The sequence below is a fragment of the Peromyscus leucopus genome, chromosome 5 (assembly GCF_004664715.2).
Source record: "Peromyscus leucopus breed LL Stock chromosome 5, UCI_PerLeu_2.1, whole genome shotgun sequence".
NCBI classification, from domain to species: Eukaryota; Metazoa; Chordata; class Mammalia; order Rodentia; family Cricetidae; genus Peromyscus; species Peromyscus leucopus.
This window is the reverse complement of record NC_051067.1, coordinates 143,002,034-143,290,391: the sequence shown is the minus strand read 5'-3', so window position 1 is coordinate 143,290,391 and position 288,358 is coordinate 143,002,034. Positions and strand designations below refer to the sequence as shown.

Here is a 288,358-nt window from a genome sequence, read left to right as displayed (position 1 = left end):
GCCTCTCCTGATTATATAGCTAAACAAATTATTTCTCTGTTTGTACTAAATGGTACTATTGGGGAAGGGCCATAGCCTAGTATAAGTGTACCATATACATCAGGCCAGTAAATAATGGCTCTCTCTTAGGGCATGTTCCTTACAGTGGGTTATTTAGAACATCTTTTTAAGTTTTACTTACAGTAAATAGACATGAATGCAATGTAAATCTTGCAGTGGGCAGTCTGCAGTCTGTGTCATCGGATCTTGAATTTTAATAGAATTTTATGGTTTTTAAGCTACATTCACATACATTAGGTTACGTCATTTATGATGGTCAGGTTGTATTATTACAACTTCGGAATGCTTAGGCATCACCATTGTTCTCCTAATGATTCCCGAAACTGCATGGGCTTATTGCGATACAATTAAAAGCATATCACTAAATATCAGTATAACAATATATACCAAAGCACTTAAAAACTTAAGCTCTTGGTGATGCTGGAGAAATAAGTATGTTTGCTTAAATACTATAAAATCTATTATATCTAACTTTTTGGTCTTTTTTTTCTTTTCACTGTGCGTGTGTGGTCTACATACGAATATATATGTCTGTTTGCATGCATGTGGGCACACACGTGTGAAGCTATGTGCATGTGTGTATGTGTCTGCATGCACATGTGATATGGAGGTCCAAGGTTGATGCTGGGAATCTCCCTCGGTGGCTTTTTCATTTTATTTACTGAAGAAGAGTCTCTCAATCAAATCCAGAGCTCGCCAGTGTGGCCAGTCTCATGATGAACCAGCTTGTGGGGCTTCCATGGTAGACACACTAACCACTGAGCCATCTCCATAATGCCATATCTAACTGTGATGGATCATCACAAAAGAGTGCAAAGACACAGAAAAACTGGCATCAGCCACCCCTCCTTCACTGGGCTCTGTGTGCATGGATCCACACAAGCTGGAACAAGGCCCTGGGTCAGGAGATTGCCTTAGCAGTTGATATGAAAGGCAGGCAGCTAGCAGAGAATGGCTCCATAGATGTGAACAGATCTCCTCCACATGGTAACTGTAAGCAAGGTCTGCATGGTCCCATGTCTCAGAAGTTCTGTGTGCTTGAGATTTAAGAAGAATGGGTAATAGCATAAACACGGCTAGGGAAAAGAAAACCTTGAAATCCTCCCTTGCTTTATTTTAATAGCTTTTATTCCCCCGGAATATTCAAATACATGACTGGATCCTGGCCACACATTTATTTATCCCTAACACAAATATTTAGGGATCACATTTATTTAGTTTGTATTTCAATAGATAATTTAATAGTAAAAAGGAAGAAAATAAGTATTTTTATAAATCAAGTATGCATTAACTTATTTATCCAATAAAATACAGTAACCTGATACCACTATCTATTAACTACCAAGGAATAAGACATATGTACCCTGCCCTCCAAAAGCTCACACCTCATTTAACCACTAAAAAGATAAACAATTTAAAAGCAGGATGGAGGACTGAGAATGTAACTAGGTGGCTGAGAGTTCACCACCCAGCATGCTCTAAGCCCTGAGTTCCTGCCCCACATAAACGGGGCATGGTGGTACATGCTTGTTCCTCTACCCAGGGAGGGAGGATGAGATGGTAAAGTCATTCTTGGTTACTTGTGGAGATCAAGGCCAGTGTGGGCTAATGGAACTGTGCCTTGAAAACAAACAAACAAATGGACAAAAAAGTAAAAAAAATACCACCACCCCAAGAAACGAATCATAGAATGATTTGAAGTATAACCCTGACTTTAGAGTTTCAAGAGTGCAGCTATGATTATGGTCTACATTAATGAGATGAAAACATTGGATCAGTTCAAGGCTGAGGTGAGGGTCAGTTGGTCAAGTGCTTGATGTGCAAGCATGGGGATCTGGGTTTAGATCTCCAGCACCCATGTACAAGCTGGGCACAGCAGCATGATTCTGAATCCTTGTTCCGAAGTTATGTAGGCATCTATACCTGTAGCTCCCAGCAGCCAACCCAACCAATAGGTGAGCTCCAGGTTCAGCTAAAGACCCTGACTCAAGGAAGGAGTAGGAGGACAATTGATGAAAACAACTGACGTTATCCTCCAGTCTCCACACATGTGCACCTGCACAACACAGTATACATGCACCACACAAACACACACTCACGTGCAACACACACACACACACACACACACAATTTAAAAATAAATACAATTTTTTTTTATTTTTTTTTATTTTTTTTATTTTAAGTAAATTTATTTTACAACATCATTTAGTTCAACATAATAGCCACAGATTCCCCTGTTCTCCCACTCTCGCCCCCCTCCCCCTCCCCCCATCCCACCCCCCATTCCCACCTCATCCAGATCAAGGTCTCCCCTGAGGACCGGGATCGACCTGGTAGACTCAGTCCAGCCAGAACCAGTCCCCCCCTCCCAGACCGAGCCAAGTGTCCCTGCATATGTCCCAGGATTCAAACAGCCAACTCATGCAACAAGCCCAGGACCCGGCACCAACACACGGCTGCCTCCCAAACAGATCAAGCCAAATGACTGTCTCACCCATTCAGGGGGCCTGATGCAGTTGGGGGCCCCTCAGCCTTTGGTTCATAGATCCTGTGCTTTTCCATTCGCAGACAAATGGATGGATCTAGAAAAAATCATCCTGAGTGAGGTGACCCAGACTCAGAAAGACAAATATGGTATGTACCCACTCATAGGAAGATACTAGATGTGGAACAAGGATGACTGAACTGCTACTCACATCACCAGTGAGGCTACCTGGAAAACGGGACCCCAAAAAATAAATACAATTTTTAAGGAGAGTGATTTTGGAGAATAATCATCGTAGCATTGGAAGAGATAAGAAGCTATCTCATATCTTAGAAAGCTGACTAGAAGATGGGTGGATGGAAAGCATAATTATGAAATAAAGTGTCTTTACTTTAAAGATACTTTTGTCCTGTTTTCAGCTGTGTGGCAGTTGCTGTAAAGCACATTTATATGTGTGTATATATCTCTACAAAAGTGAGTACATATGTACATATGTATATACACATTTTAAAACAAATGTTGCTGTGGTAACAGTAGAAGGAAGTATATTTAGACTTCTCATTGCATGCATAATTTTTGTGAAGATTATATTTTGCTATTTTATATTTTGTTTTATTATTATTAAGATTTAGTAAAAGTTTTCTGAATCATTGGGGCTTTTCCCCCCCTATGTCCTATGACCACTTCAGTTAATTTATCTCTATTGGTAACATGAGTTCACATCTATCTGTGTTGTTCGATGGAAGTCGAGCACCTTCCCAGGTAAAATGGTTAGCATCTGCAGGAAGGCATTCCAGCCCCAATTCTGAAGAACCTCACTTCCTTGGCTACCGCTTACCTGTTGTGTAACTCTGAATTTTCTTTTGATAAGAATTCTGTTCTGTTCTTTTTCAACAGGAGACCCAAGGCAAATAGGTGTTCTGAGTTGAATTACTGGCCTCCATTAGCTAACTGTGTATAGCTTTTTCCTCTGTAAGCAGTCCTTTTAGAGATCCTGTGCAAGGGAAATCTTTTGAGAGGCAGCTTCATTGAAAACACATACTTTCTTATTTACAGTGACTTCATTAAATTTTTGAAAGAGGCATTGGGATGCCTAAATGTGTGAGGCTGTGTGCCAGATGATAAAGTATATTTCCCAAGTATTCAATTTGTAATGAAATAATATTTAGAAAGTTATTAACCTTACTGAAGATTGATTAATATATGTATGATATTTTATTATGTTTAATGGCAACTCCATAATCCAGATTGTTAGGAAAAACATACCTCAGATCTGGTACTAGATTCTGCTTTCTCTATTATACTCCATATCCAACTTATTCGGAAAGACGGTTGGCTCTGCCTGTAAAAGAAATTAGGAATTGACCACATCTCAGTAACTCCATGGCTGAGACACCAGCCCTACAACTGGGCTATTGAAAAGGCCTCTTCACTTTCTGCTCCACCCGCTTTTGTGTATTTTGTGTAGCCACAAGTGGTCCTCTAAAACACAAGTGGAGCCGTGTCGCTCAGCTGCTCAGAACCCTCCATGAATCCCGACTTTCCTTGGAGGGAGTTACAGTGCACAGGACTGAGTGGTCTGGCCCCTGCCGCCACCCCCCATCTTCTCTTCTCCATCAGTGATGGAGCCATGCTTGCTGCTCTGTTTTCCCTTGGACCACCAACCACTCTCTAACTTAGGACCTTTGTCTTTACTCTTCCTGGAGTCTAGAAGGTTCTTTCTCCTAGGCATCTGTTTTCTTGGGGGATTCTTGACTTCCGCACCCCTTCCCCTTGAATCTCTTAGCTTCAGCAGATCGCCATGATTCCTACTGTACTGACTGCCATTTATTCCTTGCCTCTTTAGTGCTGCCCTTCCTACTCAAGTGTAAGAACTGGTTCTGTTCCATTTAAAGCCATTCATGGGATTTTGGAATACATTATAGCGCTTATTTAACTCGTAAGACAGAAATATTCTAGGAAAGAAAGAGAAACTAGAGCTTCCTGAACTTTTCACATTCTTTTTTTCTTTTCAAATCTTTCCTAACACCTTTTTATATGTGCAAGGTATTATTATTTTTTGAGATACCAGAGATCTAGGGATCATTCTAAGGAGAAAAGAATATATAGTGCTGTGGTTTGGAAGAAAATAGCCCCCAAAGGAAGTGGCACTAATAGGAGGGCTGGCTTTGTGGGAGTAGGTATGGCCTTGTTGGAGGAAGTGTGTCACTGTGGGGGTGGGCTTTGAGGTCTCACATATGCTCAAGCCACACCTAGTGTCTCAGTCCACTTCCTGTTTCCTGCAAGACGTAGAACTCTCAGTTACCTATCCAGCACCGTCTGCCTGCATACTGCCATGTCCCACCATGATGATAATGGACTAAAGTTCTGAAAGTGTAAGCTACCACCTCAATGAAACGTTTTCCTTTATAAGAGTTGCCATGGTCATGGTTTCTCTTCACAGCAATAGAAACCCTAACACACACACACACACACACACACACACACACACACACACACACACACACACATATTCTACTTCTAGAAGTCATAGTAGTTGGGGCTGCAGGAGGGTTTCTTTATCTGAGGGTACTAAGTGTGGGCAAGGGTGAGCTGAAGCTGACCATTGGGATAACTGATGCTAATAGCACCTTTAAACACAACTAGACCTTTGCCTTATGTGCTGATGCAGCAGGAAGAGCAACCACTTCTAAATTCCGTTACTCTGTACCATGTCATACACAGAAGTAAAGAACAATGTGTCCAGAGACATCTAAGGCGACTTAAAATACAGTTCAGTAGGACTTGGGAGGCTTACAATGCCTGTTGCCCTCTTTTTGATTGTAATTTATCATTGGGGTTGGTTTAGTCCACTTGATCGGCATTACTCGAAGGTATCTGTAACAGGCCAAGGTGTGTCACATCTAAATTCCTATTTGATTTTTACCTTAGAAGATACTGTTGCATTTAAATATTAGGCTGTTCAGAGAAGACTACAGTAAAATAGTGTCATGGAGTGGGTCCTAATGTAATATAACTGTTGCCCTTATGATAGAGCTGAAAATACAAGCATGCCCCTACACAGAGAAAACAAAAACAAAAAACAAACAAATGAACGAACAAACAAACAAAATAGGTGAGAGCAGCCATCTGAAAATCAAAGTATATGGCCTCAGCAGGGACCAAAGACATCTTGATGTGGAGCTTAGGCCTCTAGAACACAAAGAAGATACATTTTTATTCTTGAAAAGAGCAAGTGTCTCATACAATGTTTTGCTATAGCAGTTTGGACAACAATGGCACAGTGTTGCTTAAAGCCAACAAGGAAGTGTGATGACCCAGAGGAGCCAGTCAGCACTGTCTAGACACACGTGCGCACTGTAACCAGTCTCCTTTGTTGTCAGGTGCTGTGGAAGCAGAGATTCACAACAAACCTTCTAAAGTGGAATTGTTTCTGCTTCTCGTTTTTGGTAGATTGTCTTAATTTACATCTATGTGTGAAACATTGTTCTGAGCCTGAAGTATAAAATTACTGAAAACAAAGGTATGGTCCTCAGAAGCTTATGGTCTCTTTAAGAAAATAAAATTGTCCATAGAGATACATATGGCAAAAACTCTCAGAAGGAAACACCTGAGAGAAATTGTAGAGATACTCAAGTAAAAACTCCAATTCTTCGGAACCCTGAAATGAGGGAAATGGAGGGGAATGTAAGGGAGTAGTAATAGAACAACATTTTTATTCTGGGCAATGTAAATAGCAAATACATGGAGACTGGGGTGACGGTATAGAAGATATAAGTGTTTCAGACTAGCGGAGTAGAGGGAGCCCATTTTAACAAGTTGTCAATGTAGACTCTAAAAGCAATAGACCAGCCCCTGAAGGTTATGATTGGGCAGGTAATATATGCAACATGATGGCTTTAGAAAAATAGCATAAATGGATATATGTAGAACGGTGCCAGAGTTGGTAGATGTATACAGAATGGTGTCGGGGTCAGTAGATATATACAGAATGGTGTCGGGGTTGGTAGATATATGCAGAATGGTGTTGGGGTTGGTAGATACATACAGAATGGTGTTGGGGTTGTATGAAAGACATACTCTCTGCAGTCTGTTTCAGTAGCAGGCTGCTTCCCAACGTGTTGCACTGAGTTTCTAAAATAGCAGGGACTCAAGATTAAATAGATACAAAAATTACTGGTACATAGTGTCTTCTTAGGGACGTTTACTACAAATGACCTTATTTTGATGGCCTGAGGCAGTTTCTCCATAAAAATATTGATTTCATTAAATTTAACCCCATTTCCTGCCCTAGGACCCTGAGACTTTTTTCCCTCTCTCTTTTTATTCTGAAGTTAGCTGTGGGCAGAATAAGACCCATGTGTCTAAATATCCCACAGAGTTAAGTTATCCATGGAAGAATGACATTAGGAATTTGGAGCCTGGTTTGCAGGCCCAGAGTGAAGTAGGTGCAAAAGGAAGACCAAAGAGAGTGTTGGGGTCAGGAGGCATGTGAACAGCAGAACTGTTAGACATGGTCTCTGCATGGGCCATGTGAGAGAGATGCCCAGTCAATGTAAACTCTGGAGAGGGACCCAGGCAGAGAAATCACTCTCCTCTCTCTATGGAAACCTAAACATGGGAAATAACTATCTTATCTCTTCTGTATACTTAATAGAGCTCTACGAATATGGTCTATATTCAACAGAGGTATTAATAGATTTCTAATGACCAAGTTATTACTAGAGAGAGGGCTATTTAAGATATAATAATAGCCTAGGTTGTCCATAACTATCAAAGTTGAACTAAAATTTTTTCTTGTGTCCTGGAAGGTTTCAGGTGTCTATCTTGACTCTACAAAGACTTTATTGAAATACTAAAGCCAACCCATCCTGTCCTACAGCCCAGTGCCCTGGAAGTTTTTGCTTGCTTGTTTGTTTGTTTGTTTGTTTGTTTGTTTGTTTGTTTTTATCCTCCTATTTTCTTCTCCCTCTGCCTTTGGTGGCCGCTCCTCTTCCCCTACATTGCCTTTTGGGATTGCTCTCCTATGACTCAGGCAGTCTGGCTTGTCCTCTGTGCAGACTCCATTCTTACCCTTCTCCATTTCTGGCTGTTTCATGAAACCTTGTAGCCATAGACCTGGTTAGCTTCGGGGATAACAACACCTTGGCTAGCATCCCAGATGGACTGGCTCCAGTATCCCCAAGGGAATCAATTATTTACCATGAGTTATTTCTAGGCATGACACAATTGGATGTTCTTAGCCCAAATCAGAGCGATGAGTCAGGGCCGTGTTCCAAACATTACTGATTCATGACTTTCATCCTATTCTCAGCTCTTCTCTTTCTCAAGAATTTAAGACAGGCTCCCCAGTATTCATTAACCCAATTCACTGCATTGATAATCTAGATAATCATCTACGTACTGAAGTGTGGGCTGCAGGTTGTGGCTTCAGGCTTCCAACCCTGCCACTGATTGGCTATGTGAGATTCTGGGTAGCACACCACTCCTCTGAACAGCAGTGGCCTGCAATTGTAACAGGCATGGGAATAATTATGATTGTCCTTTTTTATGATGACTCTCTTAAAATTATAGTAGAAAAAATCAAATGAAATAGCTAATGTGAAGGGCTTAGCAGGCAGCAGCCATTAAAAGCGAGGAGCCATGTCTGGTGACACGACTCATGGGCTGAGAGAGCATTCTTCTCCTCCAAAGGATCTACGTTTGGATCCCAGAGCCATGTCTGGTGGCTCCCAACTACCTATAACTCAAGCTCCAGGGGATCTGATGTCTCTGGACGCCTTGGGCCCTTCCACTCACATGCACATACATACACACATTTAAAAATTATTTAAAAATTGCTTTTTCAATTATGAGGTGTTAGTGGACCTCTTGGAGGAGAGAAGACCTGTGAATTTTATTTTTGTAATAAGATTAACAAATAACAAAATGTTATTTTAGGATTAATAAATTTACATAAAATATGTTTATTTCTTTTAAATTTATATATAGCTTAGGCCATGGCACTAAGGCATGACTTCCTGAAGATTTTGTTCTTTTTACTACGTGAATTTACTTGTGGTTTAAAGATGTATATACATACACCTGTATCCATCAGTTTCTATATTCATAAATATTTTCCATAAGGCATTGCTGTATTGGTAATGCCAACACTAAAGTATAGTGTATCTTTTGCCCACATGATCCAAATTTAAAAAAAAAAGCTAATTGTAAACCTTAATACTTCCTGATTTACAGTTGGACTTTTTTTTTTAAGCTCCAGGAATAATAAAGCAGCAATGATACACAAATAAGAACTGTGGGCTGTGTAAAGCACCTACTGTGTGAGGATCAGCATCACTGACCAGAAATGTTAAGTCTTCTTTCCATGATATAGGATGATTTCTGACATACCATCTCCATCTCTCTAGTGAATGCACTTAGATTTTAAGGACCTAAGATTTACTGAGAGCCTACTACGTGACACACTCTGTTTCCCCATCCATGCCATTTTGAGCAATTTGTCATAGCAAGAAATCCTAGCAAAGGTCTACTTCATGCTGGATTGTGCCTTTTCAACACCCCCCCCCAAAGTCTGCATTGTTTTTATTAACAGATACTTTGTAATTTAATGCATTCTAACAATCCTACCCAAATTGTCAAAATTACAAAGTTGTTTATGTTGGAGCGGTATTTAGCAGCATTCTTTAAAAATACTCCTCGTCCAACTTCATTGCATGCTCAAGCAACTAGACAGTTTTTTAAATCATTTATTAAAGTGAAAAAAAAGTTTGGGTTATATTTAGGTGCAGTTTCTTGGTTCAAATCAAGCAAATCTGCCCAATAAGTGCACTAAACTATTTCCCTCTCCTCAAGGAAGTCAGCGTCCAAGCTCATTTGTTAATTTGAGCGGCCTAATGCTCTCAGGAAAACAAAGGAGGACATGTCTGAAATAAACGATGACTTGGACATTCTGGATGAATTATGTATTCAAATGAATTTGGCAGAAGAAAGCGGTCTGAGCCTTTGCTTAGGAACTGTGTTGAGCTGCCTCCTTCTACAAAAGGTGACTAAAGATGTCCATCAAAGGAGCTAATGCTACCAACCGACCGCTTTCAAGCTCTGCCCTCCCCGGCCTCCGGAGAGACAGGAGCGGAGGCCCCTAGGTCTTCAAGTTCAGTGGAGCCTATTGAATAATTGAAGAAAATAAACACCCCTAGGAAGTACAGAAAAGGTGAACGGTAATAAAAATGTGACTGCGCTTCAAGATTTCAGCTTTCTCCCCTGTTTCTCCTGGCATTTTTCAAAGGAAATGCCATAGCGACTGAGGTTTTCTAAGTCACAGCTGAACTTGCAAGACTATTAGAAAGGCCGGCCATTGTGAAATAGAACAAGAAAAAGGCGGCTAGGACACTTTAATGAACACTTGAATGCGCCTCCAATGAAAAACAGATGTTCTTTCTTACATTTAACAGCCCTCCTTGTTCCGACGGAGGGAAACAGCCGCCTTGGTGGGGTAGGCGCGGTTGCAGTGGGATCTTGTTCGAGGGAAGCATGTGTAGCTCACGTTCAGGACTGAGTTTTTCTCTCAGCTTTAACTGAGTTTGGATGATAAAGGGGAGGTGGGTGAAGGCTTATGCCTGTAAGATTGATCTTATTCATGCATTTTGCATTATAATTTTTCCACACAATGGAAATTGTGTACATTTTAAATTCTTGAAATGGATTCAGTTTTGTGACAATGACATAAATCTTACTCTCCTTTGACTTTTTAAAAATACCTCATGGCTATAAGACAACGTAGGCTGGTTTCACTGAACACAGTGACTGATGATATATGAAATACATTTTGTTAACGCTTGTGTCCCGCCCTCCCCCAGAAAACTGTGTATTTCTTATAAACAAACAAAATAACAAACAAGCGCCAGACAAGGCTCTTTCTGGGAAACCCATTTCTGTCCACCCCTTCTCCCTGTGCACCAAAAACTGCCTTTCCCATTTCAACTGATTCAGTCAATGAAAACACGGTCAAGAGCCAAGGCCGACTCTCCCATGAGACCCTTCCCCTGAAGGGATAAATTATACCAGTGGTCTAGTCTTAAAAAGCTTTGAGGGAGGTGCCAGTTCTCCCTATCTTCAGGTTTTCAACACATACGTTGAACTGTAACGGGCATCCTGTGTACTGACACGAAAGTTTTCCATCGGTGGCTTCACTGGGCATAGAGCTTGAGGCCATCTGAACCCACATGGGGGAGGGGAACGGGGTTTGCCCAGCAGCCTTCCAGGCAGCGGCAGCGGGACAGGCACAGCTCAGAAAATCCTCGTCTTAACTGTTTCACGTCTATTTCTGTGTGGGTTTTGGCACGACGCCTCGGAAATTTATTCTCTCTTGTTTTTAATCTTGATCATCTAAAAAAGAAATCCCATAAAACAAAACTACAACCAGGTCATTAAACAGCAGGGGAGTAGAAACAGCTAAGGGAAGGCCACAAGAGGGACAGAACGCCCAGGAGCCGCCGGAGTTCAGGAAGACTGGCCTCGCATCAACTCCGACCTGAAGCACCAGCCAGCTCAACTCCAACAGCCGAAAGAAGAGGGGGAGACTGCAATTTTTGAGAGAACAGGAGCTTTGAGAGTCCAAAACCACTTCTAATCCGAGGTCTGTTGGACTGAAAGAACAACAGACCAGACGATGTGTCTCGGTCCAGCCCAATCCCAGACCCGGTTAGAGGCTGCAAGCATCTCCCGTGTGGCTTCGTAATCCGTGTAACTGTGCTGGCTGTCTCAAGCACTTCTTAAATCATGACTTCACAAATTTGATGCGGAATCCCAGCCCCTTTTACTTTTTAATGTCTTTTCTTCTGTTCTCTTCAAAGCTAATGTATCAATTCTGTGTTTTAACTAGGACAACAATTTCAGTCACACATATGACACCATTCTCTTAAAAACAACTATTATAGAAAGAAAATACCAAACAACTAAGAACCCAAGCACTGCCAACACTGACCGGGCTTGGAGGGAGGAAGTGAGAGTTCTGATTTCTAAAACACAGTTCCATGGTTTTGGTCTCTGATGCTGCAAACGTTGTTTTTGAGTAAACTAGATCTTTATTCTACAGAACTGGTTTTCAAATACCAAGAGAGGATATATAAAAGATACTCAAACATGGTGTCAGCTGAACTTTCTCCAAGAACAAGATGAATGTTCCCCAAGAACAATCTCCCCATTGGGCAGAGAGATGGTGAGGGAGTACACTCCTGTTTTCCTCGTGTTCTGGTTCCCTGCCTCAAACTCTTCTCTCTTTCACATTGCAGTAGTTCTAAACTTGATGGATCCTGCAAATTAAATATATATCCTACGTCAGTGGTTCTCAACCTTCCCAATGCTGCGACCCTTTGGTATGTACGGTTCCTCATGTTCTGGTGACCCCCCACCATAGAATTATTTTTGTTGCTACCTTACTATTATAGTTTTGCTACTGTTTTGACTGTAATGTAAATATCTGTATTTCCAAATGGTCTTAGGCAACCCACGTGAAAAGATTGTTTGACCCCCCCCAAAGGGGTTGTGACCCACAAGCTGAGAACCTACTGTCTTAATCTAATATCTTGCCACCATGTGGCCTTTCCCCTTGTTAAGCTACAATTCAAGGATATTTCACATGTAAATGTTGATTTTATTTTGCTTGTTAGCATATCCATGAGTGGATTCAAACTCCAACTCCAAGTTCTCTTAGAATCAGAAAATCATATTATTAAGAGCTCTTTTGTTTTCCATGGTTAAACAAGGAAATTACCCACAACAATCGGTTTAGTCCATACTGAAGTTTTGATTAGCCTATAAATGCATACTCCTATTATCCAGCATTACAGTATGTTAACTGGAACAGATGATGTCATATTCCCTTTCTTGGTCTTACTTCTATAATCCAAATATCTTAGCAAAACAAGTGAATAATTATATCATATCAGATTCAGCCACATGAGGTCTGCATGGCTTTCCTGACTGCCTTCTCACCTTTCCTGACACCCAGACAGCCTGGAGCTGAATTTTTCTTAGGATTTTACCCTTAGATTCTTTTTCTTTTCTTTTTCTTTTTCTTTTTCTTTTTTTTTCTTTCTTTCTTTTTTTTTTTTTTTTTTTTTTTTTTTTTTTTTTTTTTTTTTTGCCATTGGGAGCCCATCCTTACAGTGCTGGTCTGGCCAGAGATCTCTGGAATATTATTGCTCTTTTAGTCTATTCCAGCAAGCATGCTTGCTTATGGTAGTGACTAGTGATTTCAACACACACAAACATAGAGAGAGAGAGAGAGAGAGAGAGAGAGAGAGAGAGAGAGAGAGAGACACAGAGACACAGAGAGAGACACACAGAGAGAGACAGAGACACAGAGAGAGAGAGGCAGAGAGAAGTACATTAAGGGTTTAGTGGCGTACTCAGTTCTTTAAGAAGATACTTTTGCATAATCTAAGGATATCCAAATCTGCACAGGAACCTGATATGTGTTGGTATTTCACTCTTGAGATGAGTGAGATGTCTAGCTTCTTGATCATACACAGAGTATACTTTCCCTGTAGTGTATGCCTTGAAGGAAGGATGTTTCATTACATTTTAGAACATGTAATAATTTAAAACTAATGTCCTGGCTGGAGAGATGCCTCCATAAGTAAAGGATGTCAATTAGGAAGAAGACCTGAAATCAGGTTCCTCGAACCTACATAAGGCTGAACACAGTAGCACACATCTGTAATCTTCATGCTTCTACAGCAAGATGGCAGACAGAAATAGAGGCACCCCTGAGAGCTCATACCCAGCTATCCTGGAGTTCAGAGACAAATAAACAACCCTATCTCAGATGAAGTGGAAGGCAAAGACCAACACCAGGTTGTCCTTTGACCTCTACATGTGCCCCATAGCACATGTACAGCTACACACACACACACACACACACACACACACACACAAACATTCAGAGACATGTATACACACCAATGTGAAAATTTTATAGGCTTTTCCAAAAACGTATGATTTTAGCTTTGTAAAAATCATCCACATGTATTACTTTAATAAATTATATTTTACTTTCTGGATTTTTCTGGGCTTTCTTTAGGATTTTTGGTCACAATGTCTCCTGGAAGCCTAGTGTCACTTCTTCTAGTGTAGAGCACAGGAAGGTACTTGACCCTGTCAGGCCCACAGGAAACCAGCCAGCAGGCCAGGCTAAGAACAGACACAGAATGTCACAAAAGACTGCTTGTCCTACCCAAATTTAAAAGAAAAACCTTAGCAGGCAGGAAGTTCAAGGGGAACAAGTATCGATCCCGCTGAGTGAAGGAGAACGTAGAGATGGCAACACACTCCTGTGGGTGGACGGGTAAGACAGCATCTGCCAGATCTGTATCTCCTTGTCATCATTCCCAATCAGAATAGTTCTGCCCCTAGCACATCTTGACATTTTATTAAGATGAGCCTTGGATATTCATAGAAATGTACCGAGTACACTGTATGCTTATACTTGTAAAACGCCAAGATTGTCCTAAAGCATTTGGGGCCATTTCAAGGACAATATAAGAATTTTAATCTTAGCACTAGCAGTCATCTTGTTACTTATTTACTTTATAAATCATTATCACCATCTGAAGCACTGCATTTTAATTGTAAATACCTACATCTCTCACAGGAGTGAGCATATTGCCTAGAAACCATGGATCTGGGTGGACTATCAGTTATAGGAAATCAGCTCCGTCATATGATAGCCCAAGAAATACAGGCCTGCAGAAATAGTCTAGCACTGAAAACTCCAAATTCCTGGACAAGGTGGTGGTGCAGTTCAGAGAGGACATGCAAGAGGTGATGGATGTCTCTGAAATAATTTCATCAAATATTTCGTCTTATATTTAAGGGAACAATAAATTTATTACTTCTGTGAGGAGATTTTTTTTCTATTATTTAAATTGTTGTTGAATATTAACTTAAGGTTACAAAGAAAATAGAAACACTGGCAAAAGACACAGAAAAAGTACAAACAACTGGACTGGCTGGAGAGTCATCCCACCATCCAGGGCTGTATCTGTTCAGTTGTTTTTAGGCCTTGTTTACACGTTTTCTGAGAAATTTTTGCAGTATCATGGTATTTGGGATTGCATGCCTTGGATCGCATCTTGCACATACACAAATAACTATCTTATGAAGCAGAGGCCATGTGAGCACGGTGGGGGTGGTGTCGAAGGTATTTCACCAGGCAATTTCAAATAGTAGGACTGTATATTTGAAGCACGTTAAATGAACTCACCCAAAAGATGCTTGTTCCTCTCCCTCCCCCAATTGTCATGGGTCACTAATCCTGTATGCAAAGATGCAATCGCAATGTGAAGAAAATGAGGGTGACGAAACCAGAAAGGCAAAGGAACAGCAGACACTGATTGAAAATTATTACTATTACTTGAGTGTCCTGAGGGACTAAAATCAATTTAACTATGGATTTTTCCTGTAGATTTAAAGAATAAAAGCAAATAATACTTCATTAGAATGTAATGGATGAGAAAACACAAAAGCATTTCAAAAATCATTGAGGTCGCACTGTTGAGTAGAGACATTGAAATGAGGGTCAGTGTTGTAGTGTTTGTAATGTTGTTGTTAAGGAAAAAATGTCTCAGCTTAAAGTGCTGTGCCACTGTCATTATTTAAATACATATTGAAGGCTGTTTTTTGCCATCACATTTTTGTCCTTAAGTGTCCTCTAACTTTTGGAATGACAACAAAGATGTTATACATCTGGGCACAGCAGCACAAAAATACTGTGTCTTTCTGAAAGTGGATGCTTATGGCATTGTATAGTGAGGGAGAAAATACATACTAAGTTAGAAAAATAAGAGAAGACTTGGGTTCTGACTTTGCCATTTATTTTTGAGATTTGGGTGGATTTATTTATTTTTTGAGACTCTTATTTTAGAGTCTGTTATGAACAATGAGAATCAGCATACATGTCTTGAATAGTATTGTTCCTAATATCTAAGCATCCACAGAAAAGTTCCCTGCTTCTGGGAATTCACAGAGGACCTCAGAGACAAAACCCTAATTATGAGCAGACCAGGAACCAGTTGGCTATGAATGATCTGCGTTCTGTGCCTAAGAAGCCTGCATACAGCATTCTCCTTCCCAGACACCAGTAATCAGCTCATGTTCTTAGAAGACAGTAGCCCCGGAGAATAAAACATTAAGTACCTCCAGAGGGAGAATGGATTAGAAAACTTGTCCTGCCTACTGTCTGCCTTACCCCTCACCCCAGAAACCCTCACCAGATTATCATTTGACATCTGTAAAATAGCTGAGAGGCTCTCCATCAAAGCAAGTGACCTCACCCTCCCCAGAGTCACCCAGAAAAGATTATTATGTAAGGAGTTTCCAGGTACAAGGGTTCATATTGGTACCTTAAATGAAGCCATACATTTAGGTTTTTTTTTTTTAATTGTAAGGAGGTGTGAGACCACTACAGAAAAATGCAACATTTTTAGAAGGTGCTAGTTTTAGATAGTTATCTTTCTCAGCTCTACTCAAAACGCTTTGAAAAGAAATGTCAATTCTTTTTAATTCTTATGATTCTCCTTGCCCCATGTCCACCTGGCCCCTCCCTTTCACAGGGACAACACAACCCATTGTTCATTTCCCAGGTGCAGGACCGCAGCTGTGGAGAGCACATTAGCTCAGGGTTGACATCCCATATGTCTTAATTGAAGGTTAGGGAGAAGGGGGAAGTTTGGAGGCAACCCAGTGAAAAAGACAAAGCCAGCTCACTCGGTGTGTTTGTGTTGTCTATGGTGACGCTACCCTCATCCAGCACCTGTTCAAAGTGCAGCATCGTTTATCTCCACAACCTTTAGGATCCTCCGCGATTGTCCCCCTCCCCCCCCCCCCCCACACACACACGCACACACTTTTGGTAACAAATATACATCTTTAGAAACATTGACTATCACATCATCATAAGCCATTTCCTTTGTTAACGTGGTATGGTAGAAAAATCCCTAAACTGTTAGAACCTGAACGTGGGATTTATTCTGCCAATAAAATAGTGGGAGAGTCTTGAGTGAGTCACTCTCCTTACATATTAGTTTCTTCACTACAAAAAGAAGTAGCAGGGTAAATGTGTGGCCATCTGTACTTTCCTGACAAATTCTCATCCATGAGAAGCAGCCATCAAGTTTTCAATGGGATTCTTTGTAACAGCACCAAGAAATACTGATGGATCACTCTAGAAGTGAAGGAGTGATTTACTTCTCATCCATCTCCTTGCCCTTGATGAAAACAGGGAGTCTCTCTGTAAACAAGGCACCTCCTTCTCCAAGGCTTAGAGAGCCTCATGACTCAGGTTTCACAGGAGAAACTAGTTACCCAGATACAGACCCAACACTCAAGCCAACAAGTTCATTCTCTGCCATTCAAATGCAAATTTGCACATGGCTGGGCTAAGAAAAGTTACATTTAACTTAAAAGTCAAGGCCAAGTCTGGTCTCACATAGCTACTTGCCATGTAACTATGTAAGAGGTCTAAGTGGGTTCAAATTTGGTGGTGTTTGCACCTTTGACTCTTACAAAATGGTGCTACTAAAAATACTGTCTGGAAGAAGAATAACGGCTTTCACCGTTCCTGCTTGCTCCTAACTGGTCACCTGTAACTGAGATAACTACTGAGAGGACACTTTTACTATTCCAGTCCAGCTAAGTGCTTCTGGAGACTCGAAGCACAAAACTCTGCCCACTCAGAAAGCTTGTTAATGGGTCCCTCATGACTCAGCTATCAATTTTTTAGTATCAGATATACACGCTGTATCCATTATTACTTTCACTTAGAGCCAGATCCAACCTGACTCTGCTGCAGCTTATTTATGAGGTTTTGTTTTTTTTAATTTATTTTTTTTAATTTTTTAGTAGTAGATTTGAAACACTGAAATAGTGATATATGGGAAAATGTGCATGTTAATTAAAAATAAAAACCTCTTGTGTCACAACATGAACATAGCGTCTTTTTTTTTAAAATGTTATTTTTGCATGATTTCTACCTTTAACACATCCTAGGTTGTTTAAATGTGCTTGGTAAGCAATGATAAAATGACAAGTTATCATTGATCTGCCCTTTCTTCCATCTCAAAGGGATTCATTAAATAATGCATGCACCCATGTGAATTGCTTTCCTCGCTCAGGATCCCCCAGACCATTAGCCAGAGAGAGCAGCAGTAGCATCTTGCAACCCTTGGAAACCCTTTTGGCTGTCATTTAATTAAATTATCCCATTATGAAAACTCTTATAATGAGATTAAATTTAATTATTTATCAGACACTTATTTGCACCAGGGAACCTATCAATTATGCATGTTTAAGCTAAACATTTTTCAGCCCATCACCTTTTTTCTTTTTAAGGAAGATGCAATTTATTAAGTACATTTGGGATATTATATCCAGCAGGCTTTAATGGGAATATGTCTTTAGCCCTTTTAAAAGCTACTGTACCGAGGATTAAAATTACTATACTTGAAAAATAGTCTGGAGAATACTGTCAGATAGTCTTGTGTTCCAGACATCCCATTTTTGAAAAAATCTTAATATAGTTTAATGGTTCAGCTTTGCTTTTTATGATTCATTCACTTATCAGCTATATCAAATATAGCTTGTGTTTTTAAATACAAGAATAGTTAGACATCTAGTAAAGTATGCATTTCAAACAACTTTATGGTATAATAAATATGGCTGTTAGTAATTTGTTCACTTCTGATGCAAAAATAAAATTTTATGGAAAACTTTAGAGTACATAAAATAGAATAGTATAATGAGCTTATGGGTAATTAGCTTCCAGTTTTCACAATTTTCAACTCATGGCAATGTAGTTTCAACTTCATCTCCTTCATCTGTCCCCAATAGCTGATGCAAAACAGAAACATTATCTCATGTTCGTAGCCTTTGCTAAAAAAAAGGTTAATATAGTTTATGGCTCAAAACTGAAACATTTTCTTTTTGCAATGCAATGAGTTTTTAGTGATCACTGTGATAATGTCAACTCATTGCACAGGTGTGTCTCCTGGGCCTCATCAACATAGAACTGATCATCATTCTGATATCACTGTGATGTCACAATTCACAGTGGAGGGAAGTACCTGATTTGAGCATTCACATATATAAAACAATGGACTGGTACACTCCAAAGTTGGTCTTCCAAATCTTGCTACCCTTGTGTGTTTTTCCCACACGGCATCTGCTTTGATCCTTATAGGACATTCCCATGCCTCAAAGGGTCCATCCTGGTCTATAATGCTCTGCAACATCAGATGTCTCAACTGGTCCTCCTGGTCCTCCAGTCTCTCTTCCATCTGTTTTCCCAGATTCTAAGTACGTTCTGCTGTAGACCTTGTTGCTGCTCTCTCAGACATTCCACAGCCTGCTTTCCTATTGATCTCCTGAATATCACCTGCTGGGATCCTTTGAGGCCACACATAAAATAGCAGCTCCTTTCCATTGCCACCACTCTTCGTCTCTCCCCAGTTTCCTTCTTCACATCACCATCCGACAGATTACTGTCTCTCCTGATTCCCCAGGTATTCCTTGTGCTTCGAACAGTGTCTGGGATGTTATTCATTTACTCATGTTTGAATATTATAAAAATGTATTTTAAGTTAGCTGTTATGTTCATGGAAAGGATGAAGAGAAATAGTATATTAAAACGTATTTGTGGCCAGGCGATGGTGGCACACGCCTTTAGCCCCAGCACTTGGGAGGCAGAGCCAGGCAGATCTCTGAGTTTGAGGCTAGCCTGGCCTACTGAGAGAGATCCAGGACAGGTACCAAAACTACACAGAGAAACTCTGTCTTGAAAAACAAAACAAATAAACAAACAAAAACCTCCCGTATTTTATCTGAGGATGGTAGAGTTCTTGCCTAACATGCACAAAGCCCTAGGTTTGATTTCCAACTCTGTATTACGTGGGTCTGGCATTGTATATCTGTAATCCCCATACTCAGGAGCTACTTAAGGGGTGTGTGTCTGTCAGTATGCTCACATAACTCCTGAGAGTAGTTTCCCATTGTAGGAGTTAAGTAGCACACCCTGCCATCAGGATTATAAGAATCTCTCTAGGTTTATGTTGAGCTGATCTGTAAATGGAAAGTAGCAATAAAATGCTCAGCAATTTTTGGTTTTCCTTTTCTTGTTCAACACTGCACACAGGAGGGCCACCAAGATTCTTTGTGGGCAAGTCACACTCTTCCTGTTGACAGGGTCATGAAGCCACAACAGTTAAAAAAAAAAAAAAAAAAAAGCTTACATGTCACCCAGAAAAGATACTAGATGAGAAAGATTTTTTTATGAGAAAACAAAACTCAATTTAAAAATATTGAGATGATCTGCAAACTAAATTTGCAAATTCTGCTGATGCCATCCAATAAGAGTTCCTGCTGGACAAGGATTTGGTCATAGAAGAATATCACTATTCTATGAAGCAAGTATCTGCAGTGCTCTAAACCATATTGTATCTTGTTTTCTGAATGATGGACATTCCAAGTGATCATCTTGATTTACTTGATCCGGGCCACAGATTTAAGTTGCCTTTGATATCTTTCCCAGAAGTTCACTGGCATAAGTGGAATCATAATTTGAGTTTTCTCTGATTCAGAAGGCAGCTCCCAGGTTTTCAGGAGATCAAAGCTTTAGGCCATTTAACTTGTAACTGGACATGCCATTGCACTTTCTGAATGAACAGGAAAGCCACTGAAGACTATCTGACCAGGTGAACCACAGCATGACTTTGCTTCCTTTATGGACAACCTACTGTGTACATTTTGGGGTAAATGTTTTGACTAAAAGACCTTAAGGAACTCTTTTAAAACAGGCTTAGGAAACTATTTTGACCCCCATCCCAAAAGAGAGACAGGAACTGCAGGTGTTCTTTTATGGGAAACTTTTAGTGCAGATAAAATATAGGCAAGAAGCAGGAATGATGAAGCTCTGCAGCCATTCTCTCTGCAGCCACAATAAGAAAGACTTTACACCCTGTACAAGATGGTAGTGTAGACTTGCACACAAGAACATAACAAGAATTCAATTGACAGAATCTTTGAAAATTGTAGTGTTTATTGATGAAGCCTCCTGCAGTGGACACTGGTGTGTGCTACCCAGACCCTCTTCAGGAACAAAGGCCTCAGCTTCTGGGAGAGCCATGGGATCTGCTCCTCCACCCTCTGTTCCTTTCTGTGACTGTCTTGGTTGAAGAATCCCAGCCTCACCCAAGGGCGAATCCTTCTCCTGGCGGCCTGCATCTAGTGGCTGGCTCATATAGACTCACAGGGGCCTAGACACTACTCCAAGCCATGGTAACTCTTTAAGGCTTTTCCTCTAGAATGGGGAGGATTTCTGGGATGCTGCCTTGTGGTTACCCTTTTCTATCAACTTTACTTCCTGCCTTGCTCTTCCACAGAACTTCCCCCAATAGCATCTTCTAATGAACTCCTGTGTGCCAATCATTTCAGCTTACTTTTTAGGAACCCTAGCATGTGACACCTAGCCTCACCTAAGAAGGAACAAAGTAAAATGAGTCCTTTCTTGCTAAACTCCTTGATGAATAAGACATTTCACTGGGGTTATTTATTTAAATGAAAATTCAAAATCAGTTGCACACAAATGCGGCCACAGTGTTGCGATTTTTTCCTTTACAGACAGGTTGCTTCTTGCATATACAATTTATATTTCTCCTTTTATAGTCAGGAAATGACTCTTTTAAATTTTGTGACACAGAAGCAATTGCTTTATAGTCAGCATATTCTAGTGCAATAAAAAAATTGACATGCCAAATTTTGAGTGTAGGTGTTTATGGGTACTTTATCCTAGGGAAACGGACCATGTCTTTTGTTGAATTCCCAAAAGAGTACATTACCCAAAAGAGGCTAAGAACAATTGGTAAGAAGTGAAATGAGAAGCAGAGCTAGGATAATGTACCAAGCATATGGAAGTCATGCAAACACATATTGACATCGCTAATGCAGGTGACTGAGACGTTCCTGCCAGGGAAGCAGTCTCTGCACGGGCACCACCTGGAGCGGCCATCACCACATCACACACCAGTGCTGCTGACTTGAGAGGAGAATGCTAGGACTCCTTTTTTTTTTTTTTTTTGGTTTTTCGAGACAGGGTTTCTCTGTGTAGCTTTGCGCCTTTCCTGGAGCTCACTTGGTAGCCCAGGCTGGCCTCGAACTCACAAAGATCCGCCTGGCTCTGCCTCCCGAGTGCTGGGATTAAAGGCGTGCGCCACCACGCCCGGTAACTAGGACTCCTTTTAAGAGGTTTTATTTTAAAAGTTTATTTCTTTGCTTTTTCTCTTCTTGATTCCACTCACTTTCTTAATTTCTAACCTATCACTTTCGCAACCCCTCCCTGTTCATCTCAGTTCCTTCCTCCTCCTCCTTCTGGGGCCTTCTGAAAGCTCAATGAGCACTCGACTGGGCTGGGCTCCCCCAAACCTTTCATGACTTCTTTCTTTTAAGACAGCGTCTTTCTAAGTTGCCAAGGCTATGCTTGAACTCACTGTAATCCAGGCAAACCTTGAGTTTGCAGCCTTCCTGCCTCCGTCTCCTAAGTGTCTGGGATTATAGCACCAATGTCACTCCTTCTCTCACTGTGAAGTCGACCGCAATTCCTTCACCTGTGATGCTGGCCTTGTACATTATCGATTTTCAACCAGTTTCAGCTGCTTGACACCAATCCCTCTGACCCCCTCCAATTGAAATTTGAAGTCCCCTACCCTGGCAAACTGCCACGGTAGAATTCTGACAAGGCTTTGGATTGGGCTAGTGGAAGTGAAGAAGAATTGGGATAGAGGAAATGCTGAAATCAAACTTGGACATCAGGTATGGCATTGTGATGGTAAATCTTCATTGTCACTTGACAATGAAGTCCCCTAGGAGACACATTGCTAGATGTGTCTGTGAAGTTGTTTCCGTAGAGGTTTAAGTTATGTGGGATAACCCCCTCTGAATGAGTATAGTACCATCCCATAGGTGAGCATCCCAGAGTGAATAAAAAGGAGAGAAGGAGGAAGCTAACTGAATCTCAGCTTTCCCCAGAGCCTGCTTCTGGATCTGCTGAGTTGTGTGGAGTACTCAGGTGCATGCTCTCATGCACTATAAAACCCCACCATGCCTTGCCCACCACAATGAAATTCATCCTCAGACCCTGAGCCACAATACCCCTTCCTTCCTAAGCTGCTTCTTGTCAGGCATCCATAGCAACAAGAGAGATAACAAATACAGGCAGGGACCATGATGACAACTTGAAAAGATACCCTTGGAGGTGACCATTTAGGTGACTGTTCTAGAAGACAGAGTCCACGATGTGAACCAAGAGAATGAAGTGTTAATCACAATTCCCCAGCATTCTCTACTAGGAACAGTGTGGCTTGCTAGAAGGAAAGTTCCAGTCTTTAATTCTGATCGGCTCAAGTTGCATGCATGAAGCAAAAACTACCTAGGAAGAGGGAATGGAGATAATTCACGGGCTAAGGAACCAATGCTTGCTCTAACTGGCATCTCCTGCTTTAAAAAGAAAAATAAGAGCTGGTCTGGAATGGCCAGGGAGGGAAACACAACGAAGCTGAAAGCTGAGGTGTTACAAGGAACAAATCTATGCCCATTTGTCTTTCTACAGTCCAGATGGGTACCATGTCAGTACCTATAGATTATTCTTATTTGTTGAATGGTCTGGGACCTACCATAATTTGGGGGACTTGCAGTAGACATTGTTGAAGAGATGATGTTCTTGAGGTGACTGTGAATATGGGAAATGAAGTGAGGTGCCTTTCCTTTCATTATTCTATCAGGTTTACAAACCAGTGGCTTTGTTTGCTTGTTGGTGACAGGATCTCGCTTTGTGGTCCTGCATAATCTGTCACTCAGGTTCTCCTCACACTCTGGGTAATGCCCCTGCCTCAGCCTCTCCACTACTAGGATTATAGGTATGAGATACCCCACCCTATAGCAGTAGCTTTTAAACATTTCAAACTGGAACTTACAGCTTTAAATGCTTTCCATCACATTCAGTACAGATGCACATGTATGTATGAATATCAGTTCACTGAAGAAGGATGGTGTACTAATATCCAATTAAGAGTGATGTGGGGGCCCATAGAGGTTTCCCAGTAAGAACTTACTCAGGGTCAGAGAATCTGAGCCTGCTTTACCCAGCAGGGCTGCGTAAGGAGATGATTTGGCCGCAGGTGTGTTTACCAGGTGATTGGAAGGGTCTACACTTGGCTGTATGGTGTGCTTTGATCTTGCAAGGGGGAGGTCTTTTGCTTCTCCCCTTGGCATGTTATAAAAAGCCTTTTGAATAAACCTTTGAGGCCATTGGGTATTGATCCAGGCCCTCCCGAAGCTATCCTGTGTCTCTGTCTTTCTTCTCATCGCTATCTCTCTATCATTTCTTAATTCCTCTCTCATCTACCTAAAGACCTGTTCAAAAAGTAGGAGCAGTTCATTTCCCTCATTCTAAGACCAATTAATAAACTGTAACAAGAACTTACAAAATCATTATTTACATACTCTTCCCCCCTCCCTTTTGACTGGGGCTTCAACAAAATTATTTATTATTAACTTTTATGCATTTTGCTTAAAATAAAATTACATCACTTTACCCCTTCCCTTTCCTCCCTCAAGTTCTTAAGTCCCCTCCTTCTAACTCCTTCAGTGCCCCCACTCTCTCCTGTCCTACTTGCTACTGTTACATAAATGTGTGTGCATGTGTGTGCACGAATATATAAATACAACTGCTGAGTTTGCTTTTGTTGTTCATGAACTCAGGGCTGGCTGGACACTATGTATTGGAAACCAACAGGAGACTCTATAGTAATAATTATGATAATTAATTTATATTTTATTATATGTAATTTAATTAATATTTAATATTAATTATCGCCATTATTGATTATCCGTTATTGTGTGCATGTGCCTCCATGTATATGACATGGCATGCACATGGAGAACTGTGGACAACTCTGTGGACTCTATTCTCTCCTTTCACTTTTATGTGTGGGTTCCAGAAATTGATCTAAGATCATCAAGCTTGCATGGCAAGTGCCTTTACTCACTGAGACATCTCACCCATTTCCTGTGGGGCTTTTTAATAATTATGTTCCAGGTATATTTTATCCCTACACTAACATTTATTACTGTTTTAAATGGACAGTTCTGATTAGGTTGCTTGCTTTCTTAAACATGGAAGATCCCTCTAGATATAAAATAAAGAACAATCAGACCACAACCCATAGAACCATGGAGGCTATACATATATATATATATATATATATATATAGTATGGAGGTCCCTAGGATGACTGTGGCTTATAATAAATTTCAGTTTTACTCAATTATTGAAAAAAAATAGCCAAATGAATGGAAACACGTGAACTATGAACCAAAGACTGAGGGGCCCCCAGCTGGATCAGGCCCTCTGAATAGGTGAGACAGTTGATTGGCTTGATCAGTTTGGGAGGCAACTAGGCAGTGGGACCAAGTCCTGTGCTCATTGTATGAGTTGGCTGTTTGAAACCTGGAGCTTATGCAGGGACCCTTGGCTCAGTCTGGGAGGAAGGGACTGGACCTGCCTGGACTGAGTCTACCAAGTTGATCTCAGTCCTCAGAGGAAGCTTTGCCCTGGAGGAGGTGGGCATGGGAGGTGGGCTGGGAGTAAGGGAAGGGTGTGGGAGGGGGGAGAATAGGGGAACCTGTGACTGATATGTAGAACTGAATGGAATTGTAAAATAAAATAAATAAAAAAAACATGGAAGATCCCTAAATCGAGCTGAAGTATAATGTGCCTTCATAAGTTAGATGCCTACTGCCACTTTCTATCCTGACTCTTTCTCAGTCACCATGCTAGTTGACTATGGCAGCCAGTTCTCCAGAAAAATGCAGTTTCCAAAGGTCCTTATCAATTTAGTTTTTAAGACATGAAACAATTCAAAGCTATAAAAGAAAGTTCATTGCCTTCCCTCAACCTTCCTCCATCCTCATCCTTTTGAAGAACCACAGGCACCTGCCTTGAAGCACACCACCACCACTTTCTCCATCTGCATCACACGGCTTTGGTTTTGTTTCCAAGTGCCATGGCAGCATTCTTTTCTGAACCTGAAAGGAGACTTCCCTCTTGTAGACATGGATCTAGCTAGTTCTTTTTGTTTGTTACATTTTTTTCAATACAGGGTTTCTCTGTGTAACAGCCCTGGCTGTCCTGGAGCTCACTTTGTAGACCAGGGTGGCCTGAGATCACAGAGATATGCCTGCCTCTGCCTCCAAGCTCTTCAAGATTAAAGGCATGTACCACCACACCCAGCTCCTTCTTTTAGAAGCAGCATACAATTGTTAACTCCATAATCGATCTGTTCTTTTTTCTATGGGCAGATGATCAAACAAATTCCATTTTTGCCATAATCAATGTGGTGCAATAAAAGGATTTCTACTAGCTAGTCCTTTTGAATTTCCATATGATATGTTCTCAAAAGTGAGATTTGGGTCCCCATGCATTATTTCACACTGAAGTTGCTTTCAGTAAAAATATTTCCAATCCATTGTGTCAACTTTTACTCTGCAATGTCATTTGTGGGATTTTTTTTGCCCTTGTTGGTACAGTTTCTCCACAGTTTCACTGGCTTCCAAGGTGTTTGTTGCCTCTTGAACATGCATGTGTGTGTGTGTGTGTGTGTGTGTGTGTGTGTGTGTGTGTGTGTGTAAGATTCTTTGGTTTACCAGTAATGATGCATTTCTTTGCATGTGTTTATTGGCTATTTGTATTCCTTCTTCTGCCAATTTCCTGATTGAACAATTTGAATAATTTTTTTTATCAGATTGCCTGTCTTTTTTTAATCAATGTGTGTTTTGCTTGTTTGTGATTATTAACTCAATTTGGATCAAATATTATTCCCACTCCATCATCTTTGCTCTCAACTAGACTGTCTTTGCCACACCACAGTTTAAAGCCTTAATGTACTCCATTTTGTTTATCTTCTCATTTGTAGACTTGGGTTTCCTATTTGGCCTGGGGGGAAGAATATCTCACCTACTCGAAGCTTGTACAAATGGCACCCTGGTATTCTTTTTAATATTTTTAAGCCATCCATGCTTGAGTTGTTAATCCATCTGGAATTAATATTTGTAAGAGTATGCAAACAAAATTTATATCTGCTTCTTTCCATCCAATTATGCTCACAATATTTATTAAATAAGCCCGGCTTTCTCCACAGAACTGAAATACCAGAGGTGTCATAAGTTAACATCTTTATTCATTTGGATTTATTTTGGGTCTTTTTCCATTTCTTTAAATTCTGTAGATATTCCTATGGCAAAAATAGGCTTAATTCATCGTCTACTAATTTATTATTTAGAGAATAAATCTTTGCCTTGTTCTTCAATTCAGAATTCCAGAGAAAGCCATGTGTGGTGGCTCAGGCCTTTAATCCCAGCACTCCAGAAGCTGAGACAGGCAGATCTCTGAGTTCAAGGTCAGCCTGGTAAATTCCAGGACAGCCAAGGCTACGTAGTGAGATCCTGTCTCCAAAAGGAAAAACAAACAACAAAAACAAAGAACTTCAGAGGGTGTTCTTTGCCTGTTTGCTTTGAGACCGTGTCTCATGCAGTTGAAGACAACCTTGAACTTCTGATCTTCCTGCCTCTACCTCCCGAATTCTGGGGTGGCAGGCATGTGTTACACACCTGGCTTCAGGGGATGATCGTGAACATATTTTATTTCAAATAATCTCAGAAATAATTTTTGCTTATTTTTCTCATTACCTCTCACATTCAAGACCATTTAGCTGGAATACATTTTATATATGTTGAATTTAAATTCTTAAAATAATTTTAGAATATTAATCTTTCCCATCTTTGAATGTATTAATTTTATTAACATATTTAGGTTTATAACATTTAACAATAGTTTGGCTTTTTAGTTTTTAGTTTGTTTGTTTGTTGTTTTTTAATCTTCTGCATTTCAAGTTAAGTTCATTCTTAGGTATTGTGTAGCTTTTGTTGTTGTGAACAAAATTCTTATTTAATCTGGGATGACTCTAATCACTCACTTTCAGTTCCTGATGGCTTTACCATCTTTTATTTGGAGAGATTAAGAATACCAGTATTGGAGAAATTATTTTAGCCACTCCACGTAGTTAAAAGGATATTTATTTAATGGCGTAACTCACAAATTAAGTAATGGGTAGGTCGCAGGGTCTGGGGAAGGTGTAACGCAGTCCAGCGGTGTTCTCCGGAGCTCTGCACAGTCAACCTCCACCGTTCAGCGTCCCAGCATCGAGAGAGCGCACAGAGAGAGCGCTCGCCCATCCAGCTCTCGGGTCCCCCGGCGCCTCCCCTGGCCCCGCCTCGTAGGCGTGACAGTTGCCAGAGTCTCAGTGGGGGTTGGAACTTCCAGATCCAAGCTGGAATGGCTCCCCACTACATCTCCCCCTTTTTGTCTAAATAAGAAGGTTCTAAACTAATACAAGACTATATACAAAGGAATGGTTATCAAATATTGCCCAGAAATAATGAGAGATAATGACCTAGATAAGATATAACTACAACCAATGCAAACAATATCAAGCAAGAAACACATGCTAAAATCCAGAGGAGTATAGAGCATAGGTAAACGGCATGTTATAAAGATCATTCAAAGGTGTTCTATCCTAAAGAACCTGAATCTAATATTTAATATGTTCTATCTAAGATATTATATATACTAAGTTGTAACTATAACTGCTAGTCTTCTATATAAATAAAACACTGATGGCCAGTGACCAGGCAGGAAGTAGGTGGGACAAGGAGAGAGGAGAATTCTGGGAAGCGGAAGGCTGAGGGGAGAGACACTGCAGCCACCGCAAGGAGAAGCAGCATGTGAAGACGCCGGTAAGCCACCAGCCACGTGGCAAGGTATAGATTTATAAAAATGGGTTAATTTAAGATAAAAGAACAGTTAGCAAGAAGCCTGCCATGGCCATACAGTTTATAAGTGATATAAGCGTCTGAGTGATTATTTTATAAGTGGATGGTGGGACTGTGGGGCTTGGGGAACCTGGAGAGAAGCCCTCCAGCTACATACCAGAGTCACAGGAAAAGATGGTTGTCTCCTACTAAGACCTAGGAGTTTTATATATCACATCTTTATGACTCCTCAGCAAAGAGGGAAGAGATATGGGCTGAAAAGACAGGAATTTGACTATCTGATGTACGCGGTTCTCACATGGCACAATCCTATTGAGTGTACGGAGTTGGAGGTAGGCGTGTACTGGTGGGCTGAGCAGTGAAGCTGGGAGAAGAGACTGTTTCCCAGTGTTTGAGGACAATTCCCCAGTCACATCAGTGACACCCACTGTTCATCTTTGTGTTTACTTGAGAGACCCTGATAATTTAACTCATATGAATGCTGAGATAAAGCAAATAACATAAGTAGAAAAAATTTATAATTCATGAAGGACTTACCAAAAACTACTCAAAAAGCAATAGCAGCAGTAGTAGCAGCAACAGCAATTATTCGTTAGCAAATATCAAGCCCAGATCTATCACCATGCCCACGTTAGACAAAACTGGTATCTGAACCTTTAGAATCATCCTAGGAGTTTTGTTCCATGGTTCTTCCCATTTGACAGATACACAAACTATGAAGCGGTTACACAACTTGCTCAAGAAGCTGTGGAAAGGGGCAACACTTAAAACCCAAAGAGGCTGTGTCCTTAATCACTGTGCAGGGAGAGCGCTTCCCAGAAACCCCTGGGAAGATGCTAACGTGTGTATGCTGCTGGAGCCCAAAGGAAAATGTGTAGCACTGGGTGATTTTCATACTGGGAGAAAAGTATGAAAATAAATTCATTGTAGTAGTGAGAAACCAAGTGAACAACAACAACAACAAAACACTGTTTTAACAGTAGTTTAAAAAGGCTGATATTACAGAAAGAAAAAGCAGAACTCAACCCAGGGCTCATGAGGTGGCTCATGAGAAGAGGGCTCATGGCATAAGCCTGAGGGTCTTATTTCAAATCCCCAGAACCCGTGTATATGAAAAGATGCGTGTGGCCGTGTACCTGTAACCACAATGCTGTGGCGGGTATCAACAAGAGGATCATGGGTACTTACTGACTGCTAGCATAGCTTCAGGTTCAGTGAGACTCTGTGTCAAGGAATACAGTGGAGAGAGTTAGGACAATACACCTCATGTCCTCTCTGCACACTTTCATATATATCATACACACCACACACACCTTCATGTACACCGTACATGCTGCACACATATACCACACACACACACACACACACACACACGCACACGCACACGCACACGCACACACACACATCTTCATATACACCGTACATGCTGCTCGCATATACCACACACACACACACACACACACACACACACATCTACGTGCACACAGAATCCTGTCTCCAAAAGTGAATCTAAAATCCTCAAATTCTAATAACCATGTAGCAGGTGAGAAAGACAAAGAAGCAAATTTTAAGACTTCCATGGACAATTCATTTCCTGTTGTTTTTGACTATTATCTTCCTACTCAGTAACTAGTGAAGTTTCTTTACCATGAGCTAGACCAAGAAATACCTTCTCCTTCTGTCTTTCCATCAAGTGTATGTGGCAGAGCTCCAGGATCCTAGTGACACTGAGTTCTGTGTTTCTGTTCAATGTGATACTAATCAAAAGCGGAGACATCCTTTATGTGTGTCTGTGCTCCTGGGGATTGAACCCAGGGTCTCACACATGCTGGCAAGTTCCTTACCACACAGCCGTGTCTGCATTCTTTTCTACTTTTATTTTGAGACAGGGTCTCACTGCTTTTTTTCCAGGCTGCCTCTGGATTCACTCTCTAGCTCAGGCAGGCCTTGAACTTGCACTTTTCAACATAGGCTCTCCTGGAGCTGGACCTGCAGTTCTGTGCCACCAGACTGCACTACACACAATGTGGGATAATCTTATTCTTTCCAAATATTTTTAATTTCTTATTATTTATTTATTTATTTATTTTTGGGTTTTCAAGACAACGTCTCTCTGTGTAATAGCTCTGGCTGTCTTGGAACTCACTTTGTAGACCAGGCTGGCATCAAACTCACTGAGATCCACCTGCTTCTGCCTCCTGAGTGCTGGGATCAATGGTGTGTGCCACTACTACCCGGCTAAAAAATATTTTTATTATTATATCTGTATGGGTGTGTTTGCCTGCATGTATGTCTGTGCACCATTTGAGTGCCTAGTGCCTGAAGAGGCCAGAAGAGGGTGTGGGGTCCTTTGGAACTGTATTTACAGACAGTTGTGAGCTGCCTTGTGGGTTCTGGGAATTGAACCCGGGTCCTCTGGAAGAGCAGCCAGTGTTTACCCAATGAGCCATCGCTCCAACTTCTTTCTGATTCTTATTCCTCAGGAGCTGAGGTTGATGCCATCTGGAGATGCTTAGTAGAATCATGGTTCCTGAAGATTTTTGGGCCATCGTCCTGTCTGTATCAAACCAGCTTACCTTAACCAGCTAAGTAACTGGTCACCAGCACTGTCTAGCCCTTGAGAACTCCAGCTTTCTCTCATATCACCATAGCCATCTTTTGTGCTTATGAACTCTCTTCCACGTGCCACTGACCCTGGATACAGGATGATGGCTGTTGTTACAGGTGATATCCGTGTCATCCATCTCTTGGCTATTTCTTCATGTTTCATTTACTCGATGACTCGGCTCTATGATCTCCAGAAATCACTGGCATCAGAATAAAGTAGAAATCATTCATTGTTTCAAGTCCGAAGAAACTCAGATACAAAATCTCAGGCATTTTCATTTCTAAGTGACCTTGGATACAATATGATAACTAGCATTAATTCTTTGAAGCCCAGGCTAGCGTTAGCCTCACTATGTAACTAAGATGACCTTGAGTTTCCAATTCTCTTGCCTCCACCCCCTGGGTTCTGGGATTATAGAAATACCCTAATACATATGTTTGGAGATCCAACCCAGGACATTATGCACACTAGGCAAGCCCTGTACCAACTGAACTACACCCTCAGCCCCACTTCCTCCCAATGCTATTGTTTTAAGGTAGTAAATCCTCACAATCACACTTTCTTTTTGTGTTCTCCATTTTTTGCCTCTACTTATCTAGCTGGCTTCAAATTATTCTGTTCTATCAGATTATGTCATTTAATTTTTTACACTTATTTGTGTGTGTGTATGTGTGTGTGTGTGTGTGTGTGTGTGTGTGTGTGTGTGTGTGTGCCTATGCCCAGACTGTGACACACATGATGGTCAGAGGACAAATTGCCTTGGTGCAGGGATCAATGTTTTCCCTTCCTCCACGTGATCCTGGGGGCAGCCTTGGTGACAAGCACCTTCCCATTGAGTCATCTCACCAGCCTGTGTTATAGCTTTTCAGGCTCTAATTGGCTACTAGAAAATGAGCTCTGAGTTCAGAGGTCATGTTCTCATTCACCTGTGTTCTCAGGACTTGTCACAACATGATTCCCTTCAGGAATGGGAAAATGCTCACTGACATGGAGTGAAATAGCTTCTCCTAATCGGTCAACAAATGCCATGCTAAGAACCACTTCATGCAGCCGTGAGACAGTATGATGATGCCAAGTGGTCTGACTCCGTGTGAAAACACCTGTTTAGAGTTATCTTGTGAGTCCAGACTGTCCTAAGATAGCAGAGAGCAATAGCTTCTTTTTCCTTTTCAAAATTCCTTTTCCTTGGCTTCTCATCAACATTTCTCTACACTGTCTTGAACAAACCCTTTCTTCCTCTCTACTTGGCATTCTCGAGAACACAAGTTCTTCTAGTTCCATTTTTGCGCTGTGATTTAAAAAAAAAATACCCTGATGCCCCCCCCCCCAAAAAAAAACACTGGGGAGGAAAGGGTTAATTTGGTTTAAAATTCCAGGTTATTTCCCCTCACTGTGGGGAAGCAACAGAGGCAGGAATTGGAGCTGGCTGGCACTGCCACACCCACCATCAAGAGCAGAGACAAGCAAATGCATCCACACTGCCTGCTGATACTCTGCTCGCTTTCTTCACTCTTGGACAGTTCAGGGTCCAGCCTTGGCAACATTCACGCTGCCTGCTTGTACTTGGCTTGTACTTCACTCTTAGACAGTTCAGGGGCCAGCCTAGGCAACAGTGTCTTCCAGAGTGGTTTGGGTCAATTAACAATCACGACACTCCCCGCCAAAATGCCCACCAGCCAACCTGATCTGATGATTCCTTATTAAGACAGTCTTCCAAATCTCTTCAGTGCTGTGTTGTTTGCATTGACTGTTGCAAGCAAAGTAACCAGCACTCTAGTTATCTTAATGTCATCCTGATTTCTCCCCCAAATTTGTCTTGCAGTTGAATTTTTAAATTTTATTTTATGTGTATGGGTGTTTTGCCTGCATATATGCCCATGTACCACTTGCATGCCTGGTGCCTGCAAAGGCCAGAAGAGGGTGTTGGAGTCCCTGGAATGGGGGTTACTGAGTCACCACGTGGGTGCTGGGGCTAATCTTGGGTCTTCTGGCAGAGCAGTCAATGTTCTTCACCAAAAGGACATCTCTCCAGCTCCTGTCTAGCAGTTGCATTTTAACCAGTGGGTAAAGCAGTTTTCCCTCTTAATAAACGGTAGAAGCTGATTGTCTGTGGACAACAATTGCACCTGCTGGATAAGAAAAATGAATCAGCTGGGATAAGCTCATGGCTCACAAATGTTGTTTGCTTTAAGCCAGTTGTTCTCAACCTGTGGGTCACATATCAGATATTTGTATTATGAGTCATAGCAGTAGCAAAATGACAGTTATAAAGTAGCAATGAAAATAATTTTGTGGTGGGTGTGGGGGGTGGTCACCACAACGTGAGGAACTGTATTAAAGGATCGCATCATTAGGAAGGTTGAGAACCACTGCTCTAGGCAGTGTTGGTCCATGTCATCTCTAAAACATGATTTGTAATTGCAATATTTGAAGATTAATCTTGTAATGAAACATGGATTTTTGGCTTCTCTAAAAAACTATTAAGATCTAGAAACAACACAACTACAGACCTGTGTGACAACAACCAACTTGAGTCAAGCTACCAATGACCCACTAAGCTGAGCTTGTGTGCCCCATGCCGGAAAGCCTGGTGCTACTCCCAGTCTTATTCTCTTTTCCCATACTGCCTATACTGGAAGTCTTGCGATTTGCCAGTCATGGCCTAAGTGTTGACTCTGCTCTGGGAGACTGCTGGTCTGAAATGCAGAGGGGCATCAAGATTTTCTTTTCAGTGTGAGATTCAAAAGACGATGATATTATAAAATAAACATAAGAATCTGACTACAAAGCTAAACAAATTAATAGAGCCGCCGCTCCCAGAAAACACAACTGCATTTCTAAGTGGTATGAGCATGATAGAGTGAAGTGTATTTTCTCCAAAACCAAATAGGAGGCTGCTCTATAGCTACCTCAATGGTGCAAAGTTGAGGATACATTTTCAAAGCATTAAATGGGAGTTTATCCACCTGATCTCTATTAGTTCTAATAAGAACCACACCGCTATGTGCTTTGAACAGTTCTCCTAGATGTTGGCCTCTGAATGCTTAGGTAATCAGAAGTAAAATGCAGAGCTAAGCCTAGCCCACCAATATTATTCAATTATAGTGATTTCAAAATTTAATAACTACAGTGCAAATATACAATGCTAGAAATATTTGTTAAACAAAGTCAAATTAACTGACTACCATGTTCTAAAAAGAGATTGATGTGCTGTGGATATCACTCTATATAAATAAAGCACTGATGGCCAATGACCAGGCAGGAAGTAGGTTGCCAGGCAGGAAGTAGGTGGGACAAGGAGAGAGGAGAATGCTGGGAAGCGGAAGGCTGAGGAGAGAGACACTGCAGCCACTGCCAGGATAAGCAGCATGTAAAGACTCTGGCAAGCCACCAGCCACGTGGCAAGGTATAAATTTATAAAAATGGATTAATTTAAGATATAAGAACAGTTAACAAGAAGCCTGCCACGGCCATACAGTTTATAAGTGATATAAGCGTCTGAGTGATTATTTTATAAGTGGATTGTGGGACTGCGGGGCTTGGGGAACCTGGAGAGAAGCCCTCCAGCAACATTGATGAAAACATTGAAAAGCTTAAGGTTGAGAACCCAGCTGCTGCCCCCTCTGTCAGTCTCAAGGTGCCCGTGTTCCTCATCTGCAGGATCAGAACGTTGCCCTAGCTTCCCAATCATGGGATTGAAGTGAGCTTCCAGCAAGGGTGCTTGTGGGAAGAGAGTGCATAACCCTAAGCATTTCACAACTCCAGGTTTTGCTACTGGACCAATGGATGTTTGTAACATCTAAAACACACCTTTAAGTTCTATTTGTCAACTCTCTTGTCCCCTTGTACATAATTTTCTCCCAATTCTCGTTGTCCATGATGGCTAATAGAGAAAATCAATGTCATCTCTTTGGGGCAAGTGTTCTATCATGCTAAGGCCTGGGCTCACTTGTTCATCTGTATCTTGTTTTTGGCTGATCCTGAGAATTATTACTTAATTATACTTAATTAAGTAATTATTAATTACTTAATTAAGTAATAATTCTTAATTTATTCCTTTTATGAGAAAGTGAGTATTGGTGTTGTGTCCAGAAAACCATTAGCCTAGTAATTTCTCAATTACTAGGAGTAAGCTACACAAATCTTTTGGATTGTATTTTCCTTCTTCAAGTCTATTAGTGTAGCTGAAGTTTTCCTGATCCTGCCCAGCTCTCATGGCCCTGCAGCTGCTTGGACCCAAGTAAACACACAGAGGCTTATATTAATTAGAACTGCTCTGCCATTAGCTCAGGCCTACTACTGACTAGCTCTTATGTTTAAACTAACCCATTAATTCTTATCTATGTTTAGTCATGTGGCCTGGTACCTTTTCCCAGTTCTGCCTTCACATGTTTCTTCCTCTGTGTCTTGCTGGTGACTCCTAACTCAGCCTTTCTGTTCCCAGAATTCTCCTCTCTGCTTGTCCCACTTATACTTACTGCCAATCATCACTGTATTTATTAACCAATCAGAGCAATACATTCACAGCATACAGAGCAATATCCACAGCATTTTAGCATCTGGGTTGTCAGAAGAAAGTGATGTATCTGCTTAGAACTGTGTCAGTGAACATCCCATTGGGATGACTATTAATTATCAAATCAAAGCACCACAATGTCCAAGCCTTACTGGCTAGAACATGGACTCTTGAGTCCAACTTGCTTCATGCTCCAGAAGGCATGACTTCCTGCAGAAAGGTTTCTAGGACTTGGTCTTTCCCTTTGTAAGACACAGAACTGTCCAAGAGTAACACTACTAAGAAGAGTTTAATGGTGGTATTTCTAACAGTTCCATTGATTTCCTTCTTAACTCAAGTTGTTGACAAGCAGATAGTTGGCTAGTCAGAGACTGAGAAGACAAAAGCAGATTATAGTACCAGCCTCTCTGTCACAGGTGTCCAACCATTGACATTGACATGACATTGTCATCTACAAATGTATTAAGCTACACTTATAACTATTCTGGGATGTACACAGCTACAGGCTGGACACTCCTGCTAGAGGGACCGCTTGCAATGGAAATAATGGGGAAATCTGCCAATACAGTGCAGGATGGGGTGTTCTACAATCCAGGTCCTTGTAGGGAACTCTGAAAACAGGAATACTGATGAGAGGCACCCCCAACTTGGCCTTTGGTGGTCAGAGGAGGAATCTAAGGTAAGTCCCACCAGAAGGGGATCCTAAAATAGAAGTCCCCAAGTAAATGACAGTGAGGCCAGGAAAGGACTCAAGCCCACTGAGGATCTTACAATGCTTGAAGATGAGATGTTTGCATTCTTAAAGCTTTCTGAGAACGAGTAGATGGGAGGCAGACACACTAATTTTAACTAAATGACAGCTGGTAATATAAACAATGTGAAAAATCATTTTTAATCAGTTGGGCTCTCATCGTAGGCCTAAGCTTATCTTTCCGAGTGGCTAGAAAACTGGGTGCTCTCCATAAAGCTGGAGAGGACGATGAGGGTGCAAAAACACTGAAAACTGTGGCTGTGTCTCTAAGATGAGGGTTTTTTGTTTGTTTGTTTTTTTTAAATAACATAAAGCTAGCAATAAAGTGCTCAATAATGTTTGCTAAGCAGAAGTTAGCATCCATGTTTTTTTTTAATTTGAAATATTTTAAGCATTTGGAAAATTGGAAACAGCAATATAGTTAAGGCATGCATATGCCTACCCATTTGTAAAGTGCAGTATTTCATTCTCGTGGTTGCCAGCTCTCTCTCCCTCTCTGTGTCCTTCCTTCCTTTTCATTTCTTTTTCATTTTCCACATTCACATCTCTTTCCTCCCTTCTTACCTTCTCTCCTCCCTCTGTCCTCACCAAATTGTAACACGGATGTGTGAAAGTTATCTTTGTCTTTCCAAAACGTTTTCAAGCTCTGAGGGGAGTAAGATTTCCTCTAGTTCTGAGTTTACCAACATTTGAAATTGTTGGAGACCACAATTTTTACCTAATCAGAGTTGAAATGATATGCCATGTTAGGCTGCCTCTTCTTAAATGAAGTCTCACTTTTTAAATTGTCTATGAAAGGCAGAATGTTCTCTTAAAAAACAATGTAACCAAGGAAGACAGTCACATGATCCTATGTAGAAGGGAACTTAAGCTAAAGCACACCTCACTAATATTATGGTCTGGGGATTTTTTAAAAAATCCTAATGCCTTATTCATGTGTCTAACATGCCATACCTTTTTACTTTTTATCATTCTTCCAAAATGCATTCTGATGTCAATTTTCTACCTACCTAATAGTAAGAATCAAAGTTGTTTAGTTGTTCCAGAACATTTGCAAGACCTATACATCACTGTAGATTTTAGGTGCCGTCAGTATCCTGAGTTATGGTTTAGCTCTTAGATTGAAGCATGAAGCTGCTGGATTTTGAAAGTATAAACTGCAGAGTCACTGAATTCTGTCACTGAGGCAGCCCTTGAGATATGTAAGCCAACTGTGTCAATTTGAGGAATGATTTATGAAATAAGCATATTCATCCTTTACTGGTCAAGGAGAATGTGCCATACACTTAAAACAGCATTGCTTATCTGTTTCCTATTAGTGTGTGCCTTTGAAAGGGATAAATGGCAACATTAATGGAATAAAAAGAAATCCTTCCAATATAAGGTAATATTGTATGATGAACTACATCAGAAATGAATGTAACATTAAATGTAATATGCTAATAACATGCATGCTTCGTTTCGGGTATAACATGGGCAGCTGGACCAACAAGGATTTTTGCTCTTTAAAATTTGGATGTCTCTTTAGGGAAGAAAACCCAGAGATACTTTTATGTCCTAAACTGATGTATATTTTAGCAACTTGTAATGCAAAGTAACTCAATATTCTACATAATGATTTGCTACCACTGTGTAAGTACAACTCTAATTCGGGATAATATAATTTTAATTATAAAAATAAAGCTTTTATCTACTTTCATCTGGTTTTCATTTCTTCATTTTTATTATAAGATCCTTTTATAAATATTATGTAATTCATCTGTGGTTCTACTAAAATGCCTAGTTTTACTTCAGCAAGTGGAAGATCAGATGGTAGGCTTAATATCCGCATGCTGTTTCTTCTCATCTTGTATGACATTAGTAAAAATCAGGACAGTTGCGATGTATAAAGAAAATGCAGATTCATAACATGATTAGCCTGATGTAAAACAAATTTTCAAGTGCCCCAGGCTTTAAAGACATTAGTCTGGATCCGTGCCCATATTGTGTATACAAAGTACTTTTTATGTTTAACAACCTAGAATCAACCTGCTAACTAAAATGCCAATAAATTCCCAAATGACTGACTGGAGGAGACAATTGTAAATGATGTATGGTGAACGGGGAGCAGAGAATGCAGAGTGAGGAGTATATTGCAACAGCCCTGCCTTCCTCTAGGAAAACTAGAAAAACGAACTTCTTTTTTTTACATTTGGGTGTTTGTGAGCATGGTGCATGAATGCTATAGTATGTGTATGATGATCAGAGATCCACTTCGGCAAAGCTGTATAGCTTTCCACCATGCGGGTCTCAAGGACCAAACTCAGATCTTCAGGCTTGACAGCAAATTCCTTCACTTGCTGAGCTGTCTCTTGCCCTGAAGACGAATTCTTCAAAGCAATGTTAGACATGCTCCTATGTATGTGCATGATTGGCACACACAACTTCAGAGAGCCAGTCTTAAAGACAAGAGTCTAAGGGTCAATATGATGAGTTCTGTTTTCCTCCCTGTTTCTCCATTGCTGACCCAATTGCTCCTGTGCCTTTGCGTCTGTGGGCATGCATTTTCCCAGGCTTGCCTCTGCCTCTCTTCTCCTGTTCTTTTCATTCTACGTTTTCCTGATACTTTCACAACCTCCCACTTCCAGGCTTCCACAAAAATCACAGAAGAAATTGAAGGATATTTCCTCTCACATGAGCATACAGAAGATTTAAGTGTACCTGTAGTCTAGAGTACAGGTGTGAGCAGGCTAAGGCAGATACTGAATTTCTCTCTCTCTCTCTCTCTCTCTCTCTCTCTCTCTCTCTCTCTCTCTCTCTCTCTCTCTCTCTCTGTGTGTGTGTGTGTGTGTGCGCGCGCGTGCGCGCGTGCACGCGCGCATGTACTAAGGATATACCATGGTCCTGTTTTCTGTCACTATGATGTCTATCTGAAGGTTTACAGGACATTTCAAATGACAGAAATAGCACAAGTAAAGTCCCCCTGAGAAGCACACACATTCAAGCTGCTGCAGGCAGTCTAGAGCTGCTCCTGCAGAAAGTCAAACTGGTGATCCCGAGGCCATAGGGGCAGGTGACAGGATCCAGGCTCTGGACAGCCTATTGGCTGTTACATGGATTTGGACTCTCTTGTCTTTGATGGGGACATGTTGTCAATCATTGAAGGGTTTGAAGTCCTGGCCAGAGGTGGAGTGCACTGCAGCATGGGAAGTCTAGGCTTCCCACAGTGTGGACTTAAATGCTGGGGTGTGAGGGTGTGAGGACTTCAGTGGCCTGAAGGAAAGGCCCCTATGGTTCCTGTGCTTCAATACTTGGCCCAGTTGGTGGAACCACAGGATTAGCTGTGACTGGGGGCGACTTTGAGGTTTCGAAAAGACTCATGCCATTCCCAGTACCCACTCTTCCTCTCTCGTTGTTGGGGATCAAGATGTGAGCTCTCTGCTGTCCCTGCCACCATGCCTCTGCTCCACCATCATGGGCTCCATGAAACCATAACCCAATTAAGTGACTTTTTTAAAATATAAATTGCCTTGGTCATGGTGTTTTATCACAACAACTGAAACCCTAATGAATACAGTGACAAACTGGGTAAAGAAAGTAGTCAAGACAGGGTGACACGGAACTCAGGAAATGGAGTCGTGACATGAGCTTTACCTGGCTTTGGCTCTGGGTAAGCAAAGGAAGGATCAAGGAAAAGCTGTATGATTTTAGTTTGGGTGGTGGGGGATTACACCCTTAACTGGAACAGAAAAACAGAAGCAGATAGAGTCATAAATATGAATTAACTTTGGCACAAATAAAGTACGGGTGGCAAGAAGAAGGAGTCAAAGTGTGAGGTTACTAAGGGAATGCTGAGCCAGAATCTGAAAGACAGTAGAACCCAGAAGTTCTGAGTGCAGAGACAATACAAAAACACTGAGTCATTGGCTGGGTTTGGAGAATGGCTGCACATTGCAGGGCTAGAGGCTGGTAAAGGTGGCATATGCTGGATCATCTAGGGTCATTTCAATATTCTGGGGAGTCTGAAGCTCAACTCTGTGAGGAAATCGGAAGTGAGAGATAGGATGAACTCGACATTCTGTTAAGTGGGCATGCTGTCGGAAGGTCGCATCTGAGGCTCAGGAGATAAGATGTTCGTTAAAGAATGGCTTATACCTATTGTACACAACTCAGATGTGAAATCAAAGCTAATTCTAGTTCTCACAATTTATTGTATCCTATGTCTAAGAAGGCAGTGGCCAAACAAAAACTAACAACAATATCACTTGTTAATGCCTATTTCAAGGAAACATGGCTTCAGTGTAATGGTCCTCTTTGGGTTGAAATTCTAACATTTATGGATTTTCTAGACCACCTTCCTTCATCTTTCTCCTCAGGATAACAGAGGTTATTTCCAGAGGTTCAGGTGCACTCATCCTGTTCTTGGTCCACCCTTGTATCTGGGGTGATTGTGAGGTACTAGATGTTTTCTTTGACCCAATGAAAATGAAAAATTCTCCTGATCGACCATGGTGAGCCATCTGTGGAAGCTGACACAGGTATGGCTCCCCTTGTACCAGCGTCCTACTGGTCCCAACAGCAGCCTCCAGGTTCATGTGACCAGTTTATGATGGTTTTGTTCTCACAGGAAGCCTCGGCATCACCAAATATTTTTGCTCCCAGTGGAGACCTAGAGATGTTCAGTTGTCTCTTGACCATGCCAGAGTGAATCTTTCACACCTTGAAGAAGACTTGCATACAGAGAAAGAAATTCCACATTCACCTGTGTTTTAGTAAATAGTTGTTAACACCAAAGCTTTGAAGTCAATTTAGGGAGTATTTTACATAAAAATGTGGCTATTTTCACAAAATAATAAATTTTTACTTAATTAGTATACTCCTGAATTTAAGGGATTCAATCTTCTTTCCACATTGAATTCACTTATACAATTCCAATGGTAATAAACAAGTTCATGCCAAAAGGAAGCAGTAAACTTCCCAATATACTAAAATGTTGACAAAAGACACATGAAGGAATTAAATGATTATAAAAACATACTGCCTTACCTGTCCTCAGACCTCATTATTGATAACAAAATCTCCTTTTTCTCATTTGTTCCCTTCTTTCTTCCAATCATGTCTGTTTGTTTGTTTGTTTGTTTGTTTGTTTGTTTGAGACATGGTCTCTCTATGTAGCCCTACTAGGATGCCCTGTGGAAACCCAGGCTGGCATTGAACTCACAGAGACTGAGCTGCCTCTTTCACCCCATGCTGGAATTAAAGATGTGTGCCACCACACATGGCTTTTATTCATTTCTTTATATTTTATATTTTATTGTGAATATAACCCATGTACACATTTTAAAACTTATGTCTTTATTTTTTGGAGGTTAAGTACGATTAATGATTAATATGAAGCAAGGTTGTTAGCTTGCTCTTGGTTACTAACTGTTTGGGTTGATACATGGGATCTAGTTCCATAGTTTAGTTTAAAGAGAGATTCAAACTTGAACGCCTGATTTAGGATGGGGATCTATTTAGAGAATCTCTTTAAGGTCTCTCTGTGTGGTCCTGGCTGTCCTGGAGCATTATATATATATATATATATATATATATATATATATATATATATATATATATATATATATAAAATGCTGGCCTCAAACTCATAGAGATCTTCCTTGTCTCTGCCTCTCAAGTGCTGGGATTAAAGGTGTGTGCTACTCTGTTGACCTAAATCTTCCATTCTTAACCACATGCCCAAATTTCTCTTTTTAGCAACTAGTGTTCCAAACTGAAAGGCATTTCAAATTTCCTTCCTGTCTTTAATTTTGAAGCGCCGCAAGTTGGTCCTCTGGCTTTCCACATTCTAGATATGTGCTCTACCACAAAGCTGTACCCTCATTGCTCTCTGTGTGTCTGAGAAAACCACCTAATGGGCTGGAGAGATGGCTCTGAGGTTAAGGACACTTGCTGCTCTTCTAGAGGTTCTGAGTTCAATTCCTAGAAACCACATGGTGGCTCACAACTTTCTATATCTGGTGTCCTCTTCTGGCCTGCAGGCAGAACACTGTATACATAACAAATAAACCTTTAAAAGAAAGAAAGAAAGGTTATTAAAGAGAGCTTGTCTCAAAAAAAAAAAAAAAAAAAAGCCCATAATAGAAATCATCATGAAGCTGGGCAGTGGTGGTGCACACCCTTAATCCCAGCACTCAGGAGGCAGAGGCAGGCGGATCTCTGTGAGTTTGAGGCCCACCTGGGCTACAGAGTGAGTTCTAGAAAAGGCACAAAGCTACACAGAGAAATGCTGTCTCAAAAAACCAGAAGAGAGAGAGAAGAAGAAGAAGAAGAAGAAGAAGAAGAAGAAGAAGAAGAAGAAGAAGAAGAAGAAGAACAAGAAGAACAAGAACAAGAAGAACAAGAAGAACAAGAACAAGAAGAACAAGAACAAGAACAAGAAGAACAAGAAGAAAGAAAGAAAGAAAGAAAGAAAGAAAGAAAGAAAGAAAGAAAGAAAGAAAGAAAGAAAGAAAGAAAGAAAGAATCTATCACTTTTTTCATCCTCTCCAGCCTAGCCTTATATAGAAATATGATGGGGGTGGATGTGAGGAGAGATCATACTCGTGCAAAACACAAAGAATGCCAGGGAGTGTTTCCATAGGTTATAGCTCTATTGTGTGATAGGCAGTGCTATGGTTATCTCATGCACAGTAACTGTGACAGATGTAGAATGAGGTCATGTAAGAGACAATGGCTAAGAATGCCTGGGACTTAAAAAAAGATGGAGTCAGCAGAAGAAGATCAGCCGTCATAAAAGACTAATGTAGAAAAAACATCAAAATGAAACAATGAATTAAAGGAAGTTCCAGGAAGAATTTCTTGGTGAGAATATTCCAAAGAAAGAGTTAAAAGCAACTTTGATGTAATTAAAATTAAGATGGCACAATTATGACATCAGAGGACAAATATCACATGACCTGACTTTCATGAAATATTCAAAGGGGCCAAACTCATGGAAAGAGAAAGTAGAATGGTAGTTGCTAAGGGTTAGAAGGATGGGAAAAGGAGGGGTAAGAGATTAATCAATATAGGTATAAAGTTTCGGTTTGGGTATATGAAAAACTCTGGAAATAGATGGTGGTGATTGTCCCATAAATGTACTTCATATGCTACTGAAGTACACACTTAGAATGGACAGGACAATACTATGCACATTTTACCTTAAGAAATGCTGCAATAAAACAACAGATAGAGCAGTAGAGCAGCAGGTCTATCCTGTGCCAGGGACACACTGGTAACTTCTGTGAGCCTGGCATCCACAAAGTGGTCATTCTCAGCAGTTCAGTTCTGCAAACAGTCCACCATTCTATTTGCTTATACATCTGTGGACTGGCTCAAACGAGAAAGGTTGCCTGTTTATACCCCGTTGGGTCTGTCCCAATTTCTGTCAAATGGTAATTGGGTTTGCTTCTCAGATCTGGTCTCCTAGTGGACTGACTGGTAGGCAGAGACTTCTACCACATGGCTAGCTTGGGATCTGTGATAGTCTTGATTGTCAAGTTGAGTGGATCTGGAATCAACTAAAAAAGCAAGCTACAGGGCACTCCCAAGAGGAATTCTTTTATTAGATTATGTGAAGTGGGAGGACCTATCCTGCATGTGGAAGACATCTTACAGTGACAGATAAAAGGACATGGATGAAGGATGATTTGCCTTTCTGTTTGCTTGCCCCCAATTTCGCTGGCAAGTTCACCTAGCCTGTTGTTACAACATTCCTTTGCCAATTTTGTTTTTACTTCTCTGTCAATAACCAATACCTACAAACATATTTAAAAATAAACTATTTTTATTTTTACTTTATTCAAAGTTAATTTCACATAGTTTCATTTTTCAGATAATTCTATAAAAGTTGTGATAGGGAAAAGGCTCCTACTTTGCTTCCTGTTTCCTCTCCTTCCTAGCGAGAACCATATCCAGCTCCACCCTGTCCTTTGTTGACTTTCCATGTTTAAGTATGATCTATCAACTTGTTACAGAAGATGGTGTGTCTCTCTTTTGTTTTGCTTCCTCCCTAACACATGTGCAGACCAGCACTACCAGCCTGTCATCTTCCAACATGGGTATCTGATAGCTTTTTCTAGATCAATTCTTGACATTTAAATGACTCACTCTATCTGTATAGAAGCTCTTACAGCAGCACGTACTGGTCTGTTTTTTTTCTAAAATAGTGTTTATTTAAGGTGTAGAGTGTGATGTTTTGATGAATACATATGATTAATATTGTCAATCAAGTAACTTATTTACCACTTTTCATAATTACTTTTTGTGTCAAGTGTATTTAGTGTCTACACCTTAGCACATTTTTATTATACAACTATAGTCCATGCATAGTCCATTAAGTCTCTAGACTTATTCACCCTATTCCTTGAAGGTTTATGACCTCTAACTCATGTCTTCCGTGTCCTTCCATTGCAAATTGTGAAAACCACTTTTCCACTGTTTCGTGCAGTATTTTCCTTTCTGTGTCTGGTTTACTTAGCTTATATTTTCCTCTTGGTTCATTTACATGATCACAAATAGCAGGATCTCTTAAAGCTAAAAAATATTCTATTATATATGTTTTACCCATATATACAGTACATGCATAATGGAATAGACAGACATTCATTGTATCTCAAAGATAAAATATTAAATATCTACAAACATTAAATGTCAAAAATAACATGCTAATGGGATATTGATGAGGAGAAACCTGTACACTTTGTTGGTGGAAATCTAACAAGGGGCTGGAGATGTGGCTCGGAGGTTAATAGTACTTATTGCTCTTGCCGAATACCCAGGCTTGGTTCCCAGTACCCATGTTGTGTCTCCCAACCACCTTTACCTCCAGTTCCAGGGAATCCAATGCCCTCTTCTGATCTCCATAGGCACCAGGCACACATATGGTATATATAAATACATGAAGTAAAAACACTCTTACACATGAAGTAAAATAAATAAATATTTTAAAAATGAATACAACCATAATGAAAAATCAGCAAAGAGATTCCTCAAAAAATTAAATTATAGTTTCACTCTTAGATTTTTAAAGAACTTCTGTACTCTTTTCCAAAACACCTGTTTCAATTAATAGTCAATCAACGGTGGCCAATGGGATCTTTCCTTTTGTCCACACTCTGGCTGACACTGCTTCTCTTGGTTCTTTAATAGGCATTCTAACAAAAGTGAAATGATACCTCATTGTGGGTTTGTAGCTAGAGTTTTCCTGCCTTGCCCACAGTCAGGACAAATCTTTGTCACCCGCCAGTCCCACAGCTGCTCAGACCCAACCAAGTAAACACAGAGACTTATATTGCTTACAAACTGTATGGCAGTGGCAGGCTTCTTGCTAACTGTTCTTATAGCTTAAATTAATCCATTTCCATAAATCTATACCTTGCCACGTGGCTGGTGGCTTACCGGCATCTTCACATGCTGCTGGTCATGGCGGCAGCAGCAGTGTCTCTCCACCTCAGCCTTCCACTTCCCAGAATTCTCCTCTCTCCTTGTCCCACCTACTTCCTGCCTGGCCACTGGCCAACTAGTGTTTTATTTATTGACCAATCAGAGCAATTTGACATACAGACCGTCCCACAGCATGGGTTTGTGTGTGGGAGTGTGTGTGCACACACATGTGTGTTGTCTGCATATGTTTATCCATGGATACATGTGCCACGAGGCCATAAGAGGCCATTAGGTGTGCTTCTCCACCTCATTCCCGTGAAATAGGCTCTCTCACTGAACCAGGAGCTAGGCTAGTGGCCAGCAAACCCCAGTGATCCTCCTGTCTCCACCCCACAGAGCAATGGGGTTATAGAATTGCAAAGCCACACCCAGCTTTTTGTGTAGGAGCTGGGGATTTCAACTCAGGTCTTCATGCTCGCATAGCAAACACTCTTGCCCAATGAACTCCCTCCCCAGCTCCCTCACAGTGATTCTGATCAACATTTCCCTAATGCTGAACATCTTTTTCATATACTAGTTGGCCCTATTTATGCATTCTTTAAAACAAAATGCCTCCTCAAATCCTTTGCCCATTTCTTAATTGGGTTATTTGGTTTGTTTAATTATTTGAGTTTCTTACAAGCTGTGGATATTAGCCCTGTATCCGATACATCATTTGTGAGCATTTTTTCCCCAAAGCACAGGCTCGCATTTTGTGTTATTATCTCCTTTGTAGCAATTGTTGGTTTACTGTGGTCCCACTAGATTTTTGCCTCTGCTTCTCCTCTGGGTGTCCTATATAAAACTACAGTGTTCAGACCAATGTCAGGAACTTCCCATCATATTTTTCTTCTAGGAGTTTTATGTTATATAATAGATATACAATATTAGTAAGGTCTTTCATCTATTTTGGGTTGATTTTTGTGGATATGGTCAGATAAGGGTCCAATTCCATCCCATGAGGACTCAGGCTTCACTTCTCTTCAATTTAGATGACTCTGTCATTTGATTTCTAATTATCACAGAAGTTCTCTTCTTCTATTGGCTTCCCAAGAAAAAGATATGAGGATAATGGTTGTTTTTTATGTACACGTCTGAAAATGGCTTTACTTTAACTGATTAGTTTTCCTGAGTTTGGTAGGTTATACAATTCTAGACGGGATTTTATTTACTTAAGGAATCTGAGGTCATTGGTCTGTACATTTCTGGAACTACACGTTGCAGTTAAGAAATCTGGTTAAGGTCTGCATTTCAGCCATAGTCTGCATTGTCCCTCCAGGATGCTGTCAGCTCTATTTTTTCCCCTTGGTGTTCTGAACATTTTCAGTACCAGTTGCTGGTCCCTGTCTGCTTTGCCTGGTACTCACGGAGCTCCTCCACTCTGACACCATGTTCTAGGAGACATTTTAGAATCGCTGGCTGAATTGTGTCCTTTGTTTCTCTCCATTCGTCCTAAAGCTCCATTTATTTGGATGTTTGAGCATCAGGAGTATACAGCGTTTCATTATCCTGCTTCATGTAATTCTTACCTCTTCTTGCGCTCATGGGAGACTGCCTCAGTTTATTTTGCCAACTTTATTGATTTCAACATTTCTGTTACCTTACTTTTTTATTTCTGGTGGATCTTTTCCAGGCTTCTTCCTCCCCTTCCCTTTCCCACCCCTCCTCCTTCTCCTCCTCACAGCCCTTTCTTCTCATCTTCCTCCTCTTCCTCCTGAGCGATGGGGATGGAACCTAGGGTCTTGCACACACTAGAACAGTGTTCTACCACCATGCCGCACCCAGCTGTTTGGATGTTCTTCATTTTTTATTTTGTGCACGTGCATGCATGTGTTGGGGACACTGTTGTTACTTTCTTCTAGTTTCACGACTGTGGTGTTTCCTCTTAGTTTTCTTAGGAATGATAATGGGAGTAATTTTGATTTTCTCAGTATTGGCCTCGGTCTGCTCTCTGTTACTATTCATTTGGTTTTTGTATGTCTTCGTAGAGGCTTTCTTTAAACTCCTACTTGTGTTTAATTGTATGCTTATATTAAAGTTGAATCATAAATATGGACCATGGTTTTTACTTTGAGTGATCTGGTGAAGTCCCTTACAGGAAATGCCTCCAGATCTAAGAGTCTCAGACATTTCCCTTTGGACGAGTCAGAACCCTTAGTGAAGGTGAGTCCAGGCTCTTGCCTTAGTGATCTAGATGGAGCTGACAGTTCTATGGCTTTGGTGGAGAGGTTAGGGCTAAAAGAAGTGGAAGTGGGTATCATAGCACTTGATGTATGAATGGCTTTTACCTAGCCTGCTGTGGACATGGAACACTCAACATTCCCTATGGCTTCCATTGCAGTTCATAGTCTGTTCATTCTACTAGCTGGTGTGTGTGTGTGCACGTGTGTGTGTGTGTGTGTGTGTGTGTGTGTGTGTGTGTGTGTGTGTGCATCTAACTGCTTCTTACACTGATTTGTAGCCAGTCCACACTTATAAACTTGGCTTTCACTTACAGAAGTTCTCAGCTCCATGTGTGATGTGTAAGGTAGGATCAAGTGGGTTTATTATGTGTTGGATTGCTTTCCTGTCGTCTACCCCCACTATCAACTTTAGATCCAGCTTTCTTGACTCTGTTAAGTCAGTTACCAATGGTGTAATTTTTTTCCTCACTTGTAAAATTTGCTACTCTTTTCGTATAACTTGCCTTCTGTGTCCTTAAGAACGTATGCTTTAAAAAAAATCTCTACTGGTGTTTGCTTTGGTTTCTATAAGAAGCAAAACTAAATACTTCCGTTGAGTCAGATACTTTTCCATTTCTTTATACTCTTTTGTGTGGACATGAAATACTTTTCTTAATGAAAGGATTCTGCCTTCTGTGTTCATTGCTTCAGCTAGTTTCCCCAATACCTAGTAAGTAGTAGGTAGATAGTATTTGCTGAGTTCTACTTAGCAGACCAACTGACATGATTGGTAAGACTTCAGGATGCCATAGAAACCACAAATTTGGGAGGCTGGAGAGATGGCTCAGTGATTAAGACCATTGACTCCTCTTCCAGAGGACCAAGGTTCAATTCCCAGCACCCACATGGCAGTTCACACCTGTCTGTAACTCCAGTTCCGGGGCACCTGACACCCATGGCAAAACACCAATGCACATATAATAAAAATAACAAAGATATAGTATTAAAAAAAAGAAAAGAAACTGCAAATTTTGACAATGACATCATTGTAGATAGTTCTACAATGAAGAGTTTCAGACAGTAAGAAGTTGTATTCTTAACTCTATCTTTATTCCATTGTGTATCTATTTTTTTAATTATTTATTTTATATGTATATACGTGTGCCTAAATGTATGCATGTGTACCACATGCGTGCCAGAGATTATCAGTTTGCCTGCAACTGGAGTTACAACAGTTGCGAGCTGCCTGATATGTGTTCTGGGAACCGTACCTTGGTCCTCTGCAATAGTAGCAAGCACTTTTTATCACTGAGCTATCTCTCCATGCCCTCATTACATTTTCACATTAATTCTTCTGGATTATTTTCATTAGGAACTTCAAAAGAAAATGAACTAATTCTAGGAAACTAGAGGGCTTTAGGAAGCCAGCGATAGTTAGAATTAGCATACAGTATTTGATGGCTTTTTAAAAAATGAACTTAAATCTCTTGTTTTTTATTTCATTTTATATACCATTTATATTTTATTTCAATTAATATACCAAGTGCAACGACTTTGGGTCTGATGCAGTTTCTTAATTTTCTTGGTCATCCATTCCTTATTGCTTGGATCACAAATTCCTAGTGCAGTTCAAATAAGTCAATTTGTTTCTTAGAAGTGTTTAAACTCTGGTTTTAAATATGAGTATAAGCGATGATAATGGCCTAGCCAATTCAGTTCTTGAGTTTCCATAAGGGAAAAGTATAACACAGGGGGTGCTAGATAGAAGTACAAGCAATTTAGAGACATGAAGTTCACCTTTCCAAACTAGGATTATGTTCCACCAAGAAGCAGTGTGTACTTGCTTTCCTTCACTTAAGTAGCATTTATTGAGCACCTACTACCTGCATCAATCCTGAAAACTCACCATGTCCTCTCTAGGCCTTCATTCTCATGCTGTTTTGGTAGGGGATGGGAATCTAACCTTGCATTCATCAAACCTATACTTAGCTGGGTTAAAAGTTACAGATTGTAATATGTGATTGCTAACAAAAGGTGAAGAGAAAACCCACCCCAAAGTCAAAATTAAAACCCACTTCAGTCTTTAGGACATTTGTTATAGTGTAGTAAGGACCCTTGAGCATAGGCATGAGTTGGTGATTTAATACAGCTTAGGAAAAGAGCTTGAAATAGTGGTAGTCATGACAAGAACATGGCAAGCTAGGGTAGGAGCCAGAGCTTCTGCATGCCTGCTTCAGAGATGCACGAATGTGCACTATGTCTCGCCGAGAATATTTCCCCCCTTTTTATGTATAGGTCATTCAGAGTTGCGAACAATGGTCAAAGCAACAGTCAGTATTAGAGGCTGAGGGGAAAGCGAGCTATTTGAAGTTCCTCCTCTTTAAGAGTCTTCGTTAATTAATTATGAATGCATTTATTTCTGGGGAATGAAGTCATCTATATTTGTTTTCATTTTTAGATTTATCAGATATAATTCCTCACAAACAGGATGAAGACAACAGGGATGGATTTTTCAATGTAAAATATATAAACCCCACATATCTATGTACATTATCTTTTCTTCTTAGACTTTCTAACCTAACAGCTCCAGTATTTGGGCACTTTTGATCATGGTCATAAATTCCTCCTTTCTGGGTCTGTTTTGTTTTTGTCCTTCCCTGCTTCACCTCCTCCTTGGCCCCTCCCTCCCCCCCTCACCTCCTCCTTGGCCCCCTCGCTTCCCCCCTCACCTTCTCCTTGGCCCCCTCCCTTCCCCCTCACCTCCTCCTTGGCCCCCTCCCTTCCCCCCTCCCCTCCTCCTTGGCCCCCTCGCTTCCCCCCTCACCTCCTCCTTGGCCCCCTCGCTTCCCCCCTCACCTTCTCCTTGGCCCCCTCCCTCCTTCTGGCTGGCAGGGCAGAGCATCCTCTCCTGCAAGGACAGGAAGGAAAGTGAACGGCATTCCCAGGGGGCCGGACTAATGGGGGTTGTGTGGATCTTTCAGCAGGGCTTGTCAATGAGGATCAGGCACTAGAGGGCTCTTCCACTGGCACTCTGACCCCTTGGTAAACTATTTGTTTTTCCTTGTATTGATTAAAAAAACAAGCCACCAGCGCTAATTCCCTGTCAACCAGAGTCTTATTTTTAAGAATCTTCCACATTTTCAAATACCCAACTCAAAAGATTCCAGGTACTCCATCTTGTTTAATCTCTGAAATTCAGGTAAACCAGGCTACTGATATCTTTTCATAAAAAAAATTAAAAATCCCCCAAAGAAGCAACCTGAACCACAAATTCAAATAATCAGTAGAATACTTCAACAATGAAACCACCGAAAATAAGCCTTTTTGTTTGTTGTGGGGATCTAAAGACTGAAAAAACGTTTCCCCTTATTTATACGTTCGTTCTGGAGGGGTCCTCTCCTCATTAGAGCGAATGCCAGCTATTGTTTTACTTAGGCAGTAATGTCTCGAGTCCCCCTTTCCCCCCTTCTGTCCCAGCATGCTAAAATAAAATTCAAGACCCCAAGGCAACTTGATCCCTGCCAGTATGAATGCAGCTAGACTTTACAGTTGAGAGAAACCTCCAGGTTGTATACCTATGGACGTTTCTTAATAAAAAAAAATAGCTAGACTCGTGGTGCTTCTGGCTGTGTTTCCAATAGCTGTGTGATTGCCGCACTGGATTGAGTTACCAGGCCTTTGAATTGTGACCTTCTGTCTGAAAAAGCTTCAGAGGTTGCCCTTCATTTTCCTCGGATTTGAGAGACTTGGGGGTGGTGGTGAAGGCAGCCCTATGGGTTATTTTTTCCCATACCTGGCAGCTTCTTTATAAAATAATAAGAGTTTCTTGATTTTGAAGACTTAAAACCAACCTTCACATGCCTTGGGAAGCCGGGAGTCCAGTTGAGTGTAATTATTTCCACAGTGAATGAATCAAGTGTTTATCATGGAGTAGCCATGGCAGTCAAAGCACCCCTCACTGGATAACTGAAATTAAGGCGGGGGAAGGGGAAGGAGCCACAGTGGAAGCAAGCCACCCACAGGGGAGTCTGCAAGGCTCTTCCTTCAGTGTTCAGAAAAGTTTTGAGGATATCTATAATCCCGACTTGAGGAGGATAGTTTACCTGTTTTAATAAATGATGCCAACACACTGTGCTTCTTGATTTGCTGATTTCAAGCTTAAGGAGTCCTCATATTTTTCCCCATTGACCATTTAATGTATTTGTGTGTTTGAACTAGTGAGCTAATTTACAATATGTCTTTATGAATAATCTGATGCTATAGAGTAATGTTGTATGATATGTATGACTACTATCTAGCCATATATGTATAGCTGAAATCATACAAACATACACACACACACAAAACAATTTTAATATAACACACATCTTTCTGGATCTATTAAGTTTATTGCATTTTACCTTGTTCCAGTATGAAGACACAGTCAGAAACCAGCAATGTCTCAGTGCTCCATCTACTGTTTAGAGGTGACTTTGATCAGCTACAAAAATGAGGCAAATTCCCAAACAAATAGTATGAGGAGAAAACCACCCATCTTATTAAAAATCAGGATTCAGGCAGACATGAGGTTCCCAGTCCAGTGCCCGGCGCACAGTCAGTGCTTGGTTTCCAGACTGACCCTTCCTCCTTCTGTGAGCTGCTCATTGTTACTGAAGAATTTAAAAACTGAGAACTCAGCTGTAGTGAAACCTAGAAAACCCAAAGAAAAATTTGCAGATCCTCTTACATGTTATGGGAGGTGCTGACAAGATTGGTTTTGCCCATGGCTTAGGAGAGAAAAAAAATGTTGAAGAGGAGACACCCCCGGCCCCCGGGTTGCTTCATGTCAACAGAGATCCAGTCTACAGTGTGGAAAGGCAAAAGAGCTTGTTGTTGAGATTAAACATGTGCTTCCAAGAACAATTATTTACATATTTTTGACAGAAGGAAGAAAAACTAACTCTGTTTGCCATTTTGGAAAATCAGTTGATTTTGGAAGAGAAAATCTATTGTGTCATATTTTTCTTAAAGTGCCTATAACACCCATACTCTTCCCTGAAGAAAAAGTAATAATAATTGCCACTGCCCGTGCTTTCTTTATCAATACCAAGAAGCACTACCCAAAGTTCATACTAAGAATAATAATTTTTTAAAAAAACATCCTATAGGCAGTCATCACGACATAAGATAACAAGTTTTCCTCTCTAAATAAATAAATGGTTATGATTCATACGTAAAAACCAATGTACTTATTATGAGGTCAGGAAATGGGTTCTATTTTCATACTGTGTTGGTACGAAGACTATAATATTTATGAAAATAATTTTCCATGGTACAGTTAATAGTTAGTAATTGCCTCCTTAAATTCACTGTTAAAAGCTATTCATGTTGGAATTTGAATGGAAAGCATTTAGCAAATGTTGGTAGACATTTTGCTTGGTGGATTTAATATCATTCTTAAAATAAATAGAGGATGTTTTTCTTGGTTGTGTTTCAACTGAAGGGTACTTGGGAGCAGGACCCTCATTGTACAGTTCATCCCAGTGGGGAAAGCACATGTCATGGAAGGGACCAGTCCACAGACCAGTGAGCATCACCACTTCAACTATTCAGTTACCACCCCAAAGGGGTCCACAAACAAGCTACCACTGCAGAGGTATGGTGTGGAGCAGAAGAAAAAGAAATATATCAGGAAGCAGGGGGATTTGAAGTACGATGTTTTGGAACATTTTCTTTCCCATCCCTACTTCCAACAGTTTGAATGGTGAAACATTCTCAGATATTGTTGATTTTAATCACGTGAGAGGATAATGACAGGGACTTTGATTTGGGAGAAAAGTGCTAATTATACTGTGAAACTCACTGACATTATTCTTGAGATACAAAGGGCTCTTAAGAATGGTAGGTGCAGAGGAGTTAGTAACAGGGCTAGCCCTGAAGGGCATGGATACTTATCCATTCAGGGCAAACAAGGAGAGAAGGAAAACACATCTTTTCCTGGAAGCTTCACAATCCTTCAAGCCCTTTGCTGTCATTCCTGGAAGAGAAAGGAGAGTCACTTCGAATGCCTTGGCCTTTACTTTCTCAGCGTTTCTCATGTGGATGTATTGAATCAGCTGTTTACTTCTGTAGGTTGAGAAATATTTTCCTTTGTCTTATTCCAAGGACTCTCTTACATTTGACCTTGTCTAAGGACATTGGTTGATTTTTGTGAGCACATCTTTATTTAAAATTCTCTCTTAATCTAAAAGTACTGGAAACATTTATGAAGATGATAGATGTCTCCTGTCTAACTGGGAGCGTATCCAGCCAAGAGCCTCCCTGGCAGATAAAACCTGTTCGGTTTGAAAGATCTTTGCATCTCTGTTAGGGTGTTCAAACATCTCATTCAGGCTGATCTTTTCAGCCAGCTTTCTTCAGTTTTCTTGTAATCTGTATGACTGACTTAGGAAACAGTTTAGTTCTTTGTGGTATGTGATCAAGTTATATAATTATAGTTGATGAAAATTTCATAACATTACCTTTTGATTATTTAACATAGAATAACTTATTTTGGATTCAAGCTGTATATGGAGTAATTACTATATATTTGGAACATGGAGTTAGTAACCAGACAAAATTTATAGGTAAACATGTGATTGTTTTCAATACATCTAGTTTTGCTTTAGAAAAAGGAAACCATTTAAAAGTGGTAAATATGCACATGGCTATTTCTTTTAACCAGTGACTACGCTGTGTGTCACATAATTATGAGGTATGAGCTATATTATATCCATTTGTGGTCACATTAAATTCATCATATCTTTCCTAATTTTATTCATAATTACACACATCACTTCTTTGAAGGCATCTTGTTTGGTTATTTAAACAAAATTATTGAGTTTCAATATAAAAGTGCGTGTAATATGATAAATTTGACTGTAACATAGGCAAGTGACTTGTGTGTGAAGCTGGCACAGGATTTCTGCCGCCTTGGCTTCATGTAGTTTGCATATTCTAAATTCTCCAATGTAACCTTTAATGGATCAGATGAACAGCATTTTAACCATGCATGTCTAAAATAATTCTTAAACTATGGGAAGCATGAATGCAGTAGCTGAATGTAAAGTTTCAACCAGGGGTTAAATTTTATTTGTTCAGAAGCCTGGTAATAAATCCGAGTGCAGAAGAAGTCACTGTCTGGGTGTCTGACATCATAAATAGAATTAACGGAGCATTAGATTTTACCTAACTATGATAGAAAACTCCATTACAGACCGTTTTGGTTCCTGCACATGTGCTTTGGTATGTTGAAGAACTGATATTCCTCGTCTGCGAGAGTGGAGTGTTGTAGGTGGGAACATAACTCTATTTCTGCTGCATGTATGAACAGATCCAATAGCAATCAACTGTTTTCTGACCTGGCTTCCCAAATATGGCAGATGCCTAGCCCATGATTCCTTGCTGGTACTACACAAGATGAAATCCTAGGTGAGTTAGCACTTTAAGCTGTCTCTTAGGTTTGACAAAGTGCTCTTTTGCAAGCAATTTAGACTGACATTCTTTCACGGGGGGGGGGGGGGGGGGGAGAGGGGGGACGCCTGTATGGAACTTTGGTCCTTAGAAGCCTTTAGATGGGTTTGGTTTGCATCATCGGAATGGTGCTTTCATTTACAAATTGGCAGAGCTAAGGTAAGACCCTATCTATAGGTGATGTGAATTTACTGTGATTTTTAATATTTTTTCATACTAAGATTAAAGCTTAAAAGAAGGGGTACAGTTTTTTTTTAAAATACAATAAAAAGAGCAAATAGAACAGTGATATTGGTAATGACAAAATACTTTCTAAAAATGAGCGCAAAGACTTTATTTCAGAGTGAATACTAGTTTGGATGCATTTGCACTTAAACTGTGATATAGGACCCACAAGGTATTAGCCCATACAAGGGAGTGTGTTTTTTCAAGATTCCAAGTCAGCATAATGGCTGAGGCCCTGACTTGGAAGTGCAGTGATTTTGTGCCTAAAACGTGGTTTCTTAACTGATGCTCAACTCCTAGGTGAGTGTAACAGCTTTATCAGTCATAGATTCTGAATTGGTTAAGGTTAGATTTTTTTTTTAAAGGAAAAGCTGCAAAGCCAGTTCCAGACTAGATGAATCTCTCCTCAAAACTCATTGAAAAATGTTAATGGTGAAATATTATCTGGGTCCTATCCAAAGAACTGAAGCTTTTCCCTGCTAACAATCCTCGCTGAATCGTCAGTCAGGCTTTCGTTGTTAAGCTGCTAATAGCTAACACGTTTGCCCATTCTCTCTCCGGTTCATGGAAACAGCTTTTTTTATCTTCTCCAGACCTGTTAGTAGGTAGGTACATTAGGAAGAAGTGTGAAAAGTATCCGGTTCCCTAAGTTTCGGGACCTCAAAAAAACAACAAAAAGTATTGGGAAAGTGTAAAAGATAACGTGAAACTACTCCCCAAAGATCTTAATTGGGAGCTACTGGCGCGGGAGGATGTGTGTGTGTGTGTGTGTGTGTTGACAGCGGTTCCCACAAGTTCTTCCCCCACAGCTGTTTATTCAGATAGCATGGGGCGCGTCATTTACATAATAAATTTTTTTTTTAAGCAGCAAGGTTGAGTCAGTCCAAGCTCTGCTCCTCTCAATTGTTGCATTTAAACCAATAAGGTTAGGACAAGAGAATAGCTGTGGTTTGCGTTGCAAAAACAAAACAAAACAAAAAGCCCCGAGGCTTCGTGGGCAGACCTACAAGGCTGCGCAAACAAATCGGGGGGATGAGATTGTGCCGTTTCTTTGTCTAGGCGTCTCAGATGCTATCTGCCGCTGCCGTTCGCTGGGGCGCAAAGCCGTTCCCAAACAGACCGCGGCGAGCTGATGGCTCCGAGCTTGCGGCGAGGTAGCGAGTGTGCAGGGCCACTTCCGACTGGAAACCTTCCTGTGGCTGTGCGCGGTGGCGGGGTCCTTCCTGGGGAAGGCGATCGCACTCAGTCGCTCGGCAGCCCGAGACTGCAGCAGCGCCCGGGTGCGGTCTCCCGGAGCCGGGCAATCCCCGGCCTCCGCGCTCAGCTGCCAGCCGCGCCGCAGCGCTGCTGAGAGCGCCGGGTTCCCGCGTTCCTGCCCAGCAGCCAAACTATGTCAGGAATGGAGGTCTGCTAACACAGAAAACTCAAGGAGCACACTAAGCCGGTGGAGGCTGCAGATGTGAGCGCTGTAAGTACAAGCTGGGTGTTTGAAAAATCGTAGTGACCAAGAACAGCTGTCCGGTGGGCAAAGCCCGAGATAACAGGAGCGCTTTTATTAATGTTTTGATTTGTTTCCAAAGAAAAAGCATTATGGCTTGGGGAAAATGATGACACTTTGTTCCTGGGACTTTAGTAGCCACGGGGTTCAGTCATAAAAGTGAAATTCTTACCCTCCAAATGATCTAAGCCATTAGGATCATTAAAGGATCATTACAAATTAACTACTTTTGCTATGATCTTTACAAATAAGTAGAATGCTGGGTAAGGTTCTGGAAGAGAGATTATTTCGTATCTTTTCTCATTTGCTCTACTAGCCTCAGAATATTATTGTGTGGTGTTGAGCAGAGTGTTGTATCCGTACACAGATGTATAGATACTTGAAGTATACATAGTGGCATATATTACAGCCTCTAAGTTGATAAATGAGTATACGTTCCTGATGGGAAACACAGCAGATGAACAACAGACTAACAACCATGTTTTCAAGAAAGAAGCCTTTTTTTTTGTTCCATAACAAATTTACCCAACACTGTATTAAACAGGCTCATCTTCAGTATGTGATGCAATAAACCTTTGCACCACCAGCCCTCCTTCATGTATTTGTCCCTCTCTGGCTCTTTATGTGACCTGAGTGCACTTGGGAGTTAAAACTCCAGATTTTGAAACTTTTGGATAGCTGTGTAAAGGATTGCCCTTCAAAATCACTATCTGAATTGCTAATGAGTCACAGGCTTATACTTCTTTGAGGAGTTTGGAACATTTAAGCACAGAATTTTGCAAGAATTCAATACGTTCTGAACTGTCATTGAGTTTAGACAAGTGTTTTTAAGTTTCATTTCTTAAGATGGTCAGTGGCAGTTGGGATCCGTGGTGTGGTTGGAGAGGTTTGCAACTGCTTTTCTAATGTGTCCTTCGGAGGTTTTGTTTCATGCTCCTGTGAGTCTTTCTCCTCACTGTTTAGGGTTTGGGGACACGCATACATGAGTAGTCATGCCTTTATATGATCAAACATTTGATATTTGACTTTCTCGATGCCTGAGTTCTCCTAAGGCCCGAAGTGTTTAGTAAGTAAGCAAGCAGCCGTGGATTTCCAGCCTTTGAAAACTCTTTGTGGTGACAGACAGAGAAGTCTAATTGAGCCACCGTTCAGCTTTAGAGTGCCAAATGAAGGCAACCGCTCTGTGAGTTTCACAGGCTTGATAAATGATTTTTGAAAAGGAAAATTTCCATTGGAGTGTGAAAATGTATTTCCTAAGAACACAATGGGAAGAAAAGAGACCCTTGCAGCAGGAACAAAATCTCTTTTATCAGATAACCAGAAATATTTCAGTCAGCATTGTCAATAAATGCTAATTTTGAAAACAGCCCTTTCTCTTTAAAGCTGAAGATAGGAAGGATGTGTTTTAAATACTTGTTTGTTTTTGGTTTCAGAAGGATTATGTTTTCTCATTTTCCTTAAAGGAGATAATGCAAAAAGCAATATGGGATATTACATTAAGATAATCATCACTAGCACTTGAGCATTCAGTTTATGGACGCTTTGATAAGGAAATGCAGTGTTAACATTTGACAAACATCTACTTCTCCCTGGAAGCTCTTTCCCACTTCAGGGTGAGGATTTTGTTTTTCAGGCGAGGTTTGCCTTGCACCTCTGAGAGCTGGCAATGTGGATGGAGGAGCCATGTAGCGAGACTCTATTCTGTTTAAGAAGCAGACTTATGGGGACTGCACTCTTCCCCCCTCCCTAGAAAATGCATGCTGATTGGAAAATTACCATTGTCTTTCAAATTGGGGAGCACACAGGTTGATCTGTGTCAGACAAAACCGGCCTGCCTGCCAGCTCTGCTTAGATAGAAGCCCAGTACTTTCACTTTGAAAATTTCTTTTCAGTTTGAAAAGAAAAAAAGTTTTAAATTATAGTCATTTTATAAAAATTGCTTCTAGCAAGCGAAAAAGCCCATGGAAAACCCATAATTTAGACAAGTACCTAGATTTTATTTGCTCTGTGCTGCTCAGATTTAGAATCCCTTTCCATTTACAGTTTACTTTTCACAGGACATTATTAACTTTCTGGCTTCATACATGATCTTCTGTCAGATGCTTTTGATTGGTAATTTAGCAAAGTATAATAAACAGTGCAAAAGTCATGAATTTTGCTCTGTATCCTGAGCTCTGTGGTAGGGAAAATGTGATAAAATGTGTACCTTAAGTCTTGTTTGATGATCGCTCAGAGCACGTTGGCCTTCTGGAAATAATTTCTGGGGTTGAAGAGCAGGGTATTAACAGATTTAATGTGGCTATTCAATGGATTGACGGAGTACTATGTGAGGTTTAACAAAATGAGAGAGACAAATTGAACATCAACAAAAGTTACATCTGTGAAGAATTATAAATTTAATTAGAAAAAAGGCAAAGTTAAAAGACCTCATTAACTAATCAGAAGTCATAGTTACTAGTGTACGAGTCTTGAATTTAAATTCCAAGGAACTCTGTTATCTTTTTTCTTTTTATTTTCACAAGTCTGGCAATATGCTACAATCGTGCACATTCTATGAAGAGTTTTTTTAAAAGCATTGAAATGAATGACCTTCTTGTATGATGAGACGATCATTCATAATACAATGGGTACTAAATTTGTACTCCTGAGAGTATTGGAATTAAAAAAATAGCAGATTAGAAGATGACAAGAAATACATTAACTTTACAGATAAAGCGAATAAGTAAACATATTGGTGGCTAGCAGAACTTTTTTAGAAACCACGAACTCCAGAACTTTCTTTTGAATGAAAATAGCCTTCATTAATTATTTTTGAAACACATTGTGGTTTTAGAGCTTTAAATGCAAAACAACTTTCACAGACGTTGTCAAACACCAGAGGAAATTGCCAGCCATCAGAAATAGGTGTCCTTTTGAGATACGCCATCGAGGGAGCAAGGATGTCTCCTCACTGCACTGTAATCTTGCACTGCACATAAAAAACTAAAAGCATGTGAAGTGTAGCATTTTGTAAACTGTAACTAATTTCACTCACATCTGTGTCTAATTGTTGTCTGCATTCGCATTCTTGAGAGTAGATTTATTTTTCCTGGACCACGATGTGGGTTCAGCTGACCAGCCTAAGTGAGGATTAGTTGTTTTAAAGTTATTTTGATTAAAGAGTCATTTTTAAATACAGTAACACACAACACATGGTTTAAATAATCCTCGAGACACAAAAGAATATATCTGAAGTACACTTAATGAAAGGAAGATCGTGGGGACGGACTTTCAAAACCTGCCCTCTGAAAGTACAGTAGAAACTAGGCTGCCAGCAGAAAAGAAATACGTGGTTAAGTGGCATTTTTCTCAATAAGGAAATGCGTTAGAATAATTCTTATTTGTACGTTCTTTTTTAATATTACTATTACTAAGTTTGATTAAAAAACAAAACCAAAAACAAAACAAAACTGAGAAACGGTAGGTAATAAACTTCAAATATAAAAACAGTGAAGCTTTCAAAGAATACAATGAAATAAAAATTCTATTTCTGAGATTGTACTTTCTAGCTGATTTTGCAATGGGGATATATTTTAGCATCACACTGTAAGTATGCTTTAACCTACTCTTACGTAATTAAACCAAGAGAATTCTTAAGATGAAGTCCCTTCTCACCTATAATTTATTCCAGGTGTGTAAAAGTAGGGGCATTTTATCCTTGAAATATATTGCTGCAGTTTCTAAAGGAAATCATTCAGTCTTGCGTGAGAACATTAATTAAAAAAACAAAACTGCAGAAACCTGTTATCAAATAATGGACATCTGCAGGCATTGAAGTTAGTAACTTCAGTTACTCAAATGTCTTAAAACTTGGTTTTTGTTCTTCATGTAAAAAAAAAAAATGCATACCTAGAAGTTCCACGTAACATTATCCCAAGACGTTTAGACCGTCATGATGCTTTATTCTCGCTAGAAAGGTCGTGTTTCTTAATTTCATAAATCATAATTAAAAACTAGCAGGACTCAACAGAAGATGTTTAGGTGGATAACTTTAATGTCATTTGAGACGCTTCACTTCCCATCTTTGTGCTGCAGCCCTAATTGATGTCAGTTCAGGTTGAATGAAAATGCACATCAAAGATCTGGAATTCTGTGCCATTTTAAAAGTTAGGCAGAGTGCTCCTGCCTGCCTGCCCAAGCCTTGGTGGGAGCTTGCAAACCGGCAGCAGCTGGGCTCACCTGAACCTCATTACCTGCTGGCCCTTCAAACTGCCTCTGAAGGGCAAATTAGTGAAGCTGGGCAGTGAAGTTCCCCAGTTCAAATTTATCTGGAAACAAACCGAACATGCAGGCTGGCTGGGCTGATGGATTAGAGTACTCAAATATGCATTGTACTTCAGTCTAAAAAATGGGACGGACACACACACACACACACACACACACACACACACACACACACTTTCTTTCATGCCGTCCAGCGTAGCTGCATAAATACTCATTGGATTTTAATTTGGCATAGTTTAAACAAGTACAGTGCTCAGTGCTGGGACTTTGGGTATGAAAACCTGCCTTTGCCTTGTGTCTTGAGCTGTACAGCATTGCCTGAAGCTGTTTCATTGACTCTTAAATGACAAATAGTAACTGGGAGAAAACCATCCCGATAAGGCTAGGAAGTGGTCAGGAGGCTAAGGGAGTGGGCGGGCGCTCTGGTTCAGCTGGCTGGAACAGAAGATGAAAGATCTGAGGATGCTGGGGGATTATTGCTTCAACTACTGCTGCTGTTAAACAGACTCATTTGTTAATAGCTATTTTTTTTCTTCTTCTTCTTCTTCTTCTTCTTCCCAAGCACCTTTTCCAAGCTCTGGGGCGAGACTGCTTTGCATGTTGATTGGGGGAGGGGTAATCCCATTTGCAGCTGTCATAGGCCAGTGATGAATCACTAGCCCGTCATTTGACTGCCTGCCTTCCCCTCCTGACAAGGGGAGGAGGAGGACAGACCTGCAGGAAGGAACAGCAGTTGAGCCCTCCACTTAAAGCCACTATGCCTTTCCCGGCTGCCCCGGCCTCCTTTTTCTCTTTCGGTTAAAAGTGAGCGCTGTGGGGTTCAGCCATGTGCTCTATGTAATGAAGAGCTGACACTGAAGCACACTTAACAACCACTTCTGCTTTTCCACCCCTGGCCACAGGTGCAAACATCCCACACCGGTTCCGATGTTGCTCCTTCCTCACGCTGCAGGTAAGGATTTCGTTGATAGTCAACATTTTTGTAGCTTACCTTTCTGTGACCCGGATCTATTTTTGTCTAGCATTTCTTAATTATTTCTATTAATAGCAACAGCCTCGGTTGGAAATGACTTAACAGTTTGTGTGTGTGTGTGTGTGTGTGTGTGTGTGTGTGTGTGTGTGTGTGTGTACGCACATGTGTACATGAGTGCACTTGTAAAAAAATAATTAAGTGTACCGGAAAGGCATGTGAGACTTGGTTTGAGGCTATTGCTGCCTGTTGTTAGGAAAACTGTATGTGGAATGACAAGTAGGAATTAGTGGATTTGAAATCAGTTCTTGTTTGAATTCAGATACTTGAGGAAGTAAAATGGCTCATGGGAAGCTATTCCACAAGTGATAACCCACAATCAATTTCAGTGTAGCCTATAAATTAAAATGACCCCAGGTAAGGTGAGGAGCAAATATCAGCATTACATATATGTAACATTACTCCCCCTGGATTATTCATTTTTTAGAAAAAAATATGTAATTTTTAAAATATAGTGAATGTGCATTAGGCTTTAGAGTCTGTGCTGTCAGCAAATGAAGCTGTATCTGAGCATCTAATTAGTGACTTTAAATAGGCCCCCTGTTCCTGAACAAGAGTGGTAATATCAGAAGTGTCTGGTTCTGAACTCGTCTCTATGAGTCGTGGCTGTTGTACCTTCTACAGCAGAAGTAACTGGTGAACTTACGGCCATCTGGGAGGCATTGAACTGCTTTTTATATGGTGAAAATGCAAAATTACAGCATGGCATAGAATTTTCTTTTCCCCCCAAGTGACAGCTGAGGCGCTCTGAAGGCTCATGGTCCCACAGACCCTCTGTGTGTTGGCCTTATCCTTTTTCAATTGGCTACGGTGTATGTAATCCACAAAGCAAACAAGTGGGCCGACATCATGATGTTTTAATGCTGCATTTGTTTCAAGAGAAACAGAGGGACAATGAAGTCGTATGCCAGAGTAAACACATGCACCAGGACAATCTCACTCCCTGTCACCGGGCTGCAGGCTTCAAGTGCTTTATTTGGTTTGGAACCCATTAAATAACAATTGGGTGTTAAATTATAAAGGGAGGATCCAGTGCTAATTTATTAGATGAAACAGATTGCACAGAATAGTGATTTATTTCTGTTACACGTGTTTATGTATTTGCCTTTTCTTTTAGGAAAATAATGCTCTGGGGGATTGTTTTAATGTAAAAATGACTGCGTGTTTTCTCCTGAATGTTAAAATAGATGTCGTTGTCTGACAGTAGCTTGTGAATTCAATTATACAAGAAGGGGAAAGATTTTAAAAACTGCTTGTGACACTTTGGCTACATAGGATGAGTGATGCCTTTTAATAGTACATGTGCTGAGAGGACTGAAGTCGGATACAAGGTGAAATATTTCCAGTCTAAGAAAAGAGATACAATGGGACTTTTGTGCACGTGTGTTTCAAAGAAGGTGTCAAGTCGTTAGCACATTAAATAGTGGTGTTATGAGTTTGGTACATCTGTCAAACGCAAAGCTTCTTGTCTTTAGGTCTATGGAAATGCAGGATCTAACCAGCCCGCATAACCGACTGAGTGGTAGTAGCGAATCCCCCAGTGGTCCCAAACTTGATAGCTCTCATATAAATAGCACTTCCATGACTCCCAATGGCACGGAAGGTGAGTGTCTATCTGTCTTGCTCTGCCCTTGTTTCTTCCACAGTGTGTGCCTTTTCACTGCTCGTGATCTCTGCCCTTAGAGTCACCAAACTGTTCCTTCTGAAAAATTTGACTTCATCCATGGTGCCCATTAATTGGGAGTTGCAAATTCCTGGATTGTCACTTTCCATAGACTGGTTTTATTTCAAGACATATATACACATACGTATTGGAGTATATACATGTGTATACACAAAATGCTTTTAACTTGCAATATATTTCTTTGTGTTGGTCTGCATGTCCCCGTCACAGTATTATTTTATATCATTTTTTCTGTATGACTACTGAAAATTTGGCATTATTTCATTTTATTTTCCATTTTGTTGGCAAATACAACCAAATTCTGAAAAATGTCAACATCAAACTGGATTACTTCGGATCAGCATAGCAGTTTTGTGTCTAGTATTCCTGTGGCTTTGGCCACTATAGTATAAACAAGAAGAGCCTAAAACTTAATACCTATAAAGTATGCAAGTCTGTTTGGCAAGTTTGTGTAACATTTATTCACTTTCTTGAAGAATGAGTAGCATACTTTAAACATAGCATCATAATTATTTTAATATAATTAGTACATATGAATGTTTATGTGAATTGTATATAAATAGAAACATCTACTTCAATCCATGTATATTTCAATTTTAAACACAGAAGGTTATATGTATACATTACTGTTATATACAGCCACTTAGGTGCTATGCATATTTTTATAACTCAGATGTGCGGAAGGATATATTACATGTTGCATTACATTTATTTTGACCAAAGTCTGTGGGAAAAATCTTCACTGATATTGTTGCTTATTTACATGTTACTAAGCCATAGGGTATTGATGGATTCATGAAATAAATATTATTGGAAGTTCAATGGATTATCCATGCTAGAATTCCATTCATAGACAAACCCTTTTCTCTCAATTCTCCAATAATAATGAACTTTTATCTTACATTAAAAAAAATAAGCATAACTGAGTTATGTACAATTTTTATCATTTGGGTGTAGTGTTTGAGAACATATCTGGGAAAGTCTTTTAAAACTTATAAAGCTATAAAATTCATATAAAAGGATAAAGCACAATCAATTATTTCAGATATAAGGTGTCTTGATGTTTCTACCAATGGTAATGATTTTGATGTACAACTGTTCTGTAGCTCTCTTTACAAGTAAATATATTCCTGTGTACTGTTTATGGAGAGTGGCTGTTATCAGAAGGAGAAACTTTGGGCTGATTTAACAACACGGTTAATCTCTGGAGAAAGCAGCTTTCCATTGGAAACTTCTATTCATGTGAATCATTAATCAAACTGAAATTTGCACAAAAGCCCTTTTAATGTTTAAATAGAGAGTGGATACAGCTTGAACAGTAACAGCAAGTGGTCAGTCCTGTCTCGTCTCTGGCTTGACTGTCTTCAGGTGGGAGTCTGTTAGCACAGACAAGGTCTGGAGACAGTCGTACAGCTCACCACAGGATCCTCCTCAGCTGGGCCCAGTGGATTGTCAGGATGCTGGGCAGTCAGTGAGAGGCTATCCATACAAACCCGTCACTGTCAAGCTCAAAAAGAAAGCCACTTAAACAAGGAAGACTAAGCCTGTCAAACTATTTTAATTCATAAAATTTATTGATATAAGGAAAATGATAAAATAATAACATTTTGTATATGATAGAGTGAAACAAGAGTAAGATGTTTTCCTCCTTACAGCGGGTTACTGACATGCCCCCTCCTGTAAGGAAGAGCCACCTACTGTTTACGAAGAGTGCCTGTATGTGGGAGGTGCTCCCTTGGATGCTTTTGTGTGAATGAGGTGTGGTTTGATTTTAAAGAAAATGTGGTGCATCAACATATTTCTAAATATCTATATCTCATCCATAGTCAGGAATATATTGTATATATATTTTGTAATATTTTTATTCAATTAAAATTAGCTTGAAATAACAATATTCTAGATAATTTTCATAATTGCTTGAAACATTCAGTCTGTGAGACACTTAGAAAGTAACTTTCTTTCTTTCTCTCTTTCTTTCTTTCTTTCTCTCTCTCTCTCTTTCTTTCTTTCTTTCTTTCTTTCTTTCTTTCTTTCTTTCTTTCTTTCTTTCTCACTCCCTTCCTCTCTTGTTCCTTCCTTTATTTCTTTTTTCTTCTTTGGTTTTCTGAGACAGGGTTTCACTATCGCTCTAGCTGTTCTGAAAGTCACTATGTAGACCAGGCTGGCCTTGAACTCAAAGATCATTTGCTTCTTTGCCTCCTGAGTGCTGGAATTAAAGGCATGCATCACTACCCCTGATTCTTAGAAGTAATTTCTTATCCTTAAAAAAAAAAAAAAAAAAAAAAAAAAAAAAAAAGTTAATTGTACAGACTCTGGTGATGCACTACAGCTCCAGCATGAGGAAGTTGGAGACAGGAGGATCAATCAGGAGTTCAAAGAGATCTTCAGCCAGGGAAGTGAGTTCCAGGCCAGTGTGGACTACAGGAGATCCTTTCTCCATGGTAAAAACACCAAAACTCTTGACGGTGTTAGGTCTTGGAAATGAACTTTCAAGGTTCACTTTTGAAGGAGTACATAAGTATTCACTGAGTCCTCTTTTCAGGTTTGCTCAGTGTGCTTACAAAAGCTATGGTGGGACTCAATAGGATCAGAAACAGAGCTAAAGGCTCACTAGACATTATTCAGACCACTAAAGGAATATTTTTGTCAGTTTACTGGAAAATTTAGAGCACTTTTTTAGCCCAAAGCTTCAAATTATAGAGGCAAATTTTCCTCATGATCTGTCTTTTATGACTTTAGATCTAGATATATCAAAAAGTTCTAGATTATTCTTTGTGAATCAATTTATCGTGCTCCTTTTCTGTTCTATCATATTCTTGTTTCATTTGTCTCAGCTACCACCACAGGAATTGGGCTGAAAGTTAGCAAATGTATTAACGTCTGGCAAGCTTCCCTTGGATATAGTCATTATAGATTTTCCTATTCTTTCTTTGAGATATGATTTAGTTTGAAACCTGAAGTGTTTATCAATGAATTAGAGGACTGGGAAGGAAAAAAAAGAAATTCATTAAAACTAGCTACTAAAATCATCACTTTTCTGCATTCTATAGCAAATACTTAAGTTCTCTGTACACACACACACACACACACACACACACACATACACATCATGACAGATGTTTAAGTGACTTCCCAACAGCCAATTGAAAATACTCTCAGCTCAATTTAAATGAATTAAATGGCCAGAACAACTTCCATACAGTTTACAGTTGGCTTTGGCTGAGTTTGGATTTGGGCTGAATTGGGTTGTCTTCTGTCACTCAGAGCCGTTTATTAAACTTCCTGCCACCACTTGTCCATATCACCGCGGCTAAGAAAACAGAAAATCTTCTGTATAAAAAAACCCATAGCTTCATCTTGAGAACAAACAAGAAGAAAATATAATGGAGAGGCAGAGGATATTAAGTTTCTTCTGAAGTCTGCTGCCAAATTATTCTAAGATTCCAACCTTGTAGGTTCTACACTCATAGACTAGTGCCTGTCTTTATGGTTCATCTCAGGGATAAAGACAGAAACACACCAAGCTCCAGCCTTGAGATACTGTGCTTTTTAGTTTTCTAAACACAGTGTACTCGGGCTATAATAATTGAACATTGCATGTTGGAAAACGTTTAGCTCTTTGTATTTTTTTTAATGCCAACATCTCTAGTTCTTGTTGCAAGTTACTGCTGGTGTTATCCAGTTTAGAAATCTTTGAAATGCAGAACACAAGTAGGTAAATGTAGTTCATTAGTGACACCAGTGAAGACTTCAGGGGCAGTGGGGAAGCGTTTTGGGGAGGGATGAGTTTCCAACAGAGTCGGTGAATATTTCAGTGAGTGTTGAACAGGTTCATTCAGGAGACACTAGTGAATGTTTAAAAGTACTGTCTATGCATGATCCTGAACATTCTCCCCTAGTCTTTTGAGTAGTCTTCTAAGGTACAACGGAATATAAATTTCCTATAAAAGACACTAAAATATCACCTCCCTTTGCTCTATAGCAAATACTCGGTTCTCTCCATGTACACACACACACACACACACACACACACACACACACACACACACACACACACTCACACGATAGATATTTAAGTGCAGCCGTCCAAGTGAAAATAGTCCCAGCTCAACTGAAATTAGTTAAATGATCAGCAAAACTTCCATGCAGTTTGCAGTTGGCTGTGGCTAAATTTACATGGCTTGTCTGGTGTTATGTTAGAATATAATATTGAAGAGCTAAGCTTTTGGGTCAAGTTAGCTGAATATCAAAGTGTCCAGTGTGGAAGAAAGGAGGCTTTCTGGTGTGGGTATGTGCTCAGGCTTGTGTTGTAAAAACCTTGAGTTGTATTCATGATGTGAGAAGTCCAGCAAACTACTTTTCTTCTAGACCCAGAGCCAGAGCAACAAAAGGATTTTTATTTACACACCTAATTAGGGCCTTGTTTGCAAAGCAGGGATTTTTTTTTCCTCCATCTTTGTTTTTTTTCTGATTGTCTTAAATTCACAAGAGCTTGAGATGGATGAGTTCTATACTGCCAATTTGAATGTTTATTTTTGGTTGTATGGGGCTGGGGAAGGGAAAAAAAAAAAGGAAGGGCTAAGTGAGGCCCAGACCTGCAGTTTCCAGTTTTCTCCATTGTACTCTACATTCAGATTCCAGCACAGGAAGCTTCCACTGAACCAGATACATGTGCTTAAATGATGTAAAAGCAGATGGACTAGGATTCTCACTACCATCCATCTTAGGAATTCTACAGTAATTCAAATAGTAATTTCAAATTGGTGTATCAGATTTCCAAGATTGTGATCTTGAATTAGGTGGCTAAATTGCCTGCATTTAAAATGTATTCAGTTGTGTTTTGCACATTTCAGGGTGGTAGGTTAATTCATTTATCCACATCTATATAACCAGAATCTATTTTAAAGCAGTTCTGTCATTTCCACAAAGCTTAGAGCACTAGCAAATTATCAGAATTAGTTTTCTTCTCTGTATATGTCAGTAAAATGTAGTTCTGGCTGATGAGAATATTTTTAAGCAATCTTGTTTACAGGAAGTCTTCTAACTCAAGTGAATATGTTCCATTTGGGTTTGAAGCTTCCCCTCACAGGCAATATTTGGGTATCTCTGCTTGAATATTCTGATGTCAATAGAAACATGTTAATCTAATTTTACCCTTGCTTACATTCTACACTTAATTTGGTTTCTGTGAGCTTAAGGGACACCATGAGGAAAGGCACTCCTAAAAACGTTTTTAGAGTTTATTGATGACCGCAACATTGGCTTCTTAGAAATTCTTCTAAAGCAAAAGCTATGAAGGAATAAAATAATGAGTTAGAATTTAATATTTGCTATGTGTTGTATACATGGAAATAATTTTCACATGTCTGTTAACAATAAAAATAGCTGTTTAAGAACATTTTGTTGGTCATTGCACTGACTGTTTGCCACATTTTATTTTATAATTCTTCAGGGAATTCCTGGAGCTAGCCAGGAGGATGGCTAAGAATGTGGGTTTGGATCTCAGTGGCACAGAGTGCCAGCTGTAGGAACTGAGACAGATGAGCTACCATGACTCAGTTTCCCCATAGCAACAAATCTCACGATAGACTTGCCATGAGCATGTAATGCAAACCTTGTGGCATATTTGGATCTTACTAAGCAAGAACTTACTGTATCTATTAATATTAACTGCAAGGCCATATGTAAATAATAGTCACTTCTATGGTATGATTCCTGTTCTACAAAGAAAGCTGTAAAAAGTTAAGCACCAAGTTTCAAGGCACATAACTTGTAATGGGCATCACTGGAATCTGTACTGGTATTTGAAGAACTGCTGGCAGAATCCAAGTCCTGGGCTTTGCATCACTGCATTTTTCTCTGAAGAGAATATATGACCTTTCTCATTTACTAATGTCCTTCTCAATGCCTTCCTCTGTGATGTCTGGGCCCTTAAACATGCCAGCACCTTCAGCATGGAGGATGTCATCCAGTAGTGAACATCAGACTGCACACAAGTTGAGGGTGGAGACCTGTGATAGAAGATGGACTTCATGATAAGGATGGCTACCCAGGAGAGTTGTGTCTGCGATCTCATGTGTGGTTGTGGGAGAGTTTTTCTGTGTCTACATATGCCTAGCATGTTGCTTTAATTGCTTCACTCTGGGGGAATAGTCTCTAACTAGTTTTCAAAGCTTTCAACTTAATTACAATTCTGTCAGCCAGCCTCTGCTTGCTTTAAGCCTTTTGGAGATGAAAAGGCGATGGGAAACTGCCCCTGCTTTTCATTACAATAACCATTATTATATGCACGTTTGTGAAATTCAAAAAACATTTTTGCTACTGCTCAGAGTAATTATCTTCTACTTTGGGAAATATTTTTTCAGTGGATAGTCCCGTGCCTTTTGGCTTTGAGAATCAGATGTGGACATTATTTATCAAGGATGCCTCAGGAACAGCTATAAGTTATATGTGTGTGTGTGTGTGTGTGTGTGTGTGTGTGTGTATGAGAGAGAGAAAACGGTTTAGTTCAGAGAACTAATTGGTGGCATGTGTGAACCAGTTGGAGGACAGTCTGTTTTAACCTGTCACCTGTTAATAAACCAGTTCTATTCTAGTAAGCCAGAGATTCGGATGCCTGTTACTGGGAGTAGGCCTGGGGTTTCCAGGTACCTAGGCTGCTTATAGTTAGTGAGTAAATTTAGATTACATATATTCAGACTGTGTTCAGTTCTTCAGCTGCTGGTAGAGAGTCAGAGCTCTGTGACATCTCTATCCTGGTTTTCCTGTATGAGCAAAAGTGCATCTGCCCCCAAACATCTTGTCTTCTGGGAGAAAACTATGTTTCCTTCAAGGAACACAGGTGAGCTTTTAGGCAAACCTGTTTAAAGTAATTCCTGATTTCTTATAATGTCCAAAGATGCCTTGGTGGTGAACAGCATGTATGAAGTATGTGTACATGTGTGAATCTTGGAGAAACAGCCTAGAATAGTTCTCCTCTCCTTGACTACTCCTGTGATACAAAAGAGAACAACCTACATGAAAATTTCCCTGGTGCATAGGCAGGCTTCTGGGAATCTGGTGCCTGTGCTGTGACACCTTGCACAGCCTTGGTGCAGTGGGAAGGGGCTTGGACCTGCCTAGGCTCAGTGTGCCAGGCTTTGCTGACTCCCCATGGGAGACCTTGATTTGGGGGATGTGGGGTTGTGGGGTGGCTTGAGAGAGAGGGCTGGGGAGAGGGAGGAGGGAAGAGGGGGGATCTGTGGGTGGTATGTGGAGTGAGTAGAAAATTTCTTAAAAAAGAAAAATGAAAATAAAAAGAAAATTTCCCATTTTGCCATTTCTAGTTTGGGAAGGGATAAAGGTCACCTCTCTTCTAATTCTTTTGGTGACTGGCAGAATCCCCCTTTATGAAGAGAGACTCTAAGCTAGGAAAAGCTAGTTTAGGACCTCAAATGCTTATAAGTAAAAATTTAGTATGATTATGTTTGTGGCAATTTGCTGGATTTGCACATTATTTTTTAGTTTTATTTCATGCCTCCACTATCCATTACAAACATGCACATGTGCACACACACACATACACACACACACACACACACACACACACACACACACACGCCAAAAAAAAGTGGTGAGCTTATCCAGCATTCCATGAAGGAGGATGTTTAAGTAAGTACTCTCCACAATAGACATCAGAAACATTTTTTTTCCTGTAAAATGAGACAAAATTCAAACTGTTTACCAATCTTACCATTGTACCTATCAATAATAAGAGAGATTTTGAGAGGAAAAATTATGAACTAAATTGTCTGACTTCTTAACACTATGAGACCATTATGATACCTGCTACATATTTAGTCATTTCATCCTCCAAATAGTTTTGAAGATGAGGTTTCTGCACCTGGTTTGAAAGCAGTTACGTGACCAATCTGCTCTCACAGGGCACATGGACTGTGGTAGACAGGAGATGCATAAGTCTGCTGTGATTGCCTCAGACCTTACATTCCTGTTTTCTAAAACTTGGGCTTTCCCACAGCACTGCTCCAGTTACTAGACAGAAAACCTCATTCTTGCTGACATTCTTTACTTGCCTAAAGAATTTTTTATATCGCCTTATCTAAGATTATGGCCAGGACGAAAATGTTATAGTATCCACATATATGTCTCCTTTGCCCAGTGGAGCCCCTGAACTTCTTGAAGGCAGGACAGACTTGTTCACTGTCCTTGGCATCTGGCAGCTTTGGCAACAGGTATTTGTTGAACGAATGCCCTTGTTACTAACTAAATCATGTGAATGAGGCATTACAGTAGCAGGGCAGCCATTCATATTCATTACAGGAGCAGGGCAGCCATTCATATTACTTATAACACATTAACTATCCAAGGAATTATTTAAGGCTTCATTTTCAGTGCTTTGGAAAGTACTCTTCACAGACCAATTTACAAAGTGGTCATGTGCTCTCCATCCAGTGAACAGCCACATGAGCATCGCTGGTAGCTTTTGATTTGAACTTCAGTAGCCAATCTGCACTTGACCCATAAGAACTTATTATTTCGCAAGGAGAACTATTGGACTTCGAATTTTAGCAGTGATGAAGCAATTCCTACATAGAATGACAAAATTGAGTGATGTAATGATAAGGCTGTTGGTATTAGCATCTTTAAAATATGCCCCCCAAAAATGGAGGCAAAATTTTTAAGATAGGGAATGACTAAAGGAGAACTAATATATCCACACTTCAGTCAGTGTAAAGAGTGTGCTATGTGTGACAATGTCTCTTGTGTGCAATTGTGTATGTGTCTTTGTGTGTTTGTGTGTATTGAATATAGAACAGAGAGTATGGAGAGATGAGACCAAAGTGACAGACTGAGTGGGTGACGCAGGCTCTGGGTACCAGGCTCAGAACTTGGGCAGGGAAACAGAAGTGTTGTGACTGGGTCTGTGTTTTAAGCCATACACTTACATAGTGTGGGTGGTAAGCCAGGACTCAGGAGAAGCGGCGATGGTAATTTCCTTGAAGCCATGGCACTTATTTATGTGGTATTATCTCAGCACCAATCTCAGGTTTGCCTTGGGAGGTAAGTGGGGCAAGAGTAATACCAAAACTGAAGGAAAGTGCAGTTATATGATGTGAGAGCATGCCATTTACAGTCAGACCCACTGGGGCTCAGCGTCTCAGTTCAGCTGTTTATGTTCCACGTATCAAAGGTCAGTTTTCAGAGGCAGCAGAGCAGACTAGACGGGCCTTGAGGCCAGGCTGCCTCCACTGGAAGCTGGGCTTGGTCAGTCTCCAGCAATCTAGTGCAATACCTCCCGGCCTTTGATTCAGGCCTGTACAATCAAGATGATAACAGGACCTACAGAGAGCACCTCTGGGATGGGTCAGTAGACTGAAGACAGTCTGACTCCCAGGCAGTGCTGCTGTCCATTGCCTGGTTTTGTTGCCTTCAAGCCTTCATTGAACAATGAGGATTGCTGATTTATTCTTGTTGATAGGACAATTAGCCTATCCAAAGCACTGAGAACAATTGCCGGCATCTGCTGCATGCTGAAGACATAGTAGCTACTATGAAATAATGATGAATGTTGTGTTCTAAGGAAGCATGTCCAATGGAACTGATATAGCAATGTCTCCATAGGGGGCAAGCATATTTGCCCCTACTCTGGGCTCTTGACGCCACTGAACAGCTTTTGCAGGTATTCAAAGAGTCCTTGATGAACTCAGTAATAGCACTTAGTTAATACTGAGTGTGGGTGAGGTGACTATGTGGGTGCTCCTGGGGCTCAGTAGAAGGCAGGAAAGGGGTACTAATCATTTGGTGAGTTGATTGCATTTTGGGCAAATAAACAATTTTTCCATATTGGTATGATTGAGGTTCTGAGTCTGAGCCAGCTCATCTGCTTCCAATCTTCAAACACTGGTTGATTTTTACCATCTGCTAATTTGCAACATATACTGATACACTTCTCCTTGGTGCCCTGGTATTGGTAGATTAGCTGGTTTAGTGCCACTCTCCAGTTATCTCAGTCTATATAGAGGAGTGGTCCAAGATGCCAAAACTCTACTTGGGGAACATTTGACTCTTCAGCAGATTTGTAAAAGAGGAATTAATTGTAGCAGTGAGAAACTAGCTGTGTGATCTCAGCTGTTATTAACATCTTTAGGCTGTAAATTTCACATCTTTGAAAGGAAACAAGCAAAATACATGCCCTTTAAGCTTGTAAAGGAGCTGTTCCTTGCTTCCAAAGTGTTCAGTACTTATTGGCCACACAGGAGGTGCTTAACACATAGATAGAAACTGTGTAATAAATTATCACTCCTCAATTTTAAAAGCTACATATGCATTATTTATGTCAGAAATGGAAACTGCTATTTTGCCAAATTCTTAAGATGGGTCTTTTTTTTTTTCTTTCTTTTTCTTTTCTTTTCTTTTCTTTTCTTTTTTTTTAACCATTGTGCCATGTTTTTCTTATAACAAGCTAAAAATACTTAGCTCCCACTGTGGTTTCTAAAGGCTAGTATCTATTAGGCACATTTAAAACCTGTACCCTTCAATATGGATAATTTTACTGAAGAGAAGAAAGACGCATAAACAAACATGGATGCTAATGATGTGAATGATGAAATGTTTAGAAGAAATCTTTTACATATGCAACTTATTTGGGGATACATGAAAAATGAGGCATTTTTTTTTTTGTTTTTTGGGTTTTTTGTTTTTGTTTTTGTATTTTTGAGAACAGATATAGAAAAGCATAATGGCCTTCTAGCTCAGTCACAACAGCACAGCAGGGAAGTATAAATGAATGACCCCAATGGTAGCTTTACAGTCGTTCACCGCTGGCCCTCCCGGCTTTTCTGCACTCTGGCAAATGTCATCACACAGTACTGGGACAGAAGGGGAACAAGCGTAGTCTTCATTTTTACTGTGCACAAAGCACTCTGCAGGAGTGTAGAAGTTGGACTATGAAGAATATCAGCTGACCCCTGCCTTAAGGTCTAGCCCAAGCTCAAGGTCTGTTTGAGTGAGATACTAACTCAAGGTCTGACTGAGAGAAATACAATTTCCAACCTTTTGGCAAAAAAAAAAAAAAAAAAAAAAAAAAAAAAAAAAAAAAAAAAAAAACCTAAAAGACAATGGTATTGCAAAATAAATTTTGGAGACTAAGACCTTCACCCACGACTCTAGAGTTTCCTAGGAGCAGGAGAGGGAGTGCTGAAGGTGAGAAAATTATTTTTGTGCATAAAGCTTTGTATGTTTGTGTGTTTGGTGAGAACATTAGCAAGTCATACATACAACATTTTCATACGTGAACATCTGCTACATTTGTTCAAATGCAAAGATTTGTCATCCATTTCACAGAGGTCTTGTCACTAATTACTTTCTCCATCAACAGGTTAGCAAGAAGCTATCGTTGAGTTCTGAAATATTCTGGTGTCAGAAAGAAGGGCTTCACTCTCAAGGCTAGAAGCCACTGATGCAAACAAAAGAGCTCTTCAGCTTGCTAGGCTCTGGCCAAGCTTCAAGGAGGAGGTGGAATCCGAGCTGAGTTAGGAAATGGGTAGAAGTTGAATAGGTAGAGAAGAGCTGGAATGCATGTGAAATGAGGGAGCACTGTGAACAAAGGTAGGGTAGTTTGGGGGACTGTGAGGAGACTGGTTGAGCTGAAGAAGGAACTGATAGGAGATAAGCTTAGGGAGTCAAGTGGAGCCAAACTGTGGAGGACCCTGAGCATGAGGCTGAGAAATGTGAACTGCCTGGGCTGGTAGGAGAAGCCAGAGAATATTTTGAGAAAGGGACCAATACTGTGAAAGTGTTTCAGGTATTAGTCTGGCACCATATCCGGGGGTATTTGGAGTGAGAGGGAGTGAGCTCCAGGATAGTCTCAATCTGCTCAGATTTGATGTGTTGGGAACCTGAGCCAGTGGGTCAGCAATGGTAACTACAAAACCCAGCCAATTAGAGTTGTGAACAACCTTTCAAGGGAGTCTGCATTTGTTGTCTTATTTCTCTTCTAAAAGAGGGCCACGAACCTGGGCTTCTGCGTGAGTCATTGCACATTGACACTCTAACATTCTCTGCTCCCTGTGACGAACAGGTTTTGAAATCTCCTGCCGTCCTCCTTGACCAAGTGTGTTGGTTAGATTTTTATTACTATGACTAAATGCCTGGCACAACTAGCTGAAAGGGAGCGAGATTATATTTTGGCTTACAGTTTCAAAGGTTTCATTTTGTGGTCAGCTGGCTGCATGTACCTGAACCCGAGGTGAGAGAGAGCATCACTGTGGAAGGGCAGGCCACAGCAAAATGATTCAGTTCATGGTGGTCAGGAGGCAGAGGAAAGGCAAAGTGGTGAGAAATAACATTCCAGAGCAGATCTTTCTTCATCCATCTAGGCCCCACTTCCTGTCTTCCACCACCTCCCAATAATGCAGCAATATTATAAGTCTATCACGGTACTGACCGATGTGTTGATTGGTCAGGGTCTCTAGAATGCAATCTTCTCCCAGAATACCATCCGCTAGCATCCAAGTACTCAGTCCATGAACCAATGAGAGACATTATATACCATGTTTACTCTCATGTTCAAGTTTGGTCAACATGGTTTGCTTTTCATAAGGTTGTATAAGCTACTTTTAAAGAGTTAATATTTTTCTCCCCTCTTGGGAGACAGAGAAGATGACATTAATATTTCGAGGATATCAAGTTGTAGTCCCAATCCAAATAAAGAGATACCTCATTTTCTAAGTGAGAGTTAACCAAAAGCAAAGCACTGAGTTTATAGTTATATATACTTTTGATAAAAAAAAAGATGGCAGGTTAATGTAATTCAATGATGTGTTTTTAAAATCAAGCTTATAAAAATGTAAATTTAGAAATATTTTCCACTTTCATTTACCATGTACCAGTTTCGCCTATTTTTCACCTCTTTTTATTTGGTGTCCCTTGTTTCTTTTGGAGTCATCTGGTACTGTAGCAGAAATCTTAAAAGTTCTTATCAATAAAATCAAACCCGAGGCCAGTTATTGGGGTCCATGCTGGTAGATCAGAGAGACAGAGCAAGCCACAGCTATCTCACCTTGCCGGATCCTCAGCTGGTCTTGTCTCCTCAGACTGGAGGCCTCTGAGTTCTCATCCCGAATGGGTCTCAGCTGAACTGTATTGCTCCATAGCCTGAATGCTTAACCAGCTAAATGCTTAACCAGCCAAAATCCTCTAGTTTCTGGTCCTCACGCCTTATATATCTTTTTGGTTTCTACCACCACTCCCTGGGATTAAAGGCTGGCTTTCTGGGATTAAAGGCGTGTCACCATGCTTGGCTATTTCCAATGTGGCCTTGAACTCACAGAGATCCAGAGGGATTTCTATCTCTGGAATGCTAGGATTAAAGGTGTGAGTGCCACCATTTTCTAGTCTTTGTATCTAGTGGCTGTCTGTTCTCTGACCCCAGATATTTTTATTAGAGTACACAATATTTTGGTGGACACAATACCACAACATGGTACTTTAAAAAAAAAACAAAAAAAAAAACACATGTATTTTCACTTTAGCCTATGGTTTCAGAAAAAGACTCTTTAAATGGGTAAGTAATGTTGTCATTGAATCTGAACCATTACACGGTTATGCTTTTCCCTTTTTGATCTCTACAGCATAATTTCTGCCAAAGCTATGATAATTTATTTGCCTGTCTCCTTAGGAAGTCAGGAAGGGCACTCTCAACAAACAGAAACCCAAAGATAGGATTTTGTGATAATGAAATAATATTCATTTGACAAATGCATTCAAAATGACACAAGTGTTTTCTGTGTGTCCTGCCCATGGGGCACTTTGGTGAAAGAAGCTGCATCTCAGTTCCTGGAGTGATAATTTGGGAGGGCTAAAAGCTGTGTGAGATTCCAGTGGTATTTATAACTGCCTGAGCAGTGTGCCTAATGGTTTAAGTTCACTGAAACTCGTCTTCAGGTAACATGCATCTCTGACTTTCTTCATCTGTTCCTTCTATACCTGCTTGGTTCTGTGAGCCAAGTACTGGCCTAAGTTGTGTAAAGATAGAACAATTTAAAAATGCTTCTCCTGCTGTGAAAATAGTTATCACATCAAGATGGGTAAGGCTCTGAAATATAAAGCAGGGTAGAAGAGGATACATATGGAGATAAATGAATAAATATTTTATATATATTCTAAATATATACGATATATATTCTATATATCATATACAACATACATTTCATACACACACACACACACACACACACACACACACATATATATATATATATATATATATATATATATTCTAAAGAAGGCATACACACAGGTTTTGAAGTTCAAGGAGAAACAATTTTGCCTGAGTAGTAGATTAAGAACGACACAGTAGGATTTTCAAATGAAACTTGGAGTATATAATTCAGCTTGGAAAACTTATGCAATACTTAATGTGAGTGAGTAAGAATCTGGCAAAGCTAGAGCTGTGAGGAAGCCTAGGCTACTGTAGGGTAAGTGTCTGCATACAGGGACCCATGGTACCTTTTTAGAGCACATAGATTACAGTGTCTCACAGAGTCAGGACAATTAGATGGGGTTGGATGTTTCATAAGAGTCTAATGCATGATTATTAGGGAATAGAAACTCCACTTATGCCTATTGAGTACCCTCTAAAGACCTCAGTGCCAGAAATATACAAACCTAGGCCACCAAAATATAAAATTGCCTACAGGTGCGAGAGTGGAGCTGCTGGTCCAATCTCCCCAGTTTTATGAGAGGGAGAAGGTAATTAGGAAGGAGAGTGACCATGAAATTTAGAAGGTAAATGTAATAGATGACTGTGGTAGAAGTTAATACACATGATTTGTTAGCTTTCTGTCACTATAACAAATATCTGAGATAACTAGGTTATAAAGAACAAAGATATGTTGTCTATATTTTCTGGGCCAATGAACAGGTAGATTCAATACCTCACCCCTCTGCCATTATTGGAGATAAAAGCCAGGACATTATGTAAGCTAGGGAAGTGCTCTTCCCATGTACCAGTGGGCTACATCATGGCTTTTCTCTTCTAGTGTACCAGTGGGCTACATCATGGCTTTTCTCTTCTAGTGTACCAGTGGGCTACATCATGGCTTTTCTCTTCCACTATACCAGTGGGCTACATCATGGCTTTTCTCTTCCAGTGTATTAGTGGGCTACATCATGGCTTTTCTCTTCTAGTGTACCAGTGGGCTACATCATGGCTTTTCTCTTCCAGTATACCAGTGGGCTACATCATGGCTTTTCAGGTTCTGGTCAGGGGAAAGATAATTCATCATGGCTAGAACATTTGGCACAAGAAAATCATTCATCTCATGGCTGGGACATGAAAAGAGATGAATAATAACAAAATTAAAAGTTTCACAACCTCCTGTAACATCACACTAGGGGACCATGTCTCTACACCAGCTTCTGAGGCATTCTTAAGATCCAAGCTACAGTGACCAGTAGTAGGATCTAAGGAATGAGGAGGCAGAAGGGAAATAGCCAGTCTTTGTGACTAAAAATGTTTTTATAAAACCTGAGCCCTTCAAAGGGAAGTGGTGGTGATATGTTTGGTTAGCATGAGTTTGACTTTAACCAGGTAACTGGCTTCTATGGCAACATTGTGTGTGTGTGTGTGTGTGCGTGCACATATATATGTATATGTGTGTATGTATGTATGTATAAACACACACACACACACACACACACACACACACACATATATATATATATATATATATATATATATATATATATACAGAGATTGTGGGGCTGTCTAAATAAAATCATTTTTAAAAGGCATGGTAAGGAAAATTATTGTGAAGGAAAATGCAGACAGGTGGGAAGAAGGTGAAACTATAGAACCACAGGATAGACAAAGGCAAATAATCTGAGGGGGAAAAAGAAAGAAAATACATTAGAAAAAAAGGAACTGTTGTTATAGTAGGGTAACCAATGATTTAAAACAACTCTCAAGGAAAGGGATTTATTTAGAAGGATTAAAAAAAATGAAAACAGAGAGAAGTTTGGGCTAGGAAGTTAGAAAGGCTGTCTAAGGCAGCAGCAGACACTAACTGGATGGTGCAGTAGATTAGAGAGGTCGTCTGCGATGAGAATAGAAAAACAGATGCTCAGAAAACTTCAAGGTTAAAGAAGACAGCTTGAGAAGAAGCATCGTTGAGAGACAATTCATGAACATTTAAACAATTAGGAGAGGGGCTAGGGACAGAGCACATGGTAGCTTAGGGTCCAGTGCTCAGTTCTGAGTCCAGCAAACCAAACATTCAGGGAGTTCTGTCTGTGCCCCTGGGTACAAGAGAAGCAGCTTTGTGAGAAGTAGGATCCTGCGAAACCAAGCAATGGGGTATCATCGTAAAGGATGCCCGGAAGAGAGGAAAGGATGCGAGGAATGAGGTAAAGGTAAGCCCCGACAGAGGAGGGGAAACTTAACTGAACTTAATCTGTGGACATGTTTCAGGAAGAGGAAATATTAACACACTCTCAATATTCTCTATAAAATATTTGGTGAGGGCATATGGGTGGGGAATGAGGTATGGTTTGGGAATTAAGCAAAGTGAGAAAGATTCCATGAAGATATTTCAGACACTTGACAAGAAATGAAAAACATCCTGTCCCATGATGGGATGGCTCAAGGGAATGAAAGAAGAAAGGGCCCTGTTTAAGTGGGATTCGTCAGCATGTTAACTGGTTCTGGTCCATCATGTTCACTGTGTAGAACAGCTGGCTGAACAGCAGCAATGAGAAGTTGCCCATCCTGTGATTAGAGATTGACAAAAAGACACTTGGGAACATGAGACCACACAGCACATAGAGTGGAGACCAGATATGTATGGCAAGCACTGGGTTCCACATGGGCCACATGAGGCTGATGAAGTCAGAGTCAGGGAGCAGACAGGGGTTTGGAAAGACTGAGGTTCTGATGAATGTTAAGAGTGAGTCTGGCAGAAGTGAAGAAGTGAGGAAGATTAACATGATGTTTCTTGGAGGTGATGCAGTTTTAGGCAGTAGGGGGATCGCTTCATAGTCAAACTTGAACAAATATAATTGAGAGAGGAAGGAATCACAGAGAGAAGCAGTCCCTGTGTATCTGAGCTTATGCCAACCAAAGAACTGTGAGATGAGCTTAGATACTGGCCAGGAAGTAGGGAGAGGACTGACCGCTGTTCACCCAGCCTCCTGCCATTCAATATCTACATGCCTTTCTGGGCAAATTCATCAGCGCACAGACTGGCTCTCAGTCCAGCAAGTAGAGCTACCATTTGGGACTGAACCTGCTTTGCGGTTTTATTAATACATGGGAGAAGGATCACTCATCAAATGGATTGAGCACTTCTCTGATTGCCCTATAAGTTTGGAGATGTGTTTTCGTGACCATAACATTTAAAGTTCATCCAGAAGTTGATGAACGTGGAATTAGGGTGCAGGGGGCTAGTTGGCTGATCATCACAGCTAATCTCCCCAGGCTGCAGCAGTCTGAAAGGCAAGTCTCCACTTACAGTATAGAAAGAGGCTTTCTTGTTTTCATGGATCAGCTTACCATAAAGAATGCTAGAATGTCTACGTGTATTCTGAAATTTCTGGTCTCTGCTGCCTCGTGCACCATCTTTCTCCTGCTGACCTGGTCCCTCAGAAAAAAGCATACACTGACGATGGTAAGAGCCAAGGCACTAATTGTCTTAATGTAATTGTGATTTAGTCCCGCCTTCTAGAGTTATTCCCAAGATACCTTGCTTGATTTGATTTTGGCTTTCCTTAGGTAAGGCCTCAACGGTTGACTTTTCCCTTTAGATTCTCTCATTTCTTTTGGAAGGGTAAGCTTGACTTTAATGTGGAGCATCTGATAGATTTTAACAATGTTATCTGTACCTTAAAAAATGCTTTTGGAGCCAGGGATGTAGGTTAGTGGCAGAATAGTTCCCAGCATGCAACTCAACCAGTGAAAAAAAAATTTCAGATTTCTCATTCTTCCAGAGATACTGTAAGAAGAGGATGAGTGATTATAAAAGTGGGGTTCTGGACCTAGCGCATGGCTGAAATGGTTATAATCTTAATTTATTTCATTCTCATCTGAGTATAATACCCAGTAACAGATACCTTTATCCTAGGTTTACGTTCTCGGCAGTAAAGCTAGATTGAAGTGCCATTAGTAATAAGCTGTGACTTAACTCTGAATACCGCTGCTGGTGATGGTGGTGAACACTGTTTCAGCTCCTTCTTGGTACCAGATCTTTCGCATAACATTCTGTGAATCTCTATTACATTTCTGTAACATAGATAATTTAAAAACATTGTGTAAAACGATGATTAGGACCAAGGAATTAAACTGTAGAAACTTCAGCAGCGGGTGGTTAGATATTATATATATATATATATATATATATATATATATATATATACACATATATATATATACATATATATTTTATTTTACAATACCATTCAGTTCTACATATCAGCCACGGGTTCCCCTATTCTCCCCCCTCCCACCCCCTCCCCTTAACCCCAACCTACCGCCCATTCCCACCTCCTCCAGGACAAGTCCTCCCCTGAGGACTGCGATCAACCTGGTAGACTCAGTCCAGGCAGGTCCAGTCCCTTCCTCCCAGACTGAGCCAAGTGTCCCTGCATAAGCTCCAGGTTTCAAACAGCCAACTCATGCAATGAGCACAGGACTTGGTCCCACTGCCTAGTTGCCTCCCAAACTGATCAAGCCAATCAACTGTCTCACCTATTCAGAGGGCCTGATCCAGCTGGGGGCCCCTCAACCTTTGGTTCATAGTTCATGTGTTTCCATTCATTTGGCTATTTTTTTCAATAATTGAGTAAAACTGAAATTTATTATAAGCCGCAGTCGTCCTAGGGACCTCCATGCTATATATATATATATATAGCCTCTATGGTTCTATGGGTTGTGGTCTGATTGTTCTTTATTTTATATCTAGAATCCACCTATGAGTGAGTACATACCATGACTGTCTTTCTGGGTTTGGGTTACCTCACTCAGGATGATTTTTTCTAGTTCCATCCATTTGCCTGCAAATTTCATGCTTTCATTGTTTTTCTCTGCTGAGTAGTACTCCATTGTGTATATGTACCACATTTTTTTCATCCATTCTTCCATTGATGGGCATCTAGGTTGTTTCCAGGTTCTGGCTATTACAAATAGTGCTGCTATGAACATAGCTATTCTTACCTCAACACTGATGTTCCAAGGCTTTAGTAGATGGAAATTTGTGGAACATCTGAAGGGCAGCAGTGGCCCAGGATAGCTGAGATCTGGAGTGTGTGGTCACATGAAGGAATTTCTGAATGTCTTAAAGGACATCTCTGAGAGACAGTTGCCCAGGGTCGGATGGCAGGCCAGAACCTGAAGCAGGAAGAAAGAAGAGGGACAGGTGTGTCAGTAATAGGAAAAAAAAAAAAAAAAAAGCTACTTTGTAGTAAACCGAGGTCATATGACAAGCAGAATGGTATGGGGGAGGTAATCCTGTAGTTAGAAAACATTGTTTATGGATTTTTGCCCTCTAGTCAGGAAGTGTAGATAGGAGAGCTGTTCTCAAATGTCGCAGTACCTTTTAGGAAAAAAAAAATCAGCATGTGGTACTTGAAAATCCAAAGCTTGGGAGAGGTGTTTTGTTATGCCATTTACAGCCTATTGCTGTGTATGATCATCCAGGTGAGATGGAGTGGGTCAGATTCTTGTGGGCACATACTGCTTTTATCTCTTTAATTCTTCAGTCAGTGTATAATTGGCCATAACAGAGCCAGAAATAGTTAGGTTGGTTTTTGTTTGTTTATTTTGTTTTGTTTTGTTTTTTGGAAAGGAAATTTTCCTGTGTGTGTGTGTGTGTGTGTGTGTGTGTGTGTGTGTGTGTGTGTCTCAACATGGGTTGTCTTTTCCTATCACTTTCTACATTGCATTTTGAGGCATGGTCTCTCACTAAGCCAGAAGCTCCCTGTTTAGGTTAGACCAGCTGGCTAGAGAGCCCTCAGAATTTACCTGTCTTCTCTCTCCTTTCAGCACTGAGGTTACAGGTAGATGCTGCCATGCCCAGTTTATGTGGTCCTGGAGATAGGAACTCAGGTATTCTTACCTATACAGCAAGCCCCTTATCTGCCTTAGCCCCTCAGAGAATATCTTACATCATTAGGCCTCTTTTGATTAAAGTATTCAATTACAGTACTGATATAATCATGCACATCCTGGTAGTTACTTCATGGACATCATCTCCCCTTTAACAGGGAGCCTTTTTAGAAACTGGATTTAGTGGGACTCTTTAGTTCTTAGTGTATAGATGACTGTGTTTGAACAGTGCCAAAAGGCAATGATCTTGGGACCTAAAAGAGAATATCGTCTTCCCTTCCTTTCTTTCTTGCCTAGTTTTAATGGATTTCAGGAACAATTGAAGTTCCTGGTTGGGAGTGAGAGTTGCATTTGATTGAGCTGGATCCTGCAGAGAGGTAGATGGCAGGGGAATGGAGATAGAGGGGGTTTTGTTGTAGGTAAACTTTCTCAGAGTAACTGTATAGTTCAAGCTATAGTCACTGACCTTAGATTTGGCAGACTTAGATGCAATTTGGACCAACAGCCTAGGCAGTGGAAGAGTTCTTTCTTCATCTTTTCTTGACATCTGGGCAGGGGATTTCTACTTGAGCTCATCCAGGAAGCTCACTGGTCTGGAAGCTCTGAGGGTAGAACTGGCAGAGTCGTACTTTCTAATCAAACCACAGCTGGTGGCACCAAGCCTCAGCCGCCGCCTTCCAGCTCTAACTTTTCGCAAAGTGCTACTTACTTATTACCATTTCATCAAGCTTTGGTCACGGGGCTGGGAATAAAGGAACTCCCCAAATTAAGTCCCAGTTTGGATGCTTCCTGGCCTCTCTGGTTTCAGTGAGAAAGACAACAAGGTGATGCCTGGCTAAGGAGTTTTGGAGACCTCGCAGAGTTTCCCATATGCTGATAACGTCCATGAAGAAGCTGACCCATAGTAGGCATTTTACATGGTCAGTCTTCATTTTACCGCATTCCATCCTTTGGTTCAGCGCATGGTGTTGGATCTGGAGTTGGCCATTTCATTAGCGGCCAGTCTAGAAAGTGGACTAGAACAATTGTATGAGCTGATGAGGGCATTGTGTCAGGTCTTTAAAGGAACATGAAGTTTAATGTGGACATCTTGAGCATGAAACCCCTGTAGTAATGTTGGCTTTCCTACAGCTGTGGCGATGTCGTGGTTACGAAAGGCAAGAACATTAGGTGGCCGGTGGCATGGGGGAGAAGGGAACGGTAGGCTTCTGTCGGAATGGATTAGCATCAGCTAAGACTTCTAACCCAAAACAACTGGCAGGAAAGTGAAAACTTGACTCAGAACTTCAGTCTCACTGTTGTGTGGTCTACATGAAAACAGTCAGGCAGAATGATTTCCATTAGTCTCGGTGTTTTTTGTTTTTTGTTTTTTTTTTTTCTTTTCTCCTCAACTTTGTTTAGAAACTGCCTAAGTAATTAATTTTTTAAATGACTATCTGATCCATCTACTTATAAGATTCATGTGAAAGCCGCTCGTCATGTGTGTGTAACATGCTTAGGGCCAGAGCTTGAGCTGCATGCGTCCTCTGCCTGGTGTTTTGGATCAGTCAGTGACACTGAAACAGAAGAGCTGTTTTCTCCATCATCTTCTCCCATTCCAGAATGTTCTTACTTTGAGGGAGGAGCCTCTCTTCCTGAGTACTCCATGGTCAGAACCTTTACTTCAGAGAACACAGAGTTTCAGGTTGACTTTAGAATGGGCATTTCACCCCTGAAAACATGAAAACAGAGAAAAAGTCACCTTTATACATAGGTTAGGAGCATGCCAGTAATGGCACTCCAGAAAAGGGATTCCAAACCTGGGGAGGAAAAAGGCAGATGTTCTCAGTTCTGAAACACTGTGGCTCTGTTTGGTGGTATATAGTGATTCTGTCATTCTGTTGGAAGTAGGTTTAGTAGACATTCTATGACCTAAATCAGAATGTTACTTCTCAACCCTAAGGAACTTTGGCAAAGATTATATACATTTACAAATATACTATGTTTATGAATTTTTCTTCTCATACTATCTTTTGTCAATATTATTTTGAAATGAGAAAATTCCCTTTTTCTTCATTATGCAAAAACATATTGATGAATTGGCCATATGAATGGCTTGGTGATAGGAGTTTATTAGCTTGAGTTGTGTCTGCACCATACTAGGTATCTAAGGGGTGTGTGTGTGTGTGTGTGTGTGTGTGTGTGTGTGTGTAGTATGTGCATAAGCACATACTTGTTCTCAATCATCATGGAATCAGTTGGTCTTAAGGATGGCCACTTATTTCCTACTTCTTAAAACCCTTTTAAATTTTTCCTTCTGATTGCTTGGCTAAATAACAGATTTTTTTTTTTTTTTTTTTTTTTTTTGGTTTTTCGAGACAGGGTTTCTCTGTGTAGCTTTGCACCTTTCCTGGAACTCACTTGGTAGCCCAGGCTGGCCTCGAACTCACAGAGATCCGCTTGGCTCTGCCTCCCTAGTGCTGGGATTAAAGGCGTGCGCCACCATCGCCCGGCCCTAAATAACAGATTTTTAACAAGCACCAAGAAATAATTTCACATTGTATATTGTAAGTAATGTGTTCATTAATAAGTAAATTAGTATATACTGATAATGAATTTAATTAGTTTTGAAATTCTTCCTTTAAAGCAGTGGTTCTCAGCCTGTGAATCCAGATCCCATATCAGATACCCTGCATGTCAGATATTTATACTATGATTCATATAACAGTAGTACAATTACAGTTATGAAGTAGCAATGGAATAATTTTATGGTTAGGTGTCACCACAACATGAGGAACTGTGTTAAAGGATCATAGCACTAGGAATGTTGAAAACTGTGGCTCTGAAAGGTAATTTGTAACAGAAGGACTTTCTTACAGAAAAGAAATTTAATGTGACAGTTTTTCAAAAGAGAGTCTATTAAGAAAATCTGACTTATATTCAAATGGAAAGATATTGTCTTATAAAATGATTTCTCAACATTATTTAGGATGTTATATGTTCTCTCCCACACCTTTATAAATGACTACTAATTCAGTATGTGATGATGTGTGCTTACTTTGTAGTTAAAACAGAGCCAATGAGCAGCAGTGAAATAGCTTCAACAGCAGCAGACGGGTCTTTAGACAGTTTCTCAGGTTCAGGTAAGGAACGAATATTAGATTTTCCAATTCGCACGAAGCATTGTGTTTCCTACTTTATTATATGAGTCTATGTGTTTATGTAAATATATGAGTATTCACAAATACAAATGTAAATATAGCTCTCCTCCCAATCACAGATGAACAGTTCTGGTGTTTGTAGTCCCTGTGAAGTTTATACAAATAATGTTGGTGTCCAAAGGAGATAAAAGGACTTTTGTTCTTCGTTCTTCAATCAAATTACCTTTATATCCAAAGGATGTGTCTCCTTTTATTATTTGTATCATTTTTCCAATCATGCAAGTTTGCATCAGCAAAATGACTCTTCAAGACATCCTAAATAGACTTAGTTCCTCCAAACCTGACTCTCAAGGCCTATGTTGGGTTGACTCTGTTGAGCAGTGTTATATTCATAGGTTTTCATCACTCTCATTAGTAAAGCCACTAGTAAATAGTATACATATCATGTCTGTCACAAGGAAAACACTCAGAAGAACTTAATAGTTGCAGTGGCTTGCCGCGAGACCCTTGCCATACACTTGACAAAGCAACCCAGAGTGTTTTATTTTATTGAAAAATGATTTCTATCAGAGACAATTCTTAAGTTGTATACTCTTGTTATATTGTCTTCTGTGTTTTTAAGACCTATGTTTTAGAAGTGCTATGCCTTCATAGATTTATGATTGATGAGCTAGTTCTTAGAATCACATATTTACAATTTACCACAATGGAAAGGAATTATATGCACATATAAAATTAAGTATACATACACAATTTAGGCACTAATGATATTAGATGGAAGCAATGAAAATAAACAACAGAGAATATTATGTCTTATTCTTTCACAAAACATTAAATGGAATTTAACTCATTCCAGGTAATGCGCTTTGTGCTATTGTAAATTCATAGGTGTAAGAATATGGTCCCAGTTCAGGACTTAATGGGACGAACAAATGAAAAATTATCCCAGTTGGACAACAGCGAAGAGAAGACCTAAGATTGCAAGAGCACCCAGGCAGGGATCTAGTAGAGATCAGGCAGACTATTAGGAAAGATGTCCCAGATTAACACTCAGACTTAGGAAGCAAATAGCAAAAAGTTCATGTGGAACCATGGAGGAGGACACTGACAGATTGGCTACTCTATGTGAGGGGACCATAGCCCAGAGGGCATGGAACGGTGGGAATTGACAATGATCAGACATTCCTAATGGGTGCTGTGTGAGCAATGTGGATGTGCTACTTAGAGGTGGGTTCAGAGTCCAAGGACGCCAGCAAGATCTTCCTGGAGTTTATTTTGGCCTCTGTGCAATGGAAGCCATCAAAGGACAGACTGACGCTTAAGTTCACATTCAGTCACAGGTGCTGGGGCAGCGTATTTGAAGACACGTGAATTCAAGTGAGCAACCAGTTTAAAAGTTTTGCATTAATTGGATTAAGAAATATTAAAAATAAGTCTGAAGAGATGGCTCAGCTGTTAAGAGAACTGGCTGCTTATTCAGAGGATCCAAGTTCAATTCCCAGCACCCACATGGTGCCTCACACTGTCTGTGACAATTGTGTCAATGTAACTGTCAGGTCCAGGGGTTCTGACACCCTCACACTGACGTATATGCAGGCAAAACACCAATGCACATAAGATAAAAAAAAATACATTATTTTAAAAAGGAAATCTTGAAGAATGTTGTAAAATTCTGGCAAGAGGAATGGGAAACTGAGGGATTCGATATATTTATGGAGCTTAAGTCATCCATGACCATCGAGCATTGGGTCAGTCAAGCAAGACAGAGAGAAGTGGAGCTAGGCATATGTGGAGCATGTTTGACACATCAACATGGGGCATGTTGAATGAGATGTAGAGCTTCCTGAAGGTGCTAGGTAGATCTAGGCCCTAGAGCTGAGAAAGTTTGCAGATGGGAAGTTTGGAAGTATACAGGGTGGGAAAGTTAGTGGACTTTATTAAAACTGAAGACGTGACAATGGAAATGTTAGAGATGTAGAGATGAAGTGAGAATATTGAAGTGGAAGTGAAAGCAGAGAATTTAAAGGAAGCACTGTCTATATGGCAGATTCATTCATACACAGCCATTACTTATGTGTGTATGTATATACATGCATCCTTTTATGTGCAGTGTATATGTAGACACACAAATCTTAGTACTATAAAGTGAAAGGTAGGTTATATAAGAGTAATGTCCTTGAAAACCTATGGTGATGCACAGCTTTAGTTTCAACACTCAGAGACAGAGGTGGGTGGATCTCTGAGTTCAAGGCCAACCTGGTTTACAAAGTGAGTTCCAGGTCACCCAGAGCTACACAGAGAAACCCTGCCTCAAAGAAGCAAAATAAAACAAAATAAAGTAACATCTTTAGTATAATCACAGTTTTATTTTTAAAGAAAGGCAATTTCTTCATTTGAATATATTTCTTTGTTTGTGTGAACAAGGGTGGTGTTTGTGTCTAAGTAGTGGGATAAATTTTGAATTTCGTTTTTTCCTTTTTCTGCTGTTGTTTTTTGGGCACATGTATAGCACTTATAGATTTACAAAGTTGTATTTTTTAAAACACAAATTAGATAGCATTTGCCACAGGGAGGAAACAAAATTTGAAGGGATTCTGTCCCATGATCACCTTGCAGTCTTGACCCTGCAGCAGGCCATTCATTGTTGCTCAGAAAGGAAACACAGGAATAAGCAAGTCGTGAATGCAGTCTGTGTTTCCCCTGCAGTGTCTCAAAGAGATTAGTGATAGGCGTATGAATGTGCAGAGCTGGAGGAGACTGGAGGAGATGCTGGGCAGAATAGGAAAGTGGGACAAGGCGGCTTCCAACTTAAAAAGTGGATAGACAGTGCAGTCACAGGTCCAAACACAGCTAGGGCTCTTGAACTTGGAATATAGACCCATCGAGTGAGTTTTCCATTTACAGTGATGTTTCTCAACCTGTGGGTCACCACCCCCACAGGGGTTGCATATCAGATGTTTATATTATAATTCATAACAACAGCAAAATTATATATATATATTACTGCTGGGCAATAATTTTGTGTTTGGGGGTCACTGTAGTTTGAGGGACAGTGATGACATGCAGCATTCGGAGGTTGAGAATCATGGCTTTAACAGCTTAGCAACCCACATGAGGAGACATTTGGTTTGACCCAGAGTTATGAACTTGGCAGGTAGGATGCAAGGGAAAGTCGAGGTAAAAGAGTTGAGAGTATTTAAAAGGAATAGCATAATTATTCATGTGTCCAACTATCTCAACGGAGAAGATACAGCCTAACATCAAAGATGGAGGGAACCCTGCAACTCACAATGACATTGGAAAAGATGTGAAATGAGAAAAAGAGAATGAAAATTCTGGAAAGAAAAGAATCCCATCTCCCACCCCCAGTCTCCAAGCCAGTGAGATGGCGCCACACAGTTCTACAGTTAGTTCTCCATACTTCCTTGTTTAGCCTTCGTCAGTACTTTAAACATTGTTTTTCATTATCTGTCTTCTTGTTTACTGTGTAGCTCTGTGAGAACAGAGTTTCTTGGTATTATCCACACTTACATACCAGTAACCATAAAATACTTAGTGCATTAGAGTTGCTCAATATATGTAGCCTAAATGAAGAAATGAAATGGCCAACGTTCTTGTGGTTTGAGACATGAAATGTGGTCTTGAGCCAGAGTAGAGATCCAGGTAGAAAAAGCAGAGTTCCAGAACAATAATTTAGGGACCCATTGGGAGATACTGTCGAATTCTAAAGCTTCTGCTCAGTGCAAGGAAGCGTCTAGGAAGCTGTCGTCATCGGAATGTTGGAGAGCTTTCATGAGCCCCAGAGAATGAACGGTTTTCCAGACCAGTAGAAAACAAATGCTTTGACGAAGCAATTTGTTGGGGTCTTTGTAATGCCTTGACTCTCAGATACTTGGCAGCTGCTGCTTTGAGAAGACACATAGGAAAAACAAGTCCCTAGAAAAGGCTGAGGGAAGATGGAGGGATAGCCTGCTGAACCTAAAAACGATCTTATTTTCTACAGAGTCTCTATATGAGGAGAAAGAGGAAGAAGTAGGTGAGGGAGGGAGGGAGATAAGGGTCTAAGAAGCAGAGCTCTGTGGAGACAAAGCTCTTTCATTCTCTTAGAAAACAGCCAACAAGGAGAAGGTGGCCTATGGCCACTCTGGTGGTGGTGGCAGGTCACCTCTGTCTTTTGAGGGGGGATTCTTTAGTGTCTTCCCTCCGGCACTCAGTGTGGACACCAGAGCAGACTGCTTAGTTTGCCGAGGCATGTGATGGGCTTGAAAACTGCAAGATTGTTCACTGTGTTTGGAAGCCATTGTGATGTTCGCTCACTTACTCTTTACCAGTACAAAGTGATTCGTTAGTACGAGCACACACATACAATGAATTGTGTGTACTCGTGCATGTATACACACATCTAGGCCATGTTAGGAATGAAGGTCAGAGGACAACTGTCAAGAGTCGATTCTCTCCTTCCGTCATGGGGTCCCAGGGGACAAACTCAAGTCTTTAGGCTTGGTAACAAGCACCCTTGTCACCTTTCTCTGATAGCTCTCTTTCCAGCCCTGGCACAATTATTTTAATCATTTAAAAATTTGAAGGACCATGGAGATTGTAAACAATGTGTTCGCAAGACCTCTGACTAGCCTGCCAGTCCCCGTCCCTGCCCCCCAAATCTAAAGTTGTTGCTTGTTGTTAGTTGAGCACCTGTTGATGGTATCAGTCATACACAGTCTAGTGTATCAGCAAATAGAAGCTACTCAACAGAAGAGGAAAACATCGTGAATGGTCAGTATGGCTTACTTATTAACTGGTTATGAAAAGATGTCACTTTGAAGGTCTGACTCTGAAGCAAAGAAAGGTGATCAGAATCAGCAGAAGAGTCATTGAGGTTCTTTTTTTAGAGAGGGGCTCCCGTGGAGGGGGGCGTCTGAGCACAGACCATCATGAAGGAAGGAATGAGTTTTGGTTGGGAACTTGGTACTTTGGTTGGCACTTCAGGTTTTTGCACGATCTAATTTTTATCCTTAAAGGATTATTTTTTTGGGAGGCTGAGGAACTAGCCCAGTGGTAAAGTCTTTGTCCCACGAGCTGGAAAACATGAATTAAAGTTTTTGTGCCCCTGTAAAACTTCAGGCATACAATCTCAAAACATAATGTGGAGAAGGTACTGAAGAAGACCTAATGTTGGCCTCTAGCCTCCCCATATAAGTGTGTATACTCATATATAGCCACACATGCACATGCGCACACATGCGTGCGCGCACACACACACACACACACACACACACACACACACACACGCACGCACACACACGCACGCGCACACACACACAAACGCACGCACACACACACACACCATTCTATGGAGAAGGCTTTAGGGGACATGGTAGAATCAGGGAGTCCAGCATTTCCCTAACGGGGACATGGTAGAATCAGGGAGTCCAGCATTTCCCTAACTGAGAAGGTAGTTGACTCATTTCTCAAATCTTCCCAGAAAAGCCAAGGAGTTGAGAGTCATGTGCCAGGATCTTGTTAGGGGAAAATTGTGGAGAAGAGAAGGACTGTCTTGCAGTCTAATGCATTTCAGCAAGGGCTCTGGGCGACTCACAGATCTCCCAGACCTGGCATCCTGTCAAGTATTGTCACTGTCCAGGAGGAGCCATTGAAACAGAGGCATCCCTGTACCTCTGCCGATGGATTTCAGAACCTGGCTGCATAGCCCTTGCCAGATTATGTCTCTTCAGTGCAGACAGGAGAGGGCCCTTCCCTCATTGCCGTGTCAGGAATTAGATCAGAACAGTGAATGAGTGCAGTTGAGACGCCAGTTGAGCGTTTTAAATTATCTTGAAGAGAGGACTTACTGCACTTACCATTAAAGAGTGTATGAACATGAAGGGCAGAGAAGAGTGAAAACTCGTGTCTGTATGTTTGATCTGACTGGCAGAGGTGTGTAGCCATTGATAACAGGGCTGCCTTATGAAGGCATGGCCTGAGAACAGGGGACCTCTGAGTGTCCTCTTGATCTACTCAGGGGATTCTCATAGTTGAGGTTGATATTTACTCTGAATTCTCCCCAAAGCAAGATTTATGGAAGCCTCTTTAAATGATGTGGAAGAGAAAGAATAGAATACTCACAAGTGTGCTAACTGTGAAGGAGGTATGGGTTGTCTGTGTGTTTCCAGGTCCCTCTGATTCCTGTCATTTGGAGTTGGTGAATGGACAGGGTGATGAATGGATAGGGTGACTGTTGTATCTACCCTGATAACATAATCTTCAGTAATCCCACTTGCTCCAGGTCACTCTGGTCCCAGCACACTAAAATCAATTGCAGTTCCTGGATTGCTGTTGAAAAAGTAGTTTAGGCAATTAAGGGAATTGTATCTGGTATGTTATATGGCAGTTTGAAATATATAGTGATTTTAGGTGCACTCAATTATGGGAATAGCAGTGAGTCTTCATGGCTCTTTACTAGTTCATAGAGGATACATACCTTTTTTTCTAATTTACAGAACAAAACTATCCCAAGTCAGGCTCATTATGTATAGCCTAGAATATCAAATCCACCCCTCAGTTCAGGTTTAAAACCCACCTTGCTTATGACTGCAATTTCATTTTATTTTTAATACTTTGTGTGTAGGGGTTCATATGTACGTATGTATGTATGTGGCCATACTTGTGTCAAATGAACATATGAAGATCAGAAGACAATTTGCTGGAGTAATTCTCCTTCTGTCATGTGGTTCCCAGGGATTGAACTCAGGTCCTTGGATTTGGCACCCCCAGTCTGCCTACCAAGCTATTTCATAGGCCAATGATCTCATTCTTACTGTAGAAGTATTACTTATTGACTTTTTGCCATGTGCTGCATAGATCCTATCAGGTGCTGAGGAGACAGGCCCGAGAAGTCTCCAGCACCTGAAGTTCATAGTTTGCTGAGAAAAGTAATAGTTACGCATGAAATTATGCTAACCAGAATGCAATGTGCCTAATGGGGCTTTGTGGATATGTGCAATGTTCCAAAAAAGTGCAGAGAAAGAAGACAAAGTGAAGAGAAAGTGACAATTTAGTCTCTGTGGTGGGAGGCTTGTCAAACAGAGGGAAGGAGAGTGTGGTAAGGCAGCAGGCCTCTCCTGAAGAACATCCAAGACAAACGTAGCAAGGACGATGTGTACAGGAGTGCTGAAGTACAGGCAGGATGCATTGCACCAGAAAATGGGGTTATGAAAGCCTCAGTCTCTTATATCCTCTTCCAAAAAACTCAGCAGTCGTTCCTTGAATCGTGTGAGTGGCTACAAGACTGTGAGCTTTAGGATGGATAGGGAGTGGAGATGAGGCGAGATCTCTGGTGGCAATGGGGAGGGGGGGTAAAGGGTGGAGCATGGCAACTGCAGTCATCTCAGTGAGACATGAGGAGGACTTGAAGCAGGGCTGGAGTCCTGGATGAGGGAGAGTGTAAGGGTCAGCCAGTCAGCAGGCTGCTCTAGGATTTGGGATGAGGGAATGGAAGGAGGAACCGAGATGATGACTGGGTTTCTAGTTTCTGTATAGGATGTCAGAGGAATGTATGTTTTGGTGGAATAATAGTGTACAGATTCAAAGGCCGTGTGCTTGGGTTCCCCATTCCTCTGTCTTTAAAGATGTTATTTCTATGTATCCTGAATACCTCATCTGTAAAACATGGGTCAAAAATTCTACCATGAAGCATTTTCCTGCATAGATAGCGGGCGATGTTGCTTATTGAGTAGAATTGAAAAACAAACAAGCAAATGAATAAACAGAAGCTGGGAGAGAGCTCATTTTGTACTGTGTGCAAGAATGAAGAGGTGAGTTGGATCCTACAATCCATGTAAAAAAATCTGTGCTTGTAATCTTAATCTTGGAGAGACGGGGTTAAGTTGACCCCTGGGACTTGCCAGCCAGCCTGCCTAATTGCATCAGTGAGTTCCAAGCAAATCAGAGACCCTGTCTCACAAAACAAGGTGGTCAGTGCCTGGGAAAGGATGCCCAAGGTTAACCTCTAGCCTTTGCCTCCACACACACACACCTGAACACATATATGCATCTGTACACACATGAACATGTACACATGTGTACACACATAAATACAGAAAGAAGGGCAAGGTTAGGGACAAGCTTGGTGAGAATCAGAGAAAATCATGTATTTAGAGAACACAACACGAACCACTTCTTGTGAGTTATCTCAGCCTTCACAAGGCTCATATGAGGCCTAGTAGCAAGCATTGTTGCAGACACTATGTGGAAGCTGAGAGTCAATGACTCGAGACCACATGACTTGACTTTCCACATCCTGGAGTCCCCAGTTCGTGTCACTTTCCTATGTCGACACACATACAATGCGTATACTTTGAACACAAGTTTCACTGACTTACAGTGTGATAGACGATCCTAATATTCCTCATTGTTTTCTTTGTAAAAACATGGTTGGGTGCAACTTACTGAGATCGTCATCTGTTCAAGAATTGTGACCCAGGAGTTGAAAAACAGATCTAAAGCTAGAAAAGAATGAAGGGGGGCGGGGTTGTCTCGTGGCTTCTGTCATCAGGTGGCATTTGCTTTACAAACAGTTGTTTTTAATTACGATCATCCAGGGGAGATAATTCTTTCTGCAGACATTGTCTACTTTGTCCTTGGCCTCTTTTCATGCTTAGAGAAGGGGAGTGGAAGGGCTTGTCCCCACAGGTGGCCTGGACAACTGTCAGGCAGCCCTCATAATCTAAGTGTGTTCTCAGCAACACCTCCCTTCTAGAAACTGAAGCATTTAACAAATCTCCCTGCAGGGAGGATAGGGCTTGTCTTTCCATGATTGTTCCCACAGCATTGGGCAAGAGGCTTGGGACCAAGTTAGATATGCAGTAAGTGCCCAAAGCTAGGGGGACATGAACCAGGTTGTCCTGCCATCTCTTTCCTGTGGATTCTACCCCTCCTAAGGTGACACTGGTGGTGGAAATCTGTCAGTGTGAAAGGCTACAATGGCCCCAGATCTCTTTGTAGTCCCTGGATTAGCTCTCATTGATTTGAATGGAGAAAGACAGCCCGTCTCTTCTTAAGAGTCTAATCAAAATCTCCCACTCTTCTCCCAACTACCCACTGGGAAATGAAGTGTGATAAGGATAAATGCATTGCTCCACAAATGAGAAAACACATGGCTCTCTGAGTGCATGGGACTTTACCTAAGAGTGAGAGAGAAATACGGCTAATATGTAACAGGGCCTCTGAAGATACTGAGGGTTAATGGAGGAAGAAAATAACCACATTACATTCTATAATAATTGCACCCAAACACCATGCAGTGTAGCCAGGGGAAGATTGGGAAGTTTGAGGGAAAATATGTATTCACAAATAAATATATATCATGTTATTTATAGGTAAATTGTCCTACTTTTAACAGAAGCCAACGTTTTAAACCCTTATACTGTTTAAACTATTGAAAATGGGTTTTTGCTTTTTTAAATTTGAGTGAGAGTCCAAGAGCATTTGATAGAAGCCTGGTGGATTTCTGAAACATCCTGAGTCAAGAAAATCTGATTAAAAGAAATTAAGTTTCGCTTGATTGCTAAACTGCTTCTTTAAAGAAAAACAAAAACAAAAACAAAACATCGTTTGCTTGAGCATTCCAGTTGAACACATACATCTAAGAGAACAGGAACACACAGAGCAGCCCAAGAACAAACAGGCTCGGTTTGCAACCTGAGACATTAAAGATCATTGTAGGAATGCAGTTTCACTAAACAACATTGTTAAAGCAACACAGGCCAACGTGAATCGCTCCCATTTCCCTCACAGAAGAGATTAGACCGTGTTCCTTGTTAGTTCAGGTTCCTGATGTATATAGACAATGGGCCAGAGGATCATTCAGCTTCCTACCTCTGTTTCAGCCTGGCTTTCCCAAGGAGGACAGCACTCCTTACTATCAAAGCTCTTTGACAAGTATTTAAGGCTGCGTTTATAAGTATTTATGGATGTGTCTATTTTTTTAAGAGTCTATTTAAAATTAGAACCACTCAATCAGTGCCTATGTGTTCCCTGTGTTTTAAAGGTTTATTTTATTTTATGTGTGTGGGCGTGTTGTCTGCATATGTCTGTACACCATGTGTGTACATTGCCTGAGGAGGTCATAATGAGGCATCAGCTCCCCTAGAAACTGAGGTTACAGATGATTGTTAGTCAATATGTGGGTGGGTGCAAGAGATCAAACCCAGGTCCTCTGGAAGGTCTATGCTCTTATCTGGTGAACCACCTCTCGAGCCCTCTTTGACTTCCTATTAGGAAGACCATATAAAATCACTATGTCTATAGATTACAAAGGTCAAATACCCGCCGTCTCCTATGGTGATGGTATAGTTTGTGACACGCCAGTGTTTTTCTCATGTTCAGTATTCTCCTTGAGTTCCTAGCATCACTGTGTTTTCTTTTTCCTCAGCTCTCGGGAGCAGCAGCTTTAGTCCAAGACCAGCTCACCCATTCTCTCCACCACAGATTTATCCTTCCAAGTAAGATGTATTTTCTCTTATTCAATACATGACTTTTCTAAGTAGACTTTACCTTGTTCCAAGTCATGTCTGTGCCCACATTATGTCTTAATTTAAGCAAAAAGTAAATTTTGTAGAGCTTAATTAAATACATATATATGCAAATGTATTTTAATCACCACCTGGTAGCACTGACGTACTCTGAAGTGCTTTGTCAATGCTAGTGGCGAGTTTGACTGTAAGATAGACTCTTTAGCTGGAATTTGTGATGTAGTTGTTCATTTTGACCTTGCATGTTTCCATCTAATGCATGGGCTTTCTATTTTCTGTCATTCCTGACAACTAGCAGACCATACCCACATATTCTCCCTACCCCTTCCTCACAAACTATGGCTGCATATGGGCAAACACAGTTTACCACAGGAATGCAACAAGCCACAGCCTACGCCACGTACCCACAGCCGGGACAGCCCTATGGAATTTCCTCCTATGGTGAGTCATTGGAGCGTTATTCTTACGGTGTATTCTGGTGGGCCTGTGTTGTGGGTTTGAGTAGCGCTTCAAGAGTGTTGCTGTTGGTCCGCTTCCAAAATTGTTGTTCGCCTCTTGCTTGCAATTCTGTGTAATTCTTGCTAGTGAGCTTTGTAAGGACAGTGAACTCTTACCTTGAGGTCAGAGGTGATGAACAGATTGCCGGGGTCTTAGGCCTCTTGCTCTTCTTTCTCCCTGCTTTATATCTGAATTTGGCATCAGAGCACTTGACTCTGGAATCCAAAGTATTTTTGTGCATATTTGTGATAAAACTTCTATGAATGAAGTCTTTTGGGGTAAAGATCCATTTCCTGTTTATCAGATGCCTAGCTATGATTAGGGAAGTACATGCAGAATTCAGCAAACTCTTGCCCTAAACCTAGGGGTGGTTCCATGATCGAATTTCAGCATTATCACCCATTAGGAAAAGTGATCTATATATCACCTCCCGGACCGCACTTTGAAGACGCGGATCAGGAAGCATTCAAAGCTCGCATGCTATTTGTTCCTTCTCACCTGGAGATTATCTTTATCTTGGTGTAACTTAACTCAATTGTGATGCAGTCAATACCTGTAAATTAAAAAGAAATCCAGCCAAATCCCAAAGTTCTATTTACAGAAGACTACAAATCTCAAACTACCTTTTATTCAGTTGAGTTGTAATCGCAATTTTTCAACCAATTAAATCGAATAGAAGACTACTAAACTGGGCATTTTATTAAGGGAAAAAAACCACAGAATGATCAAGAAAAAAGCATGTGAGTGTTTGTAGAAAAAGACTAGACTAGGTCCTTCTGTCGGTGAGATCATCCTGGCAGCCGTTACATTAATTTTGTTGGTTGTATACTTCCAGCAAACACTGAAAGAATTGGGGTTCTGTTGAAGTTTTTCACCACTCGGAGAAGCTAGACAACTTTCTTCCATTTACTGCTGCCTCTGGACCTCAGGGAATTTGGCTCTCTATTAGTTTATTTATGGAAATAAGGTCTGACTTACATTTATCTCCAGGTTCTGGAGTTTTATTTCAAAACCATCAGAACTAAATGACACTTTCTTTAAGGGCCTGTGGCCCCAAGATTTCTACATAGAACTGTGAAAATAGGGGAAAAAAGAAAAAATGGGCATAGATTCTCATAGTCAGAATAGCAGAGAGGACAAAAAAAATAATCAAGAATTGGTTACAACTTAGATTAGACCCATCACTCATCTGCTCACAGGTTTCTAGGAAAATGAGTTCTCTGCCTGTGGGGAGAGGTTTTGGAGGAAGGTGTGGCTCTCAGTGTTCTCCACCTCTTCTTGCTTCCCCAGATCTGTTTCCACCACAGCAGTTCCCATGCTGAGCCTCTAATGTGGTCCAGGGAGGGATTGGGGGAGGGTCATGATGCCCTTGAGTGGAGAGAGAAGGGGGAAAGTCCCTACTGATGACACATGGGAATAAAGGGAGTTTCTAGAACTGTCCAGCCACCTGTCTAGGGCAGGTGTGTTTCTAGGGATAATTTCCAGGTTTGAGTTGTTCATTGGCAAAATTACCTGTACATAGCACATCATATTTGTTTTGACATGTTAAGATTGTACTAAGTTTTCAATGTTAAGGTCATTGTGAAGTACTCAGAAATACTCAAGAAATTAAAGTGGGATTTCTCAGCCAAATCAGATTCTTCCACTGCCTTGGGATAATTACCTAACTTCATTCTACCCATGAAATTCCCCTAAAATGGAAATAAACAGCAAGACTACTGTGTATCCTAGATCTTAAAAGATATAATTTATCTTCAGTGAAAACCAAGATTATTGAAAAATGTGAATTCTCTTGGCAGGAATGTTTCTGTCTTCCCTCTGTGGGGATGAAGGTCAGTTGTTCATTTTTACGCCTGCCTTTAATTACAATTAAGTGCAGTGGCCTACCTCAGTGTTGCCAAGTCCCAGTCTGGAATTAGTGAACCAGCCTGGTGCTTTGAGAAGTATTTGAGGACTATGAATAATCTTTCTGTAATCCTATAAGACATTAGCTTGCATTTACAGATAATATAATTTCAAATGTACTTTAGCCTGCATGTAGAAGAATCACACTTGAATATTTGAAAACTAGTAATGATAAACAGGATGCCACTGGCCACTTCCCCACGTGTATAGATCACTCTGCAGCTTTAGAAGTCCAATTCTTTAACATTCTGCTTCCTTAATTCTGCCTTTCCAGAAAGATCTAGATCCTCGGGAGAAGGTTCCCCACTTGTTTGTATCCTGTGTTGCTTCCTTTAACTTCAAAATGTCCTGAGCATTAGCCTCAAAGTTGGGAAAAAAGATAGAAATCCTAGAGACTCTGAGCAATCAGGTCTCGGGGGAAAGGAGACTTAGTGACTTGGGAACAGTGTGTCTTGTCTTTTATTAGGGTTATTTCTGACTATGACAGAATGACCTACTCTAGTAAAATAACAAAATGAGTTATGGAAACGATACCTCTAGAGTTCTACTTCCTAGAAAGTTGAATGCAGGAAAGTCAGAGAGAATCATGTGAATAAATGTTCACCTTTAGACTTTTTAGAAGAAAAATTGAACTCGTGGTTTATAGCACTCACCTGTAAGCATTCACACCCTGTCTTCCTGCAGATGAGTTGGGGAGCATTTGGGACTGGGCAGCTGTGTGTGTGTGTGGGGGGGTGCTTGTCTATATTTACCAGCTTCTGAGAATGAACAGGTAGATCAGCTCTCACTAACTGATTTAGGTGCATTGTGGGCAGGCATCAAGACGGAAGGTGGATTGTCACAGTCTCAGTCACCTGGACAGACGGGATTTCTCAGCTACGGCACCAGCTTCGCCACCCCTCAACCTGGACAGGCACCATACAGCTACCAGATGCAAGGTCTGTATACAGCCTCGCTTGGCTGCTTCCCTTCAACTGTTGGCTGTTCACGTCTAAAGCAAATGGGATGTCCTCTTAGCTGCAAGTCGATGAGGGAAGCGGACTGGGCCAGAGGCAGGACAACACCACAGTTCAAATTAGATCCTTCCCCTGCTGCCCTCTCGATCAGGATTCCCCTATTTATGTGAAGGAATTAGATGGAATGATCTATAAGGGTGTTATTTCAAATATTCTAGTTTTATTTTTAATGCCGAAGTTTCTGCTTTTGTTGTATGCTACCAGTTAGAAAAAGAGAATGAAGAGTAAGTGAAGTCAGCCACATAAGAGGCTGTGGTGTGGTGTGCAGGACCCCCTGGATATGGTGTAACCAGCTAACTTTCCTAAAAGGGATGTTCCATTTCTTCATTTTGGTGATGGGTGGTGTTGGGCGACAGTGCACTCTGCTCTACAAGTAGAGTATGTGATGTGTATTGTCTCAATGATCTACCAAAGACCAAATCAAATTTACACAGAGCCCATTGTAGCTGCCCCCTCCCTTGGAGCCCCAAGATAATGCTTCCAAGGACCAGTAGGTCTGTGTTGGAAACTGCAGACAAAACACAACATAGATGTAATTCACAGCTCAGAGTTGGGGGCATCAGAGCCTTTTCCAGACTATGGAGATGCCACTTGTAATGAGCAGATTGTTACCAGGCAAATGCATCTGTAAAGTTCTGGAGAATACGTTTCACATAATTAAACATTTTATGAGACTTTTTTTTTAACCAAACATCAACTTCATAAACTATTTTTGGTTTTCTAAATGCCAAACAGTTACATTGACTCCTCAGTCCTGCTTCTCATCTGAAGGAACTCTTTTTATGATTTTTACCTTTTATCATTATTATGTGGTTATTCCATTATCTGTTGAGGATAAATTAGAAAATATGGAGAAGCACAAAAATAATTTTAATCATATAGTCCATACAATTCTTACCATTCTTTTCTGTGTACATGCACCACAGGCAATTATGTTGCACGATATTGTTTGGTCATGTGCCTATTTTAAGTAAGGAATATATTTTAAACATCTTTTTACACCAATAAGTTGTTTTCTAAAACATCATTGTAGTGGCTGTATGGTATTCAGGGGTACTATATTTAGCTACTCCCTGTTTGTTATTGGACATTTATAACAATGTTATGCATATCTTATCTGTATTTTTAATTATTTCTCCTGAAAAGTGAAAGTGTGGGATTTCTAGGCAAATTCTTTCATACTTTCTAAGAATTTCTTATGTATTTATATGTATAAGGATGTATTATAGGGAAGAGCACACTCACTGATATTATTCATCTTTATTCAGTGATTTGTAATATTCAGGTTTTTAACCTTTGTATACTATTTCATAAGCATATTTTTAGTTTATGACTTTTTTATTTAATTTTTACCGTGTGTCAAGTTAAAATTCTATTGGTCAAGATCCACTAATTTTTCACATTTGTTTTTGCATTTGGTATAAAAAAGGCTTGAATTGTAAAGTTTTGATATGTTTAATAGCTACAGAATAAAACAGTCTTATACCAGACAAGATTTATTGGTAGAAGGAAGCTACTTATATGCTAGATTCCCAAACTTTGAAGCTGTCTTGGAACAGGTTGTACACATACTGAATTTCAATTGAGCAGAGACATAGGAGAACCAAGAGGTGATGGCAATACTTCATTGATGAATTTCACAGATCTGGAGCAATGGAAGACATCATACAGCAAAGCTCTATTTGCTCTCAGGATCTTGTTAAAGAGAGGGACAACCACACCCATGAAGCCACTGTAGATGCCTCCAGACTGTGAGGGAAATAAACAGGAACTATGGGGCTTCCACTGCCCACCAGGCATCTGAGCCTGGTCAAGCAGAAGCATTGTCAAAAGACAGGAGGCAAATGGAATGCCCCCCCCCCCGCCCCGAGACAAAAGGAAGCCAATGCCAGCTTCTAGCGAATTTTGTTTCAAGACAAATGATTCTTAAAAAAATATTTTATTGTATATGTGTGGGTGTTTTGCATGAACTACACACATGTCCAGTGCCCATGGGGTCAGCAAAAAGTGTGAGGTCCCCTAGAACTGTAGTTCTAAACAATTGTGAGTCATCATGTGGGTGCCTGGGTCCTCTGGCACAGTAACAAATACTCTCAACTGCTGAGCCATCTCTTCAGCCCAAGACAAATGGTTCTAAAATGAGTGTTTACATTCTTTTATATTTCACTCTTTTAGTCATATGTCGGTCACTGTGTTTTGCTTCATTGTCAATCTACAAAGGATTAGGGTAAGGAAACCTGGCCTTGGACCTAGATCCTTTGAGAACTAGAGATTGAACTTTTTTTTTTTTTAACCAGCATGCATGAGGAAAGAAATATTCGTACTGTCAGATAGTTTGGGATTTTAGAGCATTTTCACACACATACATATATATACACACACAAGTATATGGAGAGATCGATCTTAGGAATGAGAAACCATACATGTTTAGACATGAAACTTAGTATGTTTACATGCATGTTTAAGCTTCAGGGATCTGTCTGTCCCTATCGTCATGAGTACTGGGATTATTCCATGTCTGGCTGTTTTTACACAGGTGTCAGAGATCTTAACAGGTCTGTAAGCTTGTGCGGCAAATACCCTAACCACTGAGCCATCTCAACCACGTCCAGATGCACTACTGTTAAATGTCGTGTGACAACTGCCACTCCTCACGGAGTTTGTAATGGTGGAGTCTGTTGACTTGGAACCATCTTTTCTGGTTTCTTTCTTTCTTTTTTGATTGTATTTTGACATACAGCTTTACCATGTAGCCCAGGCTATCCTCAGACTTGCCATGTAGTCAGGCTAGTCAAGAATTCCTAATCCTCTTGCCTCAGGTTGCCAAGTGCTAGGTTTACAGGCATGTGCCACCAGAACAAGTCTAAGTATTTTCTCAATACATTTTTTAAGTTTAAAAAATTATTTATGTGTCTAAGTGTATGTCTGTATGTAGGGGGGATAATGTAGGGGTATGTACATATGTGTGTGAGTGGGTAATGTCTGTGTGAGGGTGTGTTTGTGTGTGTGTGTGTGTGTGTGTGTGTGTGTTAATGTCTGTGTGAGGGTATGTATGTATGTATGTGGGGGACAATGTCTATGTGAAGATAGATACATATCTATGTGTTGGGGGTAATATCTGTGTGAGGGTATGTACATATGTGTGTGGGGAATAATGTCTATGTGAGGATATGTGCATATGTATGTGGGGGGGTGATGTCTGGGTGAGGGTACATACTTATGTGTGTTGGGGGGGTAATGTAAGTATGTAAGTATGTGTGTGTGTTGGGGGTAATGTCTCTGTGAGGGTATTTACGTATGTGTGTGTGGAGGTAATGTCTGTGTGAGGATATGTACATGGGGGAGTTATGGCTGTGTGATGGTATGTACATATGTTGGGGGGGCAATGCCTATGTGAGGTTATGTACGTATGTGTATGCAAGGAGGCATGCACATATGTGTGTGCAAGGGGTGTGTGTCTGTGTGAGGGTATGTACATATGTGTGTGTGGGGAGGGTACGCATGGAGTCCAGAAGAAGGCAAGAAGAACCCTGGCGCTTCCAAACATAGGTGCTGGAACCGAACTCAGGTCATCTACGAGAGCAGAGATCACTCTCAATCACTGAATCTTCTCTCCAATCCCCAGTACATCTTACAGTATTTTTTTAACCATCTATAAAATAACTTCCAAAATTCTTCAAATTGTATTAATTTATAATGAATAACATTGCTCCTTTGCTTAAATTCTTCTTGGGCTGGGGTATAGACCAGATGCTTGCCCACTGTGTACAAGACCCCAGGTTTAATTCCCAAATGGAAGAAAAACGTATCTGCCATCTAGAAGATGGGTCAGAGTATAGTTTAGCAATCTCGGGTATTTTTTTTCTAGTTTTCTCCCTAGGAGGAACTTTTCAATCTTTAAAATATGGGATAGGTCCTGAGTTAGCTTCTAGGATGTCATTGTCACCAGGAAAAACACCTTGGTAGTTCAAATGACTCAAGCAAGCTGAGGTGTGGTCCATGCTTCCTCTAAGCACCCTGCTGACAGACTTGAAGAGAACAGGTGCCCATCACCTCCCCCACACTTCCAGACTCCGTGGGATAGGGTAAAGATATTAAAGCTTTGACCCTGGCTCCGGAATATGGTTCTGGAGCTAGGCAACCTCCTCATGGATCTGCCCCTGCCATCTGCCTCCATTCCTTATCTAAGTCACATAAGAAATGGTACCTCTCATGGGCACAAAGTGAGGTAGCATTAAGATTTTATGTACAAATTACTCTAACCCACATAGAGTTCATTGTGAGAAGTCTCGTGGTGATTTCTTACTGTTTCCTCTGTGGTGGTGATCAAGTGATCGATATTTTAATTATTATTATGATCCAAATTTTGTGAGAATTCTAGTTTATCACCTACCTCATTTCCAAAGGAGTAGGGTGTTTATGTGCATTTGTATGAGTAATATATCTTATGTAATAAGTATTTATATATATGTGCACATGTATGTGAGGTATGATTAATATTTACTGTGTACAATAAAATATATTTTCAATCTTTTTAACCAACAAAAAATTCCAATAACCAAAAAGCACAGAAAAGAAAGGAAAATAAAACAAAACAAAACCAGAGCTATATCTAAGTAGTGTTTTGACACGAAGGGACAATGACTGCTAGGAAGAATCAGGGTTCTTTGTGCATGGTACAAAGGGGGTGCAGGGAGTCCGGGTGAGTGAAAGTAACCAAGGGCAACAAGAAGCAACTTGGACTGGATGAAAGGCTGAGTTGGTGATGATGGTGATGGGTGTTGGTGAGTGAGAAGAGCAGGAGACAGAAGGGCTGTTGGCAAAGAAATAACCAGACTTCTGGTTACCCTTGAAGTCACATTTCTACTTGGAGGGCCAGGAATAAGTGGAAAGACAAGAAGAGAAGGTGGCAATTATTTAAACATCAAATTGTTTATTGTTCAGAAGTTTGGGGGGAGGTACGTATGGGGGAGCATGCTTATAATCCTGACTCGGGATGGTGAGGCAGGAGGATGGTCTTGTGTTCTAGGCTACAAAGTACTATGGCTCATTGTGTCGTATCATTAGTATCAAGACTCACTGTCAAGTAAACAAAGGAAAAAAGAGCTCAGGAAGAAAGTGGGGATGTAACATGCTCTGCTGTGTGGAAAACTTTGATGCCCACCCAACAACATAAAATTGCAATGACATTCATTGAGCCCTTTAGAACAACGAGGGCTGTTCTGATTACTTCACATACATCTCAGCCTTCCCACCAGCTCTGAACAACACCTTGCAGAGAGAAGACTGAAAGCCTGAAGAACATGTGAGCAATCATTTAACTAGTATACTATGAGTAGCTTCTCAAGGATGGCTGCTTACGGAAAATGGTGTAGCACTGTCTAATCCTGCCATGTTGTCCACAGTCACAGGGGAGGCTTTTGTAGCCACGTGACCTTAAACATGGCTGTCAGCATTGCCGGTGTCTTCTGAAGGTGGAATTGTCCCAGAAGCATGGTCACATGTTACACATAACTAGCCATATAGCTAGTTGCTTTTTCTGCCCAGAATTCTTGAGAAATGTTTTTAGAGACCCCTTTTCTGAGCCATGTCTGTGTTTGAACCATCCAGAGCTCCTGAATAACACATTCATTAGGCAATGTGTGGCCTTTATGCACTGTGGGGCCTGCCGTGCTGGGACGGCCTTTCTGGGTGCCCTCGTTTAGTCCACATGGTCCTTTCTGGACTCCCATGCTCTGACATTTGGTACTGCTGTCATGGCAGCGGCTTCGGGGACTCCAGCACTTGCTATTTCCAGCTATCAGATCATTGTTTTCTATGCACTTACCCTAAAATCCCATGAAATAATATCTCTGCATTTGGAAAACTCTGTTTTTTATCTTTGCTACAAGATCACTAAACAACTCTTTTCCCACTTTAATTATTTCTTTTGTGATTTTAGTGAAAGGCTAGAACCTTAAGTTCAGCTGAGGAAGACAATAATGTTCATACTCTTAGTCACTGTAGCGTTCACCCTGAGAAAGTGATGCCTTTGCCTGTTCCTTCTGACCTCTTTCTGTTCGCCAGTGTTCCTTTATGCCTCTGGACGAATATATTGAATGATCTGAGGAGGCTCTTCTCACACACAAACCTTTTGTAGATGAACAGGCTTGAAGGGTCGGCTGGGCATCAACAGTGGGCTGGAAGCTGGAAAGCATTGGGTTAGGTGTAAAAAGCACAGGTAAAGTCTTCAATGCTGCTCACTGGTCAAAAGACACTGGCAGCAGAGTATAGGACGTGTTGCGTAAGTAGGTGTGTACGTGCACAGTATCCACACATGTGAGTCTATACAGGAGTAAGAAAACCATTGAAGTGGATCTGTTTGCCTTCGGTTCACTGATTGGTTTCCCAGACTATATGCTGGTTACTCCATAAACCTTTCTACACCTTTGATATAAAAGAGGCAGCTGACTTGCAACCAAGCATTCAGTGTCTATGTATTCCAAACAATAGGACAGAGCTATTGCTGCCATATTATCCACTTAAACCCCACAGGTCACAGAGATGGTTGATTGCATTTAGCACAGAACTCCAAAGGCTCTATTTCTCTCAGTTGGAGGGAAGGAAGCATAGAGCTGAACCGCCAATGATTTTCAGACACCCAAAACCAGTGCAAGTTAACTTGATGGAGACACACAAAAACAGTGCAAGTTAACTTGATGGAGACACACAAGAACAGTGCAAGTTAACTTGATGGAGACACACAAAACCAATGCAAGTTAGCTTGATGGAGACACACAAAAACCAGTGCAAGTTAACTTGATGGAGACACACAAAACCAGTGCAAGTTAACTTGATGAAGACACACAAAAACAATGCAAGTTAACTGATGGAGACACACAAAAACAATGCAAGTTAACTTGAGGGAGACACACAAAACCGGTGCAAGTTAACTTGATAGAGGCTCAACTGTGAGGAAACCTACCTTTCCATGGCAGCTTAGTTCTGTGTGTCATAGACAGTCAAAGGCAGCAACATCTTTATTCATATTTTTATCCCCAGCATTATAGTATGTCTAAAATATATACATTTTTGTTGGTAGTAGAGATATCTATAGCTCAGTGAAAATTAAAAGGTAATATCCATAGACTCTGGTGATTATCAGTTGGGGGAAATGAATTTGGAATTTCACATAGTAAATTTTTATTTAATTTATCATCATAGTATATATTTAAAGCAACCTGTGTTCTTATTAGTATGTGGATTTTCTCGGAAGGATGTCAGGATTATCATGGTAGAGGTGTAGAATGTCTCACTGGGAACCCATCCCCCCCAGTAGCCATGATGTTATGGGGTATTCCTGTCCTTCTGCTCTTAGGGAAGGGGTTCAGATTGCCGTGAGATGCGGGAGGGGCTACAATGAAGGAAACACTAAATCTAGAGTTTGCGGGAACTGTTTCTTTTCTTTGGATGCCCTTGCTTTGGTAGAGGATTTTAAGTTCTCCTTTGTGAGCGGTGTTTTTCTGAGGTTCAGACTGGTGAGGAGAAACAATGGATCAGGGCAGAAGCATGCGGAAGAGCACACAGAAGCACAGAAGGGCACAGGTGCCCACCTCTCTCCACTCTCCTGCATAGGGCGGGGTGAGAACATCTCTGCTGTCTATCTAGAGCTCTTTAGATGTACACGTGAATTGTCCCAGTTTACTAGTCACTTAGACACTCAGAGACACCCTGCTAAACCTTTGCATTTCAACTTATTTGCTCTAGAAATGGTATTTTCCAAGGGGAATTCCTATCAAAGATACAGTTTTGGGAAAATACATAGCAAATCTTCAAAAAGAAAATCTGTTAAGGTTTTTGAGAACTGTGCTTCCTGGCTCGATCACACAATAACGTTATGGTTGGAACACAGCCCTATTTTTAATTTTCCCCTTAATTGCTTTAATTCCTTTGCCTGTCACCTCATACTTAGTTTTAAGTTCTTGGCTTTTTTACATCTTTTTTCCCCTAAGTTGCTTTTTTAAAAAGTAACATTCCATTTCAGCTCTTTTGGCATCTTGTGTTATTTCAAGTGTTGAAAATTATACGGAAATCCCTTGAAATCTAGGTTTAGCAATAATTTGTGACCTTTACCAATTTTATTGTCTGTCTGAGTTGTTTTTAGTTAAAATATATAGAAATATATCAGGAAAGATGAATGGATTACAGCCTTTATTACCTAAGTAAGAACTTTTCTTTGAAAATAAACTGGAAGAAAAGGGAAACTTGGCCCATTAAGATCCATCTTCAGTGAAGGAGGAGGCCTTGCTTTTCAATGGCCCATCTGGCTTTCTGAGGTTTCCCCCACGGGCCCACGCTGACTTCTGCCATAGAAATTGTTCCCGATGATGGACATAGCCCGTGGCAAAAAGGCCAGAGAAGGAAAGCAAACGGACTTCTGTGAAAATCCACGAGGGACACACGGCATCCTGCTTGCTGAATAAATGCTAGAAAATACTTTAAAATGTGGGCAGGACAGACAGGCCCCTGCAGGTTCCAGCTTGCTTAGGCTGCCTGGGATTCCGGTTTTTAATGTGAGCCCTTGTTCTCTTTGAAACAGACCTTTGACCTATGTGTTACTTTTTTTTTTTTTCTTTTTTAAAGCTTTTTGAAGTTAGAAATGGGCAAAATTCTCCAGGTGAAATCACACACAAAGCAGAAATAAACATAGGCTGTGTTCTTGTTAACTAAGAGGAAGTAGTTAGAGACATTTTAATGCAAGTCTTTTTGAGGGATGGTGTGTTTTAAAGGTACAATCAATTTGAACCTATGGGACCAGGAGACCCAGACAAGGTCTCTCACAAGGACTGTTTCTTATTTGCTATGGTTGACAAAGCTCCACCCATTCTCTGTAGAGAAAGGACAATGGAGGAAGAAACCAGAGCCTTGTGATGGACTATCCCTGGGTGACTTCTATCATTTGCCAGCCTAATAAAACAGCAACAGTAAAGTCTTTTGGAAATGAATCAGTTTGATTTCAAATTTAGCTATTAAATTCCTTATATATCATTTTCTCTGCTCTTGGGGTGTGTATGATTTTTTGTGTAAAGCAGAATTAATTCCAATATTTTGAATATCTGAGACCCTGTCACCATTATTGATTCAGACAATCTGAAAGAGTTTGCATGGTAAATTAGAAAATAGTAAACCAGAACACAGCGATAATGGCTTTCCTCCATCTTCTTGCATTTGCTGTGAGAAGATGAGTATCCTATACATTTGGCAACTTTGAAAATAACTCAGGACAAAAAGTAGAAATCTGGAAATACAAACACACTAAAAAAAAATATAGGATGTGGGGGAAGGGTAGTCTGAAGCAAAATCCAGCAAGGCTGGAAGGCATCACACTACCTAACTTGAGAATATACTGCAGAGCTATAGTGACCAGGACAGCATGGTATTGGCATCAAGACCATCACCAGTGAAACAGAACAGAAGTAAACAGTCAACTAATTTTCAAAGAAAGTGATAAGAGTACATGTTAGGAAAGGATAATCTTTTCCAGTAAGTGCTGAGGGGGAAACTGGTCATTCACATGCAAAAGAATGAAGCTATGTTTCCTTCTCTCTCACTATATACAACAATAAACAAAATGGAATACAAACATAGGTTACTATTGCATTCTGAATTTGAAGACTTTAATATGCAAGCAGAACATATTTTCATCAATACACTTGTGATATGCCCTCAGGATCTAACTTCCCAGAGTAAATAGCCTCTTAGGCATTTGTCTGAACCATAAGGTTGGTGTTCCGCTATGCTGCCAATAGCTGAAACTGCAAACTCTGGCCTTCACATGCTCATGCACTCCCACAAGCTACCCCACACAATTTGTGCATACATACAAATTACATGTAGATATACATGCAAAAGAAATACAGCAAATGAACTTAAGGAATGAGGCTCATGGTGCAAAGTCTGGGAAGAACTTGCTCAAAACTTGTCTAGGGAAGAGATAAACAATGATATTAGTGAGCCAGGGTTCCCAGACATAGTCAGTACACACAGGAATAGTCAAGGAAGGTTATTGGAAAGACAAAGATGGTCTAGGCCTTGAAGAATAGGGAAAATGAATGATGGGGAGAAGCATGAATTGAGGAGAACAGGGCCACAGTAAGTTTTCAGAACAGTTTTGACCACATTCTGGATAATTAGCAGAGTGGGCCATGCATGGAGAGCCTTGAGAAACATCTTAGATGAGATCTGTCCTAGCACCTCATCCCAACTCTACACCCTAAAGTCCAGCCTTCATCCCCAGGCTGAGATGCACATGTACACCTTTACATTTATTGTAGCTCCTTTACTCTTTCCAAGCTTTGGAAGGAGAATCATAGCATTTTGTGGGTCCTGCTTTAACAGTATTGACATGTTGGACATTAGGATTCTAGGATTTTCCCAGTGCCATTTCTCTTCCTGTGATTTTTTTTTTCTTTGAGAAGTGATCAAGGAACTTTCATCATGAAGCTCCAGCTTCCCTTCCTGCTTCTCTATGAAGCTTTCTTTGCTCTCAGCTCTTCCATGGGTGGTAAAATGTGCTCCCTGCTCTTTTCTGTGTTGTGCTGTATTTCTGTGCCAGCCTGCTTGGTGCCTTCAACCCCAAGGTGAGGCAGCCCCTGTCCAGGCTTCTGGTGTCTCCTCCAGCAATGCTAACCCACGCTTTTCTCCATGGTCCTCAGGAGTTTGTGGAATGTTTAAGATGTGTTGATGGAGTAGAACTTGATTTTGCAATAAGAGATGTAATCTACTTATTCCATAAACAGTCTCAACATGAAAAGGAGACCAAGGGACAGGAAAATGTGTGTTCTTTGCAGATTTTCTGAAGGAAATGACATTTTCCAATGATTTTGAATGAGGAAGGAGTCTCCATGACAAAGAAAGTATGGATTTTCACAGTAATAAACTCTTTTAGTAGATACAATTTTCTTAAACTATCCAGTAGAAGGTGGCCCCTCTACATCCTTCTGAAGTGTAACTTCACCAGGAGTCACTGGAAAGTCACCTGAGCCAACTTCTTCCAAACCCCTCAACTACGATGGGTTCTAAGACAGGATTCTTTTCACCCTGGGTGACCTTCATGATTTTATGTGAAATAAAAAGAGAAAACATTTCACCATAGAACACCTCTGATACATTTCACTCCCCCGGCAGCTCTGTGGAGTCTGGTGTAGAATTGATGCTGTCTGCAGAGCAGTTGTCATCCTGGGCCTTCCTTCTCTTGGCGATTTGGAGCTCAGCTCAGGCACAGATGAACTCTGTACAGGCTGGTCTGGTGGCTCAGCAGGTGCAGGTGCTTGCTGCCAACCCTGACCTGCATTACATTCCTGGGATCCAGCTGGCAGAAGTCAACCAGTTCCTGCAAGTTGGACCTCCACATGTTCACTCTGGCACTCAGGTGTGCACATATGCACACATGATAAATATGTACATACATAAATGTGAAAAGAATAGAAAAAGAACCACCAATGCCCCACACAGGTTCTACAGATGCTTAAAGAGTATGATTGCTTGCTTTGTGCATAAAGACAGCTTATCTTGGTTACATTCTTTTGAAACAGTTCCTAGAATATCTAGTGAATTTGGTGCTGAAACGTGGCAGTAAAACTCAGACTCTGTGGAATTTGGGTAACATATAGGCTTTGAGGTTAGACAACAATAACCTTCTACCCCAACTGCTGGGACTCCTGGATCTGGGAGGGCCTCAAATAGGCACCTTTCAACAGGGCCTCCTGATAACTCAGAGGTCATCCACCAACTGTATTTTGATTGCAAAGGTTCAAATATATAAGAAAACACTCTAGCGACTCGGATAGTCAATGCACTATGGACATGAAGGCCTGCATGTTTAGAACCGAATGACTTGATGAGACGGAGTCACACCTCTCCCACATCTCTATAACTCCAAGGGTTTTCTGCATGTGTAAAATGAAACGTGACTATCTCCCCTATGGGTGTATCAGGAAAGGGTGATTAGGAACAAACACTTGGGCGTGTGCAGGACAAGTCCTCTGAGGGTTTGAAGTTCCGTATTTGCTGTTGTCACTTTTGTAGGACATCATGGGAAGCTTTCAGTGAATTTCCAACTCCCCATAAATCCAGGGGAAAAAAGAAGCAGAGGAATAGTAAATAGACTTTAAAGTCGGACAGGCATCTGGTTGAAAGTCACTGTGACCCCCATAAAATCTGTAGTACCTTATCCTAACTATTATTTTATCTGAAAACTTAAAATATTAACCCTGCCAATATCAAGCTATGGGCAAGAAAGATGGCTTAATAGTAATCCCAGCAGTAAAGGTGTTTGCTGCGAAGCCTGAAAACCTGAGTTCATTTCCTGGGTTCCATATAGTGGAAGGAGAGAACAGTCTCTCACAAATTGTTCTCCAATCTCTAATGTCCACATGTGCGCGCGTGCGAGACACACACACACACACACACACACACACACACACACACACACATACTAAATGTAATAAAAACATCAGGTTGTGGCATGTAAATCATGGAGAAGATGAGATTGCATCTAACATGGTACAGAAAAATGGGAGTTACGTATTTTTCTTAAAAAATGTTACTATATCTCTACATATGTTACTATCTGGATGTTTTATATGTGGGTTGTAGATACTCCTGTGTTTTTATAAACTCAAACATGTGCATAACCTTTTATATACTCCCATCTCACAGTAAAAAGACTAACAAGTATAATTAGTACTTGTTTGTTTATAGATGAATTAGTACAAAATTAGCTTAAAATACTGATAGTAAATCACGGATGTGATCATATACATATACATATATGCATGCTTCAAAGACAGGCTCATTAATAGGTGAAAAGGTAGGTAGATAAATGAAAGACAGAATGATCGAGGCGTATGCAGAGGGGACTTTCTGAGGACATGGGTTTCTAGGCCATGTGGAATTAAGTCTGATAGAAGCTGGCTAGTGTGTGACTACAGAATGGGGTAGCGGTGCTGAACGGCATTAGGAGAACCACATGGTGGCTCACCAGTTAGACTGGAAAGGGCATCTGGGGCGCGGGGCTGGGGCTGCTAGGAAGAGATCAAACAAGTGCAGAAGATAAATAGGGACCAGACAGCTGAATAAGTCTAATAAATAAGCCCCACAAGGAGCTTGCCTTTATCCTGGGGCCAACTGGGAGCCACTAACAGTTACTTTTCAAGTGGGGGGTGGTGATGGGATCTGCCATGCTCTTTAGAGGAGGAGTTTGCCACTTCCACAGGACAGCAGGAGAGCACTGGACCAGTGAAGGCAGCTAGCAGGGAAGGCTGTGGCTGACAGCGAGTGTTAGCAGCCTGGACTCGAAGCCACCTTATTTGCCCACGTTCTGTGGGGAGCTGGGAAGAGCAGCCTTGAGACCTCGCTTCTAGTAAAGTGAATCTGGTCTGAGCCCCAGCTTCCAGGAGGTACACCTCTCCCTGAAGCAAGTGAGATCCTTTTGGAAGTTGCATTAAGTCCCTGAGGCCACTGGGGTGCCATTAAACTCCTGCTTCAGCACACTGAGTGGAATGGAATCTCAGCCTGCAAATGAGTATAACTGATGTTGGCTTCTAGTGAGTGCAGTCTTAGAAACAGCGTACGTCTGGAAAGTCACTTGGGTACCATTTGGAGTAGTGAACTGTGATTTACTTGGCCCTACCCTAGTGGCCTGTATGTGCCAATATAGCTTCCATGGTCTTTTCTGCTTTGTTCCAGCAAATAACTTATGGAATGAAAATATCCATTTAAAAATATATTTTCTAGATCTTATTCATTTTCTTGGTGAGTGGGGATTATGGAGGTCAGTATTTATTGCCCAAAAATGTGTCATTTAACTGAAAGTAGCAAGTCATAACCTAAAAATGTACAGTTTAAATTAAAGCTACAGGTCATAACCCAACGTATTTTTTCTTATCGACTGTATATAATAGCTGAAGTTGAGAAAAGTGTACTTTTATACAGAAGAAACTTAGACTTATTTCAGAAGGAAATTTTAAGTGTTTAGTATTTTTATACTTTCTCTGTATATCACTGTCATCATTAATTACTTGTTCTCTGATGTACAAATATAGAAGGAATCCTACCCATGAGATTCAGTGTTTAAAAAGCAAAATTAGCTTTAATCCCAGCACTTGAGAAGCAGAAACAGGAAGATCTCTGAGACTGAGGCCAGTTTGGTCTACCTAGTGAGTTCCAAGCTAGCCAGGGCTATGTAGAGAGAGACCCTGTCTCAGAAAAATAGAAAGCCATATAATCATCCTGATACCTCCTGTGTGGTCACAGTGTATGTTGTAACCATCCTTTTATTCCCATAGAATCATCAGTATGAACCCAGTACTTACTATTTAATGAGTATATGATTATCCTGTGCAAATGAACATTAACATTGATGCTTGTTTATTGAAACTTCAATGTTTGGAGTATTAATAGTGTGAAAGAGTTTCTTGGCCAGGTGAGGTGTTCTGGAGACTAGGAAGAAAATCTATTCTAAAATGTACAAAAGAAGAAACCACAAGCATGAGTCTGTGTGATGAGTGCATTTGAAGCTACCTTAGGAAATATTTTCCTCTGTTCATACAAACAACAAATCCTTGGATCTAACTTTCAAAGCTCATAGATGCTTAATAACTAAGAAAAGGATGTCCAGTATACAAAGTGATGAAGTATTTTTCATTTGGAAAAGTCAAAAAGGGAAAAGGATGCATAAAAACATTGGAGAATTTTGTAAGTGTGTGCTAGAATAAACAATAATAAGGCCTACCTTCTCTGCGTATGAGGCAGGGGGTGGTCATTGTACTTTCTGAAATACTACTTCACATGATGTTTAAGAAGCCTCTTAAGCAGGATTTGAAGATGAGGGAATTATATTTTAGAGTAAGTAGGTGAGCTGTCCAGAGTCCAGACAATTCTTAATTTATGCATCAAACACTCTAATCTGGCCTGGGAGGTGGCTCTATCCATAAAGCACTCGCCTAGCAAGCATGAGCTCCCGAGTTTGGATCCCCAGAACCCATGTAAAACATCAGCATGGTGGTGTGCTCTTCTAATCCCAATGATGTTGAGACTGGAGGCTAAGAAAGAAGGAGCCTCCAGCTTGCTTGGCAGCCAGACTGGCCTGCCTGGCAAAGTTGCAGTTCAGTGAGAGACCCTGCTTTGAACCAAAATTGGAAGGTGCCTGAGGAATGACATTTGGGGTTGTCCTCTCACCTCTGTGCACATATATGCATGACTGCATGTCCCCAAGTGACACCCCCTACAGCTGTGTTTTCTGATTGTTAAGCCAATATTTAAATGTTCAGTAGCAAGTAAATAATTGGAGAAGCAACTACTGTGTGTTAGTCATGAATCCACTCTTAAGCAATGAGCTCACATTGAAGACTCTGTGTGATCTGCCTACACATTTGGTGTTTAGCCCACTCATTTGCTATACAATGTATCCTCTCAAAATTGCTTTTTTTTTTTTTTTTTTTTTTTTTTTTTTTGGTGTGTCGAGACAGGCTTTCTCTGTGTAGCTTTGCGAATTTCCTAGATCTCACTCTTTAGACCAGGCTGGCCTCGAACTCAATAGAGATCCACCTGCCTCTGCCTCCTGAGTGCTGGGATTAAAGATGTGCGCCACCACCACCACCGCCCAGCTTATTTTTTATCCTCGAAACAAGACAGCCTCTGAGTACAAAATTTAGAAATGTACATTGGCTTCATAGATATACCATGACTGTGATTGACTGCTTCAGAGAAAACATCTTAGTTTTTTTTTTTTAAAAAAAATCAGTTATTATGTGTGCATGTGTGAACCACAGCACACACGAGGAAGTGAGAAGACAAATCGCCTCTGTCAGGTCTGTCTTCTACCGTGTGGTCCTGGGGACCGAACTCTGGTCATCAGCCTTGGCAGCAAGCCCCTTTACCTGCTGAGACACTCCTGCAGCCCAGTTTTTGTACTCCTTAACAACTTTAGGCTTTATAAAGTATTTAAAAATTAAATAAAATTAAAAGTATATTTTTATTGTTCCATTTTGTACTTTTATAAAAGAACATGAAAACAAAAATCTCATGTCAGCACCGCCACTAACAATCTTTATTCTGTTGCAGAGAGGCACCCCTGAAGGGTGGGGCAGCTCTGCTTTGTTGTTGGAAACAACACTGTAGAGCATCTTTGCTAATGAGCTTCCTAAATAAACGCCTTTTTTCTTTAGAGTAAGATCTTGGCAGTAAAATTCTGTGCATTGCAGTGTATACCACACATCTTAAAAACACACACACAGTTGTTCATTTCTGAGCGTGATCATTTTAGAAATTTAGAAATGCTTGCTAGTTAGACCACCGAGTTGTGTTTTTGTTTGGCACAGCTCAGCGGTAGCAAAATGAATGACGGAGGGACGGACTCCATGATGTGTGCGCACAGCGCCTGCTGTTCATTGTCGGGCCATGTGGACGGCCAACAAAGACAGTGCTGCTCTCAACCGCACCTGTGGCAGAGAGATCCTCCTCTCTCATCTTTGTATTAAGAGTTTCAAGTGCTGCTGTTTATTCTCCCATGAAATAAAATAATGAGAGCCTGCTCAGAGGCCCATATGACAGCCGAATTAATAAGGACATCAGGGAGCATTGTAAGTCCTTGGAAGTAGCAATACAGTTTCTGAGCTATCAAGAACTGTAAGGTTCAGCTAATATGATCACTTTATTTTATTTTATGGAGGGAGAACAAATATTTGTTAAAATTTGCTAAGGAAAGTAAGAAAGAACTCATGAGAGTGGAAAGGGCTCCAGGGAAGAAAATGCTCCAATTGGATTTTGCATATTTCATGAAAAGACATGAAAAACAGTGTGTTTTGTAGACTAAAATGGAAAAGTCATTGGCTGATATTTTCACACAAATGCATACCTTTGCTCTTGCTTCTTTCTGAATTACTTATGCACTCTGAAATTTAAACTTCTTTACTATAATATAAATACAATTGAAATGGTCAGCCATTTTTTTAATATTTAATTTTTGAGTTTGTGCGTGTGATAGACAGAGGGAGGAGAGGGAGAGAGACTACGAGAATGTGGCTTCCAGAGACCAAAGGCATTGGATCCCCTGAAGCTGGGGTTACTGATGTAGAAGCTGGGAACTGAATCTGGGTACTCAGGAAGAGCAGCAAACGCTTAACCACTCAGCCATTTCTCCATCCCTAAAACGACCAAATACAGTGTTACTGATGGCGGTGGATTACAGTGCGAAGATGGAGCTGATTCCACCCCTGACTTATGGAAATGACGTTCTCCTACATCACTGAGTACGTCACCAAGTACATCACTGAACAGGCTGTCTTTCCACTCTGTTCCAGGTAGCAGTTTTACCACATCATCAGGATTATATGCAGGAAATAATTCACTCACAAATTCCTCTGGATTTAACAGTTCACAGCAGGTAATTTAATTGAGAATTCAACTTCTGAAACATTTAAAAATACAACATGATTTTATATAAAGGAAGGATTGTTTATATTAAGCTGTGAGAACTTTCTTAAGCTTTTTAAGCATTTTTTTCTTTATACAATCTCTATAGCAGTCATTTATGTTGAGTCTTAACAGTTTTCAGATGGGTTTCATTTTGTTTGTATTGTGGCATCAAATGGAAGCTCTGAAGGCTGTCTGTAACATTACCTAAAGTTTGCTTGCAAATCTGAGCTCATGAGGGAATATGCACTTGCTTATATGAGTTCACGAAAGACGTAGAAACATAACCATTTATGACTTGACTTTGCAATGTAGGAAGTGAACAGCGGTGCTTTGACGGACAACTCTCTTGTGCTTTGATTTGGTAGGACTATCCATCTTACCCCAGCTTTGGCCAGGGTCAGTATACCCAGTATTATAACAGCTCCCCGTATCCAGCACACTATATGACAAGCAGTAACGCCAGCCCAACGACACCATCAACCAACGCCACTTACCAACTCCAAGAACCACCTTCTGGCATCACAAGTCAGGCGGTCACAGACCCCACAGCAGGTAATCACGTGTTTTACTTAGTTCTGGCTCAATTCTTACGCTCAACTGCAATTTTATGAGGTTATAAACTCAAGCAGTGGGTTGTGCCCTTTTGGCAAATTTTCATAAACACGTAACTACTTTGGACTGCACAATCATGGCACCACCTTTATTATTGTTTATTGGTTTGGAAATTTTAATATAAGGTATGTAAACTTCTCAAACATGTGAGAGATTTTATTAATTTATTTGTCAATATTTTCAGTTTTCATGTTATATTATACATAGCACATAGCCTTTAGAAATATACTTAGAAATAACTACTTATTATTATTGATAACTAGATATGAGACTAATTTAATACCATATATTGGAATATCCAAATAAATTATAGTATTTAGGATTTAACATTTTTTATCATTACATAGTTTTCCAATGATAGCAGTGCATTGCTCAAAGTTTTAAAAAAATGAAAAATTTCAAATAATACCAAAGGGGAATTGTGCAGACCAAGAAGCGCAACCCATCCTCCCTCCCAGGACGTGCTGTGGGTTGTGTCCCAGTGTGTCTGGTGCAGCATTTTCCAGACTTCTGCCCAAGGCCTTGCAAACAAGTGCTTCCCCATCTGTGGCTCTTTTGTCCTTCGTCTTTTCACTTCTTTCCCTGCACTGGTTTGTTCTTTGGGGGACAAATGACCCCCAGCATTATGTGCTCACCTTCCTCCATTAATCTTCTATTTCTGGTATTTTCTCTCAAACCTCTCACTCCATTGTCCTAACTTGTAAAAATGTAGCCCCTTATTTCATGGATTATGAGCCCAGCTGTTATTCTCCCAAAGTAAGGGTTTGTTCCTGTTGTCTACAGAAGGAATTCAAAGAATCCCTTCACTAAGTTTGGAGCACTAACTTGCCTTTCTTGCTACTCTGAATGAAAAAGAAACTTTAATGGTTAAAAATTCATAGCCATGTGAAAGAATTAGAATGATTTGTGAAATATGATCTGGTGGCTTTTTTTTTTTTTTTTTTTTTTTTTTTTTTTTTTTGATTTTTTGAGACAGGGTTTCTCTGTGTAGCTTTGTGCCTTTCCTGGGACTCACTTGGTAGCCCAGGCTGGCCTCGAACTCACAGAGATCCGCCTGGCTCTGCCTCCCGAGTGCTGGGATTAAAGGCGTGCGCCATCACCGCCTGGCTTGATCTGGTGTCTTTTGAGACAGAGATAAGTATTGAACTTAACAAATGTATACTTTTATTAAAATCATTTCGGGTGTGATTCCTTTTCTTCTGAATGATAGTCCATTGAGTTAAAGTCAGCATCCTGTAACCCTGGGAAGCTACAGTGTGGCTTCTGCCGGTGTGTGTCACTAGGCCTTTCTGTCAGCACATGCCTGTGGTCCTCCTCTCAGCCTCCTGACTGCTGTTTTCACCTGGCTCACTGACTTCTTTGTTGGAGTGAACACAGAAAGATAACTGGCAAGGGTTTTTGTTTGTTTGCTTGGTTTGGCTTTTTTCTGTGTGAAGGAAACATATAGAGATCCATTTGTTTTTTTGGTTTTGTTTTGTTTTTGTTTTTCGAGACAGAGTTTCTCTGTGTAGCTTTGCGCCTTTCCTGGGACTCACTTGGTAGCCCAGGCTGGCCTCGAACTCACAGAGATCCTCCTGCCTCTGTCTCCCGAGTGCTGGGATTAAAGGCGTGTGCCACCACCGCCCGGCGAGATCCATTTGTTTTACACTGTGCATTTTTAAATAATACTTTTATCCTTTGAGAACTCAATGTATTTTTATCATATTTACCCCAAACCCTTCTCAGATTCGTCTCCATCTCTCCATTCACCCAACCTCACATTCTCTACCGTCTCTACCTGTGTCTGCATTTCTATCTCTTTAAGCCCTGCAAATACAATTTGTGTTGTCTGGATACTCTTGGGGTTGGGGACTGCCTGGAGAGTGGTAGACCCACCAGGGTCCAGATCTTTAAAGCTGACTCTCCCTCTCTCAGTAACTATCCAATGCTAATGTTCCTCAGCTAAGGGTAGGGCTTTGTGCCCACTTTCCCCAACTCCACAATGGGATTTTTGTCTGGATTGAAACTGTTCAGTCTTGTGCACACTGTCACAATTGCTGGGAGTTCCTCTGTCTAGTTGCCCTGTTGTGTCTGGAGAATACTATTTCCTTGGAGGCATCTACTACTTCTGGCTTTCACAATCTTTCTGTCTCTCTTCTGCAGTGACCCCTGAGTCTTTAGGAGAGGAATGTGATGCATAGGTCTCATTTAAAGCTAAACACTCTGCAGCTAATTATTCCTGATACTTTGACAATCTGGGGTACAAGTGTTTGTGTATATGTAAGTTTTTCACTCATTTGGGATAAATACTTACAAGTATGGTTCTAGATTATATGCAAAATTATGGTGGGTTTTGGTAGAAACCATGAAACTGCTTTCTAAGATGACTACCATCTTGCTTTCTCACCAATGGCATTCCAGTTGCTCCACACTCTAGTCAACATTCCATGTTGTTGATATTTTGGATTTTGGCCACTATCATTGCTGTGGTATCTTGTTTTCATTTGCTATTCTCTAGTGGTATATGTTTCCATGTGGAACATGTTTTCATGAGTATTGATCAGTACTCTTGTCTGCTTCTAAATCGGATTGTTTTCTTACTGTTCAAATAAGTCTTTCTATATTTTGGCTCCAAGCCTCATGATGCATACATATTTTACTAATGATTTTGTCTAGTATGTGGATTTCTAGTAATAGTATTTTTCACAGAGGAAAATTTCACTCTTAATGAAATCTGCCTTACCAGTTTTTTTTTTTTCATAAATCACCTTTGATATTGGATCAAAAATTTATTGCCAACCCCAAAATGGTTAAGAATGTCTCTTATGTTACTCCCTGTGTGGTTTGGAGCTTAACATTTTACACTGAAGTGCATTGATAAACTCAGAATTAGTTTTTGCACAAGATGTGGCAAGACTGTAGATCCATTCTGTTCTACATGAAGAGCTCCCATTGTCCTGGCATCACGTATGAAGACTTCTCCCTTATACCGCATCTGTTCCTTTGACAGACTTTAGTTGACTGACAAGCATTTCTGGGCTCTGTGTTCTGTTCCTCTGATGTAGATTCTCTCTCTCCAGTATATGTTGTCTTGATCGCCGTAGTTCACCAGTAAGTCCTCAAGCCAGAAAATATCAGTTTTGTGATTTAACTCTTCTCCAAAATTATGTAGTCTTTCCAAAGCTTTTTGTCTCATTTAAACTTTAGAATCAGTTTGTCAATATTCATAAAGTAAATGTCTAGAGTAGTGGTTCTCAGCCTTCCCAATGCTGTGACCCTTTAATGCAGCTCCTCATGGTGTGGTGACCCCCACCCACCCAAACCATAAAATTATTTTCATTGCTACTCCATAACTGTAATTTTGCAACTGTTATGAATCATAATGTAAATATTGGTGTTTTCTGATGGTCTTGGGGAACCCCTGTGAAAGGGTCATTTGACCCCTGGAGGGGTCATAACCCACAGGTTGAGAACCACTGGTCTAGAATTTCACTTGGAATTATGTTGAATTTCTAGATCAACTTGGTACAAACTAGTGTCTTGACAGTGCTGAATCTTGTTATCCATGGGCCTGGCAGGTCTTGGGTCTCTTCCATCTGGATGCTGTGCTTTCCCTCATGCTGTTCCTGTAAATGTCTTCTCTCGCTCCCCCTCCTTTTTCTACCTCTGCCCTGCTGACATAAATGATGGTGTGTGAGAGCAATAATCTTATTTGTCACTTTTTATGTCTTCACCCTGGTATGATGCCTTATTTCAGAAGTTGTTCTTTCCCCTCTTAAGGGAAGAGGGTCATCCTTCAGTATTGACAAGGGGGACAGTTGTCATTTGTGAACAAAGAGTTTATTTCTTCCACCCTACCTGTGTATTTCTCGGTTTGCTTTTGATTAGCTAGACTTTCCAGTGTAGTGTTGAATGTGGGGGGTGGGGGGGAGCTGACTTCTTCCCATCTTTATTGTAAAAGGAAAACATATAGTTTCTCACTCGTTCAGTGTGAGATTAACTGTCATTTAAAAATATATTTGTAGTATTTCTTTAACATTATATTTTCATCATATTTAATCCCCACTAACTCCTCCCCCTAACTTCACCCATAGTCACTTCACCTCTCCCTGCTGTAATTATGTCTTCTTTTTTCTTTTTGAAAATAATCCATTGGCTCCAATTAGTGCTGTTCTTATACTTCTGGCTTTGAGGCTATCCAGTGGAATGTGGGCACTGTCAGTATCTTTAAATGGCCTTTAGCAAGAGAAGAACCTTCCCTTTGACTCTACTTTATCATGAGTGGGACTATTGGGTTTTGTCAAGTGATTTTTCCACATCTGTTGAAATGTTTGTAACTTTTCTTCTTTAGCATATTGATGTGATGGATTGCAGTTATTTCATTTTCCAATGATGACCCAACCTTGCATACCTATGATATTCCCACTTGGTCATATTGTATAATTCTTTATATACATTCTTGGGCTTGGTTGCTGATACTTTCCTCAGAATCTTCACATTTATATTCATGAGAGATCCTTGTCTACAGTTTTCATATCCTGTGATGTGCTTGTCTGGTTTTAGTATTAGCATAATGCTGGCCTCATTGCCTAAGCTGGGAAGCATTCCTTCTGCATGTGTTTTCTAGATGAGTACAGAGAATCCAAATAGTTTGTTCATTAAATATTTGATAAAATTTACTAGTGAACTCATCTGGGTCTAGTGATTTCTCTTTGGATCTGTAGTTAATTCACATACGCAGGTCTGTTTAAATTATCTGCTTTATGGGAGTTTCAGCTGATTGTTTCGCTCAAGGAATTGTTCCATTTCACCTAGTTTACCTAATTTGTGAGCATAGGATTGTTTATAATATTGCATTTTGTTTATGTTTATGTTTATTTTACTTTATTTTATTTTGAGACATGTAGCTCAGGCTGACTCCAAACTCTTGACTCTTGCCTCAGCCACAAGGGCAGTAGCCATAGACATATGTACTCCTGACTCATGATAATTTTATTGTTACTTTAATAGCTGTAAATTTTCTAGTAATGATTTTCTTTCATTTGTGATATTAACAATCTGTGCATCTTCCCTGTTCATCAGGGTTAGTTAGGCTGTGTGACAAATTGTTAACTGACAGGTTAGCCAGACTGTGTGGCCCAATTATTAACGGACCAGTTGTACTTTAGAAAACATGAGGTTGTTTGTTTCTTTCCTCCCCTTCATTTCTTTTTAAATTTCATTGACTTTCTCTTAAATTCCATTACTTTCTGATTTTTTAATGTACTTTTGATTTGACTGGTGAGTGGATGACTGATTTCAGGTCCTCTGTCAGAGTTAAGTTTCCATCTAAGTACTGTTTTGGGGTACACCACAAAATTTCACAGGTTCTTTTTTAATTTATTTACTCTAAAATATGTTTATATACTCTTCCACTGAAGCCCTTTCTTTCAGTGCATTTATAAGAAAGGAAAATCTGAGAACTTTGGTAGTATATAATACTTTCACTAGCTACAATCACTCAGTTATTCCTCTCATCAATTAAATGGCTTTCTAGCATTTGAGAAAGTGTGTTGCTCCTATAAAGAAGGGTATTCATAAAGAAATTAGAATTCCATATCTATTTTTTTAAAAAATTGCACTAAAATCAGCTCTGTATTTTCCTGTGCAATCCCAGAAAACAGTGTCAGAATCAAATCATGATGTTTTTTAACTTTAAAATCATAGACAGCACTTGTTTTCAATTTCTATTTAAAAAGACTTTTTAGTAGCTCAAAATTTTTCTTCAGTGTTTAAAGTTTCTTCATCTTTTGCTAATAGCCTACTTAACATACCATCTCTTAGGCTTTGGGGTATATATTGTACAGTCTTGTACTAAACCCTTCAATTAATGTAACCAAATATGTGTTTTCAAAAGAATCTATAAAAAGAATTTAGCAACTTGAAAGTGTTATCACAAAGGAACTTTTAAAATAAGCTGACTTTTCTCAAAGGAGAACCCAAGCTATTCTTTAATATATATATTTTCCCACATGAATCAGGTAGAATATGGATGTTCATTTGAAAGCCAGCTGCTATTCCCTGTTAAGTAATTTGCTTTGAAAATATACTTCTTGTCCCAAATCTCTCAGAACGGTTCCTACTAATTATGGCAACTATCTTCATAAAAATACATAAGCAAATATACTCAAATGTAATTTATGAGCTTAGAGTTTTAAGTTCATTATTACACCCAGCCCATGGGTCCATTCTGTTTGTCCCCATCTTCCAGGTTTGTCTAATATTTTTGATGAGTTGACTTGAAGTCAGACGGTATTAGAGAGTCAGTTTTAGTGCAATGGATCCTAAAGGCACATAGCTCTTTAATGTTCAATAAACATTGGGTAGTGAGCTAAGAATTTGTGGCTGAATTCTTAGGAAAGAAATCTTTACTTACAAGTCTTGTAATTTTTCTCTTTTTTACTGCTATCAAGCAAATCAGAGTGACAGAAAAGGGTGTGTAGTGAAAAACACATTTGAAGCTAATGTGAAATAAAAGCCAATTGTTCATTTATTAAGAGTGAATTTTACTATGAATACCTTAGAAATGCAAATTTTTTAAAAAAGAAATGGGTTGAACTCTCCCGTTTGCACCCACTGACCGCATGCAGACGAGTTAGTAGCTAAGGTGATGTGCAGGGACCTTGCCAATATTGAATTTCAAGCGACAGAGGAAAAATCGGTGTAAGAGGGAATTCAATATGCATGGGAAACCATTTGTTCCCTCTGCCTCTTTGATCCCTGCCAAGGCACAAGAAAGTAGAGCAAAGGACTTGAAAAACGGGACAGACCTTGTGCAAAGCCCAGAACTCTGTGTGACAGGCTGAAAAGCTAGACTGCCAGACATCTCCCCATAAAAGCAGGAGATGCAGGTCTGGTATCTAGGACAGAATATGCCTGAGAGTGATGACTGTAGAAATCATACTGAGGTTTGCAATAGCATGCACCCCACTTGCTGCATGCTGGCCATGGCCTGAATGGTTGGAAAAATCTGCAGACCATACTTGCTCATTTTTAAAGATGCCTGTAGACGTTGGAGAAGTTTGCAATTTGTTCAGCTCAAGAATAAACCATTCCAGTAAAACAATCTCCACTAACATTTTTGGAAACATTTGTCAGCAAAACAAATGTTTGTATCTAAAATAGCCAGGCTATTAAGATGTGAGAAAGGGAAACAGATGTTTGTGAGGGGTTGTTGGATTTGTGTGTCTTGATGGCATTGGTTTTCTCCTCTCTGTTTCCCCAGAGGACATGCAGTGTTACCCTTAATGAGACTATGAACTACAGGGAAATAAAGTCCACTTTTTGTTTTATGATGTCAAAATATAATGATTTTATCATTTGCAAATTTTACACTTTGTTTCTGATTGAGTGTGGAAGGTGGTGGCTTGTGACCACCTGTATTAGGTGTGCACTTGAAGAGTGCAATATAAGAAGTACAAATTCAGACGTAGAGAAATTATCCATTTCCTGACTCACTTGGATTTGTCTAAGTTTTTTCCTGAGTTCACCAAGAGTCGGGACAACTTACTGAATCACTTAGTACACTGGAGTCCAAGGTATCATCCTCAGAATATTTATATGTAATATAAGTCTTGTACATCAATAATCCAAATAAAATCATATACTATTAATCTAATTAAGTTAAACACCCCCAAAAACCCATTATTTCAGCTTCCTTCACAATGAATTTCTTATTTGAAATATCATAAAATGCTAAGCATCCTGCTGGACCAACACAGATCCATGTAAAGTGGGGTTGGTTAGTCAGAAGACATATGGTTATTTGTGTTCACCATCCTTCTGCTTCATTTAACTAGAATCAGATAGTTTAATAGCAGATTTGTCTGTTTGCTTTTTGAAGGGCTAACAATCAAACCAAGGGCCAGTAAGTGGGCTTTGGATTAAGTGTTAAAGGAATGATTGGTAAGTTGATATCTAAACTTATAAACTCAGTTTGATGGATATTTTTTATTACTGAGCAGTAATGATGCATTATCATGTACAAAATGAGGAAAAACCCAGTAGTGTTTACGGAGAAGAGGGAGTCTCCCCTTACCTTCCGTGTCCGGGCCCAAGGTTGTTCTCACCAAATACAGATGGTCTTTTGCTCCCAGCCTTCCACATTCAGTTTTTTTTCTTTTTCTCTGAACATATTATCTTAATTAATTCTCACCCAGCTGCATGAAATATGGACAGTGTAGACACTTGAGCAAGTTTCACAGATGAGAAAGCTAAGATGAAGTCAACGTCAGTGTGTCATAGCAGCTCTAGACCCTTGACTTCAAGCTTGAGCAAGAACACAATCAGTAAAGTGTGCTGCTTCAGAGAGCAGGGGGGTCTGAGCACTCACCTGGGCAGAAAAGTGAAATTATAAATGAAGAATCCTAAGAGGCTCCAGCTATGTTACCGTTTCTTACGTCATTCACAACACTCAGAAGAGACATCTACATTGGGGTATTCTGTTGAATTCTGTCAAAGGTTTGAAGGAGCACCCACCCCCACAGAACAAGGCAGGCTATAAGTTTCTGTGTGTTTTCGAGCCTCAGAGCTCTAAAATTAGTGTGTGGGTCACTTGCGGCTTCTCCCACTTCCTCAGGCGTGTCCCATTCCCTTCTTCTTGTGCTACCCACCATGCTTTGTGTAGGGAACACATTGCCATCTCCGTTATTTTCTTCCCTTTTCCTTCATTCTCAAGAGCCCCATTCCTCACCTTGCCCAGCTGTATTTTTGCTTTTAAAAATTTGATATCTCCGGGTCATGAGTGATAAGCACTGAGTGTAAGTATAACAAAGAATTCTATCAAGTAAAATGGAAGCCATCCATTTTAGGGTGAAAATGGAAATCTTAGCATCCTAAATCACTTATCAACACTTTTGGAAATATTAACAATGCCTTCTGAAAGTTTGTCAGGTATCTTCTTCTAAAATTAAAATCAAATTTAAGAAAATTTACTGCTTCTCAGTTCATACTACTGCTACTATTTAGGGTGCACTTTCCAATTATTTTATGTTGGGTATACAGTTTTTCATCTGAATTAAAGGTTGAATTTGTGATCATAGATTGATTTGGCCATCATATCTGCCATTTTTTAAATGAGAAAGTGGATTCTGAGTTTCAAACTAATGGAAAATTATCTAGAGTACAGTTGTATTGTAAATCAACAACCCTCTTGTTATCTATAAACCCACTTCACATATTTCACATGAAGTAGTTGGGCAGCTACTAACTATAAACTCAGGACTATCTTTATAAATTCTTTTGTCTAAGGTCATCCATTAACTTATTGAATACATAAAAGGAATCTAGAAAGATTAAATTTTCAAAGCATCTCAGCCTGTCCTCACTGGAGTCTCCTGATTCATGCTGAAGTGGCTGCCTTGGGAAACAGAGGGGCATGACATGACCTTTCCCACACAGCTCAACCTTCTAGCGATAGAAATGGGTATTTTGTTCTTGCAAAATCCCAAGGGAGAATAAGTTAGGAACATGAGTTGTAAGGTCTTGTTACAGAGATCTTTCTGCTTTTCGGGTTTCTTCCTAACCTTCTGACATGATGATGGTCACTGAGAATGAATCAATATACTTGACTTTCCTGACTATAATTATCTGAGTACCACTCTTTCTACCTACCCAACATCTCAGCCAGGAAATATCCCTGAATACCTCTTGGGCACCACACTCCCGTGGAGTTCAATGTAGAGTAACTGAGGTAGTAGATGGGGACTTGGAGATGGTCTAACTGTCCCTGGGTTTGAACTCTGATTCTGCCATTTACTCTTGGCAGGCCACGAGCAGTAGATGTCTGAGTTAAGACTAGTATAGTTTAAGCATCTCTTACATGAAATTATAGAAGCCAGAAGTGTTACAGACTTGACTTTTCAAAATGTTGAAATAGCTGCAAGTACATAATGAAAAATGGTGGGGGTAGGACTTATCTAAGTTGGTTTAGTACTTTCCTTGTATACAGAGTCTGGAAGTGGCTTTAAATAATGTTTTGGTGTGCCTGAAATCCATCACATGAGGGTACAGGTAGTATTTTCCCTTTTGGAATCATGGTAAAAAAAATAAAATATCTTAGATAATTGGAATATTTTTCATCTTTAGGATTAAAATTCTCAACTTGGGTGCTCTTGTTTGTGATGAGATGTGACTGCACAGATGAAATGGACTGATTATCACAATATCTGGCACATTCGAGACCCCCAGGTGTTCCCTTCCATTCATGTATCCAATGGGGATTTGTAAATGCTTGTGTGACAGACGCCATGGTCAGAGCTGGGGCTGACCATGTGTGACAAGAAAAAGAAATCCTGAACTCAAGTCACCGATGGGTTCTCCTTGCTTCAAGTTCATTAGTACTGTGCACAGTACTCTGTGGTTGTATTAAGGAAGCCCACAAAGTGCTACTTATCTACACATAGAATGATGCTGGGGACTTGCAGCCAGCATCTGAACTATAAAAGGAGAATGACAGACATCTTGAGCTTTTCAACAGAGCATTAAGTAGTGGGTAACGGCCATACTACAGAGAAGATGATGCTTTCTTTAGTCACTAGGGTATGACTGAGGCATTCATTTACCTAGAAGACCTCTGCTAGTGCCCTGTGAAAGGGGCACATGGTCACCGAATACAAACAGAGAAGTCAAGGCAGCCCTTCACAATGAAGTCAATCAGTATTGATTGATCCTGGACTGCTGGTTTACTATCTAACACCAGTCAAGAAGTTCACATGCCTTTAGTTGATTTCATACAAGAATTTATGGGACGATTCTGCTCCTGACAACCTAAGTTGTCAAGATTTCTTTAAGTCTTCTATCTTTTCATTTTGTTTTGTGTGGGGGTGGGAGTTCATGTGTGTGGGGGGTACGTGCATGAACGTACATATGAGTACATGTGTGATGTGTGGAGACGAGAGGAGAACATTGGGTGTTCTGTTCGATACTATCCACTCTGTTCCCTTGAAACAGCGCCTGCCACTCTGAACCTGGAGCTAGACTCATGGCCTCTGGTCCTCATCCCCTCTCCTCCCACAGCATGAGTGGCCAAGCTTTTCACATGGATGCTGGGATCTGAAATCAGGTCCTCACACTTCTGCAGTTAACGTTCTTACCACTGATCCAACTCTCCAGCCCCAAGCCTTATATTTTTTGATAAGGTAATATTCACTGAGAATCTGAAAAAGAAAAAGAAAAAAAATGAATGTAATCAAGGCTTTATTGAAGTCCTTTTTTTTTCTTTTTCTTTCTTTTATGTGCTTTTTTCTGCCTTCCTGTTTGCCAGGATCTGATAAAGGGAAAAAAAGGGATGAGCGCTCCATGTATATGTTTTCCTGGGAACAGTGTCGTAGGTAGCTGTGAAGGTTGAAGACCTCTTTGCTCTGGCATCCCTGGGAATCCCACGTACCTTTTGAAGACTATCATAGGCTCCCTTAGGCCTCTGGCCTTCTTCCTTGGACTCTTCAGTGCAATGCCATGTGATTTTCCTAAGAGAATATAATTTGTCTCTCAGCATGGCTAACTTTAATGTCTCACTCAACCCAGAAACTAATAACTACATTGCAAATAACTGTTTAGAGCCAGTGAGATAACTCAGTGGATAGAGGTACCTGCTGCCAAGATTAACAATCTGAGTCCGATACCTAAAACCTACACTGTGGAAGGAGAGAACTAGCTCCTCCAAGTTGTCCTCTGGCTTCCCATGTGCCATTGTCCAGCACTGATCACAAACCCTGGGGCACAGAAACCTGTGTGGGCCCTATCCCCTGGCATCCTCTCCCTTTCCTTAAAAAAAAAAAAGGAGGAAGTGGAGATGGCTCTGTCAGTACTGTCAGTAAGTTCTTAGAATCTAAGAATAAGGACTTGGATTTGATCTTCCAGAGTCCAAGTGGAAAGCTGAGTGTGGTGATGCACACATGTAATCCTGGCACTGAGATGCTGGCTCTGGGGAGGTGGCATCAGGGTGATTGCTCCCTGGTGCTCGTAACAGGTAGATAGCTCTGAAAACTGAAGCCTGAGCTTAACCTCAGGCTTTCATACACATTCACACTTGGAACACACATTCATGGGAAAATGCACGTGATCTAATATTTTAATAAGTAGGTTATTGTCAACCTTTCTTGGAAAAGTAGGGTGTTAATCACTCAGAAAGTAAAATTAAAAATAAAAATTGAAGTGTTTTATTCAGCAATCACTGAGGTCTCTGGAAGCTCTTGAATTTGCATACTGACTTACAGCTGTGGGACTGAATAATGTCACCTCTTTGGATAATATGCACACAGACCAGTTAGAGCATTGCTGTATGTTAGTCAGCTTCCTCTCACTATAACAGGCTACCTGAGAAAGATAAATGCATGAAGAGAAACGGTTTATTTGGACCCATACTTTTAACAGTTGTCGTCTGTGATGTGTTGGCTTTATTGCCGTGGGCCTGTGGAGAGGCAGTGCATCATGGGTGGGATGCATGGCAGGGCAAAGCACTGTCTCAGGAAGCAAAGAAAGGAGAAGAGGGACACAGTCCCACCATCTTCTTTGAGGGCAGTGAGCTGGACCCCATCCCCGGAAGGTTTCAGTGATGCTGCAGATGTGGCTCAGTGGTAGAGCATTTGCCTAACATGCCTTAGGCTCTGGAATTGCTCCCCAGAACTGCAAAATATGAGAAAGCAAAACCGTTTTCACTGCTTCCCAGTAGTGCTACCCTGGGGACCAAGTCTGTAACAAACGGGACTCAGAAGACACTCGGTAGTCAAACCACAGCATCATTTACTTGTAGCCTTCCAAGAACAGATGCTGCTCCATCCTTTCTTCTTTGTTGTCAGAGCCCCAAACCTCCTTAACTCAATACTTTACTTTTTTAAAGTGCATTGTCGATGGTAAAATGGATCCCAAATGTAAGAACGGAAGGATTTTGAATATAAATTTGCTTTATGTGTTACCCTACCCTACATTTCCTTCCTCAGTGCACTGTGAGGACTGCAGGATATGCACGGGGTTGCTTTCTCCTCCAGCCTCCTTTAGGGTTTTCCCTACAGCACGAGTTTCAGAAGTTGTTCCTCTAATGGTCTCCCTGGATTCTGCTTTTGAGATAGATAACCATTACAATAAAAGACCATATTTCTCTTGAGATATACTTAATTGTGCTATTAAATTGCATCATTCTGTTCCCTGGTCATAGAGAACATGAAAAGCACTGTTTCCTCTACAGAGAAATTTGAGGGCTTGAAGATGTACTTCAAGGGGGCTGAGGATGCAGCTCAAAGATAGAACACTGGCCTAGCATGTGTGAGGTCCTAAGGTTAATCACTAGTACTCTCCTCACCAAATAAAAAAGAAAAGAGAGAGACTGAGACCAAGACAGAGTCAGAGAGAGAGAGATACACAGAGAGAAAATTAGATAGATAGACAGACAGATGGACAGACAGATAGACAGAGAGACAGACAGGTAGATAGACAGACAGACAGACAGATGATAGATAGATAGATAGATAGATAGATAGATAGATAGATAGATGCAACAGTATCTCATGAGATCAAGCTCTCCTTACATTGAATAATCATTTGGGTTTTGTGGAAATAAAGAAATTACAAGGTCATTCCCTGACCTCAGAAAGATTTTATCCATACAGAAGACAGCCATGTATTTGATGAACCTAAAAGAAGTTGAAATGTTGGAATGCAGCTCTAGAAGAAGAAACATGGCCATAAAGAGTGCCTGAACAGAGATTTCTCATTTAAAGTATTTGGAAGGAAAATAACAGAGAAGATGAAATTTGTCCTCAGCATTGAATGATGTCTGAATGAGAGACGGACAAAATGTCAAAGGTGGTATAGGTTTCAACGTAGCACAATAGATCATCTATAAATGGGCTCCAGGACAGGGCATTTTGTCTATCAGAGCATGCTTGAATTCGAATTTCATTAAAGGATGAAAGTAGTTTGAACTAAGAGATCACATTCTGATCGTCTTCACAAACAACATAGCCGAGCCCAAGTTGATGGCTTTGAAGAGTTAACAAGAGAGCAACACAAAGATGCTTGAGCAAAATACTTCCTTCCCTGCATCAACTATGTGATCTTCACAGTCATATTGTCTCCAGTGTGCTGCTGAGGGAGCCGAGGAGAGGACAGCATCCAGATAATCATCTGAATTACAAATGAGCAAGCCTGCTCTGGAATGTACACAGGCTGTGATGTCTGTTTTGTAGGTTCGGTTGTGCACTCTAAAGACAACTTGAACTAATCAGTTGTCCGTGTTCTGCCCTTGGTTGATGTCCTGGCTGTGGTTCATGCTAGCTAGCACCTTTACCTTTTACTAACCAGAATCTATGAGGATACTAACATACCCCTGACCAGTCTGGGGTGGAAATAATCCTAAAGTCCAGAGAGAGACCTGGACTTCAGTCCTCCATTTCCCAACTCTAGCACAATCTCTGTCTAGCTCTATACTGTTGGAATCTGCTGAAGCAAAAGGGAGGAAATGAACCAGATGTGTTTGCTGTCTCCTGTCAGATCCTCCTCAAATAGAATGAAGATATATCAAGGAGTGCTTACCTGGGACATACTTCTCAAGAAAAGGGTTAAATACACCTTGTGTGTGTGTTGGGCGGGTGTTATCAATGATCAGGTGTGTTTGCTGTGTGAACCATGGACGATTCCCCTACCAGGTTCCTAAAATAATGTATTTGGGACCTCAATAGCTTCCAGGCATAATTCTGGACCTGGGAGGCTGGGCAGTATGCAAAATAAAGTAATCGCTCTCAGGAGCTTCTCATGGCCCAGGAAGATGAGTAGATGATGAGCTGCAGTCACACAGGCCTGGAAAGATGAGCAGCTGGAGAAGGAATGTGGAGTCAGGGCAGGCAACCTCTCTGGGAAGATTTCCCTGACAAAGTGACTTTAGTGAAGGCCTGAAGTTGGAGAAGAAGGAGCCACCTCAGTATCTGTGGAAGAGTGTTCTGGGGAAAGGCAGCAGCATGGGCCAAAGTCAGGAAGGAAGACTGCATGTGGTGGGTCCCAAAAGTGCCTGGAAGACCAGGGTGAAGGAGGAGAGAAGTAGGGGCGAGGAGAGGGAGGTAGAGAGTCCATTATAGAGCAGTAGGGGTGAGAAGAGGGAGGTGGAGAGTCCATTATAGAGAAGTAGGGGCGAGGAGAGGGAGGTAGAGAGTCCATTATAGAACAGTAGGGGTGAGGAGAGGGAGGTGGAGAGTCCATTATAGAGAAGTAGGGGTGAGGAGAGGGAGGTGGAGAGTCCATTATAGAACAGTAGGGGTGAGGAGAGGGAGGTAGAGAGTCCATTATAGAGAAGTAGGGGCGAGGAGAGGGAGGTAGAGAGTCCATTATAGAGCAGTAGGGGTGAGTAGAGGGAGGTAGAGAGTCCATTATAGAGAAGTAGGGGCGAGGAGAGGGAGGTAGAGAGTCCATTATAGAGAAGTAGGGGCAAGGAGAGGGAGGTAGAGAGTCCATTATAGAGCAGTAGGGGTGAGTAGAGGGAGGTAGAGAGTCCATTATAGAGAAGTAGGGGCGAGGAGAGGGAGGTGGAGAGTCCGTTATAGAGAAGTAGGGGTGAGGAGAGGGAGGTAGAGAGTCTGTTATAGAGTACTAGGGGTGAGGAGAGGGAAGTAGAGAGTCCATTATAGAACAGTAGGGGTGAGGAGAGGGAGGTAGAGAGTCTATTATAGAGAAGTAGGGGTGAGGAGAGGGAGGTAGAGAGTCCATTATAGAACAGTAGGGGTGAGGAGAGGGAGGTGGAGAGTCCGTTATAGAGAAGTAGGGGTGAGAAGAGGGAGGTAGAGAGTCTATTATAGAGAAGTAGGGGTAAGGAGAGGGAGGTAGAGAGTCCATTATAGAGTAGTAGGGGTGAGGAGAGGGAGGTAGAGAGTCCGTTATAGTAGGTCTTGCATGGGAAGCATTTGGGAGAAGTTGTCGCCTTCACAGATGAACAGAGACGGAGGCATAGGAGTAATCTAAACCATGAGCAGGGAAACACATCAGCAGTATGGAGAAGCTCTTAGGGCCCAGGCATCAGCCAGTTGTTCCCCTAAAGCAGAGCACTAAATAGAGAGATAAAGAGGAGACATGTGAACTGGGCAGTGCTGGGCCCTGAGTCCACTGTCAGCACAGAGGTGACACTGGCAGCCATTAGAAACAAACCAAAGTAGATGAGGCCTCCACTCAGTGGGAAAACATGTTTCTGGCATGCATGGGGCTCTAGTTCAGCCCCAACAGCACTCACCGGCTCAAGAACGCACTGGGAAACCATTTCCTTCCATTGCCCAAATTCCAAGAGCTACGGTCAGTGCAGCTGCCTCAGACTGATTCGTTTCCAAGGCCGTTTTTGCAAAAGCATTTTATATTAAGACCCTTTTAAAGAAGCATTTCAGCATTGCTCCACTTTTATTAATTTCAAAAAGCAGAGGAGCTGATGCAATGTGTGCATGTGCGTTTGGGCTTCGCTATGAGCACTCGGCTTCTGTGGTGTTGAGTCACGAGAGAATTCCAGTATAGAGTGCAGGCCACTGCTGACATTTCTTTGGGGTTTTAAGAGTGACAGAAACTGGGTTTCACTTCTGACAGTCTCTGGCCACAGAGCATGATTCCAGACAGTCTTTCCCCCACCTGCCGTATGGGAAAGAGTGACCATTTCATGTCATGTCTAGCTATGAGGGGCATCTGTCAGATTCAACAGGGAGTTCTTTTGAAGTCAGAGACAAGTTCTCAGTGTGAAAAGCCTCCAGGTTCTTTCCCAGCTGCCTCTTCACCCCGGTTTTCTGCTTTCCTAGTAGAGTGAGCAAGAAACTTAGCCTTGAGGTTTTCTTTTCTCAGAAACGATTCACTCATTACCTGGTGGCACTGGTGTGATTATCTGCTCCTTTAGTCTGTCCTTGTGGCCAAGATACAGATGACTATAAACAATAGGGTTAGGCCCAAGAATAGTATCCATCTTGCATCAGAGGCATTAGGTATGGAGTGTGTACCAGGCTAGTCTTGGAGACATGAGAACACAAACTCACGTGTAAGATGTGTTGCTGGAGGGCTTCTCTCCAGGCTCCACCAAGCCCCGCAGTCCCACAATCCACGTATAAAATAATCACTCAGACGCTTATATCACTTACAAACTGTATGGTCGTGGCAGGCTTCTTGCTAACTGTTCTTTTATCTTAAATTAACCCATTTCTATAAATCTATACCTTGCCACGTGGCTGGTGGCTTACCAGAGTCTTTACATGCTGCTTCTCCTGGTGGTGGCTGCAGTGTCTCTCCCTCCTTCTTCCTGTTTCCCCAATTCTCCTCTCTCCTTGTCCCGCCTACACTTCCTGTCTGGTCACTGGCCATCAGTGTTTTATTTATATAGAGTGATATCCACAGCAAGATGAGTGTCTGATGCCTGTATCAGCCCCAGGGGTGTTTGTGGTCTGCTGCATTAACTGCTCAGATGGAGACAGTGAGATTGCTGTAAAAGGGGCTATGTGAAGAAGAAGTCTAAGATGCAGCTGGGCGGCGGTGGCACATGCCTTTAATGCCAGCACTTGGGAGGCAGAACCAGGCGGATCTCTGTGAGTTCGAGGCCAGCCTGGGTTACAGAGTGAGTTCTAGGAAAGGCACAAAGCTACACAGAGAAACTCTGTCACAAAAAAAAAAAAAAAAAAAAAAAAAAGTCTAAGATGTTTACCATCTGACTCTTTAAGGAAAAATTTACTGACTCCTGTTTAGAGCATTAAAAAAAAAGAGATAGGGGAAAGAATGAATATCAAAATTAAATTGTATGGATAACTGCTAGAATTTGGATTAAGTGCCCCCTTGAGGCCCACATACTGAAGACTACTGAAGACTTGCATTGGTTGTCAGCCGGAGGAGTCTAGTGGAGGACAGTCGGGTCACCGGAAATTGGGATCGTAGACTCTAGACCCGTCCTGTTTCTTCTCTGCTTCCCAGTCACCTTTAGGTAAATGGATCTCTGCCTTCACCTGGTTCTCCCACATGGGCTGCCACAGCCACAGAACACCAGGGCCAAGGCTTGTGGGTGGGAACTCCTTGTGTGTCAAATGAACCCTTTCCTTTACCAAGTAAGAGGTATTTTGTCCCAGTGCCGTGGAGATAACTGATAGTCTCCATGTCCCACAGTGGCCCATATCTAACCGTCCCAAGGGATAATTTCATTACTATTGAGAGAATTTCTGGGTAATTTTTATCATTGGTAGGTTTTGTCAGCCGACCCCTGAAATCAGATGCAGTACCACTTACTGTCGTTTAATCAAACTCACTCCACAGAACAACATTCAAGTTAAACAGAAACATGTCCAAAAACCTAATATGATTCTTATGTCCGGTATCATCTTCACTCTGTGGGAAGAACCAAGGGATCTGCCATGTTCCTTCTCATGAATTTGAGTTCCCAGGCCCTGCCTTTCTCTGTCAGCCTTCCTCAGGAACATGGTTACTATCTGTTCGGATGACTTTTTTTTTTTTTTTTTTTTTTGGCATATAGATTTTGAGAGTATTAAAGTTCAAGGTTACCTCTGTGTCAACGACTGCCTAGGACCTACTTCATTTCCAATGATATGATATATTTCAAGGTCCTAGACTCAAGCGTGGTTTAGGAAAGTGCTGTATTATGTTCTTGTAATCTAAGCCTCATGTTAGCCACAACCACAACACAATAACCATGTCCTGTGTTCCCTCAATTCCAAAAGTTTTCCTGAAGATTTTACACGAAGCTCTTCTCTTCAGCCTGTGAGCTGTCTCATCTTACCATACAGATTTGGGGTCTGGCAGAGATCACAGGACCTCTGGACACAGTGTCATTGTCCTTATGATGAGAGCTTACTCAGGTCATCACTGTGCTCTGCTTAGAGAGCAGCAGTCTTTCCCTCACTCAGACCAGGATGAGCAAAGAGGGGAGACTTCCCTCCTCCCTGAGCACAGAAGCCTTCAGGAACCTACAATCCTGCTTTTAGAACCCCCACTAGTATATCCAGTGCTCAGGGCATCACGTTAGAGCAGGGATCCCCTGGTTTTGTAGAATAAATGTGAACATTTATGCCTAGATCTCCAGGGAGCCAATCAGGTCTTCCTGCTGGACAGCAAGATACCATGTAAAGGCCTCCATGAAGGAAAACATACTTTAAGGAAATCTCAGACTTGGAAGAATATCTTCAAATATGAAAAGAGAGTTATGGTAACCAATCAAAGAATGTTTATGACTTGGGCTTGTACAGTTCATGGAAGAAAAGAATTTTTAAACAAATATTCACAAATGCTTCCAAGATATGCAAATTAAAAATAAATTTTAATTGGGCATGATGCCCAAATAGCAATGCCTTCTTTAAAATAGGGAAGCCTTTGTGCATGAATAAGATTATGATAAGACTACCTTGATTTAATTTGATATAAGCCTTTTGAAAATGATTTGGCACTGTGTAAAAGCAACAGATGGCAAGTTGAGGAAGGCATGAGGTATTTGGCCAGCGTATAGCAGGAAATAAACCAGAAGGCTGCACGTCCCCCAGGAGACTCTTTTTTGTATGTTAACTACACTCTTGCAGGGAGACCAAGAGCTTACTGTCAGGAAAGTTTGGTCACGTTGCGTCCAAAGATAAGAGAACTTCAGAGCTCAACAGTCCAGGCTCTGTCCTGCATTTGGTAAGTCAGGAGACTAAGATCTGACAAAACTGGAAGTTGTATCCCTAAAATCAAATGAGAATTACTGGCCAAGACTAGACTCTTCTGAGTTCCAAGCCTCCTGTTTTTAATATTGAAGAATTAATGGAAAGCTTCTGCAGTATCGGCAAATGTAGAATTCTAATGGTTCTGTGTCAGGTTTTTGGTATTAAATAATTCCATAGGTGAACATCAGCTTTTAAATGATCTCTTAAAGGAGATGAGCCCTTTCCTTTATGTGCTTTGCCCAGCTAGTAGAAATAGTGGAGTAATCTGCACAGCCGGGATAAAGAAAGAACTTGAGAAGCACCCGTGTATGTCAAATAGTGATCCCCCTAGACTCCATAAGATAGTTCCAAACCCATAGCTACACTAGTAGTCCTTGTTAAAATCAGTGGGTCACAAAAACAAATAAAAGAGTCGTGAATGTGAGAAAGAATTCTGTAGGGAGCAGGGGATTACTTGGGTAAGGGATAAGTAAAAAAAAAAAAGGTGGGGAATAGGAGTAAATATAACATAGTACACACGTATGGAACTGCTAAAGAACAATTTTAATCAATTAAATTAGGATGAGTTGGTCAACACTGTAGCAGAGAAATAAGATAATATTGCAGAGCTTAGAAAGAAGTATAGAGTTACCAGTAACTGTAGGATTCTTGTCTCCTGTTTAATTTTCTACCCTCTCAAGTCTACATTATTAGCATGCTTACTCAATACTTCTCACTCTAAGTCTATGTTACTGTTGGGTTCAGTCTTATTTTCTTGTCTCGTAGCTGATCTGAAGCTTTGGACCACTCTGCCTCCTCACAAACTCCTTCCTCTCTAACCCCCTTGGATTCCCTTGTCACAGCCCCACCACTGTTCATCCATCTCTTCTACATAGGCTGTGTTTCTTTACATTCCTTCCCTTACATTAGTGTCAACTTTTTCACAGCTTTAGTGGCCTTCCTGGACTTTATGAGGATGCCTGCAGCCTCATTAAACTTGTTATTTCCAATGCTCATCTTGACGTTCCCCTCTTCCCTATAATTCCTTCTTCCTAAATCAAATCTCATCCTTAGTATTCTACTTTACCCACTTGCCAAATCACAGGCATGAGTATCATCCTTGCCTTTCTCCATATCCACATAGTTATTGATTGTGCCTTCGATGGTGACTCAGACCCATCACTGCCCTTATGGCACCACCTGTATCCAGACCACACTCTTCCCTCTTGTGAACTACTGAATCATCTGCTCCTTTGTCTCCTATTCTTGGGTATAACTTGTCTTCAGCCTCCTGCCATCCAGGAGCTAAAGCGTCCTTTCCTTGGTTGAATTCTTCACGCATTACTGCAGCTTCCTTGTTATGCCCTCTGTAGACCCAGATCATACTGCTTTGTTTGTTTGTTTCTTTTGTTGAATTTTTCTTTTCTTATCCCTGACATGCTCCTATTTGGAGCACATTTCAATTTTTTCTTTACTCATGCATCTATCCTGATTAGACTTATGTGGATATCCTTCAGGGGCTGAAGAATTCCACCTTTCCCGAGTCATAACTTGCTGTGGGATGTCTTTCTGCATGCTGTGAATATGTGTTACTCTGATTGGTTGATAAATAAAGCTGTCTGGCCTATAGCAAGGCAGCTTAGGGGTAGGCAGAAAATCCAGAAGAGAGACAGGAATAAGAAAGGCAGACACAGAGGAGACGCCATCCTGCCGTCGAGGGAGCAGCATGTGATGGCACACAGGTAAAGTCATGGAACATGTGGTGACAAAGAGATTAATGGAAATGGGTTAGTTTAAGATATAAGAGCTAGCTAGCAAGAAACTTGAGCCATAGGCCATGGCCATAAGTTTGTAAATAATGTTAAGCCTCTGAGTGATTATTTATAAGCAGCTGTGGGACTCGGGTGGGAGAGGTTCGTCCTGATGGCAGAGCCGAGCAGGACCAGAGAAACTTACAGCTGCAATAACCTTTCCCTTTGATTTTATCCCCTGTGCATGCTTATGAGTAATGAATTTTCAGCCCTCAAAGGCAGAATTTTGGCCAGTGCAACCATGAATTTTGGTTCCTCAGTGCTGCAGCTAGGCCTGTGAGCACACCATGGAACCAGTGTTTCTTAAGGGAAATGAACGTTCTTCAGAATATTTTCACACCCACATCTCAGTGTGGGTAAAGCCAAACAATTGGAGGGGGTTTAGAGAAACATGAGCAGTGGGTGGATTAGAAGATTAAATTAGCTGAGTTGTTTTGCACAAGTAAGCAGGAAGAAGATGTTAGAATCAGTAAAGCTGGTTTACAGTTAAAAGCATTTAATTCCACCCCACAGAGCACAAAGGAAGAGATTTTAATAAAACTAGCTTGCATCAGTTTTAATATTATCTCCCTCTTAATAAAGAGAGGTTTCTATGTTGTGAAAATATATATCTTAATATTTAAAGATGTCAAACTGTTAATCTTTTAAGATCATTTTTTCCTCTACCAAAAAAAAGCCTTTGCATAATTTTTCCTGTTTTGCTCAGTGAACTCAATAAACTGTACCTAGCTATAGTTTATTTCCAAAATATGACAATATTTTTTGAATTTGTATTTTAAAAACACATATACACTAAAAAGATAAATTAGTGGATGGTAAAAATAAATCTGTCGTGATAAAAACCTGTTAGATATTTTGTGGACAAAATAAAGCAATCTAGAAGTCTATACAGAACTCGCACACAGACCCAGCACTACATGTCTTCAGTCCTTCTCAGGTAGGCTCTTCCCAAAGCTGGATGGTAGATCTTACAGTGAAGGACTTAGATTACAAAGTTCATCTGATACCAACTCTGCAAAATGAATGCTTCATATTGAAGCCAGGGTAGATATTGCCATGGGTCTGATTTTAGATGAGGGCCACCCAGATTCCACACATTGTGTGATGTTTCTTAAAATGCAAGGATAAGATGTTTTCTTCAAAAGTACAACTTTGAATCAGTTTGATCCCTTAAAATATATTCATTTGGAATCCATTATTCTCTCTAAAATACAGAAAAGAAATGCTTGCTTAGAATGCCTTAAAGAGTACAGATGCCTTTTCAGTCTGCCTTTGCAATAGAAGAATGTTAATGTTGACTTAGGGGATGATTAACTGCATATTAATTGTGTGTGTGTGTGTGTGTGTGTGTGTGTGTGTGTGTGTGTGCGTGCACAATACATATATATACATATATATATGCTTGCTCTTCCTCCTGCCTCTCTCTCCCCTCCCTTACAGTGAGTAGTCCCCTTTGTGCTGTCAGGTCACATGTTTTTAATCCCAGTTTTGCATATGATTAAAAGCATGCAAAAATTTGTCTTTCTAAATCTGAATTAGTTCTCATGACTTGATAACCTCCAGTTTCATCAATTTTCCTAAAAATGACATAATTTTATCCTTTTTTATGTTTGAGTCTAACATTTCTGTGAAATGGGTTAGCTCAAAAAAATGAATCCAAGCAACTAAACAGGCAGATGTGTTGAGTGGAATTGCTTTGGACTTTCTGATGAAAGCAAGTAAGTGACTGGCTTGTATGTCATTCTGGTGATTTCTAGGTGGGGGAGTCCCATGGCCAGTTTACATAGGATACTTAGCAGTTTGCTTGTGATGGAGGAGGAATCCTGAGGTCTGGGAATCTGTGAATTGTTAAGATTTAACAAGAAGTGCAGAGCAGGTTCAAGAGCATTAGAAATGAAAATGACTTGCAGAAGTCTGCTGCCCAGTGTCCTCTCTCACAAAGCTTCAGAGCAGCATTTGTCACTTTGGAAGTCATGGTGGTTCCCATGTTTTGATCTCAGAGGAACTGTGGTAGAGCTAGGACTGAGAATGAGTAGAATTGGGAAGGAAAATGAGGTGGAGTTAGGACTGAGGATGAGGAGAGTTAGGACTGAGGATGAGGAGAGTTAAGACTGAGGATGAAGTGGAGTTAGGATGAAGAATATACCTGTAAAGGCTGTGAGGCCTTCCGTTGCCCTTCCTAGTTTTCTGTCTGGTAATGTATGATCAACAAGATCATAGTGAGGAAGAAGTATTCATATTAAACAGAGAGATTCTCATCCTTATCTAGTAAAGGAATGTGGCTCAGAGCCGTGTGGGTTGAGCCATCCCAGGGCCATCTGAAACTTGGGTAGAGCAGAGATTATCTGATGGGACTACAGAAGAATAAGAGGTGAGAATGAGTCATTTTATTCTTTCTGGACACAGGATAAAAACCTTCCTCAAAGTCCAGAACTGTTCAACTCTTCCTTCCAGCCTTTTTGGAGTTGTTCTTTATTTTGTGGTTTCTATGTAATTTTTCCAGTGGTTTCTTTGAGTTAACCAGATGAGTAATTTTAAAGTTACGCCTGGTGTTAGATGTTTGCTTCACAGAGATTAAGACACAAGAAGAGCCCAGGTGGGTATTAGACCAAGGTGGGCTTTGTCTAAAAGTCTGCTCCCCTTATCAGTTCACACTCTTATTCTCCCATAAAATGAGGGACAGAGTGGTAATTTTAAATTTTGGAAAGAAAAATCTGTCCTGTGACTCAGATTTCCCTGCCCTGGAGCTGGTTGTCTTTTCATCTTTCTCCATGAACCAGAATCCTATTTGTAGCTGGGGGAGCCACAGCTGAATCTAATGTCAGTCTCCCCGGGTGGCCAGGGGCCATTCATGGAATCAGAGAAATAGTACAGACCATTTGGGGAAGGAGCAGTGGACACACTGGGAAGGAGCAGTGGACACACTGGGAAGGAGCAGTGGACACACTGGGAAGGAGCAGTGGACACGTTGGGAAGGAGCAGTGGACACACTGGGAAGGAGCAGTGGACACATTGGGAAGGAGCAGTGGACACACTGGGAAGGAGCAGTGGACACACTGGGAAGGAGCAGTGGACACACTGGGAAGGAGCAGTGGAGACGTTGGGAAGGAGCAGTGGACACACTGGGAAGGAGCAGTGGAGACGTTGGGAAGGAGCAGTGGACACACTGGGAAGGAGCAGTGGAGACGTTGGGAAGAAGCAGTGGACACACTGGGAAGGAGCAGTAGACACGTTGGGAAGGAGCAGTGGACACGTTGGGAAGGAGCAGTAGACACGTTGGGAAGGAGCAGTGGACACGTTGGGAAGGAGCAGTGGACACATTGGGAAGGAGCAGTGGACACACTGGGAAGGAGCAGTGGAGACGTTGGGAAGGAGCAGTGGACACACTGGGAAGGAGCAGTGGAGACGTTGGGAAGGAGCAGTGGACACACTGGGAAGGAGCAGTGGACACACTGGGAAGGAGCAGTGGACACGTTGGGAAGGAGCAGTGGACACACTGGGAAGGAGCAGTGGACACGTTGGGAAGGAGCAGTGGACACACTGGGAAGGAGCAGTGGACACGTTGGGAAGGAGCAGTGGACACACTGGGAAGGAGCAGTGGAGACGTTGGGAAGGAGCAGTGGACACGTTGGGAAGGAGCAGTGGAGACGTTGGGAAGGAGCAGTGGACACACTGGGAAGGAGCAGTGGAGACGTTGGGAAGAAGCAGTGGACACACTGGGAAGGAGCAGTAGACACGTTGGGAAGGAGCAGTGGACACGTTGGGAAGGAGCAGTAGACACGTTGGGAAGGAGCAGTGGACACGTTGGGAAGGAGCAGTGGACACATTGGGAAGGAGCAGTGGACACACTGGGAAGGAGCAGTGGAGACGTTGGGAAGGAGCAGTGGACACACTGGGAAGGAGCAGTGGAGACGTTGGGAAGGAGCAGTGGACACACTGGGAAGGAGCAGTGGACACACTGGGAAGGAGCAGTGGACACGTTGGGAAGGAGCAGTGGACACACTGGGAAGGAGCAGTGGACACGTTGGGAAGGAGCAGTGGACACACTGGGAAGGAGCAGTGGACACGTTGGGAAGGAGCAGTGGACACACTGGGAAGGAGCAGTGGACACGTTGGGAAGGAGCAGTGGACACGTTGGGAAGGAGCAGTGGACACACTGGGAAGGAGCAGTGGACACACTGGGAAGGAGCAGTGGACACACTGGGAAGGAGCAGTGGACACGTTGGGAAGGGGCAGTGGACACGTTGGGAAGGAGCAGTGGACATGTTGGGAAGGAGCGCCAGCTCATCACAGGGACCCCAGGGAAACAGACACAATGCAGCACAGCCTGCTGTCTCACACCCTTAGTTAAAGCTGGGTGGTTTCTGACCACACAGTACTTTCAAAGCAAGTCTTTGAGTCTCATATCTCTGCACTATTTACTAATACAAGTAAGAGGCAATGTAGGCTTTAAGCTAAATGGCATGTCTTTCCTCTTTACGGTTCCCTGTGATTCTTGGCACTAGAGTGGTGGGACTTGAAAATTCTTCTTATGTTCCTACAGAGTACAGTACGATCCACAGCCCTTCAACGCCCATTAAAGATTCTGATTCTGATCGACTGCGTCGAGGTTCAGATGGGAAGTCACGTGGCCGAGGCAGAAGAAATAATAACCCCTCACCTCCTCCAGATTCTGATCTTGAGGTATGTCACTGCCCATACTCAAATAAAAAACTAGGTACCACATAGCTCATTAACAGTTCCATAGAATTGTCCTGTGACATTAGCCAATACCCCAACACTTTGGTCATTGCTTGTTGTTCATATTAGCAAAGTAAAACATTTTTTCTCTCTTTTATATTACCTGCCTATCATACATGTTTTTCATAGCTGGTATAATTTGCTGGTGGGTATTTATGCTGTTATTCTGCAGTACAGGGGGAGGAGTACAAGACCTCAAACAACCTGCATGAGGGCTGCAACATTGAGTGTCTTCCTGCTTTCTGCAATTGTTTACTTCGGTATTTTCTTTCACAATGTCTACACAGTAGAGGGTCTATTTCTTTCACCCTCAAGAAATATAGTAGCCAGATGTGGTGACACACACCCATAGTCCCAGCATGGGGGGTGGGGAGGTGGGGGGTGGGGATAGAGGTAGAAGGATCGAAAGTTGAAAGTCATTCTTGGCTCATGATGAGTCTGAGGCCATCCAAGGCTCTGTGGCACTCTGTCTCACACAGAACAAAACACAAATCTGAACAAGCTTTGCAGTTCTGCATGAAAAAATTTGTACCATACTACTGTGTATAACTGGCATTTCAAAGAAATAAGTGCCATCCTTCAAGAGCTGAGTCAGTTCCACTTTGAAACTAAAGACACATCTGTGTACATCGAGAAAGGGAGATCCGGAATGTTCTAACCCGAAATGGTAATCAGCTACTGAGACATGTTTTGGTGCAGTTCAAAAGCAAAAGCATTCCGCAAGAACTGTCAGGGTGGCAGGGTTCAGTGCCTTGAAGCATTGCAATTAAGTTCCTGCTTTTTGCCAAAGTAAAATATGATGGTGGAAAACTTGATGATTTTGGCTGGAAAGATGAAGCTTTCCCAGCAGCGTCTATGTACATGAATATGTGCTGGTGTGAGGAGGAATGGGGAGAGAAGCAAGCTAGGGAGACTATAGTTATCTCGAAGAACTGTTTGAAAGAACTCCAAATCCAGATGAAAATACTCCCCGAGTGTCTAAGTGTATGTGTGATGTGGCTGCTTAATTTTGAAAACTGAAAACACCTGATGAAAAATAAATAGTCGCCCCTTGGTATCCACAGGGGACAAGCTCAGGGACCCTTCTGTTGATACCCAAGTCCACAGGTGCTCTAGTCCTTCATCTGCATCAGGCTGTTCACACATGCCCTGTGCAGCCTCCTGTTGGGTTTTGCACATCTTGGGAGCTGAAGCCGAGGCCTGATGCATGCTAGGCAAGCTCTCTACCACTAAGCAGTAGCTCACATCTCCCCACAGTTTAAACCATGTCGAGACTACTTACAATACCAATAAAATGTGAATTATATATAGATAGCCTTTTCCTGGACCGTTTATAGAATAGTAAGTATACACGTGTTCAGTTGAGATATAGTTTGTTTTTCTAAGCAGCTCCATTGCTGGATGCAGAACTCAAAAATGCTGAGAGCCAACTGTATAACCCATCCTTCGGGTAACTGCCTAACCGCTAACATAAGGTGAATGAACTAAGCTTCAACTTCTGCATGAAATGTTTAATATTTAACTTGATTAGAGTAAATCATAAAAGTTGTTTTTAATTCTTCTCATCTTCTGAGATAAGGTCTCTTTTGAATGACTTTCAATTCCAGAACCCTCTCTCTCTCAAAACTTATAAACAGACTAGTTTCAACCCCCTGGAACTGAAATTGAGATATTACTACAGGATAGGAAAAACATACAATCTTTTTTCTATATTTATATTGACTTTATGAATAGACTTGTCCTCCTGTGAGTTGCATTTGAAAACGCAGAAGTCCAGATTTTTCCTTTGTATGTCATTTCAAAACTACCATGTCATGTCAAGATTAACTGACAGCAGTGTTCCCAACCAGAGCAAAGGTGCATTGACTTTGTCCTTCCCTTGTAGCGAGTGTTCATCTGGGACTTGGACGAGACAATCATAGTTTTCCATTCCTTGCTCACGGGGTCCTATGCCAACAGATACGGGAGGGTGAGTACACAAAGCGCCAGCTTTGAATTACCGTAGAGCAAATGTGCCAGAATTGACTTATTTCCTTTTGTCAAATGAATGGCATTTAACTTTAAACAGTACATTTAAGATGTAAAAAAGAGCATGATTTATTAGTGTGGCCAAATACACATGTAACACAAACACACGTAAGTGGGGAAGCACAGGTTATTTTTAAGTCTTACCAATGAGACAGATTTCATTCAGTTCATGCTTATTTCGGATTCTAGTGAGAAAGGTGATGGGATGATACTTAAAATATGTAAAAAGATAAGACCTTTTGGTTGTGCTTTTTCTACTGGCCCTGTCCTTTATTCTTAAAACATTGAGTGGGGCAAATATCACTTGCTATTGTCTGCAGTGATTAGCAGCACTGGTGTTTTGCTTTTAAAACATCTACTATGGATACTTTGATGTGACCCTTTACTGTTGGGACTGAATTAATGTAAATGGTATGTAATAGTAAGCTTCTGAATGACAGTAGCATTAATACACACATATTAGAGTTATTTAATGTATATAGTATGGTATTTATTTTGATGAATTGGTAAAGAATAATATCACATATTACCTCCTACTAGTATACTGGTTCTTGAGTTTTCTAAAACATTAGAAATTGTCTGCAGTGTGTTGCTTGTTGATTTTAAAAGACTTTACCCATGTAAAACCTTGTCATTTGAACTGGTCATAAAAATTTTCTAAAATTACCCTATGTGTATTTCTTATTTTTTAATGGCTAAAGAAATAATGAGTCTTAGATCCTTGAAGCTAAGATTAGTTTGTATCCCCCAAAAATAAATTATTATATCAATGCAACAAGAGATTTATCAACATCAAAACTGACGCCGTAAAAGTTAATAAGCTTACATTATAAATATAACCATGTATTCATTTTTCAACACATACTTATTTCAATAAACATACATTTAATCCCCAATGTTGACTTAAGTCTGGAGGTGAAAGTGGGGCAGTGTCTCCTAAGCTCCACAGTCCAGGTTTCCTAGTTATTATCAATAGCTCTAATCACAAAAATCTTGGAGTGCTTGCACATACACATGTGCACACACATTCTTATAAGGTCCTGACTATCCCATCATTTGAGTTTGTATGCAGCGATATATGTGAAGCACCAGATAGCCCATGTATTGTTAAATAAGTTCTCTGTGAGCAGACAATGACAATTATGTCAAAAACTCATCAGTCCAAAGGTTTCGAAAAGCCTCTACTAGGCAGTGAACACACCAGAGGGATTCAGTAAATTCCAGCAGGGTTATTGGTGGTGGTGTTTGTTTTATATTAGTATTGTGATTATAGCAAGCTCTATTTTAAAAATGACTACATAAAAGCTAATTGTAATCTACAAGTAGTTAGTAGAGCCTTAACCATCATCTTCACTAAGCCATAGGATGCCCCTACACTTCACTCGTAAATAAGAAAGCTGGGGGTTTCTGAACTCACAGAACTGTTGAGAAGAACAGCTGTTCCTGCAGGCAATGTTTGAAATCACACAGAAAAGCACAAGCCTTTAGAAGCTCCCACTAGAGGCCACGCTGATGCCCAGGGAAAGTGGCCACTGTTCTCAGAGCCACCAACAGGGCCAACTTAGAATAAAGTTGGTGTCACCACACACCCTAGTGAGCTCCTGGCGGCCTGTGGCATAAATTGTTGATTTGCATGTGGAGTTCCCACCAAGCTTGGGACCATTGGCTTAAACTTTTTTTCTTTCAGATTCTCAGCAATCTAGAGGCAAAATGTTCTCTCAGTAATGCCCTACTCATTAAAAGGTTTTTAAAAGTACCAGCCATTTGTATTTTGAGACTTCATCAAGTAGGATTCCATGTGTTTTCTTTACTGTTACTGTAGTAGGGCACATGATCTGTTGGATTTTGTTGTTTTTCTCTCATATAACCTTCTAAAGTCAAATGTATACAGTTTGTAGACTAGGGCTCTCTGATGAGTTCCTCTGTCACTCTACTCTTCATTGACACATTGATGCAGTTTATGGAGAACTTCAGGAAGCCCATTTTGTTTTTCAACTTTTTGTTTTTATTTGTTGTATGTGCGTATATGTACATGTGTACACACATGAATGTGAAGGTCATAGGACAACTTGTGGGGGTCAGTTCTTTCCATCCACCATGTGGGATCCAAGGATAGAACTCAGGTCTCTAGGCTGGGTTCCAAATGCCTTCGACTCTAAATGCCTTTTACTTGTAGAGTAATCTCACAGACACCAGCAGCCTGTTGGAGGAGAATCTCCTGCAAGATGCGATCTAACTTTACATCTGAAGCCAGAATGGCCTCAGGTCACTGTGGCCATCAGAAAAAGTTGTTTTAAGCAGCAGAAACAGCAAGTGCAGGAGCATGGAAGGATTTGCTATTTGAGGGATAACAGGCCTTGAGTGACAGTGTAGTGATGAAGACGGACCCTTTCTGCAGCAGATGTGGTCCAGGACGCCAGCCGAGTTCACAGGGCCTCCCAGCCATCTGCATGAAAACTGATTTCACTGGAGGAAACAAGGGAAGTCATGGGGGATCTCAAGGGAGAAGGTGATTTACAGCTTTACACCACTTTCCATGTGCATGAAGAGTTAAAGGCAGGGAGCAAAGATAACTGGGTTTACTGTCAGTGGAGAGATAGTGGTTGGATTCTGGATTGTGTTGTGAAGAGGATGTAGAAATGACTTGGTTTGGGGCAGTATATAACAGGGAAGAGAGAAAGGTGATTCCTGGGTGGTGTCCTGAGCAACTGAGAGAATAGTCATGTTATTTTGAAATAAGGATGAGCTGGTTGTTAGTAAAGTCTGGGAATTGGGGTGTTAGGGCAATCGTAGTGTTGACACACTTACTTGGACAAGCAAGAAGGCAGCTGGCAGACAAAGACAGTGTCCTGAGAGAACTGGGCAGAGCTGGGGACCAGCTTTAGCGTGAACATTGTGACGCTTAGGACCGGAAGCACCTCAGACCCTTATCTGACTTCCTCCCAGACATTTGTTGAGCATCTGCTGTGTGCTGGATGCTATGACCAACCTGCTGTCCTTACTTAATATTATCCTCGTTAAAGGACATTAGAATTGGGTAGAAGTTGTTCTCAAATCAAATAATCAATCCTTGAAAAATATGAGGTTTGTTCAGAATTCTTCTCAACAATGACAATAACCAAGCTGACTGGAATGGCTTGCATCCCTTTTGTTCTCTAGAGTCTGAAGGTAGCTTAGTGGCAATCTGCCTCTTTTTGGAGTGCAGATTTACTTATGTTCTTGACCATTGTCAGGGAAGTATGTGGCTCCGCCTTCCTCTACATGCATAGAAAGAAATGAATGCCTGACAATGTGGTAGCTGTTCTGTCTCTATGGCAACCAGATACTTGAGAAGTAGCTTAGTCACAGTAGCTTAGGCAACTCAATGAGTGGGCCATTCAGTAAGGGGAAATGGGATCTGGTAGATATAATGCAAAATTAGGGCATGTTATAGCAGTATATAACCCCCTCCCAAGGTTTGAGAATATCCCACCTTCTGGGTAATCCTAGCTGTGGGAAGAAGGCATGCTGGGTATTAGACGGAAGTGTTGTTTTGTAACAAAGCGGGTGGGGACAGAAGGAGGGTGCTCTGTACAGCTAGCGAAGACAGAGGAAAGAACGACATATTAACAGGAGTGTAGAGTCTGGGGGTGTTACTGTCATTAGGGTGTTTCTAGTAACATGTATTCTAGCTGTTTTTGTTTAATGCGTTTTGAAAAACTGTTTCCAAACCACATCCAAATTTCTGAATTTCACTAAAGAAAAATTAGTTTTTCCCCCATAGAATGCTCTTAAAACAGGCAATATAATCCAATTTTCAATATTGAATTATAAACCCCAAACTTAACAATATTCAACTTACTATTGTGTAGATGACTCAAGCAGGGTCCGTGCTCATGAGAAATTTCTGGGAGTATCTTCATCCAAGTGCCTTGATCCCTTCAACACTTCCTTTTTATTAGTTACTTAGTACCCCTTTCTCCTGAAATTTTGGCTAGTGTGGATATTAAGAGTGTTACAAGTCATTCATCATTTTATGAAAAAAAAGCATAAACACTTAAAATGGGAGCAAATGGCAGAAAGCTTGGCAGGTTGAATTGTGGGCTCTGTTCAAACTTCTTAACTCTCTAATACTCATTGAGTTCAACAATGGTGCCATGAAGCTCTCTTCCCAGGCAATTAGGCTGTTTTATTTGTTTTTCAAGTTTGCTTGTTTTGTTAGCTTGGTTTTGATGTTGTTGTTTTCAATAGAGTCTTATATAGCCCAGGTTGGCCTGAAACTACCTATGAATCCAATAGGTCCCTTGAACTCCTTGATCTTCTTGCTTCCGCCTCCTAAGTGCTGGGATTACGGGCATGCACCCCTATTCCTGGCTTGTTACCAGGGTTAATTTATAGATTATGGATTAGGAATTGACATAATTTGAGATCGTGCATAGAAAATATTTAAAACAGAATATTATATCTGGCTTAAATTGTTTGCTAAGTACATATATTTGAATGGAGATGAGACTTAATGTCAAAACCCAACTACAACAAGAGCAGTAAGCCCCTTGACTTAACTGTCAGGAAACAACAAAACTCTTGAATCTTGGCAAGGTTGCCAGTGAGTGATATGGCGACAGTGGCTTCAATCTCATGAAGTGATAGTATGTGGTATGTCTTATGGTGTGATGGAAATGGGAGATTTAAATTCAAATTTATCTGTCTTAGTTCTAGGCCCTTGACCATGGGCAGATTATTTACTACAATTGAGAGTTAACTACTCATCCACAGAACTACTTGGCTTGTAGAATTGCTCTAATGCTTACATTAAAGCTTGAATTGAGTAACACTATGTCTTATTAATAGCAAAAACCAATAGAAAGTAAAGCATGCCACTTGTTGAACTTATAGCTGCCCTTGGAGTATTTGTTGTAGAACATGCCCAGGTTCCAAGAGGCTCTCAGATGCCACTGTGACCTTACACTGTCTGAGCCTCTCTAGTGGGTGTGGTCAGCTAGTGCATGGAGTGGAAGACCTGAGAACAGTTCTTCTAGCCCATTTCATCTGGATATTCTGGTAGGCCAATGATGAGAGTTGTTCCTCCTTCCTTTGTTTGAGGGGACAATACTAAACTCTCCAAAGGGTCTGGTTAGTGACAAGAGTCATTTCTACTTTGGAGCTAGAGTAGGGCCACAACCCTGTCGTAACTACTGCACTCTGCCCTGTCACTGCTGGGGACAGTGAGGAAATAACCATGGCCGTGTTCCAAGAAAGCCAGAGCTAGTCTTTCAGAATTGGAATTTATGCCATTACCATGTCTCACAGTTTTTCAACATCTAGACCAGAGACTGACAGACCCTACTCTGTAGACCAAATGTGTTCTACTGCCTGCTCTTGGGAGGATCCTTAAGCCAAGAGGCTTCTTTCATTTCTGTAAAGTATTATTTTTAAGACCAAAAACATAAGAACATGTGCCGGAGATGATATTAGCCTAAAATACTGATTTTTCTGCCCCTAACAAGAAAGGTGGTCCCCACTTTATCTTCTGCTCTGAACTTTGGGCTGATTCTTCTTCCTCCTGCCTTTAGGGTATGGGAACCATGGCATCACTGTGACTGACTGTGCAATCAAGCCATGTAAGCATTAGCTATCTGAATTTGGGGCCCTGAGGAAGCTCAAGCTAGACAATTCATTAGAGAAGATGCAATGTCATTTAGCAAATAGGCTTACTATGTAATAGCACAACCACAATTCAATTTTTGTCTTTGACACATGGTCTGATGCAGCCCAGGCTAGCTTCAAACTCACTGTATAACAGTTGAAGATGCCTGTAAACCTCCTCCTCCTGAGTTGTGGAATCAGAGGTTTGGGCAATAGTGGAGACCTAACCCATAGTCTCCTGAATGCTTAGCAAGAATCCACCAGTGGTGCCACAGTCTGGCTCCATGATCTACCTCGTAGTGAGCACACTGTTGAGTGTATATTCCAGGCTTTGCTTAAGCGAGGTTTGGGGATGCAGTTCAGTGAGCAGAGATTTCTGGGATCCTTGTCATTGTCAGAAATCAGTCAAGAGGGAGAAAAGGCGGAGCTGCATGAGCAAGACATTGGAGACAGGACTGGAAGCAGCAAACAGTCCTGCTCTGTCATCTCTCACTGTACACAGGAAGACAGACCATGACTTTAGTGAGCAAGGAGCAGGCATAGCAGTAGTTATCAACTCTGACCAATGAGTGAGCCCAAAAGTCCTTCCCACATCCCCTGGGGGCTCTCATCACCCTAGCAGTGAGCGCCAACCCTGTGTCTGGGGAGCTGGAAGGAGATGAACACCTCACAGGAAGATGTTCTAGTTTTATTCTTTGTTTGTATGTCAATGTTAAGTTGGGTTAAAATGAGAAGATATTGTATGGCTCCAAATACAATCTTTGGATGCTGTGTACAGAATATAAAAACCTCAGCACAGACAAATGCAAAACATCATTTTCTTGAGCATCAAAGACATGCCCAGCTGTCTCTCCCTTTGTTCCCACCCTTGTCCTAAAGCCACTCTTTCCCTTTATTTATCAGCAACTTCCTCTTTACTCAGAACTATAGGCAAAATCATTGTAGACAAGGACACACAAACTGGCTGCCTTCATCAGCATATATAGCCTTGCTTTTATTGTTAGCCACTGTGAAATGGAAAGCAACTAATGAGCAAGAATCACCACAGCTTCCTGCCATCATTGCCCATCTCCCTTTCCCTGAGACTTTAAAAAAAAAATCCTTGGATCTCAGTCACTCTTCCCCCTTAAACATCCCATCTAAACTGTGAGAGCAATCCTGGAGATCACTGGGGAGCAATTCGAAGCTTCCAGAAATGTACTGATGGGAACTTCATGTCTGAGATCTGTTATTTCTTTTTTTTTTCTTTTTTTTTTTGGGGGGGGGGGTCCAGTGGATGGGATGGATGGGTGTGTATGTTTTATTGGAACAACAAAAATATATACAGAAAAAAGCATGTCTATAAAGCATTGAGGATCAGCCTTGGAGAAAATGAATAGCAGAAAATATATCGGAATAAAACTGGCGCAACTTCATCCAACTTCTAGAACTTATGCTACTTTCATGCTTTTTGATCCAGCTATTTTCTTCATCTTTCAATGAAGGAATTTGGTAGGGAAAAATTATTTACCAAGGGAAGTGCCTCTATTACCAGACAATACCAGGAATATAACATAGTCTTCACGTTGGCCCATTGCCGTCAAAGATGAGCTGTGGGAAGAATTTAGTGCCAGGATCTTACACAGTGAGCACAGGGACCCCACGAGCAATATCACACAATGTACCAACACGATAGAAATGTTCAACTGAGATTAACATGATAGCAAAGAAAATCATTGTGTGGTGCTTAGGGTAGGAAGGAATTAAGGTCTAAACAGTGGCTGTAACATTAGGAAGGAGAAAGAGGTAGGAGAGTGGTCACAAATGAGATCTTGATAGGTCCTTGGATTGGATTTAGTGGAGAGGCTTGCCCTTGGCATCTCGTGGGTCCAACTGTGGAGGCCAACTGGCTGGCTTCCACTAGCGTTCTTCTTTTCCCTGCCTCTTTATGCCACATCTTGGCACTTGTCCCATGTTTGGGATTCAATGGGTTTTCTCCACAGTTGAAATTAATCTTTACAAAGGCGAATGTCTTTCTCTTAATTCTCCTGTAGGGTATTATTTCCATGATGTTGAAAGGGCATCTCTTAAGTAAGGAGAAAATGAACACAGGCTAGGGCCAGGTAAAGTGACCTGATTAGCACCATCATGGGGTTAGATCTTCTGTGTTCAGCTCAGTCAGGCAATAGTGCAACCACGATTTGATTTTCATAAGTGTACAACTTCTCATGGATTATTTCCTAACTGACAACAGAACTACATCCAATACTCCAAAGAGTATTTCACCCTACCTGGTCAGTGAGAAGGCCTTCCCACCCTGAACAAAGCCATTATTCCCTGGGGGCCTCTCAGGCAGAAAGAGGCAGCTCAGTGGAGACTTGAGTCTTAGAAGTAGAACATCCTACTTGAATAACATTTTTATAATGTTTTGTAAGAGAAATAACATCTCACAACATTTTTCTCTCGTCTCAGATAAGTGAGCAATTTACAAAGCTTATCCTCAGTCTCTGCCCTGTGAACAACTAGCATGGAGCCTTGAAAATAAAACACTTTGGTACTCAGAGTGCCTGCCATTCCTGTTCTTCAGCCTCTTTTCCTTCCAGAACAAAAGCTTCTGAATAGGGAGAATTTTTAAATGACAGCCAGGCCCTGTTTGGGGATGTAATATAAGCATTCTAAATAAGGGATGGTTTAAGGGGCTTAAACCATTTTTTCTTTCATTTGATTGATATTCCCCAAAGATTTGTGCTTGATTTGAACATACTTAGCAAGATTTTCACATTGAGCAACAAATCCTCATAAACCTGCTTGCATTGTTTGCCTCATGCCTCACTGGGCCCGTCAGTAATTGCCGCCTACCCAGCTTTGCTGCCCACACAAACCATGGCAGATAGCATTTAACGGCCTTAGACTCACCTTCGCGAATTTAAGATGTAAGTACCATATCCAGAGGACACGCTTGTAGTTTCTACAAGAGTTGAACTGCCTTGTAGAAGCTCTTTTTAAACTAAGATAAATAGCAACTTTAAAAGTATGCTATACTTTATTTTGTGGTCCAAAGAAATACAGCAATTGCTAGGAACTGGGCACAGCCTTGAGCTGAGGGATTAGTGGATATACACATAGGAATGAACTACACAATAGACATAATGTATTTAAAACATACTTGTACATTGAAAATGTGAACAGGATAATAATGTGAAAAGCAAAACTTCAGTTTTTCAGTTTTGATTTTATTTAATTAACTTGTCATTTATTTGGTACGTTATTCTGGTTTTTAATTAAATATGGCTTGTAAGCCAGAGGTTCATCAGAACTGGAACAATTTTTCAGGTTACCCAAGCCATGAAAACTATTCATCAACGTTTTGGCACTATCTAAAGATAATAAATTTCTTATAATAAAGATAATAAAGATCTTTATAATAAAACTGAAACAACTTTTGGACTGCATGAATCTACTGTGATGTTTGGCCTTATTTATTAAATCAAACCTAAAAGTCTTAGAGTGTACCTTTTAAAATGCAATTGCGTAGAAAGTTGTGATCATTTGCCAGAGAAATGTCTAGATTTAAGCTTTGTAGACAATGGAGAAAAGATACTTTTCTTCCATACACAGAAACCTTCAGGCTCCAATTTGTAAAAGCCAAAAAGAAAAACAGAGTTTCCTTCATGTTTCTGTCTTTTGTTGAGTCTCAAGGGGCAGCAAGCACTGAGCCTAGAGTTGATTTTTTTCCTTTGGAAAAAACGAATAATAACAATTTTCTGAAGCAGCCCCAGTTCTGTGGGGTTTGTGTTTACCACTGAAAATAGAGTGTCAGTCATGTCAAGGGAAGCTGGTGAGGAGCATTACATTCTCCTTGCCTTGGCTGTTCGTGACCGCTGTGTTCAGTGTGCAGCTTTCCCGTCTCCAGCAGCAGAAAGAACATGCATGGGCTTTGCTGAGACGTCCCTATTTTTTATAGGTTACTCACTGTGCCTGAAGAGTGTGCTTCCATTGTGCTGGGCATGTCGGAAGTTCCAGCAGCGAGAACCCAAACTGATCAAAGCCTGGTGGAAAAGAGAGTTGGGAAGGGAGTGAGCCCTCGGGAGGTGCAGTGATTGTTCAGCAGTGTCTTGGGACATGTGGTGTGAACTGTGTGATCTGCCAGGATGGTCCAGTTGGCTCTGGACCATCTCAGGGTCGTGGAGATGAAGCTGCTCAATTTATAGGAAAATTGTGTTTTCTTATGAAAGGCTATCAGTAAGACAAAGCACATGGGTGCTTTGCGATTTCTTTAGAAAACACTGAAATCTGCTTCCTGATCATTTCACCAAGCTGTGCTCTGTACAGAGTGACCAGGCAACTCTGTGACATCATAGCTCAGCTGTACCATCAGCACAACTGGCCCTTCCCTCAGGGTGAAAGCTAATCTTAAGGCTGTGGCATAAAACAGTGTAACTTGCTGCTAATGGCAAGATAATTGGGGATGAGGACCTAACATCTTCAAACAGTGCTTATTGCCATGATAGTCAAGTTCAAATAATATGTGCAAACACTAGAATTTCAGTAAATATGTCACTGCAGCCACTTTCAATATAAATGGGCAGAAATGTGAGGATAGCAGCAGGGATTCAGACTTAGTCATCGGAATCAAGCAAGTCCTAAATGACCACAAACCTAATGTCCTTTCCACCCCAGAGCTCCAGGAGAATTTAAAGTGCCATTACTGTGTGCTTGCTAGCCATTGCTATTATCCTATTGGGACTACCTGAACTTTAGGATTCCAGTGACAGAATTTGTCTGACTAGAAATAGTGGGTGAGGCCAATATTTAGCCCTGTGTCATAGAGTAGCTCATTTATTTATGGTTAGTAATCATTAAAATATCCATGAGGTAAATCAGAAAATTGGACTGCATATAGGTGGCTTGCTCAAGGGCATAGACGAAACCTTCAGGGCTGTAGCCACTCTGGTACCCAGAATGCACACCTCCCCATACCACCATTTCAAACTAACTAGTCTGAGAGACTAATGTCCTGTGCAGTTATAGGTGCACAGTTACAATGTTTGCCTGCAAGGAGCTTCTTATAGAGGTTGCTGAGGGATGAATAAAGGCTTCAACAGTCTGTCAGTGGTGTGAGATGGAACCAGTGTCATCCTGTGTAACTAGTGGTGAAGCTGCACAGTATCCCCAGAGCTAACACTGCCGAAGAGGTGTCCTGTGTCCCTATGTTGGCCATGAAAGGTACTTCCTAGAAGCTGCAAATGTTTGCATAGTGAGAAATCCCTTGTAATGGAGGTCACATGATGACTCTGGTATTGTGGGTATTGGGGAGGCACTCAGGATCTTTGGGAGCCTCACATAAAAAGAACTAAATGCCAGAGGCCCTAGTGGGGTCTTCTCATGTTGCTGCAGTTCCTTAATGACGCCAAGAGCTTTCCTCTGCAGCTGGTCCCCTTTGCAGCAGACATAGTTATTCCTCTGTTTCCAGGGAAGAACACTGTGTGGCAAAACGAGCCATGTGATCACAGGTAGAGCAGACCTAGCTCCCTCGTGGGTACAGACTACCCAAGTCCTAGCATGCTATTTTTCATGAGGGTTTTGTAAATCTTTGTAAAGTGCTTTAGGTGATTTAATATTTCCAAAAGTCTTTTCAAGCCAAAGAGAAAATATCGTCCCTCATTCTGCCTGTGGTAGTTCTTAGAATTGAAGGCATTTTTCTAGACATCACGGGTATTAACCTGTAACCAGGTATAAGAATTCTATACGTTTTTCCCTCGTTTCATGCTTTGCCTTTCCCATTAAGTTCCTGTGCCCTTGGAGGCATCTAAGGTTTGAATTTTAAGAATGCCAAATCTGTGTGTTTCCCTGTGTTGCCTGTTTGGTGTCACATCAAGAAATCATTGCCGTATCCAACAACGTGAAGGCTTCCTTCTAAATAACTAAGAATTTAGCTCTCACATATAGGTCTTTGGTTTATTTTGAGTTAATGTCTGTGTATGTGTCAAGGTAAAGACCCAACTTCATTCTATTGCATGTGGCTATCCATTTGTTTAAAAAAAAAAAAAAAAAAGACTACTATTGAATGGATTTAACACCCCTGCCACAAATATGCAAGGATTTATTTCTAGTCTTTCCTATTCCACTAGTATTAAATTTCTATTGATTTTGAAAACACATTGCTTCGTTTACTGTGGCTTTATAGTAAATATTAAAATTTAAAAGTGTAAGACCTCTAACTTTGTTGTTATTTTCAAGATTTTTTTTAACTAAGTTCCCTTAAGGGTCCTTGTACATTTTAGGATGATTTGTTTTTTATTTCTACAAAAAGTAATGATTGATAGGGAGGGTACTAAATTTACAAATCACTGTGTATTAGCATCTTGATATTGTATCGTATATCTATGAACATGGGATATCTTTCTATGTATTTCTTTTTTTACTTAAAGTTTTTTATTTTAATAATAATTTTCAGTTTATACTCCACAAGTGTTAAGTCTTTTTTCCCCTTGGTTTCTTCTTAGCTAATTCCTTACTTTTATAGTTGTTATTGTAAATGATAATTGAAATTGTTTTCTTTTTTGTTTTTGTTTTTTGTTTGTTTTTGTTTTTTTGTTTTTTAAGCCAGGGTTTCTCTGTGTGTAGTCCTGGCTGTCCTGAAACTCATTCTGTAGTCCAAGCTGGCCTCAAACTCACAGAGATCCACCTCCTGAGTGCTGGGATTAAAAGTGTGCACCACCACTGCCCAGCTGAAATTTTTTTTTTTTTAATTTCTGTCCCAGATTGAAACGCTACTGAATTTTGTGTTAGTTGTGAATCTTGAAACTGTGCTGACTTCATTATTTCTACATTTTTCAGGCTATTTGGGCTATTCTACCCAAATATATATAGCCAAGTCACTGCAAACAGGTCTTTTTACTTCTTCCTTTAAATCTTGGTTCTTTCGTTTGTCCTTGTTGAGTCCTCTGCTCAAGGCTTCCAATGCTGTGTTATGTGGGCAGCCAAAGCAGCGTCCTTGCCTTTTTGTTGATCCTAGAATGTTTCTAGACATTACCCATTGTATGGAAAACAGCTGTAGACGTGAGGTCCGTTACCACTAAGTTCAGGTCATTCTCTTCTACCCTTAGTTTGTAGAGTCTTTGTTCAATGTTTTCATTCATTTATTTTTGTAGTTTATCCGGTTTCTCTTGTTTTTCAACCTGTGTGTTCTTATTAGGTCCTTTTTTAAATTTTCTTTTTAAAATCATGATTATTTCTATTGAAATACCAGATTATCTGTCTTCTAAGTTTGGGTTTTCTTGACTCCATCTCTGTGGGATATGTTCCTTCACCCCATGTGTTTCTATAAACTGCTAGCTAGAATTAGGAGCTTAATCAGATTGGATTTATTTCCTTTTTCCTTTCCTCTCCCCACTCCCTTCTACCCTTACTCCCTTCTCACTCCCCCATTCCCTTCCTTTCTTCTTCCTTTAGGATTTCAATGCTATTTGCTTGGGTCTATCCCTCCAGTAAGAAACACACATTTCTGGTTGCTGTGTTAAGGTCAGTTTTTGGCTTGGACAGTCTCTCCCAGCAGTCTATTATGGGATGTTCTTACTTAACTTTTCTAATAACTCTTTTAATAACCCCTTTTAATAACTGGTCACCCTCATGGATTCATAGGTGCCACATTCCTTTATGTCTTTCCAATGAGAAGAGTACCAGCAATATTTTCAAGGAGCGACTATGCCTAATCTTTAAGTATGCTTGATACCTGGTAGTTACTTAGGAAGGTCTAGCCAGTGACCTATAACACCTGAGTATGACCATAGGCTTTTTCTAGAGGTAGTTACTTTACAAGTCTCCTTGTGAGAACAAGTATCCAGCAAAGATTTTTGCATCTACACACTAATCCTGATCAGGAGGAGACTGTTTACATTGGGGGAAATCATTAATGTTCCTGTGAGAGTTGGAGAATGGGATAACTTCATCTGTGCTCAGCTGGCTGCAACAACTAAAACTGCTATTTGTGGGGAAAACATATGCTTTTTGTTTTTGAATAATTGCCCAGAGATGTTAAACTCTTACCCTTGGATGAAGTGGCCCAATCCAAATGGCATAGGCCTTCCATTGAGTTGTCGGAACACTAAATACTTGATACAAATGTCCTGACCCTAGAAGATTCCATTTCTTTCTCTTGTTATTTATGCTCATATTTTGATATTATGTTGGTATTCTTAAAGAGACTCCACAAACTTATGTTTTGATCCTCCCACCAATAAGACTTCTAGAGTCATGCATTACTAATAATCTACAAGGAAAAGACTCATTTTGTAACTGTTCAAAAATTTCAAGGATTCTACATTGAAAGTCCCTCAGTAATTATTGCTGTAGTCGTATGTCACTACCAGCCATTTATTAATGAGCCTAGGGAGAAGTGTATTCAACTAAAAGGTATATAAAACCACTACAAAGGAACCACGCTACTTGGTTATGCAAGCAAACATTTTTGTTGTTGTTGTTGCTGTTGTTACTCTCTTTTTAAACTTGTTTTTCTAAACCAGCATACACTGTGTTAGATATTCTTGTGATATTTTCAAGATGTGTGATCACATTTTCACTAAATCTCCCACCCTCTGTTACACCTGCTCCTTCCATGTAGCACTCCCAAATATTTTCCCTCTTTCACTTCTCATGGGTCTTCCCCCACACACACACACTCTTTATTACCTAATATTACCCCCTCTTAGTCTCCTTCAAGAACTATTTTTAAGCTTTATCTACATGTCTATATACTTTTTTTTATGAACTCTTCTAGATTTCTTTGATACAACTTCTCCTCCCAAGTTCCTAGATCTTCAGGGTGTTGGACACTATTGCCAGCATCCTGGAGTTGGGTCATCTTCATGCTGATTAACAGCTGTATGTGCTCAAGTTTGGCTGGCATCTTTTGGGAGAATCCATGGCAGTCCCTCCTAAGAGTGGTTATGCTGAATGTTCTCAATTTAACTTCCACCAAAGCCAGCATTCTGTTGACCAGGCTCTTAAAAACACTGCAATCTCAAAAAAAAAAAAAAAAAAAAAATGGCATATAAAGGTGTGTAAAAAATTTGTGGAAAATGCCTCAATGTAATAACTACAATAAAATTGAACTCCCAATTCCCTAAACATTACCATTAGCACTGGTGGGTGACCACGTTTCTCGTCTTTCTATTATTATTCTAACAAGGCTAGTGGTTTTGGAAGCGACCATCCAAGAATGATTAGCACTTTGTTTTGGGTAGGGTAGCACATCATGGTAGGGAAATTTGGCAAAGCCAAGCCTGTCTTCATATGGCTGGTAAACTAAAAAGAGGGTCCCACTGTCTACTTTGAATATATGGCCAACATAACTTGGGGACCTCCCTGTAGGACCAACCTCTTGAAGGTTCTACTCTCTCTCCCTCTTCCAGTATACTATGAGTATGGATCAAGATTTTACCATATGACCTTAGACAGTTTTAAGTTCCAAACTATAGAAATGATTCCTCAACTTCTGTCTAATGAAATTCAGAGGATGAGCTTTCTTAGGACAGTTATTACTTTTTAAAAACCTGGGCTTCACATCCAGATTGAATGTGGAATATTGATGTATCTCTTGTGGCCATGGCCTGGAGTCCTGTGTTTGGACTGCCACACAGCTGTGGCTATAATATTAATGGTAGAAATAACAGTGGTAGTAGATGATCTCAGCTGCTTACACTTTGTCAGATCTGGTCTAGAACTTCATCTGTATTTCCAAATTTAATTGGCAAATAAAATGGTTTTACTCTCACATTACTGCAGAGCCTAGTGGGGAAAAACAAATAGGAAATGCTGAGTCAGGCCTGGGGAAAACAGTGTTCAGGATAGGCATGAACTCACAGGTTGGTCAGAAAACAGAATATGATAATGTAGGGAAACTCTGGGGACAGAGCCCTCGATACCAGTTCCTTTGCCTTGGTCATATGGTGAGAATTTTTAGCAGAACCACTGCATTGTTATTATGAGATAATTAAATATATCTAAACACATAATATATTCAAATTCACATACCATTTGTGTATTTGATTTTGTATTTGTTTGAACTGATATATTTAAGCTACATTTACAGAAAAGATGAACTATATCCATTATAACAAATAAATACAGCCATAATAGAGTAGGTCTTCTCACTGGCTATCTTCTGAAGAAAGTACTTTGTGACAGAAACCACAAACAGGGCACACATTGGAGAAGAAAATAAAAGTGAGGCACGTGTTGGTCTTTTGTTTGGGATAGAATGTTTGGATATTTGGCTAGAAGAAGTGGGAGAAGAGTGGCTTAGGAGATAGACCCCAGTGATGGATACAATAGAAAAACAAACCCTGCCTAGAGAAAAAGCACAAAGCAAAGAAGTGGGAGAAGATGAGGATGGAAAGTCCAGGGTGAAGCATCAGGATGCTGTGATTGGCTTGTTGTAGGGATGGAGAGCTATTTATCAAATGCTGCAGTTTGAGGTTATTAAGGTGCCACTCTTGTGAAGGGATACATCAGGTTTTAGAGACTATGAGGAGCTTGACTTGGCATACATTGAGTTTCAGATGCTTTCTAACCATCCCTGGAGAAGTGGACAATAGCTGATAGATTTGTGATCCTATAGTCAAGATCTTAAATACAATATGGTTGGGGCCAGGAGGGTCTTCGGGTCTCACAGTGGCCTGAATTGACTGCGGAATAGATGAGACCAGAGTCTCAAGGATGTTCCAAATGATGGGTGATCAGATTCTCAGAGAATGCCCAGAAAGGTGGATGATGTCCAGAGGGTAACAGCACCGGTACGTGCCCATGGTGGTCAGATGGAAACAGTTGGTAATGAGTTTTTCTTCAAATGAGATGTTACTTTGAAAAGAGGGCAAAGTTCTGACTTTTTCACAAGTGGTGTCAGGGAAAGCAGTGCTTCAGAAAAGTCGAGAGCGGAGTAGAGAGCAGCAGCAAATGCCCCAGATAGTCACGTGGAGCAATGGAAACATTTGGTAATAAGTTTTTCTTAAAATGAGATATTACTTTGAAAAGAGGGCAAAGCTCTAAATTTTTCATAACTGCAGCCCTGGAATCTGTTATTGCAAGAATAGACATATTTCAAGAAAAGTGAAATTAAGCCAAAGGCATGGTGATTTCCATGTCTCACTTTTGGTCCAAGAATGTGGAGAGTTTGTTTGTTTTGTTTCTTCTTCTGAATTTTCCAAAATAAGCCATCAAGCCAAGACTAACTTATTAACTGCCCAGGATTAGGTCTCTTCACATTTTATTTACATCAGGCATGTTCAAAAAATATAAAGGTATTAAAATAATATTTAGTATGATAGGAAAATAAAATGTGTTATAATTCTAGCCGCTCGAATTGTGCAGGCAAATCCATGCAGGCTGTCTGCCCGCCCGCCCTTTTGCTCATCTCCCCTGGGTGAAGCAGCTAGTGTGAGGCTTCTTTGCACTTGACAGGTCGGTTTCCATGCATAAATCTAGCACTTAAGGATGTCAGGAGGAGGGGCCTCCTAGGGCTCTGCTTTGCACACTGTAAAGTGAGCACGGAAAACATCAGAGGATGCTCCAGGTAGCATGAAATGTGTTTTGCCAAACTTGTATTTCATTTTTGTATTTCCGTAACAGTTGGGAGGGTCTAAATACCGAGGGGGGAGAACTAGATCATGATTCTGTTTGTTTCTTTAGTGTGATTCTACTTTAAACATGTCCACGAATACTGCTCTCCACAGACCTCCTTCCTAGTCTAAATTTCTCTCCTCTTTGCTACTGACATAGTATGTTTTTGCTGAAGGAAATGTTTCTGAAATAGCAACCTGAAGTGACACGTATAAAAACTATGACAGAGTGACACTAACAACCAGCGAGCTGTTTCTGTAATTTATGAAGAAAAGTTAAAGTACACTACATATTAACAAACAACAGAGAAATCCTTTTGAAGCCCATGTAAATAAGCAACCATATCAAGAAATAAGGCTTTTTTTTTTTTTTTAAACAGCAGCAGTATTGTGGTACATGTATTTCACGGTTGGCAATTAAATAGATGTGGTAAGTCTCTACCCTCACCACATAAAAAGACTTGCTGGCAGGGTTCTGTGGCAAGTCAGGGTGTTTTCATTGGCGTGAAGTCTCTAGGGCAGTGGTTCTCAACCTGTGGGTCGAGACCCTTTGGGTTGAATGGCCCTTTCACGGAGGTTGCTTATTAGATATCCTGCATACCAGATATTTACATTACGATTCATCACAGAAGCAAAATTACAGTTATGAAGTAGCAACAAAATAATTTTATGGTTGGGGTCACCACAGCATGAGGAACTGTATTAAAGAGTCACAGGATTAGAAAGGCTGAGAACCATCGCTCTCGGGTCTCTCTGAACGTCTTAGACTGCTGTTCTGTCTTAGAAACAGCTGTTTGAACTGCCCTTGCTGATCGGTCCTGTTCTGGATATCTAAGTGTTAGCTTCTTCCAGGACATTTACTGGCAGAATCCTTGTGAACAATTTGCTCTAAAACTAAGAGCACATGGGTTAGTTGTTTCTTTGTCTTACTTATTTGTAAACTGTTTTTAAATTCTTATATATATGAAAACTTTCTTACATATTAGGAGGTATCAAACAAGGATGAGGTAAGGAAGGAAACCAGCCTGAATGACCTAACCGGAAGTGTGTGGGCGTTGATTTCATTTCTCCATCTCTTGGTTGTACAGTCTCCTGCCTTTTTCCCACTATCAATCAGCAGAACAATGGAGAGGCCAAGGATGCCATCCTTTCCTCATTTTCAGGCCCTCTTCCCTTTCATCTCTAAAAAGGTAGAAAGTGGGTAGTGTGGGGGTGGAGCTAACAATGTGGGCGGAGCTAGTGAAGTGGGTGGAGCTGCTCTGCAGCCTCTGCTCAGCTGGTTGGCCTGTGAGGAGTGCAGAATTTGCTTCCTACCCCTCTATCCCAGCTTCCTTCTCTGCTTGGTGTAGAGAGATGGTGTGATCGTGGCGAAGTGAGAGAGAAGATTTGTATTGTTATTGTTACTCTCTTATTCTATGGAAGAGCAAAGGTTGGCCCTAGCTGGTCAGCCTAAGGCTCCCCTTCTACACTTGTTACAGCCTCCCAAAGCAGGGGTTGCTAGTTCTGTGGTGGATACTCCAGGACATGCTTTGCTGAACACATGGGCAGCGATCAAAGCTGTGACCAAGTCTTGAGATCTGCAATAGAATGAGAAAACAGTGCCGGAAGTGTGCATCATCCATGTTGGCCAGTAGTGATAGAAAGGAATGTTGTTTTCTTCGAATTTTATGTTTGGACCCAAGATTCTGATGAGACACAGGGTGCATACACCCTGTCAGATGGGTGGGCTATCTGAAGGAATCAGTGGCCTATTTACAATTCTCCTGTTAGGTCGATTCTGTGTTTATTCCAAAGGTTTATTGTGATAATAAAATATAATTATATGATATTATAAGAAATTATTATTCTTTGGAAAAAGTTAAAATACTATACATTATAAATTGGTTATGGAGGTGCCAAGAAAAGCTTTAAAAACTGACTATATATTCCTTGTATACTTTCTAAGTGGGATTTTTTTTTCTTCTTAGCATAAATGATTGCAAACAGAAAGCATATTGGTTCCTGAATTTCAGATATTAAAAATGCAGTATTATCATAAAGAACAAAAGTATCCCCAACCCCCAGCCCAAGCTCATCAATCCCAGTAGACATTCTTAAGACAGAGACGTTAGGGAGCAGATGAAATGGCCCTGACTTGAAGCATTATAAAGAAGCTACTGGGTCCTTAGCGCTTCCTTTTGTATGGCACTGACTATTTGGAGCCTGGATGTGTCACTGTGTTAGCCCCTAGTAGACAGCTCAGCCACCACTTCCTTTGTTGAGGAGACTTGAATCAGGCAGGTAGTCTGGATATGTGCAAAAAGATAGGGACATACTGTCTAGAATAAGATTTCTGCTTGTTGCCTTTCTGAACATAATCTAGACTACAGTTTCTGCTATTTGGACTCTAAGTGCAGACGCTCTTCACAGATTGTGGCAAAGATTTCCTCTACTCCGTGTGTCTTACCTCATACCTTATCTTTCTAATACTGGGGGTGCAAGCTATTTCTTTACGATGCCTAGTACCAAACTTGGAGCACCTTTCATCCAGGAGGTCACTGAAGACGTCACATGGGATAAATGACAGACAGTACAGGCAGCTGACTTCCAGCTCTCCTGGGGTGGTGCGTGGTCCCCACCTCTCCTGTCACTGCCTCCCTTTGAAATGAGATGCTGCCTTTCTTACAACCTGAAGAGCATACAAACCTGACCTGTAAACTTCTCCTTTTAGGATCCACCTACTTCCGTTTCCCTCGGGCTGAGAATGGAGGAGATGATCTTTAACTTGGCAGACACACATCTGTTTTTCAATGACCTGGAAGTAAGTTCTAATTGTTTTGCATACACTTCATGGAACATATCTGAAGATTAGTGATCGGTTCTGAAATAATGATTGGCTGTTGCTCTTTTAAACATATAATTGGAATATTGAGACAAAGTGCTTATAAGGCAATGTGGTTCCCCTTTGTGGTATTTATTACATTTTAAAGTTGGATCCTACATGATTAAAATTTGATGACAAGATTCCTAAGTATCACATGTGATTCTCAGAGGCTGCCTGTGCTGTCCCTACCCGTCCCTTCCGGTGCTTTTCTGTCCAATCTGATTGTTGGGAGCCGGTTTGCATCAGACCTTTAGTATTTGGGCTGCTAGGACTTCTCATCTCTTAACAGCAGCTGGTTTTATTGGGGGAAACATCCCTAAGATGGCTGGCTGACTATGAATGGACGGCGACAGACACAATCTTAACTGCATTCTTAACAAAGAAGGGCATTGTTCTCACCTATCTCCATTATGACAGAACACGGCTCTCACTCCGCTGCCCTCCTCCTTCACAGGGACAGTTGTTTATTTAACTCTCACTGCTAAGCAAGCTTGTGGTGGGGCTGCCAACAGCCATTAATCATCAAGTTGTTGCTTTGCTAGGCTTTATAAACGTATGTTATTTCAGACAGGAGAAGAATCTCAAAGATTCAAATAGAACTTTTACTGATCAAAGTTAATTGGCAGCAATTGGCCTTTAAATATTTCCTGATGTTTCCCTTCTCAAAATCAAGCAAAATGCACCTTATTTAATGGAGGAGCCAAAATCACTTGAAAAATGCCAGTGTGTGACAGATCTTAAATGCGGTTTGCTCAACATCTGTCCTGTATTTTGATTTCTTTTCATCTGCAATGAAACAACTCGCAGGCGAATTGGCAGCTTCCAGTCCAATAAAATGATTTAAATGCACTTATTCCTTGGAGATATGGTTATTTTTATATGTAGAAGTAAAGTGCAGTTTTTATTTTTGAATTTTTAAGTGTTTGCTTTCCTCAAGGAAAAGACATGTAATGCATTATGGTTTGTTTTTTTTTAAATGGGGGAAATTCTCTCTGAGTGACAACTTCAGAATTACCCTTATAGAAGCTGCATAATCAATACTTATTTTCAAAACTTGTTTCTGATTTGTGGTCGCATTTTACTTTGTGAGAAGGCGACACAAAAATTCCATATTTTACTAGCCTATTAAAATTCTTTACCTGGATTTCCATTTGTCCCGAAGGACACAGGCTAGGCTGATATTTTATGCTCAATGCACCCATGTCCATCTTATTGCTGTCCATCAGTATTTGTAACATCCATCAAGATGTGACAAGCAATACTTTGTTACGGATTGAAAATTCTGGCTTGTTGAAAATGTCAAAGACTGTGACAAAAAGTGTGAAGAAAGTAATAATTTATGATATAATTTATTATGACTTTTTTTAATAAAAGCTTCCAAACTTGACTTTGATTTGATGCAGGTTTTTTTTAATTTGTTCAATTTACATTATTTCCATTGAAATACAAAGAGAGACTGAAATGGCCCTCAAATACCTTAAAAGCGCATTCTAGAGATTCTAATTTAAGAATGTGGATGATGAAAACATTTTTTTTTTTTTTTTTTTTTTTTTTTTTGGTTTTTCGAGACAGGGTTTCTCTGTGTAGCTTTGCGGCGCCTTTCCTGGAGCTCACTTGGTAGCCCAGGCTGGCCTCGAACTCACAGAGATCCGCCTGGCTCTGCCTCCCGAGTGCTGGGATTAAAGGCGTGCGCCACCACCGCCCGGCAATGAAAACATTTTAAATGGTCTTTGAAGCAATTGAAATGGCAGAATCTATTATTGCGTCCATGTTATTTCTTATTAGATGTAAAGAGCAAAAGAGAATGAATATATAATTCAACCACATACATAAAATGATAATGGAAGTATTTTTAGGGTCCAGACCTGATGCAAGTAGCTTTTATGTCGTTTTACTCAAGAATAACATAAATATAACCACAAAAGTCGCTGTGAAAGATTCATTTCGCCTGTCTTTGGAAATTATTTTCTCTAGATTTGTGTAGCATTTTAAAATAAATTGGTTCTTACACTTTTGCAGACTTAACTTTTATAAGATTTTTAATTCAACAAACCTGGTATTGGTCACTGCAAACACATGTTTCTTTGACTATAAAGAGTAAAAAATAAGAAAACCAAAATTATCTTCTCAAGCAACAGTAATGGGCAAGCGCCAGATTTCACACACCCATTACAGTGTGTGTTGGCAAGTGACCCAGACATTTTAGCGCACTTAGACTACAGAATTTAGCTTTTGACCATCTGTGATACAAGGGATTTTAAGGAGTTTGACAATCTCTTGTTGGGCATGGAATATCATCCCTGAACTCAACTCTGGTTAGTGACATTTACCTTTGCTTCCTTCTAAGATCTTAGCCTTTGGACAGCTGCCCTCCACACATTCTGTTTAGCTCATACTTGCTTAATAAGACAAAATGTGGGGGACATCCAGTGATGTGTGTTGTATCCTCAAAGAATGTGCATGCAGTGACTAGTAGGGTATGATTTTAAAGATTTAGAGTACAACTTTTAAAGGAATTCATAAGTATCATCATGAACTTTAAAGAATAAAGGAGATAGTAATCCTATTTAGTTTCTAAAGTCTTGCCATCTCAGTGGCTTTTTAATTTAAAATATTGAAATCCACATTAATCCCATTGATGCATCAGGAAAGTAAATTTAAAAGAAAGGGTTTTGTTTCTTTGCGTCATTAAATTGTATGATATGTTGAGGAACAAGAACGATAGGAAGACAACATGATCACGGGGTGTGATAATTTCCCTCACCAAGACAGGCTGAAATATTAGGTACAAAGCACACCTCTGACACCCTGCTTCCCCCCTCAACAGACGCCTCACATATCACTTTACAGAAAGTCCCTACTTGCAATCTGACGGTGCTTATATAGAAGGGTTTTTTCTGGAAATGACACTATGAACCAGAATGTCTTTCATCTTACTAAGAATGTATGACTTTCTAACTAAATAGAGAAAAAAAAGTTCTTTCTGTTGGAGTTGTACCCACAAGCTCTCTGCAAACAGTGACAGCAGCAGTAACACTGGGGCTAAGCCATGTCCTGTGGGCTCCCCTGCTGGAGCTCTCCACATTTAAAAGGTGAAGATGCTATGGCTAAATAGAAACTCGGCATTCAGTTTGCCTTGAGCTTTCTCTTAGTGCTGTGTAATACCCACTGTCATGGGGGCTGTCAGACTAATGCATAGACTCAGTGTGGTGGCCCTCTGGAGGAGTAGGCAGAAACTGTCTTCATGTGTTACCCATGGGCAGATGAAGGCTGGGAGGTCATAGAAACCCTCCCCCATGTCTATGGACACAGCATGTGAGGTCATTACCCCAAGCTATTCATCTATGGAAGTTCCCTGGTGCACTGTTTAGTTGGATGTCCAGGTTGGAATTTTTGTCAACCTGATGTAAGCCATGGTTGTCTAAGAAGAAGGAGCTTAATTGAGAAAATGCCTCCAGAAGATTGGCCCAAGGGCAAGTCTGTGGAACATTTTCTTGATTATGACTGACATGGGAGAGCTCAGCTGGCTGGACCTGGTGCCATCCCTGCGCAAGTGGTCCTGGGTTATATAACAAAGCAGGTTGAGCAAACCATGGGGAGCAAGTCAGTAAGCAGCACCCCTCCGTGGTCTCTGCTTCAGTTTCTGCCTTGAGTTCCTGCCATGACTTCCCTCAGTGATGGAGTGTGACCTGGGAGTTGTAAATTGTAGGAAATAAACTCTTTCTCCCTCCAAGTTACTTTTGGTCATTGTGTTTATAACAGCAATAGAAACTTACCTAAGACAGATGTGACAGGCTGGTTGACTTTCTGTTGTACACATGCCTAGCACAAAAACTTTGACTCTTGTCTAGGTCAGTTTGTCTAGAGTCTGGTTTTCTTTAATACCTATACTTATAGCCCTTGCTGTCACCCTCTTTTTTAAATAAAAGAAAACATAGAGGCTCTGGCCTCACTAGGGTCTGGGTTTGACACATCAAATGCCAATGTGAGGAACTTGTGGATAGTGTTTGGAAACACTAGAGGGTACCATGGAGATTTGTCTTGTAAAGAAATGTGTGTCTGCCTTGGTTTAACTCAGCTTTTAAATGTGGTGTAAGTTTTATTATTCTAAAACTCAGGTTAGGTAGCAATTATCATAATATATCTTATTTAGACATTTATTATTATCTGGGAAAAAGATCTTTCTTCAAACTGTCAGTCATGCCAGTGTTGAGTGATTTCAAACGATGCATGCTGTGCTGGTCTAGCATGTGCCTCCAAAAGCATGAAACACAGAAGCTGACTTTTTTGAGTTTGAGAAATATGATTCAACCTAGAAAGCACTTTTTCCCCTATCAATAGAAGCTCTGGTACTCAGCAACCAGCCTTGTGGATGCTGGGAGCCTTGGTTTTTAGTAGCCAGGGAAAGGGGGCTTCTTAGGTGCCCATGAGGAAGGCATGAAGAAAGGAGCCAAGCTAGTTTTTGTGGTTAGTCAGTCCACAAGCCCCAAGTAACTGCAGGAAAATGTGTGGGCAGGTCAAGTGATACACCCCAAACTTGAAGGCCCCACACACTGCACACAAATACATACGTACAACTTGTCATTTTCAACTCTGTACATAGACTTTGGGATCTGCAGATAAATGTAAGGAACTACATTGTTTTAACCCTGGTAAAATCCTTTATGATAGTCTTGTCCATGTTGATTATTAAAGTTTTGTTAGGTTGAATTCCTGTGTGTAGTCTTAGAATGAAGCACTGATTCTTGTTTCCTTCTCCAGTGAGATTAATTGGTCTAGTCCATGTCTCTAGTTAAGAGTAACATAAACACTCTCAGTTTAGGGGAGGATTTTATGTTTTGTAATCAACAAATGATTGTTAACACAATGAATTGTATTGAATTTGTTTTACTTATTTATAACTAATGGACAACAAGAAGCTTTTATGTTATCCATTATTCTTACTAAAATATTATTGTTCTTTTTGTTTTGTTTTTGTTTTTCAAGACAGGGTTTCTTTGTGTAGCCTGTCCTGGAACTCACTCTGTAGACCAGGCTGGCCTTGAACTAACAGAGACCCACCTGCCTCTGCCGCACAAGTGCTGGGATTAAAGGCGTGTACCACCACTGCCAAGCATTATTTTATTGTTCTTATTTATTCATAATTTCTTGTAAGATTATTATCTTTATTTTACCTCAAATTTAAAATAGAAATATGATGCTATATTCAAACGCTTCGATAATTTGATGTTCATTTAAAAAAAATTAAGAGTCAACATGAACAGTGGTTAATATAAGAGTTGTTTACTGGGCTAAAGATGCAGAGGGCTTGTCTACCATGAATGAGTCCATTGGTTCGAGCCCCAGCACTGCAGAATGAGATGGAGGGAGAGGGGACAAGGTGATAACATTTGTGGGAGGGGAACCCGGAAGTGAATCAGGAAGCAGCTGCAATGGTCAGGTGAGAAAACATTCTGAGAGAAGCATGGTAAGCTCAGTGGCCTGGTGGCAGGAAGGAGGCAAGACAACCATGTGGCTGGGACAGACAGGCACCGTCCATGGGGCCTCACAGATTATGGTTTAGTGGGAAGCCACTGGAGACTTGTAAACATGAACTTGATAGAATAGCATCATACTTTTAAAAGAGGAAAAATCAGTCTTCCTATCAAATGAAGAATGGAGGCAGAGTGCAGTGGAACCAATTAGAAACATTTGCAGTCAAAGGGGATGGTCTACCAGGGCCGAGGCTGTCACAGTTCCAACCCAGTGGGAAGTCATGAGATTTATGGTACATCTTGGTGGAGGTGCTGCTGGGAGCTGCCAGTGGCGAGGGCACAGACTCTCAAGGGCTGCTGGGATGTTCATTTGTTTTGTTTTCTAACCTGAATCTTAGTAGTGTGGGTCTATAATCTAAGGAAGAGGAAGATTAGATCTGGAAGGTAAAGGGTGTGAGGGTGTGGCAGGGGTGGTGTGGAGTCATGTCTCCTGTGGAAATTTAACTACCTGGTCAGCACGCATGTCAAGAGTTGGCAGCAAGACTTACAGGTTTCTCAGCAGAGAGAGGCACATTTGAAGGTATAGTTTGGGAAATTATGAAAGTCATGAGGACCAGGTGGTTTGTCCCATAGGGAGGAAAAAGCGTAAATTGAGAAAGGTGCCAAAGACTGAGTCTTAGGCACCCTGCTGGTTCCAAACAGGAGCTCCAAAGAAAACTGAAAGGAATAGCCAGTGAGACAAGCAGGAATTTAGGGCATCAAAAGACCTTTGGAATCATGATTCAAGAACTTTCAAGAAGAGGAGGTGTTACTATGTCACAGGTTGCCAGAGGTAGAAGATGAGCACAGAGTGGTCCTGGTGTGACCGGGATGTTAGCTGCTGCTGTCACGTGCTGTCTGGGGTAGAAGATGAGCACAGAGTGGTCCTGGTGTGACTGGGATGTTGGCTGCTGGTGGGTCTGATCAGCACTATTTCAGTTCAGCTTGTCTACATAGCCAGACTGCAAACCCTCGAGGGCTGGTTCTTCCTCTGCCTCTCATGTGCTTGCTTGGATGAGAAGCGAGCCATCCTGCCAGCACACTGTCCAGCATCTACGTGGGTGCTGAGGATTTGCCCTCTAATTCTCACAAGGGTTTTTACCCACTGCACCATCTCACCATCCTCCAACCTAGGTTTTAAGTAAAGGTAGTTAGGAACACTTGGGTCTTCATGGGAATGATGCAGGACAAAGGAATAGGATGTAGTAAAGGAAGGGGGATATGTCCAGAGGACCAGTCCCAAGACCGAGCTTAGGGAAGGAAGAGTTAAGTCCCCACAGGCACAGCTGGAGGCAGGATTCAGCAAAGATAAGAGAGGGTCTTTCTTGTTTAAAAAAAAAATTCTTACTACACCATTCTATGGTTTTTATTTTTGTGTCCTTCTCTGTAATCCAGTAGGAAATCCCGTGAGGCCAGAGACTATTGGCTATCCATACTTGAGTGCTAAGCAATTTATACAAGATTCCTTACATACAAGGCTCTCTTTATTTTCCTTCCAAAATTTTCTGCCAGTGAGGACTAGTATTGCGTGTGTGGTACCAGAAACTCACGGTATCAGGCATAGCAGGTAATCCCTCTGAAATGTAACCACATCCACAGCCCAGCACCACTCTATAACCTGAAAGGCTAAATTTTAAAAGCAAATGAAGATTCATCACAATCTTCAAAACAATTAACATTATCCAAAATCTTAAACTTTGAAATTATCCTTTTAAAAGTCCTATCAAAAAATCTTACTGTCAAAACTTAATTTATGTAGGAAGAGGTATGATGCCCAATGATAACCGGCATGGTTCTCGTTTAAGGTTTAAAAAGAAAAGAAGGTATGCATACAAAAATAAGAAAAAAAGGATTTCATTTGTTAAAATATGAGAGATAAATAATTTCTATATAACTGGTTTGTTTCTGGATAGTAGAATGACAGATGGTGGAATGACGTCATCTACCACAAGGCTCTTCCCCCTGCTGTACCACTGCCAGCAAAATGTTTTTTCCACCTGACTCTGTCTCCCAAATGCTAGGATCAAAGGTGGGCATCACCCCTGCCCGGCTGTTTGCTTTTTAAATCTTATTTCCTGTAGTTAACAGTTATTATTATTAACACATTAGTGAAACAAATTAATAGAATTCATTAGATATTTCCACCCATGCATACAACATACAGGGAATGTGTTCACCCATTCTTTTTTAGACTTCACCTTCTCCTCCTGGCATTGCAATATATTCTGTGATAATATTGAATATCATCATGACTCTGCTCACTTCTACTCCAAGACCTTGCTCATAAACCTATGGTTTATCTTATAGTTTTAGAGGTACAGAGCCTGAATTTATTCACTCAGGAGGCCATCCTATACCTTAAGACCTTCCTACCTATCAGACTTATAAGAAGGTTATACACTTCTTAGGGTTCACGAGAGGGCTGTAGGAACTGATACCTGCAAAACACATACATTGGGGCTTGGCACCCAGGAACACTAAAGAAGTCATAGGTGCTATTGTCTATTTTTTTCATGCAGAACACTGGGCTAGGCACTTGAGGCTAAGGGGGAGAAATAGAAGTTATTAACAAAGGGGCTAGAAATGAAGGGTGTGCACCATACATGCTTTGCTGCCTAAAAATATCATATTGAATTCTAAGGAAACCATACCAGATATACCAAAAGCACTGCCCGTGGTCGGTCCGCAAGTACCACTTACTCTCGGCACACCACTGAGTCCTTCTCTTGCTCCAGCCGCGTACATAGCCTCCATCACAGTTGCGTGGGGAGGCTGGTGTACTGTGAGCAGTTCAATAGCTACTGTAGCTGGATTTCCTCATCATAATGAAGATCTTGTCTTCATGGGAAAGGATGTGTTTCTTCGTGTGGGCAGACAAGTTCTCCGGCACATGTTGTCTTCAGAATTCATGTCTTGAAGGGTGGCTTGTGGAATTTGCTGGCAGTGGTATGGCAGGGAGAAGAGCCTCGTGGTAGATGACGTCATGTAGTCAGGCAGACAGCCCTCCGTCTGGGTGTAGTGTTGGGACAGAAGGCCCAGTGGGCTGGCTGGCTCAAGCTGCCAATGAGATGGGCGGGAGGGAGGGCTTCAGACTTCGGGGAATGCCTTCTCAGGACAGTCAAATAACATGGACTTTGATTCTCCACCAACACCATGAGTCCAAGCTTTGCACTATCTGCAGTTTATACATGTGGATGACTGAAGCAGGATGAATTTGCCCAAAACCACTTGATTAAGTAAAGGGAAAGGTGACATGGAACCCCAGGTTTCTTTTTCAAATAGGTTTGCACCAATCTGTGTGGTAGATCACCAGGGTTACCCCAGGGGGAAGAGAAAGCATGGCAGGTTGGAGAGCTGTTTGGAAACCAGCTGTAGCATTTATAGGTACATGCAAGCTCAGTAGGTAGGAATCCTAATTACTACCCTGCCTGACCAATGATGCAGCGACCCCAAGAGAATGAGCTAGCCTTGGAAGAAAGATCCTGTGTTCAAGTTGGAAGTTTTGGATATGCAAGGCATTCATGACATGTTCAGCAAGCAGTGTGATGCACAGATCTAAGGCTCAGCAGAGAGTACCAGACAGGAAGTATCACCCATGAAGGTGTTTGCAGTGTCCCAGAAATGGCACAGTGGAGGGGAAAAGAGAATTCTTTCCAGGGAAGGTGCCTGCCCACAATTCTAGTTTGTCAACACAGAATCTGAATGTATTGAGAAAATTCCTGATTCAGGAACTCAAACGACACAGTCAGGCTAATTGGTCACTCTAGGAATCAATTAGTGTACGAGGCTGTAGCTAACCTGCCAGTGAGGGACTAGTTCTACTGTGCCATGCTCCTGATTCTGTCGAGTGGGGCCACAGAAGGTGGGGTGCAAAACCTGGGGACAAAGAGAATGCTTAGAGAGGGAGATGCAGCTGTGCCCCCCCCTTTCCCACTGTGTTACCTTCACACTGTGGACTGACAAGCCCCCGGAGAGCAACAGGGGTGGGGTGGAGTCCCACAGTCCTGACTGGGCACTGGACACAGCGCAGTTCTCAAGAGGGGAGTTCTGACTGCTCTTGGGGAGAAAGATGACTTTTTCATCAGTGAGCTGCACTAAGGTCAGTTTGTTTCAAAATTCTGCAAAATTGTCTTGTTAGTCTCGCCGAAATCCAGTTTCTAGTTTAGACTTTTGATTCTGACAGGTGCTGGATGTCCATCAGTCTATGAGGAGCACGGGCACTTTGGAAAACCAGAGTGAACTCCACTGCCCCCCCAGGGAGTTGGAGTAATAGAAAAAGGAATGCAGTCTCTCTCTCTCTCTCTCTCTCTCTCTCTCTCTCTCTCTCTCTCTCTCTCTCTCTCTCTCTCCCCCTTTTTCTTTCTTAATATTGAATAGCACAAGAGAAGGCCTGTAACTCCAACTTCCAACAAATGTGTTTAAGCTGTGTCCCTGGGGGCTTCTCCCATTTCACTGTGGCTACAATGGAGTCTCTATGTGGGCCCCACTCAGTATTCTAACAGTGTCTCCAACGGGGGCTTTCTAACTCCTCAATTCTTCTCCCTGTTCATCGGCAGCTACTCTTTTGTGAGCAGGTGGAGGGCTGGGACCTGGGGAGAGGATGTTGCTTTTGAACAGTGTTCTTGTGTCAACTCCTGCTGCCTCTTTGGACATAACTAACCAAGAATTGCCTTCTGAAGGGGCCTATTTTCGCAAAGTTAAAGGAAACATGTGTCTAAGACACCATCCCTTTTAGAGTTTTATGCCTCTGTTAGTAAGCCTTACTGGACTTGAAGACAAGGGTTTCTTTAAACAGTAACTAAAAGGAGCTTGGAAACTAATCATTGAAGACAACGTGTTAGCATGTATGAAGAGCATGCCAAGGATTCATGAAATATAAATCATTTTCATGTAGTAACCAGAATATTTACTTGTAAATATTGGATAAATTATTTAAATTATAGGGGATTAAGATGAATAGCTCATACTTGCAATCATATTTCCAGCCAAAGGGTTGTAAGCAGAAGCCACCCTCTTAAAGTGGCCAATGCCTTCTGGAAACTGTCAAGACATACTTTTCAAAAAATGCAGGGGAGATTTTAAAGTTTTATCCAGGTTGAAGTAAGGAACTAATTCTGTGGCACTGCCATTAGGAATAACGATTAAACAGATGAAGACACTCCACTCTCCAGGAGTTTATAACGTGGTAGGGTTGGGGCTGAGGGTGCAGATAAGGCCTGTGTGTGTACTGAGAAAGACCACTCAGGGGGAGCAGGAAGAAGCAGTGTGGAAAGGAGTGGGCTTTAGAAATGAGGGTTGCAAGCTGAGGTATACAGTGAGCAAAACCAGATAGCTGGGTGGTTGTTAGCCACTGGAAATATCTACAAAAGAGGGGCGATGGATGAATGTCCCGTGTCCGGCCATGGACATTACAGTCATCATCTATTTCAGCCTTAGTTATCTTCAATACTCCAAATTAAGAAGAATCAACTTGTTTGCCATGCTGCTAGCCATTGCTTGGCTAAAAGAAACACAGAGTATGCACAAAACGAATGCTACATTCAAAAGACACAGTGGGCATAGTGGACAGCCTGTAATCCCAGCACTCAGGGTGGAGAGGCAAGGGGATAGAGATTTCTAGGCCAATCTAGGTTATTAAAGAGAGCTTGTCTCAAAAAAAAACCCATTATAGAAATCATCATGAAGCTGGGCAGTGGTGGTGCACACCTTTAATCCCAGCACTTGGGAGGCAGAGACAGGCAGATCTCTGTGAGTTCGAGGCCAGCCTGGGCTACCAAGTGAGTTCCAGGAAAGGCGCAAAGCTACACAGAGAAACCCTGTCTCGAAAAACCAAAAAATAAAAGAGAGACAGAGAAGAAGAAAGAAAGAAATCATCATGATAACTTAGTGGTAGATCACACACAAGGCCCTGGGTTCACTCTCCTGTGCTAGGCAACCACACACACACAGAGGCACATGCACAGACAGACAGACCAAAACAGACAGAGACAGAGAGTAATATAGGTGATAATTGATATTATAGATGTTGTCACATATTACTGAAGGATGGGAAGAATTCATCCTAACTAGGATTTACCTGCTTGTTTGCCCATGTCCTCTGAAATGTAAGCTTTATAACAACCACAAGCAATTTGGGGTCAATGGAGGAGTGAGGAGGAGGGTACAGCATGATGAAAGATGCTTACCAGTAATCATTTCTGACATGTGGATGGGGAGTTAGCTTCTTTTATACATTTTCCATGAATTTTCTGTGTAGGCTTATATCGTTTTACAATCAGACAGTAATTTCATTTTCGCAAACTTTTATATACTAATGGTGGCATACAGTAACTTTATCAGTTAGCTTCTGGTTGGGTCTACTTTCCTAACTCAACCTTGCCAATCACCTGGAAGGTTATGTTCAGTGATATCCACATGCTTGGTCCATGGTTAAGAAATACATAGGGAGAAAAAAATATGAGAAAAATGCTGTGTTCCTCCACAGATATTATTATATGGTGGGGCACCCCAAAGATATCTGCAAATGTCTTGTTATTGTCTGCTAAATGCAGAGTTTAGGAAGACTAAGAAGAACACACGATAGGGTCTCATCCATAGCTGGTGCTCAAGAATGGCAGTGACTGTTGTTCAAAGGGTGAGTTACCCAGAGAACCTCAGAACTGCAGAAAGAGACCAATACAAGCTCAGCTGAGGACTAGGAGGAAAGAGGGCAGAGAAAGAAAGCATCGTAACAAAATGTAGACGAGCCTGTCGTCAGGGGAAGGAGGGAACTGAAAGTGGTGGGCAGGGCATTCCTGACTGCCCAGGAGGGACAGGGTTATGCTGGGAAGCTTCGGGTCATCCAAAGGTCCGGCTGCGTTGGAATACACTATTTTTAAATTTAATTTTTCTGATGCACCCACTGACTGAAACAGAAACAGAAGTATAGTGCATTGCTCCCCTCACCCCCCAAGACTGTGTTCTGCACGGACAACGTGAAGGTGCAGCACAGAATGGGTCCAAAGAAGGGTTATGCAAGCATCCCAGCACATTCCCTGGTGGAAAGCCATAGCGGCAACCGCGTTTCTCTTCAGCCGTTCTCCATTTCTATACAGATGAACCACCAGGGGTAGCATGTTACTTGTTTGTGTGTGGCTGGGATATAAATAGGCGGCTTTAGTCATGACTAATAGCATGCAGAAAAGAGATAAATAAGTGAATTCAGAATGTGTCCTATATGTACTCTAGTGATACTGGCATGGCTCACATAGAGTATGTATAAAAAGTCATGCTTTAATTGATACATAATACAGTATTTTCCCTAATAACGTAAATACCCAAACATATCTGTGGCTCTAATTCTGGAGAATGGGAAAATGAGTATGAACAAAGTTTGTCCTCAGTTTTCCTTTCAGGCTTTCAAGGGTTTGGGGCTCATGGGGCTCCTCATACTGGTGGGAATGGACCTGCTGGGGCAGGCAGCTCTCACCAAGTCCAAACGGAGCGTGAATCCTTTACCCTCATCTAAAGACAGTATCTTCTAACAGGAGGCCCAGGCAGACTGGCGTGGGGTGGTGGGTCTCCAAGCCCACTGGTACTTGGAAGAGCAGATACTTTATGAGAATCCCCTCAGAGGGCCTCCCCGCCCTCAGGGTTCACTGACGAGAGGTGATGACGGGACCCTTCCGGCAACTCACAGGGAACCTTTTTCCCCTTTCAAGTGCCTGTGTCCGGTTCTGCATATTTTTCTTCCTGGAGTCAGTAATAATTCCATGGCAGAGAACACTAGTTTAGGAATACTGTGTAAATCAGTTGACTAAGGGTACCCCGAGAGCCTCCTTATTCTGAACCACACAGTCCTTTAGACACAATTGAGTGTTTCTTACCACTATAAGCTTCTCTGGCTGGATAAGCTAACCGAAGTTGATAAACTAGCCTCTCTTCAACTTTCAAACTTCAAACTTAAGCCTCACCCAATGAAAAGAAGGAAAATTACACGAGAATATTTCTTTAACAATTGTATTGACATATGGTTTGCCGTTAAAGGTGAATCTATGGCCATGAAGAGTGAATATGGCAATTTGCATTTGTTGCAAAGAACTAGAAAGCCTATCAACTTGCTGTAGGGAAAAGAATGCTCTCTTTAAAACGTCACCTATTGTAGTTTTCAGCTTACTATTTTGTGTATAAACAAAGCAAAAATGTCCTGTGTAAATTAAAGTGTCCCCTGAAACACTTTGTGGATAAATTCATATGGGGCTCGTTTTCCTCAGGTGGCAACAGGGGTAAAAAGGAAGTGACTACAGAAGGGGATAAAAGGTCCCCTGGCCTGGGTGTTTTTCCAGACTCTGCCAGCAAGGCTGCAGCGTAAAGAATGAGTCTTATGAGAAAGTGATTATTCACAGCAAGCCTTGAGTCGCTGTCACTGTGAAAAATTCTTCTCTCCTCCATACTCTCAGCAGGAATAATAGATCTAAAAGAAAGGAAACAGGAGTTACAAAGAACACTGTCTGCTGCCAGTGACAAATTATGTGTGCAAAAATGATGGGCAAGGCCATCGCAAATCGACAAATCGGTTCTGCAGTAAATCAAAGGCTTGCCCTGAAGAGTGCCTGTGAGCTGACGTTCAGCAGTGGTATTTTCATTAAATGTGCACTGAGTTCTCTGGTTGTAATGTTGTTGATAATCATTATTTTTTACTTTAACTTGGCCTTTCAGTCTTTCATCATCACAGTTTAAATTACATAATATAGTGTAAAATGCATGCAATAGTGAATGATAAAATTGCATGTTATAATTTGACATCAACTCAAACACTAACTCATCACCGTACATTATAAAATGCCACAGCCTCTTATATTAATTAAATAATAAACAAGCTGTGTATGGTTATCAGCCTTTACATACAACTTCAGTGCTGTAGGCAGAACACACTGAAACACCTTGTGCTATTACACAAAACAGATTAAACCATCAAGGGTGTGGAGCCCAGAAGCCGAACACAAACTTAGCATGTTTGAAGTCCCCCCAAATTAATAAAAGATGGATCTTGCACCAAATTGTAAACATTCATTGAACTTTTAAAGAAAAAATATTTAAGTATTGATATCATTAGATCAAATGTGGCTGTATCATAACTGTCAATTAGATTAATCCATTAACATTAGAGACATAGCATGAAAATATTTTAAATAAGCCCACTTTGTCTTAAAAGTTTATTTTCAATTCTTTCTGGCTTATATTAAGCAAGACTTTTCACCCTAAGGTTGAGAGTGTGGATAAAGACAGATAGGTTTAATATAATCATGCGGTAAAGGAAGTATTCATGGTGAGAAGGAAGTCCAAACCAAGAGAGACTTACATGTCGTATTTATTAAGACTATGCCTCCAAAAAGTCATGATCTTTGCACGATCCCTGTGTGACTTGGAAAGCCACACGCTGAAGTATTATTAAATTGACATCCTATTTTAATTAGCATATTTTAAGGGGATTAATATAAAAATATTAAAATTTTGAAATGTTTCCCATTTTCTAGTTATTAATAAGCATGGGTGTGCTGGCAGATTTTTTTTGGATATTTTAATGATCATTAATATCTGTCCCAGTTGCAGCATACACCTAGCATACAGCTTAAATGCTCAACTTATCTTTTTCCTTAACTTGCCATCTGTAGGCACTTTCAGTAAATACCTTAATCTCTATGTATTTTATGGCTATTAGTATAAACAGATTGAGAACAAAATAGCAAACAGCTTACCTTTGTTAAAACTGCTATAAATCAAATCTTGGGTTTCTAATACAAGAATCTAGGTCTCCTTCATAATGTAAACATGATTGGAACAAAATTCCCCTCTCACTTAGGTAAGTCCCAAAGGATACATTTGATAAATACAGTCAACTGCTGTTTTAAAAGTGAGAAACAATAGCAACAGAATGAGTGTCTTTCTACAGACTCAATAATGAATATTGCAGCAGCTATTTCCAGTTTCTGAGACTTGAAGTCTATTTGTTTTCTCATTGGCTTGTGCAGTTCCGTCATCATATTCCTATCAAAACAGATAGTGGATATCAAAATAGTGATTTCAAATATGCACTGAGGCCAATGGTATGCTGGGCAGATCATTTAGAGCAGGAATTTAAAGATCTGTTTCCTGGGTTTGTTTTAATTCTGTAGCTTGCATGTCCCCAAATTCTCAAACATGGAGGTAAGTTTCAAAAGTCCCTTGTTCTTCATTGCCACTCCCCTAGCTGTAGGTCACATCCCAGGAAGCTTTGCAGAGGGACATCAGGAAGCTATGGCTATCACTGGTGTGCCCAGATAGATGACAGGTAGGTCCAACCAGCCAGTGCCAGTGAAGGGGCTTTGGATGTCATGTCTTCCGTGTCTCCAGGCACTGGGCTTGTTCTGTGGCACCAAGTTAGGGAAGTACAGGTAACCCTAGCGTCCCTTGTGTCTACTTGGATGTGCTAAGGGCTTGGGCACATGTCTGGAAAGCCTTCAGGATTGACTTAGTATCTCTAAATACACATCTCACCTGGGCACACTCCTTTTCACAGATGGGAGGAGGCAAGGAAGAAGCTGGATCCTGTAAATTAACTTCTAGAGTGTAGGAGCTCAACCAGAGAAGCTGGACTTACATACCAAATCTAATCATGAGCTAATTAGAAGCGGGGTCCTTCATCTCTTCCACCTGTGAAGGGCTTGTTTCAGGGCCCCCTCTTTCCCTCCTTGGACTTTCTGATTCATAGATGTTCTTGGGAGAGCAGACGTCTGGGGTATGCATTTTACCGCCTTTCTCCAAAGAAGTTATCAAAATATCCAAGGAGTCAGAAGTTGCTCCCCAAAGTCACCATGGAATAATCACTCGATGAAAACTTGTCACTGGAATACGAACACACTGGTCCCCCTGGAAGGCCACTGTATGATTCAGACTTTCTATGGAGACCGTTGTGAGCAGATCTGCAGGGGTCTTGTTTTGTGGGGTTGCTTGTTCAGTTGCTTTTTAAAGTTAAGCACTACATTTGGGGAGATCAGCTTGATGACCATTGGTGTGGGCTCGTCTCTAATGCACTGCACTACGTAACACACGGAGTTTCATGTTAAGAAACGTGAGGACTACTTTTCAGCAGCTTAGAGGTGACGAAGGTCTTGAGCGCGTGTCCATATTGTTCTGTAAGGAGTTCCTATCTATGAATGGCATTGTCTGATGGAATGTAAGAGGGGGTACAGAAGCCAGGGGTTGTTTCCTCAGTCTTGGCCGTTCCCAGCAGGTCTCGGCAGGTATCGCTGGTGCCAAGACATAGTGACTGACCCATGGGACTGCAGAGATGGCTCAGCAGTTAAGACAACTTGTGGTCCTTGTAGACAATGCTGGTTCGGTTCCCAGGCTCCACACGGCAGCTCACAACCATCTGTAATCTTAGGTCCAGGGGATCTGGTGCCCTCTTCTGATCATTGCAGATACCAGGCACACTTGTGGTGCCCATACACACTTGCAGGCAAGACTCAGACACATAAAAGCAAAATAAATATTTTCTCTAAAAGAGGCAGTAACAAAAGCTAGCCATCCCATGACTTCTTCCATTTTCATTCTGGACAGGAAGGTATTGAAACAATTAGAAGGCAAGACAGTTGTCTGTTTTCTCATGGTAAGTTTGGATGACTGACAAACGCAATGGGGGTCGTAAGAATGTGGGCAGGGTAACTCGACTTCTCTAAAGACACACTTCTAACATTCTCATGTTGTTTCCATCTATAATGCCTCAGCATCTTCTTTGAGCCTCTGTTTATTCAAGGGCTTCAGATTTACTCCAAGTTTGTGTTTCCAGGTTCATGGTCAGAGGTAGAGAGCATCAGTGTGCTGCCCGTGACGTCCATCTACTTGGCACTGAGAATAAGGCCCATTGTAACTGTCTTAATTCTCTTTATTAATTTTCCTAAACTAGCTTGAATCGTGTGGTGTACTTTTACATAATTATGGTACAAGCAAAAGGCTTGGGGGAAAGAACAACCACTACAGTATCAAAGCAGAATAAATATTTGCAGAAATATTCTGCCATAAGTTAATATTTTGCATAAGGGGCCCTGTACAGAATCTGAGTTATTCCCGGGGCTTGATCCAAAAGAACAAGGCTGTGGCCCACCCCTAGACACCCAGAGATGATGACGGATCAGAAAAAGGTCAGCTGGAGATGCCATGCCAAGAATAAGACAGAAGGGACCAAAAAGGCAGAAAAACAGTGCCGCAAAGTCCTGAAAGCAAAAGCCCGTCTGCCGATGACTTTGAGTTTCTAACTCACATGGCGCTCTGCCAACTCCCCGCCCCCTGAGCTGTGTTCTGCAGCCTGGTGTGTTGGCTGGTTCCCCAGCCGTCCATGTGAGCATTTTACAGCCTAGCTCTGTGAGTGTTAGAGGGCTACAGACTGAGGGCCAGCAGTGCATGCAGCTTGCTTGTTTTATTTCTCTTCGTCCTCTGTGAATCATAGTGAAGGAGAGTATGGAAGGAGACATTTGGGTCCTGGTTGTTAGTGTTCATCTGAAAGACAAGACGGAAGTCTATCAGGTTAGTTAAGAGCTCATGGGCCCATCCCCACACCTAGACAACTACTATCTGCCCCATCTGCTCCTGCTGTTGAGACTGTAGCTTAACCTGTGTCCCAGGCCTTCATCTTTTTCCCACTCACAGTGTGCTGGTGTCAATGTGACATGCTAAAGCCACACTCTTCACCACACACACTCATGCTCTGTATGCACTTTGTCACCTGGTAAAGACCTAGTAACAGTGTGTGAATGAGTCCCTTTCAAGGCAATCAAGTCTCCTCTGACATGTCAATCATTTAAGGACCGGTGTTGACGTAAAGGGTTGGAGCTCACACTGGATGATGGAGGCTGCACACCCAAGCTCTTGGCTAGAAGAAACCAACAGGCACATACCCTGGGCCTATTTGTTACGGGCAGTGGAGGACACACTTCCCAGCTGGAGTCCCCTAAGCAACTGACAAGCCACAAAGAGCCCTGGTCCAAACTGACAGTGGCAATCCAATGTCTGTGTCCCATAAACTTGGGGAAGCCTGGAAAGGTGATGTGAGTTGGAGTCCTAGGGCCCTGAGCTTCTCAGAGTCCGCATTTCCCATCTATAAATTAGGTTAGAACTAAAAGCTCTTGAACCTTCTCCCACAAGCACAAGCAAACGGCCTCCCTGCCTTCTCAGGAACTCCACAAGAAATGGAAGTCAAGTAATCCTTATCCAAAATGTTTGGGACCAAAAGCACTCGGGAGTTTTTAAGTTTTTCAAATTATAGAATATTTGTGTGTACAGAGTAAGATAACTTGGGAATGTGACCCAATAGAAAATGTACTATTATTTCATGTGCACCCATTATACTTAGCCCAAAGGCAATGATAGGCAGTATTTCGTCTGTGTTTTGACTGTGGACTCATTGCCTGAGAAGTATAGAATTTCCCACATGTGGCATCTTGGTTCAGAAAGTTTAAGATTGTGGGACATTTTGGATTGTTTTTTAACTAGGGGTGATCAACCTGCAGAGGAATTATCTCTTAACGAAGAGGTTTGGCGTTAATGGGAAGGAGGGGTCTGCAAGGCACACAAAAGGTTAAGGCAGAACACTCTGGTAACCAAGTATGGAGGAGCAGTCAATGAATGGTGCTTCAACACTTCTGGACCGGGAGGGACCACCCTAGGATAGGAAGTGGCTGTGCTTGAGGGATGTTGAAATTTAGTAATTACTGTTACATTTTCTTAGCAAAAGACAATCGCAGCTTTGCACTGGCCCCTATCTTCCTCAGGATTGTTAGCCATTTGGCTCTACATGTGACTGGTCAGATTAAAATGTTAGTTATGGGCTGGCAAAATGTGTCAGCAGGTAAAGACCCTTGCTGCCAGGCCTAGTGACCTGAGTTTGATCTCTGGGGCCCACATGATGGAAGGAGAGAACTGACTCCAACAAGTTGTCCTCTGACCTCTACACATGTGCTGTGGCCTGTATCCACACACATATATCACACACACAATAAAAGTGCATTTAAAAGTGGTTTTAAATGTTCTAATTCTATATTCTGCTATCCAGCTGTTTTTCCCTTATGCAAAGTTTCTAGCTTAAAAGTCCTCAGCATAAATAACATTTCCCCCCTTACATATGATCTATTTCCAACTCTACACCGATTCTGTGTAGATTTGGGGATCCAGAGAAACAGGGTTTCTTCACCAGTCTTCTCTCTTGCCTATCTGGGCTGCTGGCTTGGTCCATGGAGCCTCGTATGTCACTGAATGCTGTCTGTAATTTTTGAGAAAGAAAATGAAGGCTTGCCCAATAATTGCATCTTCTCTTAACACCCCAATGCTGTTAGAAGGACAAGGTCTGGCAAGCCAGTCTAAGACCCTAAAAGTTGTCTTGTCCTGTTATCACAGTGCAAGGGACCCTTCTTAAAATGCCACCCTTTATCTGCACATGAGAGTCCCACCGTCACAAAACTAACCAAGCTAACATCAGTTCCTCAGACCTCTGCAGTCTTAGCAGAAGGGGATTCATTTGGACTCCAGAGCTGCTGTTGCCTTTACCACAGGTAGAATCAATCTGTCTTTGGAAGTTAGATCAGACCTTTTCCTGCCACACCGTGAGTGCATTGAGAGCAACCCTGTCCACAGCTTCCGGGGCAGTGCTGTTTGCCGTGACCTCCATGCCCAGTGGCTCTCTGGGTTCTTTCTTCTTCTGCCTCAGGGCTCTTGAACTTGTTGTTCCCTTTGCCTACAAGGTTCTTTTCTCTGAACTCATCTAGCATTGTGTATCCCCCTTGGCTGGCTGTATGTGTCCTGCACTTTCAGCCTTACCAGACCTACTAGGTGGTTCGTTTGCCTGTCCTCTTGTTGCGTGGCTCCCCTACTAAGAGGCTAGTTGGTAGGATGCGGTTTTGTGTTCCATTCGCCATTATGTTTTCAGCACCAGAAGCAGTACTGGAAGGAAGCTGCTCTTCACAGACAATGGCTGGAGGAGTGAGCACCAGCTTGGCAGCGAGCTCAGCTGGGCAGACATACAGACTCTGTCCGGAGTCCTTGCAGTCACTAGCTCTGCCCCACTCCTTGTAGTCACGGGGTCTCAGGCCACAAAGTGGGAGTCTCTTCACACTCTCCAGCCTCAGTGCTTCACGTTAATTTGTAAAATATGCCCACTTGGCCATGGTCCCCAGAAGTGTGAGTGCTGCCCCAGGACTTGGATTCACCAGTGGTTTCAGCTCCTCACAGCCCGTCACATACTTTCTGAAAGTTCACCTCAAAAGCACATTGCCAGAGTGTTTGGTATGCTTGTGGAATAAAAGCTTATTCCCCCCTTGGAATTCTGTGTGCCCTGCTCTCTGTAGTAAGCACCCAGCTTGAGTTTCTCAAAACCTATTTTTTTGGCACCTGGAAATGGATTTAGCTTCTCTTTTTGTCTCTCAAATCTATAGAATCCTTGTGGTTTGAACTTTGTGTTGTTTCTTGGAGCCAGGGCTCATTCAGCTTAAAACCAGGGGCTCTGAAAAGGAGCCCTGGCCTCCCCCCCCCCATTATCTAGTTCTTTAAGGCAAATTTGGAAATTATAAAACAAGCAAACCCAAATGACTGTGAACACCTAATGGATTCTTTCAAAACAAACCAAAAGTTTCCGAAAGCCCTGAAAGACAAGGTGGCTTCTGAAAATGGAGAGAAGAAAGGTCCATCCTCTGGGACAGAGTTCCAGGGAATAAGAACGAAGGGAGGGAGGGGTTCCAGTTTGGCAGTAAACACATGTAGGACAGGCAACACATGGCGTGTGTAGGGTATTGAAGCCTCTTAATGTTCTCCAGGTCTCTGAGAGTCTTTGAAACTTCTTTATATTTTAATTTGTGTGTGCATGCCCGTCTGAATGCTAAGGACCAACCCGGGACTTCACACATGCTAAGAAAATGCTCTACAGCTGAGATACGCCCCCAACCCCAGAAATCAAATATTTGATAGGCAATCCAGAGCAATTATGGCCTTCCTCATTACTCACAAGTTCACAGTCTCAGGAGTAAATGGATCCTTTTCAGAGACCCTATATACTTGAGCTTAAAGCACTGATAGATACCTTTTCCTGTTGTGCCCTAGACAGTAAGAGGCATTTTCATTCTCCAAGATGCTACCTAGGCCCATTGAGAAGCACTCTTGATTTTTGAAACTCTCCTTCCATTAAAATCATTACAAAATTCCCCTGATAAGGAGAATGCCATTGTTGCTGGGGCCTTTGTTTTAACCAAGTCTACCTTGGAGAAAAATCTGCACTGCAGGTAAAAGCTTGAAGCTGTTGACTTTTGATTAGAGTTAAAGACACTAAACAGGCATTCACATGGGGGTCCAGCCTGGGACAATGAGATTTAAACACAGCTATCCGTAGAAGCAAAACACTGGGTGTGGGGAAAACATGGCAACAATGGGTCCTCAGCTGTGTTCGCTCACTTCTCAGCGGGTGGAAATTTAAAACAAAATCAGTTGACCACAGGTTGCCTTACACCCTACTTTCCAAACAACCCTTCCCATCTTAGCCTGGGAACTAACTCTCAGCCAGTTTTGATTCCTTGAAGTCAAACCCACCCATCCTCCTTTTTACACATCTTTAACTCACTAGTTCCTGACTTGCACAAGAGAGAAAAGTTCTCTGAAGGCATTGCGGGTTTTCCTCATGCTGAAAAAGGAAATTTAAAAAACAACATAAAAATTGCATTGCTTGATAAAGTTCTGAAATTTCTTTTCCTGAGTCAGAAACCCTTTAAAGCTAGAAGTATGTTGTTGAACACACAAATAGTTGTTCGCTCTTCTAGACTAAGGCTGGATTGTTGATGCTGAGAAGCAGTATGCCTGCTGTTTGCTGAGAAGGACTCATTTTGCAAATGTTCAATTCACAGTCAGCGTGGAGGGAAGGACTCTCAGCCCCGCTTTTCCTTTTTTCTTATCTGAGGTCAAAGACCTCGGGAGAGCCAGAGGAGGGTTACAAGGTCAAAGTCTTTTCCTCCTTGGAACTGGCTTCTTGCTGGGAGAGGGCTGCCTGCAAAAGAGAGGCTTTGGGGAGAGGTTGGGGGCGGGTCGCATGTTTAATGCTGTGAAGGCACAGCTGGTTTGAATTTCTTTCCACTCCTGTCTGGTGCTGCCTTCCTCACAAACCCATGGAGAGGAGGATTTGTCCAGAGGAGCCAGCAACATGGAGAACCTACCTTCTATTACTACGGGTGCTTTTGTGGCAGGGCTGAGTTTGTTCACTGGCGGAGAGACGCTAGAGTTAGTTAACTCTGTCTGAAACCTGCCAGAGCCTTTGTCTGGAGAACCCTTTCCTAATAATATTTTTAAACGAAAACGCTAATAGAAATGAGGATCCTAAGGTGCAGAGGGTTATATGGAGACTGAGTAAATGGCAGGGATGTGAGCAATGTATAAAAGCAAGCCAAGTGTGAGGATCACTCATTTCTGAACTAGACACCTTCTCTATTTCTAAATCACTCATGTTGACAGAGGGCCACTTCTTCCCACAGCCACCACAGGGGCTGGTCATAGAGGAAGAGGAGGGCTCACTTGGTGCTTGTGTGTGAACAGGTGCAGAAACTGGGGGCCTATGCAGCTGAGCTCCAGCCCAAGACTGTGACTAGGTGTTCTGAGCAGTGCATGCGCCATGTCTGCTCACAATAGTGTTATTCTACAAAAACTAGTAGACCCGGTGCTTATGTATGTACCACGAATATGTAATGCTAGCAAAACAGTAAAAAGAACAGGAAAATGTTTGGTGAAAGCACACCTTATGGCTTGATTATTTTTATTTAGTTTTGAAGTCTTCCACGCTTTTTAAATCCTGAGCATGTGGGTGCACGTGTATACACACACTCAGAGAGAGAGAGAACAAGAGAAAAAGAAGGAAAGAGCAAAAGAAGGAGAGAGAGAGAGAGAATAAAACTCACATCTCTCAAATAAATAGTAAACCAGTAACAGATTTCTTGTCTGGGCTCCTCGGCACACTGGCCTCAGGCTCTGTTGGTGTGTGGCTCAGCAGCAATCAGAGGTCATAATATCATTGGCAGTTAGCATCAGGTTTAATTTTTCTAGCATGTTGCATTTACCAAAATGTCTGGTTTCAGTTAGGCTAGGCACTCTGTGAATCAAGCTTTGAGCAGTATGGTGTGTTTAGGTACCTGAGGTTTATGGAACACACATGCTAATTGTTTTCAATCACTTTCCTTTCTAAACACAACAGTGTGTTTTCTAAAGCTGAGTAGCAGTAGTCCTTGATGACACTGCTCATTTCTTATAGAAATGGGCCCCAAATAGGTAAAAATGTCAATTTAACAAGACTGCCACCTACTGATGGACACAGTTGAAAAGCATGCCAGTTAAGGTGTTTTTAAAATAACTGGTTGGTTTGTTTGTTTGTTTGTTTGTTTTAAAGGTGCTTCTTAAAAATTAACACACGCCATTTAAATTGCATTTTAGGAATGTGACCAAGTCCATATAGACGATGTTTCATCAGATGACAATGGCCAGGACCTGAGGTGAGCACCTTGGTACCCAGACTGACCATTCCTCTGTGAAGAGTGGAATTGGTCAGCTGATTCAGACACGTTTTCTGTTTGACTAACTCTGGGCTTCTCTTGACTCTAAATAGCACGTACAACTTTGGGACAGATGGCTTTCCTGCTGCAGCCACCAGCGCTAATTTGTGCCTGGCCACTGGTGTTCGCGGTGGTGTGGACTGGATGAGAAAGCTGGCCTTCCGCTACAGACGTGTAAAAGAAATCTACAACACCTACAAAAACAATGTGGGAGGCAAGTGGCTGATGGAGGCCTCTGTGGGCTGCCTTCAGATAGTCTAGATAAAATCCCCAAGGTGCCACTCACTCTGGGGCTCACATTGCTGGGTATAATAGAAAAGGACAGTTTCATCTAACTAATGGAATTCTACTACAATTTTGTGACAAATATAAGACTAGAGCCAGCTGCCCTGGCTACCTAGTGCTATTCCCTGACCAGCGGTGACCTGGGGTGAGTTCCTTGACCTTTCCCACACTCAGTGGTCCTTCCCAGAAAGCCTTGTTCACAATACAAGATGGGCTATAACTTCCACTCTTCCCTACCCTGTGCTGTGTGTGTTAACCCGAGTCTTTTCAGTATGTTCACAGCATTCTAAGTGGCTTGAGTATAAAGGAAATAAGAGTCCAGTAATACAAGGCAAGGTGTATAGATGAGGCTGTTTCCAGGATGGCTGGATCCAGAAGCTCAAGAGATATGGTGCCTTCCTCCGGCTGGGAGCCAGTCCTAGGTCAATCACTCACAGGAGGTGGCAGGGTGATGCCCAGGAGCCAGGGCTTCTAATTCACCAGTTATTCTCTCAACTAGGGAGGGGAAAACATCACACCATAGAATCAGACAAAATTCCAAGACTCACTATCCCTAACCCGACCAAAGACACGCACCCACCCCAGAGCCAGAAGGGGCATCAGCTCTACTCTTGGTCCATAGTTAGAGAGGGTCCATCAGAAGAAAGGGCGGTGGGAATGTCAGGACAGGTGTTCCCTGCAAACTAAACACACATTTGCAACTGAATGATAGCTGAAAACTTTCAGCTTAAGGACAGTGGTGGTCTCTGCGAAATGTTCTTTCTCGATGGATCTGCATAGCCACATGGGTGAGCAGGTGGTCTCATGGGCCTTTTCCCCTCAGGTCTGCTCGGCCCAGCTAAGAGGGAAGCCTGGATCCAGCTGAGGGCCGAGATAGAAGCGCTCACAGACTCCTGGCTGACCCTGGCCCTGAAGGCGCTCTCCCTCATCCACTCCCGGTGAGGCGCCCGTGGGCACGGGCTGGGAAACGGGCTTGCTCGGGCTTTCTTATCTTGAAGACTTATTTGTCAACAGTCTTCCGTTCTCCTTTGTGTTCTCACAGGACGAACTGTGTGAATATTTTAGTGACGACGACCCAGCTCATCCCGGCGTTGGCCAAAGTCCTGCTGTATGGGTTAGGAATTGTGTTTCCAATAGAGAATATTTACAGTGCGACTAAAATAGGTGAGTTCTTTATGCTTACAGCTAGTCCTTTTTCTTGAGGCCAGTGTGAATGGGAAGGAGGTGAACGAAGCTTGTTTTCAGAATTCTTGATGTATCAGAAAAAGGGAAGAAGAACGGGAAATATCGAATATAACCGGTGTAACCGAGTGATGAAATGTTACTTTACTGGAGAAGGTGAAGACTGGGCATTTAAGATACAAATGGTTTAACATAAATTCTGAGCTATTGTATTTATTCCGTTAGATAACACCAACACAAACATTTTGTGAGCTGAAGCAAAAGTAATACAAACTCATACAAAGTGAACAACAGTTCATGATAGTTCTCTCTATTCTACTGGAAATGGGTTTTTGTTAGTTTTAGCTCAGTATGTGTAAAAATTGACCTCTCCCTTTAATTCTGGGAAAACAGAAAAGCGAGGCTCCCCACAGGGGGAATACATAGTTGGGAGGGGCGTGAAGTCTGATAAGAAACGTAGTTAGGATATCAACTAAGAAAAAAAAAAAAAAAGATGAGAAGTCCTGACTTGTCCTCAAGGGGAGCAAATAACTACCTACAATCCATTACGACAAAGAAATATGCAAGTGAGCCTCCAGCAGGCTTGTCCTAGATGTGGAGAACATGTACTAGGCATTTTGCATGTTCATCTTTACATTTTACAAATGAGGAAACATAAGCACCCAGGCTTCAGTAGTCAGGGTAAATGGCGAAGAGCCAAGCCTCAGGTGGCTCTGTTCTGAAATGCTCTCCACAAGGTGATATCCTGCTAAGTGCCTGACGGTGTGCAGGGCTGAGGAAGCTGTTGCTCCTAGCCAGGAGGGATCAGAGGTCAGTGTGAGCAGAAGTTAAAATGGCATTTGCTGGGTAGAGAAGGGCAAATAAGAGGGTTTATTATCAGAAATCAAGGGAACAGAGAAATGCCATGTCAAGGGCCTTGTGATTGTCCCCGAGTGGCTACTGTGCAGGCCTCATGAAATGCTGAGGCTGGGGATCAGCCGCCAGCATACATTTGTGACCTGCATCTTGCTGGAAGGCAGAAAGAGGATGATGTCCTCACAGGTGGAAAGAAGGCTGTTTCTGACTGCTGACTCCATCTGGAGACAGAAGGGCAAAAGCAGATTTCCTCAAGTCCAGCCTCTGTCTCCCCAGGCTTTCAGTGCCCTCCCTGTATGTCTCCTTCAAAGCATTTGCTCAGTGATCACTGAATTCCTTATTTGTTTATAGTGTGAATTGCCCACCAGATTGCAATGTTCCTGGGGGCCTCTTGTCTCTCTCTCTCATCACAATTGCACCAGTGCCCAGCATTTAGAATGTGCTCAAGGGAGGTTTTTGAATAAAAAGGAGCAAGGCCTGTGTATGGAAGGAAGCTGACGCGAGTTTCTTATAGGCAGTGGGGTCAGCATGGCCATGATTAACCAGGAAAGTGGGGTTTATCATGACAGGGATGAGTGCAGAGAGCCTAGGCAGATAAACCAACCACATTGGAAATCTGCCCATCTGAAGTCGAAGAATTACTCATGCTCTGTAAGCTAACACATTTTCTAAGCGAAAATAATAAAAGTCGAGATTGAAAGCCCTGGGATTATTGCTTCTTGTGTCATCCCATGAAGTCAATGTGGAGGTCACTGCAGGGAAGGGGCCAACTTCATTTTTTTAATATTTCATGTGAAAAAAGAACCTCTATATAATCCAAGGTTTGCAATAAAACCTGTAGGTGACAGTACACAGGCAAGACGTTTTCTTTTCTTTTCCCAACCAAACTTCACCCTTAAATAATCTTTAAAGGATTTGCAGAGTTGGGGGGTAGGGTGTTAGCCCAGAGGAAGTTAGTCTAACCTGTGAGAAAGGCCCTGGGTCTTATCCCTAACACTGTAAGAAATAAAAGAGAACAAAGAAAAAGCTGTTTACATTTTCATAGCCATCATTTGAACCTTCCTTTCTGCACAAGTCAAACACAATACAGCTTTGCAAAATAGCTAATTATTTTCCCATCTAGAGGAAAAATGCTGTTTGTCTATTTGTTTCTCAAAGTGATTTAACATTTCACAGTTTAGTGGAGAACTAAAGCATTGAAAGGCATCTTTGACTAAGGCTGGCTGTATTACATTCTCTCAGATGCAAACGAGAGATCTCAGTGCAAAATACAAATATAAAGAAGACATTTGTTTAAGCAAACAAGCAATTTGTTCATGTGTATATCTGATCCTCATTTGAAAGAGGTGCAGGCCCTGCTCAGCCATTCACATTGGAGAACTGTAAACTGTCCCATTGTCCATTAAAATGACCTTATTGGCAGCTGAGACCTGGAACACCGATCTCTTCTGAGAAGAAACAATGCTGGCATTAGCTGCGGAGATGTGCTGACAGCGCAGCCGCCAGCCGAGCCCAGAGGAAGTCCTGACATGGGAAAGATAGCAGACAGATAACGGTGTTCTGTTACCTGTCTCCTGCTTTGCCTCTAGGAAAGGGCTTGGTTGAGCAGGAGATGGCCGGGTGAAGTGGCCGCGGTCTGTGTAGTACCCATGCCCGTGATACCTGGCATTTACTTTAAGAGGATGTTCATGAGACATCTCTAAGCAAAGACAGTAGGCCTTGCGTGGTTTTCTATCCACCTGCATGTGGAGAGAGAAGCCTATGCCAGTGTGTGATTTCTTTTGCTATACCGAATCCAAGTTGAGTGGTTGTTTTTATCACTCTCACTGGTCTTGTATTATGTTCAGCTTGATATAACAAGTTTTTAAGTCAAGTTAAAATAGGCTGCCAGAAATGCATGCCTTTTTAAGTCTCAGCTTGGAAGGAAAGAGTGTATTACTACAATGTAGTCGGCACGCAGGCGCACGCGCACGCGCGCACACACAAACACTGCAATGTTTATGTCATAAGTTCTTTAGAAAAGAGTATTTCAGACAGGGGTGTCCAACATTTTGGCATTGAGACATGGCATTGTCAAAGTTCATGCTTAAGAATTGTGCAATGGTACAAAAAACAAAAACAAAAACCCTTAGAATTTAAGTTTGTGATTTTATGGCAGGCCACATTGATAGCTATCTTGGCATCGTGTGGCCCAGACCACCAATTTTCAAGAGTCAGCTAACATACTACTAATGCATACACAACCTTTACCACATCGTGCTGTCTTCTCATCTCTCAAGTGGTGAGACACATTTCCCTGGGTGAGGTGGCGTGTAATCGGAAGCATGAACAAAGCATCTGTGTAAAGCTTCCCAGCATGGTCAAACTGGGCTACCCAGCTGTTACACCTCTCTCCTTTGCTCCTACCCACTAGGAAAGGAGAGCTGTTTCGAGAGGATAATCCAAAGGTTTGGAAGGAAAGTGGTGTATGTTGTCATAGGAGACGGGGTGGAAGAAGAGCAAGGGGCAAAAAAGGTAAGCCTCCCCCGCGGGTGCCATGAGCAACCTCAGTGCTCAAAATGGACTCCTTTCACATACGGGCATTTTCCTACCACAGACTGTGAAAGGTGGAGGGTTGTAAACATGGAGAGGGGCATCGTAGAACCCTACTGACATGAGTGAACATTTCAAGTGGTGGTTGGTCAGGAAAGCAAGCGTAGCGTTGTAGTCACCCTCCAGAACACAGGTGGCACCCATACTCTCCTACCTTACATACAGGGAAGACGTTGTCAGGTGGCTCCCATCTCGTTACCCAGTCCTGGTGCTGCCTCTCACCCTTTCAAGCATCACTTTAGAAAGATGTTTGCTTGTAGTCAAGCTGGCATGCAAAGATGGCATGAATTCACTGCCCTAGAAGACTTGCACCTTCTTTCATAAGGACAACATCTGCCTTGCTTGAAGCACTGAAAAGGGGAGGGTGGCCATGACCATAAAAGCCACTTGAAGACGTGCCCTGTGGCCCATTACGGGTGTCTCGGCTTCTGCATCTGTAATTGGAGCATTCCTCTAGCAGAAACTGTCTCCTTTGGCATCTTGATGCAGTTCTTAAAGGAAAGGAGCCCAGTTCCTTACTCAACACTCAGGGTCTTTGCAATCTTTACAACTTGTCTTTCTGGTCTTTCCCCATCCTCATCCAACACTGCAGTCACATTCATCTGGTGACCGGCTGTCTTAGTCCATTTTCTGTTACTATGGCAAAATGCTTGAGATTAGATAGTTTATAAAGAACAGATTGGTTTGGCTCAGTTCTGGAGGCTTGAACATTGAAGAGCATGGTGTCAGCGTCTGATGAAGACCCTCTTGTTACATCATAAAACGGCAGAGGACATCCCCTGTGGACACAGGGCAAGGTCTTTCTCCATCTTTGTAGAAAGTCTGTAATGTCACATTGCTCCTTTTTACACACACAGCCCACTCACATCATGAGCTCAGTTTAACAGATCCTAATTACTGCCTACAGTTCCCACCTTCCATTAAGGTCACCATAGAAAATTCAGGATGATTTCTAACCTGTGACCTCTGGGAGACATATTCAAACCATTCACACCTCTCTTTTGCCCTGCCAATTTACATTCCTCCAGAATATTTTTCCCAAATCCTCTGTCATTATCTGGCATGTTTCTCAAAACTCATGTCATACATCTTTCATTTTTAGGATTTTTCTTTATAATAGTGCTCAATTTTACTAGAACAGGAGATATTGTAGTGGAAATAGCTTGTATGCCAATCCAGGTTACATATGACTTCCAGCTTTGCTGTCCATTTATTGGGTGACTTTGAACCAGTTTCTTAAGCTTTTCATTTCATTTTACTCTGTCTCCCCAGTGGGGATTATCACAGCACCTAGCTCCTTAGCCTTTTTGACCAATTAGATCCACTAAGACATGTGACTCTCACAAAGACAACAAATGGCAACTAGGATTACACAAATAATTATGAATGTCTTCTTCGACAACAGTGATCTTGGGGTGGAGGTCTTTTGTTAGAGACTCTACCTTCAACTTTCTCATTTACCTCTAAATCTTGGTACAGTTGTACTCCGTGTTTCTTTAAGGACATCCTTTCCTGACATGAATAAAGCTCCTCCGTTCCCCCACAAATTCATTCATAGGAGTCTGTTTTCCCCCACCATGATGGATACAACATATTCAGTTCTTTTGCCTTTTGCCTAGTCAGAAATGGCACACAAAGTTCCAGGTCTCAGATGTAGCACTGACTGTCAGGTGTGACATGTAGCAGCCTTTTCATAAGCTCTGAAGATAGCTTCCTTCACCTCCAGTGACTCTGAATTCCAATAAGAGCACAGACACTGGCCTTATGTCCATTCATGACAGAAGATGCCACTGATGTGCTTGGCACTGACTGAACCACACACACACTTGGCCTGTTAATGCTTAATAGAAGCCACAACTGTTGCTGGGTACATTTGTCGGCCTAAACTAGAGTTCCCCAAACGCAATCCTGGAAACTGAAGAAAAATGGTTGGTGGGAATCCAAACTCAAGTTGTCCTCCTTGGAAAGTTTCTGGAATTCCCAGGGCATATCCTTACACAGAACCTCCTAGTGGCCATAAGGGCCTGGGGAAGAGTTGCCCCTTTGAGCAATGTGGCCCTCCTGAGCACTCTGCTCTGCTGTGGCCCTGAGCCAGCTTTCCAACTGCCCTCTGAGCTAGGTCTTCCAAATTTTAATTTCAGGAGAAAGTTACCAGAGTGTGGCTTTCTGGTTTGTGTTTCACAGGAGGAGAGCTGTAAATGTGTTCACATAAGATGCAAAAGCAGGTAAAATCCCACTGTGGGCATGTCTCTTCCTAGGTCTTTCTGAGATGTTTCTGAGATGGGTAGACCTGGTGAGCACAGCATGGAAGGCAGGAACTCCTGGTCTGATGCAAGAATTCAAAGGTGTAATAAGACTACATTTTCTGTCCTCGAAGGGCAGACAAAATTATCTCCACTATTTATCTTTGGTCATGTTATTATTATTTTTTTTTTTACACCAAAAAGAAATTAGGTACCTACCGGCAGTGAACATTCTCTTTGAATGTTCATGAATGGTCTTTACTTTGATTTTTGAGAGTGAATGGATGTATGTGGTAAGTGGGGTGGGGGAAGAAGCTCCTTGGACCTTGTGACCTGCTTATGTGTGTATAAAAATGCCAGCTTTCAGAAGGTTAGCGTCTCATACCTTGCAAAGCATTGAAAACCCTGTGTAATAGACTACATGGCCTTTTCAAGACAGTGTTTGAGCTCGTCTTGAAAAGAAACTAATTTTTACATAGTAATTCTTCATATATGAAGGAAAAGACAGGGACTTCAGAACTGGTGACATATGTGAGTATCTTTTGAGCTGAGTTGTACCTAGAAGTGAGGACTATTTAATAATTAACTTAGAGGGGGAAAAGAGTAGAAAGGCACAGTGTCACCTGTCAGACACACGCGTAGACGAGGTCAGAGGGACGACGTGACTGGAAATGGCCACCCACACCGGGCCCAAGATCAGAGCCCGATAGGGAACATGGGGCGCCGGCTCTAAAACTCCTTCCACAGCCCACCCCCATTTTCAGGTACTCCCCTCCAATATCTCATTACCACTTCACAATGACGCTGTAGAGAAGTGTCCTCCTTGGCCCATTTGACAGAAAACAGACTCATCGGGGCCTGGTGACACATGCCTCTAACCCCAGTCCTTACAGGACTGAAGCAGGAAAACGGGAGCTCCGGGCCAGCCTGGACTAGAGTAAGAGCCTGTCTCCAAGAACCACAGCCAAGCCGAGAAAGAGAGAAAGAAAAAAAAATGGCTGAATCAAATAGCAAGGTATTGACCAAACTGTGATTTGAGGCCAATGCTCCTTCAAACTATAAACTCAAACGTTCCAAGCATGCTAAGATTTCACTTTTAAAAAGTTATGCGGCTTGTTAAGCTTCATCCTGGGTACGTCTGTTTCTTCGATGGGTGAGGACACCTACACAGGTGTCTCCTTTCTCCTCATTGTACACGGTAATTGTTTTTTCACTTAGCTGTCTGTCCGGGCAGATGCTTGCATACAGGTATCTAGAGCTCTGTTTTGCCCCTCCTACCCAGGGAGAGCATTCTCGATCTAAACCATGCCATCATTCTGATATATTAGTTACCAAGTGGTTGAAATCACTAAACAGAATTAGCAGCGAGCAAGTGCCCCTCCCTGGGAAGGTCTGAAAATTTGAGCATTCACATCAAAATCATAACATGTTTGCCTTTCTTCAAAACCAAGTTTAACTGCTTAGCTGGCTTCTCAGTTTTCTGTGTTCTTTTAAAAGTGCTGCCGCATTCTCTCTTCATCCCTGTAGACAGATGTCTTTTATCTGCCTAAATCATATTCTTCGGCTAGAGAGGGCCCTTCAAATCCAGAAACCAATAAGCTGTTGTCCAGGTGCGCCCCTTGCTGACTCTTCCATTAATGCAGCCAGATTTCCCTAAGTAATTCAGTCAAACTTCATAATTTGTATCATGAAAGTACTTCCTCAGAAATGAAGATACAACTTGGCTTGATTGAGCTAATTAAGCACGGGTATAACTTAAAAAATCAGAATGATTAAATAGTCTTTATTGCTAGATTTTTTTTTTTTTTTTGAGACCCAGTTAAATCTTCAATGAGTAGCAGGTAAAAAATGGCAAGCACCCATTATTCTATGTTCTGATCGAGGTTTCATTTAAAAGCTGTCCCTTTTAAATGTGCACTCCAAAACCTGCTGAGATCCAAAATTAAACTGAGTACCTGGCCAGTAGGGCCTCATTTTAAACTCCGGAGAAAGCCACCTTTGTTGGAAAAGAGAAAAAAGAACACATTTGTAATACAATCTAATTCTTTGTTTTTTATTTAAGGGAGACACAGAGATTGAGCACTATGTAGAGATTAGTTTATTATCGCAAAGTCATTTGTTCACACTTAATTATCCCATCCTGCATGCGAGGTCTTGGCTCTCTTTGCCTACAGCAACAATCTTCAACCTGCAGGTCACGACCCTCTGGGTGTTGAAGGACCCTTTCTCAGGAGTTGCCTCACACCATCTGAAAACACAGATATTTGCATTACAATTCTAAACAGCAGCAAAATTACAGTTATGATATAGCAACAAAAATAATTTTAAGGTTGGGGTCACCACAGCCTGAGAAACTGTATTAAAAGGTCGCAGCATTAGGAAGGTTGAGAATCACTGGCCTAAAAGGAAGCAGAGACACAAGGACTAAGTGCGCAATGCTGGGCTGTGTCTTTACCGTGCACTGTTAGAATCATCAGTCTGTTGAGGTCTCTTTATTTACAACGGCAGACGTATTTGAACCTCTGGATGCAAGCAGTTGTGTGTGCACAGCTCAGATAGGCTTTATGTTTTTGAAACACAAATGGTAATTCCGTGTATTTTCTCTGCATTTCCTCTCTCACTGAGCAGTCTGTCCTGGCAGCTGTCTGTACCAGAACACAGAGCGCTGCAACGCTAATCCTTTAAGTGGCCATACCAGTGTGCTACCGTGTGGATGTGCTATTATGATTTTCCCAGCCCTTTGGGGGTTCTAGCATTTAGTATTACAAGCAGATCCTCAGTGAACATTCTGTGAGTACATTCTTGAAAGTGCAATGTTTGTGCCAGTGAGGAGAGGCTTTTCTATTATAGGAGATTTTTATTAATGCATTTTTAATAATTGTGCAAACTTCACTTTCCATGTGAACAGCCATGCACATAGCTTTTTTATGTGATGGATGTCATGTGTGACCAGAAGGAGTAAATGTAGACTTTCAGCGGGAAGGAGATTTGAAGAGTTGTGCCGATAGGCAGGAAGAGCAGGAATGACATGTCATTGTGTTCCCCTTGGGACATACTCTGGTCTAAGGACTCCCAAGCCTATGCTCCTTTAGGCTTGGTTGCCCACTTCAGCTCCCCCTTGTTAGGGATGATGAGTATTTCCATTTCCATCAGACACATCCTGTCCCTCCTGGGGTCTGACCTCACCAAATGAATTCAGGTGTCCCCCAGGCACTGACCACTCCAGTGCCCCTCTTTTCTGTGTGTCTCTTGCCCTGTGTTCTAACTACAAGGCAGCTTTCTCTGTGATGAGCTAGTCACACCTCCAATTCTCCCTCTCTCTGGCCCCTGAATAGTTTTAAGTCCCTCCTTCCCTTTGTTTTGAGGCACTCAGCAAATATTAGCCTCCCTTCCCATTCATTTACAAGATAAAAATCTAAACTCCTTCGTTATATTCTCAGAGCAGGCCCCGGAAAAGCCTCCTTCCTTCTTAGTCTGTGTAATGAGCAGACCATTCCAGCCTGTTGACATTCCAGGCTAATTACAGAAGATGCTTCCTGAACCCCTTTTATCTGGTCACCATCACCTTTGTGTATCCACCCAGGAGTCCCACCCCCTGCCCATCCCCATCCCCCCATCTTTGTTTATTCTTCCAACTCTGGGTACCCCAGCTTGCTGCTGAGCCCCCCTGTCTTTGCGGTCATCATTTTTGTTCTTATTTTCACAACGCCTCGCTTGTGATGAGATGGTCCAGTCCATCTGCCTTCTCTCCCCAGTGGTCCTGAGCCATGGGGCATGCTCTTGTGTTATTGGTTCTCGCTGCAGCTACAGTGATCCGTGGGTAATGGCCTTTATTTTAACTCTAAACTTGGAAGCAACCACAAATCATTTACACTAACTAGTTCATTTACTGATAAACTGGAGCTCTGGGAAGAAGGTGCTCTAAAGGAACCTCATTGGGTTAATGGGGAGGAGTTGAGCTCAGGCTTCTTCAAAGCCATGTGCTTCTCTTTTCTTCTTTTGGCACCCCTTCTTTCTGGTTTTATAGAAGAAATATTCATGTTTAGTGGCCAAGAATAATATGCTCACACACACACACACACACACACACACACACACACACACACACTTCATTGCACCCAGTTTTCCCCAGTAGTGTCAAGTGTAAAATCTATGTACTTGGGTAGGAAAAGTATTACCGTATTAATGTTGATCTGACGATCTTTAACAAGCGTCACTGGCTTTCTTTACTAGGCTATCTTCTATTAACCAGTATTACCCTATGTAATGTTGATCTGACGATCTTTAACAAGCGTCACTGGCCTTCTTTACTAGGCTATCTTCTATTAATCATCCACTTGATTGTGGACACTGCTTAGAGCCCCTCTGGTTCTATGAGGACGAAGCTGCTCACCACAGCAGACATCACTATCCATTCTTCCTCTGAGCAGATGGTGCTGAGGCTGGAGTTGATATTCTCAGTGCAGCTGTCTCTAGGATCTGTCAGCTCTCATCCAGAACCTTTGGCAGGTTTATTCCCAGGAGCAGCTTCGATGCCCCTGCCCTGAGATGAGTGATCTTATACCACAGGTGTAGTTTTCAGGGTACAGCTTGGTCTGGGTTTATCAATGCTCTAAAGAGTGAAGTTCCTGATATCTCAATGCTAGAAAACAATCTAACTCAGGACTGTGAATAATTCCTTCTTTTTAGATATTCTTATTCGAATTTAAAGCTAAGCAGTCTAAGTGTGCTCTCGCTGGCATCCAGTACACCTGAATGGATGAGACACAGTTCCCAGAGGTGATTTTGCAGCCTATGAATCAGAGTGCCTATTTTGCACCTTAGCTTGTCAATGGAGTCACTGGATTTCTTTTTTTCAGTTCCCTTTTCAATGTCTCTGTCACTCATGTCATTCCTCACGCCACAGTGTAGCAGTAGCTTTCAGATTTGAACTGACGGTAGTTGTATGTAAAGGGGACTTATCTGAGGCAAACACACTTCCCTCCAGAGCACTCGAGCTCCCACAAGTAGTTTATGTGTTTGAGAAGGGGCTGTTCTAAAGCTTCTGGCCGGCCATCTAAAGAGCCTTCAGCATGCTACTAGCCCCCTGAAGTACCTGTACCTAATAAGATGAATAGAGATGAGCAGCTGCTCTGGAGAATGGATCACTAACAGTAGCATAAAGAAGTGTCTGGAGAGAGGGCTCAGCACTGAAGAACACTTGCTACTCTTGCAGAGGACCTGAGTTTGATCCCTAGAATCCAAGTGAAATGACTCACAATTGCCTGCAACCAGAGCTCCAGAAGACCCAGTGCCCCTTTCTGGCCTCCAAGAGCGCCTGCGCTTATATGCACACACCCACACATACAAAATTTAAAGTAAAACTTTCAAAAATAATAAGGTATAAAAAACAAGTTAATTACAAAAACAAAGTTTATAAATATAGATACTATGGAGGGAGGCAGTTAAATCAACTACAGGTTGAAAATGATGAGTAGCTTTCTTTAAAAAATTATGTATCTAAAATGAGTTAAAGATCCAGTGAGCATGCTGAATAGTACAAATTGTATATATGGATAATTTTTGTATATACATATATCAAAATATAGTTATGCTTACAGTGGTTTAGTGTTTAATATTTTAATGTGAGGGAAAGAAGTGATTTGTATTTATTGACGTGGTTCTATAGTCTTAAAGTGTTCTACAATATGCAGGAATTCGTTCTACTAAGAAAAAGGAAGAAAGCTTTCTGTATGGCAGGTGATCAGTTTGCCGCCCTCCTCTGTGAATCAGTCACTCGAACTTTCCAGTATCTGCTATCAACAGGGAGAAACAGGAGTCTGTGTACATCCGCCTTGCCATGGTGCTGCAAGCTTGCAGCTCCATGAAAAGGCCACAAGAAACAAGGAGCAGAGCACTGTAGCATCTAGGCTTCAGACTTAGCCCAGCCCTGGTAGGAATCTTACTTTCAGTCCTCACCTGCTATCACTTAAACCTCTCTCTTCTCTTCCTTCCATAGTAGAATAGTGATATTACCACTGAGTCACCTTATACACAGCCTGACAGAACAGCCGATGTAGCATAACTCACTATTATCAATAACGTGATTTAGAGTGTATGGGGCTGTGTACCCTCTGGCTTTTCCAGCCGGCTGTATCTTTCTCCCACACCTAGTCAGTGTCAGTGAAGTTCTCCGTTATCTCTGTTATCTATGCCTCAAGTTGAAGAGCCATCCGGGTACCCTTCCAAATGGTCACCTCCCATACCCAGCTCAACTGTCCCTTTCTTCTTCGGGGTACTTCCCTAGTTCCCTACTCTGTTAGCACCCTGAGGAATTCCTGCATTCCACAGTCTGAGAGGGTGAGCTGGGGCCGTCTACATCTCGGACTCTTCTGTTCCTAGACCATGGACCCAGAAACACAAAAGATAATCTTTGTTGAATAAATAAATGAGACATGGTACAGATTACAATCTAATATCTGTGGAGATTTTAGGCATTCGTTTCTGGACTATCCTCTTATTGACAGGTAACAGAGATAGATAGATGCCTGTCAGAAGACTGTTGAGAATGCTCAATATTAGAGTTAGAGAATGCAGGAAAAGACTTTAGCAGGTAATTTGAGGATATTAATAATATTAATATCATTTATAAGTATATTAAATAATATGTGCACCATTATATAATGGCTTTATGAGCTATATCAGACTGCCTACAAATCTTTAAAACCCAGCTTCTGTGACAGATTTTCTACTTCTTATAAAATTGCCTCAAATTCTTCAGAACTATAGTTGCGAATCATACATCTGCCTCTAGATGACTATGTGTGAGAGAAATCTGTTTTCCTGTGAAGAAAACAGAATGTTGCTCTCTGAGAAAGATCTTGCTGCCACGTAAATACAGTAAGCAGTCTGCTCTAGCCTCTGGGGAAGGAGGTACACCCTGTTTCCAGGACGACGGGTTTGTGCAGGGGTTCCCAGACACTTCTGACTAGACTTGTGCCCTAACAGCTTACACAACTGCAGATGCACTCACACCGACCTTAGATGCCCATTTGCAATCTTTTCCCACATGGAATAGTCAGGAAGAAGAAAAGTAGCTTCATCTATGAGCAAGATTGTGTTTAGAAAAAAATGTAAAACCCTGCCAACTAAGGAGAACGTTTCAACCCATGAAGTATAAGCTTTGTAAACTTTCAACATTGACAACCACAAGGGACATATATCGAAAAGCCCTGGTTTCTTTTCAGTGACTTTTATTTAAAGTTTGGAATTATCATTCAGGTCACAGTGGCATTCTAGTAGGGAGAAATGGATACTACACTCACACCATTGTTCTTTGTGGTTTAAGTGTATGTGGCATGCATGTACTGGCTGGCAGTTTTTACAGTACTGAAATGGGGGTGAGCACAGCAGTGTCTCTCTGAAGGAAATGGGAGGGTTGGTGTGGGTCAGGTTCTCTGTCCTCACCATATGTCTGCCCTCTGCAGCATGCCATGCCCTTCTGGAGGGTCTCCAGTCACTCGGACCTCATGGCCCTGCATCATGCCTTGGAATTAGAGTACCTGTAACAGCCTCGTGCCAATTTGACACTGCGCAACTGCCCTGTGGCCAGAGACAATCCAGCAGGCCTCAGTCTTGTGTCGGTGCTGGACTGTGGAATGTACCAATTTCAACATATGGGTGAATGGCTGCTGTGGTCTTGACTGCTCCCCTCCAGGTTAATGGAGGACCATGTGTATTTCTTCGGAACAGCTGTTGACTCTAGTACTGTGAATCCAATGAAAATAAGCCATGAGAATGTTCTAGCACAGTGTGATGTGTCTTGGCTACATTAACTACATGGTTCAAACCTGTGAAGAAAAGACCTACAGACACTTTGGTTTTCAGCAAATGTGACATAAACAGCTTCTCCAACCCAGCAAACTTGATTCCACAACAGAGACTGAGATGTGTCTCCTGGACATCAGTGGAGGGATCCTCTCAAAGGTTTACTTTTTGGTGTCTCCTACCCAGGGCAATCTGTACGTCGCTACTTATTTATGAAAAGACTTTCAAGAAACAGATTTGCCGAGGTATAATTTACATACCGTATAATTCACCAAGACAGACTTCTCAGTATCAAACAGTTGAAAGGACGATAGTATAAGAAATAATCAATGAAAAGGCCTTTGCCTGACAATACAGCAAATACTTTGAATATTAGCAAATTGCAAAGTAGTTTAAAGTATGTCTAATTTAAACATGTAAAATGTACATCACTGAGACAATCGTGTACAGAAAGAAGTTTTGGTGTAAATTTGTAATAATGGATGATTCTTTTACATTCTGTTTAGGGAAAAGCTATTAGGAGGTAGAAATGCCTTCATAGGAAGCGTGGGCACAAACTCCTGCAGTGCCTTAGCGAAGTATTGGGTATAAATATTGTAGATAATGGACATTTTGATAATGTTATCTAAGACCAAAAGCATGAATGTCAAGTGTCAACAAGGATTTTATTTTCCCAATCTTTTATCCCATCAATTTTTCTAATTTTTTTTTTAGTGTTGGTTAGAAGGGCCTTGATAAAAATAACACAACAGTTTCATAACTGAAAAAAATTTTAAAGTCTTCCGGCCCACCTCACTTTCTCATTTCAACACTAATGTATTATATGTAACTACTTGGAAAAGAATGATTATTCGAATGCTTCATCCCACAGAAAGAATATAGATGATAGATATATTTTATTAATAAAATTAATTGGAGCCTAGCAGAGTTTCCATGTGCTCAGAATTATTCTTGTGTCTGGGTTTTGTGTCTGGGTTTCTTGTTTGTATCAAAGAGGACATTACCACATAGCTGGGTCAGCGACACTTCCCATCAGTCCTTCTACTCAGTCTTTCCCTCCTCATTACCCACACTGGTTATGTCTGGCCATCATCACAAACACTAATGTTGCGATGTTGTTTACTACTTATGACATGACAGACATAAATCTGGAGTGTGGGGGCTGATGACAAATGATCATGTTTGCCATGCTATAAGAAAGATTCTTCCAAAATGATGAATTTGTGTGGGCAGGACTCTTTCTCATCTTGGACTTTGTGTTGCCATGAAATTACCCTTTGGATCAATTTTTGTCTAATATTATTACTCTGGGTTTGACCTGGAGTAGCAGACAAACCACTCTACCCTTTCCTTTTCTAAAAGTCCATGTTGCTGCTAAAAATCGGTCATTGTGAATTCTCCAAATTGTTAAAGTGAATAATGGAATCCGTTTCCTGTCTCACCTGGCATAGACAGAAGTGGATGGTTTTTTAAGCCTCTTCATTTGATGTTTCTGTACTCTGTGAAGACTGAAAAGACAGCTTTGATCTCGGCCTTACTGTAAAAGAAAAAAAAAGGGGGGGGGGTTGTGTGTCCACAGTTGTGTACAGATTTTTTTCTTCATTGATTTTGTGTTTAAATTAATAAACTTGATTTGTGCGGGACTGTATGTTCCTTGAATGTCAGTATCATCTATCTGGTTTTGGTTACATGGAGGAGCAGAATCTTGTTTGCATTAGAACCCTGCAGCCAGAGGAAGTCATAAGGACAACCTGGTGATGGCTTTATCAGTCCTTTAGGAACTGAACGGGAAGGCAACAGCTGGTTCTTTGATCATCACACGGACTGGAGAATGGAAAAGCTCTTTATTTCCCCAGACTACCTCAACTGGATCCTCACTCAAATTTATCTATGATAGAAGAGAATTAAACATAAATTATCTTGGATTGCAGAGCATAGATCTACCCACTTAAATACCTAAGGGAGAGCAATATGAGGCAGTTTCATCAAAAAAGAACACTCACAACATATATCTCTGTGATTTGCCAGATTAATCACTGACAGAGGGCTATAAAACTGTACAACTCACTTTCTCTTGAGAATTCAACCCGAGAAACACAACATTCATATATACGAATACATGACAACCAAACACACACGGTTGTCTGGCCCGTCCATCATCCCTGTGATGTGGATTTTTCACCAGCGCTCACTCCACCAATTCACTTGAATAACTGGGTGTCCAGTGCGACAGTGGTGAGAGCTGAAGGGAAAGTCTTTGAAGAAGTAGAGGTGGGAAGTGATGGTATTACCAGGTCTTAGGTGAAGAAAGTATGAAGAATAGGCGAAGTGGGGGTACACTCTGAAGATAAATTCTCTGCCACTTCTAACATGGCACTCCTAGCCCAACCATTTTAAGGGCTCCCCCTGACCATTAGTTGAAGCTCAGATTTCTAGTAGTCCAGAGCCTCCAAATACAGCTTGTTCTTGCCTCTTAGCATTACCTCTCTTTGCTGTAATGAACAGTCTTCTCTACCTCTGGTTAGTACACAGACCAAGAATCCTACTTCATGTTTGGTCAGAACATTCGAGCATTCTAGCCTCAGTCCACCTGCACCACAGCTAGCCCTTTTTCAGTGGCAAAGCTCCTTCCTTTAATATCCACAAAGGGTTAGCTCCTTCTCTCGAATGTCTCCCCCACCCTACCTCTGCCTTTATGGGCAGGCAGTTCATAGTCTATCCCATAGACTTGCCATCCCATGTGGCACAGTGCTAGGCCCTATGGGGCAAGATAACCTTGATCCAATAACTGACTTCATAGTAAAGCTGGTAGAAACAGATTGTGAATGAATTAGTGAGGGGGTAAGAATAAGATATGGTCAAAGTGGAAAGGCTCCTTGCGGAAACAAAGTTTATGGGTACTATTCTAAGTGAAGGAGGAGTCACTGAGGGGTAGACATGGGGAAGTCACTGGATGATTAATTATTGCAGTGATCATCCTGGCTGAGTAGAACATGGGCTGTAGTGCAGGTAGTGGAGAAAGAGAAGATGTGGAGGAAATGGTTATTAGGCCAAGGGAAGGCCAGTGAGCAACTGTCTGGTTAGAATGAGGATGATGGAAATCTGAGATCTGGATTTGTTTGTTGACATAACAATGGTCAGGCTGAATAAGATGTTACATGTAGGGAAAGTGAGGCACAGTGAAATGTGGGTGCACATGAGATAGAGAGGGTCATTATCTAAACCGTTGTGGAACAGGGCATTCCAATGGTTTGCACATTCGATTCTGTGGGCAGACTGCCTGCAATCCCAGCAGAGAAAAGCCAACTATTTAACTGTATTCTTGGTTGCCTAAGATGGGACTAACAATGAGCTATTTCAAAGATTATAGGGGAAAACCAAGCTAATATTTACGAAGTATGAGGCCACTGCCTAGCAGATTTTCTAATGTTACCTACTATTATATGCTGAGGTTGTATATACATTTTTTTCCTGCCCACATGAAGAATCAACTTCTCCAATACAGCCAGAACCCTATGGACATGCTCTGCATGGCTGGGTCTGGGCCTAGAAACAAGGTGAAAAACAGGCCCCTGCTCTTAAGCCTTTGGAGTTCTTGTTAGAGAACTCACTGACATTCTAGAAAAGTCTCTGTGACTGGTGCTAATGGAGACCAGCAGTAGGCTAGCCAAGGCTCCTACAAACTCAAAGCATGAAGTTGGCCTGAGCAGAACTTGGCGTAGAGACAAGCCTGACAGCAGGCTATCCCAGAAGAGTGGAACAGCAGACTGGACTGGGAAAGAGGTACAGCCGGCTATAAAGGAGAACAAAACCCCAGCACTGGAAGCCAGAAGCTTCAAGAATTGATGAGTGGCCAGGAAACAAAAGAGGCTAGGGTAAAATGTAGGCTCAGTGCTATTTAGAGGATCAAGACCACAGCCCTGTCATGGGAGAAAGATTAGGAAAAATGAGCAGAAACAATACTTAGGCTAGCAAAAGGCACCCTCAGCCCTTCTGGTGTGAATACTTCCCCAGACGGCTGCTTACTTACAATGCTGGGGCCCAGAGCTGTCTAGTTTGGCCTGCTGTACTCTGTAGATTATAAGACCTGGGTTAAATGCTTTGCACTCAGGGGCCGCATCCTCCTCCCCATGGAAAGGTCACCGTCAAATAAGGGAAAGCCATGACCTTAACCCTCCCTGCTGGATCATGAAAATATCCTGAGCTGAGCTGTAAGGCCAAAGTTGGCTTTGTCACCTCGATGACCTGTCACTATCCACCAGGTTGAGTTAGAGTCCCTGTCCAGGCTTCAGGGCCCATATGACCTCCTGTGCACTGTTAACACACTTTCCAGTGTTTTCTGACTGTGGTTTGTTTTTAATTGAAAGTATCTTGTTCCCACAATATATTCTGATCATACTTGCCTCTCCCCCAACTCCTCTTGGATCTTCCCCCGTCCCCAACTACTCAACTCCATACTTTTTCTCCCTCTTTAGAAAATATGCAGGAAAAAATGAATGAATGAATGAATGAATAGAAAACACACAAGAAAAAAAGCCACCACCACCCCAATCAGAAACCATAATATGCAAGCAAAAGACCACTAAGGTAAAAAATGCCCAAGTGAAGCAATCTGATACAAAATAACCAACAAAATACCATTGAGTTCCCTTTGTATTGGCCATCTACTTCTAGGAATGAGGCCTTCCAATAAGTGTGGTTAACATACCCAGTGAGACCCCACTGAAGAACATTAATTTTCCCTTGTGAGTGCTTGTCAACTGGAGGGGATGGGAGCCCATGCCTTTTTTTCTTTTCTTTTTAAACCTAGTGTCTCAATCCCAGTCATTCTTTTGCTCTGAAATTTTTCTTCCAATCAACATTTACAAATGCAAGGTAAACAGACACATGTTTCCCGATGACATTTTACTTTGCTTTTCAAAATATTTGCATATGACATAGATGTTTCTCAATTCAAATGACTATAAAGGAGGCCATTTGCTTAACAGAACCTGGAGAGGAGAGATGCTGCTGGTCCACTTCAGATGCAGAAGGGATTTCCCTGCAGACACTGGCCACATCGGTTACAACAGTCTAGCCCATCTATGCAGGGTCTTTTTCTGACCGGCAGAGCAGTGCATTCATAGGAGCACATCTTTCTTTTGGTGTCTCCCCGAGCATTTCCGGTCCCCTCCATTCTGGGCGATTATGCAGACTGACAGGATGAGTTGCGGCAGGAGAAATGAAAGCGTTTGTAATTTAGGAAACCTCTGGCCCCGCTGACTGAAAGCAGGTTGTTTGTAAAAAGGAAATCCTGACCTCAGCTAACTGGCAAACTCTGTCAGAAGCAATAGAGGGAAGTGGAGGAGAAAGAACAGGACTGGGATTTTTATTGGCAACAGAAGAAAAATGGATGCTCTGCCCAATGGGGCGAGTTCCCCATGGGAGGACTAAGGCATCGCCAGCCTGTGAATGTGGCTACACAAGAGTGAAGGTCCACTCCAAGAGTACGGCATAGTTAGATCTGGGAGCTTACCGCTCAGGACAATAGCTAGGTCAATCACCCTGCAGATGGGTTCCCTCCAGTTCGCCTAGGTCAGAGTCCCTGCCCTGTGGGCAAGGCGTGGCTTACCTACCCTGTCTTTATCCCAGCCGGACTCAAAGCCCTGAGACTCCAGACCCAAGAGCTGTGAGCTGGATGTTGCTTTAGTTACTTTTCTCATTGCTGAAACAAAACACCCCAGGAAAGCCACTTAAGGAAGGAGGGGTTTGTTTTGGTTTGCAGTTTGAGGGGAGTCAGGGTGGTAGGAGTCCTAGGCAGCTGCTCACACTGCATTCAGTCAGGGAGCAGAGAAGGAGACATACTGATGCCCCCTGGCTTTCTCTTTTAGTCAGCCAAGGCTCCAACCTGTGGAATCTCATGTCCTGGCTACACTTAGGGTGCATCTTCCCATTTCCATGAACTCAGTCTAGAAATACCCTCACAGACACGCCCAGAGCTGATTTTAGATGAGACTGCGCCATTCCTGACACCTGGTCCTCATCCTTGCCTCCATCTGTGTGCTCTCTACTCAGCAACTGGGCCCTAACCACTGAGCAGCCCCCACAACGGACAAAAGCCTCTGCACGTTGAGTTCTGGTCTCCAGAGGTTCTCATCTGGTTACTTCTCTTGTGCTTTGGCAAATACCCCAGTTGAGCCCTCCCACTTCACTAATCTTACCTGTCTTGGGTCGGACTTGAGCTGCAACTGTTTGTTTGATTTGCAGCCAAAGAAGAGTTCTATCGACGGTCACCTGCCTGCAGAACAGGCCAGGATGCTTTCTTTATCATTCCTTTCCAGTACATCCTACATGACGACATTCATGCTCCTGAAACCCTAATGATCCAACTCAACTTCCCCTACATGACTAAAGGAGTTCCTCTAAGGCAGTGGTTCTCAACCTTCCTGATACTGTGACCCTTTAATACATAGTTCCTCATGTTATGGTGACCCAACCGTAAAATTATTTTCATTGCCACTCCATAACTATAATTCTCCTACTGTTTTGAACCGTAATATAAATATCTGATATGCAGTTGGTCTTAGGTGACCCCTGTGAAAGGGTCATTTGACCCCCAAAGAAGTCACAACCCATAGGTTGAGAATCACTGCCCTAAGGGGTCCTGTGCCCATGGTGTTAACAGGAATAATTGTGATAAGAGGCAACTCGTGTCGGGGACAGCACGGAATTTCAAGGAGGTGGGTGAACAGCATTGCAAAGAACTTTCATGTGTGATGGGAGTCCTGAGAGCTGAGGAGTGAATGTGCCTGGGGAACAAAATCTAAAGAGGCGATGGTTTGCTCGCTGGCCTACGAGAAAGAGAAACTGACGGGTCCCCAAGCCAACTCCCTGAGACCCCTGGAAATGGCCCCGGCTGAGTGGGAAGCTCACTGGAAAGCCCTCCTTCCCAGTCACCCCCTCAAGCCTCTCTGTAGGTTTTGCTGCAATGTGACTGTTTCCCACACTCACTTCCGGTCAGTCAGTCAGCAACTGTCTCCACATCCATGCCGCTGGGTGTCCTTCCAGAGTTCTTACACGATCCTTGGGGTCCCCACCCTGGCCCTCTGCCGGCACAGCAGTCTGAGGACACTCCTGCAGGATACTATTGACTCCTGGGTTTGCTGCCTGATTTCCCAACACCCATGTGCTCCCTCTCCAGGCTTGTTAAGTGTTTGCTCCTCGAAGGTACTGGATGGTTCTCTGAAGTCCTGACTGCATCTGAATGTCACAGCCTTTGCGTGTGCTCTCTATAGAGAGGACTCTCTCCACTCTGGTATCCCCCAGCCTCCAGGATGCGGCCTAAGGATTGGACCCTGCATGTGCCTTTCTGGCCACTCCATGCAAGAGATGGCTGTCCCCAAGACCCCGGTACCCCTTTACTCACAGAGCCCCTCTGTTAATTCCTTCCTCATACTACACTTCCTCATGCTTAGATTGTCGGTTGCCCTGCTCTGGTTTGCCTCTTTGAAGGAGAAAAAAAAAAAACACCCCAGAAAGAGAAAGGATATTGCTGCCATTGAATTCCCAGGGGCAATGCTGGGCGTGCTAATACGTAAGCCAACAATGGACAGATAAGAGAAGATATTAGGAATTGAGAGTGCCGTGTATGTGGTGGTCATTTTTAGTGTTCACTGAAATAAATAAAGCTTTGTATGGGAAGTGGCAGGATGGCTGAGGAGAGGGGAGAAAATCCGAAAAATTGATGGGACCTAGGGTCTGCTCTCAGAATCAAGAGCTGGGATTTTATCTGTTATGATGAAGCCACCAAAGAATCTTAATCCGGGGGTTGACAGTCGGATGCATATTCGTTTGATTTATGAGGGGGAAGTGGACCAGAATAGGAGCTTGCCAGACGTGTGGGAGGCGGTAGTAATAATCCAAGCATGACATAAGGAGAGCTTGTCCAAGGGAAGCCCCCGGGACCGAAAGGTGGAAGGAAGCCACACAGCAGGTGTGCCAGAGGCAGAGCTGGCCAGGGCAGGGGCAGGCAGCTACGACCCTCTTCGGCTCCCTTGCCCTTCCATTACTGGAAAGGAGCTGGGTGGATGTAGTGACATTCAGAGTTGCATATAATTAAGTCAGGTCCAATGGTGGGGGGGGGAGGTGTTCATTCTAAATTGTCTCACTGTTCCCAACCTGGAGGGCTTCGCTGTCTGGAAGTAATTTTATATCTCATTGAATGTATGTGCTGTGGTGAAGTCTATGGAGTGGGGGTGTAGGCAAGGGGCAGGAATTAAGCAGCTGAACTTCCCATATGGCTCCAGCAACCAGGCTGAAACGTTTTATACATAATTGAGGAAATGTCACTTTCCCATTTCAAATGGGGTGAAGAGGCTGGCGGAAAGAGGTTAGAAAGACTATAAACCCTCTACATGAAGACCTTTATTATCCACCCCCTCATCACTACTGAAGTCATAGCAGAGGCAGACTCTGGCCCAGCCCAACGTCAGCCATCCTCAGACTGGGCCTAGGGCCACAGACACCTGACAGCATCCATTCTTTGCAAGTCTCAGGAATGGGGGGGAGGGGGGTGCCCTGTCCTTCCAAGTGAGCCAGAGGCTCCTGCACAGACGGCCTCTTTGAACCTGTCCCTGGTGTTTGCTTACCAGCACAGAGCCTGCCTCAAACAGCGAAATGCAGAAGAAAAGAAACAAAGAGCAGAGAACTAAGAGGAATGCGCATGAAGGATTCCTCTAAACTTCCTTCAGCTCTAACTCATAGGAGGCCTTGACAAGCACCTCCAGGTCACAAGGATCAAAGCCCCTCCGAGCCTGAGAACAGCCTCAGCTAGAAGCAGGGCGAGCCGAAGGGAGCCATGTGGCAGAACAGGAAGCCTGCTACCTCCTGGCCCTTCGGAAAGGCTGTCTGTCACCACCTCGCTGCCCCACGTCTTCCACGGTAGGAACCTCTCACTGAGAAATCACCACAGGCCTCATCACCCAGCTCACTGAGTGGTTCAAAAAAAAAAAAAAAAATGCCACAGTCTTTCCAGAACTTCTATTCTTCCCAAAGTAGTTAAAATGCAAGAAGGGGGAGGCCCCGCGGGTGGACGGGGCTCACACCCTTGCTGGAACGGACTTGTTTTGAAAAACTTCTGCCCTCAGGCTTGAAAGCGTTTCTTGGCCCAGTGGAATCAAGAGGTACCAAGACAGCCCCAGAACTGTTTCCAGCCCCTGACCTTGATATTTATTTGCAAAGCTTGACAGGAAATCGGCGCCGAGGGTTCCATGAAAAACAAAGGAAAATGCAGGAATCAGAAAAAACAACAGGCTGTTCTAAACAACCTCAAAAAGACAGACCTTAAAGATGTTCCTTCTCAAGCTGCCAGGAAAATAATTTCCCTTGACATGTAACCATGCAACATGTTCCCAAGACCTACTGTGTGCATGTTCCTGGGCTAGGGGCCAACATTCCTATTTACCACTGTGTGTGTGAGTGGGCGGGTCACGTGATGCTGAGGAAAAAAACGTGCCAGAGAGGGGCTCGGCTGCTTCTGTGGTGTGCAGGAAGAGAGGGGACGAAGTGCAGAAAGATGGTGAAGGTTATTTTGGGAAAACTCTTTGGACAACATGCCATTTAATCTGTATTTCAAAGAACAGGCAGAGTTTCATAGATGAGGAACATGGAGGTGAAGAGAACAGATAACATCTAAACAGTGTCAGAAATTGAGGCCTAAAGTGACTCTAAAAGCAGCCGGGCAGTGGTGGCACAGGCCTTTAATCCCAGCACTCGGGAGGCAGAGCCAGGCAGATCTCTGTGAGTTCGAGGCCAGCCTGGGCTACCAAGTGAGCTCCAGGAAAGGCGCAGAGCTACACAGGGAAACCATGTCTCGAAAAACCAAAAAAAAAAAAAAAAAAAAAAAAGTGACTCTAAAAGCATGGCACTAGAAGTCCCGCTAGTCATTGATAACTGGTTTTATTTCAGTTTTTATGTGAGAATCTTACAGCATAAAAAAACACGTGCCATGTGCGCGCGCGCGCGCGCGCGCCGCGCGCGCGCGCGCACACACACACACAGAGACAACAACCAAGGTTAGGAACTCAGATGCCTTGCTCTGCAATCAATGCCCAGAACCCACATAAAGGTGGAAAGAGAGAAACAACTCCACAACCCCACCACCACCACTGCCGCCACCACACCACACATACAATTAATTAGTCAGAAATTATGCATAGGGCTGTACAGAGTTGGCCCCACACCTCACTGGCTGCAACACTGGGAGAACTGGTCCTGCCCCTCACTGGCTAAAGCACTGGCGAGAGAGGATCCTACACCACACCTGGGCAGCACAGTAGAGTTGACCCTGTAGACAGGGATGCTGGTGAGCCAGCCCTGAGGGGGTGAGAGGGGCATAGCTGTCACAGCCTCCCTTGTCTGCTATGTGGTGGCAGGGAAGATGCCCTCCCCCTTATCCCTACCACCTCCGGCAGGCAAGGGAATCGACCCTCCCCTTTACTAGCTCCAACATTTGGGAAAGCAGGCCCTGCACCTTGCCTGGGCACCACAGTAGAGCTGGCCCTGAAGGTGTAGGTGTGGGAGATCAGCCCCTGAGGTTATGAAAGAAGGAGAACTGGCCCCACCCCTTGATCATCTTTGCAAGGGGTGAACCAGCCAGTGCAATGCTGGAGAGCCCACCCTGGTGAGAGCTGGCAGGCTGAGGAACCCCTGCAACTACCCAGGCCCAGAACCAGGGTTATGAGTTGGCCCACCCCAACATCCACTCCATCTGTGCTCTACTGGAGCACTGAAGGGGCTGGTCCTGCAGACCCAAAGCTTCAGGATCTCCATGACACCGGGCAACAACAGGATCTCCAAGAGGAGTCCCTGTGAGGGCCCAGCATCAACAGTGCAGCAGAAACCAGAGGCCTCAATCCAGGTCAGTGATTCTTTGCAATGAACACTTGCAAGTAAAGATATATGGATAAAAGGGTTTACTGCATGGCTCACTGTGTCACACTACAGCTTCCATGACGAGATTTTCCCTCTTACCTTTTTTTTAACTGTCTTTTTTTTTTTTTCTCTTCATTTTTTTGGTGGGGAGGTTGTAAGGGCAGAGGGTGGATATGAAGGAATGGAGAAACAAATGGGATTGAGATGTATGATGTAAAAGACACAAATAAAATTTTTTTAAAAAATAGAAATTATGGATCAAGTAATAAAAACATTCAGGTAATGAAAAAATGTTTGTCTAGAATGTCTGGAAATTTTTCACGTAGAAACTGTTATATAAAGGTGGGATTTATTTAAAAACAGTTCTCATGTAGGCCAGGCCAACAAATGGCCAGTGCTAGAATTCCAGGCCTGCCCCATGACACCCAGGTCGTTGGGGAGAAGAACCAAGGCTTCTTGAATGCTAGGCAAACACTCCACCCACTGAGCTGGGTCTGTCCAGAGGGTAGGAGGGTGAGGGGCAAGATGGCTCAGATGAAAAAAATCATTCAGACCCTAGGAAACTCATCTGAGTCACTAGTGCTAAACTTGGCTACTATCAAAACAAACTGGAAGATTTCCTCCAAGTTGAGGGCTTTAAATGTCTATTTCTACATCCTGCAGCATGCATAGATAGATCTTGAAACATGATGCTGTTAAATAAGTTGGACACATGCAAAGTTTATGATTCTACTGATATGAAGTCTTTACAATAGGCCATTTCCCAGATATATCTATTTAAAATTATTAGAATGCTTACACCCCTGTGTAATTTAAGTAAGACTGTCTGGAGCATGAATTGTGTAAGGTGTTTTGTTTGGTTGTTGGGCTGGTTTGCTTTGTTGTTGTCAATATCAGTGACTTTGAGGTGGTTATTTGTGGTAATTTTTTTGTTGTTAGATTTTTGCTCCCCACTTCATTCAGATGAGCACATAGCAACGTGAAAAGCCCTTCCCCACACCCATGCCTATTGGAAACCATTACGAATTCAAGCTATTGGGTTCTTGTATTTCATAGGCAATAGCCTCAGTTACATCCATTGAAATTATCCTGGCTTCGACAGTTTGGCTCTAACTCATTGTCTAATGCTCACTTATAGTATTTGGATATAAGAGGACTGTCAGGAAGTTTCATGTTTCTCACAGGACACAGCCATGACCACCTTAGTGTATGTATAGAATATGGGGTATATGTCTTAACCATATCAGCCTGCATGATGCTTAAAGTTCTCATTCTTGGATTTAAAACTTTTAGTTGCCATATATCTTTCCATTTTAGTTCTTAGATTATTTAATTTCTAACAGTTTCTCAGTGGTATCTTATACATAAACGCTATAACTTATTGCTAAAGCTTCCAGTAATAGAAATTGAGGGAGTTTGCAATATTTCCCTGTTATATATTCTGCTATAACAAGCACATATACATATATATGCAAAATTAGTTTGTAAGTTGATTTTCTAGAAAAAACAAAGGGAAGGCCAACAAGTATTAATTATTAAAATGACAATTAAATTTTGACAAATTGGTCTGCAAAATTTTTACTAAGCTAGGTACAACAAGTGATACACATATGCAACCCAGGTATTCAGAGATGCTGAGGCAGGAGAATCACAAGTTTGAGAGTAGCCTAAGCTACACAATCAGACCCTGTCTCACACACACAGGAAGATTTTGACTTCTATAAAAAATGTGGTGGAATCTAGAAGGCTTCTGAGTTGTCTTACTTCCCATGCTGGTATAGCAGGCCTGAGGCAGAGCCCAGAGGTTGCTAATGTTGTAAAATGCTTAATGTAGTTCTACTAGTTGCCAGCTTTTTTGCCACATTGATCTAAATCCATGAGGTGAGATTTGAAACTACAAAACGCTATTGGCAAAAATCAAAGTCCCAAATAAATGGAAAGGTATACTATGTCCATGAATTAGAACAGATGATATTATACTCAAACCTCCTCAAACTGGTGCTGATTAAATTTTACTCCATAGAAACAGAAGTAACACAAGGGATTGTAGAGATGACTCAGTCTGTAATAGTACACACTGTGCAAGCGTGAGAACCTGAGGTTCCGATCTCAAGCACCTACATAGAGTTTAAGTACAGCAGTGCACACCTGTAATCCCAGTGCTAGGAATGCTGAGACAGGCAGCAGCTCACTGGCCAGCCAATCTACCCAGTCAGTGAGCTCCAGGTTCAGGGAGAGACCTTGAAGAAAGATATTGACATTTGATCTCTGGCTTCCATATGCATGTGTGCAGATGTACACAAACACTTGCATGCACACAGGCACACATCCACATGAGCATGTGCAGATTCATACAACACACACACACACATGCACACACACACACACACACACACACACACACACACACACACACACACACTACACCACACACTAGTTCCTGAAAATAATCAAAGCTGGAACACTTACACACATAGCTGCTGATGTTGAAGCCAAAGCTACTGCAATGAAAACAGTGTGATATTGACACTTGAACTGACCAGGGAAAAAAGGCCAACAGGAAAAAGAACAGAGAGAAGAGCTACACATAACCTGCCACTTGATGAGGAGGAGGCGGGACCACAAAAAAAGGCCATAGTTTTAAACCAATGCTGTTTCAGCCAAATACCCATGGGGCGGGGTATCAGCCCTATTTCTCACCCATAATAAACCTGATTATGAATCCAAATGTAAAATAATGCAATACTAGGGAAATACACCCAGGAATATATCTCAGACTTTCACAGATATTTCCTTAAGTGGATGCGATGAGTAAGCACTAATCACTTTAAAGATGACTAATTGGATGATGCTGATACAAAAGTGCTCTGCTTATCAAAACATAAAATTTAGAGAGTAAAAGGGTAAAGCTATTGAGAAAAAATATTCACAACATACATCTATCAAAGTTCTCAAAACAGAACATAGAAAGAAGTAGAAATCAAAGTGAAATAGACCAAAAAAATGTACCCAAGATTAAAAAATGGTTCAAAGGTTTGAACGGACATTTCATGTGCAACTAGGGGATGTTGGAACAGGTGAGAACAAACGCCTTCTCTTGCTCTTTGGCTTCCCAGTTGCCATAAGGTCAAGCAGCCTCCTACACCATTCATTCACTGCTACCATAATGTGCTGGGTCACCATAGCCATAAAAAAACAGAGCTAATTAAGGATGGAGTGAGGTCTCTGAATCTGTGAACCACAATGTTTTATTCCTCTTAAGCTGATTATCACAGGTATTTTGTCACTTACAGAACACTAGCCAATACCATCAGAAATTAAAGTATACATGATTATATTTTTGCTTTTGTGGCACTTGGCCCTCCCTGATGGGGATCATCACAGTAATATCACAAAGACAGATACTTATTGACAAACATAAAGGTAATAGGAGTATTAACCAACGTGTCATCCAACAGAGTGGGGACTTCTTCCTCTGTGCTACAAAAGAAATGCCTACCCAGAATTTAGCAAACTAATTTGGTTTAAGTGCCTGAGTTCTCTCTCATCTCTGATGTCAAAGGCAGCAAGCTCAATGCCTGTTAATCTATTACATCTTTAGCACATCACACACAACAGAACTAATAATACATTAAAGCACATCTATGCAATGAAATACTGAGCACCCATAAGTCAGATGATATACATCTATGTTCCCAAAGATGTTGTCTGGTGGAAGAAAAAAAATCAAGGTATAGCGTATATATATGTGTGTATATATGTATATATACATACATACATACATATATGTATACAGCAAATATTAAAAAATCAATGTATACATATCTATAGTAGAAAATTGGGATGAATAATACATTCACCCCTTTGTAAAGTGGGATATTGGTTTCCAGATTGTCTGTATACCAGAATCCAGATAATTAAATTCCTTCTATAAATAATATAGCTTTGCATGTAACTTTTGCCTCTCTAAAGTACTTACTGATATGGGATGTCTTTCTATACACTGTGAACATGTGTTGCTCTCGTTGGTTGATAAATAAAGCTGTTTGGCCAATGGTGAGTCAGAATAAGGGTAGGCTGTACATTCAAACTGAAGACAGAGATAAAGAAGGGTGCAGTCAGGGAGAAGATGTGAGCCATTGCCAGGAGAAGCAAGATGTGAGAAAACAGGTAATGTCATGAAGCCATGTGGCAAAATATAGATGAATAGAATGGATTGAATTAGTTATAAGAGCTAGTTAATAATGAGCCTGAGCCATAGGCCATGCAGTTTGTAATTAATATAAGCCTCTGTGTGTTTATTTGGGACCAAGCAGCTGTGGGACTGGGTGGGACACAGAAAAACTTCCAGCTACAATTTATAATGCCCAAGGCCAGGTAAATGCTTTGTAAATATGCCATATTCTGCTGATCAGTAGATGCCAAGAAAAATGTCAGTCTGTACATATTTATGAATAATGATTATCTTTGGTGCAATTTTGAACTTTTTAACTTTTTGAATTATTTTCTACCATTTTTTAATGAGCAATGATGGTTGACCCTACCATATACATTTACAGATATTGTGGTGGTTTGAATGAGGATGACCCCATAGGCTCATTTATTTGAACATCTGGTCCCCATGGTGGAAGTGTTTGGGTAGGACAAGGAGATGTGGCCTTCTTGGAGGAGCTGTCACTGGGGGTAGATTTTGAGTTTTCAAAACCCCACATTGTTCACACTCTCTGCCCTGTGCTTGTGGCTGAGGTGTAAGCTCTCAGCTACTGCTCCAGAACCATGCCTGCCTGCCTGTTGCCATGATCCCCGCCATGATGCTTGTGGACTCTAATCCTCTGGAACTGTGAGCCCCCATATTACATGCTTTCTTTCAAAAGTTATTTTGATCATGGTATTGTATTATTGCAGTAGAACAGTAACTAAGACAAATATATAGATATGGAACCATATAACTTCATATATGTGTGTATTTATATCTATATTCACCGAATCAAAGAGGTATTAATCAATTAATTGAGAGAAAGGGTTTCATGTACCCTAAGATGGCCTTAAATTGACTAGGTAGCCAAAAGTAACTTTGAGTCTCTGACCCACTTATCTCTGTCCACCAAGTACTAGGACCATAGTCATGCATCACCATGCCCAATGAATGTAGAGATGGGGATTGGACCCAGGGCTTCATGCATGCTAGGCATGCACTCTACCAACTGAGTTACATTCCAGCACCAGAGAACATTTTTAATGTATAAATAGACTTGTTGATTGACAGTTTAAATCAGTATCAACTCCAACATTCTTATTTATTCTATGAAAATAATTGCAGTGGTATTTTTAATGTTTAAATAAAGTATTTTTCTATTTTCTAACCATTGCTCTTGGCAAGATTCAGTTTAAATACAATGTCCTGTGTTCAGAGGTAATTTATTTCTTGATTCTGCATAATTTGAGTCCAAGAACAGTCCAAAGTATGCAGATTTTTTTACTTCTCTGATCCCTGCTTTCCCTTCCAACTGCCCTGCCATGGGGGTCATTGGGCAGGCCATCCTCCTGCAGGGGCAGCATTCCTTGAATCCCTCATTCCACTATTCATTCCATTTGTACTTCCACATGCAGTCCGTGAATGCCCCTGATGTCCGCACTAGACCCTGAGGCAGGATCTAGCTCTGTGCCCTGAAAACCTGAGCTACAACTCAAGGCAGAGAGAAAGAAAGCATGCATCACTGCCTACCCAAGATCCTCTACTGTTAGTTAGGACACCCTAGACTCTCAGGAAGACACACATGGCATATGTCCAATAAAGAGCAGTATTTTTAATGTTCACTTCAAAGCAGTAATACTCAGATTTCTACTACTACAACAAATTCCCAAACTCAACTTTCCATCCTTACAAATGATTTGAGCCCACAGCCTAGGAGGCTCAGTCCACCCTTGCTCTGCTGTATCACTTCAGGTCTTCAGAACAAGGTGAACCAGGGAAGCAAGAGACATGAAGGAAGACCCGAAGCACCCTGCACTTCCCTTAAAGGTACAGGCTCAATGGCCTCACACCAGGGTGTACCTCTTCAAGGTTTTACCAGCTCCCAGTAGGGCCGCTTTGGAGACAGAGTCTTTACCACATGGACCTGCGCAGGATAGTACTGATACAAAATATAGCGAAGGCCATAGTGCAGGTGGCTCCAGTCACTTCTGGGACCCTCTATGCAATGACACTACACAGAATGACTCCTTTTCCTCTTTCCAGAGTATCTGAATATTTTTCCAATGATAAAAGTAAACTCTTATGGTAGAATCTCTGCAAAGTGTAGTAATATAAACAACTAAATGAATCCATGCATGACTTTCACATCTGAATGACCAACCACTCCTTCACATTTCAATGAATTTTTTATAAACCATTGTCTGATTTTTCTTACATATGTGAAATAAAACTCTATACCCAAAACACTGTACCTTGTTTTTTCCTAATGATTTATAAGTTTCTGCCCATGTCCTCAAACATTTCCTGAATGTCTTGGTTTTGTGAAGGCAAAGCATGAAGGTCCATGCTATGAATACCCACTGGATACTTTGCTGAGGACAGCAGCTGTAAGAGTGTGACAGCCAGTGCTGACTGTCAACTTGACAGGATCTGGATTTATCTAGGAGATAAAGCCCTGCCCACATCTGTGAGGAAGTTTCTGGACTGGGTTAACTGCGGTGGGAACATTCACTCTAAATGTCGGTGGCGTCGCTCTATGGGCTGGGGTCTGGGCCTGAATAGGAAAGGAGAAGCTGAGCACCGTCATCCATCTCTCTGCTGCGTCCTGTGGATGCCCTGTGATCAGCTGCCTACCACTCCTGCTGCCATGCCTTCCTTACCGTGAGGGCCTGGACTCTCAGACTGTGAGCCAAAATAAACCCATCCTTCCTCATGTGGCTTCTGTCAAGTGTGGTCACACCAGTGAGAGAACGACACAAAGAACTAACGCCGGCAAGTGCTGACTTTCAAAGAGCCACACCTGTGGTTCCTGTAACTTTAGGAGATCAGTATTGCTATTAATTCTAAATCCTCAGAATTTAAAAAGTCCTCTGTTACTGTCTATCTATTTCCTAATCAAAGAGGGAGTGCAAGTTATCACTGGGTGATGAACTAGGAATTGAACTCAAAGCCCACCCACATTCCTGCTCTATTCTCTTGCCTGTGTGAGTGGCTGGTCCCCATGAACACCTGTTTACAACAAGTTGCTTGCCCGGTATCCTCTAAGGTGCATTAGCCCTTCTGCTAACGCATTAAGCTCATCCCATGTTCACATCCTCCTACCACGCTCATTCCCAGCTTTTTATACACGAGAAAGCTAAGTCCAAAAGAACACATAACATGCTTAAGCTCACATGAATTAGAAACAGTCTTGAGTTTGAATCTAGGCTTCTGATCCTAGCCCCTAGTGCAACTGCTTATCTCTACTGAAGCATAATACAGTGTCAGTTCCAAGGTGAATGTCATTAATCTTTTCTTGTAAGAGATTTATTTATATTTGAGTTTTTCTGTTTAAGTCTTTGGACCTTTTTGAGTTAACTTTTATGTCTAAGTATAAGATGAAGGTACAACTTCATCCAAATGTGGGCATTCAGGTTCTCCAGTACCCTGGTTGGATTTGTCTGCTTTTGTCAGCTTAACAAAAACCTAGATGTGTCTGGGAAGAGAGAATCTCCAGTTGAAAAAAAAAAAAAAAGACTCGCATAAGTTTGGCCTGGAGGCAAGCCTGTGGGGACAGTTTTTTGATTAAGGGATAATGTGGGAGCTCTCAGTCCACTGTGGGTGGGGCCACCCCTAGGCAGGTGGTCCTGGATGATAGAAGAAGGCAGGCTGAGCAAGCCATGGGGAGCAAGCCAGTAAGAAGCATTTCCCCATGACTTACACTTCAGCTTCTGCCTCCAGGGTCCCACCTGGAGTTCACGCCTTGACTTCCCTCAGTGGACTGTGACCTAAGATATGTAAGCCAAGTAAACATTTCTCTCTCCAAGTTGCTTTAGGATGTGATGTTTATTACAGCATTAGAAAGGCAGCTGATGTACTTCATCCACATCCTTAAGTGGTCTTAAGACCTTGCTCCATAATCCAGTGACCATATGTGAGTCTATTTCTGGGTTTTCTGGTCTATCCCATTGGTTCACAGACTATCCTCATGCTACCCAGCGCCGTGCTATTTTGATGACTCTCACTTTGAGGTAAGTTTTGAAACATCATTCACTTTGTTAGTCTTCTTCAAGATTACTTTAGATATTTATTGTTCCTTGAAAGGCCACATAAATTTTAAGAAGGGTTTTTTTTTCTGTATTTTTGACCTTTCATTATTTTTACTTTCTCTAATATCTATTGTAACAACATGTAGTTCTTGATAATTACAAAGAAAGGTCAGTTACTTTCACGTTTCTGCAGCAAAACACCCAACCGAAACAAGAGAAAAACTGTTCACATTGGCATGTGTTTTCCAAGGTCTCCACATAGTCACTTGACATTATGCTTCTCCGACAATGGCTAGCTGAATTTCCTGGGAACACACGGTATAGCGAAGCAGTTCCTACCATGGTGGGCAGGATGCAGAGTCAGAAATATAATCTGGGGGCTACCAATCGTCCCCTACTATGCTGCATGCATTTTAAAAGTAGCTGTTTGTATTTTATTCCCCAGACAACATACTACTGAGTTGTGTACTAGCCAGTACTTGGAACACGCCCCTGGAGGAATCAGGGTAACTCAGTTATGTACTAGCCAGTACTGTGAACACACCCCTAGAAGAATCAGGGTAGTGGCATCAGATCCTACAATCTTTGTCTGATAAGAACCAAGGCATCTTAAGAGCTGAAACAAAATGAACTGAAAATAAACAGATGTCTTTGATGAACAGACTAGGGATTTCTCTGCAAAGTAAAACAAACTTGAGTCTTGGTTGGCACACTTCAGCTGTTCCATGATTATGTAAGAGCTACAATGGACCCAACATAAGAGCTGAAGATTTTCTCAACAGTTTAAACAAGTAGAGGCCTCCCCACCCACCGGCCTCCTTCAGCCAACTGTAGCTTAATAAAATCTAAGGTTGACCATCAGGGCTAAGTGGTTTATTATTTCTAAGGCTATATTACCAGCTGCATACTTATTGTAACTGCTCATAACTGGACATGGTTTATTCTATTTATAGCATTTAATACTATTTTTTAAGTTTAAATAAACAGATTGAAGAATTGGAGTCTGCATAGCAATGTTTTTACATAATATAAAAGGTATGAAACACAACCTTTTCCTTCCTTCTGTGGGGTCTAAGAAACCACCAATTGTTTATTTTAGCACCAGACACCCTTGGCCTGCAGAGCACAGGAAAGACACAAGAAAATCTTGCTTTGATGTTTCCAGAGTTAACCCAAGAGGCCTTGTGGACCAAGATAGCAAAACTGCTCTTGCCAGTCCAGGGCTCTGTCTCCACAGTGCCCACTCCCTTGACAAACAGGACTCGCGGCTCACAAAGGAACAGGTCAGTCATGGTTCTGTGTAGGAAAAGAAGCCATTTTATCTGGCCTGGGAGTGTTAACCTTTTATGGGACGGAGACTTCTCCAAAATCTGATAGAATCTGCCCCACCAACAACCAAATACAGACATACCTGCATAATAGTGTGTGTGATTCACAGGGGTTCACAGACAAGAACCTGTGCCATTACTAAGCCCCAGCTTTGTGTTATATTCTGTGCCAAGTGAATTCATGTGGTATGACACACATTAATGTGGTAATCATTGTGTGACAGGATAATACTGTTGCTGGTTTTAGTGAGTTTGCCAGGAAAATAACCCCAGAGGTGGAACACCTAAGGATGGGGAAGAGACGTGCCAGTATAAAGTCTCAGTATAAAGAATTGAATATTGCCTAAAGAGAGGTCTAGCCCTAGCTCAGCTTCCAAGAGGCAACCCATGTTATACTTGAGAGGAAATTTTTCGCATAGAATAGGAGAGGACCATATCAGCCCCTGCAGTGGGAATTGACTGGCACAAGATTAACTTTGTGCTTAGAATGTCTAACACTGTGGTGGTTAATCTTTTAAAATGATGTGCATCTGTGGATGTGGGTGTTTGTGTATGTGAGTGTGAGTTGAGGGCCATGAGTACACATGTGAGGTCAGAAGAGAAACTTGGGTGCCAATCTTTCTCTTCCACTTTGACCTAGGGTCTCTTTTCTGCTGCATGTGTCAGCCTGGCTGGGCTGTAAGCATCTGGGGATTCTCTTGTCTCTGCCTCTTATCTTACATAGGAGCACTGGGCTGTACACACACTATTGCATTTGGCTGACTATAGGTTCTGGGGTCCTACACTCATATCTTCATTTCCCTGTAATGAGTCTTATTCTGTCCCACCAGCCAGCTCCCAAATAATGACAAGAAGACTTCTTATTAATTATAAAAGCTTGGGCTTGTCCTACTAGCTCTTATAACAAACTAACCTGCTTTTAATTAAACTATGTTTTACCACGTGGCTTTTTACCTTTCATTTTGTGTGTCCAACTCCCTCCATGTCTCATGCGTCTCCTTTGTGCCTCGATTATTTCCTCCTACTTCCTCTCTCTGCCTGGAATCCCACCTATACCTCCTGCCTAGCTATTGGCCATTCAGCTCTTTATTAAACCAATCACAGTAATATATCTTCACACAGTGTAAACATATCCCACAACATCTTCTCAGGCATGATGATTCCTCCTGGATGCCTACTTGATGAAATTAAGACTTGTCTTGGAGACAAACCTCCAGGTATTTCCATGGAGGTTTAACTGGGTTGAGAGGAATGTGAGCGGCACCATTTGTGTGCCTGGGTCCTAGGCTGATCAAAATGGAGCAAGCACGCTGCACACCAATATTCTACCTTGTTCTGCTTCCTGACTGAAGTCCCAATGTGACCAACTGCCACACACCCCAGCTACCTGGGAGACTGTATCCTGAAATCATGACCCAAAACAAACTCATCCTTCCTTAAGTTGCTTGGATCATGTTTTTTTTGTTTTGTTTTGTTTTGTTTTTTGTCACATCAATAAGAAAATTAACTAACACTGTAACTTCTGCCACATGAGTACGAGAGTCAGAGCAGCAGATTAGGTGGAACTCCTCAGCCCTCTGGGTCTAAAGCACTCCTGAGGAGTCACTTTCACTGGTACATGGATAATGTATACTTAAAAGATTATGCTAAGAACTTGAGGTAGAAGCTGTGGTTCATGACTCTCAGGATGCTACTTTGAAGAACTCACAGTCCAGAAAAGAGAAAAGAAATATATACATCTGGGAATGTAAGAAAAGCAGAAGACAACGGAGACTACACAAAATCCCCCAAATAAATCGTTAGTTTTTGGACTGCAGGAAGAGACGCTACTCCCTTCTGAGATGAACAGAGGAAGTGCTAGATCTAAAATGGCATGACTAGTGTTTAAGGTAATGTTAGCAGCCACATCATAATCATTACAAAGACAAGCATCGACTTGGGATATGAGGACCTGCACCAGAGTCACACAAAGATGACCAAGACTAAAGGAAAGAGCCAGCAAGCATCTAACCCAAAGATGCTTGGGTTATAATAACCCAGGGTTTATTCATTTATTTATCTTTATCATGAGAAACAGTCATGGTGTGACCCAAGGGGATGAGGCTTATGCAAGACCATAGGCACACAACTGACTGGCGATTCAAATCCAGGCCTGTTTGATGGAAGAAAAAGGAGAGGAGGAGGAGGGGGAAGAAGAAGAAGGAGAAGAAGGAGAAGAAGAAGGAGAAGAAGAAGAAGAAGAAGAAGAAGAAGAAGAAGAAGAAGAAGAAGAAGAAGAGGAAGAAGACGTCTCAAGTGTAGGGACATAACACTAGACTGTGTGCAATAGTCAGTAAGGTGAGGAGAGGAATAGGAAAGGGAAGCCTCAGCAAGACTCGGAGGCAACAGAAAACTTCAAATCAAGCCAGGTGTACAGGAGACAGGATTTAAAACATACCCTGCGCAAGGCATGCTGTGAGGAACTGCTGTTCGACTCCTGGAGGAGAGGAGCAACTCTAGAGAGGCTGTCATGTCTCCCCCCCTCCTTGACTATTGCTCTACAGAAACAATGGACTCCAAAGGATTCAATTTCCTAGGAGTCCCATCCTTGGAGAAGGGAAGGTTGAAGCCCTGGTACCAGCCAGAGGGGGAGGAGATTCCCACAAAGTTCTGAGACCTTTTCAGACAGACTGGAGCAGAGACAAAGACGGGCCAGTGACGGGTGGAACTATACCTCAACAGGACTGCTCAGTTATGCACACTTCTGTATTAAGTATAAACCTAATATCAGAACCTGACAATACAGTTGTGGCTCACTGGACCCTGTTGGCTGCCACTCTTCCAGTGTGCTCACATTGAATAAGTCTCCTTTCTCTGCTTTTCACGATTTTCATCTCGCTAATCGACATACTGGGGACAAGTAGCTGAGTCTAGCTTATTGGGACTGCCTGAGCCAAGGCTTTGAGCCTAAAACTCTGGTGACTGTATACCTGGGGTTCATGAAGTAGCTCCAGAAGCAGAGAAATGAAGCTGTGTGAGGAAGATTTAGGCAAGAAGCTTAAGTGACCAAAAAAGTGACAGAGCCACCCAGAACTGTGACCATTGACTGCTCTGGCCTACCAGCCTGACCTATCATTGAGAAGCCCTAAAACAGGAGTTAGGTCTGCAGCTTCTAAGAATCCATGCTGCTTGTGAGGAGACCGCGTTCTGTAGGAACCGAATGGGCAAAAGAAGAAAGAAACGGTGCTGCTGGTTTGTAAGCATAACCCCTTAAACCTTGAAGTCTACTCCCTCAGATCAGTAGACAGACGTGCTTATACAGACTGCAGTGACCTCAGCAAACTCAACAGTATCAAGTAAACAGAACACAGTTAGAATGAGGGCGGGGAAGCTGGACCAGATGGCCTCACCTGCACATGAGATAGTTGTATTACTCAAAGACACCTCCTCATATGATGGGATACTCTTTACCCACTGCTGTCCAGTGTGGAAGCACTATCCTCCAGTGGCTGCTGAGCTTCTGAAATGCTACCAGTGGCTGCCCAACTGGACAGTGTGCTTCCAGAACAAGGAGCATCTTCAAGGACATCTAGAGAATACTCGGTAAGCAAGCACGGCTCCAAACTGATTGGATAAAGAAGGTAAAAATCCATGAAAGGAAATTGGTGGGTTGTCCCAGACTGAGTCTCCACGATGCTGTTTCTAAATGTCAGCATTTGGAAAGATATGGAATACTCGGAAAGATATGGAGTACTGGGCCAGATGGGCAGAGGTAAGCCGGGGGCTTTTGTGGATGTATGAAGTATCTCCTGCATTTCTTTTGCTCTTGCTACTACCCACACCCAGGCAAGGGACCAGCAGAGAATTCCAGCACTCCCTCCTGCCTGAGAGGAACCTGTGCTTTCTGGACTTGTTCTGTGAAAAGCAATTTTAAAGCTGAAAACTCTGTCCTGGAGCATCCCTAGATTAGCCAAGAAGCATAAACAGCAAAGCCTTGCCTCCCTGAGGAGATAACTGTGTGCTGTTGTCTCCTTACTAGCAGCCTTCCCTTCTCCCACAGAGAGAAAAAGGCTGACTACAGGCCCCAGGAGAATTCTGGGAAGTGGAGGCGCACTGCCCAGTTCCTATGGTTCTACAACCCCTTCCTTCTGGAATAACTGGAGAAAGGCTGCAGATGCATGACCTGCATTCCACACTAGTGCGGCTGCCCTCTGACGTTCTCCAAGGTAGGATAGGATCAAACACCCAAGGAAACACAAGAAAACCAGAGAGAAGGAACCAAACAGCACTAGAAGGATTGATCCTGCTAAGAAACAGAGGCGAGCAAGATGAAAGGCAGAGACCAGAGATCACTGCCTCCATGTTTCCTGTCTGTAGGTGGAGATACAAGTCCTCAGGAGAGGAGATTTGGATTAAGAGATTTTTCAACCAAAGGTGCTGTGTGACCTTATATGCATCCTTATATGAAGGAAACAATTGAAAGAAAGAATTCTGAGAATGATGGGAAAGGGAGGTACACTGGAGATTCGTGATACTAAAGAGTGGTTATATATATTTTTAAGAAAACATCCATATTTTTTGAAGATTCCTACTAAGACATAAACAAGTTCTAGAATTTGTTTTCATATATTTACCAACAAGAGAGAAGCAAAGGAAAGAATAAGTAGAGGAGGGAAAAATAGAAGTTAGGGAAAATGGAAAAGAAAGAAGATGGGATGGGACTCTACCACGAATGTACGATCCTCCTGCCTCTGTTTCCCGAATCCTGGACTGTAGGTGAGTGTCACCATGCCTGTTTCAATAGCCAGCATATCTACAGCCTTCCTAAACACATGACCATATTCAAAACCAAGCCTTCCCACACATGCTCAAGTATGAACCACACAAGATGCCGACTCCTAGTGGCAGTTACCTATAGGTATTACATATTCTCAAATCAATCACTTGACATTTTTACAACATCACAAAATCTACACCTTGGCTTTAGCCTAAATCAACAACCAAACGCCAGCCAAGGCTGCATATATTACAGAAGCCTTGTAAATCAGCAGTTGCCTTTAGGCTCCAGGGGCCTCCAGATTTGACCAGCTGTTCAAAACAGTAAAATCTCATTAGTTCAATGTCCAACCACTCATCAGTTAGGCTCACTTCAAAGTCATAAGCACCCAGAATCCAAAAAAAGAATAACCAGGAAACTTCTGTATTTTTAAAGTTCATTAACAAGCTGAGAATTTGACTTCTTGTCAATAGGTAAAATAAAGTAGCATGGCATTAAAGGGGCTTTTCCCTTTAATTACCCACTCCCACCTCCCTCATCCCCATCCTTTGCTTTTACAAGGAGACTTTTTGTTTCCTCTGGTGAAAAAGAATTGGTAGGATTCTGTGCCCCTATGATCGGGGGAGAAATTTGATGTTAAAGCCATTTACTGGATGCCCTGAAATTCCACTTAGGCATCATGTTGACTGGAGCACCAGGCTAATGGAAGAAGGCATTGAAGAACCTGATGGAAAAAGAGGAAAAATTCTTCATCAGCATTTTAATAAAATCAGAGAGCAACAGTCATCGAAGAGCATACGTCACAAAGCACTGATATGGTTCTTGGCAAGTGTGTTGGCCACCAAATCCACTCTGATGTCTATCAGATGGTAAATGATATGAGGGACAGGGGGTGAGCATGTAGGGCTTTCTTTTGGAGTTTTCCTTTTCCTGGATTGGGATTGGGAGCTTTCACATCAGCCCAGTTTACATGCTGATTTTTGGTGAATGCCACATGCAGAAGATGGAGCTGCCAATGTCTTCCCCCTTTGTCTGTGATCTTCATCCTCCCAAAGGAAGATTACAGAGAGGTTTGGGATTGTGTGTATTAGATGGAGGGCTTACGGAGGCAGGGGAGTCATCAAAGGAACTAGTGAGGCAGTGGGTGGAAGGCAGTTAGCTTGGCTGTGTGTCCCTCACTGTTGACCAGATAAACAGTTCAACAATGCATGGATGTCACTGTGCAAAGCCCATCAATTGGGAATAAACGCTGGAGCTGAGATTTAGAAAGGAGTATCCGTCACACACCTGGCCACACCAAGAAATCCTTCCTCAAGTGTGTTGTCGTGCAGGCCCACACACAAACTGCTCAGCTCTCACTTCGTGCTATCAGTGTACATGACACTTGGCAGATCTTGGCTTTACATATGAAGAAATCAAGAGGGGCACCAGGCCCATGGCATTGTTACTATTGCAGGGGAGGGGTAGGATCCACATATCACTTGGGAAGCTTGGCGCTTATGATGCCTTTCTATTCAAATGAATTTCACTAGACAAAGGTTGCTCGCAAATGTGGTTGGTTTTGTAACTGTCTACATCATTTGTATAGGAATCCTGTTGTACCATAATAAGTGTCAGTAGATATTGCTTGGACAGATAAATGAGGTTGGTCTAGATTAACTTTTGTTGGCAAAGGTAAGTCCATTTGTTTTACAAGGTCAAGTATGGCCAAGAATGAATTTCTCTAAGACAGCCCATTACTTTTCATCATGTTTCTCTCATGATAACACTTTATGTCCTCTAAGGATCGTACTGATTTGTTTGTCATGGGAATACCAAATCCAGTTGCCACGATAGAGCAAGCAATCCTGCCGAGCACATTCTGTGTTCTCTAAAGAAAGAACACGGAGCCCAGCCCAGAAAGCCACCGTCGACAAAGTAAGCTGAAAGTTCCTGTAGAACAATCGGTGCTCACTGGCAAATTTTCCAAATTACTAGAATGGTTTTGGAAACCAGACCAGAGACAACATTCATGTATAAAACTCTGCCAGGTTCTCACATAAGCTTTTAACATTACCCTCCATATTTGAGACAGATGAAAGGGTAATTGGAGGCCTGTGGAAAATATGAGTAGTGGGGTTACAGATTCTTCTTTGCTTCTCACGTATCTTCCACATTCTAGAAGGGAAGGAAATGGCTTATGTAATGTCGTGCTAGTGTTAGACGAATATTGTTTCCATGTTCCACTAATCACCTTAGGCAGGTCCGGGTGGAGATCCTGGCTTTTCAGCCAACGGAACCACGGAAGTCACAAGTACCTCATGTTCTTTTTTTTTTTTTTTTTTTTTTTTTTTTTTTTTTTTTTTTTTTTTTTGTTCCCCTCTTCAAGTATCCAATCTGGACTGAGCACCACACATAGACATGTCCAAACCCCCTAGGTTCCTCTCTTCTAACTCAATGGTGTGCTTAACAGGAAAAAGGAAATGAAACAAAAAAACGGTTTCCGAAAGCCCTGGAGTTGCTGGCCAGCTTAAAGTCCCCAAATGGTAACAAGTCATGATTATATCCTTGGTAAAGGATCATCCAAAATAGAAGCCATCAGGAAAAAGACACAGGAGGCCAAGTTATTCCTTGAAAGGGAATCCCAGCCTTGACCCAAGTAGCTCCAACCTGCCTCACAATAGGAAAGGACGCCGCCCCCCAGTGCGGGTCATGAATCTATCAAACCAAAAACCTATTACAATGCCAACTCCCCAGCTTAGAAAGATGAGAAGGGCTGAGCAGAATAGGAGGTATGTGGCTCCATACCCAAATGTGTCCTGAATTCTTCTAAGGAAATTTAACATCCAAATACTTTATGAAGCATGCTTCCAGACCAGCACTGAACTCCAAAACATGAGTTGAACTTATAGTTGTTTTTTTATTTTTCCTGGCTGGCCTGCTTTCTTGTGGCTAACGCTATATCATCATTCACTCTGTTGCTTCCTCATCTGGAGCCCAAATGATTAGCATCTTTATTTACACCCATTACCCTAAGTATACCTAGCTTTCTGTCTCACCGTTGTCCCGGTTAATTGTGTCAATTTAACACAAGCCAGCGTTATCTGAGAAGAGGGATTCTCAGTTGAGAATATGCCTCTATAAAATTGGTCTATAAGCAAGTCTATCATCCATCTACCAATAATTGATGTGGGAGGACCAAGCCAACCTCTGGGTTGATGGTATTTGTTGTATAAGAAAGCAGGCTGAATAAGCCATGAGAAGCAAGCCAGGAAGCAGCATTTTCCTATGGTCTCTGCCTCAGTTCCTGCCTCCAGGTTTTTGCCTTGAGTCCTTACTGACTTCCCTCGGTGATGAACTGTGACCTGAGAGTTGTAAACCAAAATAGTCCCCTTCCTCCCCAAGTTGCTTTTGGCCATGTGTTTTATGAGAGCAATAGAAGACGCATGTTGTGGTGGTTTGAATAAGAATGGCCCCCATAAGCTCATATATTCAAATGCTTAGTCATCAGGGAGTGACACTATATGAAAAGGATATTAGGAGATGTGGTCTTATTGGAGGAAGCGTGTCACTGAGGGGAAGGGTGGGCTTTGAGGATTCAAAAGTCCATGCCAGGCCCAGTCTCTCTGTCTCTGTCTCTGTCTCTCTCTTCCTGCTGCCTGAAGATCAGAATGTAGCTCTCAACATCAGAATGCAGCTTCTCCAGCAACGAATGCCTGCTGCCACGCTCCCCACCATAAAGATAATGGACTAAACGTCTGAAACTGTAAGCCAGCCCCAGTTAAATGCTTTTCTTTATAAGAGTTGCCTTGGTCATGGTGTCTCTTCATAGCAGTACAACAGTGACTGAGACACATGTATGCAAAGCTCTGATGTGTATTGTTCCTACTACCTTTTCGTCTAATGTAGGGAAAAGGGGCTGGCTAGAAGAACCCACCCTGACCCTGGAGCCCAGAATTAGGGAAGGATGGCTCAGATAAAGCCAGTGAAAGAAACACAGTTTAACTCAGATCAGACCCATCTCTGCCCCTGTCCAACTGACTTGTGAAACCAACCAATCACAGAGCAGGACAGTAGAATCCTGGCCCTAGGGCCCAGGACCAGGGAAAGAAACACAGCCTGTGTTTGGGACCTGAGCTAGAGAAATGAACACTTTATTCCCAAACCCAGAACCCAGGAAATATGCCCTGACTCTGAAACTGAAACTCTGAAACTACCAAAATAACACTCTTGGCCCCTAGAATCAGAGTCAGTGAAAGAAATGTGCCCTGGCTTTAGAGGTAGTGTCAAAAAGCCAAGAAAGGCCAGTGAGAGAAACACAATTGGCCCTGAAATCAGGGCCATCTCTGCCCCTTGCTCACAAAACTGGCCAATCCCTGGGCAGAAAATAAACTAACCTATCACAGTTGACTCCGCCCCCTAGGCATCCTATATAAAATGCCCTGCCCGGTCAGTTGTGAGCTGTTCTTTACACCCTGGTAGAGGCAGCTACTCTCCTGGACTGCTCCTTCCCAAATAAACCTCCTTCTCAAAAGAGTATTGGGTGAAGACCTTCATTGACTGGTAAACAGAAGAACCTTGCTGGGACGTCCCATAGTGGACTGAGCAAGGGGGAGCTGAACAGAAGAACCTTGCTGGGACTTCCTATAGTGGACTGAGCAAGGGGGAGCTGAACAGAAGAACCTTGCTGGGATGTCCCATAGTGGACTGAGCAAGGGGGAGCTGAACAGAAGAACCTTGCTGGGACATCCCATAGTGGACTGAGCAAGGGGAGCTGAACAGAAGAACCTTGCTGGGATGTCCCATAGTGGACTGAGCAAGGGGAGCTGAACAGAAGAGCTTGCTAAGATGTCCCATAGTGAACTGAGCAAGGAGGAGCTGAACAGAAGAACCTTGCTAAGATGTCCCATAATGGACTGAGCAAGAGAGAGCTGGTAACACTGAGCCAGAGATTGAGACTCTCCAGGAGAGAAGCAGGATTGCTGTGTCCTGTGGGGAGACCATCCCCCATCACAGCAGGTATACCCTGACTTTCCCAAAGAGTCAGGATACCCTTCCTTGCTGAAGCAGTTCCAGGCCTGACTCTCCCAAGAAGTCAGAAAAATTTCCTTTCCAAGGTTGGCCGTTTCTTTGCAGTCCCAGCCATCAGAGCTGTGCTAAACAGCTTCAGGTGTCCGGGACACCTTCAGGGCAGAGCTCTTGTTCTAAGTCGCTCAGGTGTCCAGGATACCTCGCCCTCTAGGGCTGAACTGTCTCTTTGCAGTTCAGCCATTCATCAATTTACTAACATTTTGGTGCCGAAGCCAGGGACACCAAACTCAGAGTTTTTGCAGTTTACTTACATCTACTACTTACAAATTTTCCTCTAAATGTGTGTCAACACAGAAAATTCACTCATGAAAAACCCAAGACTGATGGTGAGAACTAGAAGGTGGTCTGAGACCACTTACACTCTAACTTGGAGCAGGAGAAAGTGAAAGGAATTCGCTATCTAATTCTCTAAGTTTGTCATATTGACAAACACACAATATAAATAACATACCCTATCCTAGAGCTTTGTGTGAGCTTTGAAGTGGTAAGAGATGTTAAATCCTACAACTTGTTCTGTTTGTTTATTGACTAAACTCCAAGAACAAAACTATGTTGCACCCAGCCATTCTGCCTTATTTAAACTTCTCATTAATGTAGCTGGGTACTTCCTTGATATATTTGGATTACATATTTAGATTGTTATGCTTTCTTTGTCCTCTTGAAGAGTCACCTATGTATGGAACAGACGGCTGATCATCTTAGGATATAGTGGTCCTTACATGATTGGCCAAGTCTGACTTGCCGTTCTTCTATTTAGTCAACGTTCTTAGGCACCTATGGTGTGAAAGTTACCATGTCACATGCTTGCAGGATAAATGTAAGCTTCTCCAGAATTCTTTTGCCCCTGAGGCATAGAGACTGTTAAAACAACTGTGCATGCAGATCTGCAAGGCAAAGTAGCAGGAGCTCCACCCTGGAAGTGCAGAGAATGTTCCAACAGCCCAGAGAAATACATAAAAGTAGAGGAACTCAGTTTCCTAAAAGTCATTTTAAAGGTAAAGAGGCAAGCTCAGGAGCATATTACTGAATGAGTGTGTACCAAATCATGCAGTGTTTTAAAAAGATGTGTTACCATTCCTTACTCAGAAGGGGAGTTCCCTAAGGGCAAGGAACACTTCTGTACACAGTAGGGTTTTTTCTCTCTGATACCCAGGACAGTACCTGGAAGGTGTTCAGTAAATGTTTATTGAATGAATAACTATTAATAATGAATTTGGTCCTGGGGAGAATTCCAGGCAGTGGCACAGACAGCCGTTGATTACAGACACATTCTTTTGATTCCATTGTTTGGCAAATACAGAATCTTTCAGCTATGAAAAATAAAACAGTCTGTTTCTTGTTCCATTTTCAAGTTTATTTTTATTTGAAACAAACTTCCTCACTCCTCCGATTGCCCTCCTCCATGAACTCCCAGGCATGCCTGCATATGCTGAGAGATAACAGGACTTGAGGTACAAACTTCCTTTTCTCACCCCATTTCCTCAGCAGCTTCCCAATTGAGTGGGGGCTTTCTTTGCAACTTCTCTGAAATGTGGGAATGTTTCCCCAGGGCTGTGCCGCTGAGGATTAACCACAGTTGGGAAAGCATCAGGGGAGGTTTTGATGAAAGTCCCTGGGGGCCCACAAGGTATTAAGGCAATGGAATGTGTAGGAAATCATGCAGCTTGGCTCCGCTCTTCAGACTTACAAGGCTGTTTGGAGGTGACTGTTCTGCTCCCATTTCCAACAGCTCACAGTCTGGGTCTATTCACAGCATGGGAAAAGGCTTCTGGGAAGAGAAGGGAAAACAAAGGCCTGGAACCTGCCTCACCTCAGTATCTGTGTCATCCCGGGGCAGAGCGACCCGCAGATGTGGTAAATATCTAAATGAAAAGTGAGATCCAAAGAGGCTGGGGGCAGATGAAAGACAGTGACTGGCCCTCCTTTTATGGAGACCTCTTAGGCCTGACCGTCCCTGCTGCCTTCCTCTCAGCCCCGTTTATAGATGTTAAACGCCAGAGAAGACCCTTTTATTTTTTAAATAGGTTCTTAATGGAAAATTCATGTGAGAGGTGATTAAAGTTGTTAGGTCAAAGCTTGTGATCTCAAAAGTCGTTTTAATTAATGATCCTAACTTTTGCCCCACAAATGTGGAGTGTCAGAGAATGGTGTTTTCTTTAGAACTCTTAACAAAGTCATATTAATAATACCTTATTCAATGACATTTGGTCCTCTGCCTGCTCACATTATGAGCTATTGGGTACTCACTGTGCCCTAGGAAGGTCATAAACCCAGTATTTTAATCTCCATATTACAGATAAAGCAATAAAGTCAGCATGAAAAGGCAGATGAAAGGAACTCCTGGACTTGCTGTCCTTGTGGAAGCCTGGGTTGAAATGGGGAGCCCATGCACAGGGAGAAGGAAGCAAAAAGAAGTACAGACTCACTCGAGTCTGACTTGCTGATTTCATAGAACTGGTAATTTATGATAGAGATTTCATATATGTTATTTCCCTCAATCATGTCCTCAAAAGATACACGATCATCCTTCTCTACAGAGGATTTCTCTCAATCAGAGAAAATGGGAACTTGGAAACTCCAAAAGAATGATCTCACCAGGTTAAAGTAGGTTATTTACCCACACTGTTATTCCTTCATCAAAACATATACTGAGACCTACTATGTGTGAAGCAATATTCTGGGGACTTCAGAAACATGATCACCGGTAGCATTCACTGACAGCACACAGGTAGATGAATGGTCCTGGTATAGGCACATGTTGCCTGTACATGTTCCTACAGTGACTCCATGGGAATGGCCAGCTGGATGTGTTTGAAGTGAATCACCAGGGCTTAAGCTCACAAGTGGAAAGAGCCTATATGTTTTGAGTACATCAAGCACTCCTCAAGTGTTTATAAGAGTCACTGCCAAGATCCTCCTGCACTGTGTAGTTGGAATCCAATGACTACATCCTGGAAGAACCACCCCTAGGCCTTCCAGCTAAGAATTTCTTAACTCCTGTTCTCAGCCCCCACTGTTAGAAAAAAGAAACCAGCAGTATAGCTGTGTGTGTTCATATTGAATTATGGACATACATGTTTTGTCTGTAACCCAAAGAATCAAATGACCCTGATCTAAACTTAAATTGTTGATATATTGCTTTTATGTGAATTCATTTCAATTGATACTCAAAACACAAAAATTATACCTATCTACAGGGCGCCATGAGCTGTGGCAATACGAGGTCCATCATGTAATGTTTGAAGCTGAATAAACACCCTATCTTTTTAAATGCTTGTCATTTCTATCTATTGGCTTAAGAGTTAGCTGTGTTATATGGACTTGATTAGTTCCATGGCTTTGTGCAAGCCTGCCATTAGCTGCCTCTTAGGGAATTCTCAGAGTGCTATGCTACCACTCAAATATTTTTTTCTTTCTCTCTACCCTACTTTTTAAAAATGTTAATTGATTTGCTCCATGAAATCCCCTGTAAAATGGCCAGATGTTGTAAGAGAATCTTGATAGTATGGGAATTCAGCAGGAGACGCCAACAGTACAAAACGCTCCTCAGGTTTCTCTAGTTTTCAGCTGAAAAAAATGCAGGCTCCCACTTTCTGTAGGATTAAGAGGAATCTCCTGGATTTCACTGGTAGTGTCTAAAGAAAACTTGCCCACCACTTACTTCTGCCACTAAACGCATTAAGCTGAGGTTTCTAAACACAGAAATTACTCCAGAGTGTCAGCCAAGAGGCCCAGGTTAATTCTGAGCTCCATCACCGTCTAGCTGTGTGGCTCTGGACCATGCATCCACTCTCTGAACCTCACTCTCAGCTGTCAAGATGGATGTCTGATATGGTGAGGATGCTCTATAATGCTGTCGATAGTGCCTTGACGAGAATAGTCTGGCAGGGAGAGGGATGTGTGATGGTGTACTCAAGGGTGAAGGGGAACCCTGAGTTACCACACAGGGTGTGGAGGCAAGGATCTAGCATGTACTCTGTTCAGGTTCCTCAGGCCTCCTGCTACTCCATCAGCCAAGCTACTATTTATGTGTTAATGTGTCAATGGTTTGGTTGATGTCTATAGGACCAGATTTTGAATACAGGATAAATTGTCTGGGAAATTAAGATTGGTTAGAGGCTAGGTAGTGAGTCACTGAAAAACACCAGATGAGACCCAGGAGGTCTGAGTTTAAAGCAGGTAAGATTTGAAGACATTTCTTGAAAGGTCAAAACTTTATGACTGGGAAAAAAAGATAGAGGCTGAGAAAGCCAAGGTGTCCAAGTCTGATAAAATAATGCCACAGAGACGGGTATTCTCTTGTTTTGTTTTTGTTTATTTTTAATTTGAATATGCATTAGAGACATCTGGAGGGCTTTATATGACAGGTTACTAGTTTCCACCCGCCATACTTTTGGTGTAGGAGAGTTAGACAAGGTCTGAGAACCTGCTTTCTCATAGGAGCTAATGCTGCTACTCTGGAGACCACACTAAGAGAAGCATTGGTGTGAGACTAAGGGGGGTAAGAGGTCATCTAAAAGGGCTATAAGCTGATGTGCCAACTTCTGAGCATGCGTGGTTCAAGGAACCCATGTGACACGTCACTTCTTTCCTTTATCTTCATCACTGCACAAGTGAAAGAATGTTAAGTAAATCCAGGCGACAATGAAGAAAAAGAGGAATACATGGCCATGAATTCACTGTCTCGACTGTGAGTAACTTCAGAGGACTGGTAATACCATCCATATGTAGGAATGTCTTGGGAAGAGAGAGGTAGCTCAGTAGTTAAGAGCATGTACTGCTCTTGCAGTCGGCCTGAGTTTGGTTCCTAGCACCCACCCTGGGCAGGTTACAATGGCTTGTGACTTCAGCTCGGGGGATCTGATGCCCTCTTCTGGCCTCTATAAACACATGTGCACATACACATGCACAGATACACACACGAGTAAACCTTTAAAAAAAAAAACTCTAATAATTTGAGCAATAGGTATACAGCCTACACCTATGAGAACATGCGTGTACTGAAACAAACGTTGAAGGAGAACCCATGGGGATACTGAAGGAAGAATTTCTGCACATAGAAGGAAGCTGAACTAGATGATCTCTTAATGCCTTTCTGACCTTGCTCTATATTACAAAACTGTGACATAATTGAGAAGGAGACCAATGATAGAGTCATGTGAAATTAAAATAAGGGATCTAATACTTGAATGGAACTACAGAGCCATCTAAAGTTTATTTCAAGGTGGGAAATGGGCAGCATAATTAAAATACAAGAGCTAAGACATTGTGGGGGAAGTTTCATGAGCCAGGACACTGGGTAGACCACTTCTATGCCCTTCTTTATCTGCTGGCTAGAATAGATGGACCATCTCTGTGCCCGCACACACAGCACAGCAATTTTGTACACAGACACACAGTCTTCCTCCTCATTAATCAGGACTTAATTCACCTTTATGAGGAAACAGAGTTCTTGTTGGTCAAGATGCTGTGTACAGCAAAAAGATCCCAATTCTAGCATCAGATGCATCAGAAAAAGACATGTATGTTCTAACCCTGGCATGGATGTCTCCTAATGGACTGTTTTCAAGCAAGAAAGCATATTATACATGGGCAGCATTTGGCTGAGAAATGTTTCCTCAGTAAAGGAATTTGATGCCCGGATAGCGACAGAACATGGCTCTCTCAAGTTAGAAGACACTTTACCTCTGTGACTGGGTTAGAAAGGCCTTTGAAATACACAAAGGACTTCAAAAAAAGTAGGAGTGCAGGGCCGCAGGGAGTACTGCTAGTTTAAATAACACATGAAAAGTATTTATGAGCCTTTTTTTATGAGGTGGTCAAAGAAAAGACCATCCAGCATGTAACATAAGACTGGCTGCAGAAGAAAACATTTTCAAACCACATTGGAGAGTTAAGCACGAATGGAATTTTATTTCAGTCTCTATTGCTTATTTAAATTAATGGTGTTTTCAGATGGGGCCTAAATGATAATGCAGATCAAGGTGAAGCTTGCCAGGAAGAAAATATAGTAGTCCATTATTCAAAGAATGTTTTTAGGTAACGTTGAAATAATGTGAAATATATAGGTTTAGTAAACAGGGGCTTCCTGGAAGGGGTATGCGGTTGTAACATGCCCAAGTCCATTTTGAATCCTTTGAGCTGAAAATTTTGCTCAAGTAAAGGCTTTAGAATGACTCTGTGTTCAGCAAATGGAGACTCGTCGATCATCAGTATGATCCAAACCACTGCACATCGAGAATCTCACCAGGCGGTAGTGCAGGATGGCAGTGGTTACATAATGTTCTCTGTCACTTCTCAATTATACCAACTGACCTCTCTGCAGAGCACATGCCTGAGCTCTCTTTCTCCAAAGTGGTAATGGGACTGAGCTAATGCCCCCAGTCTCTCTCTGTGACAAAGAACATGCCCTGGTGTGTGACAGCTGACAAAGGTAGAGGCAGCCACAGAGTGGAAGAGACAACTGACCCCCAGAGGCACTAAATTGGAGTCCTTGGCCTCACTATTTCCTTTCATTATAAGGAGCATCTGCCCAGTGAGTTGTATCCATAACAAATTCTACCAGTAAAGTATTCCCTCAGGCCATCAGCTGACTGAGTTCTATAACTGTACCGGGAGTATTAATGTAGTCAGTCAATAAACGAATGCTAACTGCTCCTAGCCCTTCACTCATTTGTTCCACAATGCTGACTGAACCCTGACTGTATCCTAGGCTGCCCTAGGCCACAACCAGACTTCCATAATTTCCCACCACACTGCTTCTGGAGAACACAAACGCAACACAATGTACCAAATCTACAGGTAGTCATTTCTGGATCTGAAAAGAAAGATCTTTTCTGTTTAATAACTTAAAATAGAACCACCCAGGTCAGTAACCAGCATTCCTCCTCTGAAAACCCAAGTTTCAAGTTTAGAAGCATCAAGCCAAGTTACACATTTTATAAATCCCACGCTTACTGATGGTACCACTGGATTCAACTTAGAGAAGGAAATAGAATCTTAGTTTTTCATCTTTATATCTACACAATAGCTTTAAAAATATTAGGGAGGTAAGGAAAACGGAAATCAGGATTAAGGAAATTTGGTTTTCAGCAAATTCAGTCCAACCATTAAATCACTTTTCATTCCCATTCCTAGAACCAAACCAAATTTAGTATAAATTTCCTTTAAACCTCTACTTCCTTTTTTTGCTTGCTCATCTGCCTTCCTCACCCCAAACTTTTGGTTTGTGGTGGACAGAAGAGCTATGAAAATGATGGATGCACACCAGCCATCTGCCTTCTCCCCACTTCAAATCCAGTGCACGGAGCAGCTTGGCACACACACATCTCCTTCTCCTCTGGTGCCCTCCCTCGACTTCCCTGTCCTCCAGTCCTCCTAGCCAGATGGAATAGCAGTTTACCAGCAGGAGGGAGCTTCCATCCTGTTACTGCCTCTGTGAAGACCACTGGATACTCGAGAAGGAGGGGTCTCCATTCAGCCGCTGTCAAGCCCCACCTGAGGTGAGTGATCACTTCTTCATCCTGGGGCCGGGAATAGGGTCATTTTCTAGTACGTTCGTGAAGAGTGACTGGGGCGGAGGAGCCAGCATGACAATTTGGAAAGTGCAGATCTTGCAAGCATGAAGACTTCAGTCCCCAGAACCAATGTAAGAAAGCCAGGCATGGTGGCACGCATCAGTACAAGGGAGGCAGAGACAGATAATTTCACTAAAGCAGAATGAAGTTCAGAATACACTCCGCCACACCACATGCGCACGAAATAAAAATAGGAGGCTGACCCCACTTTATTCACAGGAGCCTTTGTCACACTGGCTTGAAGTCTCGGCAATTCCTGTAAGAATTTATTCCAAAGTTCATTAACCCAATGCTCCATGGTGGGAGGGGGCTTCAATATGATTGTGGAGTTCCAGCCATATTTGAAATGGAAGGACGTTTCTCATCAATCTAACTCACAGCTTGGCAAATGATTTTTGCAAATTTCCAGTGTGTTTGCTTTTTCCTCAACAACAAACAGATCTATACACCAAAGCTGCTGGATTCATTGGAGGTCACTCTACGAGACACTGCTCGAATTCTTCATTTTTCTTTTTAACAGCTGGAGCTAAGTGCTGCCTCGGTTTCTCCATGAATATTGTGAATTACCTAGTTGTAACTCTATTCAGAATGTTCCAGAAGCTTAGAAGTCATACGCATGAAATCTAACAGCATTGTTCCATGAGGCCACCCCAAGTGTGTCCTCACAGAGAGGTGATGAGCGTTATTTATGAAGCCAGGCTTCTAGCAGTATTGATTTGTGATTGTTGTGACTATGAAAAATACACTGTTGCTCTTGGCTGATCTGACATCCAAGTCTGGAACTATATTAACTATATTTTATATACAATTTTTCCACCTAAAGATATTCCATAAGCAAAAGAATTCCAGTTCCTACTCTTAGCCACTGATTGGCCATAATTCAGACACTATATTCACACAATTCAGACTACACTGCAACATGCTCCTTCTGTGCGAGGGCTGCACTAGATGCTAGAATACCTGGGTTTTACAGGTTTTACTCTGAGGCGTCCAGAGGCCTCTGAAATTAGAACCATCCCTCACGTTTCTATAATGAATTTTCAGAGATACTGAATCCCTCATTCATTCACTCACAATAGTTTTTTTTTTTTTTTTTTTTTTTTGGTTTTTTTCGAGACAGGGTTTCGCTGTGTAGCTTTGAGCCTTTCCTGGAGCTTACTTGGTAGCCCAGGCTGGCCTGGAACTCACAGAGATCCGCCTGGCTCTGCCTCCCGAGTGCTGGGATTAAAGGCGTGCGCCACCAACGCCTGGCTACACAATAGTTTTTTAATTCCAATTTTGGACCAGGCATCATTCTAGATCCTGGGACCATTCTTCCTGTAGACAAAGTGATCACATTTCTAATATGTAAACATTTTGTCAGGATATCCCCACAGTTTACCACATCCAAAAGGACCATTGCTTGCCTGGAGCCAGCAACTGTCCTTTTGTTCTGATGCTGTCTAGACTAGACCTCCTGACACACACGCCATAGGAGGAGTCACCCCTCATGGCTCCTAAGACATTAGCACACAGCCCGATGACTTGGTGCTGTGGCATTGGAAGTGTCAGATTTGAAGACAGAGTGCAGACACTCACCCAGTGATGTCTCCATAGCACCTCTAAACACTCCCAGCAACCCATTCCCCCAAGCACACACGTCTATCCTAGTCACGGGGCAGAGAATCGCAACAAGGCCAATGGGCATTTATTATGCTAAGTACACCCACAAATATTCCTTAAAGTAATAAGGAGCTTAAGGCAGAAGGGTAATGATTTTAGTTAAATCTTATTTGTTATACTTTGGGGAAATGAAGAATTGTGTAAGAAATGCTGACTTATAAAGTGACCATGTGATCACACCTGCCTGAGTTCTGATTCTAGCTTTATGCCTCAGCACTTCAGCATCTCATACCAGCTTCCGAATTACTGAGTCTCAGCAAACTGGATGGTACACAGGTACCATGTCATAGTGCAATTGTCATTTTTTATTTTAAAGGAGGTTTTAATATATATATTAAATGTATACTGTGGCCGCTGGAAACTGAACTCGGGTCCTCTGCAAGAGCAGTACTCATTCTTAACTGCTGAGCCGTCTCTCGAACCCCAAACCCGTCAATTTTAGCAAGTTCTATATGCTAATAAAATAGTACATACAAATGTGTAGAAGGTAGATAGCATGCCTATACAAATGTAACTAGTCAGAAGTATTACATTTTAAATCTATAGGTATAAAGGTAAGTATTAAGAAGGCAGTTTGTCCATTAGCAGAATAACAGCCATAGGTGCTTCCCTGATCTCCCCAGGGGACCTCTGATCTCCCCAGGCACAGGCTTTTAACCAGCTTTCCAGAATTAGTCATGAATTACTGCCTGTGGGTTGGGTCTCAAATTTATAGATTCCCATTTTGATGACTAACTTGAAGAAATCATTTGCAATACTTGCAATTAGAGAGTTGTGCTAAATAATATATTAAAAAAAAAAAAGACCTCACGCACAATGCCCTTCTCCTCATGCTATTCTAAGTAAGCGTTAAGAGAAACAGACTTGCTGTGCTTGTCTTGGTGGCTAAGTAAAATTGAGGCTTCATAATGTTATAAGTCTGCCCTTCCTCACTTACTGGTTCGAATTGTGTGTCTCCATACCGTGGCTGGGAAGTAACATGGCATATCTGGGTCAGAGGTCTATAGTTTACAGTAATAGAAAAGTCTCCATAAGGACCAAACCTGTTGTCTTCATGCTGTGATCGAATGCGGTGTGAAAGGTGTTGGCCCAACAAGCCCAGGGAGGCTCAGGTTCTTTACTGTTACAAGTCCTTCAGCCCCAGATTGGACGTGCTATTAGATGAAGCTTTGAATCAGTTGTTTACCAAGTATGTTTGAAAAATGAAAAGGTTGTTTTACACTTCCTATGTATGTCTAATTTGTTGTTAAAAGGCAGGATTCCAACCTCACAGAAAATGCAGTGTTTAGGGTGGCAGTTATAATACTGTGACTATTTCTCAAACCATAAATTGGCATGTGGTCTGACAGGCATAAAGTGTACTTCTGGAGACAGTGGAATAGAATATTTGAAATCAGAACTGGAAAATTTGGGACATATGAAGGCTATAAATAGTGGGCAGAGACTGGGCTGTTTCCAACAGAGCTCAGTTCCTACTAAGAACCACATAATTAGCCTGCCCCCAGTTGTCATACATATAAATACTGGTACACATAAGAGGCAATTTAAACCAGCATGGTAAACAAGCCATGCTTGCGCCAGAGACCTGCCTGGCACACATGCTCCTTGTTCTCAGAGCTCTGCGAATCCATGTGCAGAAGAAGGCTACCCTTGAGCAACTGACAATACAGCTTGGAAACAACACAAACAGCCATTAAGGGCTAACCACACACATCCAGTACGGTATGTCCATTGATAACAAATGATGGGTTTTAACTGGCATGTTCTCATTCATGCAAGAGGAAGGTAGAATTATTTTACCCAGGAAGTTTTCAAATGTGCATGCTTCTTCCTGGTGAGAGACTTTATCCTAATTGAGGGGGCCATAACAATATTCAGATCAGAAAAAGACAGAGGTGGTACTGGGATGTAGCACAATGGTAGAGCACTTGCCTGATTGAGGCAAGCTGATGTGGGGAGTAATCACAGGAGGCATTTCACAGAGCCTTCCTGTAGGAAGTTATATACTTTTTAAAATACCGACATTGTTGCTAGGAATAAAGTGCAACACCACTGAAAACTATACTAAGGACCAAACTGTGGCTCTTCCAATACTGAATAGCAATGAATAAGAACTGTGCAGGACACAAACACAACTTTATCAGAACAGGACAAAAACAATCCCATTGATGATCATTATTCATAACTGGTGCGTAACAGATTATCCATTCTCTCTGGGTCTTACTGGCCACCATGGCCATCTCGTCCTTCCCAATAAGCACACAGACGTGAAAACAATTAAGAGAAATGTGCTCAACTTCATTAATTTTCCTTTGTATAGTCCCAAATTAAATCCACACCTTCTAACTCCAAACTTTATCCAGGCACAAATACAACAGGAGGAAGCATATTCCCAGCAAGACCAGAATAGAAATTCCTCTCCTAGGCCAATTCTTCCTCACAACACAGGCATCACAACCACTAAACAATGTTCTAGAACAAGTTGAGATGACTGGGCCCCATCCTAGAATTTCTGATTTAGAGACCTGATCTCAGTCCTAGGCTTTCTTATCCTGAAGACACCTTCCCACCCACACTGGCACTTCCATCATATACACAGTCTACCAGGAACTTCGTGACATATGCACATGTATGTGGCCAAATTTCTACTCCTTTCTTTCTGTAAAAGGATTGGTAATTAACAACTATTGTTACTATTTAGCATGTATTGTTTGCTCAATGTAAACCCACCTCTGAGGATCATTAACAAGTGGCCAAATGGCCCCAGTTCTTCAGTGGTTTTTGGGAATTCTCCAAAATACCTTGAGACTTTTTGTTTTTGTTTTTGTTTTTGTTTTTGTTTTTTGTTTTTCGAGACAGGGTTTCTCTGTGTAGCTTTGCGCCTTTCCTGGAACTCACTTTGGAGACCAGGCTGGCCTCGAACTCACAGAGATCCCCCTGCCTCTGTCTCCCGAGTGCTGGGATTAAAGGCGTGCGCCACCACCGCCCGGCGAGACTTTTATAGATTACCAAATTAATCCCTGGACATTTTGTGTTGAGCTGATGTCTAGGTGAAACATTCTTGGTTAATTATAACATGGCAAATTAAACTCAGTCAAAACCAGGTTAAAGAGTTCCCAGGGTAGCCAACTTCTGGAAAGCTGGAGGGGAGAGGCAGCAGAGACCGTGTGGGTATGGTAATGTAAGCACTGTGCAAAGACTCCACAAACACAGCTCAAGTGGCGCTTGGTAAACAGACTGTGCAAATGGCAATGTATGGCTCGTGCACTCTAACAGGAGAAACTTAGAGACTGGAAATCTCTAAATGACTCCGTGTAGGAAGGCAGAAGAGATGAGAAAAATAGAGGAAGGGGTCCATTTCCAAAGGCTCCGTTTGGGATTGCTGCCATGGAGACGAATATGAAAAGGAAATTAGACAGAAAGGTTCAAGTCTCATACTCCTGAATGACGTGGATCTCAGAAGCTACCTACTGTTTCATGTCTCAAATGCATCCAAAGAATGTCCTCTAAGGTGTTGATTTAGTTCGCCAACTAGGTCCTTGGAAAGAACATGGTAACTGGCAAACCATAGCTGATGTGTGGATGTGCCTCTACTCTGTTCAGAGATGGAAGTATCATCTTGTTGTCTTCCTCGTCATAGCTAAGTCACTGTGCTACTAAATGAGTTCCTTTCTATATTAGAACAGTGGCATTTACAGGTCAGCACCACAAATCAGAAAACCCTGCCAAAGAACCAAAAGATAATGAAGGGACATGACGTGGGCAGAAATGACTACTCATTCCTCACTAGGTTTTGTATGTATGTGTGGGTACGTGTGTCTGTCCCCAAAGAGGACAGAAGTCAAGCCAGGTGTCCTTCCTCAAAAGCTGTTCACCTTGTTTTTTTAAGGTAGTTGTTTGTTTGTTTGTTTGTTTGTTTTAGAAAAATGGCCTGGAGATTATCAATTAGGCGAGGCTGGCTGACCAGGGAGTCTTAGGCATTCTCCAGCCTCCACATCCCCCGCACTAAGACTGCAAGGAACACACCTCCACTCTCTGCCTTTTACATAGGTCCTGTGGGTGGACTTCAGGCCCTCATGCTTTCATTTGGCCAATTGAGCGATCCTCATCAGACCAGGTTTCCAAAGTTCTGAAAAAACAAATCATTCATTACTTTAGTGTGTGTGTGTGTGTGTGTGTGTGTGTGTGTGTGTGTGTGCGCGTGCGCGCGCGTGCGCACACATGAGGGGGGTGGAGAACACCACAAATTTTGAAAATTAAGAAACTGTAGGATTCTCCTTCTGGGAAAATTAATGAGAAATACATAGAAATGTTCATTTGCTGACCAAAAGCTTTTTCTGACTTGGCTTCCATGCCTCAAGTTCCCAACCTGAAAAAGTGGGCAAGAGAAAGATGGGAGTGTGGGTAGATGAGAGACACCACATCTGTCCTTTACTTACGCTCTAATTGCAAACTACCCACAGTTATTACATTCCGTTTTATGTGCTTTATGTGAGTCAGATGCGGAATTCCCTGTGGTAGCGGTTGCTTTAACTCTCTAGAAACTTGAAGGGGACTTAGAACTAAAGAGAAACGAAAGCAATTGGCTTTAAGAATTAAATGTTTTGAATATTTCCCTTCCTGATTTGTGCTGTAGAGAAACGGAGCACAGTCTCTCATCAATGGAGTGCTTTCAAATGTATCATAATCACAAGCATGTGTAACACCATCAGTGAGGGTTAGATATGCAATTAAATGCCGAATTACGCTCAAGGAGGCCATGCATTCTGTTCTGCGTGACTTTACCCTCAGGAAAACACACTGTTGCCTTCTGACTCGATAATAGGTTCCTTGGAATGAGTTAAGTACTCTGCGAGTACAACTGTGTGCCCAATTAGGGGTACAATTTCAAGGTCAAATCATGATGCTTAGCCTTGATATGTTGGCTACCTCTCCAGACCTTGGTACCAAACCACAGAAGCTTGTTAAATTGATTCCTTCATCAAGCTGGAGCGCCAAGAGAAATGTTAGATTTGTTGTCCTTTATCAACCTGAGAGGTGACTGGGGAAGAAAGACTCAAACATGTGCTGTCCTTCTTACATCTTCGGCAGGTTTTTAAAGGTATTCCTCGGGTATTAAATGATTGAAAATTCTCTTCAGCTACTGCACTAGTGCTGTGGAGAAAGGTTAGTGGAGGTGGGCAATGAGAAAAGAAAGATAGGCACACTTCCTTTAAGTTTTTCCTTTCTGATGCAAATCCTACCAGGCCCCTTTTCAGCCCATTGAATAGAAATTTCAGGTTACCAAGATAGACCCATAGCTAGGACCCTACCAGGCATCTTCTGAAATCAGTATGGGCTAAGGTATTAGAGATTCTGTATTTGGAAGTCACAGATTTTGTCCAAAGGTGTTACATCATCCTTCTAAAGGAATTGTTAAGGTAGTCTGTCTTGGTGAGAGAGTCAAGTGTCAGCAGTTACACAGACCGGCACTGTGGGGTAGCCAAGGAGGGTGGGCAGCAGCGGCTAACAAGAGGAAGGGAAGACACTTTTGAAGAACCTGGGCTGGAGATGGAAGGCTGTGGTGTGCTTTCCCGAGGTTACCTGAGAGCGAGGGACAGAGGAAGGGCTTGGGGTCATTAGACAACTCTGCATTTAGGCATCACTGCTGGTTTTGCAAAGGATTTAGGGGGGCAAGCCAGGAGAAGAGTGGAGAAGAGATCAAACAGAATGTAGCAGCCATGGCACTTAGGAGGCAAGCATTCAGGAGAGCGTGGGAAAAAAGAACTGGAAAAAGTGAATACAAAAAAATAAAGATGCCCCACAGCCCAACAGAGGATGAAGTCCAGGAGTTCAGGGTTGGCTCAGAGAACGAGGAAGTGAGATGAAGGTCCCGGGACCTCCCACTTCAACTTTTACAGACAAACTACTATATATCATCTGTTTGATTTTAGTCGTTGATGTTGACACACAGAAGAAATTCAGCTGATTAAGTTAATGGTCAGGAGGGGGCCTGATGAGGGGCCCGGGATGCTGGACACCCCTGCTGTGGACATTGGGCATCTTTTAGCTGCCTTTGCAGATTCCAGCATCTGCAATGACGTGTAAGTGGTTTCATCTGGAACACGGAACCGCTGGAAAAGGGTTCCTGTGGGTACAATGCGCCCCTGCCTTCCCCGTCTGTTTACTTTCCTCAGTTTTGTTTTTGGTCCAGGCTGCTGCATTTATACAGCCTCATTTGGGAAGAACAAAAACAACAAAATAACAAGACTGCCTTAACATGTCTTGCCTACTTCCTACTTGGCTTCTGAGCAGAAATTCCAGCTGATCTTTTGTGCCATACCATGCCACACAGTGTGACCTCTCACTGGCAGACCTGCTGGCATCTATCTCTCTGGTCCTGTTTCACCAACTCTATCCTTGTCCTCCAGAGGAGCTGCATGTGACACTGTCATGAGTCAGGAGCAAAACAGTTGAAGTGGTGACATGGCAGCCAGAGTCTCGAGGAGAAATGTGGTGGTCATGTATGAACACAAAGCATCAAGGTATAGTTCCGAAGTGATCTGAACCAGTGCTGTGGGATTTGTTCTTCTCATTAAAAAGATACAACCTTGGTATGTGGTACTGATAACGTCAGCAATCAAAGAGATTGTCTTAGGGTACTTGGAATTGTGCAGGACAACAGCAAATATGGATTTCTGCTGACAACTTAAGGAGAGAAGGGACAGGCTGTGTAGTAGTGTGGTTTACATTATCCGTGAAGTACTAGGGGAAACCCTTTTTAAAGGATCTACATAGCTGTAATTATTGGTTATTAATGGATCTAACGTATTTATATGACTTTCCCCAAACCAAACTGTTGAGTCACAATAGCTATAGAGCTTCCATTGTATTGAAGAAAATTTGCAGCTGAAGCTTCATTGATGGGGAATCCACCTCCCCAAGGACAAGGGCGAAATGTTGAAGTGAGGGAATCTGTTGCCTAGGAAGACAGAGCCACAAAGAATTGGGTTATCTCGGAACTTTAAGTATCTGATGAGTTGAAAAAGATCAAGACTTGGGTTCCTGTTGTGCATTGGACAGACACTTTGTAGGTTTGTTTTTGGTATTCACAGGCAGACACTAGTACTATTCTTGTCCACAGCATGCTATGGTTCCAATCTGTACCCCTTCCTTCGGGTCCTCATCTCTCTCCCTGAATCACTCAGTCAGTTCCTGATGATCTCATACAGTATTTCCTCTTCATGGATACACATTTCAGAATGTTCTAAAACACAGCCATTTGCCCAACAACCTCAAAGCTTAAAGATTCCTTTCAACCTAATGATAACTGTAGCGACTGCTCACTGAGTTCTGGGTTTCAACCTAACAATAACTGTAGTGACTGCTGCTCACTGAGTTCTGGGTTTCAACCTTACAATAACTGTAGTGACTGCTGCTCACTGAGTTCTGGGTTTCAACCTAACAATAACTGTAGTGACTGCTGCTCACTGCATTCTGGGTTTCAACCTAATGATAACTGTAGTGACTGCTCACTGCGTTCTGGGTTTCAATGCTTTGCTTTGATGGCTGTCACTCTCATAACGATCATGTGAGGTGGGGATGTCATCTGGACTCTTCCCCTCAAGTAGTGTTCATGTGCAAATGTATCCCATTTGGAAGCTAGAGGTCCCTCTTAGCTCCCAGACTGCCTCCTTGAATAGAGTAAACAAACAGCTGTGAATTCTTCCTTCCCTGGCATCCAAGGCAGTCCAGAATCCACACTCCGCAGATATTTCAGCTGGATCTCCGCAACTTTTTCTTTTCTTTTGGTTTGAACAAATGAAATGAAGTTCCTTCGATAGACCCAGATCCACTCTGGGGCTCAGCCTTATATTCTGGCCTCCATCTCTCAGACAGCTTCATCCCATTTAAATTCTACTCACTAGTTTAAGGTGTGGATGATAAAAAGTTACCCTTTCTACCACACCTTCCTCAGAACACCCCGGCACCATTGACACACATGATGTAAGTGACTTCTCCCTTCTCAGATCTCCCAAGGGGCCATGACAGATTATCATGGCCCATGACATCGAATGAGCTTGACAAGTATTTGGAAGCTAACATTCTTTACTTTTTCATTTAATACTTGAAATACAGGAGTTCTGCAGGGGCTATCTCCAATTCCAATTCTTTTACTGGCTTTGGGGGACCCTATGCCTCATACTGGGACATCTTGCCCAGCCTTCATACATGGGGAGGTGCTTAGTTTTACTGCAATTTGATAAGCTATGTTTTGTTGATACTCATGGGAGAACTGCCCTTTCCTAAACAGAAATGGAGGGGGTGGGGAAAGGTTGGGGGTAGGTGGGAAAGAGGGGAGAAGGGGGAGGGACTGGGAGGAGATGGGAGGGGTAAACTTTGGCCAGGATGTATAATAAATAAATTAATTTACTTGAAAAAATACAAGAGTTCTGATTCCTCATGTTATAGTAGTGTTCATAGAATTCCCTCATTGAACCAATGGGAAAGAGAGTAGAACGGCTTGCCAGCAGCAGATATTCAAATGTCTACTGTTAGATGATCTGACCATAAGAGGATCTGACCAATAGCTCCCGGAGGAGGATTAGTCCCAGAGTATGCTCTCGCTCCTGTGTTCAGTGCCGCACCGTGTTGTCTGACGAATGCATAATAAGCACGACAGTCTGTGTGCGATTCCGTAGCTCTGCTGCGGCAGCGTGTGTTTGAGCCAATGAAACTGCATTAAACATTTCCTGTGGCAGCTACATGTGGCTGGGTTGGTGTTCTGTCTATTTAACCCACATGAGTTCGAGGCTGATAAAGCCATGATTAAAGGAGAGAAAAGATTTAAAACACACTTCCCACTTTCTGAACATGGATGAAGGAAGGTCCACAACGTCCATCGACTGCGGTAACAGAAATGTCACGGAAGTAGCAGCAGGGATTGCAGCCAATGTTTGTTTGGCATTTAAACTGGTATCTGTTATGGTCTGATTCTGCAATGTCCCCGACATAGTTTTGGACACCATGGCCCCCAACTGTGTCATATTGAAGGCTGTGGTGCTTCGAAAGAGTGTAATCTTGCTGGGGGAGGCAGGTTACTAGGGGTGGGGTGTCTAAAGGTTACACCTACCCCAGGTTCAGCCGGTTGGTTCTGCTTCCTGATCTGCCACCATGCCAGCACTGCTGGTTCATCTTCCTGCCATGTGGACAAACTGCTCTGCCAAGCCTTCCCCATCACCATGGAGATGGAGAAAAGGCCACGTGAAGATGGGAACAATAAAAAAATAACTATCCGCAACCCACAGAGAGAAACCATTTCTCAGTCCCCTTAACTGATATATCTGAGACAGTACGTGATACAGGGTCTGCCTACTATGTGTTTCTTCTGAGGATCTGCGAGTCTCATGAGTTAACCAGACTTCAATTAACCTTCTGGAATCGTCTATGCCATTGTGATCTACCTAAGCATCCATCCAGTCAGGAATCTATCTTTCTGCCCTACATGACGTTTCTGTGTCATTGGACACCAAAGGCATCCATATATATATGTAAGGGAGCCCCACAAAGCTGCACTTGAGCAGACAGGCCTGCAGACCCTGTCAGAGCACCTCGCCAAGTCACACAGCATGGCTGCGGGCTCTACCAGCCCCCACACAGGACTGTTTCTGTAGCTGGTCCACTGTTGACAGTCAGTCTTCATTCACTTGACTGAATTAAGAGATGCCTAGACAGTTGGGAAAGCATACCTCTGGGTGTATTTGTGGTGACATTTCCAGAGACCATGAGAGGACTCTTACCTCACCGATGGATTGTGCCCTTAATGGAGTCATAATATTAGAAAGTGGTAAAAAGACAGGAGATGAGACTAGGTTGAGGGAGTGAGTCACTGGAGGCATGTCTTTACAGCCGTGCCATGCTCTGGCCTCCTCCTGTATCCCCTTTCCACCACTTCCCATCTGAATAGACGTGAGATGGAATCACTGTACACTCCCACTTCCATGACATCTGTCCAGGTGCAGGGGGCCAAGGGACAGTAGTCTGTACCCTCTGAAGACAGGAGCCATACTACAGTGTCGCAAACTCAAATGATTCTGTCAAGTATTTTGCCATAGCAGTTTAACCAGGGACTAAGGTGCACAGCCAGAGCAGACGCCTTGCATCCCATACCCCTCAAAACCTGGAGCAGCTTCCCCTTTCCCATTGGACACATAGTTCAGAGCACAGTCCTTTCAACAGGTCAGCCTCATTTCCACTGACTGGGGCATCGTTTTGTGAGCACATTCTCCCAGGAATCTAATAGACACCATGCCCCCATCATTACTTGATTTTGTGGTTCTAAACAGTGTCACCCCAAAGGAGTAATTTAGAAGTTAGTGGCTGTGGCTTTCAGGGTCTCACAATAATTAGGCACATTACAGCCTTTGGTGAGCAGAGTGATAGATATGTGTCCTTTTGCGGCATCTGGGACATTGCTGCACAGTGGATAATTGCCCCTTACCCTGCACAAGTTTCAGATGTCTGGCTTAATTTCTTGGAGAAGAAAAACTTACACACACACTCAAAAATATATACCAACTCCCTACTATGCGCTAAGTGTTCTTTGGGGGATTCAGGATGAGTAACATTCTCTGCCTTCTGGCACTTATAGAAGCATACTTAAATTCTCTGAGCCTGAAATCTAACTTGATTTTTAACAGACTGTACTTTGGGCTGTCTGAATATCCAGTGTTTTTCTGAAATGCAAATCAAAGGAGTGTGGTGATTTTTATTCTGAGGTATTCCAAGAATCATTCTTTCTATCAGAAAGCCACATCACTAATTGTATCAGTCTTCAGAACACCACTAGTACAATGTGTCTACCCAACCCACGTTGATGGCTGTGGCATCGACAGGGTCTCCTGGACGAGTCCACATTTCCACCACTGTGTTTTTCTCACACGCCCACATCCAGGCACTTATATTCAGAAACAGGCATTGTAAACGTCCATTAGCTCCAGCTACCTTCCTATCTAATTTTTATACCTTGTGGCTGCTGTTTTCTAATGTGTGTGAGGCTGGCTATATTATCCACCAATCTCATTTGAAGGTGGAAAGTGAGATATAAAATGGTTTTTCTAACAAAGAGGGCTTCCTTTATTGGAGAAATAATAAATCCATTGCTTAATTAAATACCTGACCTACTAGTTTTCAATAGGGATCCTCTCTCAGGATGTTTAGTAAAGCATAAAGGAGATGTTTCAAATCCCACTTTTGAAACTTCGGATCCCCACCAGAGTAGTGAATTTGAGGAACACTCTCTTCAGGAACCAGATCCACTGGAAGTCTCCCCACAAAATATATGGTTATTTCTAGTGAAATAATGAGCAAAAAGTAAACCACACACACACACACACACACACACACACACACACACACACCACTTTGATTTCAAGCTAAGTTAACATCCTGAAACTCTCACACACGTCTACTTCGATGGAATAAATTATAAAAATACACCCAGTGATGACTTAGTAAGTCAAACATCACAGGCTAACTCTTAAGATGTTTGGAAGACTTCAGTGTTTCTTAGCTACATATAACAAGCTGCGTAACCCTCTGCTGAGTCTTGACAGACCCAGGACTGCTGTGGGATGTTCTGTATGTCCTGTGGGAGCCCTTCTTGGGTTCCTTGTGGCGTTACCCAGCAGGTCCGTATAGAGGATGATTGGGACCATGGGCCTGAGTGCAGGTGTTTGAGATGGTCTGCACTTGGCTGTGCTGGGGGATGGTCTGTATATCAAGTTGTTCTGATTGGTTAATAAATAAAACCTGATCGGCCGTGGCTAGGCAGGAAAGATAGGCGGGACTAACAGAGAGGAGAAATAAAAGGACATAAAGGCAGAAGGACTGTGCTGCAGCCGCCGCCATGACCAGAGACACTGCAGCTGCCGCCATGACAAGAAGCATGTGAAGGTGCCGGTAAGCCACCAGCCACGTGGCGAGGCATAGATAAAAAGAAATGGTTAATTTAAGATAAAGGAACAGTTAGCAAGAAGCCTGCCACGGCCATACAGTTTGAAAGCAATATAAGTGTCTGTGTTTACTTGGTTGGGTTTGAGCGGCTGTGGGACTGGCGGGTGGCAGAGATTTGTCCTGAATGTGGGCAAGGCAGAAAAAACTCTCAAACTACACAGGACTGCTGGATCAGGCAGAGAACCCCATCCCCAGGAAGACATAGAACAGTATTAAAGAGCAGCCTTGCCTCTGGCACTTACCACCTGACCTCCTGGAGGGAGTTGCATCAGCCAGGGTCTAACCAGAGAAGAGAACCAGCCATAAGTGCATACTGTGAGACTTATTGAAAGGAGTTGCCATATGTGGCCACCGGGTTTGGTGACGCAGTCCGAAATGCGTAGTGTAGGCCATCGGGAAGGGCAACCTGGAGGCCAGGGCATGACCTAAGCTGCTGTCCACAGGAAGAATTTCTTCCTTGTAGACAAGTCTCAGATCTGACTAAATCATGCTGCTATGGCTGGACACTGAATTCTCAGTGCCCCGGGGCTGGAAAGCAGCATCCGACAAGAGATGATGAGGTCATGGTGGATCTGCTCTCCTGAGTAGATGAATGCTTTCTCGAGATGGTGTGTGGATTACCATGAGGAGACTGTTACCCAAGGCAGGTGGATTTTTGATAAGGCTCCCTCTTGCTCTCGTGTTCACTGGATCTCCCACCTTCCTTTGTGTGACGAACTGTGTCAAGGCCCTAGACGGTTGCTGCCATCTTGATGTTGACAGGCCAGGCCACCACAACAGAACTAATTTTCTTTCTTTTATGAATTACTCAGTCTGTGGCACTATGTTAAAGCCATATAACACAGACAAAGACATAAGCTCACTCAGACTATGGATAATAATCCCTTATTAAGGCCAACTATGCACTATGCACATCTATGAAACATCTTGTCAGCAACACACAGATTGGTATTGGCTGAATCCCTGGGGACTACACCCTAAGCAAACATACCAAAGAACAACCAACAGTCCACACTTGGCCCATCTGATACCCTCACCCATCTCCCAGAAGCAAACGTTCTCCAAATAAGTACTACAATCAATACTGTCCTCACCTGTGACAATAACAACGCCCATTTGACATTGTCCCTACAGGAACTACTAGCCACAAGCAGCCACAGCGGTGGCATCATTACCAAGAAGCTGGTAATAGCACCAGGGTGAAGACTGTGACTCCAAAGAGAACAATTGTGAGGTTTTAGGAGTAAAAAGAGAATTAAGAAGTAATGTAGCCAGTTATAGCCAGTGGTGGTGACACACACCTTTATTCCCTGCATTTGGGAGGCACAGGCAGGAGGATCCCTGAGTTCAAGGCCAGCCTAGTCTGCAGAGCAAGTTCTAGGACAGCCAAGCCTTCACAGAGAAACCCTGTCTTGAAAAACAAAATAATACAAGAATTGGACGCAGAAGTGAGTGGTGTTAAAATGGGAATTGCTAACAGCAATCTATAAATACTTGTCCTTATACCACAGATAAGTTTACTCCTTACCCTTATCAAGAAAACTTCTCTTTGCAACAGGCTCAGACCACTACAATATGCAGTTATGGAGCTCACTCCCAATGGACACATCTACAAGACCCTAAGGCTCAGGGAACATTGGAGAATGGGGAAAGGAGATTGTAGGAGCCAGAGGATCAAGGAGCTGGCTGTGAGACTGTGCCTCCTAGTAATGTCAGGAGCTACCCCCATAAAGTCTCACCAGTACGTCTGCCCAAATGTGAGCGGAACAAGAAGGATACCACTGGACATGCCAGTCTGCAGGGGAAAAAGCCCACGAGGCCTCAAGCCCACATGAAGAACTCTGGACAACTAAGAAAAGCTGGGAGAGAGAGGGGTGGCCCCCCTGAGAGGAGAGCACACCGACTGATTGTGCCGAACATCCTAAAAACAAACACACCAGGAACATTATACGGACTCAACAGGTTGCATTATCTGCATCCAATAACAACTGACGAAAAAAGAGGTCATGAATTTGAAGGAGAGTGGGAAGGGTACATGAAATGGTTTGGAGGGAGGAGAGTGAGGGGAGAACTGTGGTTATTAAAATACAATCTCAAAAAATAAACAAAATGGGAATCATTAATAAATGGCTGTTTCTTACAAAGGAAGTCGGTTCTTAGACAGAGACTGAGTACTAGAAACATCCTGGTAATTTTCAGAATGTGCATGCAGAGAGAAAGGCCTCCCTTCAGGGAGCTATGCTGGTTCTCATCTGTAAGACACCTACATTTCATCTTTATTGGTGAATAATGAGTTATGAGGAGTTATGAGCAATGAGCCCTCCCTCCCTCTACATTTGCTGCCCCCCCCCCCGCCTCCAGCCAGCAGAGGGAACTCTGGGTAAAAACGAAGAGGGTCTGGGGATAATTTTTCAACATGAAGGCTTTATTAGGAACCTGGATGACTGGAAATAAAAAGGACAAGTCCCACAGAGAAGAACACACAGAGATCCTGAGAGGCAGGAAGACCAAGAGACTGGGAGGAATTGAAGCCTGGAGCTGGGTATATGTGGAATCAAGCCAGACAAGCAGACCCTCACATGGGAATTACTGAGGGTATGGACAGAACACATCAGAACTCCCACAATTCCCTGAAAAAAAAGGACTACTTTATTATATAAAACTAATTCAATTATAGCTGATTTTTCACATATTAAGTGATCTTTTTTTTTTGTTGTTTTTTTTGTTGTTGTTTTTTTTTTTTTTTGTTTTTTTGAGACAGGGCTTCTCTGTGTAGCTTTGCGCCTTTCCTGGAACTCACTTGGTAGCCCAGGCTGGCCTTGAACTCACAGAGATCCGCCTGCCTCTGCCTCCCGAGTGCTGGGATTAAAGGCGTGCGCCACCACCGCCCGGCATGTGATCTTATATATTATCAAGATATGATTATCTTAATTGCTACACATGTAATGATCTTAATTTTGTTTTGTTTTTTGTTTCTTTGTTTGTTTGTTTTTCAAGACAGGGTTTCTCTGTGTAACAGCCCTAGCTGGCCTGGATTTCACTCTATAGACCAGGCTGGCCTCGAACTCACAGAGATCCACTTGCCTCTGCCTCCCAAGTGCTGGGATTAAAGGCGTGTGCCACCATACTCAGCTCCTAATTTTTATAAAACAAGATATACTTTAGGAAAACCAGTTAGTATCAAAATACTAGCTCCCTCTTAGTAGTGGGGGCAATGCTTAAATGGCAGTGTATTTTCTAGTTCCTATGACAAGCATCCTGATTTTTTTCAGCCATTTACCACCAAACTGATGCTCGGTCCACAGCACAGTGCTGGCTATTTAAAACCTGCTAATTTCGACCTCACATCTGCTCATAAGCAACTCTCCATCCATTGTTTTCACTGCTCCATAAGCTCCAATTTCCTTCAGGGCCTTTGTTTGCTATTTAAATGCAAGCACAGTGAATCAATGCATGAGCAGCAATGCCAACATTTTCTTGTCTCCAGGTAGTAAGGGCACCAAGTGGGAAGGGCAGAGACTTGAGTTTCCTCTGGACTCTGCTAAAGAATTCACCGTGGGGTCTCTGCAGGACACTTTCCATGCCACAGCCTGCCTGGCTATAAAAGGAGAGCCATGAGCCAGACTGTCTCCCAAAGATCCCTCCAGGACTGCCATCCCACCGTTTATATTCTCCTTGGGGAAGGAAAAGCAAGCAGACTGAGTCGCGTCCTCATGGCCCCGTGAGAGAAATCACACCTCCTGCGAGCGCGTTCTCTCTGTTTCTCTATTTCACCTCACCCTCTCAGCCTGCTTTCTCTTGACGGTCATTTGGCAGTAAAACTTCTTCACTCTCAACACTTGAGCAAATTCTGGCTGTTACTCACATACTTCAACTCTTATTGCTGTCTGCTTAGCTCTGGCACTCGCTGGGGGTGTAAATATTTCCTGTCTTCTCAACTGCAACCTCTCCCAGCAAACCTTCACCCCCTCGCTTGCCGAGAGCTTGGCCAGCCTCCTGACATAGTCCTTGCTCTATTAATAAGTGCACGTGGAGCCACATCCAGGCTCCCACTTTTCTTGCGGCTCTGAACGCCTCCAAATCTTAATGCAATCGTATCTCCTTTCAGAACTGAAGTCATTTGTCCTTGGCTCCATTTTTCCCAGAACTGACTGGCACAGGAAGCCTTTTTGGAAGGGCAGTTGGCACAAGGCTCCATTGGCAGGTTTGGGGGAATCATTTCAGCTACAATTTCATCTGCCAAGACTGTATTCCCTGGTGACCCAGTTTGAATTTTAAATTTCCATCAGGACCACCTGCCTGGTGTTAATTAGTTATGGTTTTGTATTTTATATGCAAACTTATTTTCCCATCCATGAGCTGGCACAACCCCATTGGGCTTCTCCTCTGGTTCTGCACAAGCAGCTTTCTCAGCGGACCCAGAAACATGCTGTCGCCAGGGCGGAAAAGCAGGCACACAAGTCCCAGGATGGAGATGACAAGCGTCACGTTAACCCCAGCAAAGCCAGCTTGCCTCTGTGTTGGTACTCATTTTCTTGAGGATGTCGAGTTTATAATTTGGGGCAATTCTTTCTTACCCTATTCCTCATATGAGCACTGGCCTCTCTAGTAATCTATACAGGAGAGCCTTAGATATGGAACAAACCTACTGATTTTAATGCTATTTTAGATGCCTCTCATTTCTATTCATCTGTGGGATAATTACCAATTACTAGTTAGTAAATCTAATTGACTGAGATCCCTCACTTCATTTGGAACCAAGGGAAGAAATGACCTTTTCTGCTTGCATGAAAACATTAAAAGACAAATATTCCTTTCTTCCAGTGGCGTGAGCATGGCAGAAGACATGTTCTGACCAGATAACTTCCAAGACTATATCCTATAGTTTTTACTCAACTAATAGTAACAAGAATAAAATCCATTAAAATGATAGGTAACACCTGCTCTCAAGAAAAAAAAGATGAGTTGACATAGACATATAAATGAAACAGAGCATAAGAATCCAATTTTCCACCCCAAGTAAAACAACCTGAATTTGAGGGAGTGGGTCCTCAGGCAGCGCCTGTCAAAGAAAAGCTTGTATCTGAAGGCACAACGTGGCTCTGATGTCTGTGGCTTCCCTGGATCCGTGTGTAAAGCCTTCTCCATCATTGTGATGCCAGGCTGCGGTCCTTAGAGGTGATTCTGTTATGAGGGTAGAACATTCATGAAGCAAAAGTGATTAGTGCCCTTAGAGACTCTGCAGAAGAACCCAGAGCTCCTGCTGTCCCCCAGGATGCACCAAGGCCTCCATCGACAGACGGAGGTGCTGACCGAACCTTGGCCTTCCAGCCTCCATGTTGTGAGTTTACATGTCTGTGGCTACTGAACTGTTTGGTTGGTGGTATTATTTCATTATTGCAGCTTAAATTAAGACAAGACACTTTGCTTTTCCATCAGTTGGCTTTCATATGATTTTAAAAGAACATTTGACTGAGATAGAAAAATCAACCTGCTATTCTTCTCATTTGTACATGGACTTGAATTGTCCTATCACATCCAGGGGAGTGACAAGGAGGGACAGACGTCTTTATAGAGATGTTGCTGCTATGTCTGTGGTCTGAGTTTATACCCTATCATGCCAGTGTTTAAATCCAGGGCTAAAGTGGCTGAAAAGACAGACTATGGAATTACTTTTCCATCCTAATTTAGTGGACAACTTTCTGGGTGCTAAGTTCTAAATGGTTTTAGGAAATGATAGGAAACACCAGGAACTGGAGGGATTCTGTTTGCCTCTATAGACCTCCAAATTATGAGGGATTAGCTGGCAACAGGAAAGACCATTGACCAAGACAACCTGGCCTCCCACACTTGGAATGCATGTAGAGCTTTCTCACTGAGAAAGCATTCAGATGAAGGTAGGAAAGAGGCTGTGATAAGTAAGATTGCTCAGCTGCCGCCATGACAGATTGGAAAGAAATCTAGTTTGATGCCAGATGACAAACCCAAATGCACATTATCTAAAAGCAAATGTGTTATGGAAATAGCATAGACCATAATAGTTTTCATATACTATGTGTACTAATTCATAATAGATATTTTAGACATTATGTATATTGGAAATTATATGTTCTTTCAAAGGTGATGATAGATTTTTGCTAAGCAGTTTATTTATCTATCTATCTATTTATTTATACTTTGCCTACATTTATACCTGTGTGAGGGTGTCAGATCTTGGACTTACAGACAGATATGTACTGAGAATTGAACCAGGGTCCTCTGGAAGAGCAGTCAGTGCCCTTAACCGCTGAGCCATCTCTCCAGCCCCTGCTAAGTGGCTCCTTTCTAAGCTGTAGCTGTAGCTGTGGGACTCCTCAGTACTTACCACGGTGGTACTCTTCACCTGCAGAATTCACATCCATCCCTTTGGTGAGCTCCTTTTTTTTTGGAAAGCAATGCGGGAGAGACTAGGATGAGTGTGTGGTTCTAACTGGACATCTCCTTCATCTCCTTCATCTCCTTCCACTTGCTCCGTGTTCTCAGGGCAGAGGTTTACTGCCGCCTCTCATGACAAGTGAGTAAACATCATTCCACGGCCATATGCCAGGTACAGTAGTCTGACACATCCAGTTTGGGGCTGGTCCTGCCCTTATGAGCTAAATCTTTCTGTCTCCTAGGCACTGGCTGAATTTTCCCTGGATAGAGGGAATTGGCCTTCCATTAATTGCTGTTTTGCCATTAATTCCCTCCCTAAATCCCTTCATTCTCTAACCTACTGACTTCGAACACTTTATTCAAATTGATAATTTGTACATCCTTCATGTGTATAATTCAACTTCAACTCTGATCTCACAACTTTGAGATAAAAGGAGTCTGCCTTACTTCCAGCCAGGCGTGGCAGCCCAAGCCTGGAGGCGGAAGTGCAAGTGACATGCACTGAGACCAGCCTAGACTACATTGCGAGTTACAGGGCCTGTTTGTTTGTTTTTGTTTCTTTCTTTGGTTGGGTTTTTTGTTTGTTTGTTTGTTTGTTTGTTTGTTTTTTCGAGACAGGGTTTCTCTGTGTAGCTTTGCACCTTTCCTGGAACTCGATTTTTAGGCCAGGCTGGCCTTGAACTCACAGAGATCCGCCTGCCTCTGCCTCCCGAGTGCTGGGATTAAAGGCGTGCGCCACCACCGCCCAACACAGGGCCTGTTTTTGTTTTTTATATATATATATATATATATATATATATATATATATATATATATATTTTTTTGGTTTTTGAGTGCTGGGATTAAAGGCGTGCGCCACCACGCCCGGCTCACAGGGCCTGTTTTTAAACCAAGTTCCAAAGAGTGGACAGACAGCAAGATGGATGATATTTCTGTTTAAAATTCAGCACATTCAATTTTCTCCAGGCATAAAAGCCCCCGGCAGGTTATCTGATCCCAAGTGGTCATCCCTAAACACATAGACATCTGAACAACACTAAAGGTGTATTAAAAATGTAATTATAATAACTAAAAGTAAGAGCCCATGAATTGAAAGGAAGTAGGAGAGGACGGGAGTGGGGCTGGAGGATGGAGAGGGAGGGGCAGAGGTGTCGAGACCACCTCTGTCCAGCAAGGAAGACGCAACACCAGGCTCTTCTCCAAGCAGTTTATTCAGGAACCTTGAACAATCTTCTGACTTCTGACCCCGGGGAAAGCCAACCCACAACCTAAATAGCTTCTGGGCAGCCAACCCCAATCTGCCACGTGGGTACTGCGGATGGGTCCAGGTGCGAGCAAGCAAGCCAAATCCTCAGCCTTAGCCAAATAAGGAGTTTTTTATCACAGAGAGCGCTCACCATCGGGAGGGTGGAAGGCGGAAGCCAGCGCCATCTTTGAGGCCCGGCTGCACGCAGCTCTCTACACAGAGGGGGGGGAAATGACGTAACTACAGTAGTGATGTGTGAACTTTTCAAAGTCTATTTAAAACCAAAGAAACTCTAAGCTGCGTAAGAATAAGTTACTCAACCTTAATTGAAAGTTGATAAAGAAGGAAGAGGAACTAGAGCTCATCATTTCAATGTAGCTCGTTATCTGTCAAAAGCTGTCATTGTGACATCCATATTGTCAGCAGAGGGGAGGGGACAGCGGAAGAGGAAGGAAAGCATCATCGGCTGTAGACGGCAATTCTTCCTTAGCCTTAACTAGACCAGTGAGGCCAACACAAGCAGAAATGGGCGAAACCCTACCGAGTAGTAATCAGCACTGGAACTTAATACCTGGCAAGAGTCTGTGACTGGGACCCAAGCTTGACCCTAATGATGATTAAAGGGTAATTACTACAAGGGTTACTGATTTGAGCGCTGATGTTTATATTCCTGTAATTCTTCATCTGTTTTAGATAGTAATTCCCTCCAACTTTCTAATTGTTAAATACTTGCATCATCATAATGCGATTTGTATATCAAAATGAAAACTAAGTGTCGTTTTTGGTCTATGTTCACCACATTGAGGGAGACATCCCAGCCCTCGTGCCCGGAATTCTTCACAGAGCTGCACACATCCACCTTCCATGCAGGTAACACATCCAGGGGTGGGAGAGGACCCCCATGTCAGCAGGTTCTACAGATGGGCATATAAAAGGAGCCAGGCGCCCATAGTCCCGTAATGGAAATCACGGAAGGTAACAGACTTCCATTTCTATGGTTTGATATTAAGATATAATTCAAATGGGCATTAAGAATTGTTTTAAGAAATAATTATGATTCCTTTTTATCCATTACAGATTTTTAAAGTATATGTTCCTTGTTGATAATCAATGTTATCTATTATCAAAATAGCATCTCTTCGTGGGCTCAACATGAACTAATTCAATGATCTTGAACCTCAGAACAGATCAATAGAGGAACAGATTTAGGTCAAAGGATGCTTTTCCTTTAATATTATTTTCAATGAAACAAAGATTTGCAACATTTTCAATGTGGCATATAGTTTTTTAAAGTAAAAAAAAAATTGTCAGAAGAATCATTGTGTTTTAAAATATCCCAAGAAGAGTTTGAAAACACAGTAATTTCTCAACATTAGAAAATACATCTGACAGTAACTGTACATGTCATCAGTGTAGAATATGACTGTGTATGCGTAATGGTTAGGTCAGGTAGCTGCCATATTCATCACTTCGGACACATGTCATTCTTCTGTGTTGAGAATATGCAAAATCCCGGTTACTATTTAACAGTACACAATTATGTATTTTTAATGGTTTTGATGCTACTCAGTTGAGCAAAGCTGTCTCTAGTGGCCGCTTCAGCTGGCCATGGCCGGTAGCCTCGCATCTGCCTCTGTCCCTCCTGCCGCTGCTCTCCCTCGCACTCACACGCGGAGCCGTTTTAAGAGCGGCCTGTGCTTCTGTCTAGGACAATCTAGATTGACAAACACCGGCACGTGTTTATTTGTAAGTCAAATTCTGAAATCCTCTGAGCACCTCAATGAGACCAGAAGTACACAGTATCATGCCTGAGGTTGAGTACCGGCATTGTCATGTACAGAAAGACAGTCTATAAATTACCCTCAGACTGTGTGTACAGGGCGCGTGTATGTGAAGTATGAGGGAATTTGTGTTTAAACTTGGATCTCAGCCCCAAGATGCCTTCTTATGTATGTGCAAATAGTCTACATTTTAAGAAAAATAAAAATCAAGCCATTCCTCATCTGGAGCTTTTTGGATGAGAAAGTAACTAAAGCAGCAGATGGCTGAAACAAAGGATTCCACAGCAGGCAAAAGTCCTGTTTGCCTGAGAACTGCAGAGACAGAAGTATCAGTGTGGTCTAAGCACTAGTTAGCTGTCAGACATTTTATAAGAAATTTTATCCAAATTAACTATGTCATATTGGGTACATCAAAACCCTTGAGCACCTCAAATTCTACTCATCACCTACACAAAGTCTTAAACAGGATTTAAGATTTGGCTTAAAATCTGGGTGATTTTGCATTATCAATAACAGTATTATCTACTTGTAACTACAGTTTAACGCAAGCAGGGTCTTTCCCCGTCTTTTTTAAAGCCTAGCTTTTAAAAAAGAGACACTGTGTCTCCAGATTTTGAAGCATAAAAAACCCATTTTCCCTAATATTTTTTGATTAAAAATAAAACCATAATTTTAATCAGCTTTACTAGCAATCAAATAATTTTCCAGGAACCTGGCCCAAATGTTCTACCTAATATATACAATCTGCATGATCTCCATAAAAATCCAAGTAATGTTTTATGAATAAAAGATTGGTACAACATTTCTATAAAGCCAAAAGTATTTTTGTAAAAGTCACTGTCATTAGAATTCAGATTGTTTTTCAGCATTCTCTCAATAAATCCAGTGGGCTGGATTTATCTTTTTATGAAAGATGTAAGAAAAAAATCTACTTGAGTGATCATAAACTCACTGTGAAAGTACTTATGAGTGTCTTTTTTCCAATGAGAGTAGAGTAAAATAACTTTGAAATTTCAAGAATTTACAGAAATGGAAAGAAACTTGACCAAATTCAAATTTTCTCCAAAAAGAAAGAAAAAAAAAAAAAAAAAAGATTGGATGCCATTTTGAAACATATGAACCCAAGCCCCTAGCTGCTTGCCAGTCACCAAACCTCCCAAAATGTCGTCCAAACTTGATTAAAGACAGGCTCCTCCAAACTCACTCTTTCAAATGTTCGTAACAACACAGTCTTTAATGTTATTTGACAGAAGGGGTTCAAAGTCAAGCTGAGGTGGAAGGTTGGAGCTGCTTGCTCTCTGTAGGGAAGAAGCTTTCAGCTGAGCATTCTCACGGTAGCACACAATAGATGACCACCTCCCCACCTCCCCCCCAACACACACACCACCTGCTAAAGTAATGGCTGTTTCTTACTGTGTTCTTAATCAGCTCATTAAACGGATGATGTCAACACAACCACTACACCTGTAGTGTCATGCTGAATCCTAGAAATGCAGACCTGGAAACCCCAGTGATATCACAGAACATTTGACAAAGAGCAGAGCAGACACCCTGGAAATTTCACAACCTTAACAGGACAGGGTGTTGTTGGATGACTGCAAGAGCCTCCAGCTGCCTGAAGGCCGAGCATGTCAGAAACAAGGTGCACAGGCCCTCCCAGATGTTCGCAACTGGGTGTAAAGGACAACACATAAACAACACACTGAACTTAAGGAACATGCTGAATTTCTTTGAGTCCTCCAAGGGAGTTAATGCAGACATCGAAGGGTGACAGATGAGACTGCTGAGCCTTGGAGGAGGAGGAGGAAGGAGGAGGAGGAAGAGGAGGAGGAGGAGGAAGGAGGAGGAGAAGGAGGAGGAGGAGGAGAGCATTTTAGATGGACAAGGAGTCAAATGATAAGAAAGGAACCAGAATGAGTGAAAGCAGAGATCAAAGCAGCAATGTTGTCATAAAAGGGAGACTCTCCCTCATCTTTGTTTTTTCAAGGCTATCTGTAGTACATACAGCCCTAAATCCTACTCTCCTGTCAAAAGTGCAGGCTTGCCTCATGGTCCAGTATCATAACTGTAATTTCTTTTTTCAGAGCAAAAGTTCCCTGAAACTCACAACAGGAGCTAGAGTCCTCTAAGCTCATGTTCCTCCAAAGTGATGTAAACCCCATGCCCATTAAGGTTCAATACTCCATTGTACCTGTGGAAACCAGTACAGTCATGAGGTTGTTGATGTTCACCAACCATGAAAAGCAAAATCATTCCTTGTCTCTAAATAAGAGATGTGCCAGCTCCCTTGAAACTCTGACCCCCACACAGGAGAGTCTAGTGAGACTTGAGCTCTTCTGGATAGTCGAGCTGTGGGAAAGCCCTGCGTGAAGACTAGCACATGGAACTTCAGCCTCCAAGAGGGCCACAGAGCAGGTTAGTCACCTAGAGTACAAACATGTGACCCTTCCTGGAAAGAACTCTTCTTGGGACAGAAGGCTCAGGCGAGGAGCTGGGGGAGGAAGGCGTGGGGTACTCCCAGACAAAGGATGCTCTGGTTGTGACGGCTCTCCTCCAGCTCCTGGCCACTGTGGAATCGCTTGTCGTCTTGACTCCTCTGGCTCCCGTGCCTTTGTTTTTTTTTTTTTTTTTCCCCTACAGATTCCTTTTTACCCTGTTGCTATAACAGATGGGAAAAGGCCTCCCAGAGATGGTATCCTCAGATGGATCAGGGGATAGGAAACACATGGCAGCTTATTTTGTCTTTAACATTGTTAGAGGGGAAAAAGTAGTGCATCAGATGTGTCCTTTGGAAATAAGCTGTGTACGTATTTCATTCATAAAGAAGCATCTTTGGTCGACAAATTTGATTCTTTGCCCTGCTATCAGCAGAGAAGAAACAAAGCTCCCATATTTGAAGGGAAGAGACACTAGTGGCTGCCTCTTCATTCTGTTAAGGAATCTCAGCAGTATGAAAATGACAGCCATCCTTCCTAATTTCCAGAAACCAGGGGAAATATGCACAAGACTTAACGAAGAGGTGAAGAAAGGGGAACTGGTAATTGATTGTTCTGGCTAGGGACTGAGACAATCAATAGAAGGGCCACTGGCCAAACCTTCTTCCATGCTGGAAATGCTAAAAGCTCCACCCAGAGTCAACTAATGCTGTGTTCTGAGGAACGGTGTCTTTGGGGACAGATATGTTACCCATCAGCAGGCTTGATTCATCTGACCGCACACTGTGGGCGAGTTAAAGGAGGCTTTGTGTATCTGCTTTCCGACAGAAACTGACAGCTAGGTGCAGGAAGGCTGAGCCTGCCCTGGGGCCCCGGGACAGACGTCCTACCCACGGACAGTGCACGCACAGAGCAACACACGTGCAGCATTGCGTCCAGTCGCAAGCCTTTGGGCAATTTCTCTGCATTCTGGGTTTACTGAAGAGAAGAGTGAGTGACTTAGACACAGGTTGGAAATTTGTGCCTGGAGCTTTGCTTCCACTTCCTGTTTTCCAATTCAGCCAAGTCAGGACGGCCTTCCTTTAGCATACCATGGGTCTCATCATAAAGACAGCACTGTACTGAAAGGTAATTGAAAACTTAGCATGACAGTTAGGTCATACAGCACACCTAGTTTACACAACACAGGTTTAGTGCCATCTGAACAAAATGGGACATTTGTTTGATTTTGTTAGACATCTTAGCCACTGGGCCTTTAGGGAACAGCGATGGAGACAGGCCAGGCCAGGCCAGAAGGAGCAGTTCTGAAACCTTGGCACGTCACTGTGAGCCCAAAGAGATGCAATCCAAGTCACCCCTTCGCAGGAATGGACTACTAGAACTAAGCAGGTGCCCAGGGGCCTCGCAGGGGCTCAGCTGTGTGTTGCCCTGTCATGCCTGCTGCACTTCAAGGGTTGTAAAGACCCTGACAAGAGGAACTTCTTAGAGCAGTGGTTCTCAGCCTATGGGTCATGACCCCTTCGGAGGTCAAATGATCCTTTCATGGGGTCATATCAGATATTTACACTACAATTCATAACAGCAGCAAAATTACAGATATGAAGTAGCAACAAAAATAATTTTATGGTTGGGGAGGGGTCACCACAACACGAGGAACTGTATTAAAGAGTCACAGCATTAAGAGGGTTGAGAACCACTGTCCTAGAGCCTCTGTTGACAAGCCTCAGCATGGGCTAGATAAAGTCCTTCCAGAGTTCGCAGATATTTAAGGGGAAAGAAATGTGATACCCCATCCTAAAAACCATTGAAACTAACCAACGTGTCAATCAAGACACGATCTGTCTGCAATATCAAGGCCTGCAACGTTAATGACTTCATTTTTCCTCATTCTTTGTACCAGAGAGTAAGGAGAGAAACCTTAGGAAGCCACAGTCTTAGCCCAGGACTGAAACAGCAGCAAGGCATCCCAGCATGCTGTGCTGGGAACTAGCGCGGCACCCAGGCTGCTGTCTTTTCTGCCCCCCCCCCACCCCCCTCCCATCTCCTAGGTAACGAGTTGGGGGTGGGGTTTGGGGGGGCAGAGGGAAAGAAAAGCTTCCACAGTGGCGCATAGCATGGAGTCAGCCTGGCTGAATTTAATTTGCTGCGGCGGCGGGACAATTCTGAAAGGGTGTCCTCCATCCTAAGTCTTTCTGATGGTTGCCGAAGAGAAATTTGAGGAGTGTTTCTTCACAATGGCGCCCCTTTCACACAGCCGGCACTTTCGAGTCCCACCTGTACATCAGGGAACTCTATAGGGATTTGCGGTCCCCACCCTTTCTCTTTTATCTTTACCTCCTTCTCAGTTATTTGAAAATAAAAGTCTTCCTAATACGCACATCACATGAGAAAGCAGCTTGGGTTGCTTTGCTCTGACAGCAGCATGCTCATTTTTGAACAATTTGCTCACTGAAATTCAATCTCCAGGAACCCGAGGCTCTGCTTTCAAAAGAAAAAAAAATCTCCATACTAATTTATGGTCAAGAAGATGCAAAACTAGTATAATATTAAATTTTTGGCATTTCCTTCATGCTACTCAACTAGATTAGATGCATGCCATAAACACAAACAAATTAGGCTCTATGTGTTGTTTAATTTCCTTTAAGTTGTCTCTCTCTAAACACAGACATGAAGTATTTAACTGTTGTTCAAGTAATTGTATATTATAAAACAGTCCAGCTATATCGGTCTGCATACGTGTTATGTTTCTCCCTCTTTGTGTGTGTGTGTGTGTGTGTGTGTGTGTGTGTGTGTGTGTGTGTGTGTGTCGGCTTTTAGTTGAAGTCATTAAATGCTCTGGTTTTGGATCACAGAATCAAGGTGTTTAAAATTGTATCTACCTATAACACACATCTACAAATGAACTCGTCATAATTTAATAATGCTTATGATACAAACACCTTTATGTCCAATTATACTGGCTTGGTTAATAAACTGTAATATATCTATGTAACAAAGTGTAGCCACTGAGAGAGATAAGGTACATCAACATTCTTATGACCTGGAAGCTTTATAAAGGAGCACCCCAAAGTACAAAGGAATAGATATACTATCCCATTTTTTTCACACCTGCCTAGGATAAGAAGGCTGTAAAAATTTAAGACTCGTAGCCATAATTTGTCAGTAACTATATCGTGAGTAATTTTCACTTATCAGTCCCCAACATCCTTCCCAACCTCCCAATTTTATTAAAAATATATTGAAAATTGTTAATTCATCCACAGTAATTACTTTTTTAAACCAAGACCACACGAGATTTCCTACTAGCAACACGCCCATCCACGGAAAATACAAGCCTGGAATAAACTAACTGAAGCTTAGAGATGGGTTCTCGGCGGTGGCCAAGTGAGATCCGGGATGAGGCTGAGCTGAGCAAGTGGGAAGTAGGCAGCGTTGCGCAGGAGACCGTTTAATTGTGTAGATCTAATGCTCCCTTCAGTTCTCTAGTCTCAGATAGCCCAAGGCAGGCCCTGGGTCACCTTCACGGATAAGGGTCTAAAAACAACAGGGGTGAAGGGTGTTCTGAATGGATTGTGCTCTCGGCCTAAAGAAATGCTGTTTATCAACAGCATAGACATTTTGATCAACTGTTATGTGTTTAAAGTGTGCTATAGACTTCCTTTTCTAGAAATTTATAAGCACCATAAAACAATCACACAGTGGTTTTGATGAAATTATTTCTCAAAGTATTTTTATAAGGAATTATGTATCAAACACATAAGATAGAAGAGAAAGGAAGTTTTTTTAGGTATTTAAAAAATAAAGTGAAGGGAAAACAAAATTTAAATATATTGAGATAACTAGGATGAGATTATAATATCATAAAACATACAAAAGAAGCCCTAAAATTATACCTTAGTTTCTCAGTAGCAAATGCCATGGCTGAAGAATAGTCACTATGACAATTCAGAATATTCCTCACGTCTAGTTCAAAGCACAGTAGAAGCAGAGGGCAGAGGGCAAGCTGTTCTCTGGAAACTTAGTGAGGACCATGGCATGGTGTGAGAGATGGCCTTGGGGCCAGCCTGGGCATGTGCATGCACGCTTGCTGCAGCTGTTTCTTTTACTGGCCCACAAGCAGGTTGATGGGATGCTCCTTTTACCCCTCATATAAGCAACAGTTGGAGAGGGCAAGAATGAACACAGCATTCCACATTTGCAGTTCAACACTCTGGAGTAATCTTCAGATGAATATTTGCATGAGGAGACGACTCTTCCCCTTCTCCGGCCACACTTAGGATAATTTAGCTTTTCTGTGTTATGAAAGTGTACACACTCAGTAGAAACAACTGAACTTTCCCTAGATCAACAGCCTAGTGTGATGCTCTCTTGAAATGCCTAGCTGCTCCTGGTCCACCCCACAAGCCCAGGAGAAAACAACCCCTACCCTACAGCAATGCGAGTTAAGCTAGGCTGTTGAGTAGGCTGCCAGGATAACTTGTGTTTTCAATTTACAATGACAGCTTGATCATATAACCTCATCAATAAGCTGAGGGCCATCTCGTCAGGGATGTGTGTGGACTCTAAGTTTTACATGTTCCAGTATCACTTCTGCTAACCGAAACTTTGACAAGTGCGGTGTTGTAGTCAGCTTGACATGCTATTCTCTAGTTCCAAATGAAAGCTGCTATTTTGACTTTACAGTTAAAAGCAGATCATATATTATTATAATATACTAGGTTGATATCCTTTTCATTTGTGACTTCATTTATCCATTCAGTTAGTTAATCAATTCAATTCAATGACCATATACTGAATGCCTACTAAATCCCACAGAAAATCTAGTGAGTACAGAAGACTTGGCCCCTGTAGCAACCTCATGTAAAAAGCAAGAAAATTTAGAGCCCAATTTCTTGGTTTGGGGTCTATCCCGTGCATTATACAGCAGCTTCAGGCCTCACCCTCTACAGATATAAAGCAATTACACCAGTTGTGACCATCCAAGCTGTCTCCAGATGTTGTCAATCATCCTGTCAATCACTAATCATAGAGAGGTTAATCAGTTCTGAAAAGATCTACAGAATGTTGAGAGAAAGTTCAGAAGAGAGTATCCTACTTGTGGTGGCTTAGGAAGCCTCCTGGAAGTGAACTTTAAAAGCAGTGAAGGACGGGCATGTAAAAATGGGCACTCGGCAGAGGAATAATAACCTGGGCATGTCTACAGAGTGGCCCATCTAAGCATCTAGGTGATTTAAAAGCTGATTTTAATAAACAACCCCCTATGATTCTGAAGTCTCTGCCCACCCCACAGCCTATCTGTCCAGCATGAATTCTTTAGGTCACTTTCATCAGAACTTCCCTTACACACACACACACACACACACACACACACACACACACACACACACCTTACATAGTTCCTCTTCGTAATTTTCTGTTCATTGACCCTCACCCTGCTCCTCCTTAGCTATAATTGAGTATTTGCTCATACTCTGCTCAGGGATGAGCTTGCTCCCTAACTGAAAAAATACCATCACTGTGACCCCTACAGCCATTTTGATGGTCCTGAATAAAGTCTTACTTACCACCCTTTAACAAGTGCTGTAAATACTTTCTTTCATGTACAAAACAGAACTTTCTACAAAACTACTGTATCATTGAAAATTGCACCCATCAACTATTCCAATATTACAACAAATGTCACTAAAATGTTGTTTCTATTGCCATGAGATCAAGGACTTGGACAGCATGATTATCTAAATACTCTACAACCTTTTAATAGTTTGTGAATTTAGATCTTGTAGTTAGCTCTAACTGTCAACTTGACATAGTCAAGAGTCAACTGGAAAGAGAGTCTCAATTGAGGAACTGGCCAGAAAAGATCGGTTTGTGGGCATGTCTGTGGGGATTGTTATGACTATTAGTTGACTTAGGAAGGCCCAGCCTCCTCTGGCAGTCTAGTCCCCTAGGTGGGTAGTTCTGAGCTGTGTAAGAAGGAACTGAGCATATGCTGGAAGGGAGTCATCCAGTAGCATTGCTCTGTGATTTCTGCTGTACTTCTTTGGCCAGGAGTAGTTCTCTGGCTGGAGGTAATGTTGCATGAATACCACGCAGGCCTGTCTTGTGGTCCTGCCCTGACTCCTCTCAGTGACAGACTGTGACCCGGACGTGTAAACCAAACCAACTGTCTTCTAAGTTGCTTTTGCTGTGATATTTGTCAAGCCACAGAAAGGCAACTAGAACAGATAAATAAATTCATTTTTTCCAATGGTAGCTCATGGATATTCTCTTTTTAAGAGCATATTTTTGTCATTAGAGCAGAATAAACAATTTTGTGAAAGTCCTTTAAAGGATTACAGTGTTTAAAAATTTAGAAGAAATACAGAATCCAGTATGTTTTTTCCTTCTGCTGTTCTTTTTTTCTCTGGTTAGTACACTAGCCAAAGCAGGGACAGACATGACTTTGGCTTAAAGACCTGAAAAGATGCAGTACTTTCATCATCTCTAGTCTCTGCTTATAGTCAAATAGTCTGACAGATATTCAATCAACAGAAGGCTAATGTCTACAGCATGTAAAAAAAAAACTTTAAAAATTAGTAAAAGAATAAATAAGTAAAAAGTTGGCAATAAAAGTGTAGGCAAATGACTTAAACACCCTTCAAAAAAGTATGAAGAGCCAATGAGTACATAAGGAGTTGTCTGATGTCATTAGGTGTCATGGAAACATAAATCAGAACTACACTGAGATCCATTTCACTCCAGGCAGATGGCTATTACCAAAAACAACTAAACAATAAAATAAGCAAATAAATAAATGCTGGCGAGGATATGGAGAAAGAGGTATCCTTACACACCATTGATGGGAATGCAAATTTGTGCTGTCACTATGGAAATCAGTTATGGGGATTTCTCAAAAAAAATATACATAAAACTACCATGTGATTCAGATATACCACTCCTGAATACATGTGTCAAGGAGATGAGCCAGCATAGGAAAGAAGTACCTACATCCCCATGTTTATTGCATTGTTATTTATTAGGGATAAGATGTAGACTAACTTAGGTATCTATCAACAGAAGAAAATATAGCATGTATATATAAGAGGGCATTATTAAGTCATAAGAATAATGAAATCATGTTATTTGTAGGGAAATGGATAGAACTTGAAGACAGCATGTTGAGCAAAATAAAACAAGCATCATATGTTTTATCTCATATGTGTGAAAGGAGAGGATAAAAGAAGAAGGGGGCTGATGGAGGGGGAAAGACGGGAGGAACCTGAGAGTAGAGGACATTAGACATGGGAAGAGGAGGCCTGGGGGATGGAGAGGTAAGGCAAGTGAGGCAAAGGAGAATGTAGATGAGATCAAGACATGATAGACACCTGTGCGAAAATGCCACAGTGAAACCCATTACTTTGCACAGTTGTATATAGTAATATGTATTAATAATTATAACAGTATAAAGTTGACTCCCATACAGGTCAATTTCTCAAAGCCACAGGTTGAACTTAGACAAGAGTGAAATCTACATCTACTCCAAGTGGAGGTGTTGTAGAGGTGGGACACCAGTTCCACAGCAGTGCATCCTTCAGGGGAGGAAGGTCCAGCAGGAGTCTGTAGAAACTAAGAAATAGCATAGCAGCTCTGGACACTAGATGGAAATCAAAGCTCTCCATGAAGCCCTCCAGGAACACCCGCTTCTACTTCATTAACAAAGAAAACACATGTAACCCTCAAATCACCAGTCAAGCATGGGAAATGGGACTGTTTTCCCATTCCATAATGCTCAGATGGAACATCCAGGGATCTTGTTGGAGGGTGGATTCTAACCCTATAAGGCAAGGCTAGGGTGGGGACTGAGAATTGGTACTTCTCAGAAGCTCCCTTAGGATGCTGCTGCCGCTGATACCATCTCAGAGCCGCAGACCACACCTAAATACCAAGGCCATAGACCACTGTTGCATAGACTAGTGAGTGAGCTGAATCCAAATGCAAGTTCCAGGACCTCATCTAAGATGCTAAGCCCTAGGTTTCCTTTAATGGTAAGAGTGCCAGGTCATTCATCCCAGGGTCTAATATTCTGGACTCAGATAACATGAACTAAAATCCTGGCTCAATTATTTCGCAGCCATAGGAAAGGACCTTGAGAAAGTTACTCATCTTCTGTGAGCTTCAGTTTCCCTGTCCTTGAAATGGAGAATTCACTGGGGCCTGGGGTGGTGGTACATGCTTTTAATTTCAGTACTCAGAAATCAGAGGCACACAGGCCTCTGTGAGTTCAAGGCAGGTCTGGTCTACAAAACAAGTATCTAATCAGCCAGGGCTAGAAATTGAGACCCTGCTAAAAAAAATGAGCATACAATAAATCCCTCCTTGGATTGTACTGAGGATCAACAAACAAGAGTATCTATGGGCAGCAGCTACGATATTAAGGGGGCAGTTACTGTAATGGCTTTGAGGTAACTACAATGATGCTCATTTAAATGGTGAGGAACGCAGAGGATTAACTCACTTATTCAAACCAGCTCTTCAAGCAAGATGTGAACCTAATCCAATGCCAAAGCCATGCTTCTTTTGCCATGCCAAATTTCACATGCCAAGCTGTAGCCAGCTCAGCCGCTTTATGGAAAACGCCCAAGTCACTCTTTCTCTGTCCCTGTCTGCTAGTCTGTCAGTCTCCTCCCCCGGGACTTTGACCTCAGTCACTTCCCCTACACACTGCTCCCCATTCCACGGGATCTTATTTCCAGGGCTTGACCTCCAGGGCTCGACCTCCAGGGCTCTCCATGGACCCTCTGGATCTCCTGGTCATGGCTTCCTAGAGCAGTGTGTCCTAGTCTGTCACCCAGTGATAAAGGCTAAACTGACCTCTGTCCAACAAGAGAGCCTTGCACATAAAGATGATAAATAGAAAACAAATGGCATCTAATTTTAAAGATGTACACACAAGTACCATTGATGTCTTTGCATAGCACACAGGCTCTGTCTTTTAGCATTCTTGTTTTTTTCAGGAAAAAATAAAAAAATAAAAAAGCCTTGAGAGAATGTCAATCATGGCTGAAATATATCTAGGAGAGAAGACTCAAAGTGGAATTATTTGCCCATTGTACTCTAATACAAGGGAGGAGATACAAAATATATTATAGAGGTAAGACAACCCCATAAAATACATGACAAGAAAAGCCACAGATTTACATTACTACTGCTCTGGCTGTAAAGCTATTTCTTGGGGGACTTAGACACTTTAAAATGTTCTAAAAACTCAAGATCCTAAATAAGCAAATTGTTTTAGCATTTCTGTTCCAAGCAATAACATTCAATGACTGCACAGAGATTATTTTCAATAGAGATTTTATGGGAAAACTCTAACTGGAAATAGAAGGAACACCCGAGCCATAAACATGACGTATCTCTTGTTGCACATGTTGGTGATGACATTGAATGAGATCTCCTAGCAAAAGAAGAGTTATGATGTGTGGTGTCAGCACAATAAAATCAGACTTTTCCCTCTTCAAGGTCAATCTTGAGCTTCATAAAGATGTACAAGATTTCATAGCCTGAAAACTATGTCAAAGGGACTGAGAACCAGATGGCGGGAGTTTTACAAAAAGAAAATAGAGCTGCATGCTCCTGCCTTAATTCAATGCAGCACAAATCATTGTTTGAAACTGCCCATTTCAAGTCTTTTAAAGAGTCAGTTCATAGACATAAATTCTCTTGACTAATGTGTCCATACAGGGAAAAACACTCACACACGAGAGCTGAGCTGTCAACTGAAACAATCCCCACGGCTTGTTCTGTTTCTGTGTCAGCATGGTCAACTTTATAAGGCTATTTATGTTACTTAAGCAGCTTTCAGGCTCCATTTACATTTTTCTCCATTAGTACAAAACATAGAATACAGGATTTTATAATGGACTAGACAAAGGTTCAATAGAAAGGAATCTCAGCTGAGGGTTAGCTTTAGACTTCACCCCCATACTGCCTTACTTACAATCCTGGATCAGTCATTTGCAAATTACTGTGACCCCCAAGAAGGTATTAACCGAACTGTCAGTTTTCTCATCTGTAAAATGAAGAGGACAAGTGTCATCACTCAACAATGTAATGGATAAAAGATTTGTCAGGATAACTAATTCATACTCCCTGCTCTTTTAACATGTATTTACATTGAATGAACACTACACATTTCATTCCATTAAAATGTACATGTTAGAGTTTTCCAATGTCTCCACTTACTGAGAGCACACTGCCATCACTACAGCCTACTTTTGAACACTACAGGGATCTGGCTTGACATGAAAATAATCATCTTGGTGGTAAACAACATTCTATCCACAGGTGACCTGGGCTCTTTTTCCAAACTGGATAGGAAAGAAACATAATTTTAAAAGTCAGGGAGTAGCATCTAATCTCTCCATCCAACCAGACCTCAAACTCATTTTCCAGGGTCTAGCCCAGTGACTCTCCCTCACTTCCTCATGCATGCACTCTCCCAACCCGTCAGATCTATCCTGGATCTAGTTCCACATCTAGTATGTACCCTAACATAGTCTGGCCATCCCTGCCTTCACTCTAGCCAACCTCTTGGCTTTCACCAGGACCCAACACAGCTGCAGGTCCCTTACATCTCCACCCAACTAGTGTTCTGACTTGCTTTTCCAGGGTCCAGTCCAGTGACTCTCCCTGACCTTCCCACCCATACCTTTTCCTCAGCATGACGGATTTAGCCTGGGTCCCCCATGTAGTGCCCCAGCCTAGACTGCCCTTCCATGCTTACACCACAACCAGTCACTAAGCTTCTGCCAGGAACATCCCTAACTATCACATCACAGGCAACATTTCCACCCAGCCAGATCTACCCCCACACCCCAGGCTTCGACCAGAAGGTACATCCTGTCCTCTCTTTCCACCTGACTTTATTCCACTCAAGGATTTCCAGCTTCGAGGCCCAAGCTGCCTGCAAATTCTCTCTTCCACCTCAACTTGCACTGTCCATATCAGACTTAAACTAATAAAAGAAGTCCACATGCCCATGCTTCTTTGCAGAAATGCAAGCAATATTATTGGTTGAAATATTAAGGCAACTCCACGTAGTTAAAAGAGAGGTTTATTTTGTGGGGTAACTTACAAGTGAAGGGATAGGTAACAGGGTCTGGGAAAGGTGAAGCACAGTCCAGCAGTGTTCTCTGGAGAACTCTGCTCCATCTACCTCCAGCGTCCAGGAGCCAGGAACCAAGAGCACCGGCACTTCTGGATCTCAGGTCCTAAGCACTCCTGTCTCAGCCCTGCCTTGTAGGCGTGATGGTTACCGGAAGCCTCAATGGGGGTTGGAACTTCCAGGACAAAGCTGGAATGGCTACCCACTACATCTCCCCACTTTGTCTAAATAAGAAAGTTCTAACCTAATACAAAACTATATACAATAGGGATGATTATCAAACATTTTCCAGGAAAAATAAGTGATAATGACCTAGACAAGATGGAACTACAACCAACACAAATAATATCAAACAAGAGACACATACTAAAATCCAGAGAAGTGTGGAACATGGGTAAATGACATGTTACAGAGATCATTCCAAAAGGTGTCCTATCCTGAAAAACCTAAATCTAGTACTTAATCTGTTCTTTCTAAGATATCATATATATACTAAGTTGTAACTATAACTGCTAGGCTTCGACCCCATCAAAAACCTGAAAAGGAATATAATGATACCTGAGAAATGGAAGATGGATGCAAGCAACTTCCAGGAGTCTTGCAAGAGTAGACAGAGACAGCTGGCAGCCTGGACAGTCACCTAATGTTTCTCAGCATTGTTGGCACATTCAAATTGGCTACAGGCCTAGAGTATCTGACAGACCATCTTCAGAAGCAGGAATTCTGAAATACCATCTTACCCTGTCTTGGCAGAGTACAGTGGTCGCTTTCCTTGTGTCCCGCTTGTCCAGAAAGAACAGCATTGTATTCGTACTGTCAGCAGTCGAGGCAAGGGCAGTTCTTTGCCCAATAGGCCATTTTGTACCAAGAAGACAAACTTCCAAATGGAAATGTCTTAGAAGCCCAACATTCTCTCAGGATCAAATTGGTGCTGCCAGGAGCAATTGTGTCTCATGTCAACAAAATTCTAAGTTATTTAAATGCCATATTCTCTAGGTCCATGAAGTGTTTGAAGATTACCTGTCCATCAGACCTATATATCTGTAAATCTAGATAATCTAACTAACATAACTATAGAGATGACAAGCATAGGTGACTATGAATCTATAAATCTTATCTACCTAAATAACCTAAGGACTAAGGCTTCATGTAAACAAGGTAAACAGTCTATAAGCCAATGTATGGTAAGGAACGATGACTTCAAAATTGTGACAATACACAAAATGTCTTTAACAGAGGTAGGAATGTATAGTGCAATATGACAATAATCCTAAATATATATCAATATACGAAATATCTTAAACAGAGGTAGAACATACATACAGTATGACAGATATAAATTTACATTTGTATCAATATACAAAATATTTCAAATAAGAGTAGAAATATATGTATATTAAAACAAATATAGTTCTGTATTTGTATCAATGTCCAAATTATTTTAAACAGGAATATAAAAATAGTTTACTTTTGTACCAATATACAAGAATCCAAAACAGTGCAAATTATCTAAGGCTGCTATTTTACTAAATTTGTTTACTAGTATATACAACAATCTACCATAATATCTTATACCTATCCATTGGAGGTGCTCCCTGGTTATATAGAACTTTATAGGCGGGTTCAGGTGCCTGCCAGCCGGGGAGGAGGAAGCAAGAGGAGGGAAGAAACAGTTGGTCCCCAGGAGTGTGTGTGTGTGGGTGGATTTTACAGGAAAGAAGAGACAGGGAAGTGTGTAAGTGTGGGAAGCATGCCACAGCAGCCACAGAGGAGGCTGAGGGTAGAAGCCACCCAGGCCTTTGGAAAATGCCTCATGTGAGCGCCAGATATTGGTTAAAATATTAAGGCAATTCCACGTAGTTAAAAGAGAGGTTTATTTTGTGGGGTAACTCACAAGTGAAGGGATAGGTTACAGGGTCTGGGAAAGGTGAAGCACAGTCCAGCGATGTTCTCTGGAGAACTCTGCTCAGTCTACCTCCAGTGTCCAGCGTCCAGGAACCAAGGGCGCTGGCACTTCTGGATCTCAGGTCTTAAGCGCTCCTGTGTCAGCCCCACCTCCTAGGCGTGATGGTTACCAGAAGCCTCAGTGAGGGTAGGACTTCCAGGACAAAGCTAGAACAGCTACCCACTACACAATATGAAAGATCAAACCAGTCAGTGTCTTCTCTCCAAAACATCATTCCTGTAGAAAGGTTTACCTATGAAAGTTACCTAGGTGACCTCCAGAACACAGAATTTAAAAGAGCAACCATAAATGTCATCAAAAGAATTCTAGGGTTTTACAAAAGACACAAAGAAACAGCTCAATTTGAGGAGGAACATAGGAGGGAAAAAAAACCACCAGAGTGATGCCCGAGAAAACATAAATGTAAGGCTGATGGAATGACAAAGACAACCTAGGATGTAAGAACAGAATTCAATCAGGAAAAAGAAACACTGAAGAGAAAAGAAGATGGAATTGAAACACCCATTAACTCCACTAGAAACCTCAAAGGAAAGTCATGCAAGGACTTGAAAATACAGGAGAGAATCTGGACCAAATAAGCAAGGAATATGAAAATAATTTAAAATGTGGGACACAATTGAAAATCCAAACCTTCAAATTATAGGCCTAGATGAGTGAGAAGAATCCCAGGTCAAAGGCATAGACCAGCTCTTCAATAAGGTCATAGAAGAAAACTTCCCCAAACTAAGGAAAGACACATCCATACAGATACAAGAAGCACACAGAATACCAAATAGACAAGACCAGAAAAGAAAACCTTCATGTCACACTATAGTTAAAACACTAAGTATACATAACAAAGTAGATTGAAAGCTCCAAGAGAAAAAACATATAAAGGAAAACCATTCAGAATAATAGCTGGCTTCTCAATAAATCTTTGAAAAACAGAAGAGCTTAGAGCAATGCATTCCAAGTCCTAAAAAACTGATGGCCAACCTAAACTAATATATCCAGCAAAATTATCTGCCATAATTGAAAGAGAAAGAAAAAACTTTCCATTATATTAACAACCTAAAAAATGTATATCAACAATAAATGCTAAAGAATACACAGGAAGCAATATTTTAGGCTGTAGAGAGGGAGCATAGCAGAGACAATGGGAAGTAATAGGAAGTCATAATTATTAAAACACAAAGTACCACAGAGAACACAAACAACAATACCAAAACCCAACAACAACACAGTGACCGAAACACACACACACACACACACACACACACACACACACACACACACACACTTCAATAATAACTTAAATATAAATGGTCCCAATTCTCCAATCAAAAGATATAGGCTGACTGAAGAGATAAAGAAATAAAATCCATCTGCCTGTTGTCTGCATGAAACACATCTTAGTTTTAAAGACTGGTACTGCTGTAGAGGAAAAGTACTCTGATTCCAATGAAACCAGGAAGCAAGAAGACATCACCATCCTAATATTTGACTTAAGACTTCAAAGTAAAACTAACCATTAGAGATAAAGATGGACAATTCATTCTATTCAAGGGAATAGTTAACCAAGAAGACATCACTAAACATGTACACAATAAACTCTGGTACACCCAGTATCATTTAAAAAATGTACTACTAGACTTAACGACATAGATTATCAATTCACTAATAGCATCAATATCCTATTTCTCCAATACATGGATCATATAGACAAAAATGAAACAGAGAGACATCAGAATTAATTGACATTATACATCAAATAGATTTAATAGATAGCTACAGAATAATCCACCCAAACATTAAAATATATACATTCTACTCAACAGCACACAGAACCTTTACTAAAACACATCACATCCTGGAACACAAAACAAATTTTTGTAAATTCAAAAACATAGAAATAACTTTCTGTATCCAATATGACTATAATGCAATAAAACTTAAAATTAACAGCAAACAAATTTCTAGTAAACATACAAATTCATGGTGATTAAACAACTCATCACTGAATGGGTGAATGGATAAAATAAGAAATCATGAAATTTTTTAATTCTTGAAACTAAATAAAACTAAAAATACAACAAAATCTCTGGGACACATTGATACTGTGAGGGAAATTGATGGTTCTCAGTGGCAAGAATAAAAAAAATAAGAAAGAGCACAAGTAAATGACTTAATGAGGCAACGCAGAAGTTTGGAAAAACAAGAACAAACCAAATCCAAACCCAACTAATATCAAAAACAATAAAAAAACAGAGAAACCAAGAAATAGAAATAAAGAAAACAATACAAAGGATCTAAGAGCAGTTTTTCAAAAGACAAACAAGTTCTACAGAGCTTTGTCCAAAGTGAGCAAAAACAAAGAAAGATGACCCAAAAATTACAGAATTAGAGATGAACATAGAAACATTACAATAGACACCAAAGAAATATAGAATACTAGAAGGGGATATTTAAAAAACTTGTACTCCATTAAGAAAGAAAATCTAAAAAAAAAAATGGATAAATTTCTAGATTCAGCCAAAGTATTAAAATTAAACCAAGATGTCAACAGCCTACACAGACTCATAATAACTGAGGAGACTGAATAGTAATAAAAAGCCTGCTAACTTAATAACAATAATAAAATAAGTCCAGGGCCAGATGGATTCACAGAATTCTACCAGACATTCAAAGAAGATATCCAGCCAATCCTTAAACTATTAGTAAACAACATCAACAACTAGAGAGGACCAGAGGGAGCACTCTCGAACTCCTTCTACAGAGCCAGCATCACTTCAATACCCGAGCTAGGTAAAGACACAACAAAAAACTAAAATTACAGGCTTTCTTAGACAGAGTTTCTATCACTGTGATAAGACACCATGACAAAAAAGCAAGTTGGAGAGGAAAGGGTTTATTTGACTTACACTTCCATATTCCTGTTCATCATCAAAGAAAGTCAGGATGGAAACTGAAACAGGGCAGCATCCTGGAGGCAGGAGCTGATGCAGAGACCATAGAGGGGTGCTGCTCACTGGCTTATTTCCCATGGTTTACTCAACCTGCTTGCTTTCTTATAGAACCCAAGACCACCAGCCCAGGGGTGGCACCACCCACAATGGGCTGGGCCCTCCCACATCAATCACTAATCAAGAAAATGCCCTACAGCAGTTTCTTACAGAGATATTTTCTCAATTAAGTATCCTTCCTTTCAAGTAACTCTAGTTTGTGTGTCAAGTTGATATAAGAGTAGCCAGCACAAGGCCAATATCCCTGATAAACACAGAGTCCAAAATGATCATCAAAATACTTGCAAACAGAATGTAGACATTCATCAAAAAGTATCCACCATGACCAAGTTGACTTTATTCCTGAAATGCAGGGATGGTTCAATATATGTAACTCAATAATTTAATAACCCATATAAGTGTACTTAATGACAAAAATCATATTATCATTTCACTAGATAGAGGAAAATACTCTTGATAAAAATCCCATATGCCTTCATGATAAAAAAAATCCTAGAGAATGTAGAGCTATAAGGAACATATCTCAACATAATTAAACCTACATATGAGAAATCCATAGCCAATATCATCCAAAATGGAGAAAAGTTTGAGGCAATCCTCTGGAGTCAGAAATGTGACAGGGATGTCCCCTATACCCACTCCTTATCAATATTGTGCTCAAGCAGTGGAAGAAGCAATAAGGCGAGGCAGGGACATTAAAGACATACAAATAGAGACAGAAGAAGTCAAACTATCCCCATTTGCAGATGACATAATACAATACATTGAAGAAAAGTCTAGAAATGATAAACAAATTCAGCAATGTGGCAAGATACAGAATCAACTTGTACAAGTCAATAGCTTTTCTTTTTTCTTTTAATTGAAAATAGATTCTTCTCTCATATAATATATCCCAAAACAGTTTCTCCTTTCTCCACTTCTTCTTTGCTCCTCCATATCCCCTCTACCCCAGATCCATTCCCCCTCCATTTCCTCTTCAGAAAAGAGCAGCACTCCAAGAGACAACAGCCAAACAGGACAAAACAAGATACAATAAGACAAGACAAAGGCCCTCATATCAAGGCTGGACACAGCAACCCAATAGGAGGGAAAGAGTCTCAAGAGCAGGCAAAAGAGTCAGAGATACATCTGCTCCCATTGTTAGGAGTCCCACAAAAACACCAAGCTAACAGCCATAACATATCTGCAGAGGACCTGGTGCAGACTCATGCAGGCCCCGTGCTTGCCACTTCTATCTCTGTGAACCCCTATGAGCCCTGCTTAGTTGATTCCGTGGGTCATGTTCTCCTGGTGTCCTCCTTCCCCTTTGACTCCTACAATCTTTCCTCCCCCTCTTCTCTGGGGTCCTTGATCTCTGAAGAGAGGAACCAGATGGAGAGAGATCTCTAATTTAGACTCTATGCAAAATGTCTGGCTGTGGATCTCTGCACCCGGTCCCATCTGCTACTGGAGGAAGCTTCTGGCACCTTGCACAAAAACTAACTCCAAATGAATCAAATGCCCAAACTTTAAATCAGAAACACTAAAACTGCTAAAAGAAAACATAGGCAGTATCTTACACGATATAGATATAAGAAAGGACTTTCTGAATAGGAGTCAATTTGCCCAAGAAATTTCTGCATAAATATCCATATATAGTTGTGATGGTTTGAAGAGGAATGGCACCATAGATTCATAGACTCATATGCTTGAATGCTTGGCTCATAGGGAGCAGCAGCAATATATTAGGAAGTGTGGCCTCATTGGAGTGGGCGTGGCCTTGTTGGAGGAAGTGCGTCACTGTGGGGTGGGCTTTGAGATCTCAGATGCTCAAGCTTGGCCTAGTGTCACTTTCATGTCTGCTGCCTGTGATCACCTCTCAGCTCTTTCTCCATCACCATGTTTGTTTGTACGTGGCCATGTTTCCTACCATGATGATAATAGACTAAGCCTCTGAAACTGTGAGCCATCCCCAATTAAATTTCCTTTATAAGAGTTGCCATGGTCATGGTGTGCTCTTCAGACAATACTTTAAATAAAACTTCTCATCTGGGCTGACAATGGATCCCTCTAAGAGCCAAAAAAAAAAAAAAAA

The 288,358-nt window shown here is 41.7% G+C and overlaps 1 protein-coding gene across 8 annotated transcripts; it reads left to right on the top strand.

Annotated features, from left to right (window-relative positions):
• Nucleotides 1-56,525: 56,525 nt before the first annotated feature.
• On the top strand, nucleotides 56,526-208,424 carry Eya1 (EYA transcriptional coactivator and phosphatase 1). 8 transcript variants are annotated; one of them, XM_028864604.2, is made up of 18 exons: nucleotides 56,526-57,147; nucleotides 62,343-62,392; nucleotides 63,946-64,073; nucleotides 87,297-87,374; nucleotides 97,822-97,891; nucleotides 98,220-98,362; nucleotides 101,140-101,262; nucleotides 118,683-118,765; nucleotides 119,163-119,349; nucleotides 145,404-145,543; nucleotides 147,486-147,569; nucleotides 167,561-167,650; nucleotides 191,695-191,753; nucleotides 191,867-192,027; nucleotides 192,922-193,036; nucleotides 193,141-193,262; nucleotides 196,549-196,649; nucleotides 206,437-208,424. In XM_028864604.2, the coding sequence occupies exons 3-18, from the start codon at nucleotides 63,950-63,952 to the stop codon at nucleotides 206,515-206,517; spliced, it is 1,761 nt and encodes a 586-aa protein (XP_028720437.1). In that variant the 5' UTR covers nucleotides 56,526-57,147; nucleotides 62,343-62,392; nucleotides 63,946-63,949; the 3' UTR covers nucleotides 206,518-208,424. The 8 variants fall into 8 exon arrangements, with proteins under 8 accessions (XP_028720437.1, XP_028720431.2, XP_028720432.2 ...); XM_028864598.2 differs by having other exon boundaries at nucleotides 101,125-101,262; XM_028864599.2 differs by having other exon boundaries at nucleotides 98,217-98,362.
• The last annotated feature ends 79,934 nt before the right edge of the window (nucleotides 208,425-288,358 follow it).

Bases quoted from the DNA above. Each gene is read 5' to 3' on its own strand.
- Eya1 (XM_028864602.2), top strand. From the start codon at position 63,950: ATGGAAATGCAGGATCTAACCAGCCCGCATAACCGACTGAGTGGTAGT. The intron at 98,363-101,124 runs GTGAGTCATTGG...TAACTGATTTAG, and splicing joins CTATGGAATTTCCTCCTATG to GTGCATTGTGGGCAGGCATC. The intron at 191,754-191,866 runs GTGAGCACCTTG...GACTCTAAATAG, and splicing joins GACAATGGCCAGGACCTGAG to CACGTACAACTTTGGGACAG.